Raw genomic sequence first — 259,118 nt, forward strand, 5'->3', positions numbered from 1 at the left:
GAACTCCACCAGCTAACTCAGTGACCTAGGGGCTAGTGCAACGCCTAGCTGGCATCCAGGGAATGTTCCACGTGGATCAGCAGCAGGACGAGGTTAGGAATCCATGGTCTGGAGGTCCAAAGCCCCGACTCCAGCTCCAGCTCGTTCTGTGTGGTTCGGGCGAGTGCTCCGGGTGTTGGTCCCCACCACGGGAAAAGCACTGCCCAGGCAGCGTTTATGTCACAGGGCGCCGTGGAGGAGAGGCAAGCGCAAGAGCACCAGAAGCGCAGACTGCCTCTCTCCTCCCTGCAGAACCGCGGGGACCATCTCTTCTACTCTCGAGAATCATTTATCTGCCACTCCCATGAGTATGACTGATAGAAGTACTTTTGGTAGCATCTCTCATTAGCAAGAGGATGATATCAAGGTCACAACACAGCTCTCAGCCCAGGCCTCCTATTCCCATCTGAAGAAGATGGGCTGGGCTGGTTGTGTTGGAGTCTCCTCCACCTCAGACCTCCCTCTGGAAAGGGGGTCTGTCTAGGGCCAGTGGTGGGAGGAGAAGACACAGGGGGATTACCGGAGTTACACTCAGAGGAGCCGCAGAAGGAGAATGTGCAGCCAGCAGACTCTGGGCAGCTAGGTGAAGGGAGACCCAGCGACCCGCAGACCCCAGCCAGGCACACAGGCCTGGGGCTCATGCCCATGACCATGCCTTTCCTGGCCGAGAGGTGCTTCTGTTTGAGTCCAAAGGCTGCTGGCCTGGCCTGTCAATCTCACCGAAAATATGTGAATTTACTTCTGTCAGACTTTGCAGTAAAGGTTTTCAAAATCTTCAAAACGTTCCTTGAAGGAAGACAGGAAAACATTCTTTCCAGCAGGCATTGTGAATGTGACTCTTCCACCCCTGCTCCGGGTTCCACATCGACGGTCATACAGGTCAGTGGGAAACCCACCCCTACATCCCAGCCTGAAATCTGCCTGGAAAGTCGTGTGGTCCTGGATGAACGCTGAAGTTTTCTCATTTGAAAAAGAACTGCCTGTTAGTTTAGAGCAATCAAATTAGGAATGATAGCTTTAAAAAAAATCTACAAAGTATTATGTTTTAAACATATATATATATATGTATATATATATATAATTGAGACCAAAAAAATCTGGCTTTATGGATTTGCTCTTTCCCCTTGTCAGGAAACCACCTTAATTTTCTGCTTTAAAGCCTCTCTAAGATTCTGTGTAAATGCTTGAAAATATTTTGTTCTTGAAGAGTATTGTGATGATCAATAGATCTTTACACTTGAGGACAATTTCTTCAGGGAAACATAAAATAATTTCTGCATGTTGCCCATATGCGGGACACCTCTAATATTGAACCTGAAACTCCAATACTTTGGCCACCTGATGCGAAGAACTGACTCATTTGAAAAGACCCTGATGCTGGGAAAGATTGAAGGTGGGAGGAGAAGGGGATGATAGAGGATGAGATGGTTGCATGGCATCACTGACTCAATGGACATGAGTTTGAGTAAACTCCAGGAGTTGGCGATGGGCGGGAGGCCTGGAGTCCTTCAGTCCATGGGGTCGCAAAGAGTCGGACATGACTGAGAGACTTAACTAACTGAAATGAGTATCCCAACTCCCACTCAATCCTCTATCGACTGAAAGGTGGCTTTCACCGGAAACCTCAGACTGAGTTGCTGAGTCTTTGATAATGTCATATCACCATCTCCAGCTGCATCGCTCCCATGTCACAGAGTGGATCTTTCAAGGGCATTTCATCCAACTCTCCTTTCACTGTTCCCTTTTTCTGCCCTGACACATCTATTCCATCAGCAGATTCTCACGCCTCTGCCTTCAGTTCTAACAACATCCTGCACCTACACGCTTCTCTTTATCACATCTGCAAACTCCTGGCCCCGTCCCCGGACCACGGCTGTGGCCTTCCACCACTGCCTCACGTGCATGCTTGCCCTCTAATCACTTTCCACATAGACACCAGAGAGACAGCCGTCCTCACCTCTGGCCTCTGTTATCACCTCCTATAAACTCCTTGGCCTCCCTTGTTCCCAGAGGAAAACCTGCGTCCCTTCCCACCTGGATGCCCCATCTGAGGTGCTGGCTGGCTGCGATCCCTCCTCCCTCCCCAGCCTTCAGGTCACAGGGGAGCTGGGTTGCCTCTCCCCTCCTTGCTGTTCCTCTGGTGCCTGCAGTGGCAGCTTCAGGGCCCAGGTCCTCCTCAAGCCGCTTCCTCAAAGAGGCGTCTCCTAATCAGCCTGGGTGCCCTAACCCCAGCCTCCACCAGGATCCTTGGGGGGAAAATAACTGCGTCGACTTTATCTCTGCCTGGGCTCCCTGTGGGAGATGTGGTCCCTTGGTCCCTGTCTCTACCACCAGCTCTCAGCCCAGGCAGTGCTGAGTGGTTGAGTTTGATGCTCCAACCAACACATCACTTTCCCAACTGCGGTTTCTCCTGAGCCCCTCAGCCTGTACCCAGGCTTCTATCCTAGACCTGAGTGTCCTGGGCCAAACAGGAAATGAGGCCACCACCCGAGGTGTGCAGGAGGGGTCCGCCTCCTCCCCCTGCTTTCCCTCAGTGTGGCCGCCTCCGCAGACAGCTCTGTCCCCTTCCCCGCCTGCACCATCCCCTTCCCCGCCTGCACCATCCCCGAGCACTGCTGTGGGTAGCACCGAGACCAACAGGATGACACGATGTGAGCACTGGAGCGTCTTTCTGGCAGTTTCCAGAGCTGTCAGTGTTATCCAGGGGACGACAGACATGTTGGTTGGTGACCCCGGGGACTCTGGTAAGAGAGAGGTGACGGGATGCTGGGAAGCTTGTGGGGGACCCCGGCTCAGCCTGGGGGCTGGGAGTATGCGTGGACGCCCCCGGCCCGCCCCCCCCCCCCCCCCCCCCCGCCTTGTTCCCGCCCCACCTGAGGTCCTGGTGCAGTGACTCCCTTCAAGAGGGACGCCCAGCCTGGGTGACCCGTCTCAGGAGTGGACTCTGATGTTGTCCTGCCCCGTGCAGGAAGGACCCAGCTGCCCTCTTGGCTTCTCGCCTCTCCTCACCCACCCCGCCTGCATGACCTTAGGATGCACGCCCCCCACCCCCAAAGGCTGGCTTCTGGGGCAGGCTCCTCCTGGAAGCACCTGCCCCCCAGCCTGGGGGAGGCAGACAGCAGCCCCCTGCAGACCCCCGACCTAGATCCCTGCAGGACGAGTCCTGCTCCCCAAACGCGGGACGTAGAGCTGAGGTGGCAAAGGGACAGACTTGGCCCAAGAGAGAGAAGAGGCCAAGTTTTTGCCCAGTTGACTGGGAGCCACAGGTGTGAGTGTTACCCGCCACGTGGGCCTGTTTCTCGCCAGAGCTGGGTTCTGATTGACAGGTGTAGGGGCCATCACTACTGCCACCTGCTGGCCAGGTACCTCACCTGCAGGCTCAGCTCCGGCAAGGTAATTCTGATGTTCAGGTTGGTGCAATCATTCCTCGCCCAGTCTCCGGGGAAGAAGGCTTCCTCTAGGGTGACAGGGCCAGAATCTCCTCCCCTTGCTTTCCTCTCCCACCTCCCACCAAACCCAGATGTGTGCGTCCCACAGAGATAGATCCTGCGGGAGGAGCGTGCGGGATCTGAGGATGTCTGTACCGAGGAACCTCCAGTGGGAGTAGAGGGGTCTGGGTTGAAGTCGGCTCCAGGCCTTCAACGGCACCCAGTGCACGTCAGCCAAAACGAATCGTTTAAAAATGTACATTAAATACCAGGCCCGACCGGCCACTCTAGCTGGTTTACGTCTCCCTGTGCCTCCAATCACTCATGAAACAGGGAAGCCCTGACCACCGGCAGCATTCCCCCATGAGGACCTTCACTCCAGCAGATGGTCACGGTGTGTCCTCATCCTCCGGTCCTTGCAGGGACGACCTGACTCCTCAGATACGGGAGTCGAGTTCTCCTAAAAGCCAGGTCCTGCCATCAGCGGGGCCGGCTGTCCAGGCGAGCAGCCCGCAGGAAGCCGTGTCTGTGTGTCTTCTGGGTGAAGATGTCTCTTCGCTAGTTCATGCCCCTGCTTCTGACACAGCTTCCCTGATCCTCCCATGTCCTCACCAGGGCCTGGGGACCAAGTGGCCTTTAAGATGCCCAATAATCCCCAGTGTGGAATCTTTTTTTTTTTTTTTCTTATTTTTTTTTTTTTTAATTTTTTTTCAGTGGGTTTTGTCATACATTGATGTGAATCAGCCATAGAGTTACACGAATTCCCCATCCCGGTCTCCCATCCCACCTCCCTCTCCACCCGATTCCCCCGGATCCTCCCAGCCCAACAGGCCCGAGCACCTGACTCATGCCTCCCACCTGGGCTGGTGGTCTGTTTCACCATAGACAATATACATGCTGTTCTTTCGAAACATCCCACCCTCCCCTTCTCCCACAGAGTTCAAAAGTCTGTTCTGTACCCAGTGTGGAATCTTGCACTATGCAAGCCTTTTCTGTTTTCTCTGTCTCTGAGTTGCAGCAAGGCATGGATGGGACCTGGCTTTTGGGTTTGGAGTATCTGAGGGGCCAGGAGAAGTCTCACAGGAGTGTCCCCCAGTCATTCTGGGAGAGATAACAGGAAGGACTCTCAGAACAGAGACAAAGTCACGAGGCTCCAGGTTGAGGCTGTGAAGGAGGAGGAGGCAAAGGCGGGCCGAGTCTCTTGGGAAGGACCTTACTCCCACATGAGAGCACGTCCTGGGACCTTACTTGGCCACCTGCAGGCTCATGGGATATCTCTGCACACCACCATCATTCATTCATTCACTTGTTCATCAAGTAATCACTGACAGTCCACCACCAAGGATCATACCCGGGGCAGGGGCAGGATGTCAAGATGAAGCCTCTATGGTTTCTGTTCTCAGAGAGGGAGGTGGAAAATCATAATATCACGTGATGGGTGTGAGGTGAAGTGGAGAGTGCCACCTTGTACGTGACAGCGTGGAGCTAAGAAACTCACCTAGCCTGGGCTCAGACGGGCTTCCCCAAAGAAGGGACCTCTGTCCAGAGAACTGGAAGACGGAGGAGAGCCACTTCAGTTGCAGGTAGAGAAGGGATGACCCCACAGAGTGCTGAGGCTCAGTTTCCGGGGCAGGAAGCAGAGCGGCCTCTTTGAGGATCTGAAAGAAGCCATGAGCTGGGGCAGGGGGCTGCTAGGCTGCGGTCCCCCGCCCAATCCCTGGGGGCCCTGTGGGATGAAACACAGTGAGCCCTGGGTGGTTTCTGTCCTGGGGAAGATGAGCACACAGCTGCATGAACCGCGAGACGGGCTGCCCAATGCTCCTTCAGAGGATGCACAAGGAGAGTGGGGGCTCCTCCCAGACGGGGGTGTCTGCACCCAGAGCAGCACCTGAGCTGCCATAGATGCTCAGTGTTTGCTGAATGAATGAGTGAATGAAAAAGTCCTCTGCCCCATCCTTATGAGGTGGCCTCCAGCCCGGGGATGTTCCCAGCTCCTCCTGAGTTCTCACTTCCCCTCCCTCAGCTTCAGTGAGGGGGAGGTTTCTGGATTGCTCAAGTCCAGGGGTGATGAATGGACCATTTGAGAGACATGACAGAAACAGAACCCTGCTTTCTCGTTCTGTGGCTCTGGTTCTTATATCTGGATCTGTTCCTACTTGCTGGACCTGTCCTCACTTACCGTCACAGCAGCAGGAATGACGTTACAGGTTGAGGTGGAGGAAGCCAAAGATGGAAAGGGGTTCATCCCCTTCTCCCTTGGGTCAGGCAGATGGCGCCCCTGGAGACAGTCCACGTGGCTCAGAGGGTCCTACTCACATGGGGCTCTGCCGAGGCTGGGTGGGACGCTCAGGGGGCCCTGGGCCCTGAGCCCAAGGTTCCAGAGGCGTTTGTGGACATCACCATTTCTGTCTCTGCTGCTTTGATTTTAAGTCGGACTGTGAAATAGCACTCAGGGTGAAAGTATAAGGGTTGAAGACAGTGGAGGCATGAAAAAAAGTTCAGATAAAGAAAGAATAAGTTAGAGGGGCTAATAACCATGCTGAGGCCTCACAGAGAACTTCACCATGTGGGGCGTAGACCTGGGTCACCGGCTCCAGAGCTTTATTCTAATGCCTGCCTGGGGACCCCGGGGTGGGGGTGATTGTACAGATACAGATTCCTGCATGCTTGTGGGAGCCTACAGAATATGGGCAGCGTGTGCATCCTCAGTTGTATTTGATTCTTTGCGCCCCCATTCTTTGTAGCCCACCAGGCTTCTCTATCCATGGGATTTCCCAGACAAGAATACTGGAGTGTGTTGCCATTTCCTCCTCTAGGGGATCTTCCTGACCCAGGGATCGAACCCACATCTCCTGTGTGTCCTGCATTGCAAGCAGATTCTTTACTGCTTGAGCCACCGGTGTCCCCTGCAATGTGATTCCGTGGCTCTTCCATCCCGAAGGGATGTGGATCTCCTAGCTCTGCCATCTGGAGTTGTGACTAGTGTTGATACAACTGATAATAAAGTGAATGGAAATGGGATTTTGCGAGTTCAGGGTCTAAGCTCCGGAGATCCGGTGGTTTTGCTTTTGACCCTTTGAAACTCTGCTGTGAGACCACCAGGTAGAGATAAAGAAATGCCTGTCTCATCTTCTGGAGGCCACGCAGTCACACAAGAACCAAGGTCAAGACCAACTGTGTGAGCCCAGCCCTGCTGAACTTGTGCTGAAGGTAGCTGAATGGATGAGATGAGGCCAGATGGTTAGAGCTGCAGCCCATTCTCACAGCGCTCGGGAATCTTACTCGTTGGTGTCTGAAGCTGCTGAACTTTGGGGAGGTTGGTTATGCATCAGTAAGTCACAGAAACATCATGTCCTTCACACCAGGATCTCGTCCTGCATTATCTCGTCCCATCTGTACAACAACCCGGCAAGGCTCTTGTTTGCCCATTTTACAGATTAGCAAACTGAGCCTCCCAGGGATGGTGCAAAAACAGTGAGCGGGAGAGCCAATGTTTGCACTGTCCGCCTGGCCTGCCTACTGCACTCACCTGGTTTCGCTCACTTGTCACCACCCTCAAAGATGAGGCCAGACAGTGCATTAAGCTCTGGAAACAGGGGTTCCTGCCGAGGTCTGCTGCATCTGGTCACAGGAAATGGGGAATCAAGGAAGGCACCGCACCTCCGGGACCCCAGAGAAGAAGGGATGGGCTTTCTTCTGTTGGCTTTACTGAACAAGAACTAAAAACTCCTGTGAGTCAAATATACCGTGACTGAGACCCACACTCTTGGCTGTTCTGCGGAGCTGCACAACTTGAGGATGTAATGGAAGAAAACACCAGTGGTGTTGGAATCTACTGTTCTACTGTTCTTGCTGGATAACAAGCTGTCCCCAAGCTTAGCAACTTGAAGAACTCCTAGGGGACAAGATTTCAGTGCAGCTGTCGGCCAGTGCTGCAGGTCGTTGGCCACGGGAAGAGGCTGAAGCAGAAGGTCTAAGCATGTGGCTGATGGTGGGAGGATTCAGTCCATTGCCTGGTTGGGGAGGAAGAGGGAGAATGAAGGAAAATCAGAACCTGATGAATGACTCAGGGCACCCAAAGTCAGTGCTCTGTGACAACCTGGAGGGGTGGGGTGAGGAGGTAGGTGGGGAGGTTCGGGAGAGAGGGGACATGTATAACTGTGGCCGATTCCTGTTGATGTATGGCAGAAACCGTCACAGGATTATAAAGTAATTATCCTCCAATTAAAATCAATAAGTTACTTAAAGAAGAAAAACCTATTATGTCTTCATCTAGGGAGCCCCATAGGTTTGCTTTATTCTATGGATCACACAAAGCACTGCTCCTGTTACAAGGTGGAGAGCATGACCCAGGTGGGGAATGCAAGAGGAGGTCGATGGGGTTCATGGGGTTCAACCCCAGGTTCTTATAGCCACCTCCACTCTGCACAGGAGAAAACGCTGGCAGCAACATTCCCAGGTATCTGCAGGAAGTTTGATCATCTCTGCCCCAGTAACAAATGGCTTAATGACTTGTGACCCTGCCAAGTGACCATGTAAAGTCTGTATGCCTGTGGGATTTGAATAGAAGTGAAGGAATTATCTGATAATTCGAAGAAAAATTATAACATTTGATTTCATGCCCCTGGAAAATGTCCACACTTTTCTAAATGTCTGTGACTCTCCACCAGCCTTCAAAGGATTTAACACTTTCCAAAGGGAAATGGAGGCATTGCCTTAGGATCAACAATCTGCCAATTCTATGATCTCAAGTCTTCACGTCAAAGGGTGTTTCCTCTCCCAGGATGGCCCTTTCCTCTGCTGGCACCAAGTGCTACCCAGACTTTCCTCGCTCTGTATCCTAACTAAATCTATTTGATAAAGGTGGAAGCATTCCCCACTCACCTTGCTGGTCTTTGATAAAAGAATTGCAGGAGGCAGAATCATTCAACAAAAGACAAGAAGAGCAGGAAAAGAGAGAAAGAATAGCACAATGCAAGAACATAGCTGAGGAAAAACGGGGAGGCAGCCTGCCTGTCCCCATCACCTCTCAGACTGTCTGCTCCAAACCCGCAGTGGAAGGGCTCCCTGTGAAGGAGGCTCTGGTCTCCAGGCTTAAGTTTCCCTCCCAGAGAAGCTAGAAAACTGCAGGTCCAGTTGTTCAGAGGTTGGAAAGACCTTCAGGCACTGGATCACTACCACCGAACACCTGCCGGAGAAGGTTTACACACTAAAGACAGAGCTAGAGCGCTCTGTACGTGGAGATCTGTCAGGTCAGCTAGACATCGTGTCCTGTGGCCGCCTTGTGTGTCTGTGTGTGCTCTGCCTAGAATCCGGGGTGAATTCGAACAGGATTTCTCATGCAGAAGAATTGTAATGGCTCAACACTGTCTATGAGAAAAGAAGCTTTTCCATTTAAAATTTTTGCGTTAAAATACCTATAACATAAAATTACTATTTAGCATTTTTAAATTTTTAATTTTTGAAGTATAGTTGATTGAAAATATCATGTTTCAGGTGCATGGCACAGTGATTCACATATGTTTATATATTTCAGATTATATATATATATATATATATTTCAGATTCATTTCCCTTACGCTGTGATAAAATATTGAGTATACTTCCCTGTGCTACATAGTTGGACCTTGATGTCTGTCTTATGTACTGTAGTGTGTCTATGTTGATCACAGACTCCTAATTTATCCCTCCCTGTAATACCTTTTCCTCTCTGATAACCACAAGTCTGTTTTCCATGTCAGTGAGTCCATTGCTGTTTTGTAAATGAGTTTATTTATATATGTATATTTTAGATTCTGCTTGTAAGTGACGTCATGTGAGTATTTGTCTGTGTCTTTCCGACTCACTTCAGTGAGTGTGGCAATCTGCAGGTCATCTGTGTTGCTGCCAATGGCATTATTTCATTCCTCTTTGTGGCTGAGTGGTATTCCATCGTGTACGTGCGCTGCATCTTCTTTATTCACTCATCAGCCGATGGCCGTCTAGGCAGCTTCCGTGCACTGGCTGTTGTGAAAACTGCTGCCTTGAACATGGACGTGCAGTTGTGCGTGTGTGCCCAGTCGCTCAGTCGTGTCCGGCTCTCTGTGACCCTACCGGCTGCAGCCCGCCAGGCTCCTCTGTCCGTGGGATTCTGCAGGCAAGAGCCCTGGAGTGGCCTGCCTTGCCCTCCTCCAGGGGCTCCCAGCGACAGAACCTGTGTCTGCCACACTGGCACCTTTAGTGCCGCCTGAGAAGCCTCGGGGTGCATGTATCTTTTCAAATTAGAGCTTTCTCTGGATGTGTGCCCAGGAGTGCAATTGCTGGGCCGTGCGGGAGTTCAGCGTTTAGCTTTCTTAGGGACTTCCACACACTTTAATGGACTTTCTGGGTAACTCAGTTTAAAGACTGCCTGTCAGTGCAGGAGACACGGGTCCTACGGCTGGGTTCGGAGATCCCCTGGAGGAGGGCATGGCAACCCACTCCAGTGGTCTTGTATGGAGAATGGCATGGACAGAGGAGCCTGAGGGGCCACAGTCCACGGGCTCAGGGGCCACACGGACACACCCATTTCCACGGCAGGAAGCGCATTCACGTTGTTGTGCAGCTGTTGCCACGAGTATTGACTCCAGAACTTTCTGCGAAACTGAAGCTCTGTCCCCACTCAACACTATGGCCCTGTGCTCTATCCCTCCACCAGCCCTGCACCGTCTATTTTCCTTTCTGACTCTATGAACTTGATGAAAAGTTTCATATGATGTAATCATACAGAATTTGTTCTTTGCATCAAGCATTTCACTGAGCAAAATGTCCCCAAAGTCCATCCGTGTTGTAGCACCGTCAGAATTTCCTTCCTTTTAAGGATGAATACATTTTGTTATATATGTATACACACACACACCACACACACACACACATATATATCTCAGATTTGTTTATCTATTCATCCATCAAGGGACACTTGAGTTATTTCTACCTTTTGGCTGTTACGAATAATGCTGCTATGAACATGGATCAACAAATAATTTTTGAGACTGTCTTTCTAATTCTTTGGAGCATATATCCACACGTGGTTAGTCCTTGATCATCCTTGATTCTCTGCTTAGTCTTCTGAGAAACGGCTGTACCGTCTCCCAGAGTGACCGCACGACTTTACATCCCCATCAGCAACAAAAAGCTCCCAGTCCCTCCACATCCTCCCCATCTTCACCAACACTTTCTTTTTTTAATAGCAGTTATCCTAATGGATAATGTGGGGCTTCTTTGTTTAGCAGAACAGGAAACAAAGACTTAGCACATTTCAACACTTTGCTCAAGGTCACTCCGCAAATAGCTGCAGGGCTAGGAATGGCGCTCAGAGGTCTGAATCCAAAGGGAATGAGTTTCTTTCACTCCTTTCCCAGGCTCACCGCACACAAGCTCAGGCTTAGAGGGGCTCTTGCCATTTGCAGGAAACAGCTCGTCAGGGGGATCTGTGCTCAGTGTGAGTCATTGATGAGGCAGCAGTAAAAATATTGCCTAGAAGGGAATCTAAAATTGGTTTGATCAAAAACAAGTCAATACCCTGGAACAGATAGAATCAGGGTACTTCCTGACCTTTGGTGCAAATGCCCGGGATCTGAATGTGGATAATTTTGGAAGCCAACTGGAGAGCTGAGTTATGGCTTGTCTCAAGGCTTCCTGCGTTCCGTTGGGCCTGGAAATGGCTGGGCCAGCCCTGCCAGGAGGCCTTTGCTCGTGGTTTTACTGGTTGGGGCTAATTTAGGAAGTGCTGGAAATCTCGTAGAAACCCCTTGGGAAATTTTTACCTTGTTTTCCTGCATCAGAAGTTCCACTCAGTTAAAAAACCCTCAGAAGTGACATCTGGTCTCCCTCCTGGCTTATCTAGGCTAACCCTCACGTTCTTTCCTCGGTGCAATTTGGTATCAGGCAGCACGGCCCGGGGACAGAGGCTGGGCTGGGCAGAGAGGCTTACCAGGCGTTCTGCTGGCACTTGCCTGTGTCTCCTATTTCACACACGCGTCACCCTGTGAAATGAATGTTCGTACCTCTGTCTCACCCCAGAAGACCTGGGGGCTCAGAGAAGGTGAGTGAATTGATCCAGCACTCCCCAGCTGATAGTCAACAAACGTGAACACACGTATAGCTTCCCCAGTGACACTTTTTTCAAGCCCTGTGTCTCACAAGAAAGATTGGAACTCTTACTATAAGAGGCGAATGTTCGAATTCCTCCATCCAGCAGAAAGCATCCCCGTGGCTTTAGGTTCCGACTCCCGCCCTCTTGGGCTGCCTGCCTTTCTCCTGAAGCCGCACCTGCCGCCCTCACACCTGGACAGGCCTGCCCCCCCGGCTCCCTGCCTTGCCTCGTGCTGATCCCTCACAGGTCCGCCTCCTTCCCACCTTTTGAGGCCCTGCCCACGGGGTCCATGAGAGATACAGAGCATCTCCTCTCCTTCTCCAATTCCCCCAGTACGGGCCCAGAGTTTCCCCAGGCACCCGTGAGTTATCCACATGTCTCCTTAAACCTAAAGGAGATCAGGCGCACAAAATGCCCAGCACGCTGGTAACACATTGGGGAGTTCAGGAGAGGAAGACATGAGTTACAGCCCAAAAAAGGAAAGGAAAAGGTCTTTGCAAATCTCAGGGGAAAGAAAATGAGGAACCTATAGAGGCTAAGGTTTGAAAGGGTTACTTCGTATATTTTATTACTGTTTGAGAGCAACAGAAGAGTGGATGAACAAGGGGCGTCTTTGCCAATAGATGCTGTTCTCCGTATGCCAGAACTTAAAAAGGTGGATTTTAAAGTTCAAAAAGAAAAGGTGGGCGTGGTTGAGATTTGAGGCTGGAGAAACAGAGGAGGCAAAGGATGTAAGGGACAAGAGGTTGCAGTTCAGAGTGAGGTGGGGGCTCCTCCGGTTCAGTTAGGGTTTCTTACAGTGCACGTTCATTGTAAAGAGATGCCTGACAGTTAACAGATTTGAACAGGGGGTTCATCTTTTCATCCTGGAAAGCTGTGTCCTACAGGCAGAGCGTCACTGGTGGCAAGGTTGTAATTACATTTGCTCATGGCTACTCATTAAGAGTGGAAGATCAGGAGAGAAATTTCAACTCATGTTTTCTTCCTTACAGTCAGTTTTAATAAGTAGGAACTGTGCTTCATGGCAGGCTCATCAAATTCTCTTTCTGTGTAAAGCAAAATAGGAAAAAGACTTCTTTTTAAATTGGAGCATGGTTGATTTATAATGCTGTGTGAGTTTCAGGTGTACAGTAAAGTGAATCAGTTATACGTACACATATATCCACTCTTTTTTAGACTTTTTTGCCCATATAGGACTTGACAGAGTATTGAGTGGAGGTCCCTGCTCTACAGTAGGCCCTTATTATTACTAATTATCCATTTTATATGTAGCGGTATATATATGTCAATCCCAATCTCCCAACTCATCCCTCCCTCCCACCCAGTGACCATAGGCTTGTTTTGTATATACTCTTAATTATAAAGATACAAGAGCCACTTTCTGTCTAGTTTTCTTATTCTGTGATTCAAATATGTTCTCAGTGATTTGGAAATTACATGTAAGGTTTTCAAACTGTATTTACATATCCAGAAACATTTTAAGCTCAAAAAAGAAATTAGAACCAGAATATCAATTATCTCTGGAAAACTAAGTACCCAGGCTGATGGCAGCCCCTCCATTAGTCATGGCCCATCATTTCCATACACCCACCCAGGTGGGCAGGAGGTGCCCTCACCACGGAGGGCGGTGAGTCACAGTGACTAGAATCTGTCACCCGCTTGGGTCTGGCTTGATGGTGTGACTCACCGAGACCTCACCCCCAGTAACCTCCCTGCCTCTTGCCCTGGCTACGTGTCTGTGGCGACCGACTCCAAAGGCCCAGCTTCTCCTGTGATGAGGGAGCACAGCCCACAGGCCTTGTTGACCTGCTGGTTCGAAGACAAATAAGCTATTTTTACTTGGATATCCGTCTTGGGGGTTGAATCAGTCTGGGGGAAGGTTCTTTCTCTGTTCTTGGGTGCAGAGTGATCTGCTGCTCTTCTTGACTGCATAGCAGCTTCTGACTGGAACAGTCCACTTGTGTTCTGTGGCTGTGGCTGGGGGCAATGATGGAGCTGGAGTCTGGGGGACATCCTGAGGAAGAAGGGGGAACCCCAGCACCATGGCAGCTGGACTGAGTTCAGGAGGAGCTGCAGGAGGCACGTCTGAGCCATGCCAGGAGCAGGACTAGCTGACACGCCTCCTTTCTACATGGCAATCCGCTGTGTTAGCCTCAAACCTGAGGAGCATCGTTAGAGATGACAGTCTCGAGGGTCGCTGTGATTTGACCCTAAAAAGGATAAGCTCTGACAGTGATCTCATAGAGAGCTGGCTGGAGGCTTCTAGAAAACTGGAGGCGTGACAAGAGCTGACAGCCCCAACCAGGATGGATGTGGGGAATGAGAGCTCCTCAGGGGGCTGCTTGGAGGGGGGGCAGCCTGGAGTTGACTGTGACGACGGTGGGAAAGGCAGGGACGCCGGGGGTGGTCACACACCGTTTCCTGTGTGTGCACGCTCAATGGGGTCCAACTCTGCGAGCCCTCCAGGCTCCTCTATCAATGGAATTTTCCCAGCAAGAACACTGGAAAGGGTTGCCATCTCCTCCTCCAAGGGATCTTCTTGACCCAGGGATGAAGCCTATGTCTCCTGCATCGCAGGCAGCTGAGTCATCAGGGAAGCCCCGGGGGTGATCAGGTGACACTTAAGCTCTCCCATTTCAGTGCAGTTCTAGAAGAAATTTACTATAAATTGAATGTCAGGTTGTCCTTAATCCAAGATCTAGTCACATATAATTCTGGCAAAGAAGCAAGCTTAAGAGCATATCCTGGGAAGATACATGTGATCCAGAAACACAGAGACCCCCAAGGACAGAAGGAAGCCCTGAGAATGGAGAGGTGGGGTGTGTAGGCAAAGACCCCAAGGGAAGGGAAAGGGCCAGCCAGGGCCATGGAGGCTGTTTGGATTGGAATTTACCCCATACTAAAGTGAAAGTGAAAGTGAAAGTCAATCGTGTCTGACTATTTGAAACCCCATGGACTGTATAGTCCATGGAATTCTCCATGCCAGAATACTCAAGTGGGTAGCCCATTCCTTCTCCAGGGGATCTTCCCGACCCAGGAATCAAACCAGGGTCTCCTGCATTGCAGGTGGATTCTTTATCAACTGAGCTATCAGGGAAGCCCTACCCCATATTAAATATCAGCAAAATAGCCTCAGCCAACTGACAGGTCTACCCACATCAGATGGTCCACCCACGTTCACCCACACCCAGACTGAATGTCTAATCTTCACTTGGTGTGATAGCTAATCGTATGTGGCAACTTGGCTAGGTTCCTGTGGCCAGTCTTTGACCAGACAATCACTGTGGATGTCACTAGGAAGGGTTTTTGCTCGCTTGTATTTTAGACCAGATTAACATTGAAATCTGCATACACTGAATTTAGCAGATTGCCCTCCATTTGTGGGTGGGCCTCATATAATCAGTTGAAGGTCTTCAGAGGAAAAAGAAATTCTGCCACACACACTACTCTTCTGTTAAATCACGGATATGCACTACATACAAGTTTTAGGATTTGGCATCCTAAAAGAAGAAAAAGAAAAAAGTCCCTCTCTTGGTCTCATATCCCCCCTCCTGCACCTGCACCCTTTCATCCTGGTTGTCCAACCAAGCTCCCTGCAGGGAGGTTCCTGGGTACCCAGCCCTGCTGTGCTTTCCGGCCAGCCTCCTAACCCCTGCAGCTCTGGCTGGGGCACTGAGGAGCTCCAGGCCACAACCCAAAAGACGCATCAGAGCTTATCTAACTCGACCTCCAGCCAGTGTTCAGCACCGTTTCCTTTTTCAATCTGCTTCTCCTGCAGGCCTCTGGGGACCTCTGCCCTATTTTCTTGCTCTGATCTCTGCTTGCTTCCCATCTCTCTGCTTAGTGTGGGGACATTGCGGGGCCTCTTTCTTGTTCACCTGCCCTTACTGAACCTCACCCAGCTCTGAGCACCCAAACACCATGCCTGCACTCTTTACCCCACCCTGTTTCTGCTGATCTGGCCACTCCGTGAAGACCCAGGCTTTCACCTCCACCCTCACACTCAGCTTGTCTGTGTGGGTGTCTTTGCATCTTATCATGGTCATGGCCGAGCTCTTAGCTCTCACCAGCGGTAAATGGGTATTCCTGTCTCATTAAACAGATCTATGCCATTGCTCAGGCCATAAATAGGTATCAGGTTTCTCTTTTTCTTTTCTTCTCTGTTTAAGTTTTCACAGTTTTATTGAGACATTATTCCATACAGTAAAATTCACCCATGGAAACTGTTCCGTTTAGTGTTTTTTCATATATTCACAGAACTATGCAGCTGTCACCATGAACTGAAGTATTTCATCACTCGAAAAAGAAACTTTGTACCTGCTAGTAGTCACTATATCCCCCACCCCAACTCCCCTCCCCAAGCCCTGGTAGCCAATAGCCTACTTTACATCTCTGTAGCTTTGCCTAATCTGCACATTTCATAGAAACAGAGTCATGTAACACATGGGCTTCTGTGTCTGGCTCCTTTGACTTAGCACAGCGTTCTTGAGGTTCTTCCACATCAAGCATGTATTGGCCCTTCATCTCTTCTATGTTTTGTTTTGTTTTTGGCTGTGCCACGCAGCACCTGGGACCCTCATTCCCTGACCAGGGATCGAATGTATACCCCCTGCAGTGGAAGCTTGGCGTCTTAACCATGGTAATCCACTCCAGTCTGCTTGCCTGGAGAATTCCATGGACAGAGGAGCCTGGTGGGCTACAGCCCACGGGGTCACAGACAGTTATACATGACTGAGTGACTAGCACTTTCACACTCATGAAGCAGCAAGCAGACACCAAATCTTCTGGTGTTCTGACCGTGGACGTCCAGCATCCAGGACGGGGAGAAACAAATGCTTGTGGTGTAGGCTCCAGCCTGTGGCATCTGTTACACATCCCGAGCTGATGGAGCTCATGATGCCTTGCTGTTCCAAGAACTACCGAGCCAGCTGTGGAAATCCGGGGAAGTCTTTCTGGGACTTGGCATTTGAACAGGTGTCAGAAGGGTGGAGAGGATCTCAGTAGCTGTGGGGGAAAGGCAGGGCATTCCTGGGCAGCGCGAGATACTGTTCCTCTTCGTAGGGTTTGTCTGTGACCCTGTGGCTGAAGCGCGGGCTACGCCGTGGTATCTCGTTCCCTGAAGCTGGAGGCTGCTCTCTGCCTGCTCAGGTGTTCTGGTGGCTGAGATGCTGGGGAGGCAGTCACGACCAGCTGTGGTTCTGTCCCGCCCCTGCCCCATCTCTGCGCCTTTCCTCATTCCCTAAAGAGCCCTGTACCCACTCCACCGCCTGGCTTTACAGGAGACCCATTAAACAAATGAAGAATCACAGACATTAAATATAGCGCACACACTGGCTGCCATGAAACACCCCGTGGAAATCTCTCGCTCCTGGTCAAGCTCCGGAGAGCATGGACGGAGCTGCCGAGTTGCAGGAGATGTCTCCCTGAGCGCTCTGCACGGCGGAGGCGGTGGGGAGCTGGCGCTGCGCTGCGGGGCCCGGTGTGGCTGCGGGGCGAGGTGGTCAGAGAGGCGGGGCGGGGGCACCTCCGCACAGGCGATGCTCCGGGGTCTGCAGTCGGGGAGACACCGGGAATATTACCCCGCAGGTGCGAGATGACCGCAGAGGTGGCGGGAACTGCAGGAGCCAGAAAGGGGACGCCAACAAGCCAAAGCTTAATTTTCTCTACACATCAGGTGAACTAGTGTTTAAGCAACGGATACCTGGTTTTAAATTTGTATTCACTTAATTACTTCTACCACAACTTTGTGTGGCAGAAGCAGAAATCCACCTTGGAAAGGATGTCTGTTAAATAGACAAGTAGGGTCATTTGAGTTAAATCTTTCAAAAGGCAGGAAAAGATAGAGCGACCTTTCATTTGATGTTAGGCAAATGATAAGAAAAAAAACGTGATTTGATTTTTTTCACAAAAAAATCACATACAGATATCAAGAGAGAAAACTGTTTTTCATTTCAGTAGGTAAAAACAGCTGACTTCTCCAGACACAGCTAATATATCCTTGTTGCTCACAACCTATAGAAAAAGTGATGGAAAGTCTATAGCCTTGCATTTTCTGTGTATCACATGAAGGAATTATCTGTGGGTATTCTAAACTTTTTAGCAAAGGTTAAATGCTGTTGTTATGTGGCATCTAAAAAATAATGGTCCAGATGAACTTATTTACATATCAGTAATACAGTCACAGATGTAGAAAGCAAACTCATGCTTACCAGAGGGTTAGAAGGGGTGGGAAGAACTGAGAGATTGGGATTGACATAGACACACTACTATATATAAATAGATAATTAATAAGGACCTGCTGTATAGCACAGGGAACTCTACTCAATACCTTGTAAGACCTGTGTGGGAAAAGAATTCTAAAAAGAGTGGAATACATGTGTGTGCATAACTGATTCACTCTGCTGTACCTCAGAAACTAACACAGCATTGTAAATCAGCTATATTCCAATAAAAATTATCTTAAAAATCCTGTTATTATTGTTTGCCTTCATCTCTTTCCCCTGATGATGCCCCTCCCTCCTTCAGTTCAGTGGCCTTTTAATGAGAAACCCAGTCCCCATCGATCTCTTGATACAAACGACATCATGTGCATCAGTAGCAGGTTCTGGGGTTCTTTGTCCTGGACCTGCACCATCCATCTCATAATGGCTGTGACTTTTCTAAGCAGCAAAGAGGCAAGTCTGAAAATCGGTGCCCAGGTTGATGATCGGTTTTTATTGTCTGAAATCTAAGCAAAATCATACCATTTCCCTGGGCTCTGCGTGGACGTTGAAAGGATGCGTGAGGCTCAATGAGACGAGAAGCGAGGGCTGCCTCCCTTCTCGTGTTACTGGCTGCTTGGAAATAGTTTGTCAAATTGTATTTATGGTGAGACAGGTTCAAGCGGTAGCTTTAGAGTTACCCGCCTGGAACTATATTGGAAATGGAAAACGAAGGAGCAAGAGAATAATAAAGGGTCAATTAAGGCTCCAGGGAAGAGAGGAGAAGAGACAAATTCAGAAAGAATGGTAAAAGGAGTCAGAGATTTTTTATTACTGCCTTAAAATATCAAGGGAAAGGATTGCTCAGGAGAGACTATCCATCCTTATATGGAGAGAGCAGACTCAGAAAGCGTTGAGTAACAAATCGATGCTAGTTGTCCTCATCATCATCTTCCTCATCAGAGTCACCAGTCGTCAGGTGACAGCTCTGCCTTGTCATCTAGGGTAACCGTCACTGTGTGTGCAATGAGCTGGGGTTGTTACTCCAGTTTCACAGGTGGGAGCAGTGAGGCTTAGGGAGCTGAAGTGACCTGCCCAGATTCACCCAGAGGTCACTCATGGAGCTGGGTTTTCAGCCTTATTTTCTACCTCCATCTTTCTGCCAGACTCCTGCCTCCGATGTGGAGGCAAGGATGCAAAAGCTTCAGCCAAACTGTGCTCCATTCTGAGTTGCCTCCTCGGCGAGTCATGTGGAAGCTCCATCGAGCTCTGACCCTACTAAGCTCATGGGGAGCCAGCAGTGCCAAGGAAGGGGGGCCACCGAGTCCTCTTAGGGGGCAGCCCCCTGGCTCAGAGATGAAGCCTGGGTTCCCAGCAACACAGAGAGGGGGGCAAGGGCTGGTGGGCAGGGCGTGGTCCCCGGGATTTTGGATGGGAAGAGAGGGGGGATAAAGTCCCTGCTGGGTGGCTGGGCTCCATCCAATCAGGGCCCTTGGAGGGGACTGTGGGATGCACCCCAGAATTATGCTCCTGGGGCCACAGAGGGGGCACCTGTCCTCTGGCTCCGGCCCTTGGGAGGAGTAGCACTCCCTGGTGCCCTCACCTCTCACTCTTCGTTGGGCCCAACTTCAGCATCCGCCTCTGAGGAGGACAGGCCAGAATACAGGGGTCCTGTACATGGCCACAGAGCCGTCAGCAAGCCCAGAGGATACCCGGCCACAGGCAGTGGCTGGAGGAAAAGGCAGGTGCCCACGGAGGGGTGGGAGCCGGGACACAGCAGCGCACACAGGTCTGCTTCCAGACAGGGAGGCGTCGGAGCCTGAGCGTACCCATTACGAGGCAGGTGCTTCATCAAGTGCTTCTCTTCTACAGGAGGGTGGCCTCCTCCTGGCTCTAGGATGACCAAAGGCTACTATCGCAGGAAATCTCCAAGAGTATTTTCCAGGTTGGACCTGTACTGGCTTGTTACATTTGTACAGGGCTTTATGGTTTACCGGGCTTCCCTGGTGGTTCAGTGGTAAAAAATCTGCCTGCGCCTTGGGAGACCTGAGTTCAATCCTTGGGTCGGGAAGATCCCCTAGAGAATGGCTACCTACTCCTGTATTCTTGCCCTGAGAATTCTATGGACAGAGGATCCTGGTGGGCTACAGTCCCTGGGGTCGCAAAGAGTCGGACATGACTGAGTGACCAACAGTTTCCCAAGCACATCCACACACAATATCTCACCCAAATCTTCTGGAGCTCCATGAGCTAGTCCATGCTCAGAGCCCCATTTTACCAAGGAGGAAACAGATGCCCCGAGGGGCTACTCAACTGCTCAGTAAGGGAGGACAATTTCAGAGTTCTTTACTTAATAACAGCATCAACTTCTCACTGTTTCACGTGACTACACAATGTGGATGCTCATACATGTCTTTCCCCAGACATTACTGAGCCCTCTCTGCAAATAAAATCCATTCTGGTCCCCCAGCATGAGGTCTAGGAAGCCACCTGTGCGCTTTGAGATGGTGGGGGTGGGGGCCCAGGAGGAGGAACAGTGGGGGCTTAGGTCTCCTCCCAAGAGGGGACACTCACTGTTCTTCCTTCTTTCCATTTTGCATCTGCACCAGATGGTCCTATATTCACGTCATCACAAAACAAATAGAGCTGTGAAGACGGTTCACAGATTTCACACCGCCCTGGTTCATGTATCATGTCTCTTTCCTGACTGCTACCTGCCAGGCACGTGTGCCAGAGAGTGTGTTGGCTTCCCAGCAGCGCTGACCATGCGGGGACCGCTGTCCCCGTCTCATAAACAAGCCTGGGCTCCCGGAGGTGGGGCCTTCCTCAGATGTGTGGCTAACAGCCAACCTGCTCAGACCCAGTCCCGTGGTGCCTTTGGAGAGAGCAAGGGTGGAAGACATTTGGAGACAGACATCACCCCTCCTTGGAGAGGAGCTTGTCTGTCCAGGTCATATAACCAGCGCACGTGAGGCAAAGGGGTGTCTGCTTAGCCCGTCATCCTTCCCGCAGCAGCCTCGCCATCTCTGGGCTGCAGCCACCTTGGCCATGGGGCTGGTGCAAGTGTCATTGTCATAAAGCATGCTCTTCCGCTTAGTGAGGATTTCTCTTCTCCAGGGTTGTCTTGTTTGTCAAGATGGGTGTTATTAGCATACCTCTTTTATGGACAAAGAAACCAAGCCTTTCAAAGATTAAAGACAAAAATAGACTCACAGACAGAGAAAACAAACTTAATGGTTGACAATGGGGAAGTGGGGAGGGACGCATTATGAGCATGGGATGAAGAGGTACACACTACTATGAACAAAATAGATAAACAATAAGGATATATTGTTTACCACAAGGAAAAGCAACCATGGTTTTGTAATAACTTTAAGCAGAGTACAGACTACAAAAATATTGAATCACTGTGTTGTACAACTGAAACTAACACAAGATTCTGAATTAGCAACGTGCCCCGCTGTGCTCACTTGCTCAGCTGTGTCCGACTCTTTGCAACCCCATGGACTGTAGCCTGCCAGCCTCCTCTGTTCATGGGCATTCTCTAAGCAAGAATACTGGAGTGGGTTGCCATGCCCTCCTCAAATCAGCTATACTTCATTTGAAAGCTAAATATGCTTAAATAGAAGGCCAAGCCATGTTGGAGCTGAGAGTCCAGCCTGGCCCAGGAACCCAAGAGAAACAAGAAGTCCAAGGAGAAAGAAAGGAAGCGTCTTGAAGCGAGGCTTGGTTGGTCCTGTCCTGAAAAACAAGGTACTTGGAGCTCGTTAATATTCTATAACACATTGAAGAAGCAAAGGCCTCATGGGGGTTCAAATGTAAGACATTTTTACGAAAGGGTAAAAAGTTTCACAGCATGGAGACAGACTGTGGCCCACGGCACTTCCCAGTGCATTCCAGAGAACGAAACACAGCAGATTCGAGGGGGTGTCCTTCCCTAGCGGTGGCTTCAGGGGTCTGAGAACCTCCTGAACCACGTGCAGGGTATGGACAAAGAAGATGGGATACATACACACAGTGGAATATTACTCAGTCATGAAAAGGAATGGAATAATGCCATTTGCAGTAACATGAATGGACCTAGAGATTATCATCCTGTGTGAAATGAATTAGAAAAAGACAAATATCACATGGTATCAGTTAGACATGAAATCTAAAAATATAATACAAATGAACTTATTTCCAAAACAGAAACAGACTCACAGCAAACAAGCTTATGATTATCAGAGGGGGAAGATGCGGGGAGGGATAAACTTGGACGTATACACACTATTATATGTAAAATAGATGAACAAGGCCCTAGCGTTTAGCATAGGGAACTCTACTCAATTTCCTGTAATAACCTACAATGGAAAATTTTATATGCATGCATGCTAAGTTGCTTCAGTTGTGTCCAACTCTGTGCGACCCCACAGACAGCAGCCCACCAGGCTCTCTTGTCCACGGGACTCTCCAGGCAAAATACTGGAGCGGGTTATATATATATATATATGAGTTTGCCGTACACCTGAAACATTGCAGATCAACTATGTGCGTGTTAGTTGCTCCGTCACGTCCGACTCTTTGCAACCACATGGACTGTAGCCCACCAGGCTTCCCTGTTTATGCGATTCTCCAGGCAAGAATACTGGAGTGGGTTGCCATGCCCTCCTCCAGGGGATCTTCCTGACCCAGGAAGTGAACCCGTGTCTCCTGCATTGCAGGCGGATTCTTTACAGTCTGAGCCACCAGGGAAGCCCAAAGCAACTATAAACTTCAATTAAAAGAATTAGGAAAGAGAAGCAGCTGCCAGTCAGTCTGTTCACTTCGTGCCTTAAGCAGTGGTGGGACTTCAACTGTGAGACTCTGGCTTACCCAGTTCAGTTCAGTCACTCCGTTCAGGTCAGTTCAGTTGTTCAGTCGTGTCCGACTCTTTGTGACCCCATGGACTGCAGCACGCCAAGTCTCCCTGTCCATCACCAACTGCCGGAGTTTACCCAAACTCATGTCCATCGAGTTAGTGATGCCATCCAGCCATCTCATCCTCTGTCGTCCTCTTCTCCTCCTGCCCCCAATCCCTCCCAGCATCAGGGTCTTTTCCAGTGAGTCAGTTTTTCAAATCAAGTGGCCAAAGTATTGGAATTTCAGCTTCAGCATCAGTCCTTCCAATGAATATTCAGGACTGATTTCCTTTAGGATTGACTGGTTGGATCTCCTTGTGTCCAAGGGGCTCTCAAACATCCTCTCCAACACCACAATTCAAAAACATCAATTCTTCAGCACTCAGCTTTCTTTATGGCCCAACTCTCACATCCATACATGACTATTGCAAAACCCATAGTTTTGACTAGACAGACCTTTGTCTGGCCTATTAATCCCTAATAAAAGTTTTGTAGTCATTGTTCTCAAAAAGTGTGTGTGTGTGGAGGGAGGCAAGACACTCGGCCGAGTGCACAGAGCGGCATTCTCTACTGCCTGTCCTCACACGTTGGCAGTCCCTGAGGGCCCTGGGCCGGCAGAGGGGAACTGAGTGTCATCCTCAGCAGGGTGGATGGGCTGGCGATGGAAAGTCCGAGGAGGGTGCTGTGATGATGTCCCCAGCGCGGGGCCAGGACACATGGGCGCCTCTGCACAGCGGCTGTGTTAGTCCCACTGCCCGGGTACGCTGAGGGTCGGGCGAGTGATGCCAGGGCAGCAACGAGGAGGACGAGGAAGGGCTCATCCCTCTGCTCAGCTGCTGCTCGTTCCAGGACCAGAGGAGAGGCTGGATTTCCAGCAGCAGGAGCCCGTGAGCACCACAGCCCTGCAGCATGCAGGGGGTCGGGGGGGGGGCATTTCTTGAGCATTTTCCTTTTTGTGACCCTTACATCCAACCCTGTGCTGGTGCCACGGCCATCAGGCAGCAGACCTGGATGTTCGTTGCATTTTGCCAAAGTCCACTCCTGGGCTTGAACACAGAGGGGAAAGTTCTGGTCTGAGATATTGCAGAGTTACATTTTTGAAGTGTCATCAAGAGGCAAACACTGAATATTTGTACACGTCAGTGCGCTGGCCCATTGGCTAAAGGATGGAGTATTGATTTTCACGACCGCGTGTTGTTAGCACATGTCTGCCAGGTAAAGTAGATGGGGGTGCTGGAGAGATGAATAGAGTTGTACTGATGCCTTCAGGGTGCCTGAGCTCAGACGGGAGGCAGGCGTGTGCATCATCAAAGGGAAGCGGCAGGAGGGGCCCGATGGGAACTGAGAAGAGGAATAGTTTCTGGGCCCCAGCCCTGGTCAGTCCTGCCTGGGGTGGAGGATGCACCGAAGGCTGGAATCAGGACGGCTTTGAGAGTCTGTGGCATCACAAGACCCACTGAACTTCTAGATCCCCGCTTCCCAGAGTTTACGACTTCTCTCCCTCGGCAGCAGTGGGAGGGACTCTCGTTCCTTGCGCTTCCTTCCCCCTCTGGGAAATCACCCTTCTTATAACTGCTGCTCACCCCTCATCAACTGGAATAATTTACTGGCTGTGGTCCCTGTTCCTCTTCTCTCTTAAGAGATTATAGACAGAGATATGACTCTTTAGAAGAGAATAAAAAAACTTTTTTAAAACCTCTTATTCAAAGCCATGGCATTTGAATCATTTTTGAGCTTCCAAACGGAATTTATTTAGGCTAGTTTAAAGGCTAATTGATACAATTTCAATTTCAAATTGAAACGCTACTTATAATGCATTGTCATTCATCTTAATGGGTGTTAATGTTGAGACATAATTGAGACTCTTTGCATAAGAGCATCATTAACCCCGTTATTGCTGATCAATGTACAGAGATGTTCAAATACAGATGCTCATCCGCTCCCTTTGGATGAGCGGTCTGGGTCTCCTATCATGAGACTCTCTGGAAGAAGCTGCCAAACACTTTGGTGTGTAACCCTTGGATGCCGAGGAAATAAACAAGAAAACATCCTGCCTGGAACATAAAAGGACTCAATAATTAGCTTCCATTTCTCACATAGATTGTAATTTTTGCTGCTATTCTCCAAAAGTTATATTGTTTCTTTCCTCCAAACTGCTTGGAGTTTCCCACTGGATCTAGAATATCTGTTAAGATACAGTAAGTGTCTCAGAATGCATATTCATCACAATCATCATTTGCACTTTCTGTACAGGACAGGAACACCAGAAAATCTTTCTTAGGTGGTAGAACACCAGTCCTCTCAGGGGCCCCATAGAGTAGGCATTACTCTGTCACTTTACATCTGAGGATATGGAGGTTTGAAGATGCTAGAAAGTCCCCAGATTCACAGATAAGGTGCCTATTAAGTGATGGAGCTGAAATTTCATCTGACGCTGTGGCACAAGCTCTTAATAATTGCACTGGTAGGCGCCTGGGAGCCACCTGGTCTAACGTAGGATGCGCCCCACCAGTCCATCAGAGAAAAGCTCCTTCAGCTGGGCCTGCTGTGTCAGAAACCTCTGCCCTTTTCAGTTCCCTTTTCCTCAGGCATCCCTCACCCTGGAGACCAAAGCCCGCCACCATGACCATTTCCCTGAACAGACTCCTGGGTGCTTCCTCAGCCATCAAGGATGTGGTGAGTCCCACCTCTGCCCTCAACTCTCAAGGGCAAAGCTTTGGAAGCATCACTGAGAACTAAAGTGTTAGGGCTTGTCTTTCACTGATGGTGTTTTTGAAGGTCTCTACTGACAGCAAAGACCACAATAAGTGGGTCTCTCAGGGTCTCCCCACGGAGTCTTCCTTTTCTGGTTCATCAAAGTGCGAAGTGCATTCAAAACCTCCCAGTATCAGCCAGCCAAGCTTTGCTGCAGCTGGGCATTGAGCCAATGCATTTACCCAAAGTATGTTGTGCCAGAGCTCTGAGTGCTGGGCACACATACGTGGAAAGATCTAGCCTCTGGTAGGAAAGGAGTTGCCTACAGTTTAGTGCAGAAATGCAGGTGTGAACAGTGCTGTGGTATGAGGCAACGACCATGACAATACTGGACTTCACTGAGCCTCTGTCCTAGGTGCCAACAGGCTCCATGTGGATCAGTCCTCATAGTGAATCCTATGAAGGAACATGTTCCATGTGGGGCAACTGAGGTCAAGAGAGGTAAATGACTTCTGCCAGGTGATGGAACCATCAGGAAACAGGATCAGTATGTGCATCTCTGTAGTATGACCACAGAGCATGAGATTTTGACCACTCCACAGGGCTCCAGAGTGGAAGGAAGACAGAAAGCACAAAGGGAAAACCCGAGGAGGCTGCATGGAGGAAGCACCATCTGACTGGAATCTCAATGCTTGGGTGAGAACTTGTCAAGTGAACAAGAAGAGAGGAAAATTCCCAGTTGAAGAAATAGTCTGCACTGAAGCCTGGAGGTCAAGGTCCTCTCTTGTTTTGGGAACCACATGCAGTGTTACTGAGGCTGACTTCCTGGTGATGGGCGGGCGGGGCAGGATATAGGGAGAGAAGAGGAAGTGGCGAGAAGGAGGTGGGGCAGATCACAGTGGGCCCTGAGGCCCTGCAGTGCTGGGGGTTTGGTCCAGCTGATGATGGGGAGCCCTCAAGGAAGGCGGGGACTCCAGAAGTTGGGCCATTGAGTGTCTGGGTTAGGCTGACCGCATGGCTGCGTGTGTGACAGGACCGAGGTGGGTTGCAAGCAGGAGAGCTGGGTGCTGGGACCAGTCATGGGGCCGCCGTGGTGGTCCAGGTAGGGCAGGATGAGGACTCTAAGGCCTAATTCATGGGTGGAATCTCGGTGACAAGAGGATGAGCACACGTGGTGGGGATGGTAACGGGGTGTTACGGTCTGCTTGACAAGCAGCAGAAATGACCCACTTAAGCAAAAAAGGGACTTTGTCTGAAGAAGTTTAGCTAGCATAACAGAGTTATGAAGAGGTGAAATCCCCGCCTCAGAGCTGAAAGGCCTCCATTCCAGTCTTGCTAATGAGAGCAGGTGGAGGGAAGCTCCATTTCAGCTGGTCTCTTTGACTCCAACTGTGACCACATGCTATGAGGTCAGGCAGACACACGTGTCTGACTTGGTAGCGGATAGCAGAGGACTGAACAGGACTTGGGAGCAGATGGGGTGGAGTTTGATCAAGTCCCCCCAGGACTGCAATCCTGCCTTCCCGTCTGGAAAACGGCAAGATGAGCCTGAAGGAAGCCAAACCAGCTTATTTTTTAATGAGTGGAAAAGATTAAGAGTGCATGGATAACGTCTCTGACTATAAAATACAAACCAATTTTAAGAATTACCGCCTCCCCCCCGCCTCGACAATTAAAAAGGAAGTTCCTCTGAGACAGAGGTTTTCGGTTTGTGGAGGAGGGTGTGGACCGGGGGGCCCGGCTCTCTGAGGACAGAGCCCCTGAGGGCCGTGCACCCAGAGTCCGCCAGGGTTTGAGGACAGGGTATGAACGGAGTCAGGGGCCCTGTGTGTGGACGTGCAGACAGCAAACCCACGGTCAGCGAACCCGGGACTGCAGACCAGCTCTGGCAGTTCCCAAGCCGAGCATTTGGGGCCAGCAGTCTGTGAGGATCAGTTTCCTCACTGACATTTTGCTGAAAAATTTCAGCAAATATGCCTGCTATAGACCACACCTCCTTAGCTTCTAATTTAGTGAGTTGAGTTCTTAAAAAGTTCCACAGGTTCAAAACTAGAATGAGCTATCATTGACAAGGACAAGGATGAATGAGGTACAATGATGAATGGCCGTCATCAAAAAGTCCACACATAACAAATGATGGAGATGCTGTGGAGAAAAAGGAACCCTCCTACACTGTTGGTGGGAAAGTACACTGGTGCAGTCAGCTATGGAAAACGATGGAGATTCCTTAAAAACTAAAAATAGAGCTGCTGTAAGATCTGGCAGTCCCATTCCTGGGTGTGCCTTCAGAGAAACGCTAATCTGGAAATACACAAGCACCCTGAGGTTCACGGCAGCACTGCTGACAACAGTCAAGGCGTGGAGAAGCCTAAAGGTTCAAAGACAGATGAATGGATGAAGAAGAGGTGGCACATTTATGCAGCGGAACACTACTCAGCCAGAAAAAAGAACTAAAATGCCGTTTGCCGCAACATGGATGAACCTAGAGATGACCACACTACATGAAGTAAGTCAGACAGAAAAAGACAATATGATATCACGTACAGGTGGAATCTAAAAAAGAGGGCAAGTGAACTTGTTCACAAAACAGAAACAGACTCACAGACAGGAAACAAACATATGACTGCCGAAGGGGAAAGGTGGGAGGGCTAAGTTAGGAGGCTGAGATCAGCAGAACATACATACTGTATGCGAAGTAGATAGATAACATGGTGCTACTGCATAGAACAGGCAACTCTGTTCAAAACTGGTAATAAACCACAATGGGAGAGAACCTGATAAAGAATACACATGGATAACTGAATCACTTTGTCATACACCTGAAATTAATATAACATTGTAAATCAACTATAATTCAATAAAAAGAAAAAGTTCCACAGGTCATAGGACGAGCAACAAGCGTGGAAAACTGATCAACTGGAAAACCCCAAAGCAACCATCTTTGCACTCATTCACTCACTCAGTTCCACCATGTGCCAAGGTCTGTGCTGGGCCCTAGGACCAGAGTCATGGACGAGAGAGGACCCATCACCTTGTGGAACTTACTGTCCTGGAAGTGGTCATCAGTGAGCAGGCTTGATCACTGGAGGAATCGCTGGAGGAGGAAGTACTGTCATATCACACATAGGGACGGCCCCTGGGTATCAACTGCGAGGAGCTTCCTGGAGTCTCCTTAGCTCCTAAACTCCTGAAAATTTTTCTTTGACACTTATGGACTTGGAGATGATTTCTATTTGCTACCCTGCCAACGTTCCATGATGGGAAATTTCAGAAGGCACGAGGGCAAGGTGGGTGGGAGGGCAAGATTGGGTGCCCAGTCTTGGTCCCTAAATGAAGCCCTTTCTGCTAACGTAACTGTTACATCGCAATGATGACTTCAGAACTGCTGTGCGGCATGTTTTATGAACATGAGTGTAAGTCTGTGGCATCTGGTCCCTGCCCAGTGCATCCCCGATGCCCTCTCCATGGGCTCAGCCCCTCCTTCAGGGCAGGTTCTGAGCAAGCCAAGTGCATATCAGCGGCCCTGCCTCCCATCAGCTAGGGAACCAGGCCGGTTGTGTTGCTATAGATACGGATCAGGATGCTGCACTGATTTAAAACTCAGAACAGAACTTGTCAGACAATTAGAGAGCTTAAGGGCAGTAGACCAGACTTCAGACTGAGTCCAGTAATGAACTGGTTAACCTGTACTGCCCAGCTACTTCCACAGGGCAGAAGTCAGGAGCTGGTGCTCTGGGAAGAGCCGTCCTGGTAGAAAGAGGAGGCGTGTGTGGTCAGGATGGGGGAGGACGAGGCAGGGGCTGGACAAGGAGCTGCCTGGGCTTGGGGGACCCAGCCCTGTTCTCCAGGACAAACACGACGGTCTGAGAGGCCAAGGGAGGATGTGAACACGTGTCTCTAGGCAGACATAGACGGATGGGGTTTTAATCCGGCATCCTCAGGGTCTGGCTTCTGGCTCAGAGCGCGTGTCAGGGGACGTTTGAGAATAAAAGCCTGGCTGATGGAGGGAGTGGAGAAGAGGTAGCCGCTTGATGATAACAGCAATACTGAGTGCTGAAGTTGTGTTTGGTGCCTTGGTGATGGATCTAGGCTTGTGAGCCGCCCCAGTTTCCCCTCATTGTCAGTTCAGTTCAGTTCAGTCGCTCAGGCATGTCCGACTCTGCGACCCCATGAACTGTAGCACGCCAGGCTTCCCTGTCCATCACCTACTCCCGGAGCTTACTCAGACTCATGTCCATCACGTCAGTGATGCCATCCAGCCATCTCATCCTCTGTCGTCCCCTTTCCCTCCGCATAGCCTCGTAGCTAAGATTATGGACCCTGTTTAGTTTGAGGTTCAAATTCGAGCTCTGCCACTTATTAACTGGGGCCATGAGTGTCTTATTTAGCTTTCCATATGCAGGTTTCCCCAAGTGTAAAAGGGAACAATAATAGTACTATGCGTGTATGTGTGTGTGTGTGTGTGTGTGTGTGCGCGCGCGTGTTGTGTGTGTGTGAACTCTGCCACCATAAGTGAGATGCTTAGAACCATGCCTAGCACAGAGCTAAGTGTCTGAAATTATTAGCTAGTATTATTAGTTGTAATGGAAGCTGTATATATTTGGACATCTATGTAGCCTTAAGTTCCAATTTTCACATTTTTTTGACTGTATGTATAAACATTTATCTCCTTTGCAGGAGGAGATGGCTGTAAAAGATGAATGGAATAATGAGGCAGATGGAATCTGACCCCAGACTTCCCTTATCATTTGACTGTTTCAGACTGAGACCATCCAGTTACAATTTTGTATTGCCCGCATTTTTGCTTCCTTTTTTGTCCCTCATAGCTTAAAAGTACATACACAGAATGCAAATATGTTCCGAAATAAAATGATACTTAAGGTTTCAAATGATCTAGCAATTAGCAGGGAGACAGAATGCATGATTCTTGTACCTGATGAACATGGTTTGTAAATCTTGGCATTTATGGTCCTGGTTTATGGAATGGCCCTCCATCTCAGGAGCCTCATCAGTCCCAATGAAGCATCATTTCCAGGAGTCAATGCTTCCCAGATGGCGCTAGTGGTCAAGAACCCACCTGCCAATATAGGAGATGTAAGAGACAAGGGTTTGATGCCTGGCTCAGGAAGATTCCCTGGAGAAGGGAATGGCTACCCACTCCAGTGTTCTTGCCTGGAGAATCCCATGGACAGATGAACCTGGTGGGCTGGAGTCCATGGGGTCGAAAAGCGTCAGACAACACTGTAGTGACTTAGCATGCAGCAAGCTTGCATCTGACACCTACACATCCCTCCCTGAAGCCCTGGGAGGATGCCGCCAAGACGGCTGGGGCTGCAAGCGTGGATCCCAGAAGCCCCTATAGCAGGACCACCGCAGAAGTCAGCTGGCCCCCAGCTTCCTCAGCCCAGGCACCGGGGGACTTTTTGGCTGGGACCCTTGGGCAATCCCCCGCCATTACCCAAACGGTCACAGGGTCTGTCTGGGACCGAGCAGAGGACGGGCTTCTCTGAAAGTTTCTCCTGAGGGGAAACGTGATCGAGCAGAGGTGCTGGATAAAGGGAACTTCTGGGCTGGCTTCGTCCAGAAATTTCCTGTCAAGTGTTTCACTTCACGTTTAGGAAAGGATTGAGGAACTCTTGGGAATCTAGTTAACAAAGGTTTAGACTCAAAGAAAAGAAGTTCTCCACCCAAGCCCCTCCTTGGAGCCTGGGACGCTGCTTTCCAACTGGATGGGAAGGCTGTTTTACGAGGAGGTGGTTTTACACCTTGCCTTTGTGTCTCAGCTTTCTGGTGGTCCTGAGCTTGCACTTGGCATTGTCAATGCTTTTTTCTTCCTCCAGGTCTCAAAAGAAAAAGAAAAAAAAAAAAAAGAAGAAGAAAAACAGGAAACACTGTAAGTGGTTCATGTCTACAACACACCCTTGCTCTGCAAAATGCCTGAGTAACCATGGTCACTCCATCCCTAAATGCTGTTCTGTTTCTTCCAATATTTTATGCCAGTAACCTTGCCCCAGGCCAGACCCATTATGATAATACTTCTATTAAAGTCTGCACTAAAACTTCATGCAGTAAAGGGTATGTATTTTTCAAAGACAGCATCTTCTCGGCTCCCCTCCATGGGTTTTAAAGAGCGGAATTTGGAAGACTGGAGAGAAAAAAAGAGGACGGGATATTCTTTTCATTTCATGGATCCTTAACCCATATTTAATGCAGCCTCCGGATTTGAGACACAGCAAGTGAGCTTGTAATTATTTCAAACAGTTAAAAAAGCTAGTTAATGATGTTCAACATAAGTAATCATGTTAAATAGTAAAATTTAATTTCTTAAAAACTTAAATCCTCATATCTTCTGGAATGCATTGTACTGTAGGATGTCTGAGTAAATTAAATCCTCTCCTGCACTCTAAAGCATCAATTTCCTTATGGTAATTATCTGCTAGATTGGATCTGTCAGAGGCAGGGAAGCAAGCCTGACATTATACCCTCTTTACAAAAAATGATTACAAAAAATTAAGACGAATGAGTAAAATTAAGGCCGCGGCTGGTGAGCCCCTCAAAGCTCTCAGGGATCAGCCTACGTAAGATACCATTGTGCCGGGGACTAAGCTTTTAATGACTAGCCATATAATCAGGGCAAGTCCATTAAAGGACACCAGAAGTTACCGATCGCAGAGATAACCGCAAGAAATGATTTTCCGCCAGGGAGAAGCAATTTATTATACACAAAAACGCATTTCTGATGGAAGTGTCTGGAGAGAGGGGGAACTTGGTAAAGTTGACAAGATTCCTTTCCTAGAAACCTTGACAAATGGGCACCCCTGGCTCAGGGCACGCTCTGTGTCTCTGCCCCTTGCACGCCTGGGTCCAGGTGACTGTTCTGAGCTGGAACTCACCGGGGTTCTTACAGGGGTTCCTCCCAGGCTCACTAGGCCCCCAGACCCAGCTCTGTGGTCTGGACCCCTCAGAAGCTGATTCGGTCAGAGACAGCCTTGGATCTGGGCTGGACTCGCTGAAGGCACTGTGGCAGCCAGGTTGTTAATCTGCTGGCATAAAGCCCAGCCATGTGTGAATGTGTTCAGGGCATATAATTGCACAGCTATACGGCCAGCACACTCATTTAATGAAGTCTAGGGCTAAAGCAAAAGCAGAGTTGCCAGTGGAACCCAGAGGAAAGCTGCCCTCTGGGCACAATGGAAAAATGGATGACTTGGCGTTCAAGGTGCTGCATCAGTAGCCCCTTGCCTCCCACCCTCCCATCTGCAAGATACCATCTCTGCAGCCAGCCTGGTTGTGTCTTGGTCTGGGCTTGTCTTTCTGCCCCTCTGTGATGACAGAGTGTTGGTCCCACTCCCCCACTCTGCTATGGGTTTCACGCCATTTCCCCTGAGTCCCTGAGTGTCTCCAGGTCTCAGTTTTCCCATCTGTAAAATGGGATTTCTCATGGCAGCACCACCCCTTGGCTTTATGGAGGCATCAAGGCAGTGCTGGTTTGGCACATTCCCACCAGAGCGCAGTTTCTGCAAACAGCGCAGACGCTCCTGGCTTCCCAGCCACCTCTGCGTGTCCATCTTCTGTCAGGGTGAGGAGCATGCTTTGGTGTTTGTTACATTCCCAGAACCTAACACAAATGCTGACAGGTAGCAGGTACTTTAAAATGATGGTTGAATGACAGGCATGCGGAATTGGAATATTGCAGTCTTGGGTGAAAAGTCAAGTTTGAAGCCTCACTTTTCCTCCATTTAGACACCCTCGAGAACCTGGTTTACACCCAGATGCCTCTCATTTTCCAGGGATGCACATGGCACCTCCTGAGGGGAGCACTGGGGACAGCTGGAGGCGGGAGTGGGGTGCAGCAGGGAGGCCAGGCCTGTCCAGCTCAGACGGCCCCTGCAGCCAGCCCTGCCTGTCTTCATTACCCGCTGAGGCACGTCACGGCTAGGTCTCCAGAGCCTGCTTCAGCCACATGGAGTGGTCCCTTCAGCATCTCTGTGCTGTTGCCCAGTCAGCCCTTCTTCATCGTCTAGTTCACGTTCCCTGTAACAGCTTCTCCAATGTTCTCAGGGGAAAAGGAGCTGCTTTCAGGACACATTGCTCATGTGTCCCTAAGAGCACTAATGAAATTATAGTGCTGGCTAATTGGATACGTGTTTGTCTCCCGAGGTACTTAGCTACCTAAATGTGCGGGGCATATGTTTATTCTCTATTTATGCCCACAATGGTCTGGAAGCCTGTCCTGGCATAAACCAACACCAGAGAATACCACCCAACTCTCAGGGTACCAGGAATACACAAGGTATATCCAAGGAATGGTGCAAAATATACATGCACCAATCTGACTGAGAGAGCCGCTGTCCCTCCAGACCTTGCTCCCTGGAGCATCTGATGACTCATCTCCTATTAGTCTTCTCCCTTCTTTCTTCCTGTTGCCAATATTGACCATATCTCATAAGAATTTTTTTTTTAATTGTGCTAGAATACGCATAACAAAATGTACCTATTTTTAAGTGTGAAGCTTGGGTTAAGTACATTCCCATCGTTAGGCAATCTCCAGAACTTTTTCATCTTGCAAAAGTGGCACTCTGTTCCCATGAAAATACTGCCCTTCCCCCTGCCCCGCCCAGCCCCTGGCAACCACAATTTGGCTTTCCGTCTTGATGATGGAACTTCTCTATAATAGCTCATATGATGGAATCACACAGTATTTGGTGTCGGGTGTGTGTGTGTGTGTGTGTGTGTGTGTGTATGGCTTATTTCACTGAATACAATGTCCTTAAGGCTCATTCATATTGTCGCATGTGTCAGAATTTGCTTCCTATTCCTTTTAAAGCTGAATAATATTTTATTCTATGTACAGACCTTGTTCTATTGCCCATTCATCCCTGGGTAGACACTTGGGTTTCTTTCACTCTTTTGTTATTATGAATAATCTTGACACAAACATGGGCATGCAAATATCTCCCTGAGACTCTGAAAGTTCTTTCAGATTTATACCAGAAGTGGAATTGCTGAATCATATTTTAAATTTTTTGAGGAACCTCCATACTATTTTCCATAGTGGCCACACCATTTTATATTTCTACCAGCTGTGTGCAAGAGTTCTAATTTCTCAACACCCTCACCAACCCTTGGCATTTTCTTTTCTTCTTTTTTTCCTTTGATAGTAATCTAAGTGATATGTGGTAACATCTCATTGTGGTTTTGATTTGTATTTCCCTAAGGGTTAGTGACATTGAGAGTGTTTTCACATTCTTGCTGACCATTTGTCTATCTAATGTGAAGAAATATCTACTCAAGTCCTTTGTTCATTTTTTATTGAGTTATTTATCCTTTGCTGTTATGCTCTGAGTTATTTATATATTATGGTTATTAACTCCTCATCAGACTTGTAATTTGCAAGCATCTTTCCTTACTCTATTCGTTGCCTTTTCACTCCGCTGATCATCTTTTGATCTACAGGAGTTTGATCTACAGATCACTCCACTGATCTGTCTTTTGATCTACAGGAGTTTTTAGTGTCATAGTCCAACTTACCCAGTTTTATTTTTGTTGACTATGATTTTGGTGTTAAATCCAAGAAATCCTTTCCAAGTTCAATGTCATGAAGCATTGTCTCTATGTTTTCTTCTAATACTTTTCTAGTTTTAGGTCTTATATTTAGGTGTTTGATCCGTTTTGAGGAAATTTTTGATATGATGTAAGTCAAGGATCAATCATTGCTCATTAAGATTTTTATTTGTTAAAAGGAATAGGAAGGTGAAAGCTGAAAAACACATCCTAAAAGACAAGACAATCTTGTCCTGGTTTGTGTTTACCAACACCTAATCTAGCAAATATTTGTCAATTGAGTAATCTATTCAAGGATAATGAATATTGAATTTGTACCTCAGTCTAATCTGTGTGCATGCCTTGCATTTAGACCAGAATCTTGCTCCTTCATTTGGCATTTCTACCAGCTGAACATTTTCACCACCATCGATGGGTTTAGAACAAGAGGGAGAGAACCCTCTTCCAGGAGGCCTGAAATAGGACAACACACCCAATAAATCCAAGCCATGGTCTGATCCAAGTCACGGTTCTGGAAACTGAAGAGAGTGAATACAAATTGCCCAAAGTGTTGGAGTAGGACCTAAACATGAAGAAGACTGAGAGGGAAGAAGTGAAAGAAGGACACGCACGTCAGGGGAGGTAACGTGGTCACAGGGTGACCACTGTGAGCCCCAGGACCCTGGACACCCACGACGAGTCCTCAGCCCAGCCTTGGTCCCGTGAAGATGGCCGAGGCGGCCTCAGAGGCCTGGTCTACAGGAGGGAGGTGCGCCTGGAGTAGTGGGCTGTGAAGTCCACCACAGTCTGGAAGGTCTTGACCCAGCTGGGCTCCAGGGCTGGGCAGGGACTCCTGGGAGCAGCTTGAGTAGCCCACAGAAGCTGACAGAATGCTGTTCGGTCACTTTTCTGTCTGCCACCTCATCCCACAAACTCCCCACCCAGAAATGTGATTGGGTGAAGCTTAGGCACCTAGGACCCTTAAGATAGTGACTTGTACCCTGAGAACTCGGAGTTGAAGTCCAAAGTTAGCAAAATCGTGTTGTCCAACTTTATACCCAATGTATTTTGTGTGAACCCTCCTCTGCGATTCTGTTTAGGCAGTAAGTGAATAATCAAACGAGGACCCAGAGATCTAAGTAATCATATAAAGCCAACAAGCCTCTAAAGTAGCCCATATGGTCCTCATAGGTGCTTCATAACTGGCTGAGATGGTCAGGAAGTTTCTAGCCACTCACAACATTCTGAAGAGGGGGATAAGAGCTTAGAAATTCTTGAAATCTAAACTTTAACTTATGGAGGCCCAAGGATGGCTTGTGACCTCCTTGACATCATGCAGCCAACCAAAGGCAGAAGCCAACTGTCCCCAATATCTTTTCTAAGCCATTTATGCTTCCACAACTCCTTATAGACCACTTGACATTATATAAGAAAATTCTTATATTTGATTACAATTTTATTAAAATTTCTTATATTCTTTACATGCTGTGTGATTGTGCTTAGTCGCTCAGTCATGTCTGACTCTCTGCGACTCCCATGGACTGCCAGCCCGCCAGGCTTCTCTGTCTGTGGGGATTATCCAGGCAAGAATACTGGAGTGGGTTGCTGTGCCCTCCTGCAGGGGATCTTCCTAAGCCAGGGATTGAACCCAGGTCTTCCACACTGGAGGCAGATTCTTTACCAGCCGAGCTACCAGGGAAGCCCAAGCTCTGAAGCCACCATAAAAATAAAAGTATGATTAGGTGAAATACCTTTGCCTAAATAATTATGGGCTATTTACCTAAGTTTTAATGCTTGAATTGCCTAAGAAAAGCATTTTGACATGATGGTCATCCACACAAAGTACTCATGTGTTCTCTGAGTAAAATTAATAGCAGAAAAGCACAAACTGGGCTTCAAAATGAACTCAGGAGCTATCTGGGATGTTAGGAAGAGATCTCACCTGAGACATGAAATTGAGGACGTAGGTTTCCAGCTAATGAACAGATGGAAACATTTCTTCTGAGTTAAGACAGCAGAAAATCAGTCTCACAGGGAAAGGATATGAGATGGTCCCGGGGCATATTCTCCCACCTGAACCAACCAGCGACTTGGATGTAAGAAAAGGACTCTCGCTGGCAGTAGAAATGCTTGAGGAGTAGAGCTGGATCAAATTTCACTATCAGATGGCAGAACCAATACATTTGTCTTGATCATTTCCTCTCCTACCTGACCAGCTCTCTCTGCCGGACTAGATGGGGAAATGTTTCTCTTTTATTGTAAATAAGATTCAGCAGTAGCCCACTGCCTTGGGGGATCTCACCCCACCTTGCAGGATGCCTCCCTAGCAGGAGGCAGCTCTTCTCCTGCTGTTTGTGCCTTACTAAGCTCTTTCAAGTGCAAACTTCCCAGTTGAATCAGTACACAGTCATCTTCCACGCCTGCAAAGCCTTCTCCACACTCCTGCACAAGTGGCCCTGCGCCAGTAACCTCAAGTCCCATTTCTATCTGGAGGTAGAACATAAGGTACTTTTTTCCTGGGCTATTGTAGGTTTTTCCTAAAATAGTGAGAGATTGAAGTAAATGAGTTTGCAATTTTCCCCTCTCATCCTCAACATCTTAGGAGTAAATAAGATGTTAGGTAAGATAGTAGAGGTATAAATAAATACACAATCTCTGCCAGCAATGCAGGAGACCCAGGTTTGATCCATGGGTTGGGAAAATTCCCCTGGAGAAAGAAATGTCCACCCACTCCAGTATTCTTGCCTAGAGAATTCCAGGGACAGAAGAGCCTGGTGGGCTATAGCTCTTCTACAATCTTCATGGATTCGTGGGGTCACAAAGACTTGGACACAACTGATCAACCAACGCTTTCACTTTCAATCTCTCTTCACAGGCCTGAACCTCAGTTTACTTCTTCCAACACCCACTGAGTTCTCAGCATACTCTAGGCAATGTTTCTACCCTTATAGGACATAATTTCCAGCATTACAGGACAAACAGGCATACAGCTTAACAATTATGAGGTAGTTTATTAAGTAAATGGATATATGTACAAAATGCAGCAAAAATAATAGAATAATTAATTCCACCAGGGGGTTAGCAGGGCCTGGAGCATTACTACCAAGTCTTTAGGTTTGGGGTGAGGAAGTTTGTAGGAAAGGCAGACCTTCCAGGCAAAGCAAGTGAATTCCTCTTATTGTTGTTCAGTCACTAAGTCATGTCTGACTCCTTATGACCCCATGGACTGCAGCACACCAGGCTTCCCTGTCCTTCACTAACTCAAGGAGTTTGCTCAAACTCATGTCCACTGAATCAGTGATGGCATCCAACTGTCTCATCTGCTGTCACTCCCTTCTCCTCCTGCCTTCAATCTTTCCCAGCATCAGGGTCTTTTCCAATGAGTCGGCTCTTTGCATCAGGTGGGCAAAGGATTGGAGCTTCAGCGTCAGTTCTTCCAATGAATACTCAGGGTTGGTTTCCTATAGGATTGACTGGTTTGATCTTGCCGTCCAATGGACTTTCAAGAGTCTTCTCCAGCACCACAATTCGAAAGCACCAATTCTTCAGCACTCAGCCTTCTTTATGGTCCAACTCTCACATCCATACCCGAGTACTGGAAAAACCATAGCTTTGACTATATGAAAATTTGTTGGAAAGTGATGTCTCTGTTTTTTAATATGCCGTCTAGGTTTGTCATAGCTTTTCTTCCAAGGAGCAAGCGTCTTTTAATTTCATGGCTGCAGTCACTGTCCACAGTGATTTTAGAGCCCAAGAAAATAAAATCTGCCACTGTTTCCATTTCCCCTCCACCCCCATCTATTTGCCATGAAGTGATGGGACTGGATGGCATGATCTTAGTTTTGTGAATGTTGAGTTTTAAGCCATCTTTTTTCACTCTCCTCTTTCACTTTTATTTAGAGAGTTCTTAAGAAGGTGTAAACAAAACTGGCCACCTTGTGATGGTGATGTGGAATGAGCGGGAGGCAGGCAGGACATGATCTGGGAAAGAAAGGTTGGGTCTGTGACGTGTAACAGCGTGGATGTCCTGCTCAAGGCTGAGGGTCTGTTCTGGGATTTGTTAAGATTTGTCCTGAAGGTAGATGGACTGTTAGAAAAACAAGTTAGGTAGATGTGTGTTTTAAGTTGTCCTTGAGCAACACTGAGGAACAGAATGAAGGAGAACGCTGGAGGATGTTACAGAAGGATCAGACCTGGGATGAAGGAGGCCTTAAGGAGGAGTAATGCTGCTGCCATATCAGTACACCAAAAATGCTGCAGCCATCAAGCCATCACGTTACAGCCACTAGATGCTGTGCCTGGAGAGAACTCAGGATGGAAAGAAACGAACTGCCCACCGCCAAGCCCATGGAACCATCATCCACTGCAGCCAGCTCCCTCCCCAGGGTGCACCCTGAGCAGACTCGGGATGCAAAGCACCCAAGGGCACTGGCCTGGGTGTCTGAGACGCAGATCAAAGGGGTGATCTCAGCGCGCCCAGCCTCTTGCCTCTGCCCACATAGGGACAAGCAGTGAATTCCTTAACTTGAGATGTCTAGTTTTCTTTAATTAATCGTGATCTCTTCATGTTGTAATTGCCTGGTCTGTGTTGCAAAAACTCCTATATATTTTGGCTCTTCCCACTTCTTCAGAGCAGTCCTTCAGAGCTATCTGAGAGGCAGTGTCTAGGGCTTCAGTCCTCAGAAAGTCCACTGAATAAAACATAATCATCAACTTCTAGCCTGTGATTTGTTTTCAGTCGACAAACCAGAAAAGCAGAACCTGCAACATATATGCATATGCGTAGATGTATACGTGTGTGTGTGTACATGTATATTTGTATGTAGATATACAGATGTATGGGCTTCCCTTGTGACTCAGCTGGTAAAGAATCTGCCTGCAATGCTGGAGACCTGGGTTCGATCCCTGGGTTGGGAAGATCCCCTGGAAAAGGGAAAGGCTGCCCACTCCAGGATTCTGGCCTGGAGAATTCCATGGACAGTCCGTGGGGTCACGAAGAGTCGGACACGATTGAGCAACTTTCACTTTCATGCCGGTGTATATGTACAAATGCACATACACACAGCCTGGAGGAGGGCATGGCAACCCACTCCACTATTCCTGCCTGGAGAATCCCCAAGGGCAGAGGAGCCTGGTGGGCTGCAGTCCATGGGGCTGCAAAGAGTCGGACGTGACTGAGCCACTAAGCGCATGTACACACACACACACCATTTTCAATGAACCCAATATGGAAGGGCGCTGCTGAGCAGGCTGCACAGGCTGTCCCGCACCTGAGGCTGGGGCCCCAACCCACTGGGGGCCATCAGGAGGCATGTCTGTGAACAGGCTGGGACCCCCAGGTGGAGCTGGAGCGTTACGAGGACCCAAGGGAAGCTGCACCTGTGCTTGCTGCCTCTGCTCTTAGTGGTGAGGTTTCCTGGGAAATTCAGGTCCTTCCTCAGTAACCACACACACACACACACCCAGGAGGAAAGGAGGCTGGCGGAATGGCCTCCACTCCTTGTGTTTGATGGACAAGTCTTTGAACATCTGGATGACAGAGTTCCAAAATGCCACTGCCTCCCTTCTGCCTTAACTCTGGGGAGAAAATCTCCCTATAGCTTGTCCTGACGGGAAACATAGTAGAAGAGGAATTCTGGGAGTGGACTTCAGCTTGGCCATCACAAAGTGTGAATATGGTTCAATTTCCACATTGTAATTAAGCTTGAAGAAACTACCAAGGGTTCACTTTTTACATACAATAAACGAAGAATAGTTCCTTTGTCTAAAAAGTCTGTTAAGACTTGCTTCTCATTACCAACTGCCTATGTGAGACCTAACTCTTCTTGCATACTTCGACCAAAAGCACCTGTTGCCACAGATTGGCAACAGTGAAGGAGATCCAAGAATCCAGCTGTCTGCCAGTAAGCCAGATACCAAAGAAATTTGCAAAAGTTAAACAATGAAACTCATTTAATTTTTGTTGTTTTGCAAAATATAGTTATTTTCATAAGAAGTCACATGCAATGACATTGTGACATTTTAAAAATGAATAACAAATTTTAAAATTATTGGTTTTAATTTCTAATACAGTAAACATGAATGACATAACCTAGATGAGCAAATGCCCTTGGTGACTCTCATCATTTCTAAGAGTGTCAAGGAATCCTGAATTCAAACGTTTGAGAACTGCCAGTCCACATGATGTAGGAAGACTGCTTAGGTGCAGACTTGGTATTTTTTCCTTTGCTCTGCCTCCTCTCTGCCTAGAACAGTCTCCTTTCCCATTCCCTTAGTGAACTGCTAGAGTCATGGACCCCCCACAAAGCATCGTCTGTTTTCCATTCCTCTCTAATAGCTCCCTAGCTACACCTAGCACCTTGTCTTCCCTCACACTGCTTATCTCTGTGACTGGACCACATTTCACCCACCCTCCAGAACCTAACTGTGCGAAGTGAGACCCCCAACCTGAGATGCCTTAACTGAGGAGCTAGACCAGTTGGCACAGCACACTCAGATCCATGCTAGAGACATACAAGGAACTTGATACAAAAGAAAGATGGTGGATGTATCTACATCCAGGAAGGTGGATCTCATGCCCAGAGAAACAGGCTGAGGACAGTCACTTTTCTGGAATGGAACATACACGTGAAGTAAGGTGCTGCTTTTTTTAAGGAATTTGGCAGTTCCATCTGAAAGGTAAAATCTGAATTACAGGGTGATTTCCAAGAAATAGTTTCTTCTCCTTGACTAACAATTAAAGTGAGTGGTACTTTATTAAAGATAGTTTGCAGAAGAACCCGCCTGCCAATGCAAGAGATGTAAGAGACACTGATTCAATCCCTGGGTTGGAAGATCCCCTGGAATAGGAAATGGCAACCCACTTCAGTATTCTTGCCTGGAAAATTCTGTGAACAGAGAAGTCAGGCAGGCTGCAGTCCATGAGGTCCCACAGAGTTGGACATGGCTGAAGTGACTTAGCACAAACAAGTTGCAAAAAACTTCTCAGTTGTCTGAGAGGGTTGGAGGTAGCAGATCTACAGATGCCAAGTGTTTTGAGGAAACCAGACACCAGCTAGATTCCTCATCCCACCAAGAAGCAGGGTGTGTAGCCTTGGGCACCTGTCTGAATTCAGTTCTTTGTCTGTAACGTGCAAGAAATAATACTGCCCCCCATAGGGTAGATTGGGTAATTAAATGAAATATTACTTGGACCTGACCCATGGGGGCTGGCGGTACTTTCACCCCTTTGCATCCCTTCTCTTCGGTCTGCTCCCCCACTTTTACTTAATTCAAGGTGAGGTCTCCAGTCCACATTCATCATTCCTCTTACAGTGTTCTTTACATCTTCACTTGACAAATTCAGAGAAAGTATAGTAAGATTGTTTAAGAATCCTGATGATTGGGTCCAAGTTAGTGAGATTGTACTGGATATAAATAACCTTTAAAATTGACTTTTGTGATTCTTTTTTATTTTCATCCATTTCCACATCTTTCAAGGTCGTTCTCAATTTCCTTGACCTGAAAGTTTCTTTTCTCGGAAGCTCCAACATATGTATAATCTTCAGTATATAATTTAGCCCTTGGCGATATATGGTCTTATTGTTAATCAAGATTCTTAAGCTCAAATAGAAGAACTTAACCTGTTCTGTGTCCCAGATGTGTGTGCATGCTTGCATACATGTGATTTCAGGAAGTTCAAGGTTCCCCAGCTGGGAAAGGAGAAATGCAGCTACCTCTTCTCAGCAATAAGCAGAAATTAGATGCTTCTCCAAATGCTCCCTAATGGGGATGGAGCAGCAGATTCAAATTGTAGGCAGCGAGGCAGGGATAGGAGAGCAGAGAGAAGCAGAAGCCAAGAGTAGGAAGGATGAGCACCAGAGCACAAGACAGAGGAAAGTGGTTTGAGGGAGGAAACACAGGGAACAAAAGGAGGGAGGAAGTGGAGGCACAGCCAGAGAAGAAAAAGTACAAGGAATCCTGATTTTCAGTTTTATTGGTTGTAGGGTCCAATTCACCTTCTGCTACGGGAACTGCTCAGAGTACAGGGTGAACCATTACCCACCCATCCATCCATGTGCCTGTCCGTACACCCATCAATTCACCCATCCATTCATCCACCCATTCATCCAACTATCCATCATTCATCCACGCACCCATCCCTCCCGCCCTCCACCCACACATTCACAATTATGTAGATATTTTTAACTACTTAATAAGTGCCTGGCTAGGTATGGAACTTGGGCTTCCCTGGTAGCTCAACTAGTAAAGCACCCGCCTGCAATGTGGGAGACCTGGGTTTGATCCTGAGTTGGGACGATCCCCTGGAGAAGGGAATGGTAACCCATGCCAGTATTCTGGTCTGGAGAAGTCCATGGACTGTATAGTCCATGGGGTCACAAAGCATCAGACACAGCTGAGCGACTTTCACTTTCAGGTATAGAACTTGGTTGATACTGAGATAAATAAAACAAGATTCTAGACTTCAAGGAATGGAAAAGGAACACACATAAACAGATCCTATTGTGATAGCTGCTATAATATGTTACATACAAAATCTTAATAACACAATATTAGCAGACATGGAAATAGGAGGGCTCATCTGAGAGCTGTAGGAAAAGAGAGAACAAGTGAATTCAAATTGGATGTAGGATGACTCCTAGCTTCCAGCTTCAACTCGTGGTGAGTTGTGGGATCACTGGCTCATTGAAACTGTGGAGGCTGAGCGGAGTTGGAAGCCATAGAACATGCTTAGTGGTGGGAGACTGGCCTGTTATGTGAACAGTGCTTCCAGTCTAAGAAGGGAAGCTAAGTTTGTTTAAGAAGAATGTTATTTTTCATAATAACAATAATTATTAGTATTATTCAATATCTCTAAGGTACCAGTTACCTAAGAATATTCTCTCCTTTGATCCCCTCAACCACCCAGCATTTTCCTAGTGAGAAACATGAGGACATGAATTTCCTGCCACAAATCAAAGCAGGGGCCATGCAGTCTCCCCTCCCCCAAGCCCACCTGCTCTGGGCAAACACTGACTTTGACCTGGGCTGGTGGGTTGGCTACAAGGGAGGGTCTCATGGACTCACAGTCCCCTTTCAAGGGGATAGGTCATTGTCTTCATGGGATATGTGTGTGAATTTAAGAAAGTAGAAAAATCAGCATTCAGAATTAGAAAACGTCAACCTAGGGAAAGCAAATGCCCTGCTCTCACATTCAGGAGTCCCAGAAGGAGCAGAGTTGGAAATCTGGGGCCCCCTACCCCCACACCTAGGATGGGTTCTCGGCTCTGGACCCCAGGGAAGCCCTGTTCTGCTTCTCCTAGTCTCCCTCCAGTTCAGACCTTGCTTTCTTTTCAAGCAGGAAGTGAAAAGTTGCTCACAAGAGTTGCTTCTGATGGACAGGTTTACCTCTGGGTGGTGGGGCCTGTGAGGAAGGGAGGGGTGTGGTCGCCGTGATTGAAGAGGGCTGAGGATTTCTGAAGAACAGCAGCTTCTCTTAGGAGCCCGCTTCAGGCACCCCGAAGGGCAAGCCATAAAGAATTCAAAGGAACTGTGATCAAACCACAGGCAACACAAACAGTGTCCCCGCCTTCGCTAACTTCACCTTCTGAGCAGAAGAGGGCAAAAGGTTCTGCAGAGGTTCCTGGACTTTGGAGAAATGTCAGGTGCTTCCAGCTCCGTGGTATGGTGGTCTCCACCCCTGAGTCAGGGTGGGACCTCTCAGGAGGCAGCCCAGTGCCCAGCACGAGGGTGGGCCTTCCAGGGCCATGGGAGGACGGCCGCGCGGCCCGTGGGAGGACGGCCACACTGCCCACAGGCCAGGCAGAGCCTCCCTCACTGGCCCCTGCAGATGCATCTCCAACTCTGGGGTCCGCGGACACCTCAGTGTTCTTCTCCTCAAACAGGCAGCGCCCAGACCTCTGCGGGTGACCAGGAGTCCCACCTGGGTCTGCTGGGAGGAACTGCATGTGGGCGGGTGTTCTCCACCAGATTGCCCCTCAGGAACTTAGGGAGGGGACATGCCCCTACATCCAACATGCTGCCGGGCACCCCTGCACAGTCGTCCTCTTCACACAGACACACACACACACAAGCACCATTCCAGGAAACTGGCTTGCTCAGTCCCCGGAGTACCTTGGATCAGGTCTTGATCATTCAAGCCTATCCTGACCCCACCCACAGGGCGTGTGGACCTTAGCCCCCGTCCCCCTGTCCCCTTGTTATTGTCAGAAGGTCTCTTTGAAAGCCCCTTGTGTATTTCCCTGCTGACCCCAGAGAGATCTTTTATTTTTCAATGGGTAAGTTCATTATTAAATAATTCTTAGAGAGATACAGGCCACTGATTTCCTGCAATTTGCATCACCACACTTTAACTTGTGTTGAAAGCAGAGCCTCTTGGTCCTCTGGGTTTAGAAGTGCATTAAGATTTCTGTGACCTTTATGAGACGGCAGTTGAGACATACTCTTTTAAATAGCAAAAGCAATAAAACGGATCACCTAAAGTGCATAGTACTGATCTTAGTTTGATAAACAAATTAGGAGAGAGAACGCTTTTCCCAAAGGGAACAAAAACTCAACAGATGCTATCAGATAGATAGTAGATAAATAGATGATTGTAATGTTTTGCAGATATGATTAAGTCCCATCCTTTGATGCACTGCAGTGCTTTATACAACAGTACCATGTTACATCTCAGGTAATTTACTTGAGTTTTTAAAGGATTACATAAGAAGGGAATGGAAACCCACTCCAGTATTCTTGCCTGGAGATTTGCATGGACAGGGGAGCCTGGCCAGCTACAGTTCTTGGGGTCGCAAAGAGTCAAACACGACTGAGCGACTAACACACACACACACTTTTATTCAGCACCTGGATGGCAGAATAGGTGGGAGAAAAAGCCAGGGGTCAGAGTGCACGGCAGCCTGACTCCAGGGCGCAGCCGCAAGCCCCTCTGTCTGCATCAGTGTTGGTCACGGCTGTCAGCACCTCTAGGACTGAACCTGTCTTCAACATCTGGATTTATGCTCAACCCTGGTGGAGTTGAGCAGTTGAGCCAGAGTGCCCCCTCCTGCCATGTCCACACTGCCAGCAGAGTTTGGCTGAGGGAGTGAAGCCCTGTAAGCAGAGCTAAAGTCATAGGAGCAGAGGGGACCCAATGGCCAAAGTGTCTCTGGAAGCCAAGGGTCCTTCTCGACTGTGACCTTGGGATCTTGGTCTAGCTTCCATGTTGAACAAGGGTCTGCAGCAGCCTCTTCGTTATCTCAGGAAGGACCCCCAAGATATCTTGCTCAATACACTGACTTTCAGTGACCCTTTCTGGGAAGAGGCACTGTGTTTGTCCTCTTAGGTAATTAGTTGAGATGAAAGAGTGGCTCTGAAACATTAAATGCTGGAGAATATTGATCCAGTCTGGTGAGATGGGTTTCAAATCTCTGATCTGCAGAAATTAGACCATGGGGTCACTGTTCAGGCCTCCTTGCACAGCAACCTGAGTGGGTTTTTCCTCAACTCTGCTTCCCCAGGGCAGTCCCACCCTGCTGCTCACCCCATCCCCAGATCTGCCCTGCTGGGAGCCCAGGACTGCTCTCCTCTGGGCAGGTCCCCAGGGCTCTCCCCACCGACACCCAACCACACCGAGGACCTGTCTGCCTATCCCCCCCGCCAGCAGCCCTCCCATCCGGCACACGCTGCAGGCTGTTCTGTCTGCTACCTCCTGGCCCTGCCCACAGAAGACAATTTCTGTAGATTTGATGTGACACTTTATTTCCAAAGTGGGAATGCAAGGAAGTGAAGTTGTTTGCATTCACAGTTTAGAAGGTTGAAGCAGTGGGGTTTGCCCTTAAACCCCCCCGGGTGAGCGCCCTGTGGGGGCGGCCCTCTTCCTTTGCACCTGCCATCAGACGGTGTGCAGGGCGGGAGCGCCTTTCATGTCAGTTTCCACCAGGGCGTGGGGAGCCTGTGCTGGAGGAACTGCTTTGATGACAGCGAGTGCATTCAAAACCAGCCATAGTAAGAAAGTATAAGCACATCAAATAAAACCATAGTGCAGTGTGTGAACCATTTGGATAGAACACAGGACTGGTTGTGAGTCAAAGTCAGAAAAAAAATGCTAAAAATCAGGGCGTCCACATATTGCCCGTGCATGATAGTGTATTAAACAAATTAAACTAATACAAATAATTGGGGAAAAAACTTAGACAATTAATGGGAACCTACTGGATACCCAGTACTCCTACAGTTTAGCTGTTGCTACCTCCCCCCTCCCCAAAGCTAATATAATTTATTCCCATTTTCAAGAACAGCATTAATTCGGATAAACCAAGATATTTTATGGCAGATAAATGTTCCACTAGATGATCCCTTAAGTGTATTTGTGTGTATGTGTATATACAAGAAGGCCTAACGATAGGAAATATCTTTACCTTTAAAAATGCAGATTAGTGTTTTTGAAGAAAGATTGCTGTTTATGACAATAAAGACTTAACTTGTGTACGTGTCTGACTGAGATGGGCACAGGGCTACTATCTGTGCCTCCTTAGCACAATCAACACATTTTTACATTTTCCACTGCTGCTGTTTGCTTGCCGGTGTGAATGGTGGGTGAGGGCCACAGCTCCCGAACCTCAGGCATCTCATCTCACATGATGTTTCATCTCAGAATATATGTTGAATGATGAATGTGCACCAGACGAGTACGGCCATCTCCTTCACTGTCTCAGAGAATGAGGTTCTCAGCACTGTTGTGGCCACCAACAGTGATGGCTGCGACTGCAATCACAGCACCATCTCTATATTCCTATGAATAACAGTGTGTGTGCTCAGTCATGTCTGACTCTTTGCAACCCCATGAACTGCAGACTGCCAGGTTCCTTCTGTCCACGCGATTTTCCAGGGAGTGGGTTGCCATGCCTTCTTTCAGGGGATCTTCCTGACCCAGGGTTCAAACCCACGTCTTTTGTGTCTCCTGCACCAGCAGGCAGATTCTTTACCGCTGCCTTGTCCGGGGAACCTCCTGTGAATACAGGAGCATAGTACACTCCCTCCCTTTCTGAAGAGGGCCTCAGAGCCAAGAAGCAGCTGATGTGGACAGTATGGGAACCAGGACTTGGACCCCATCCAGGCTGATTCTGAAACTCATGCTTGTAGCCACAATGTCTCCGTGCCTCCCTGGCTTTACAGGAGAATGGAGATGAAAAAACAGCATTTTCAAAGTTGATTTAAAAAAAAAACAAACAATCCTGAAAATGTATTTTGCAGGGAAATGCATCTTAGTTTACTGTAGTTATTTTGCATTTTCTTATTCACCTTTTATATGCTAGTTTATAGATCACAGAGCAGAACTCTTTGATTCCGGGAGATGAAGACCACCCAGTCTACCCTAGGCCAAGGGGCAACAAATGAATCTACTGTAGAATATTCTCATTTATTAGAAGACAGTCCTGGTCACCAGGTCATGCCTGCTGCAGGGTGACTGACTCTCTCCTGCCACCAATCTGCTTTGGGCAGGCTCAACAGGGCTGCAGGGTGCCCCCAACAGAGGCGACTGGGACAGTTTCGACCACTCGGTCCTGGCTTCGGCTTTTGCTTCCTTAGCCAGTGTTTTTTCTCTTTTGTTGTTGCATGAAACACTAATGGAGAAACATTAAACACTTAATGTAATGTACATCCTAGAAGTTTCCCCAAGGGTGAAGGCCTCCCCCTAAAGTATAAGTCTCTTTCGGTAGAAACAGAAAAATCTGAACCCCTGTGGAAAGAGGGAAAAGCAGGTACACTGTCCCGCAGAATCAGTGGTCGCAGACTTGGGCGTGGGCCAGAGGACTGCAGAGGCCTGCATGCATGTTGAACCAGGCGCCTGGTTCAGGTCTGTCCTGGGCTCTAAGCTAATTTCTTTACCTAATAGGCTTTGAGCTTCCTGGCAGGCATGGGGAAATGGAAGCACTTCCCATTTCAGCATTTCCACTTATGGGAACTGCAATCTCACTCGTGTATGTATTACAAATCATCAATTTTTAGAATATATTGAGGCAAATGGCTAACATAATTCTCATACTCTGACACCAGTTCTTCAAGAGGGACAAATGTTTTCCTGGTACTTGTTTCATAGAAGAAATGTATGTGTGTTTTAAAGATAGTCTTTAAAGTTTTAAAGATAGAAGTTTTAAAAATAGTCTTTTCATAACTTTTCAAAATTTTCAACTTTGAAGAAATACACATCTACTGTAGTTACAGTATAAAAGTTAAAACTATTAACTTTTTTTTTAACATTTTCCTACATTATTCTACATGTTCATATATAAAATTAAGATAACAAAATACATACCGCTGTAAATCTGATTTTGGCACTTGCCAATAATTGCATGTATGTCTTTCCATGATATAAATACAAAGAGATAAACAAAATAATACAGAGATAACAAAACACACAGATAATAAACTCCATCGTCTTTTAATACATGTATTTTTATATATTCATGGACAACAGTTTACTAAATCTTCTCCTGATGAGCATTAAGTTGTTGCTAACTTCTGTTATGAAATGCTGTACCTTCAATCTCTTTGTAAAATATATTTGCTCACTGGTGAAATGATTTGCTTGACAAAATCCTAAGAATGAAATTGCTAAGTCTGAACTTGTATCACCTGGAAAAACTTTTGGGACACTTTTCCAAATGGAAAGGGTTAGTAAGGTCAAGACCAACTAGCAGAAGTTAAAGATACAGACCTCTTTCCATGAGCACTGACCATGGGTAAAAAAAGAAATACCACCCTATTTTTCTAACATTCCAGAGGTATAAATATTTATTGGTCATTGAGGTTTTTAATGTATTTGTTAATATCCTTTGCCTTATTTCTGTTGGTATAGTATTTTTTGTCACTGGCTGTTTTTATAAGGATATGAACCTTCTATTTGATATACTTTCCAACAGTCTTGTCTGAAAAAAAGAATTGGTGGTATTTTTGATGTTAAAAGTAGTTATTTTTTTTCTTCATTATTTCTGGCTTCAGTGGTCTCTTTGGAAAAATTTTCCACTATCCACGTTATAAACCAATTCTCCTGAATTCTGAGGTCACCTGACTGAGGCTGTAAATTATCCATTTAAAGCTGTATTGTAAGAGCGGTTCTCTTTCCCTTATGGCTGAGACCTGGATCTTCCTTTCTGTTTTGTTTCCAAACACTTGTCTCTGTACTGGAGAGTGTGTAATTTCTTTGGTTCTGTCTTGCTGCAACAGAAATGGCGGACCAGTCATGCTCTGTTACAGCTCAGCGTTTTATTTGCAAAGGCTAGTACACTCCTGAGGCATGAGTTCAGGCCAACCCCAAATGCAAGGCCTCTGCCCTGCTCGGCTCCTTCTTTTTAAACATTTTGTCCCCTCCCCGCTGAGCCTGCCCTATGCAAATTAGCGCTAGCCAGGAAGGGGGCATGTTTGTTCTCACTCTGGTCCGTGGATTTTCCCTTTGTTCCCTTTTCACAGGCTTTCCCCTTTCTTTGCCTTTTAGCTACCACCATTTTGGACTCCTTTTTTCTATTCTAGGGCTTCCCTTGTGGCTCAGCTGGTAAAGAATCTGCCTGCAATGTGGGAGACCTGGGTTCCGTCCCTGGGTTGGGAAGATTCCCTGGAGAAGGGGATCTTCCCAGTAGCCTTTCCCTCCACTATTCTAGCCTGGAGAATTCCATGGACTGTATAGTCCATGGGGTCTCAGAGTCGGACACGACTGAGCGACTTTCACCTCGCACTTTCTATATTAACTACCTAACAGTATCATCAACTGAAAAAAAATCTGTCCTGAGTTCAGGTTTAAAATGATTTATCTGTTCATTTCTAGACTTTCTCTTCTGCTCTCCCATGAGTGTCATATCTTCATAGTACTTATGTAATATTTTTACAATGTTATGTTGTAATATCCTTATTTGCTAGAATAAACTCATTAGAATGCATTTTCTCTTCCAAGTGAATTATTTAGTAACGTTTGACACTCTTTTCCACCTACGTTTTACAAAACCCGCACAGGTTGTGTGTGTGTGTGTGTGTTTGTGTGTGTGTGTATGTGTGTGAGTGACATCCCTGGGGATAAATAAAAGCTGAGGCAGTAACTGTCAGAAAGACCGAGCTTGGGGACAGGAGCCGAGGCCTCTTGGGGAGAGGCTGCCCTGAGGAGGAACAGGGATGTTGGCTCCCAGCCCGTCAGAATAAACCAAGACCCAATTCAGAACTTGATGAGCAGATGGAAATCCCTGCAGCTCTCTTCCTTGATTTTTATGATTTTCAGTTGAACTGCTGACCATGGAAACCCAGGTCACAGGACTTAGACTCAGAGGTTCTAGTAGTCAGTCAGGCCAGAACTCTGGATCTGTGGTGAGCACAGTTTGTATTTGACTTTTACGCGTGAGAAGTCTGAGCTAGTTACAGTGAAAATGAAGAGCTGCCACCTCACCTCTCCTGGAGGTGATCCCGGGACTCTGCAGACAAGGCCACTATCCTTCTAGGAGCAGCTCTGGAGGTGCTCAGTCCTTGGAAGGGTGTCCAGGGGTCAGCGGCATGGAGGGTGCAAATAGCTACCTAAGGCTGTGGGGCGTCAGGAGTGGGTGCTGCTGGCGCCCCGCTACAGAAAGGCCCAGGATGATAAACAAGGCCTTGGACCTGGAGCAGCTATGCCTCCTGACAAAGTGGCCTGCCAGGGATGTTTACCACAAAATGTAATCTCCGGTCCCTGCATTCATCTGTTCCCTGGACAGGGCTCATCATTCCCATCTGTGTTTGGGTGAGAATCTTCCAAGAGATGAAGATTTTTGTTTTGGTCAGATTTTTTGACAGAATTGCTCTTTTCTGAAAATAATTAAGGCTGCGAGATTGGGTTCAGGTGAAGCCATTACTTTTCTGTGAAGGCCGATCAGCTCCATAGCACAGAAGGAGGGTGGACGGCAGCCTTCCTGCGTATCCTAGCAGAAGGCAGCAGCCAGGAAGAGCAGCAGTCAGCACCCAAGTCTGTGTAGGTGTCAGCTGAGGCAACACATGATCCTCAAGCAAAAACATCTGATTTTGCCCTTCTGAGGGAAAGCAAGGACAAACCACCTCCAAAGGATTTACACATTTGCTTGGAGTTCTGCGGGATTCCTAGCTCATTCTGAATCTCTTGGGAGAAGAGGCATTCTGTCTCTGGGTTGTTTTTTTTTGTTTTTTTTTTAATAAGTCAGGAAAGGTTATTTGATCTGTAGTGAAAAGGAGCAGCAAAGGTTTCTAAATTCAGAAAGCTGGGTTCTAGTTCTAACTCCACTATGAGTTGCGTGACCTTTGATTAATATTTTCCTTCTCCTAGTCTCAGCCTGCTTATTCATAAAATAGTAAAATATTTGCAAAATGCCCACTGCGGGGTTGCGAGGGCGAACAAGTTCAGGTTTATGAAAGCTCATGGCATCCACAGCCGCGTGGATACAAATACAGCCTCGTGTGAGAGAAAGGAGGGATCTCACACAGTTCGCTTCCACGCCCACGTGGCTCTGGAGCTGGAGCTCCGCTTGGTCAAGGCCCAGCCAGACACACTGAGAACGTGCCTTTATTTGGCTTCTGTTGCCTCCCCATCACACCAAACCCAGCGCCTCTCCCAGGCTCGGGGGTCACTCAGGGCAGGCCCCTTTCAGTAGCTGATAGTTTCCTTATCCTTCTTATTGAAGGGATTGTAGGGCATCACCGTTGTGACCATTCGGGAGAGCGGCCCCTGGTGACGGAAGAGGTCAACTGCCATTCCTTTCCGTAAGACACTAGCAAAATGGAGAGAAAAAAAGACATGCGAAATAAAATAAGAACACATAACCTCATATATTCTTCAACTAATGATACACAAATATGGGAGAGATGGAGAGAGAAAGAGATAGGAGTAGAGGGAGAGAGAAAAAGGACGCCCAGAACAGAGAGAGTGGGAATGGTTAACCCTTGTGAGTACTGTTTCGTTTCATTTGTTTGTCTTCAGTTCATTGACTGAAAATCTACCTGTGCCTAGAATTACAGTTGGTGCCAAGAAGACAGGAAGCACAGACAGAAGGAGGTGAAGGGCAGGCCGGCCACTGAGTAACCAACAGCTACCACACAAAGCCTGGGGGTGGGCTCAGGGTGTGAGGCTGCCCAGAGGTAGAGTCATCTTTCTAGACTGGAGAAGGAACCTTTCTGGTTTTGAGAAATGAATGGCTTCTCCACCCTCCATCAACAGAGGAGAAAAGGCACCCTTTTGGGGGAGTGCCGTCCTTCCCCTCCCAGACGCACACTGACCTAACTCGAGAGCTTATACTTGCGTGAGGCCAGCCTCTGGATCTGGCTAAGGTGCATTTGCATTTTCAGAGCCGTGTCACCTTACTGGAAAGGCAGGACTTCCATCAAATGTTTTCAAAGTTGAGACATAATGAGCAATAACCCCCTGCTTCTCACTGGCAGCTTCAAAGCATGGAGTCTGCACTAACCTCCCATCAAATGCCTCCTGTTTGCAATTTGCAAAATGGTATTTAAATATATATATATATATATATGGCTTTTAACAGAATGTTGTCTTTTATGAAAAGTAAGATTCACAAGAAGTGAACGTGTATCTCATGGAGTATGTTCCATGCATGTTCTAAGGATAATGCAGAAGGGTGATAAGTATGCAGAGTTGAGTCCAAGAGGCTAAGATGCTATCCCCTAAGATGCTTTCAATCTCTTAATGCACACCTTCTAGCCACAACAGTGGGAAAATTAACTCTTCTGTCTTTTTGGACTTGACACCCTATTTTTTAAACAATGCGAATTTACTCCTAATAATTAATTGTTCTTTAATGGAATAATCATCATTAGAATTTCCCCCTCCCCAATATATCCAAGCACATTGAGTAATAGGATTCATACTTACTGGTGCACTTCTGAATCTGGTGAGGGGGTCGTTGATGGACGATCAGAATTTGCTGGATGGGTGGCTGTGAAATGAACCTTACCAGTGTATCCTGGAATATTTGCAGAGCTAAAGGAAAGAGTTAAAAGAGGGGAAGAAAGGAATGAACGCAACAATCTCCGAAAGAGTCACGGTCACTAGCACCCAATTATGAAAACATATAGAAGGACACAATCTAAAGGTTTTGTCCCACATTAAGGTCTGGACGTCGGACTGCCAGACAGGAAAGCATGCAGGCAGGGGGCAGAGATGAGTAGGTAACAGCCTTTGCCTCGGGCTGAAGAAACTTATTTCCAGCCCATGTTTCTCTACTGTTTGAATTTGCATGTGTTTTACATACCTGATCCACCATGGAGCTCTGTTTCCTAATGAAGGCGGACATGCTTCCTTACCAAAAAGCAGACTTGGCTCCCAAGCAGAGCTCTGTGGGGCCAACTCCAATGCTGGAGGACACACAAGCATGATTCTTAAATAATACTTCTTTCTCACCACCACTAACATACTGACTTCATAAAGTTTACGAAATTTAGCTCAATTCCGCATACTCCTCTGTGTTCCTGGTCCTTTTCCCTCCAGAGAGAGTAAGAGATAAACACAAGAATGTATGGCAGGTTTTTCAATACGGGTATGAAATTCCTCTTGATAAAGACAAACAAACATCCAAAACAAATATTCTAATGGGTGGTTCAGAGGTGTGTGAATAATAACTACTGTTTGACATTTTTACAGCATACAAAACCTTTTCCATGGATCATTTCCTGAGGAAGAGGTGGGGCCAGTCCAAGTGCTGCTCGAGACAGAGGACCTCATCCCCAGGCGCGAGGGAAGACGTGAGGTTGAGACTGTATCTCAAAGAGCAGAAATGTGCTCGCTGCAATCACAGGGCACTTCAAATAACACCCGTCTTTGCTAAGTGCAGCTCTCAGGGTCCTCCTGATGCCACAGTAAGGAGGGGAAGGTCCGCTTGCCCCGGCCACTCCCTGGTCCCTCCTCTGGGAGCGTGACATCCCTCGGCGAGGGCCCTCATCCTCCGTGGTTGCCCAGACACAAGGTAAGGAGCAGCGAGGCCTGAGTCCCATGGGATGGGAAGCGCAGGGTCTGCTCCTCTGAGGGGCCCCTGGTTTGATCCCATCACGTCCACACGTCCAATAAGACAAGGAGACCTCCAAGCACCACTAGCAGCAGGAGGAACTGTCAAAACACAGTTTCAGGGAGGATACCCATATGCAGTGGCAGGTGACGGGCAGGCAGGGAATGCTGAGCGCTCGGGGGCCGGGCCTCAGACCTGGGCCTCTGACTCTGCTTGCCGACTCGCAGACCCGCACACAGACTCAGCCCCTGGAAGCCTTGCTGCATCAGCTACGAGAAGGCTGACAGGACCACGCTCAAGGCTGCAGTCGAGAGGGAGGCCAGATCCTGCTGTCTGTGGGCAGGCAGGTCCTCTGGGATCCTTCCGGGCATGGATTCTGTGACGGCATGTGCACACGAGGGGACAGGACTACAGAGGGCAGGGCCTGCACCGATGAGCATTCTGTGTCTCCTCCAAGCACATCAGTCTGTGACTAGCTGGCTCTCAGGCAACAACACAGAGGACACCGATGCAGACCAAGGGAAGGGCAGCACATCAAGGGCCACCGCGGAATGAGCGGTGCAAGTTAATGGGTATGGTGAGGCTGGGAAACCAGGGAGCCAGGCCTGCCTCCACCCCTTCACCAGCCGTGAGATGATGTGGGAAAGCCCTGGGCGGCCTCCCAGGGCCCTTGGGATCAGAGCGATTCAGTGAAGGTAAAAGCAGCTGGCAAGTCTTTAGCACTTAGTAGGTGCTCAACTAATTTTAGTCCGAATACAAGATTTTAAAGAAATAAGAAATGTATGAAATAGCCGTCTGGCAGTGAAGAATGCAGTTGATCCAGCACAGGCAGCTGGAGAAAGGTAAGACGGTTTCCCAACGCTGCTGCGCCTGACAACTCGGGGATTTTTCAAAGGTACCAACGCCTGACTCCCACCCACCAGACATGCTAATTTAATCAGTAAGTGCTGTGAGCTAGAAATTGTTTTTTTTTTTTTTAATCTCTCCAGATAACTCTCATGTGCAGTCAAGTTTGGAAGTCTCTGTTTCAGGTTTCAGGTTTGTTGGAGGGACCTGGGTGAGTGAACCACCGCTGCCAAATTCTAGGCAGGACCCTCCAGGATTTCTTGGAATCTTCTCCTATAATTGCAGCTGTATGTCAGAGTGGGAACAAAAAGTGGGGCAAAGTCATTCATGTGTTATATCTCTCCCCGAATTCATCAAAGGTTCCATGCATGTTATGAAGGAAACCCCCTTCCTTTGTGTGAGAGTTTTTTTCCACTGCCTCTAAAACACCTGCAGGATGAAAATGCCTCTAAGGTCACAGCCTTCCATCAGAGCACTAAGAAGTCAAAGATGGAAGCTCAAGAAGGGCTGAATCTAAAACACCATCCAACTATTTGTGATTTACCTGTGGCATACAGGTTATGGATGTTAAATAGTATTCTACATCATGTTACAATAATGATATTATATTACATCATATCTAAAAATAACAAACATGAACTAGAGGACTGAATTAATGATAAGATGCTTGGGCTTGAGAAATGAATGCAGTTGCATAATAAACTGCCACATATTTGAAAGTGAAAGTCCTCACCCACGCTGCTTCTAGAATCTATTCCATTTAACCCTTTTTCAGGGACAACCAAGGGGAACTTTTTTCCATCTTAAGTGCAACAAGACTAGAGGATATCAGATTCTGGCGGACGCTCTATAGACCTGTGCCTGATGGGTGATAAGGTTTTTCAGATGAAAGACACTGAAAAGTACAGGCTCTGAGAGAATTCCCAAGTCAGCTGTATGATCAGACCCATTCCCTCATTTAAGGAGAGCTAAGGGAAGCAGGAACCCATTTAAAAATAAGTGGTCTTCACGTTTGTCTTTGCTCCATAGTTGCTAGTCTTCTGAACACTTTCTTTGGCACCAGATTCCCAAAATAAGCCTAGGGTTGGTCCACTATGGGTAACTGAATAAATTACTGCCTAAGTTTATAACTAATTGGTTTTGCTCAACAAAGCATAATAAAATAGAAATTAAATAACTTGAGAAATATAAGGAAGTTTAGTAAATCAGTTAGAAAAACGGGGCCCAGATGGCATATAATTAAAAGACAAATAGAAAAATAAAGGAAACATGGAGAAAACCATGTTATATGTAGGTTATAAGTCATGCATACGTGGATGAGAAACCACGTTATATGTAGGTTACAAGTCATGCATATGTGGATTAGAAACCATGTTATATGTAGGTTATAAGTCATGCATACATGGGTGAGAATTCCAGCATGAACATGCTCTTTGTCTGTGCCACAGACCCCACTAATCCTCAGGAGCCCATACCCTTTGTGACACTTACATGGGCTGATTTATTTAATCTCACAACACTCCATGTCCTTGGTCCTGGGACCATGCCATGGGATAGATGTGGGCACTGAGGCTTGAGAACAAGTCTAAGCCACGTGCCCAGAGACAACAGAGCTGGCAGGTGATGGAACTGAGTGGCCCCAGAAGGCCCTGAAACCCGGGCTTCCAGTTGAGCGGCATCTATTCTGGGTCAAGTGTAGTGCAAGTTCAAGTCACCTGGGCCCTTGTTTATCGAGAGCTATTCTATGTCAGGTACAGATCTAGCAGAACTCAAACAGGCTAGGCTCCTGATCGCTTTCACATTAAGGAGGAAATTTTGTAAATGTACAACTAGAGGTTTACAGAACCCAAGTGGGCAAAGACGGCTGATGCAAACTAGGAGCAGGGGCATCAGAGAGGGATACAGTCAGATGCTGCTCTGAGTGTGTTGGGGCTGGCATCTGCCTCCAGGGTGGCACCCCGCCCTATGGCCCTGGACACAAGATGGGGGGCTTTCTGGACCACCTCTGCCCAAGTCAGGGTGGGGAAATTCACAGTTCCCTTACAGGGAGTGTGGGGCCAGGGTATCTGGGCAAAGTGTTGGCCTACTGCAAGAGTAGGGGGAGGAGGAGGCAGGCCTGGGAAGGTGGGGAAAAAGGGAGGGAAGGCTGAGGGAGCAGCTGAGAAGTCCAAAGAGCACCAGAGTGGTTCTGGTCACTGGGTTGTGCGTCCCTGAATATAATGAGATGCTGTGGCCCAGGATCTGCTCAGGAATTAGCTTTACTCTTATCATCATCGTGCTCTACAGTTTTCTCCCTCTGTTCTCAGGGAACCTTTACCTCTTCCATCCAAAGGGGGACACAGAAATGAGCCAACAGCCCCAACCAGAGCAGGGCTGAGGCCCCAGGAAGCAGTCACTGGCTGGAGGTGGCCCCGGGGAGTGGGAGCACTGTTCTCTTAACTGCTCACAAAATGAGTGTCTGAGGCTCTTGAATCATTTGCTCTGCCTCAGCCTCCTCATCTGTGAAGTGGGGAGAGAGCCTGCCCCGCCACCTTTGGCCTCATCACACTACTTTGAAAAACAAATGAGAGAGTCGATGTGAAAGTTCTCTGAAAAGGCAGAAGTGTGGGCTCATGTAAGGAACTGCTATTCATAGCCTGGCTTGAAGCTGGGCTGTGGTTAAGATTTTGTTAAAGGTGCAGCACACCCAGGAGGGCAGGGCGGCCCCTCTTCCGGCTCAGGACTTGGCCCATGGCCGCCTTGGGATCACTTTGGACAATTACTTGTTATTTGCAAATGCTTCATCAGAGGTAAAGGCACAGGGAGTGTGGCACTGGGTGAAGCCCTGAAATGAGAGACTAAGGTTTAGTGGAAGCCAGCATGGTGGAAGCAGCAGGCTGGTTTGGGAAACGGTGGTCTGGAAAGCACCGGGTGTGGCGGGCTGGGTGTGGGTCAGAGGGCGCGGGCTCCGCTCCATCACCTGCCTGTGCCCCTCTCCTGTCCTCCTGGGTAAGACGGGGGGGCTGGGCCAGCTGAGACGCAGGGCCGTGACAGCCCATGCAGCCCCTCTCAGAGGGAAACCGCGTTCCCTGTTCTTAGGAAAGGGCAAGCTTCCACGCTTTGGGTTCCTGACGCGCACAGATCTGCTGTTTTGAAACCATGTGGAACCACAAGATAGGTGCTAACAGAAAAAAACTTCTCTTCCACCCTGTTCATTATGCTCTTGCAAAGAATATGGATCTAGTATTTAGGAGAAAGATAAAGAATAGATTTGGAAAAAATTGGGGGTTCCTTATGTTTCCCTAGCTTGCTTGACACAGATTATAAGTGAGGAGTGACTTCGTATCTTTTTTTTTTTTAATTCCTACTCAGTTCCCTGAACTTCCAGAACTCCTGTTGAATCTAGTGGTTACTGTGGATTCTGGTTTCCAAAGGAGGCTCAAGTGAGACAGTTAGGAACTTCAGTGGAGACTGAGTTACTGTCTTGAATTCCTTAACTCTGAATATCTTTTAATAATAGGTCATGCCTACCAAATAAAAAAAATTTAATTCAAAACTCATGCAAGAATTCTGCTTCTAGGGATTTGTTCTAAAAGAAATGTATGCATGATTGTGCAAAGATAATGTGGAAGTTGTTTATTGCTGTACTTTTTAACAATAGAAAAAATTTCAATAACTACTTGGCCCACATAAACTACAACTGGCAGTGGAATATCACACAGCCATTAAAAAGGATTTTTCACAGCCCTGCCCACTGCTGAGGAAAATGTCCATTGCACCCGACAATCTTATACCACCCCACACCTCCCCACCTCACACACAACAGTGTGTAGCTGCCTACACACAGACGTTCACGCAGGCCTTGCAGCAAAGTCTAAAATATGTATCAACTTTCAATACTGAGACTGAGAACGAAAGAAAGAGGTATTTTGCTTTTACAAATATAATTGAATTATTTTTATAATAAACACATTTGGAAGGAAACGAAGGTGCTATTTGGTGAGCTTAAATACTAGCACTGAAGGTGTGAGTACACACACTGGATGCAAACTATGGTTCCACTGTAAATATGTTTATATATTCTGATCTCATAGTCCGTTGCAAGAAGTCTCCCTTTAGTAAATAACTCCAAGTTATGAAAAAGACTCACTTAAAAAGTACTTGACATTATTTGTCATAGTAAAAACAGAAAGCATTTACACAGGTAACCTAAGTGCACAGTCAGGCAGTGCTGTGTGTGCTGCGCTTAGTTGCTCAGCCATGTCTGACTCTTTGCGACCTGTAGCCTGTAAAGCGCCTCTGTCCTTTGGGATTCTCCAGGCAAGAATACTGGAGTGGGTTGCCATGCCCTCCTCCGGGGGATCTTCCCAACCCAGGGATTGAACCCAGGTCTCCCACATTGCAGGAGGATTCTTTACCATCTGAACCACCAGGGAAGCCCAAGAATACTGGAGTGGGTAGCCTATCCTTTCTCCAGGGGATCTTCCCGACTCAGGAATCAAACTGGGGTCTCCTGCATTGCAGGCAGATTCTTTACTGGCTGAGCTACCAGGGAAGCCCCCTGGAAGTCAATGACACTACATCTATAAAAATAAAAAAATTACGATCTACAGAAATAAAAAATTACGATGAGTTCATAATAACATGTGCCCATGATGACGCTATAAAGTGAATGCAGTAAAAATTATATATGTAGCATGATCATAGCTGTATAAATACACATAAGGAAGATGAAGGATGCAGATGGAAATATGCCAAAATCTTAATAACAGCTATGCTTTTTATGTGACAGTTTACTTATATTTTTATTAATTTTTTCTGTAATTTTTTCTATAATCAGATTTGGTCCTATAATTTTAAAAGTTAATTTTAAAACTATTAGCATAATCACCACCAATACACTGGGCATCTCAAATGACTTGGTGCCCAGAATACAAAATCAATGAATAAGGAACATTTGAAAGCATTCACCTTTTGGGGAAACTGGCAATTCCAATCACTGAACCCAAGAGTCTGTAGCCTTGACTCTGTCTGAAATGCGGCTTCCACTGAAAGGTGGGGGGCAGGCAGTGTTCCTGGCCTAAGTGGCATGGGTTATGAGGAGATCCTTAAAGATGATCTCATAAAGATGTTTCCCTTTAGGAAAGTTTAAGGTGAGAAAACCAAGGAAGAGTCATCTTTGCTTTTGAGTAGGATGGTACTCTATTGGGCACAAAGTAAGTTTACGAGCTCCTGGGTTTTGGACCTTATGTAGATGACATCACACTGCATGCATCTTCTGTACTTGGCTCAGTATGGTATTGTAGAAACTACACAGTATTTTGTTTAGAGATTCAAGTATATGTAACAAAGCTACCAAGCAAAGAAAGCAGAGGATAAGCACGAAGAGTGATGTGATGACTTCTGGGTTGGGGAAGTAAACACAGGAGATGAGGTTGTGAGGAATATACAGGCAGCTTAAAAGATGTGAATAAAATACTATTTGCTTAGCTAGGCCTGGGACACAGGCATTTCCTTGTTATTTTGCTTTACATTTTACATATGACACTACATACTTTGTATCTATATCTCATAATAAAAATGGAAAGCCTTTTTAACTTTTTAAAGTTAAAGTGAATGAAAGTGTTAGCTGCTCAGTCATGTCTGACTCTTTGTGACACCATGGACCATAGCCCGCCAGGTTCCTCTGTCCATGGAATTCTCCAGGGAAGAATATTGGAGTTGGTAGCCGCAGCTCTCCAGGGGGTCTTCCTGACTACCCAGGGATCAAAGCCAGGTCTCCTGCGTTGCAGGCAGATTCTTTACTGTCTGAGCCACCAGGGAATCCTTAAAGGGGACGCTGTGGCTGCATGGCTGGGAAATCCAACGCGGGCCTCCCGTGGGGCAGGTGAGACTTCTACCACTAAACCACCTATGCTCCATTAAAATTCTATTAAAAATTCAAACCTCACCCAAAGAAGAAACTTTGCAACCTTGGACGCCCTCTAGTGCCCAATTTAGGTAAGTACAGTTAATGTCCAATTCTACATGATCCACTCAAATTTCCTTTTCTTAAAAATACTAACATCAAGATGAGGTGGAAGGGCATGCTCCCAAACTTACTCAAGTTAAATAGCATGTTCTACATCCAATTTTTAAAATGCTGCCAGACTGCTCTTTGCTCTCTATGAAGAGTGATCCAGAAGAATACATTCAGCAAGAATGTTTCATAAAACACTTCAAAATTCAAAAGTATATTTCAAAGGAAAAATACTAGAAAATTTGATGACAGAAGAATATTTTCAATTAACTTTATTCTTATGTTCACTCTTAAACTTTTTTTTAGAATTTCTACTTTTAATTGCCATCATTTCCCTGCAGAAATTAGGCAAGAATCAGAACAGAGAAATCCTTCCTTAGGACTCAGCTAAAACGTCACAGCCTTCAAGGCTTGTGGATAAAAGTGACCTCTCCGTACAACCAAGATCAAGAACACTAAACTTGCTTTCCCAGAGCCTCACTCCATCCTGCCTTATACTATCAACACTGGGGTGCAGAGCTCACCAGCCCTGCAGGTTTGCAAGCTACGTGAGGGCTAAGTGTTTGGTACAGTACCTGGAATACTTTATGTACTTTTTCTTCTTTTCTTTCTCTCTTTCTTATTGGTTGAAATATAACAACTCAATTATTTCTTCAATGCAGTAAGTTGTAGAGATAGAATTTAAAACCAAAGTTACTTTTGAAGCATAGTTTACTTTGGTAAAGTAGTCAAAAGAATTAGGGTGTCAGAATGTGTAACACATGAAAATTCAAAATTATTAGGGGATGTAGAACAGGTATGAAGGACAGCCAATGTGAAACTGAGCTGGTTTGTTATTTTGGCACAACGGATGTTAAAAAAAAAAATAGAGCAACTGACATTTAAAATACTGTTGGTGATTCACACTATAGGCTTACAGGACTTCTCCTGCAAGCCTTCTAGTCATCACAGAAACTGAAGGTGTACCAGCAGTGATGTGTAACAGCTCAGTGGCATAATGAAGAAAATTTGGTACATGCTTACCACAGAATATTACTCAGCCATAAAAAGGACAAAATAATGCCATTTGCAGCAACATGGCTGGACCCAGAGATTGTCAGACTGAGTGAAGACAGGGACAAATGCCACATGCTATCACTTATATGTTGGATCTAAACAAAAACGGTGCAAATGAACTTATTTACAAAACAAACAGAGTCACAGATGCAGAAAGCAAATTTATGGTGGCTGGGGAATAAGGATTGGGAGGGGTAAACAGCAGACTGGGATTAACATACACATACAGTTGTTGTTGTTTAGCCGCTGATTCTGTCCAACTCTTTGGCAACCCCATGGACTACAGCCTACGGGGTTCCTCTGTCCATGGGATTTCCCAGGCAAGAGTACTGGAGTGGGTTGCTGTTTCTTCCTCCAGGGATTGAGCTTGCATCTCCTGCTTAGCAGGTAGATTCTTTTACTGGTGAGCTGGGGAAGCCCTTGTACTGACACTACTGTATATGAAGAATGTAACTAGTAATGACTTGCTGAATAGCACAGGGAACTCTACTCAATACTCTGTAATGACCTATATGGGAAAAGAATCTAAAAAAGAGTGGAATATATAGATATAGATATATAGATATCTATATATATATATATATATCTGATTCACTTTGCTTTCCAGCAGAAACTAACACAACATTGTAAATCTACTCCAACAAATTAAAAAAAAAAAAACACAGAGAACATCAGCTTATTATAGTGTGTCTTGTGAATGATCCTAAAGAAGCAATTTCTGAGCTTCAGTATTTCCATGAGTGAAAGCAAACATATATATACATATACACATACATAAAACGTTGGATGTAAACCCAGGTTAGTCAGTGTTCAAAACTGCAATCTCCTTTGTGAGAAACTATAGTCCTTTCAGGAAACAAGTATCTTTCTTCTTAAGTTGTGCTCAGTACCAGGCCGTTCTCTGTTTTTTTAATTATTGAAGTACAGTTGATTTAGAATGCTGCTCCAACTTCTGCTATATGGCAAAGTGACTCAGTTACATACACATTCTTTTTTATATTCTCTTCCATTATGATTTTATCATAAGATACTGAATATAGTTCCCTGCTGTTCAGTAGGAACTTGTTTATTCAAGGCCATTTTTCTATTGCTTCATTCACTGCAAAGCCTATGACCACGTTTCTTCCTTAATAATAAAGTAAGAGGCATAATCACAGGTGGAACTCACCGACTTGAGTTTGTATAAAGGATTTCAGAGCTACGAGGCTGGGCGAGAGATGTGATGTCTCCACAGGGGTTGTCAATGTCATCGGCATTTGTAGACTGCACGCAACCACTGTTGGGATGAAAAGACTTTTTAAAATTTTTATTAGAAACATAGAAAACATAGGTGAACATACCCTAACTTGCAAAGGAAATCTAGCCAAAACAGATCAAAATTCAAAATGTAATACATTCACCACGGTGAGGGAACAATTGGCCTTAAAAAATAAGAAAGGAGATTTTCTTTTTTAGAGTAAGAATTGATCTTCGGTTTGGGCCAGAGTGAGAGTAACAGCTGGCCTGTGATTCTGAGCAAAGAAGCAGGCTGTTTCTGCAGCCATGAGCCAAGTCCTCGCCTGGAGCCTGGAGATGGCCTGGGGCAGGGCAGGTGCAGTGTCCCAGAGTGGAGGAGGTGCCTGTGGAGATGGAAATGAGTACAGGCCTGGGGTTCTGGGAAACCAGCCGTGTGCCTTCCGGGCCTGTGAGAAGGCCCAATCCATCAATGGAAGTGCGAGGGTGTCCTGGAGGCATTTCTGGGGCCACTCATAGAGAAAGGAGTCAACTCAGCTGGGGAGCAGGCGAGGCTAGAGTAATGGGGGGAGGCAGGAGCGGGTGGGGGAGCAAAGATGAAAGGCTCAGGCTCCTCCATTTCTTGGATTTACTTTGTTCCAAGTTACTGTGGTCTGAATGTGTATGTCCCCCCGACGAAACGTATATGCTGAAATCCTAACACCCAAAGGTGATGGTATCAGGAGGCGGGAGGTACTTGAGTCATTAGGGTCCTTATAAAAGGGGCCCCATAAGCCCCTCATTCCCTGCACCTCCTGTGGACACAAACATGTGACCAGCAGAGGACTGTCCCTGGGCCATCCCTGATGTCAAGACTGCAAAACTGCGGGAAATAAACGTCTGCTGTTAGCAGCCCCAGGCTATGCCGTGCCGTGCCAGCAGCCCAAGACGGCTAAAACACAAGGTGTTTCTCCAGTATAAAGCACAGAAGACCCAAGTGGGGAGTGCGCGCTTCTGTGCCACCCACGGGAAGTCAGATTTAAATTTAGAAAAGCGAGAGGTCGCATTTCCTGCCCTTCAGCATGTGAGCCCGTTACAGCTTCCACGTCAAGTGTAAATGTCTTTCTGGTTGACAACACCTAATATTAGCAGTATCCAGGGTATTTTATTTCATAAAATAACCAATTGGGGAAAACTGAAAAAAGTGCTAACGCTTTCTTTTGTCAAAATCTTTAACACATTTTTGATGAAACTGTCGACAGGCACCATGCTAGGAAAACATTAGAAATCTGCTAGAAAGTGTACATTGTTTTAAAGAGTGAGCTGAAAGTAACTACAATACAGATGTAAATCTAGTAATTTTTAAAACATTGAGAAATGTTACTTACGTGTAGTGAGGAATGTATTTGCTTCTGGAACTTGGACTCACACTTAGAAAAAAAGAAAATATGGGTGACTGAGTTACTGACATTAATAAAAATCAGGTTGTCAGAGTACTTCTCTTATTAAGTCTTCAGATATATCTCAAAGGAATGTGCTTCCAAAAGTTTGTAATTTTAAACAGAAAAGACTTGAAGGTGTAGCTTTAAGTGATGAAAAGCAAACACAGAACAGCCAAGGACGAGTAAATCCTTGCTGACTCCTATGATTTAGTTCCAAAGCCTCTTCTCCTAGTTTTTCTTTGCTGTTTTCATCCTTAATGATTACATTGGCAAAGGTGACCTCTAGTTTTCTTAGGGGCTCCTCTGGTGACTCAAACAGTAAAGAATCAGCCTGCAACACAGGAGGCCTGGGTTTGATCCCTGGATTGGGAAGATCTCCTGGAGAAGGTAATGACAACCCACTCCAGGATTCTTGCCTGGAGAATTCCAGGGACAGAGAAGCCTGGCAGGCTACAGTTCATGGGGTTGTAAAGAGACACAAGAAGGCTGACATTTGAGTTGACTGAGCCTTGGGTGTAACCCTCCATGGTGGAGAGAAAGCCTCCATGGCCCAAAGGAGTTCGGTGTCTCAGACAAGACTACAGTTACCTAGGGCACTTCAGGGAGCATAGGGTTTATTTTATACTTTCCCTGCTCCAACTGCAGAATTAGCCATTTCTCCAAGGATCTTACAATGTCTTCTATTGGAGAAGGGCATTTTAAACCAACCTTTTTGGAGCTGGACATGCTTCAAATGTATGTATGAGTGTATATGAATCCATGTGTACCTGAAAAGGAAGTGAAAGTGTTAGCTGTTCAGTCGTGTCCAACTCTTTGCGACCCCATGAACTGTAACTGGAATTCTCTAGGCAAGAATACTGGAGTGGGCAGCCATTCCCTTCTCCATGGAACATTCCCCACCCAAGGATCAAACTCACGTCTCCTGAATTGCAGGCATATTCTTTACAGTCTGAGCCACCAGGAAAGCCTGTGTACCTACATATCTACATACATTTCTGAATATATATATATACATACATTTACACACACACACACACACACATATGTATTAAAATAAAGGGATACAACAGAGATATTAAGGGCTTGGTAATAGATTACAGCAATAAAAGTGAATGAATACCACCAGTAAAGTGAGTCACACCAATTTTTTGATTTCCCAGTGCCTATAACAATTATGTTTATACTATACTGTAGTCCATTAAGTGTACAATGGTATTATGCCTAACATCAATATCTCAATTTAAAAACACTTAATTGCTAAAAAATGTTCACCATACTCTAAGCCTTTAGCAAGTTGTAAAATTGTTGCACTATTGTCAGGGGACGTTCAACTTTAAGGGATCCAATATGCCATTTTCTTCCTTTGTGTGCCGTTTCTCAAGGACTCTCTATTCCTTATCGGTTCCTGGAAAACAGGAACGAGCAGAGCTGCATGCAGTTCTCAGAACTGAGATCATGAGAAAGAGCACCTGCTTGGATTCCTTTCAGTGACTCCCTTCAGTGACCTTTTACTTAAAGGTAATCTATTCAGTTATGCCCCCCTTACTCAGGATATGGAATGTAGTCTGGCCCTTTGAAGATATTATTTGCTCGGCTCTGTTTTTGCTCAGTTTTTTTACTGCCTAGAGCTGCCTTGTATGAAGATATACAAGCATGCGTTTCTGCAAATAAAGTACCCTTGTTTCACTTGAGACTTGGGTCCCCTGCGTCCTTCTTCTCGTCGACTCCAGTCCCCAGGTCCTGGTCTACAAAGACCGTGACAATTGGCGCCTGAACAGTGACGTGGTGAATGCCCTTGGCAAGCGGACGGAGTGACTATTAGGACCTACGGAGGTGGGTAAGTGAGGGGTTATGGGACAAATGGCTGGAAAGCCCCACCACTTTTCTACTTTACTTCATCATTTATTTAAGGTTCAGAGACTTTCAGTTTCACGTCAACAGATAGAGGCTTGTCTCCAAACAGTGGTGGAATATAATCCCTGGTTCCCTGAAGAAGGCAGTTTTGATTTAGAAATTTGGAACCTGGTTAAAGAGAATGTTGAATGAGCCACTAGATGGGGAAAAAATATTCCAATAGATTTCTGGCCCTTATGGGCCCTCATTAAAGCTGTGATCTTGCCATTTCAAGGCAACTCTAGTCCCCCTAATATTCATCAACAAGTGGAATGCTTATTATACGAATATGAATTAGATGATGAGACTTTACAGAAGGCCCAATTAGAGCAACATAAAATGTTTCAGAGCTTTCCCACCATCCCTGCTCCGGCTGTCCCAAGCGCTCCTCCTCCTCCTCTTGTAATGGGCACAAAACCAAAAGTCCCCTCAATTAGAGGACAAAATGAATCTGATGATGATTCTTCTGATGATCTCTTTGACACGAAAGCCAACAATACTTTTTTTGATGACAATGATAAACCCCTAACACGCACTCATATTTATGAAAATGGACGATCCACTCCTTCTCCTTCACGGCGAAGGCTTTCTGATTTACTGGCTTTGCAGTCTCTAGTCTCTGAGGCTGATGATCTTTTTGCCTTTCCTGTGTCAAGAAATATTCAGGCTCAAGGACAACTAATACCTCAATATGAAGGCATTGAGTTTTCTCACATGCAACAAATGAAAAAGGCTCTAACTATGTACAACCCTCATTCACATTTTACTAAAGAACTTCTAAACGCTATGGCATCTTCTATTGGAAATTTTATTCCTTATGATTGGTGAATTTTGATAAAAGCTCTTCTTAAACCAGGAGAATATCTTCAATGGATAATGTGGTTTCATGATGTGGCCGGAGATCGTGCCAATTCTAATGCTTGAGCTGGTGATCCCCAAAACCCAATTACTTTTGAAATGTTAACCGGTATGGGGCAATTCAATTTGGTGGAAGCTCAGACACAATGCTCTCCTTTGTTGCATGAGCAAGTGAAAGAAGTTGCCCTTGAAGCTTGGGATCGAATTACTCCTCAAGGGGAACCTAAAGGTAGCTACACAAAAGATATTACAAGGGCCTAAGGAAGCCTATGCTGATTTTTTAGCTAGGTTGGGAGTTACTATCTCCCCTAGTGTTGTTGGACAGGAAGCCAGAGCACAGTTAGAAAAACTGCTTGCACACAAGAATGTTGATCAGGAATGTCAAAGGGCCATCACTTCGATTTGCAAGACCGGGAATGTTATTATTTGAAGGCTTGTCACAACTTAGGATCAGAAACTCAGAAAATGCAAATGTTAGCTGAAGCAATGGCTGCTGCTTTTAAAAAGGGGAATGAAGGATGTTGTGTTTGTGGGGATAAAAGCCATTTAAAAAAGAATTGCCCTAAAAAACGCACAGAAAAAGCTAAAACTATTAAAAAACCTCCAGGAGTCTGCCCTCGCTGTCGTAAGGGGGGACATTGGGCTAAAGAATGTTGATCTAAATATGATGTTGAGGGAAATCCTATTTCGGAAAACTCATAGATGGGGACTCCCTGGGTCCCCATCAACAAAAACCAGGGGCAAACTCCATCTTTTTCCTCAAACATCTGGCAGTGCTGCCATCAATATACCAGCCCTAAATGATTTTTTTCTTTTTCCTCAAGCAGTCCCTTCTAGAATACCTACCGGACTTTATGGACCCCTACCCCCACAAACCTTTGGCCTTATACTTGGCCGATCTAGTCTGACTTTTAAGGGAATTACTGTCCACCCTGGTATAACTGATTCAGATTATACGGGAGAAATTCAAATTATGATGTCATCTCAGATACTATGGCAATTCAAAAAGGGGGACAAAATTGCCCAATTATTTCTTTTACCTTACATTTCTTTAACTCCTCTAATGGTATACAGACAGGTGGATTTGGTAGTACAGATCAAAAACAATCCTTATGGACATCAATAGTATCTGAATATGCATGACCAAATATAAATATTAAAATTAATGGCAAAAGATTTTCTGGTCTTCTTGATACTGGATCTGATATTACTATTATTTCGAAACATTTATGGCCCAAATCTTGGCCTATACAGAGAACTTCTTGCCAAATTGCAGGAGTATCTCAAATCAAAGTACAAGAGGTTTATCAAGGTGTCCAAATATACCCAAATATATCCAAATATAATGCTGCCAGCCTGTAACATTATGACTTTATGTGATAGATGCACCCCTTAATTTAATAGGAAGAGATTTACTTATGCAATGGCAAACTCAAATATATATTACACATTTTCCCTAGGGGCCACTGCTCATTTAACAAACAATTATTAAAATAACTTGGAAAAATGATGAGCCTATTTGGACAAAGCAGTGGCCCCTTACAAAACAGAAACGAGAGGCTGCTAAGGAACTTACACAACTGAAATTAAAACGTATTGAGGAATCTTGTTCCCCTTGGAATTCTCCCACATTTGTAATAAAAAATGAAATCTGGCAAATGTCATCTTTTAACTGATCTTCGAAAAGTTAATACACCTATGAAACCTATGGTGCATTGCAACCAGGAATTCCATCACCTACCACTTCCTCAAAACTGGCATATTATTATCATAGATTTACAAGATTGCTTTTTTTACTATACCTTTATACCCTCTAGACTGAGAGAGATTTGCTTTCTCTCTTTCTTATCCTAACCATATCAGGCCTCATAAATAGTATCAATGGACTGTGTTCCCTCAAGGAATGATGAATTCTCCCACCATGTGTCAATATTATGTAGCCAAAGCCCTTGAACCTGTGAGAAAACAATTTCCTGACTTTCTTGTTATTCATTATATGGATGATATATTGTTTTCAGCTCTATCTGTTTTAGAAACTCAGCAGATGTTTGACATAGCTCAACAATGCTTAAAAGCTTCTGGATTAATCATTGCCCCTAAAAAGATTCAAACATCTACACCTTACTATTACTTAGGATTTGTTGTTAGTAGACAATGTATTATTCCCCAAATAACACAGATTCGTGTTGATAAATAATCAACTTTGAATGATTTTCAAAAACTTTTAGGTGATATAAAGTGGATTAGATCCTCTTTAGGCATTGCAAATTATCAACTGACTAATTTATTTAACACTTAAAAGGAGATCCCGATTTAAATAGCCCTTGTTCACTTTTCCAAGAGGCATGAGAAGAACTCTGTTTAGTACAAAATAAATTGCAAAAGCAGTTTCTTACCCATATTAGACTTGATTTACCTCTAGAGTTATTTATACTCCCCTCTCTCCATAGTCCCACAGGACTCCTTACCCAACAAGAATACCTGATAGAATGGATCTATACCCATTTTTTAAGGGACAAGGTCACTTACACCGTATCTTGATTTGATCACTCTAATCATTATCAATGGAAGAAATAGAGCTAAGACTCTAACTGGCTCCAATCCTCATAAAATTGTAGTACCTATTAATAAATCTCAATTTGAGAATGCATTACAAACTTCTACTGATTTCCAAATAGCCTTTCTGGAATATTTTGGAGAAATTTCATTTCATTATCCTTCTAACAAGCTCTGGAATTTCTTCAAAAATACTGAATTTATTATCTCTCACATTGTCACATCACAACCTATACCTCAAGCTGAAGTTTTCTATATAGATGTGACTAAAAACGCCAACGCCTCATTCTGGTCTCTCAAAGAATATAAAGTCTTTTATACTAAATTTCACTCTGCTCAACAAAATGAATTATATGCTCTCATTCAGGTTATTCACCTACATTCTTTTCCTATTAATATAGTTTCTGACTCCTTATATTCAGTTTTTATATTAATATAGGAACTTCTACCATAAATTCTAATCAATCTCTTATCCAACAACTTTTTCTTGAACTACAATCTATAATTAGGAACTGCACTTCCCCCATTTATATTACCCATATTCAAGCACATTCTTGTCTTCCTGGCCCTATGGCTCATGGCAATGAACAGGTTGATAAACTTGTCTCTTTTGCTACTCCTGCAGAGCAACATGCTCTATTACACAATAATGCTGGCTCATTACACCAAATTTGGGAAATTCCATACCGACACGCTACAGAAATCATTAACAACTGCTCTACTTGAAGGCCCATACATCTTTGCTCCATTGCACAAGGTATCAGTCCTTGAGGATTACAACCCAGTAAACTACGGCAAATGGATGTAACTCAATGCCTTGAACTTTCTCCCTCTTCCTTCTTACATGTCTCAATCAATACAAATTCTTCTTTTATATGGACCACACCTCTCTGAGGTGAAGCTACACGACATGTTATAACCCACCTATTAGCTTGCTTTGCAATAATGGGAACACCTATTTCTATAACAATGGCCCTGCCTATATTTCTAGGCAATGCAAACAATTTTTACAATCATTTTCTATTAAATATATTACAGGTATTCCTTATAATCCACAAGCACAGGGCATAGTTGAATGAGCACATCACACACTGAAACTACAAATAAAATTTAAAAGGGGGGAATACACAGGAATACTTCTATCTTCCTTATCCAGAGCAGACTTTACTAGATTCCAATGCAATAAATTCTTTAATCCTATAACTATTGTTAATACAGCTTTATTTGTTTTAAATTTTTTAAACTTACCGCAAGCAGATATTTTGACAAAAGCAGAAAAACATTTTGAGGCATTGAAGGATACCTCCCTTCCTCTGCCCATTTGGTATCAGGACAGGTTGACTAAACAATGGAAATCTGGAAAATTAATATTACAGGGAAAGAGGTATGCTTGTATTTCTCCAGAAGGATCCAACGAAATCAGCTGGCTCCCTCTTCAGAAGATTTGCCCTAGGGGAGCCACTGGCATTCAAGATAGAGAAGAAATGGCAAAATCCCCAGGAGGAGGAGATTCCAGTACAAGCCATGGTGGCTTTAAAAATTTCCAAGAAGTGCCGCACTCGACGTCATTGACCTTATGATCTCCCTACTTGGTGACAGATAAAGAACCTTACTAATCAAGCTGAAAATCTGGTTTCTCAACAGGGAATGCCTCGGAATCCTGAAAATATTTTTGTTGCTATGCTTGCTTTGCTTGCTTTTGCTTCCCCTGCTCGGGCTGACGATTAACCACACTTATTGGGCTTATATACCTAACCCTCCTTTATTGCAGGTTGTAGAATGGACAGATACAGGACTGGTCGTATCCACTAATGACTCAGTACATATGCCTCCTCCTTGGAGCCTGGAGGGGGCCCTCTCATCCTGAGGAAGAAGGAAGACTAATTAACATTTCTCTAGGCTATGAAATCCTTCATGAATGGGCCCAGTAGAATTATGTATTAATGTTAGTCGACAAATGTGGGCTTTTGTCCTGCCTCCAAAAAAGAACTTCTGCACATTGCTTGGACTGTTTACTACCCTGTCCTTTTATGAGAACCATGTCAATGCTACCAAAACTCTAGGAAAAGGGCAAAAATTGGAATGTAAGCGGTTTACTTTTAAGGACTTTAAATATACTCCTGTTTATTGGGATAGATGTCCAGCTAAAGCAGGGAAATTAATGTTTGTGGCCATTTATACCATTGTTGATTGGGGACCCCATGGTATGTGGTTATCTAACTGCTCAGATGATATTAACAGTACTATGTGTGATTATGTTACTCAAGTAGCATGGAAGGTTACCAACAGTTCAATGGAACACTTCCATGACAAAGGACTCCTCTGGCTGACTTGACGGCAGAATGGCACCTCCTCGCCCTCGAATTGTCCTCAATAAACAGATTGGGCCTGAACAATGGGACATCTGGAAACTTGCTGCGAGTACTGAAAAACTTGGAACTTGGACTGGATATTTCACAGGGACCAGTCGTAGTCATAGTAACTATTCCTTCCGTTATAGTCATTCATATTTTATACCAGCTTGTGTTCCCCTTCCTTTTGTTACAGCCATAGGGAACCTACAATTTAATAAGACTTTACATTCTGTGACTTGTATAGATTGCAAACTGTATACTTGTCTTAATTCCTCTATTTCTCTAAAAAACGAATCCCTTTTGATTCTTTGATCTTGCTGTAGTCTGTGGTAGCCAGTAGATCTCCAATGACCCTGGGAAGAGGGTCCCATGGCAGAACTTGCCTCCCGGTTAGTCACTAAATTACTCCAATGATCTAAGGGATTCATTGGATGGCTAATTCTTGGCATTTTGGGGTTAATAGCCATTTGTACCACTGCTGCTGTCACAGGCATTGCTTTACAAACTTCAATTCAAACACAAAACTTTATTCAAAATTGGACTAAAGATGCTCATACTATATGGGTCACTCAGGCTCAGATAGATGAAGAAGTTCAGGATAAAATTCAGGAATTAGAAACAGCCATCCAATGGATTGGAGATCAATTAATAGATTTACAAAAACAAGTATTATTAAATTGTGATTGGAATTCTACTCAATTTTGTATCACTCCTGTTCGGTTTAACCATAGTGCTTATAATTGGGAACAAATCAAATTTCATTTGTAAGATATACATAATAATGCTTCCTTAAATGTACAATTGTTGCAAAAGGAAATCTTTGAAATCTTCTCTAAGAGTCTGCCCTCTTCCAACAATTTGGAAACCTTAGCTGAACAGCGAACTGATTAATTATCTGGCTGGACCCTTGAGGATGTTTTCCAAGCATCACACATAGTATTGGATCTGGAATTATAATGATGATAACTGTCTTGGTGATTGTATTTGTAGTATACTGATGCCTTCCAACTAAAATTGTTCAAACTAAGCAAATTCAGTTGGTCAGGGCCTTTCTCACAAAAGTATCTACAGTCACCCCCAATTATGAAAAAATAAAAAAGGGGGAATTGTCAGGGGACGTTCAACTTTAAGCGATCTAATATGTTTTCTTCCTTTGTGTGCTGTTTCTCAAGGATTCTCTCTATTCCTTATCAGTTCCTGGAAAACAGGAGTGAGCAGAGATGCATGTAGTTCTCAGGACTGAGATAATGAGAAAGAGCACCTGCTTGGATTCCTTTCAGTGACTCCCTTCAGTGACCTTTTGCTTAAAGGTAATCTATTCAGTTATGCCCCCCTTACTCAGGATATGGAATGTAGTCTGGCCCTTTGAAGATGTTATTTGCTTGGCTCTGTTTTTTCTCATTTTTTTTTTAAACTGCCTAAAGCTGCCTTGTATGAAGATATATAAGCATGCGTTTCTGCAAATAAAGTACCCTTGTTTCACTCGAGACTTGGGTCCCCTGTGTCCTTCTTCTCGTCGACTCCAGTTCCCAGGTCCTGGTCTATGAAGACCATGGCACACTATTAGCAGAGATCACTGGTCACATATCACCATTACAAATATGATAATGAAAATGTTTGGAATATTGTGAGAATTACAAAAATGTGAGACAGAGATGCAAAGTGACCAAATGCTGTTGGAAAAATGGCACCAACAGACTCACTTGATGCAGGGTTCCCACAAACCTTCAATTTGTAAAAAAAAAAAAAAAAAGAAACAAAAAAAGAACAAACCCACAGAATCAAAAGCAAAAACACAGTATCTGTGAAGTACAAAAGGAGGGTGTGCCTGTCAACGTAAGTTTCCTGGAATGTCCCCAAATCTAAGCAGTGCCACAGGGTTCATCTTAACCTTTCTCTCTGACAGCATGAAACCTGACTCTAGCTATCTACCAAAGACCCACTTTTTTGTTCAAACCTAGTATACATGTAAGAAGTTTTAAAATTGCCAATCCATTTCTGGTGAGAAACACATTTACCGAATAGAGTATAGAAAGCACTTATATACAGTTCTTTTTGTCTTGAATCTTACAGTCTTTGGTCCAAACACTGTTTCCAAGATTATGAAGGTCCAAATTTAGGACCACTCCTGATTTTCTCCATCCACTTAAATGTTATGTCATTTGTCTGTAACACAGATTCACTTGTCACCGTCTGCGCCCCAACCTGGATTTTCCCACCATCATGGTATCTATCGATTTGTGTCTTACTTTGTGTTCAGTCAAGTTTCCTCTCTGTGGTGTATGGTTCTGTGGGTAGGACAGAGCGTCCTGTGGCCATCACCGCAGACCCATACACAACTGCCCCATCTCCCTAATGTTAGTTCCCAGGCTCTTTGCAGCTCTTTCCCTCTCCTCCAATTCCTGGCAGCCACCAACCCACGCCCACCCTGGTGGTTTTGCCTTTTCTAGAACGTCACATAAATGGAATTGTGCAGTATGAGACTTCTGGGTCTGGCTGCTTCCACTGAACAGAATGCATTGAAAATTGACTCGTGAGCTGTATGCTGTGCTTGTTATCTTTCATTGCTGAATAGTATTCCACTACATGGCTCTACTCTAGTATCTTTATCTACTAGATGTTCTCCATTCACCTGCTGAAAGCAATCTTGGTTGTTTCCAGATTTCGAAGATAAGAATAGAGCTGTTATGGGCATTCACATATAGGTTTTTGTTGCTCACGAGAGCAGCATTTGCTAGATGAAGGCTCCAGGGTGAATGGAACTCTCAGGAGTTCTGAGACATGACAGAACTGGTAAGATATATGGCTTTCAGTTCATTAGATGATTCATCATTAAAACAATAAATGCAATGGAGCCACAGAAACTGGGTGAGCTATTTGCTATTTCACTACATGGCGTGTAAATAGAAAAACGTTTATAAACTTTTTTTTCTTTTCCTTTTTTGGCCATGCCACATGGTTTGTGAGATTTTAGTTCCCCTATCAGGGATCGAACCTGGGCCCATAGCAGTGAGCACCTAGTCCCAACAACTGAAACTCTAGTGAATTTCTGCAAAAAAAGGTTTTTTCATTAGCTTTCACATAGCATTAAGAGTTAGTACCCATAATTTATATGTTTATTCTCTTAAAAGATGTTTGAGTGAGATTATCAACTATTTCAGCCTGCTATGTTTAAAAGATCTTAAATTTTGAATGTTTCAATCTTTTATTTACATTATTACCTTTCAATTTATACATGAGAATCTATTATTTTTATTGGGGTGCCTTACACATGTTAAAACCATCTTTTAAATAATCTTTATTACAACGTATTATTTTTAAAATGTGGCTCAACAAAATCTGTTTGCTGATGAGACTCAGTTATTTTTCTCAACATTGTCATTATTTGAAACTTCATTTTCATCATTTGAACTTGATTATGATTTTGCATGTTTCCACTTCATTAGTCTTTTTCTTCTAATAATAAAAAATCCTTCTTTAAAGGACAATTTATGTTGGTTCTATTGAAGTGATATATAAAATTGTTAAAATATTTGAAAAACATCACTTTGATATTATTTTGCCATAACTTAAATTTTTCAATAACTTATTGATTTTGCTAAGACTAAAATCTCCCATACTTTGCTTTACAATGAGTTGCGGATTAGGTAAATACAAAATTAAATGTACAAGGTTAACGCCCTCCCATTGAGGTGATGAAATTCCAGGGAACAAAAGATGGGATAATCTCATGGTGGGCACATGCATTTTTCTTATACATTATCTGTCTGTCTCACACTATTCTTCATAACTGGCCACAGTATTTGTTGCAAAATAAAAATATCTCTTTAAGGTTCCATGTGATTCATTCTTATATTTTCTATTCTACTTAATCTTCACAAAAATTCTGGTTGTGACTCTCCACTAATGGGCTGCAACCAGCAGGCCACTACTCAGCGGTCTACTCACTAAACTGGGCCAGGACACCTGCCTGGTCCTGCTGAGAAACAGGTCCCTTGCTCAGACCATAAGCAAGAATCAATTGCAAATGGTCTAAAGAAATAAATGTAAACAGCAAAATTTTAATTGTTTTAGGAAAAAAGTAAAGAAGGATAAAATCCTTATTACTTCTGGACAGGAAAAGATCTATTAAAAATTCCACAGAAAATAACAATATACTGAGGGAAATATCAATGACTTCAGTTATATTAAAATTCAAAACTTCAGTTCAGGAAAGGGCATTGCGAAAGAGAAAAGTCACAGACTGGAAGGATATATCTTGATGCATAGTACCAATAAAGGATTTTTACCCAGAATAACAGACATAAAACTTCCTACAATCAAAAAATAAAAGATAAATAACCCAGATGCAAAACACATGAAAAGGTAAGTTGTACACATGAGCATGCAAGTAAGTCACAACTTACAAACAATATTAGTAACTGTGAAATATTAAAATATTAAAATTATAATGAAGCACAATTTTGTACTTTTAAAGTTTGATGTTTAAAATTTGGAAATTCCAAATGTAGGCCACAGAATGCAGCAGTGGGAACTCAAGCATTATTGATGGTTGATCCACTGGCAAAGCTCATTTGGAGAAAAATGTTGCAATGTTAAGAACATAAAGGAGTTCACATCTCTAGATGCAGCAATTATAGATGTAAGGATGCATATATAAAACCCAGAAATATCTTTATAAAGATACAGGGACATTGTTTCCAACTGCAAGAGAAACCAGACAAAAAATTAAATTACAAGAATGGATGACTAAATGGTAGTATATCCATTCATTGGAAGACTGTGTGTCAGAGAAAGTGAATACCTAGAGAAGCCAGCATGTGTGAGTCTCACAAACACAATGAGGAACAAAAATGTTACACATCTGATATCACTTATATTGAGTCTCCACATATGGAACACAATTTCATATCTTAGTTAAGAATAACATATACATTTTAAGGGTGCATGAATATATGAAACATCAAATCCAAAATAATGTGGTCCCTGAGGAAGGCACAACTTCTTGGAGAGAAGGACATAGGGGCTTCTGGGTATTAGTAATGGTTTGTTTCTAAAGCTGGGAAGTAGATACATAGGTTACATCATATTTCTATTTTACATTTTTATATAGGAAATATTCAAAATTAAATTTAAAAAATAAGGTGATGGCTGGATTGTGAGTTAAAATTAGAAGAAAAAAACCCAAAACGGTGACATTTTCAAAGACAGAAATACCAAGTTTTTTTAGACTAAATGCATAAAATTATATTTGTGGAACGATTAGTAATAAAGTCATTGCTTTTGGTGTTAACAGAATACAAGATACTATAAGATACAAAAGTTGATAGAAAATAATTTATAATCGCTTGAAGCCCATGTATTTTACAACACTATAAATGTTCATAAGAAATGATATAGAAACACTCCTTATTTTTAAATGGCTGTGGTATGTTTGATAGTCTATACTTTAAGAAGGATTAGGGGAAAACCAGAGAACGCTGGAAACATGAGTGGCTGCACTGGGGTTTGGGTTCTCTTTCCAGCCACAAGGATGAAGTGTGAGGGCCTCTAGGATACTCTCCAGGGGATGTGCTCCTCACCCATGGGCTAGAGTGTCTGATGACTAAAGATAAATAAGTGACAGTGATGAGAACATCGGGAGATAAAACTTACAAATTAACTGGCTTGACTGGTGCCAAGAAAGATCTTGTTTGAAATCTGTCCCAGAGTCCACCAACCATCTAAAATCATCAAAATGAATGATAAGTACTTAACAAAGTGACTGTAATTTCTAGTATTTAAATTTCGACTACTGTGATTTCTGTGATATGTGAGTTTCAAGTACCGTAATTTCTGGTACAGGAGCTCAGCCCCTCCTATCACAGGCGCCTGGTGGAGGTGCTCCTGGAGCACCGTCACCTACCCAGAGGGCTGCTCAGGGCGGCTCCTGCTCCCTGCTGTGCCCTCAGGTCCTCAGTAGCCTTTGTCTTCCGGGAGCTGGACCCTGCCTCCTTAGCCCCCTCCTCCAGGCCGAAGCCCTTGTGAAAGGCCTGACCTGAGCCCTCATCTGGAGACGGGGCTTCCTTGGCTCCACAGCCTCAGAGCGTCTCTCCCACCCACAGCCCGGGCTCTGAATCTCATCCTGCCATGGATGACTTTGGTCACAGTACAGCTCAACACCAAAGAGTAGGCAATCAAACACCATTCTCACAGGTATAAAGTATTTTAAAGGAGTTGAGAGAGCCTTAAAAATATTAATAGCTAGGAATCCAGACATATTTTTGGTCCTTTAATTGGTTTTAATTTCTGTATGCAAATAACATGCTGAGATTTTGTATTAATGCCTTATTTTCTCCTCTTATTATCATCTTTTTCACTGTAAAAGCTGAAGTTTTTCAAAATAATCTAGACTTCTTAACTTGTAGCTCATGAACCTCTTAGGAGTCCATGTTTAGAACTGTATTTCAATATAGCTGATCTCTTTTATAGTCCTGTGTATTTTACATATTAAACACTTCATTCTGAAAGGTGGTCCCAGGGTTCAGATTTCCCCCAAAAGATGAGGGAATCCATGGAAGCAGAAGGTGCTTTGCAAGCACAGAGCAAGGGCATCCCATGCAATACTGTGAGGCCTAAAGTAAGATCTGAATGGTTCTCGAGATATATCCCAGAGAAAACAGTGGTGAAGGCAGTGGAACACCATCTGCAAAAGACAAGGCTGGATGAAGCAGCAGGTGGACTCAAAGATTTGAGAGCAGCTCACCACAGAACGTGATGTGCAATGTGGAGGGTGACGTGTCAGTGGTGGAGGAGAAGCTAGAGGAAGAGATGGAGAGAGATGAGGATGAGGAGGTCACGGGCAAGTAACAGAGGCCTGGGTACATGTCATGCAAGGAGGATGAGTTTTACCTTCTAGAAAGTGATGGGTTTTAATCAGTGTGGTAATCCCTGTGATGAGTTTTTTTTTTTTTTATCCCCATGATGAGTTCTTGATATCAGAAATGAAAACAACGAACATCTCTACAGATAATTGGGTATGTCTGTCACAAAAGCTTTATGATTCATGGATTTTCCCATTCTGCCTCAAAAAGTGCAGAGCTAAGTTCTGGATTTAAGGACTGTTCTCAGCATAGGCTCTCTGGAGGAATCATAATCATATCTCTGTCTTCATTACTTACTCCTTCTTTTGCAATTTTTAAAGGAAACACAGTATTTGAAAATAACTTTTGAGAAAGAGGTGGTCTTTAAATGAAATTTGAAAAGTTTCAATATAGGTATGAATGCATTTGAGATTATTGATGACTTATGATTATGGAATTTTCAATTCCATAAATGTATATATTTGCTTTGCTCTTTTCATAACAATAAAATAAATATTACTGTGGTTTAAAGCTTGGTTCAGTAATAAATGCATTATTTCAAAAAATGTAACTACAAAGTAAAAGGGATTGTGCACACATAATTAAGGTCCCTAATCACTGACCTGTGTTATTGCAGGCAATCCTTCATATCTTTTCAGTATAAAACAATGTGAAACAGGGTCAGCGGCTTTTTCCACTGTTGTTTCTTCTGGATCAAGTTTTGGTGGTAGCATCTTGTCCCAAGGAACCATTTCATAAGCTCTATAAGATTATTAAATAATGACATCTTGTGAAAAATACATATCCAACTAGCATGGTTCCTAACAATATTGTATTCTGCAGTAGGCAGATGTCCCTCAAGACTCCTGCCCCTTGTATACACACTGTACATAACCACTTCCATTCTGGTGTGGGCAGAGCAAATGAATGTGAGCGGTACCATTCCTATGACAGTTTCTATGGCAACTTTATATGACAAAAGGGCTTGCGCACATGTAATTAAGGTCTCTAATCAGCTGAATTTTAGGGATTCAAAAGGTGGCTTATCCTAAGTGGTTCTAGCCTAAACAGGTGAGCCCCCAAAGAGGCAAGAAGACAGCAGCAGACACTCTTTAGTTATCCTCAAACAAAACCGGTAAGTCCCGCAGCTGCACTGAGCTGAATTCTGCCAACAATCCAAATGATCCTGGGAGATGAGGACCCAGCTGTCATTGACGTCTTGATTCCAGTCTGAGAAATACAGTGTGGACATGCCAGCACTTTCGTCTTATGGAAATGTGAGATGATAAATGGGCATGATTTAAAGCTGCTACATTGTGGTAATCTGTTACACTTTTTTTTTTTTTCCATTTGGTCTCTGCAGCAGGACAAGAAGAACATTAATATACACATAAACTAAGGCTTAGAGAACTGAGTCTGTTTGCTTGAGGTCACTTGGTCACTGATGGTCAAAGTCAGGACATCTGTCTCGATTACTGGCTTATGAAGGGGCAGTTATATTCACATGATGTGAAGCAGTTCATCCCCCTACTCCCTAAAGCCATCTGGATACCAGGTCTCTGCATCTTCTTCCTCCTCTACCTGTTGCCTCCTCTTGGTCTCTTTTGCTGGCTTCCTTCTCCTCTTTCTTGATGTACACATGCCAAGACTCAAGATCTGCTCTTCATTGACTCATTCAATGCTGTGGCTTGACATCCCTGCCCATAAATCATGACACCCAGATGTATTCCTCCAGCCCAGCCCTCTCCCCCTAGACTGCAGACCCACAGACCCACTGCCCACTTGACATATCTATTCTTTCACTTCAAACCTGCTCTACCTGCCTTCACTGTGATAAGCAACGGCTTCAGTCCATGCTGCTGCAGAGCATAAACACTGGAATCATTCTCCATGCCTCTTTCTTTCAGACTCATAATCTGCAGCCTGGAAATTGTGTTGGCTCTGCTTTCAAAATGTATCCATAGGCCAACAAGTGTTAAAACTTCCTACTGACCTCCTCCTACCCACTATTACCTCTGACCTAGATCACAGTGGCAGCCTTCTGACTGGGCTGCCAGCTTCTCCTCTCACTCAATCCACTCTGAACCCAACAGCTGCCATGACTGTTGATATACACACCCGATCTGGCCACTTCACTGCCAAGGCCCTACTGTTGACAGTTTCTTAACATGCCCCATGAGATCTGGGTCCTGGCATTTCCTGACTTCTTCCACTACTGCTCCCTTACTCTGCTGCAGATCCTGGCCTTTGCTCTTCCTTTATAGACATCTCAGACACATGTCTGACACAGGGCTGTTACTCTGTAATCCCTTTGACTGGAAAACAGTCCTTCCAGACATCTGAACATCCCCTCACCTCTTCCAAGTTTCTGCTCAAATCTCACTGTGCAAGGAGGCCTACCCAGACCTCTCAGTTATTCCAGAAGCCTATTACCCCCCACGGGGTGCTTCTGATCTTATCATGTTTTACTTTTTTCTCATTTTTTCATTGACTTATTACCTTCTAAGGTATGATCTGTCTACCTACTAGGCTTCTGGCTTAGCGTCCGTCTCCCTTTAGAGTGAGTACTCACTGGAGAATCTCACAGCCTGGGGCGTAGACACATAACAGATACTTTGTATGATTCTCTCGTTCAAACTTCTCTGCTCTCCTTTTCTATGACACTGTACCCTTATCTCATCCTCTCTCTCTGACCATTTCCTTTCTGTTTTTGTTTTATTTTTCTATTAAATGTAGGTTTTTTTCCCTTCAACTGTTTATTTTAGCAACCAATGTAAGTAAATAAAGAATTGTGTCTGAAGTTCTTTGAAGTCCTCGCAGGACCCTGGATATTGTGCACAGGAAGGAGATGTGTTATTAAAGAAAAAAGAAATAGAAATATATTTTTAAATCAAATTCTATTGGGAAAACATGCTTACTTTTGTGTAGAAGACTTGTAAAATGAGTCTTTTGCACTATATTTCTTGTTTGATTGTAAAAGTGGTTCTCCATTATCCTAGAAGGGGTGAATAATGTTAAAAAGATAAGATATAAATGAGAATTGCTAACGCTTTCTATTCATCACGCGTTCTTTTCTCCTCTTTCTGCATTTTTCTTCTTTCAAAGCACCTCTTGGATCAACCAGATTTAACACTGTCCTCTATTAACTTGAAAATTTACATTGTTTACACCCACACACATTCCTACTGATTACATTAAAATTTACAAATATATATTATTCTACTCATCTTTTTAAATCTGATTTTTGGCTTAATCATTTTTTAGTTTAAGATTATAAATTTACATAATTAATTCTAGACCTTTCTTATTTTCTAATATACCCACAAAAGTCTAATTTTTTCTTCCTTAGCACACTTTTAACTCCTTTATATAAAATTATCAGCTTTATTTTCAAATTTATAATTTAGGTTAAAACACTTTCTAATTTCTCCTGTGATTTCTTCTTTGACCCATGAATTATTTAGAGTCGTGGTGTTTCATTTTAAAATATTTGATGCCTTCCTAGACATCTTATGTTACTTATTTTTAACTCTGTGGTAGTTAGGGGTTTCCCAGGTGCTGCTAGTGGTAAAAAAAATACCCACCTAACAATGCAGAAGATGCAAGATGTGGGTTAGATCCCTGGGTAGGGAATATCCCATGAAGGAGGAAATGGCAACCTACTCTGTATTCTGGCCTGGAGAATCACATGGACAGAGGAGCCTGATGGGCTACGGTCCATAGGGTCACAAAGAGTCAGACACAACCAAAGTGACTTAGTACATGGAGTTTAACTATAGTCACTGACTTGGAATGCTGAACCAAATTTGCAATCCTGGAATAATCCCCACTTAGTCCTAACGTCTTATCCTTTTTATATATCACCAGTTGGCCTTCCCAGATGGTGCGAGTGGTCAAGAACCCGCCTGCCAATGCAGGAGACTGAGGAGATGCACGTCCAATCCCTGGGTGGGAAAGATCCCTGGAGAAGGACATGGCAACCCACTCTAGTATTCCTGCTTGGAGAAACCCAGGGACAGAGGAGACTGGCAGGCTACAGTCACAGGGTCACAAAGAGGTGGACATGACTGAAGTGACTTAACATGCAAATTCAATTTAGTAAAATTTTGCTAAGAATATTTTTGCCTGTTCATAAGCATATCAGACTATTTTTGTTGTAGTATCTTTTTCACATTTAGATGACAGGCTTTTTCTGTTCTCAGATATACTATTTGGGTCAGATCTTCCTTAAACATCTGATCTTATTCATCAGTAAAACTATCTAATCCTGGAGTTTTTCTGTGGAAAGTGTTTTAATAATCAACTAAACTATTTTAATAAGTATAGGTCTACTCAGTTCAGTTCAGTTCAGTCACAGTCGTGTCCGACTCTTTGTGACCCCATGGACTGCAGCACACCAGGCTTCCCTGTCCATCACCAACTCCCAGAACTTGCTCAAACTCAAGTCCATTGAGTCAGTGATGCCATCCAACCATCTCATCCTCTGTCGTCCCCTTCTCCTCCCAACTTCAATCTTTCCCAGCATCCAGGGTTTTCCCAGGGAGTCAGCTCTTCGCATCAGGTGGCCAAAATATTGGAGCTTCAATTTCAACATCAGACCTTCCAATGAATATTCAGGGCTGATTTCCTTTAGGATTGACTCGTTTGATCTCCTTGCAGTCCAAGGGACTCTCAAGAGTGTTCTCTAACACCACAGTTCAAAAGCATCAATTCTTCAGTATTCAGCTTTCTTTAAGGTCCAACTCTCACATCCACACATGACTACCAGAAAAGCCACAGCTTTGACTAGATGGACCTTTGTTGGCAAAGTAATGTCTCTGCTTTTTAATATGCTCTCTAGATTGGTCACAGCTTTTCTTCAAAGGACCAAGTATCTTTTAATTTCAAGCCTGCAGTCACCATCTGCAGTAAGTTTGGAGCTCAAGAAAATAAAGTCGGTCGCTGTTTTCCCATCTATTTGCCATTAAGTGATGGGACCGGATACCAGGATCTTAGTTTTTTGAATGCTGAGTTTTAAGCCAACTTTTTCACTCTCCTCTTTCACTTTCATCAAGAAGCTTTTTAGCTCCTCTTCACTTTCTACCATCAGGGTGGTGTCATCTGCATATCTGAGGTTATTGATATTTCTCCCAGCAATCTGGATTCCAGCCTGGGCTTCATTCAGCCCGGCATTATGCATGATGTACTCTGCATATAAGTTAAATAAGCAGGGTGACAATATACAGCCTTGACATACTCCTTCTCCAATTAGGAGCCAGTATATTGTTCCATGTCCAGTTCTAACTGTTGCTTCCTGACCCGCATACAGATTTCTCAGGAGGCAGGTAAGGTGGTCTGGTATTCCCATCGCTTTAAGAATTTTCCACAGTTTTTTTGTGATCCACACAGTCAACATCTTTGGCGTAATCAATAAATCAGAAGTAGATGTTTTTCTGGAACTCTTGCTTTTCCTATGATCCAATGGATGTTGGCAATTTGATCTTTGGTTCCTCTGTCACTCAGACAGTTTTATGTCAGTTTTGATAAGTTGTGTTTTCAAGGAATTTGCTCATTTTAACTAAGTTGTCAGGTCAAGTTGTTTACCGTATCCTTCATTAAAAGATAAACTATATTGAGATCTTTAATGAACTAAACCTGATTAATGCATATGATTTGATATTACAGATATATATATATATTTTTTCATGAAACCACCACAACAGACAAGATTCAGAGTATTTATATTTTGAAAAAGCATTTCTCATGCTGCTTTGGATCCATATATCCCTATGTTCCCAGTCCAGGTCAACAAGTAATCTGCTTTTTGTCACTCTATACTGTTTTGCATTTTAGAATCAGCTAATGTATAATATTTTGTTTCTGGCTCCTTTCATGCAGTTTAATGATTTTCAGTTTCATTCCTGTTGTCACATTATTAGAATAATAGACCTTACTCGAATATTATTCTGTTGTATGGCTACGCTACAATGTGTTCATACTTTCACATGCACATGAACAATTTGTTCCCACTTTTTGTCAATAAGGAATAAAGCTGCTCTGAGTATTTATGCTCAAGTCATTGTGTGGGCATATATTCTAATTTGTCTTGTGTAAATATCTAAGAGAAGCATGTCTGGACACTTGATAGGTGTGTGTCTAACTTCTGAACAAAGTGTTAAAGTTTCTGTAGTATTTGTAACATTTCACATTCCCACCAGTAGGGTGTGAGAATTCCAATGTTCTGTATCCTTGTCAACAGTTGGAATTTTTAGCCTTTAAAATTTTAGCTATTGTGGAGATATACTGTATATAATTTGTATTTCACTAATGATTCAGCACATTGAGCATCTTTTAATGTGTCCATTAGCCATTCTTATATTTTTTTGTGAGGTCTGTTCAGATCTTTTGATAATTTTTCATGTGGGGTATGCTTCTTGTTCCTGATTGATTTTAAGTGATCTTTATACATTTTAGATACAAATCCTTTCTTATTTATATGATTGTGAACATCTTCCCATTATGTGGCTTGCTGGTTCATTTTCTTTATAATGCATTTTGAAAATCTAAATATTTCTAAAATTTTATAATCTTAATTTTATGTTAAGGCTTATTATCCACTTAAGGTTATTTTTTGTACAGGTTAATGGTATATACAGCTGTTTCTGTAATATACTAAAAGACTTTCCTTTCTTCACTAAAATGCTTGGCACATTAAAAAAAAAAATCAAATGGCAATGTATTCGGTGGCTGTTATTTCTGGACTCTTAGGTTCCATTAATCTGTATGTCTATCATTTGCCTATTGGTACTGATTATTGTAGCTTTATAGTAAGACTTGCAATCCTCCAACTTGTTCTTTTTATTCAAAATAGTTTTAGCTATTTTAGGTTTCCATTGTATATTAATTTTACAATCAACTTGCCAATTTCTTCAAAAGTGTCTCTTAGGATTTTTATGTGGTTTGCATTGAAACTATCTACAGATCAACTGGGAAAGCATTAGCATATTAACAATAATGTCTTTCTGTCCCTGAGCCTGGTTTGCTTTCCACTTATTTAGGTCTTCTTTATTTCACTCAGTATAGTACTCTGGTGAGTCAGGGAAGAAAATGTGCATATGTTTCACACAATTTTATGTAGTTTTGGTTTGGTTTGTAAAATATAATCTTAAATTTTCATTTTGCAATTGTTTGCTTCTGATATGTAAAGATTCAATTGGTTTTTGTATATTAAACAGTAAACCTGTGCCTTTAATTGACTCAACTATTATCTTTAGTAGTTGTTTTGCAGATTCCTGAGGGTTTTCTATATAATGTCTATGTAAAGATGGATTTGTTTCTTCCTTTCCAATATTTATGACTTTTAATTCTCTTCCCTATGTTACTGCAATAGCTATTACCTCCATGAGATGGAAAAGAAAAACTGACAAGAGCAGGCATTTTATATTCCTGATTCTAAGGAACGAAAACTGTCTTTTATCATTACTTTAGCCTTAGTTTACCACAGATGTCCAAAATCAGGTTGAGGAAGTCCCCTTATAAATCTAATTTGTTGATAGCTTTTATTACAAATGAATATTGATTCCACTCCCTTGCTAAGAATAGTCTTGGTTATTTATGATTCTTAGATTTCTGTATTCATTTTATAAAGAAATTTTCAATTTTCTAAAAGAAACAGCTTGGATGTTGATTGGAATTGCACTAAGACTAAAAATCAACTTAGAAAGGTCTAAAAAAAATTTTAACACTGAGCCTTCCAATCCAGATGAGAGCAACTTGCTCTATTTGAGTATTTTTTACATTTTTCTCAATACACTTTGTAGTTTTGCCACAGGGTTGCCAAATATTTGTAACTGCTGGTTTAAATGTTCTTAGTTGACTTTTTAAAAATTTACTGTGTCCTCATGTTCTTCTGGCTTGTACAGATTCTGACAAGAAGCCTGCTGCCATTTTCATATGTGCTCCTTTGTATATATATTTTTTCCTCTACCTAATGTTTTACGATCTTCTATCAATGACTGTTTTTCAGCAATGTGATTGATGTGCGTGGGTTTATCTATATTCAGCTTGGCATTTGCTGAATTTCTTGGATCTTCAGATTTATAATTTCCAAGAGTTAGGAAAAATTTTGGCCATGATTTCCCCCAATAATTTTTCCCACCTTCTTTTCTCCCCTGGGATTCCAAATACACATATGTTATGCAACTTGATATTGTCCCAGAGTTGACTGCTGATCTTCTCCCTGTATTTATTTTGTATAGTTTCTATTGCTATGTCTTTCATTCTTCTTTTATTCTGCAGTCTCTAACCTGCTTTCAGAGCTGTTTATCTTTAATTTTAGACGCTGAATTTTTCTCTATAAATCCTTCTGAGTCTTCTTTGTGTGGCCACTTTCCCACATTGTCATGGTTGTGGTCTCCTCCACAGCCTGAATGTAGGGAACAAATTTGTAACATATTTCTGTAGTTTCTTCATGTCTGTCACTCCTGTGTCTGGTATTATTGATTTATTTTTTGCTTGACTATGGTATTATTTTTCTTCTTGTCTGCATAAAAATGAATTTTTTTAGTGTGCATCTGTTTTGCCCTTTAGTTTCTTGGTTGCTAGAACTAGTTTTATACTTAGTATTAGATTCTATTTCAGTGCAAATTTCAAAATTGAAATCAGTTGGGTGCTTTTGAGGGTTCCTTTTAAACTTTGCTCGTTGAAGTCCAGAAGAACCTTTAGAGGACTAACTTGACCTGACTAGAGGTGACAACCTTCTGAGACATCTACGGATATCCCATGTACTATGTGTCTTCCTTCTCTGTGGGGACATGAACCATCCTCTGCCTGTCTGAGCGTCAGAGAATAATCATGAAGTTCTTCACAATAGGTCTTTGCCCAGCTTTGGCAATTTCCTCTTAAGCACACAGATCAATATTCAGAGACCTGTGCATTCTTTGCCTCATACCCAGGGCTCCAGAGCCCCTTGTATGGAGCTCCCTCCTCCCTGATATCCTACTCTGCATATTTTACTTGACTTAGCTGCCTACAACTCCAATCTCTTCAACTGCATAAGCATTAAAAGCTTTCTATGATTTCTGTTCCTTGGGCTGTGGTTTGGAAACTGTCACTATTTTATCCATTTTGTGTCCACTTTTCTGACCATTTTCTAGCTTTCTGAGAAGGTATATTCATTCACAAGGAGAGTTTTACTGGTGTTTTGTGGGGAAAAACTAGGAAAGTTGTTAATGATTCTTAAATACACACAATGTCCCGCACAACAAAGAATTACCCAGCCCTAAATGTCAGTTTAGGCAATCCCAAAGAATGCTCAAACTACCACACAATTGCACTCATCTCACACGCTAGTAAAGTAATGCTCAAAATTCTCCAAGTCAGGTTTCAGCAATACATGAACCATGAACTTTCAGATGTTCAAGCTGGTTTTAGAAAAGGCAGAGGAACCAGAGATCAAATTGCCAATATCCGCTGGATCATTGAAAAAGCAAGAGAGTTCCAGAAAAACATCTATTTCTGCTTTATTGACTATGCCAAAGCCTTTCCACAATAAACTGTGGAAAATTCTGAAAGAGATGGGCATACCAGACCACCTGACCTGCCTCTTGAGAACCTGTATGCAGGCCAGGAAGCAACAGTTAGAACTGGACATGGAACAACAGACAGGTTCCAAATAGGGAAAGGAGTATGTCAAGGCTGTATATTGTCACCCTGCTTATTTAGCTTATATGCAGAGTACATCATGAGAAACGCTGGGCTGGAAGAAGCACAAGCTAGAATCAAGATTGCCGGGAGAAATATCAATAACCTCAGATATGCAGATGACACCACCCTTATGGCAGAAAGTGAAGAGGAACTAAAAAGCCTCTTGATGAAAGTGAAAGAGGAGAGTGAAAAAGTTGGCTTAAATCTCAACATGCAGAAAATTAAGATCATGGCATCTGGTCCTGTCACCTCATGGGAAATAGATGGGGAAACAGTGGAAACAGTGGCAAACTTTATTTTTGGGGGGCTCCCAAATCATTGCAGATGGTTTTTGCGGCCATGAAATTACTCCTTGGAAAGAAAGTTATGACCAACCTAGACAGCATATTAAAAAGCAGAGACATTACTTTGCCAACAAAGGTCCATCTGGTCAAGGCTATGGTTTTCCCAGTAGTCATGTATGGATATGAGAGTTGGACTGTGAAGAAAGCTGAGTACCGAAGAATTGATGCTTTTGAACTATGGTGTTGGAGAAGACTCTTGAGAGTCCCTTGGACTGCAAGGAGATCCAACCAGTCCATCTCTAAAGGAGATCAGTCCTGGGTGTTCATTGGAAGGACTGATGCTGAAGCTGAAACTCCAATACTTTGGCCACCTCATGCAAAGAGTTGACTCACTGGAAAAGACCCTGATGCTGGGAGGGATTGGGGGCAGGAGGAGAAGGGGACGACAGAGGACGAGATGGCTGGATGGCATCACTAGCTCGATGGAGATGGGTTTGGGTAAAGTCCGGGAGTTGGTGACGGACAGGGAGGCCTGGCGTGCTGAGATTCATGGGGTCACAAAGAGTCGGACACGACTGAGCGACTGAACTGAGCTGTCAGTTGTGGGGCTTCCCTGGTGGCTTAGCGGTAAAGAATCTGCCAGCCAATTCAGGAGATGTGGGTTTGATCCCTGAGTAGGGAATATTCCTGGAGAAGGAAATGGGAACCTACTCCAGTATTCTTGCCTGGGAAATTCCATGGACAGAGAAGCCTGGTGGGCTACACAGTCCATGGGGTCGAAAATGAGTCAGACACGACTTAGCCACTAAATACCACCACCACCAACAAATGTCAATTGTGCCAAGGTGAGAAACACTGGTTTGACATATGATACCACTCTATTATTTAGCTCTTCTTAGGGACTCTAATTATACATATATTGTTTCTTCTTTCATTCTGTCTGCCCTCGGATGGTTAAGGATAAGAGGCCTGTGGAAGTTTCCTGGTGGGAGAGACTGACTGTGGGGGAATCTGGGTGTTGTTCTGATGGGCGGGGCCGTGCTCAGTAAAACTTTAATCCCATTTTCTGTTGATGGGCGGGGCTGTGCTCCCTCCCTGTTGTTTGGCCTGAAGCCAAACCATGGCAGGGTTAATGAGGATGTCGACCTCCTTCAGGACTCACGCCCACACTCTGTGTTCAGTGCCCCTGACCCCCCAGCAGGCCTCCCACGCCTCTGCCAGAGACTCCTGGACACTCCCAGGCAAGTCCGGCTCAGTCTCTTGTGGGGACACTGCTCCTTTCTCCTGGCTGCTGGCGCACACAAGGTTTTGTTTGTGCCCTCCTAGAGCCTGTTTCCCCAGTCCTGTGAAAGTTCTATAGTCAAATTCCACTGGTCTCCAAAGTCAAATTCTCTTGGGGTTCTGTCCCTTTGCCAAATTCCCAGGTTGGGAAATCTGTTGTGGGACCTAGAACTTTCTTAACAAGGTGAAAATTTCATTGGTGTAATTGTTCTACAGTTTGTGGCTGTCTGCTCAGCAGCTCTATGGTGGGGCTAACAGCGACCTTCTCCAACAGGGCTTCTGCCACATGCTGTGTGTCCCAGTTCTGCTGCAGCAGAGCCGGTTTCCACAGCAGGCCACTGCTGACCTGTGCCACTCAAACACTCAAAGGCAGGTCTGGCTCAGTCTCCGTGCGGTCTCTGGGTCCTAGTGCTCACAGGTTTTGTTTGAGCCCTCTGAGCATCTCTGAAGGGAATGGGGTTTGATTCTAAACACGATTTCACCCCTCCTACTGTCTTTCTGGGGCTTCTCCTTTGTCACTGGATGTGGGGTATCTTTTTTTGGTGGGATCCAACATTCTCCTGTCAATGACTGTTCAGCAGAGAGCTGCAATTTTGGAGATCTTGCAGGAGAAGATGAGTGTACGACCTTCTACTCCACTGAATCCCTTAGAAGAAATGGAGTAGCCCTCATAGGCAACAAAAGAGTATGAAATGCAGTACTTGGTTGCAATCTCAAAAATGACAGAATGATTTCTCTTCGTTTCCAAAGGCAAGCTTCAATATAACAGTAATCCAAGTCTATGTCCCAACCACTAAAGTGGTTGAAGAAGCTGAAATTGAACAGTTCTATGATGACCTACAAGACCTTCTAGAACTAACACCAAAAAAAATATGTCCTATTCATCACAGGGGTCTGGAATGCAAAAGTAGGAAGTCAAGAAATACCTGAAGTAACAGGCAAGTCTAGCCTTGGAGTATAAAATAAAGCAGGGCAAAGGCTAACAGAGTTTTGCCAAGAAAATGGACTGGTCATAGCAAAACCCTCTTCCAACAACACAAGAGATGACTCCACACATGGACATCACCAGATGGTCAATAATGAAATCAGACTGATTACATTCTTTACAGCCAAAGATGAAGAAAGTCTATACAGTCAACAAAAACAAGACCAGGAGCTGACTGCAGTCAGATCATGAACACTTTATTGCAAAATTCAGACTTAAATTGAAGAAAGCAGGGAAAACCACTAGACCATTCAGGTATGACCTAAATAAAATCCCTTATGATTATACAGTGGAAGTGAGAACTAGATTTAAGGCATTAGATTTCATAGACAGAGTGCCTAAAGAACTATGGATGGAAGTTCATGACACTGTAGGGGAGACAGTGATCAAGACCATTCCCAATAAAGAGAAATGCAAAAAGGAAAAATGGTTGTCTGAGGAGGCCTTACAAATAGCTGAGAAAGGAAGAGAAGCTAAAGGCAAAGGAGAAAAGGAAAGATATACCCATCTGAATGCAGAATTCCAAAGAATAGCAAGGAGAGATAAGAAAGCCTTCCTCAGTGATCAGTGCAAAGAAACAGAGGAAAACAATAGAATGGGAAAGACTAGAGATCTCTTCAGGAAAATTAGAGATACCAAGGGAGCATTTCACACAAAAATAGGCACAATGAAGGACAGAAATGGTATGGACCTAATAGGAGCAGATGATATCAAGGGGTGGCAAGAATACAAAGAAGAACTATACAAAAAAAATCTTAATGACCCAGATAACTATGATGGTGTGATCACTCACCTAGAGCCAGACATCCTGGAATGTGAAGTCAAGTGGGCCTTAGGAAGCATCACTACGAACAAAGCTAATGGAGGTGATGGAATTCCAGTTGAGCTATTTCAAATCCTGAAAGATGATGCTGTGAAAGTGCTGCACTCAATATGTCAGCAAATTTGGAAAACTCAGCAGTGGCCACAGGACTGGAAATGGTCCATTTTCACTCCAATCCCAAAGAAAGGCAATGCCAAAGAATGCTCAAACTACCACACAATTGCACTCATTTCACACAGTAGAAAAGTAATGCTCAAAATTCTCCAAGCGAGGCTTCAACAGTACGTCAATCGAGAACTTCCAGATGTTCCAGTTGGATTTAGAAAAGGAAGAGGAATCAGAGATCAAATTTCAACATACCTTGGATCACATAAAGTTCCAGAAAGAGAGTTCCAGAAAAACATCTACTACTGATTTACTGATTACACCAAAGCCTTTGACTGTGTGGATCACAACAAACTCTGGAAAATTCTTCAAGAGATGGGAATACCAGAACACCTAACCTGCCTCCTGAGAAATCTGTATACAGGTCAAGATGTAACAGTTAGAACCAGACATGGAACAACAGACTGGTTCCAAATTGGGAAAGGAGGACATCAAGGCTGTATACTGTCACCCTGCTTATTTAACTTATATGCAGACTACATCATATGAAATGCTGGACTGATGAAGTACAAGCTTTCATACCAATAACCTCAGATACGCAGATGATACCACCCTTATAGCAGAAAGCAAAGAGGAACTAAAGAGCCTCTTGATGAAAGTGAGAGTGAAAAAGCTGGCTTAAAACTCACCATTCAAAAACTAAGACTGTGGCCTCCAAGCCCATCACTTCATAGCAAATAGATGGGGAAACAATGGAACCAGTGACAGACTTGATATCCTTGGGTTCCAAAATCACTATGGATGGTGATTGCAGCCATGAAAGTAAAAGATGCTTGCACCTTGAAAGAAAAGCTATGACAAACCTAGACAGCATATTAAAAAGCAGAGACATTACTTTGCCAACAAAAGTCCGTCTTAGCCAAAGCTATGGTTTTTCCAGTAGTCATGTATGAATATGAGAGTTGGACCATAAAGAAAGCTGAGCACCGAAGAACTGATGCTTTTGAACCATGGTGTTGGAGAAGACTCTTGAGAGTCCCTTGGACTGCAAGGAGATCAAACCAGACAGTCCTGAAAATTCATTGGAAGGTCTCATGCTGAAGCGGAAGCTCCAATACATTGGCCTCCTGATGCGAATTAACTGTCTCAATGCAAAGGACCCTGATGCTGGGAAAGATTGAAGGCAGGAGGAGAAGGGGACAACAGAGGATGAGATGGTTGGATAGCATCACTGACTCGATGGACATGAGTTTGAGCAAATCTGGGAGTTGGTGATGGACAGGGAAGCCTGGTTTACTATAGTCTATGGGGTTGCAAAGAGTCGGACACAACTGAGTGACTGAACTGAACTGTTTCTTCTTTGCATATCTTTCTTTTCAACCATTTTCCCTTAGCTATTTTCAACTAATTCTTTATTGTCTTTTTATTCTCTTGGATGATTTTCATTAAATTTTTATGTTAATTGCCTTTTTGTTGGGTTTCATGTAATGAAGTCATAATTTCTGAATGAACTTTATTTCACCTAAAATTCTATTTGCAATTATTTGAATTTCAGTATGAAATTTCTGCACTTTCTCACATCCCCAAATGGTTGTTTTAAAATATATAACAAACTTCAGAGTGTATTACAATTCTCTTCTGTTTTATAGTTGATTTGGGGAGTAATTGTCTTCACTGAAGTATTCTAATTCTTGCTTTCTGTTTTATTACAGTTTAGTTCAATCTGTGAATTTCATGTGGCTTATAAAATTCAAAGTTCAACCGGGCCCTCTTTTGTCAGTGTAGCCAAGTATAATTTCTTTTTTTCTTAATCTTATTTGACTGTTAGAAGAAGGGTTGTATAATCTCCGATTAAGTAATTGTTTTTGCCTTTCAGCATCTTACATTTTCTTCTTTCCTTCCTTTTTTGCCCCTTTGTCACCCAACCTCCAAAAGGTGACTCTCACTCCTTTTAATCTTCTCCTACACAATTCCCTTCAGAAGCTGCCATCACATATCACGTGCTATTTGAACTCATTCTCTGTAGACTTAGACATTAGATTTAGACATCATTTATATTTTTAGTCTTAGTAGTGTTTGTTGCTCAATTTTGTCCGACTCTGCGACCACATGGACTGCAGCCTGCCAGGCTCCTCTGTCCATGGAATTCTCCAGGTCAGAATACTGGAGTGGGTAGCCATTCCATTCTCCAGGGGAATCTTCCCGACCCAGGGATCAAACCTGGGTCTCCAGCACTGCAGGCAGATTCCTGTCTAACTCACCAGAGACTTAAGTCTATTTATCCAGGTTTTTTTTTTTTTTTTTTTTTTTAACGATTTTAGGCTGCCTTGTATCTACCATGTAATTTTTCCAAGACTGTTTCATTTACCATAAAAAGTTTTCTGTTGAGAACTTGAGACATGACCTGTTTTATTTTTAACTTGCAGTAATTTCATTGTAGAGTTTCTCTGTCTTCTAGTTATGTTGATTTCTTAAAATTATTTTTTTATTGAAGGATAATTGCTTTACAGAATTTTGTTGTCTTCTGCCAAACGTCAGCATGGGTCAGCCATAAGTACACACATACCCTCTCCCTTTTGAGCCTCCCTCCCATCTCCCTCCCCACCCCACGACTCTAGGTTGATAGAGAGCCCCAGTATGTTTCCTGAGCCACACAGCACATTCCCGCTGGCTGTTCACCATATGGTAATGTGAGTTTCCATGTTACTCCTTCCATACATCTCACCCTCTCCTCTCCTCTCCCCATGTCCACAAGTCTATTCTCTAATCTGTTTCTCCATTGCTGCCCTGTAAATAAATTCTTCAGTACCATTTTCACTAGATTCTGTATATATGTGTTAGTATACGATATTTATCTTTCTCTTTTAACTTACTTTACAGTGTATAATAGGCTCTTGAAAACTATCATTTGTCTTGTTATGGATTGTTTCTGAGGTTCTGTGGGGAAGGCCAGTTTTATGTGGCCACCATTATATTGGCTCCCCCAAAGTTATATTTTTATTCTTTTTGACTGGCACTGACAGATAAGTATCAAATGTTTTTCAATGAGCCAACTTGTGGCACTGGTGAGTTTTTAAAATGTGTTTGTTTTCTATTTCCTTAATTTCTTATTTTATCTTTATTATATCCTCTCTTCAGTTGAAAAAAAGTTCCTCTTTTTCTCACTTTTTGAGATGCATGCTTGCATAGTTCTTTAATTTCCAGGATTTATTCTGCTGTATTTTTTAAGATTATACATTTTCCTCCAGAGATTATTTAATTGCATTCCCACACGTTGCTACAATACTTTCATTTTTAATTGAAACTATAGTTGAGGTACAATATTATATATTATAGGTGTACAATATAACTCACAATTTTTAAAGATTATATTCCATTTATAGGTTATTATAAAACACTGGTTATATTGTGTTGTACAATATCTTATTATTGACTCACTATTTTTAAAGATTATACTCCATTTATAGGTTATTATAAAATACTGGTTATATTGTGTTGTACAACATCTTGTTATTGTTCAATTCAAGATATTTTCTACTTTCCCTTATGATCTCTTCTCTGGTCAGTAACTCATTCAAAAATATATTTTTATGTTTCCAAATACATGATTTTTTTAGTGTATTTTGATTTATCTAATTGTCTTGTAGGCAAAGAATATATTCTGTATGGTTTAAAATATTAAAAAAATTTAGATTGCTTTATGCATAATATGTAATAACTTTTATCAATGATTATTGCAAAAAGATTTATCTATGTATGTCTATTAGATCAAGTTGTTAACTGTGCTGTTTTATTCCACTGTTCATAGTTCTAGGGTATCTCCAGGTACTGTACTCCCCAGTATCCCATTGTTCTGTTAATGAGCACAGTTTATGATGACTCATATCAGCAAGTCATTAGCAAATATTTAAGTGCCTTTGCAGATATAAATCCGTGTTTATTGCAGAAGTCACCGAAATCAAACCAACACTGTTAGTGTTATACATGACTAACAAATACAAAATTTATGCCAAACAAATTGGTGCTACTTCAATATAATTTCTACATTTGACCCATGCATATAGGTAAGAATAAGAGCTGTGTTAGAGATCGTACCATCACTGCATGTGAAATAGATGGGGTAACAGTGACAGATTTGGGCTCCAAAATCACTGCAGATGGTGACTGCAGCCATGAAAGTAAAAGATGCTTGCTCCTTGGAAGAAAAGTTATGATCAACCTACACAGCACATTAAAAAGCAGAGACATTACTTTGCCAACAAAGGTCCGTCTAGTCAAAGCTATGGTTCTTCCAATAGTCATGTATGGATGTGAGAGTTAAGCCACAAAGAAAACTGAGCACCACAGAATTGATCCTTTTGGTGTTGGAGAAGACTCTTGAGAGTCCCTTGGATTGCAAGGAGATCAAACGAGTCAATCCTGAAGGAACTGGAATATTCATTGGAAGGTCTGATGCTGAAACTGAAGCTCCAGTATTTTGGCCACCTGATGTGAAGAACTGACTCACTGGAAAAACCTCTGATGCTGGGAAAGATTGAAGGCGGGAGGAGAAGGAGACAACAAGGATGAGATGGTTGGATGGCATCACCAACTCAGTGGACCTGAGTCTGAGTGAACTCCAGAAGTTGGTGATGGACGGGGAAGCCTGGCTTGCTGCAGTCCATGGGGTCACAAAGAGTCAGACAGGACTGAGCGACTGAACTGAACTGAACTGAGAGATGGAACAAACAAGTAAAACCAATGGGATATACTGTTAAAAATGAGGCATGGAAAAATACAAAATCAGATCATTTTAAAAAACATTCTAAATTACAATTCATTTAAAATATTTTAGATTGTGAACTTTTCAGCAATTTACAAAATCTGTCACAATAAGCTGTTTCCCATGGCTAATTATTGATAAAGTTGGTGAGTGATGTGTGCCTAAGACTGGTCCTCTTCTAGTTTGAGGGGAAAAAATTCTGAAATCTGTCATTTCTTATTGTTCCTAAGAAGATACCTGTCAGGGTCTGAAATCATGCCTCTTCACTTTGTGGAGATTCATGCCACTGCTGTCACCTCGGGTATCACATCACTGGTATCATGACACAGTCTTTCACTGGAAACTGGGTTTTTCTCAAATACACAGTCTCTTCCATTTCCTGATTAGTCTTGTAAGACAACACTTCTATGTTATGTATCTTCAATTTCTTTATGAACTGCTTCAGTTTCCAGGTCCTCAGCTTTACATAATCTACATCATTTCCTAATAAACATTCATTTTCTAGTAGCCCTTCTTCTGCTGGTGCATGTTCTTTCTACTTCTGTTTTCTGAATGTTTTGTCTGTACTATTTCATAAAGCAGTGATTAAATTGGCTCTTTGACTTCATCTTTAGTGTTCTTGGAATCTGATTCAATGGGGACCTCTACTAATGACTCTAGATATTTCTTAGATTGATGACACTGAAGGAGACCTCTTTATGTCCTAATACTTGAGCATCATTCCATTAAATCTTCCACCGCCATCATCATGAATGTTTCAGTTTCCTAGAGTTTCTTCATGTTGAACAAGACCTAACAAAAGTTAACAACTAATGCTCAGATTTTAAACAATATGACTACTGTAAACAATATGAAGAAAAAACTTTCAAAAACTTTCTACATCTCTCCACTTTCATGTCTTCCATGCTTTAAGATTTTGCAGACATTTTTATTGGCTGACACCTACAGCTGCTGCTGTCATGCTTGGCATTCTTGTATGGAACCATCAGTTCAGTTCAGTTCAGTTCAGTCACTCAGTTGTGTCCGACCCCTTGCGACCCCATGAATTGCAGCACGCCAGGCCTATCTATCCATCACCAAATCCCGGAGTTTACTCAAACTCATGCCCATAGAGTTGGTGATGCTATCCAGCCATCTCATCCTCTGTCGTCCCCTTCTCTTCCTGCCCCCAATCCCTCCCAGCATCAGGGTCTTTTCCAATGAGACAACTCTTTGCATCAGGTGGCCAAAGTACTGGAGTTTCAGCTTCAGCATCAGTCCTTCCAATGAACACCCAGGATTGATCTCCTTTAGGATGGACTGGTTGGATTTCCTTGCAGCCCAAGGGACTCTCAGGAGTCTTCTCCAACACCATAGTTCAAAAGCATCAATTTTTCCGTACTCAGCTTTCCTCACAGTCCAACTTTCACATTCATACATGACCACTGGAAAAAGCAAAGCTTTGACCAGACGGACCTTTGTTGGCAAAGTAATGTCTCTGCTTTTTAATATGCTATCTAGGTTGGTCATTACTTTCCTTCCAAGGAGTAAGTGTCTTTTAATTTCATGGCTGCAGTCACCATCTGCAGTGATTTTGGAGCCCCCCAAAAATGAAGTCTGACACTGTTTCCACTATCTCCCCATTTATTCACCATGAGGTGATAGGACCAGATGCCATGATCTTAGTTTTCTGAATGTTGAGCTTTAAGCCAACTTTTCCACTCTCCTCTTTCACTTTCATCAAGAGGCTTTTTAGTTCCTCTTCACTTTGTGCCATAAGGTTGGTGTCATCTGCATATCTGAGGTTATTGATATTTCTCCCGGCAATCTTGATTCTAGCTTGTGCTTCTTCCAGCCCAGCATTTCTCATGATGTACTCTGCATATAAGTTAAATAAGCAGGGTGACAATATACAGTCTTGACGCACTCCTTTTCCTATTTGGAACCAGTTGTTCCATGTCCAGTTCTAACTGTTGCTTCCTGACCTGCATACAGGTTTCTCAAGAGGCAGGTCAGGTGGTCTGGTATTCCCATCTCTTTCAGAATTTTCCACAGTTTATTGTGACCCACACAGTCAAAGGCTTTGGTATAGTCAATAAAGCAGACATAGATGCTTTTCTGGAACTCTCTTGCTTTTTTGATGATCCAGCGGATATTGGCAATTTGATCTCTGGTTCCTCTGCCTTTTCTAAAACCAGCTTGAACATCTGCAAGTTCACAGTTCACATATTGCTGAAGCCTGGCTTGGAGAATTTTGAGCATTACTTTACTAGCGCGTGAGATGAGTGCAATTGTGTGGTAGTTTGAGCATTCTTTGGGATTGCCTTTCTTAGGGACTGGAATGAAAACAGACCTTTTCCAGTCCTGGGGCCACTGCTGAGTTTTCCAAATTTGCTGGCATATTGAGTGCAGCACTTTCACAGCATCATCTTTCAGGATATGAAACAACTCAACTAGAATTCCACCACATCCACTAGCTTTGTTCATAGTGATGCTTTCTAAGGCCCACTTGACTTCACATTCCAGGATGTCTGGCTCTAGGTGAGTGATCACACCATTGTGATTATCTGGGTCGTGAAGATCTTTTTTGTACAGTTCTTCTGTGTATTCTTGCCACCTCTTAATATCTTCTGCTTCTGTTAGGTCCATACCATTTCTGTCCTTTATTGAGCCCATTTTTGCATGAAATCTTCCCTTGATATCTTTAATTTTCTTGAAGAGATCTCTAGTCTCTTCCATTCTGTTGTTTTCCTCTATTTCTTTGCATTGACTGCTGAGGAAGGCTTTCTTATCTCTCCTGGCTATTCTTTGGAACTATGCATCCTTTTCTCCTTTGCTTTTTGCTTCTCTTCCTTTCACAGCTATTTGTAAGGCCTCCTCAGATAACCATTTTGCCTTTTTTGCATTTCTTTTCCACGGGGATGGTCTTGATCCCTGTCTCCTGTATACAATGTCACAAACCTCCGTCCATAACTAACCCTTAATGTACAATAGAAACTGTGAGGGGATGCCTCAGGGAACTCCAGAAATAAACAGCAGTGGGTATAATAATTGTATCGTCATATATTGCTTCTATACTAGTTTTTACACATCTGGGCTTCCAAATAAACATACACTCTTTTTCACTGTATTTTTTATGTTTTTTACTTTCCCATAAAAGTAAACAATTTGGTATTTTCCATCTTTTTATAAATTTGTGCATCAAGAGTAGTTTCTCTCTTTTATCTATAGTTCTCCAATTCTCTCTTTAACCGTGTCTAATTCACTACAGGATCAATTTATGTTGTTATTTTCCAGTTCTGAAACTACATTTTCCTCAATTTTTGAATTTTGCATTTTACAATTTCCAACTTATCTGCAAAAGTGTTAGCTCATTGGGGTTTTTTTTTTTTGACCATTTTGTGCCTACTGCCAATGTCCAAAATCAATTTGTGAGTCTTTTTGTTTTTTTCTCATTTATGGTGTCCATCTTTGTTTGGTTACTGTTGACTGTGTATTAAGCACTCTATTTTAAAAGTTATTGACAGAAATAATTTGAGCCTTATTAATATATTATTTTCCTCCAGAGAGATTTTCTTTGTATCTGCCTGGTGTCCTGGAAATGATAGCAATCTTGGGTCACTTTAACACTGGTTAAAGACTTTTAAGTTTTCTCATTTATTCTGAAGCCAGTTGTAGGTTTTTTTTTTTTTTTTAAACTATTGATCTATGATTACCTTTAAGATGCCAGCCTTCAGGTATTTAGCCCAAAATAGTGGGTGGTTTTCAAAGATCAATTCTAATTTTTGATGACTTATACCTATGAGACTAGCAAATGTTCAGTTAGAGTAGTTTCCCTTTTCAGAGCAGCAAATTCCTATCAGGCCAAAGTGACCCTAAGTACTGGCTTACATTTTAAAGTTTCTAACCTTTCATTGGTTCAGTAATTTCTCCCCACTTTATGAGCTTTTTGATATTAAAAAATAAATATTAATCTAGTTATTTCCATTGGAAATATTGTCTCATGTTACTTAGTTAGCTTCCATTACTGGTAGGAAAATATCAAGGTTTATCTTGACATAAAACTCTATGCTTTAGTTTAAATAAGTATGGTTTATGAATTTTTGCATGACAAGAACTTCAGAATTCTAATATAGATAGCTAGGCAAAGCATATAGCCTTGCCATAAATTTATAGCCTTAGATGGAAAAAAAAAAGCATCAGTGCTTTCAATAATAATGTCCCCTTTCCAAGCTCTCACAGGACTTATCAGAAGGAGCAATGGATTCTTTGAAGAGTCTGGAGATGGAATAAGCAAAATTAACAAATACAAATTCTCCTTACTATTGAAATCAAATTCTCTATTTCATCTGAATTTAGAATAGTTCAAAACAGGGAAAATCTCCCCCAATTTAACGCCGTGATTTTCTTATAGAAAAAAATGCAGACAAGAATAGACATGAAGTCCTGGCATGGTGGATGGTATCTTGAGTAAAGCAGACCCAGATATATTGTGAGTAACCTTTTTATTCCACCGCCACACAGCCTAGTATACCTGATGACTTGTGGGAGGTATGCTCCTTTCTCTCTGTGGTGGAATCAGAAAAGGGAAAGGGAGAGGTGGGAAAAGGAGAAATCACCTTGAGAAACTAAAGATAAATTTAGGGAGATCAGCTTTAGGAAGGAATAAATACAAGAGTTATAAAAATGCAAATAGATTCCTTGAAGGTATCCATAACTTTACTGCTAATAGACTTTTTTTTGGGGGGGGGGTGACGAAAATGTTCAAAAATTAGACTGTGGTAATGGTTGTACAATTCAGTGAATAGCCAAAGAAAAACCCCATTGAATTGAATACTTCAAATGGGCAAGTTTTATGTTTCGTAAAATAAACCTCAGTAAAGCTGCTTAAAAAAAAACATGTCATATTTATGTATCTCTGGAGGAGTCTCCAAGTAATTTAAACATTAAGAGTTTAAAGTCTATTAAATCCATATATCCAGCTTTCAAGTTTGACTTTATCTTTATGGTCAAGTCAGTTACTTTACATCACTGGGTTTCAGCTTTCTCAAATAATATGAGATAAACGCATTGTCTTGTCTAGAAGCAGGAACCAAAACATTTTTTTTTTTTTCAATTAATACATGGTAGGAGTGCTCCAGGTGAAGTGTAGGATACAACAAGGAAAAGACACTAATGGGAATGTGGTTTCAGCTGAAGTCTAGCTTTACTCTCTTTCTTCAAGGACGTCAGTCACCGGCAAGTCTGAGTGGTCATGAGGCAGGATGTACTGTCCAGCTGGCAGCCGTCAAGACACCTAGTGGCCACTGCCCGCTGCTACTGGGGAGGGTGCGCTTGCAGGTAGCGGGGGCCTGGGTTGAATATACCATCATAGCATCATCCACTACTCACTCCTGTCCCACAGTGCTGTTGTAGGGATGCACAGACAATGAGACTATGCAATGACTGTGAACTCCTGCACAGGGCCTGACATGTAAGGAAGGAGTACTTTATAAATGGTAGTTATTAAAATAAAAAACTTACATGTTAGTTGACTAGCAATGCTGTGATAGTTTCAGGTATATAGCAAAGTGATTCCATTATACATATACCATTCTTCTTCAAACTCTCTTCCCATTTAGGTTATTACAAAATACTGAGCAGAGTTCCCTGTGTTATGCAATAGGTCCTTGTTGGCTATCCATTTTAAATACAACAGCGTGTACATGTCAATCCCAAACTATCCCTCTCCCCACCCTTACCCTAGTTCTTTAAGTCTGTGAGTTTGTTTCTGCTTTGTAAATAAGTTCATTTATATCATTTTAAGCACTATCGACAATATTTTTCTTTCTCTCTTACTTGACTCAGTATGACAGCTATTTGTTTACAGGACTTAAAATATCAAATACAAAATGAAACAAATTGATTACAAATATTACATAACCCATCTAGTAAGAAATTCTTACTGTAGATGTTGCTTCCTCATCAAATGTATATGGGCGATTTACTGAGTGCTCTCCATGATGCGGTTGGGAAGGAGTAACTTTCAGTGGGCTCGTCCAACCTAAAAACAAAAATGTATGTGGTCTGGGTACATACATATGAAATACATACATACAAAATGCAATCGAAATTTATTTTTCCACCAGAACTGTTTTCTACTAGAAAGCTGACCTTAGTGGTGTTTATTTTTCGATGGATTATCTAAAAACTTTTCTCATTGAGAACAGAACAGCTCTGAAATTTGTATATTAGGATAATTATAATAGTGTACAATTATCTGATACTTATTACTTATTATTGTTAGAGGTCTCTTAGGTACTATTAATCTGTATATGTGGATGTAGACATGTTGGAGATGGTGGTGACACAAAGGAGTTTACTATGTAGATAATTAAACCTAGTTATAAGAGACTAGCAAATATAAAAGCTGCCTTCAACAAATATTTACTGCCCCATGAATGAAAGAGGATGAATATTTAAAGATGGAAAACAGGTTTCCTGGTTTTTAGGTGCTCATGAACGAATGGAAAAACAGACATGTAAGTAAGTAATGCAGTATAATGTGTTAACTCTAGTAACAGTTGAGCTCTGAGTGCTGAGGGAGTGCAGAGGACAGACATCTAATCCAGCCAGATTGTAGGAAGTTAGGAACATCTTTTCGACAAAAAGACCTGACTTCATCTGACAACTGATTACAACTCGGATAACAAGTGGCAGAAGTAGAGTCATTCCAGACAGAGGAACAGTATGTGCGATGGCAGGCGAGACCTGCTGAGCAATATCAAAACTCATGATAAATTACTGAAGGTTGGGTATAGCTAACATCTTGAAATGGCAGCCAGCGAATGGTAGAAGATAAACAAAAGAGGTCAGCCAAAGTCAGGACATGAAAGTCTTGGACTTAACCTTCAGAGAGATGGACATTACAAAGTCCTTATTCAGAAAGACTGGTAACTTTGCAAATTACTCTGGTTTGGACAGGAGACTAGTGTAGGTGTAGATAATGGTCGTACCACAGAGATCCTTTTCCTACGGCACGGGGGCTTCTAATTTGGTCCTCTACTTTTTAGTTTGGGGCTTTCCTGGGAGTTCAGTTGGTAAACAATCTGCCTGCAATGCAGGAGACCCTGGTTCAATTCCTGGGTCAGGGAGATCCAATGGAGAAGGGATAGGCTACCCATTCCAGTATTCTTGGGCTTCCCTGGTGGTTCAGCTGGTAAAGAATCCACCTGCAATGCGGGGACCTGGGTTCAATCCCTGGGTTGGGAAGATCCCCTGGAGAAGAGGATTACCCACTTTAGTATCCTGACCTGGAGAATTCCAGGGACTGTAGAGTCCATGGGGTCGCAGAGAGTCAGAAACGACTGAGCAGCTTTCACTTTCAACTTTTCAACTGTTTACCTTTGCCCTATAAATTAATCTAACTTAGCAAATGATGCACTAAAATGTTAAAATTTGGGGCTAGGTGGACAGTACATAGATGTTTAAACATAGATGAGAAGAGTTAGACGGGTTTGGGATAACACAGGAGTACCATGGTTACCATGGATACCAATCTGGTGGAGCTCTATAAGAGAGGGCTGCAATTCTTAGGGTTTAATAACATATATGCTTGCTGGCTAAGATGCCAGTGTGACTTCATGAATTATTTGACCCCCTCTAAGTCTTATTTTCCTCACCTTTAATGACTGTTGTCACAGTTGTAGAAACTGTCAGTTGTAAAAACCACAACTATATTTAAAGGAACTGGCAAATTGGCATGGAGTCCACCACTTTATTAATTATCAATTAGGAGCTGTAACATCATTAGTACCGATAGAAGTAACATCATTTTCATAATGATGATGATGATTCAGTCAGTGTTTAACCAAGGAACTCAGGACAGAATCTGAAAAGAGAAGCGGCAAGGGAGGGCTGGAGAATGGGGACCCTCTGTGGATCCTGAAGGGAAGGCAGACAGAGTAGCATGTGAGAAGGCCTTTAACAGCACTGCTGACTGTGAAGACGAAGCCGGCTGTGTGACAGGGCTCTAGGAGCGCAGTGTGTCCCCTGGACATCAAAGAGCAAGGAAACGGGTGTCTCAGATGTCAGGGACTGAATTCTGCACAACTGGAATAAACCCCACAGCAGATTTTCCCCCAGACTCTCAAGATATAAACAGAGTACATCTTTTTTTTTTTTTTAATTATTTTTTTTTATTTTTCAGGGGGTTTTGTCATACATTGATGTAACTCTATGGCTGATTCACATCAAACAGAGTACATCTTGATTGTGGCATCGCTGGATCTCAAACAAAGAACAGAGTGAATCTTGCCCAGTTTCTGACCCACAAACTTGTGAGTAATAAATATGCTTCATTTAAAGCTGCTAAGTCTGTGGCAGTCTGTTACAGTAGCAGGAAAAATTAATACAGAGGCAGAGGCGAGAGCCCAAGAGGCAGTGCTGATTTCCAGAGTCATCTCAGTTTTGAGAATGAGAATTCTGCGACTCAGCTGGCCAAAGAAAATCTTCCAGAAGATTCTCACGCTGACGGCAGACATGTGGCACTTTTTGGTATCCTCTGATTTGAAGCAATTTTTACCAGACACTTAGAAACAACAAAAGAAAATAGAAAAACAAGAAAACTACAATTCTGATTTTAGGCCAGAGCAGAAGTAAACAGGGCCATGAATTACAGCTACATTGTATTAATACCTCAGGGGCATCACACTTGCATCTAAGTATGACGATGCCCTTTGCTTTTCTGTTTTAGGGTCTACTGCTGCGCAGCAGACACCTCCAAACCTGGCCATGTAAACCACCATTCTCATCTCCTGGGATTCTGAAGCTCTCTGTGTGAAATGGCACAGCTCCGATAGCTGCAAAGGTCCAACACAACCTCACTCACAAGGCTGGCAGGCTGGTGTTGACTATCAGCTATGAGCTAGGCTGGGCCTGAAGACCAGGGCCTGTTATTTTTTTCCTATGGATCTAGATTGGGTCTCTCACAAAATAGTGACTGAAACTTCAGGGGAGGAATCCCAAAAGGACCAATCTTAACGTGCAAGTACTTACCAAGCTTTCCCTTGCATCACGCTTGCTAATATCTTATTGGTGAAAGCCACTCACGTGTCTAAGTCCAGAGTAAAGGTGAGAAGGAAAGAGACCTCATTTCATGGTTAGAATGGTAGCAAGCACACATCAGAAGGGGGTGAACTACCAAAAGCACTTTGGGGAAAAGCTACCAGTCCATCCTAAAGCAGATCAGTCCTGGGTGTTCATTGGAAGGACTGATGCTGAAGCTGAAACTCCAATACTTTGACCACCTCATGGGAGGAGTTGACTTATTGGAAAAGACCCTGATGCTGTGAGGGATTGGGGGCAGGAGGAGAAGGGGACGACAGAGGATGAGATGGCTGGATGGCATCACCAACTCGATGGGCATGAGTTTGAGTAAACTCCAGGAGTTGGTGATGGACAGGGAGGCCTGGCGTGCTGCGATTCATGGGGTCGCAAAGAGTTGGACATGACTCAGCGACTGAACTGAACTGATTACACACCTCTCCTTCATAACCCACAGTCTCACTTCACCACTTTCATACTATCAAATACATATCTAAGTCTTTTTCAAGGAAAGCACTACAGTATTTCCTCATTTATTAGATATTTAACATGTTCAAAATTGTGATTTTTTTTTACATTGAATGGGTTTTGTACGTAACCCAAAATTATATGAGTCTGGAAGAGTCTATCATGAACACTATTTTCCTATAAGCTTTGTTATATTTATTATAAAGTATTTCCATAATATGCTGCCTTTAAGGAAACCAAAACATTACAAGAAAGATTCGAGGGCTATTCTATGTATTTTTTTAAAATTCATGTGTTATCTCTCCTCTAATGGTTACACTAGGTTTCTAAAAAAAAAAAATACACACACACACACACACACACATACACACACACATAATACCCTTTGTAAGTCATTTTCCCTAAATTTTCTCTCTAAATATAGCAAAAGGTAGGTGAATTATGTTGATACTTTTAAAGAACCAAATTTAGGTTTAGTGTTTTGTTTTTTTTTATTTTTGCTATTTTTCTATTCTCTATTTTATTTCTATAAACCAAATATTTGATCTTCAAAATGTATGATGCAAATATTGACAGACTTTAAGGGAGAAACAGCTGTACAATAATAGTTGAAGACTTTAGTACTCTACTTTCAATAATGAATAGAACAGTCAAACAAAGATCAGTAAGGAAACAGAGGACTGAACAATAATTTGATCCAACAGACATATACAGAACACTCTAAGCAACAGAACACCCAAGCAGAACACATATTTTGCTCAGGTGCATGTGGAACATTCTCTAGTCTATACTGTAGGTGACAAAGCAAGTCCTGGTAAATTTAAAAGGACCAAAAGCAAGCAAACTATATTTTCTGATCACAACTAGAAAACAATAAAATTAAATAAAATTAAAAATTGATATATGAAAATTAAACACCACACCCCTAAAAAACCAATGGGTCACAGAAGAAATAACATGGAAAATTAAAAACTATCTTGAGACATGAAAACAAAAATACAACGGAAGTTATGGGATTCAACAAAAGTAATGCCAAGAGGAAAACTTATAGGTATATAAATGCTTATATTAAAAAAGAAATAGATCTCAAATCAACTACCTCAACTTACACCTTAAAAAAACTAGAAAAAGAAGAAACTAAACCCAAAGCCAGAAGAAAACAAAATGATAAAGATTAAGTCAGAGATAGAACAGAGCATAGAAAAATAATAGAGAAAATCAATGAAAGCAAGAGTTGGTTCTTGAAAAAAAATCAACAAAATTGATAAACATTTAGCTGGGCTGACTCAGAGAAAAAGAAAGAAGACTTAGATAACTAAAATTACAAATGAAAGAGGGGACATGACAGCTGATGTTTGTCAGAGGAGGTCATTGAGAAGCTGTGACCACCCACTGGCCCATGAGCTGAACAGAGGCAATCCAAGACTCCTCGTCCCCTCCCCTGTTCATAGAATGTATGCTCGGCCCACTGTTCCCACAGTTGGAGCTGTCTCAAGGATACAACATAGAGACTAGAGTATGGTTGTTGAGACCACAGTATACATAATTGAGCCCTGTCAAGTCATCTATGTAGGCTTTAAGATTCTGGCAGGCAGGTGTGGAGATCTACTCATCTTGAGGCAACTATGACAAGCACCATAAACAATTTCTCTGCTCATTAAACCTACCACCCACCCATCTGGGGTGTCTGCCTCTTTCTATTTGCCCTTTGAGTACAGGGTCCAGTTCTGTATTTCACCCGAGGAACTCCTGAGATTTTGAACCAACAATTTTATAGAAATAAAAAGGACTATAAGAAAGTACTATCAACAGTTGTATACCAAGTAACTTTAAAATCTTCATGAAATGGACAAATTTCCTAAAAACACATAACCTACCAAGACTGACTCATAAGGAAACAGAAAATATAAACAGATCTGTACCGAATAATTTTCTCATATGAGGTACGTAAAGTAGTCAAATTCATAGAGACAGAAAGTACACTGGTGGCTAGCGGGTGAGAATGGGGACGGTAAGGGAGTTGTGTTCAATAGACATAGATTTCAGTTCTGCAAGATGAAAACTTATGAATCAACAGTTGTGGCCACTGTACAATTATGTGCTTAATACCGATGAACTACACACTTAAAAATGGCTAAGGTGTTTATTATTGAGGGAAGGCTTGCGTACCCCCAAATTCATGGTGCAGCTCTTACTAACGATATCATGATATTTGGAGTGGGGCCTTTGGGAAGTAATTAGGTTTGGATAAAGCCATGAAGGTGTGGCTCCCATGACAGGATGGAACCAGGTACAAAAAAACAACTGAACAAAGTTAAACTTCTCAGTTCAGTTCAGGGCAGTTCAGTCACTCAGTCATGTCCGACTCTTTGTGACCCCATGAATTGCAGCACGCCAGGCCTCCCTGTCCATCAACAACCCCTGGAGTCTACCCAAACCCATGCCCATCGAGTCGGTGATACCATCCAGCCGTCTTATCCTCTGCCGTCCCCTTCTCTTCCTGCCCCCAATCCCTCACAGTATCAGGGTCTTTTCCAGTGAGTCAACTCTTTGCATGAGGTGGCCAAAGTATTGGAGTTTCAGCTTCAGCATCAGTCCTTCCAATGAACACCCAGGACTGATCTCCTTTAGGATGGACTGGTTCGATCTCCTTACAGTCTAAGTGACTCTCAAGAGTCTTCTCCAACACCATAGTTTAAAAGCATCAATTCTTCAGCACTCAGATTTATTTATAGTCCAACTCTCACATCTAAACATGACCACTGGAAAAACCATAGCCTTGAACAGACAGACCTTTGTTGGCAAAGTAATGTCTCTGCTTTTTAATATGCTATCTAGGTTGGTCATAACTTTCCTTCCAAGGAGTAAGCGTCTTTTAATTTCATGGCTGCAGTCACCATCTGCAGCGATTTTGGAGCCCCAAAAAATAAAGTCTGACACTGTTTCCCTTGTTTCCCCATCTATTTCCCATGAAGTGATGGGACCAGATGCCGTGATCTTAGTTTTCTGAAGGTTAAGCTTTAAGCCAACTTTTTCACTCTCCTCTTTCACTTTCATCAAGAGGCTTTTTAGTTCCTCTTCACCTTCTGCCATAAGGGTGGTATCATCTGCATATCTGAGGTTATTGATATTTCTCCCGGCAATCTTGACTCCAGCTTGTGCCTCATCCAGTCCAGCGTTTCTCATGATGTACTCTGCATATAAGTTAAATAAGCAGGGTGACAATATACAGCCTTGATGTACTCCTTTTCCTATTTGGAACCAGTCTGTTGTTCCATGTCCAGTTCTAACTGTTGCTTCCTGACCTGCATACAGGTTTCTCAAGAGGCAGGTCAGGTGGTCTGGTATTCCCATCTCTTTCAGAATTTTCCACAGTTTATTGTGATCCACACAGTTGAAGGCTTTGGTATACTCAATAAAGCAGACATAGATGTTTTTCTGGAACTCTCTTGCTTTTTCGATGATCCAGCGGATATTGGCAATTTGATCTCTGGTTCCTCTGCCTTTTCTAAAACTAGCTTGAACATCTGCAAGTTCATGGTTCACGTATTCCTGAAGCCTGACTTGGAGAATTTTGAGCATTACTTTACTAGCGTGTGAGATGAGTGCAATTGTGTGGTAGTTTGAGCATTCTTTGGAATTGCCTTTCTTAGGGACTGGAATGAAAACAGACCTTTTCCAGTTCTGTGGCCACTGCTGAGTTTTCCAAATTTGCTGGCATATTGAGTGCAGCACTTTCACAGTATCATCTTTCAGGATGTGAAACAGCTCAACTGGAATTCCATCACCTCCACTAGCTTTGTTTGTAGTGATGCTTTCTAAGGCCCACTTGATTTCACACTCCAGAATGTCTGGCTCTAGGTGAGTGATCACACCATTGTGATTATCTGGGTCATGAAGATCTTTTTTGTACAGTTCTTCTGTATAGTCTTGCCAGCTCTTCTTAATATCTTCTGCTTCTGTGAGGTCCATACCATTTCTGTCCTTTATCGAACTCATCTTTGTGTGAAATGTTCCCTTGGTATCTCCAATTTTCTCGAAGAGATCTCTAGTCTTTCCCATTCTGTTGTTTTCCTCTATTTCTTTGCATTGATTGCTGAGGAAGGCCTTCTTAGCTCTCCCGGCTATTCTTTGGAATTCTGCATTCAAATGGGAATATCTTTCCTTTTCTCCTTTGCTTTTCGCTTCTCTTCTTTTCACAGCTATTTGTAAGGCCTCCTCAGAAAACCATTTTGCCTTTTTGCATTTCTTTTCCACGGGGATGGTCTTGATCCCTGTCTCCTGTACAATGTCACGAATCTCCATCCAAAGTTCATCAGGCTCTCTATCAGATCTAGTCTAGATAAGGTTAAAATAGGATAAAACATCAGCAATATAACCTTTCAGGATCTTGTTTTGATATCTACGAAAGCCCACTGGAATGTGATATAATTAATTCTGATAAGATGTCCTTCTTTATCATAATGTATGAGAAACTATGCATATGAAATCTTAAAATCTGAAAGTGCTTATTATTTATGAAAGTGAAAGTGAAGTCGCTCAGTTTTGTCTGACTCTTTGCGATCCCGTCGACTGTAGACCACCAGGCTCCTCCGTCTATGGGGTTCTCCAGGCAAGAATACCGGAGTGGGTTGCCATTTTCTTCTCCAGGGGATCTTCCTGACCCAAGGATCGAACCCAGATCTCCCACATTGTAGGCAGATGCTTTAACCTCTGAGTCACCAGGGAAGCTGGTCAATAGTCATTATAATTAATGACTATTTCCAGAATCCACAACATCACTGAAAGCACAGGACAAATTATATCAAATGCAACTCCTAAACTTTGACTGCCCTTTGAACTGTTAAAAGCAAGTAACAGCTACTATTAATTAAATGCTTTACCAGGGTCCACAAAGTTTGCTAAGTCCTTTGCCTATCTTAGCGAATTCAATTCTTATAATTTTATAAGAAAAGTTACATAGAAAGGAACTGAAAATTCTGAACTTTGCTTAACTTTCTAACATCTAACAAGTGTTACTATTTCTTTCCTTTCTGTCAGATATTTTCACATGAATAACATTATATAGCACTTGCTACTATTTTATAAAGTATAACTAGTATATCAATTGTACAAATAAGGATACACAGGCACAGAGATGAGCAATGGCTCCTGGGTCATACTGCAAGTAAGCTTTCTGCCAGGATTTGAGTACACAGAGTCTGACTCTAGAGCTTATCTTCTGAATTCTGCTGCACTGACCTAAGCAGTGACATACAGAGGCTAGATGAGCTCTACACTTGGTTCTCAGTGTATATCTGTTAACCCTACTTGAGTCATAGGTTAGCCTTAACAAAGTATTTCTTCAACCTCTAATGTGCTGAAATGTTCTGACAGTTCACTCTTAGAAAAATTCACTTCCCCCCAAATCAACAATGGTCTTAAAAATTACACTAGGCTGCAATTTTCTGCTTACAAGCAAAGTGACATACTTGTCTAAAATAGGACAATGAAAAATAATTTTGATTCCTTTAAAGAAGTGTTCTTGACAATGACTATTTTTATTATACACTGAAACACTAGCAAAAGACTGAACTCAAGCTCCTTTCTTGACAGAGAATTGAGTCACTAGTGCAGAATCAGTGAATATGTACTATGGCGGTGAGATTGACATGAACTCATCAGTGGTTCCTTCAATGTGAAGTGCATTTGCTTCTTGTAATATCTTATTACTCTAGATGGTATTTCCAATGAATTATAAAAAAATAATTGACCTCCCTGTGGTTCAGTGGTAAAGAACTGTGGGTTCGATCTCTGGGTTGGGAATATCTGCTGGAGAAGGAAATGGCAACTCATGCTAGTATTCTTGCCTGGGAAATCCTATGGACAGAGGGACCTGGTGGGCTTCAGTCCATGGGACTGTGGAGTCAAACATGACCAAGTGACTGAACATGACCAAGTGGCTGAACAACAACAAAAATAATTCTTTCTTTAAAAAGATACATTTAAAAGATGCATTTAAAAAGATGCATTGTTTCCATGAAAATTCCTAACTAAGGAATTTCCCTAAAGCCACCTGCTGAGGCCACACCTGTAGTGCACATTAAAAGCCTAACTATTACTCTGTACTTCTCTCTCACTAAATTGCTCTTATCTCATTCAAAAGTTGGCATCCAGAGTGGGTAGCTTGGGACCACTGCCTTGTGGGGCTTTGCACTGCTACTACCTTTTGCCTTTACCCTTATTCCCTTCCCAGTCCCAAGTGCCTATGGCTTCCCTTCATGGAAGAATGGCAGGAATTGTTGAGTTCCCACTGCTCCGAAAAATGGTGATGTCACAATTTCTCCACACAGTCTCCCTAGGCCTCTGGTCTGTGGTTGGGAGCTCCAGAGGAGCAGTGAAGTGGGCGCACCCTGCTAGGGCTAGAGCAGGCTCAGCATCTCTTGCTACAGAACCTGGCCTTTTCCTTTCCCATACACTCAAACGTGTTAATCTCTTTTCACTCCCTGCCTGTCAGACATATTCCATACAGAACACTGCCTATGGTTTTTCTCTGAGAGTGTTTCTCAGCACTTCTGGACCAGGCTTGTGACACTCTCTGGGCATCTTACAGAGAATTCATAAGGTGCAGATGTCAGTAACTGGTCATCAATTCTGCCCCCAGGGCTGTGGTGGAGTAATTTATGCAGGGGTTGCCTCTCTTCAGTTCTGGTTCTTACCAGACCCTCAAGTTTACTTTCAACTACTTTCTCACTGCATTTCAGCCCGTGTAAACTTTTTGATAATCATCAACAAATTAATTTTTTTCAAGGGAGACAGATAAGGTGGCATGATATGCAATTATCAGAGTTAAATACATTCCTTTGTGGCAAAATTAGGTTATTTGTATGTTTAGAATAAGTTATCTGATATACACCAGATAATTGTCACTTACACCAATAAATGTACTTTTTGGAAACCATTTTTTTTTTTTTTACAAACAGGTTTATAAAAAGCTTATCATTCTTACTACATTTTCCTTACAGTCTGTAATTTAAAAATAAGAGTTCCTTATTTGGTTCTTTACAGTTTTATGTCAAATGAACTATTAAGTACTGAATCAATCTTAGATACATACTTTTCTGTCATCTGAAAGTTTTAAACATTACAAAGCCCATATCACTTCATTTACCTCCAAGTCTTGCTCTGATGGAAATGTCTGGTACTGCCCTGGAATTCCATCTTCTGTCCTGTTTCAGTTCTTCTAATAAAATGGTTTTCCTTTTTAATGTCGTCTGAAATCCTGTGTCTGGCCTGGGAACTCGATTTTGAGGTTTCACATCACTGAAATCCACTAGGCTCGGTATGGTCCTGCCAACACCAGGCTTCAGCTCAGCATCGCCACCAGGACTCAAAAACCCTGAACAGACGTCATGTAAGGGTACATCATCCCGAAGCGGAAATAACGGATAATCTGGCCCATACGGCGGTGGATATGGATAGTGTAAATGATAGTCCGGCAGGACTGAAGGGGGATAAGGGTGAAATTTAAGAAAAGTAGGGCTGCATTTCTTCTCCATTCTGCCATAGTCATGTCTGTCCTCAACTCCTTTCACAAAAGGCATGTTCAGCTTTCTTAAGAGAGCGCAGTAGTGGGGGTAATCTATGTTCTCAACAGCCTTTGTTCTTGAAAGGAAGGATCCTTCAGAGATACTTATCTTTCCAGGTGTGAGCTGTGAATATGTATCCATGGCCTCTCACTTTAAAATTGTGGATCACAGTATATTAATTGTTTCTGATGGCTCCTTTCTCTTTAACTAAAAAAACTGTTATATTTCTAATCACTGAGGACTGGTTAAACTAACAAGAGTTATTGATTTTGTTTTCTCAATGCCAAATGAGTAAAATTTTTTTTTAAAGGCAAATATTTTTTCTCCACTAAAGGAAGTATAGAACCAGCACAGAAAAAACAAAAAGCAGAGCCCAGGTTGCCTGGCAACAGTTAGAACTCTAACAATCTATCACTACATACAGCATAATTTAATTCCTAGGTAACACACTGTATCACTATATACATTATAATGTAATTCTTAGGAAAAACAATTAAAATAGACTTATTAGTAAAACTTCCATGATAATTTCTTCAGCACTGCTTAGGAAAACTGTGCTCATTTATTTTTCAATTTTTTCATAAGTTGATACTTTATGGGTAAATGATATTCAGTAAAGGGTATAAATAAAGTGGTTAATGAATAGGCAACATATTTTTTAAAGTATTCTCTCGTATATTTTAAGTATTTTACCTCATAGATATAATAAATTACAAAACATGCTACCTATAGAAATGTAAATTAAAAAGAAGTGCAAAAGATGGACATATATTACACTAAGTTAAATCAATATATCTAATTTTAAAAGAAACTTTAAATTTATAATCAAAGCATGGGTTTATCTTTTACATGTACTACATTAGCCTTACTTACCTTTTTTCTACCGTGATGGACAGAGTAAGAGCAATGAGGTTCTTAAACTCATTTCAAGAAAACTACAGTAAGCACCAGCTATTAGTTCAATGCCAAAAAAAAAAAAAAAAAAAAAAAAAAAAAAGACATCATCAATACACTGTTCATTTAATAGCTCATTTCAACTAGATAACTTGGTCTTGCACGAAAACAGCTATCAAAGGAATTCCACAAAGTAGAAGGTGGGCATGAAACTCACACTATCCTTATTGGAATAAAAAATGCAAATACAAAGGGCAGACCTACCTTCTGATTTTCAGCAATCAGCTTTCATCTTTAGAATCACACCATGTATTAACTAAGATTTCCAATATTACTTTTATTCTCAGGTTGAATATTAGGAATTTACATAGCAAACTAAGGTAGGAGGGACTGGTGAATTGAAGCAATTCTTGATGACAGAAAACAGAGATCTCAGGATTTTGCATGGTATGATAGTCTTCTCTACCCTTTGTTTACTAGAGGTCCACAGTCCAAGGTCATTTGTTAAAAATCATGTTGTGCAGGTTGACTTGTCTATAAAAATTAAAGAAGTTTTAGCAGAATACATACCAAACACAGTGATTTATTGAGTACTAGTCACTAAAATTTGTCTTCTAGGTGTGCTCAAACAAGTGCAAGACCTTGACCAAAATGCTGGTTGGATCTAAATCATCCAGGTCTCTGTTTACTAAGACAAGCCTAGACAGGTAAAATTCACTTTAGGAGTTCATACAGATTAGCAAGCAATTCTAAAGAAGTGAATCTACTCAGTGGAATAAACTGTACTGCACACGTTTTACCTATTAACACCTGCATAAATATGGCCAGAAAATCCAGGGAATATGCAGAAATTTCAATTCCCTTTGCTAGTAAGAACCAAGGACTTCTTAAGAAGTAGTCCTTAAGAAATGTCTCCATCATGGTCCTGGTCCTGGTCTCAAAAGAACTCTGCACTCCTTTCTACTAGATGTTTCCTTTTCAAAAAAATTTATGACTACTGGAATGCTTACATTATACTAGAATCTAGCCCTGCAGTTGAAGTTAAAACATTTGCAAAACAGACACAATCCTTGCTCTGAAGATACAGTATGTACAGCAGTTCAGCTGAAAGACAGCAAGGAGTCTACCTGTGGTGCAACCAAGATATACCCGAAGGAATCACTACTGGAGTCACTCTACCAAAGAAGTGTGGAGGTTAGGCTGTCAGTTTGAAATTCCTCTTGCGCAAAGGACACCCAGAGATGGCTTTCAGTCCATTCTAGTTCACTCATACCTTCCTTTTATACATGGTTATTAGGCATTATGTCTTCAGTTGCTTAAATTCCAGTCATCCAAGTATTTGAATTAATTGCATATTTGCTTCTATTGTAGCTCTGCTCGTTAAGTAAATCCTTTCTGCTGCAGAAATGCAGAACACTCTAACTTGTTATGGCTATAAACGAACGCCCACTTAGGGGGGACAGGTGGTTTTATGCATCTTTCTAAACTCAGGTGATAACGTTGCATGCGGTCAATTCCATACAAGGTTGTTTCCCTGTTCTTCCCGTCCAGGCTCTTCAGGGGCTCAGGGTCCACTTCCACTCTCGCCTGCTGTGTGGGGGCACCCATCTCTCAGTTCAGTACATCTCAGGGTACTGGCAGCCAAGGTCAGGAGAAGCAGGCAACCCTCCGGGGCTGCACCAGCACTCACTTCCCTGACTCTCACCCTGCAGTCCGGGTTTGGCCTTGACACTCAGATTCGGCCAGGCAGTCCCTCGGCCCACGGACACCCGCGAACTGCGGGGCCCGCGGCTCTTCTCTGGCTCCAGAACCTTCCATAGGTCGTCTATGCAATCCGGGTTCCCTGAGCTGCTGTGACATCCCGAACACGAACAACACCTAGAAGCTCCATGGGCGTCGGGCCGACGAGGCCCACTAGCCGAACTGTCAGCCCCGCCCCCGCCCTGCCGGAAACTACCGCCCTCTTTCCGGCCACCCTTCCGGCCCGCATCCCTCCAGCTTCCGGCGGGCGGGTGTGCGCGCGCCGCCTAACGACCTTCTGGGCCGACGGTCTGCAGGCGGCGGCGGCGTGTGAATGGAGGCCTCGGCCCCGGGCCGGGCGCGGCGGGGCTGGCGGCGGGCCCGGGCCGCGGGGTCCCCGCTCTCCCGGGCCGCGGTGGTCCTGGTGGTCTCCGCGCTGGTGCTCTGGGCGCCCCCGTCAGGTGAGGCGGCGGCGGGCGGCGCAGGGCCGCAGCTCCCGGAGATTTGTGTGTGTCACACGTGCGCCCTCTGATGGGAAAGCCTGTCTCACGGGTCCCGTCCGTATATTTAATAAGATGTAAGTGCTCAGGAACCAAGGACTTGTCACATTTATGTCTAGACGGGCGAGGTTATTGAAACACCCACCGCTCAAGGCTTGAGGTCAGACCGGCTGTTAATAACCCCTAATCAGCCCCCGGGTCCTTTGCCGGCTTTCCACGATATTCTGGGCTCTGGATTTAAGTGTATTTCAAAGCCAGGAGACATTCTGGGGCTTTGTCACTTCCCGTGGACCTGGAGCTCCATCTGTTGGTTTTAGCTATAAAGTACAAAGACTGGGATTTTAAAGTTTTGATATTTTGCTGTCGTCATTTGTTTTCTGCTTTGTATCCAGAAATCCGAGATACTTCTTCACTTTTCAAAATACAGTTAAGATACTGAAGGGAGAGCTTAATTAAACGGTCGTCATTTAACCAGAAAGGTTTTGGCTGCGTTATTTTGCGTTCAAGTTTTAGCCTTTTTAGAAATATTTAATAAAGTGTCTACCAGAATTGAATCACAGAAAGGATAAAAAAGGTGTGTTTAGATAAAAGCTGTGGAGATAAGGGGCGATGAGAAAAGAATCCCACCAAGAATTTGAGTGAGGAAGGGCTGCATACGTAGGCAGGGATAGGAGAACGGAAAGAAATGGAATGAGTAGATGTTACAAAATATGCCGAAGTCTTGGCATTAGGTGTCCAAAGGTCATTGCAGTGTAAGTAGACAATAGCCAATAGCCTTTAGTTACTTATGTAGGAGAAGGATGCTTCTTGACCTTGGCCCATGATCTTATATTAATACTAGATACAACTGTGTATGGTGTGTCTTTTGATCCAAGAACAAGGTCAGGCTTGAGGGTGTAAGACAGAATAAGAAGGCTGTATCTTAATATGTAAGGTATGAATAGTGAAGGCAACATTTATGTAGCATTTTATAGTTTGTACAATAGTCCATTTAGTTCCTACAATAAATCTAGAATTTAGTCTCATTTTACAGATGAGAAAACTGAAGCTCCTGGAGTTTTAAGTGACTTTCCAAACACTCATTAGTGGAAATTGGGATTTAAATACAGGTCATCTAACTTTGAATACCATACTCTTCTTTGTGCTATACCCACTCTCTGTTAACAACAAAGAGGACTTAAGTCCAAGTTATGTTGCATTTTTTTATTGTTCTTCTTGTTCTGTGCACACACCTGTGTCCATCACATTAGCTTGTTCAAGCATAACTGAACAATATCATAATATATTTAACGGTTATTTAATATTTTCCATGTGCGAGGTACAGTGCCTCGTAAAGATTTTTTTTTCTTAAGTTTTTTATTTACTTGCTGGTTTTTGCAGAGTCAAAGCATGACTTACAAAGACCTTCCTAGTATCACCCAGCTTCCTCTTTTGCTTTCCATTCTTGTCTTCTCCAGGTTTAACAAACTCACTTTTTATTCTGGTTTCATTGAAATATAATCGATATACAGCGTTGTATAATTTTAAGGTATACAACATGATGAGAAAAAAAGGAAACCGGATTTATTCTCTCAATGGTTCATATATAACTCAGCAGTATTAATTGCATTAATCATATATTTATCATCATTTATATTATTGTATGGCATATTACATCCCAAGCACTTACTTATAACTGGAAATGTGCACCTTTTGACTGCCACCTACTGAATGGGAGAAGATACTTGTAAAGAATATATATGATAAAGGATTAATATCCAGAATATACAAGCAAGTTGTACAATGCAACATCAAGAGATGAACAGCCTGATTAGAAAAGGGCAGAGGGTCTAATAGACATTTTCCAAGGAAGACACACAGATGGCCAGTACGCGTGTGAAAAGATGCTCAGAATCACTAATTGTCAGGGAATGCAAGTCAGAGACAGAGTGAGATATCACCTCACACCTGTCAGAGTGGCTGCGATCAGAAAGGCAACAAAAAAGCATTTGAGAGGGTGTGGAGAGGGGAGTCCTGTGCATTCTTGGTAGGAGTGTAAATTTGTTGTAGCCACCATGGAAAACTGTGGCGGGTCCTCAGAAAATTAAAAAATAGAACTACCATATGACCCAGCAGTACCCCTCCTGGGTGTTTATCTGAAGAAAACAAAAACACTAATTAGAAAAGGTATATGAACCCCTGTGTTCATTGCAGCAGTACTTAATAGCCAAGATATGGGAACAACGTTAAGTGGCCATCAGCAGATGAAGGGATAATGAAGATATATATATATACACAGTAAACTCTTAGTCATAAAGAAAAGAATGAAATCTTGCCATTTGTGAGCAACATGGATTTTTGACCTAGACAGTATTATGCTAAGTGAAATAAGTCTGACAGAGAAAGACTAACACTGAATGATTTCACTTCTATGTGGAATCTAAAAAAAAAAACGAATGAGCAGACATCAAAACATAAACAGTTGCAGACTGAGAACAAACAGGTGTTTGCCAGATGGGAGGAAAGAAATAGGTGAGGGAGATTAAGTGATATGAAATTCTAGTTGCAAAATAAATGAGTCACAGGTTTGAAATATACAGCGTGAGTATAGGCAGTAGTATGTAATGTCTTTGTATGGTGATTTATCATAACTAGGCTTACCATGGTGATCATTTTTAAATCTATACAAACATCAAATCACTGTGTGTATAACAGGAACTAGCATAGCATTGTGGATTAATTATATTTCAAAAACAAACTCATGGTAAAAGAGATCAGATTTGTGGTTACCAAAGGAAATGGAGTGGCAGGATTGGATGAAGGTGGCCAAAAGATACCAATTCTTGATAAGTTGACACAAACATTGATCCTACTCTTGAGCTTATAATGAAATAAGGAAAATTATATCTATGCATGAAGAACTGTGATACAATGTAGAGTGAGTGTTGCAGATGATGTACTAAAGAGATAAGAATGAGGAAGGCAAACAGAAGGTTTGAGGGAGGAAGGACTTATGATGTGTGTCCTGAAGGGTGGGGATTTGGATTTTTAAAAATGAGAGTATTCTAAGTGGATGTAAAAAAAATTGGAGCTGAGATAAACAGAGGAAGCAGTGGGTATATTAATTTCATTGAAGCTGGGACAGGTACCAGATGTCAGATGTCGATTCATGGCTTCCCTTAAACAAACATCAAATATTGTAAGACAGTGTATTATTTGAATGTCTTGAAATTTCTGGTGAACCAGACTGTTGATTATTTCTGTCTTTTTTTTTTTTTGATAGTTGGATATTTGGATCGATTACCAAGAAATGCTAACTTGCCCCAAGATTCAGTGAAAATAGTGGGATCACCAAATATTCCAGGTATTAATAGATTATCAGTAATTGTAAGAAAGTTTTAAATTTTAAATTTTGTTTTAAATTTTGTCAATCTTTTGCCAAAAACTAATATTCCCTATATTGTCTCCTATGACCCTTTTCCTTCTGTGGAAATGGATTATAAGCTTTTTCCACAGATTTAGATTCATATAGTCCAATTCTGTTTGCTGTAACTACTTCAAAGTACAAAAATAATTATTTCTAAAAGTTATCTAATTAAAGTTGCCTACAGTGTTTTTGCTTGTATAATAAACATAATATTAGGTGTATGCAGTTCTTATGCTAAAATTTTTTTAAAATGAGATCTATATATCATGAAGATTTTGGATTAATAAGATTTTGCAGTAGTAACATGAGGTAAAGCATCTGTAACTTTTTTGTATTTTTTTAAGTGAGGCAAATCCACTTATTTAAAGTATCTAAGTAGTTTTTAGTATATTGACCAGACTGTGAAATCATCAACACTATGTAATTTCACAACATTTTCATCACTGTAGAAATAAAACCACTATACCCATTAAATAGTCACACTCCAGCCCCTGGAAACCACTAATCTACTTTCTGTCTCCATGAATTTGCCTATTCTGGACATTCCATTTAAGTGAAATCACTCTGTGTGATGTTTTGTGTCTGGCTTTTTTCACTTAGAATGGTGTTTTCAAGGTTCATTTATATTATATAATGTGTTAGTATTTCACTTATGGCTGAATAACATCCCATTGAATGGATATACTACAATTGTGTATCCATCAACTGATGGATATTTAGGAAGTTTCCACTATTTGACTAATGCTGTTATGAACATTTCTGGACAAGTTTCTATGTGAACATATGTTTTCAATTCTCTTGGGTATGTACCTTGGAGTAAAATTGCTGGGACATATGGTAACTCTGTGTTTAACATTTTGAGGAACTTCCAAACTATTTTTAAAGGAGTCTGAACTGTTGTACTTTGACACCAGAAATTTGTGAGGATTCAAATTTCCCAGCATCCACATTAACATTGATTATTGTCCAAATTTTAAGAGTGTCGCTATCCTAGTGTGTATGAAGTGGATTCTCATTGTGGTTTTTATTTGCATTTCCATATTTGACTAATAATGTGGAACCTCTCTTCATGTGATTATTGACCACTTGGATAGCTTCTTTACGGAAATGCCTTTTCAAGTCCTTTGCCCATTTTTTAATTTGGTTGTTAATTTGTTATTGAGATGGAAGAGTTTTTTTTTTTTTTTTTTTTAAATATGTTCTGGATACTAGAGCATTATCAAATATTTTCTTCTGTGGATTTTTGTTTTCACTTTTTAATAGTGCTTTTTAAAGTACACATTTTAAACTTTGATAAAATCTGATCCCTACTCTTTCCTTGGTACTAGTGCTTCTGGAGTCATGTATCAGAAATAATTGCTTAATCAATAGCCATAAAGTTTTATTCCTCCATTTCCTTAAAAGAATTTTACAGTTTTAGTGCTTATATTTGGGTCTTTGATCCATTTTGAATTGATTTTTGCATATGGTATGCAGCAGAAGTCAAATTTCATTCTTTTGCATGTGGATATTCATTTGTTCCAGCACGATTTGTTTAAGAAACTTTTCCTTCTCTATTGAATGTCTTGGTGCCCTTGTTGAAGAACAGTTTGTCATAGATGTATGTTTTTTATGGACTCTAAATTTTTTTCCTTTGATTTTACATCTGTCTTTATGCCAGTACCACACATACTGTATTAATTTCTGTTGCTTTATAGTAAGTTTTGAAATTATCAGGTGTGAGTACTGCAGGTTTTCTCTTTATCAAGATTGATTTGGTTACTTCGGGTCCCTTGAAATTCCATGTTATTCTAGAATCAGCTTTATCAAGTTTTGGGGAAAAACCCATTGGGATTTTAATAAGGATTTCATTGAAACTGTAGATCAATTTTGGGAGTATTATCACCTTAACACTATAGTTTTCCAATTCATGAACATGGAATGTCTTTATTCATGGAATTCTCCAGGCCAGAATGCTGGAGTGGGTAGTCTTTCCCTTCTCCAGGGGTCTCCCCCACCCAGGGATTGAACCCAGGTCTCCCACATTGCAGGCGAATTCTTGACCAGCTGAGCCACAAGGGAAGCCTTAGTTATTCTTTACTTTCCCTCAATGATGTTTTACAGTTTTCAGTGTATGTCTTATACTATTTTTGTTAAATTTATCCCTGAATATTTTATTCTTTTTTTGATGCTGCTGTAAATAGAATGTTTTTCTCAATTTACTGTTTTGATTGCTCAATGCTGTTGTATACAATTGTATATAATTGAGATTTGCAAATTGATATGGTATCCTTCATCCTGCTGAATCATTTATTAGCTCTATTTTTAACAGGAGGCAGGGGGAGTTTTTTTTTAATTTTATGCATATAATATCATGTGATCTGCAAATCATGGTAGTTTTATTTCTTCCTTTACAATATGAATGCCTTTTTTCCCCTTGCTAGTTGTTTTAGGTAGAACCTCCAGTTCCAGTATTGCTGTTAGCAGATAACCTTTTGTTCCTGAACTTGGAGGGCTGGGAAATGTTTTAGTTTTAACTATTGAGTACTATGTTAGCAGTAAATTTTTGTAGATGTCCTTGATCAGATTAAGAAAGTTCCCTTCTGTTCCAAGAGAACTGTCCCTAATGGCTCAGCTGGTAAAGAACCCACCACTGGTTCAGTCCCTGTGTTGAGAAGATCCCTAGGAGAAGGAAATGGCAACCTGCTCCAGTATTCTTGCCTGGAAAATTCCATAGACAGAGGATCCTGCCGGGCTACAGTCCATGGGGTCGCGAAGAGTCAGACATTACTGAGTGCCCATAAATATACTCAGTTTGTTGAGAGCATTTATTGTGAATGGGTGTTGGATTCAGTCAGATGCTTTTATCCATATACTATGATAATCGTGTGGTTTTTGTCCATTCCAATGATTTAATAAGGTATTGCATTGTTTGATTTTTGTAGTTTGAACTAGCCTTGCATTTCTGGAATAAATCTGAGTTGATTATGATGTATAACCCTTTTTCATACTGCTGGGTTTGGTATTTTGAGGATTATTATGTACATATTTTTCAGGAAAAGTGGTCTGTAGCTTTCTTATCTTTGTCTGATTTTGATTTTAGAGCAATAATGGCTTCGTAAAATGAGTTGGGTTGTGTTTTGGGTGTGTTCCTTCCTCTTCTGTTTTTTTTTGTTTGGAAGCTTATGAAGTATTGTTCGTTCTACTTTACTTGTTTGTCAGTATTCACAAATGAATTCAACTGGTGCTGGAGTTTTCCTTGAAGGAAGTTTTAGGTCTATTCAGACTTGCTGTTTCATCATGGTTTCTGATGAAATGTAAGCTACTTTTATTGAGGGTCATGTATATAGTGAGTTGCTTCTCTCTTACTGGTTTCAAGATTCTTTGTTTTTGGATTTTCACAGTTGATTATGATGTGTCTAAGGTGTGGATCTCTTTAATTTATGCGGGTTTGAGTTTATTGAGCTTCTTTGATGTGTAGATTGTTTTTCATCAGTTTGGGAAAGTGCTATTATTTCTGTCCTTTTCTCTCCACTATTCCATGGCACTTTTATGTACATGTGTGTGTATATATGTGTGAGTGTGTGTTTGTGTATGTATACAAATGTATGTACACTAATATGTTTGATGGTTTCCCAAAGGTCTCTGAAAACGGTTTGTTTTTTTAACTTATTATTCTGTCTCTCAGATTTTTTGTCTCTCACACTGATATATCATAAAGTTTGCTGATTTTTTTCTCCTGTCTGCTCAGATCTGCTGTTTATTCTTTATTGTCAATTTTCAGTTGCTATTGTATGTTTTAATCCAGAATTTATCTTTTTAAGATAATTTCTACCCTATTATTGATATTTTCTATTTGGAGAAACATCATTTTCATATCTTTTTAAAGCCATGATATTATTTGATCATATTTAAAATAATTGATTTAAAGTCTTTGTCCAGTAACTCCAAACTTTGGCTTTCCTGAGAGACAGTTTCTATTGGTTGTTTTTTTTTTCCCCTGCCTATGACTGTGCTTCCTTAGTTTATCAGTTCAGTTCAGTCGCTCAGTCATGTCCTACTCTCTGCGACCCTATGAATCGCAGCACGCCAGGCCTCCCTATCCATCACTGACTGATATTGCACGTTTGGTTCCAGGTCATCACAATAAAGTGAATATCACAGTAAAACAAAGCACATGAATTTTTATGGTTTACCCATGCACATAAAAGTTATATTTGCACTGTACTGTAGTCTGTTAAGTGTACGATAGCATTTAGTTAAAAAAACAGTATATGTACCTTAAATAAAAAATACTCTATCCTTCTCCTGGGCATATATCTGGAGAAAATCATAATTTGAAAAGATATATACGCCTCAGTTTTCATGTATTTTTTGCTGTTAAATGGCAGCTCTATTTACAATAGCCAGGACATGAAAGCAACTTAAATGTGTATCAAAAGAGAAATGGATAAAAAAAATGTGGTACATATATACAGTGGAATATTACTCAGCCATAAAAGGAAAACTAATGCTATTTGCAGCAACATGGGTGGACCTAAAGGCTGTCATAGTAAAGTAAATCAGACAGAGAAATACAAGTATCATGTGATACTGCTTATATGAGGAACCGAGAGAAGGGTGCAAATGAACTTACAAAGTAGAAGCAAAGTCACAGATGTGGAAAACAAACCTATGGTCACCAGGGGATGAGGGCAGGAGGTATAAACTGGGAGATTGGGATTGACATACAGACGTAACTAGGCAAACTCCACAGACAGAGGGCCCTGGCGGGCTGCGGTCCATGGAGTTGCGGCAGTCTGGACATGGCTGAGTGTGCACACACAAATACACACACATGTAAAAGAGATAGCTGATACGAACCTGCGCTGTGCTCAGTCAGTCTCACTCTGTACGATCCTGCGGACTGTCGCCTGCTCGGCTTCTCTGTCCGTGGGATTCTCCAGGCAAGAATGCTGGAGTAGGCTGCCATGCCCTCCTCTAGGGGATCTTCCCGACCCAGGGATCGAACCCAGGTCTCCTGCACTGCAGGCAGATTCTTTCCTGCTGAGCCACCAAGGTGAGGTGAAGTGGCTAGACATGTCTGACTCTCTGTGACCCCCATGGACTGTAGCCTGTCAGGCTGCTCCATCCATGGGATTTTTCAGGCAAGTGTACTGGAGTGGGTTGCCATTTCCTTCTCCAGGGGAATCTCAACCCAGGGATCACACCCAGGTCTCCTGCATTGCAGGCAGACGCTTTACCATATGAGCCACCAGGGAAGCCGAAAGTGAAAGTCACTCAGTCCTGTCTGACTCTGACCCCACAAACTGTACGGTCCAGGAGTTCTCCAGGACAGAATACGGGAGTGGGCAGCTTTTTCCCTTCTCCAGAGGGCCTTCCCAACCCAGGGATCGAACCGGAGTCTCCTGCACTGCAGGGAGACTCTTTGCCGACTGAGCCACCAGGGAAGCCCCGAATGAGCGCCTGCTTCTGCTCAGTGCTCTTAATGGCCTGTGTGGGGAAAGGGTTTTGAAGAGCGGTTAGATGTATGAATGACTCACTTTGCTGTACACCTGTAACTAATACAACATTGTGAATCAACTATACTGCAATAAAATCTTTTTAAAAAGAGAAGAAGACACTTTATTGCTAAAAAATGCTAGCCAGCATTTGAAACTCAGAGTTGCTATAAACCATTGAAGAGTAACAAATGTAAAATCTGTTAGGTACAGTAAAGCAGAGTATAATAGAACGAGGTATTCCTGTAGCATTTGTTTAGTGGCTTTTCTGAACTCACTTTAAATTCTGTATTCTTTGCCATCTGTGGTCACTGAAGTCTCTGCTTTGTTAGATGGTTCAACAGAGATTTCACTAAACAGCTGAACCAGTTAGTCTCCTGGTATTTTCTGAAAATCTTTCTGTGCCTGTTGTGGCATATCTTAAATATTTAGCCAGATAGTCGACAACTCTGCTGTATCCTTCACTTTCTGCTTTGCAGAGACTCAGTTTTAGCCAGAGCTGAGAACTTTAAGGCCTCTCATTCTTTTTGAGCATGCCCAGTCTTGCTCACATGCCCGACTCTGTGCAGGCTTTGGCCTTCTTTTTTCCTAGTAATGTGTTCAAACTTCTCAAAGCTCCCATAGACATGTCATGCCCAGCTTTTCCTTGTAAGGTTTTTGGTTAGAATGATGTTTACCTCAGATGTTCCCACTGCTTCAGGCATTTACAAAGTTAAGTAGCCTCTAGTTGTTTTTAAACAGATTCTTTGGGGGAAAAGGCTTTTATTTTACAGTGGGTATGCTCTCAATTAGGTCATGTAAAGATAGCTTTGTGAAGGTGCCTTCTAGGGACAGAAGGTAGGAAGGTCAGCTAATGACAGTTCTCTGGGAAGGAGGTGGTGGAGATCATCTGCCCCCAGCTCCCATTTTGCTGGCTGCCAGGCTGCTGGTTCTCCTGGAAACAGGGCAACTCAAAATGCTACGAAGTCACTGTTTTTACCTGGTCTATTACTTTGCTAGGGCTATTGTAAAGAACTACCAGATTGGGTGAGTTAAACAACGGGGATGTTTTGTCTTACAGTTTTGAAGGATTGAAGTCCAGCCACTCAGGCTTGGATGATCCTTCTGAGGGCAGCAGGGAAAATACCTGTTCTCTCGGCTTGGAGATGGACATCTCCCTGTGTCTCTTCACGTAGTTTTCCTCTTTGTCTATATGTCCAAATTTCCATCTTTTATAAGGATACTAGTCCTACTGGATTTGAGCCTACACTGATGACCTCATTTTAATTTGATTACTTCTATAAAAACTCTATCTCCAAATAAGTTCACTTTCTGGGGAACTGGGGATTAGAACTTAAACATATGACTTTAGGGAGAAGCATAATTCAGCCCATCACACTGAGATTCAGTTGGTTTTTTTTTAATACATTTTTCCTGGGTTGCTGCAAGTCTTTGATTAATTTCTAGAGTTCTGAAAATGTTGATTCTAACAGTATGTGCCACACTGTTATTTTTCATATTACATTTATGATGGGGATGATTTTGGAGTTCCTTACTCTGTCATTTTCACTGATAGCACAACTTTTATCACAGTTTTTGTTTTAAAGCTATAGTTTTTAAACTTGAGTTATAAAACAGTCATATGTAGCTACCTTCCCTTTTTATTACTTTCTTTTATCAGATATGCTTAAATGTATCCTTAAAATGAATTCGTATTTCAGTTAAGAAAAAACAATTGAGTCTTGGTATGATGGGCTAAATTATGCTTCTCTGTAAAGTCATGTGTTTAAGTCCTAATCCCTGGTTTCCTAGAAAATGAATTTATCTGGAGACAAAATTTTTATAGAAGTAATCAAGTTAAAATGAAGTCATCAGGGTAATCCCAAATCCCACAGAAAGTGTCCTTACCAAAGGGCCAGTAACTTGTGCTGAGGAGTGACACTTTAATGCTAGAAGCATTTAATAAAAGTAGAAAAAAAGAAGAGACATTTAAACTGAGGTGAGTAGAAAATAAGAGGAAAAATTGAGACCAGCGAAGAAGTGGATTGGAACTAAAAGCTGCCTTGTATCATAAGAGAATAACTCATGTATAAAAATATTATGACTAAATTGAGATATGGTGAAATTTAAATATAATAGCTTAATATTCTGAATAATTTTATATAATAAACTTATAATGAATAACTATCAAAATGTAAGCTTCTGAAACAGACTTGATTAGAGTACTTAGTAAACTAATAATTAAATTTTCTTGATTGGTAATAAAAAGTTTGTTTTGCTGTTTCCTTCCTTGCCAAAAGTAAGTACCAGACTATACAGTTTCTAGGGACAAAAACACTTTATGTATTCTTTCAGGGAACATTAATAGGAAAACATCTGCCTAATTCCTTTTATGTGTCTATTATAATCTTAGATGCCCAACTTAATAATGCTAAATAATAACAATAATGCTAAATACTAAATCACAAATTTTGTACAAATTGGAAAAAGACAAAGGATAATAAAAGAAAATTATGCACATTACATTTATGAACATAGGTGTAAGTGTCCCAGGAAAACATACTACCAAGAATAGAGGGGAACTTTCTTAACCTAAGCAAGGGTAGCTATCAGAAAGACGCATTCAATACACACGATGCTGTATGGTAAATTTTAGAGAGAGTCTCTGTCCAAAGTCAAGGAGAATTTTAATTCTCATAAACAATTTTTATCTTACTGGATCACAGAAATCTTAGTATATGGTTGATCAGTGAAGTATTGCTATGAAATTACTGAGGAGTTGCTAGAAGCTTTCCTAAAATCTTCCTTATGAGTAAATTCAAAATAACTGAATCTTTACTGTTTTCCTTTTCTATCTCCTAGACAATACTATTTTTGCTTGTTTAATGAACAGTATTGTTTAAATTTTAAAGCAAATTGAGAAAATGCTTAGTAATTAAAATCAATCAAAGCACGTATTTGTCAATTTTTTAATCACATTACAATTCTAAAATTCAGTATGTTGTGTTACATCACTGTGGATAATGTATCATTCCTATAATCTAAACAAATTTATCATGTCAGTTTCTTTCGGATTTGGTATCTTGGCAAAATAAGTTAAGTCGTGATATAGAATTATCTTAATACTCTGTAATTAAAATAATTTTCTGAGAGTACAATAAGGATACATGAACTCTGAATAAAAAGGCCAATAATTTATGCTAAGATTTAGATATACCCATACACACAAATAAAATAAGTGTGTATTTTTGAAAGCTAGTTACTGGAATCCAGTTAAATTTAATTCTTACCAAGCAATAGCAATAATCCAAAGAAAACTTCTGAGCACAAGTTGCCCAGACTAAAAAAATGTAAGCCATTATAGAACATGAATGAACATAAAATGTTATTGGGACATTTTAATATTGTATTTTCAGTGAAGGTATATGTTATGCTCCATCAGAAGAGTCCACATGTGTTATGTGTAACCCAGCGGCTGCGGAATTCCGAACTGATAGACCCATCATTCCAGTGGCATGGGCCTAAAGGAAAAATCATTTCAGGTAGGACTCTGCTTCAGTTGTCATAATTAAAAGTAATATGTATGAAATGTACCTAGAACAAAAACAATATTTTTATCTCATATACATTTATCTAGTAGCTCACTTCTTTTTCTTGTGATTTGTTCTTGGAGTTAGAATCTAAAAATGTAGATGGTGTGACCGTTTTTCATAGATCTTAATTTGAGATAGAGACATAATGAATGATTAAACTGGAGAATTATCTAAGCACTCATATTTCAAAAAATTTTCCTTTTATTATAAACTTCATAAAATCATTTTGGTTACCTGTTATACTTTTGTTAGCAAAGTATGTATGGAAAAAACAAATAGGATTCTTGCTTTTGTTAAAAATACAAATGAGTACTTTGAGCTCTAGATTTAAAACTCTGATCTTGCTTTTATATAGCCCCAAATAGGGGCAACTTGAGACTTTATTAGTAGTTATGATTTTTTGTTTCTTATCTTATATTTCATTCTGATCAAAATCCTGACCAAACAATATGGATTACGTTTGAATTTAACTTAAATTAACTTGATTCTAAAATAGCTCAAGGTTTAAAGAGCTACTCCACACTCTGGGTTAGGTGGTGTGTCTTCCAAGCTGAATTATTCAGCTCTTAGCTAGTGACTACTTGGTGGATGCCATTGTGCTAATAAGCTTTGTGGGAGATGCGAAGAGCAGACTTAATCTCTGCGTGACTGTAGTACTAGGAGATAGGAAGGAATCTGCCTAGATAACAGAAATTCTGAGAAGTTGAGCAGTTGCTATAAATCAGTGAAATGGACCAAGTGTAAAGGCATCCAATACTGAAAATATAATCAGATTTTATTTTTATTGCTCTCTTAAAGCACATAATATAACCAAAAGATATATATTATGTATATTTTACATTTGATATTAAAACTCTGTAAGTTCAAAAAAGAGGCATTTAACTTACTGTAGTTTGTTACCCCTTTGACTTGGAAATTGAGATGTGAAAGTTGTTCTTCTCTAAGAAGCCAGGAGAGGTCTTGCAGTTTGTATTGCAATGTATAGAATGTATGTGAATTTGTAATCCTTTATCTGGAAGTGATATTTTACTCACTTTCATAATGGAAAATAGATGTCAAAAATGTAGCTGTTTCCAGGTAAGGATAAAATCATACTGATGCAATGGTTTTATATTTACAAAAACTATTCCCAGAAAATTCTAGAATTCTGACAGCATGATTAGTTTGTTTTTCAGTGCAGTGTCATATCGTAGTTTGCTGTCTGCTGGCTTTAAAGTTCAGCCCTATCACTGTTATTTTTGAAAGATATAGAAAATGTCTGCTTTTCTTAAATTCTGAAAAATAGAGCTTTTTGGGGCTGTAGGTTAAACTACACTGTACTTGTTTTATTTTTATGGATATTCCAAAGATAGTTCTCCTCCAGTTGACCCAAAGAAACTTGTAATGTAATTATGTACTTGAGCATTCCTTCAGAGAGAAATACCCACTGTTTAGATGGTTGTGAAGGTAGGGACCAAGTCTTAGATTTGGTCAGCTCTCTTTCTCTTTCCCTCCCCTGCCCACTCCCACACTTCCCCTGGTCTCTGTCTTCCTTCCAAAATTTTTGGTTTAGAAGAGTAGTACATTTATTACAGGGAGACCTGTATCTTTTACTTTGGTCCTAATACTATTCTGATGAATTAACTCTTTTTGGTGTGTGGACTTCTAAATGTTCACACAAACCTATGGAAGCACATACACACACATATGTTGAGCTCTACCCTGTAATTGCATCCTTATTATGTTCCTTAAAAATGAGATTGTAGATTATATCTTACTTACTCTACTTTAATATTTTTATTATGAAGCATCTGATATATACAAATCTGGATAAGATATATATGTGTGTGTGTGTATAAATTATGAAGCATAATAAAACCAACATCTTACAATAGAAGCCAAGGTATACCATTCTCAAGGCTGTTGAACCTTCTAATGTTTGAAAATTCCATTCTTCTGTTCCCAACCCCTGTCAGGTAAATACTATCCTAAACTTTTACAATATTATTCCTTAACTTTTTTTTTATGCATTTACTACATGTATGAATACACACAAATACATACATATATCTATTGCATGCATATTCATACATGTAGTGAATGTGTGCACACACACATATATGGATATATTCTGTAAATGTATTTTTATTTTAGTGTTTTTATTTTCAGTTTTATAAAAGTAGTCAACAGGTATGCTTTCATCATGTAGCAGATACTGTTCTAAGCAATTTACATATACTAGTCATTTAAATTTTGCAGTAGCTCTTTGCAGTAAGTACAGCCATTTTCGCCCCTTTATATGTGGAAAAGGAAGGCACTGAGAGAGAGAGCAAGGTGCTTTTCTTGAAGGCATGTGCCTTTGAAGTCTGGCTTTAGAGTTCACAGATAGTAATCTAACAAGGTAGGACTAGGATTTCCCCCTCACCATTTTGTGATTTTCTGTAGTTTGTATCTTTCAAGGAATTTTGCCCATCTTAGATTTTCTTCAACTTGTTGAATTAATGTGCATCGTTTGTGACATTTTCTTGTTATCTTCTTATATATTCAGGATGTCTGTGATATGCCCTTATTTACTCCAGACATTGGTTGTGTCTCTTCTTCATTTTGGTCTTTCTGGCTGCAAATTTTATCAGTCATTTCAAGGGACCAGCTTTAGACTTAATTTTTCTGTTTTCAGTTTCATTGATTTCTGATTATATCTTAAATTGCTTTATCTTTTTCTTTTGATGGTAGTAGAATTCTGTACTGGCAATTTTTTTCCAGCATTCCAAAGATGGCATTCTGTATTCTTTTTGCTTTCATGGTTTCTTGTGAGAAGTCTGCTATAAACTTGTTCTTGTCTCTCTGTAGGCACTGTGCTATTTTTTTCTGATTAATTTCAAGGTTTTCTCTTTTCCTTTCACTTCAGTGATTTAAACACTAAATGCATTTTGTTGTTGTTATTTGTATTATTCTGCTTTGTGTTGTATAAGCTTCTTGAATCTGTTTTTTGGTTTGTCATTAATTTTCAAAGTCTCATTTTATTTTCCAGTGTTTCTTCTGCTCATTCCTGTTCCTCTGCTCTTTCTGAAGTTCCTATCTCCCTTATGAACACTGAAATTGTTCTGTAACTTTTGGATTCCTTCTTCTTGGAGGTATTTTTTGTGATTCTGGCTAGGTAAATTTCTTTTGACCTAACTTCAAGTCATTGATTCTTTTCTTAGCCCTGTCAAACCTCTTTATGAGCCCACTGAAAGAAAATTTCATCTGTGTTACTTTTTTTTTTTTAATAGTTTTTGTTTGTTTTGGTTTTAGTTCCAACATTTCCATTCGATTATTTCATAGAGTTTCAATCTCTACTGAAATCTCCTATTTGATCTTGCATGCTTTCTATATTTTCCATTAAATTATTATTATTATTTTTTATATTTTCCATTAAATTATTTAATGCATCTTTCATAGTTATTTTAAGTAAACTGTTATTTTAAGTAAACAGATACTTCTGACATCTGTGTCATGACTTGGTGTTTTGGAAGTGTGTCATTTCTTACCTATCTGTATGCTTCTTAATTTTTGTTAAAGTTTGACATTTTGAATAAGATAGTAAACATTGAGATAGGTATTGTTATATTTGAGATGAACACTTTTAAAAATAGCATTAAACCTTACTATTAGGAGTTTTTATTAGTCACGAATTGTCTGACTTTGATATTGGTTATTGCCATGGTTACTAAAATTTTTTTTGTCTCCAGTATCTCACCTTTGGCTTTGATTTCTCTTTGACTTCCTCAGAGAGAATCCCTTTCCTATAACTCTCTTAGCTTGATTTCGCTGTGTTGCTAGGCTCTTACTAGGGATGGGCAGTTGGGAGAAAGGGGCTCTCTAGTGTCCTGATTAAGCCTTGGACAGCTGTGGCGCCCCAGTCTTGTGGGTGTGGCCTTCAGAAGTGCTTCATCCTCTCCTCCATCCAGCTGTAGTGTTGGCCTGGTACTTCTTGCTGACTCTGCCTCAAGGATGATTTTTTTCCTTCCTGTTTCCTTCTCTAGTGGCAACATTTTCCCCCAGTGCTCTTGATAATGATTTTTGTTTCTTCTCCCATTGGAGGTTCAAACATTGCTCCTTACCTGGAGGCAGGGGAAATGGATGTGGGTAGAGTTTTGACAGGGCTGCTGGACCCCCTCCAGCCAGCACCCTGTGAGATTTTTGCTCAGGGTTCCCTTGATCTTCCTTTTGAACACCTAGAGGTTTTCATGAAGGTAAAAGCCTGTAAGAGGGTTCAACTTCCTCTAGCCACCCCCATCTCTGATCCTCAGAGGTTTCACATGCACACACTGGTTAGCCCTTGGCTTGTAGCAATTCACTGAAGCCTTTCAGTCAGTTTTGAAGCAAATGCTTGGGCTCAGGTTCTCTTGTAGGCACTGTACATTGCTGGATTTGAGGTGACTAGCTGCCCTACCTGCCTGAGGGGTTTGATAGGTTCAAGAGAGTTCACTGGTTAACACTTTGTCTTTTCCCTTATTGTTATATGATGTTAATGCTGTTATATTCACTCTCCGTATCTGAGCAGAAAGCAAAAGTATAAACCTATTTTTTGAAAGAGTAGCTAAACTGATATTGTGGTTAAATTCTGCCATGTCATTTTAGAGTGAGGTATGAGTTTCTAGAAATTGAATCCAACTCTAAATTTTTAGATGATCAAGCTAAATTCTAGAGAGAGAAGTACAGTGTTGAGTTCAATTATTTATTGACTGTCTGTTGTTATATTAGTTCTTATAGTGATATGTTACCGTGTTTTCACTTGGCATCCCATTTAAACTTAGTTATTTAAAAGTAAGTTTGGTAAGTGGTATTTGTTAAGTGGATTCTTCTCCTGGCTGTGAAATCCTCTGGGCATTTCTTCAAAGTGTGTGACTTTTAAATGTTTTACAATAAGAATGTAGCCAGAGAGTATTTTCTTACAAATTGTATGATACTAGATGTTCTGGTTGTCATTATATTTAATGTTGTAGTAGGCACTCATATATATTAATACACTTTTTAATTGATGCTTCTGTTTGGGGAAATTTCTGTTTCAAATTAATGCCAGGGAATATATAGCCTCATTGCTGACATATTATTCTAAAATTTCTTTACAACTTGTGGGCACCTTTTTATCATATATGATATGATATATCAGTCTTTGCTGAAATACAGTATATCAAGCATTTGAAAAACTTTTATCTGTTCCAAAAAGGAGACAGCATGTTATGATAAATATATACTCTTTCATTCAAAGATATTCATGAAGAAATAGTCAATACAGTAGAAACGCATTCTAAATTTATGTCACATTTTTCAGCTTCATCCAGGATATAGAAATGGCATAACGCTCTATGTAGCACACTTGAGGGCAGGTGTATCCGTCTGTTCATTTCTCCTTCAATATCTGAAGCAGGGCTTTGCATGTCTAGAAACCCAACAAATTGTTAGTGAAGAAATTAATGATGAAAATTGCTTAATAATAACACTAATTTTTTGTCTTATTTTGAAGTAATTGCTTCAAAATAAATTTCAATTTCACAGTTATGGGCAATAAATTATTTTCTTAAAGTAGAAAATGATGAGCAATTATTTACTGAGATAATATTTTTAATTGTTATGAATGGTTTATTAAATTACTAAGTAAGTGCGTTTTAATGTCTAATAATTTTTCTATTGCAGAACCATGGTTATGAACTTTCAGAATAACAACCTTTAATTGCTTAATGACATAGCTTTTTCAAGTACTTTAGCATTCCTTGTATTTGTTATACAAAAGCAATTCTAGGAGATATATTATCATATTTTATGATTCTTTGTTGTACAAATGAAGGAGCTAGACTTCAAGAAGATTAAGTGGTTATCCCTTAGTTACAGTTTGTGAGAAAGGTACACCTCAAATCCAAGTCTTAATCCTTTTAAATCATGCTTCTTTTCCATTACATAACATGGCTTTCTCCCATTTGCTACTTTAAGTAATGTTGAAGTTGCAAGAGATCTTACATCCAGTTCTGACTTCTAGCACAGCAATTCTGATTGTGTGACTCTGGCCATGAAGTTTTCCAACCTATATTTTCTTTCTTGTGCAATTCTTAGAGTTGTAATCCAGCTTTTGCCTGGTAACTGTGTAATGACAACCAATCCCTAGTTGTCGGTGATTATATTGAGTTAGTCTTTGTTCCGGATACAGTGTTTCATCCCTTTAATATATAGTTTGTATGCTCACTGAGAACATAACTCATCTATAAAATATTTATATGTATATATATATATATATATATATATATAGTTACTTGACAGTATATATAAATACTTGACAGTATATAAATATATACTATTTTATATGTTTATGAATATTGATCATGCCATCTCAATGCAGCAGGCAGATTAGGAGCACATCATGTATGTGTGATTTTTAGCCTCTTACCACTTAGGCAGCTACACACTTCATGACCTCTGGTTAGTGAAATTCTGACAGTCAGAAGTACATCTTGGCACCTACTGTCAAGAAACACCAGACACAATGACTGTGTTCCCTCGACTTTAATGTATAGCAGGTAAATTTGGATGACTTTTCTCTGTTTAGAAAATAGCTTGTTACTTTATTTCAATTTCATGTTATTTAAGCCACTGATCACTGTATCTTCTTATTCTATTAGAAAACAGCACTGCACAAATCACCTCCACAGGAAGCCTTGTATTCCAGAACTTTGAGGAAAGCATGAGTGGTGTTTACACATGTTTTCTGGAGTATAAACCTACTGTGGAAGAAGTCATTAAAAATCTCCAACTGAAATATGTTGTATATGGTAAGAAGAGGTTTTAGTTCTAGTTTAACATTTCTTAATGTTTTCAAATATTTACATTTTTTAACAAGTTTGTTTTAAAGGGATTTTGTTATTTTTAGTCTTAAAGAAAAATTTATGCTTGCTTGTATTTTGCAAAGTGCTTTGTAAGGAGTTAGTGGTAAGGGAAGATCTTTTTTCTTCAGGAGAATGTTGACTTTTACAGATCAATTTAAGCCAGTGAATAAAAACAAGATGGTAGAGAAGTCATTTTTTCAGAGTATGTGGGTGATACTGTAGTCTGTTATGCTTTTAAATTCTGAGTATCATTTTTGATGGTTCACTGCCATCCTCCTGAACAAGAACATGAGTTGCCACTGTGTGTAAAACCCTTTTGTGAAAACAGTTGGATCTGTTGATGTCTGAGACTGAACAGCTGAATTAGTAGTGGAGTGGCCAGGACAAGAGCTTGAATGGAGGTCCCCTCTCATTGGTGAGACCTACATATGGAGACAGAGTCATGGTCCTCAAGGATGCCCTTGTCTCACCTTCAGAGTTTCTAAACCTGTTACCCTGCAGTAGCAGGTTTTATAGGTACAATTAAGTGAAGATCTTGAGACAACAGACCATCCTTAATTACTTGGACTGGCCCTGGGCAGTCACAAGAGTCCTTAAAGAGGAATGCAAGAAGGCCAAAGGCAGAAAAAAGAAAATATGATGAAATGAGAGGCTGGAGGGAGGGGCCGCAAGCCAAGGAGGCAGCTGATCTCTAGATCCTGGAGGTGGCAGAGAAGTGGGAACCCCCTGGAGCTTCCAAATTGAATGTACCTTGATTTCAGTCTTCTAAGACTCACCTTGAACTTCTGATCTCTGAAACTGTAAGATAATATATTTGTGTTATTTTAAGTGACTATGTATGTAGCTTAAGAAGTTAATATACCATTGGAAGCAGTAGGAAACTAATGTACCATTGTTTTCACAGCTGGGATACAGAAAAAATGGCTGAATTATTAATAGTTTCTTGATCATTTTTTGGTCACTAAAAAACACTATCCCATGTATCAAAAGAAAGACATAATTTTCATGAGAAATTATATTAACTTTGTTAGGCAAATAATTTGTTTAAGCTTTATAATCAGTCACACTTCATTTTTGTGATAGTTGTTTTCTATAATATATGATATAGATTTGATATAGCTCCAGTTGAGCTATATCAAATCCTAAAAGATGATGCTGTTAAAGTGCTGTACTCAATATGCCAGCAAGTTTGGAAAACTCAGCAGTGGCCACAGGACTGGAAAAGGTCAGTTTTCATTCCAATCACAAAGAAGGGCAATGCCAAAGAATGTTCAAACTGTTGCATAATGGCACTCATATCACATGCTGGCAAAGTAATACTCAAAATTTTCCAAGCCAGGCTTCAACATTACGTGAACCGTGAACTTCTAGATGTTCAAGCTGGATTTAAAAAAGGCAGAGGAACCAGAGATCAAATTGCTAACATCTGTTGGTTCATAGAAAAGGCAAGAGACTTCCAGAAAAACATCTATTTCTGCTTTATTGATTATGCCAAAGCCTTTGACTGTGTGGATCACAACAAACTGTGGAAAATTCTTCAAGAGGTAGGAATACCAGACCACCTGACCTGCCTCCTGAATACCAGACCATCTGACCTGCCTCCTGAGAAATCTGTATGCAGATCAAGAAGCAACAGTTGGAACCAGACATGGAACAACAGACTGGTTCTAAATCAGGAAAGGAGTACATCAAGGCTGTATATTGTCACCCTGCTTATTTAACTTATATGCAGTGTACATCATGCAAAATGCTGGACTGGATGAAGCACAAACTGGAATTAAGATTGCTGGGAGAAATATCAATAACCTCAGATACGCAGATGACACCACCCTTGTGGCAGAAAGTGAAGAAGAACTGAAGAGCCTCTTGATGAAAGTGAAAGAGTAGAGTGAAAAAGTTGGCTTAAAACTCAGCCTTCACAAAACTAAGATCATGGTATCTGGTCCCATCACTTCATGGCAAATAGATGGGGAAATAGTGGAAACAGTGACTGACTTTATTTTCTTGGACTCCAAAATCACTGCAGATGGTGACTGCAGTCATGAAATTAAAAGATGCTTGCTCCTTGGAAGAAAAGTTATGACCAACCTAGACAGCATATTAAAAAACAGAGACATTACTTTGCCAACCAAGGTCTGTTTAGTCAAAGCTATGGTTTTTCCAGTAGTCACGTATGGATGTGCGAGTTAGACCACAAAGAAAGCTAAGCGCCAAAGAATTGATGCTTTTGAACTGTGGTGTTGGAGAAGACTCTTGAGAGTCCTTTGGACTGCAAGGAGATCAAACGAGTCAATCCTGAAGGAAATCAGCCCTGAATATTCATTGGAAGGAGTGATGCTGAAGCTGAAGCTCCAATACTTTGGCCACCTGATGCAAAGAACTAACTCACTGGAAAAGACCCTGATGCTGAGAAAGATTGAAGGCAGGAGGAGAAGGGAACGACAGAGGATGAGATGGTTGGATAGCATCACTGACTCGATGGTCATTAGTTTGAACAAGCTCTAGAAGTTGTTGATGGACAGGGCAGCCTGGTGTGCTGTTGTCTCTGGAGTCTAAAAGAGTCAAACATGACTGAATGACTGAACTGAACTGATGATAAAGATATGTTATTTTATGTAGTTTATATAGTTTATAGCAAATATACATTGGAATCTCTCATAAAGGTATATTCACATAAACTAAGAAATTTAACAGTGTTTAAAATGAATGCTGATTTATAGTAAGGAAAATGAGAGCTAATATTTGCTGGGCATTTATTATGTGTCAGGTAATGCTGTGTTTTTATGTATAATTATAGTAAGGGCAAAACACAAATATTACTTATTTTTGCAAGGCATTTTATTTTTAGATTTTTAAATTTATTTTTGGTTATGCTGGATCTTTGTTGCTGTTCAGGGGTTTTCGCTACTTGTGGTGAGTGGAGGCTAGTTTTCAGTTGCAGTGGGTGGGCTTCTCATTGCAGTGGCTTCTCTTGTTGAAGAGCATGGGTTCTAGGGCTTGATCTCAGTAGTTGTGGCACAGTTGTGCAGGGCTTAGTTGCCCTGCAGCATATGGAGTCTTACTAGATTAGGGGTCAAATGTGTGTTCCTGCATTGGTAGTTGGATTCTTAACCACGGGGCCACCAGGGAAGTCCTTTAAATTTTTTTTTTCTAACTACCCTTTTGATTTCTTCTTTGACACATTGGCTACTTAGTTAGAACCATGTTCTTTAATTTCTACTCATTTGTGAATTTTTCACATTTTTTTCTATTACTCTAATTTTATTATATTGTAGTCAAAGAAAATACTTTGTATTATTTCAGTCCTTTAAAATTTATTTTGTTTTATCCTTTAAAATAGTTTCTATCCTGAGAATGTGCCATGAGCATTTGAGAAGAATGTATATTTTGCAGCTGGTAGATGGAGAGTTCTATAGATATCATTTATGTATATTTGGTTTGGGCATTATTTAAGTGTTGTATGTCCTTGTTGCTTTCTGCGTAGTTTTTTATTATTGTAAGTGAGGTATTGAAGTCTCCAAACAGTATTTTGAATTGTGTATTTCTTTCATCATTTCTATCATTTTTTTTTTTTTGCTTCATTTTAGTGCTTTGTTCTTAGATGTATGTGTATGTGTGTGTTTATATTGTTCTCTCTTCATGATAGGTTGTCTTTTTTAGTCATAAAAAATGTTGCCTTTTATCTGTGGTAGCATTTTTCGTTTGTTCTAAAGTTTACTCTGCTTGACAATTGAATAGCCATTCCTACTTTCTTGTGATTGCTGCATATATGGTGTGTTATTTTCTACCCCATCACTTTCAGTCTATTTGTATCTGTGCATCTAATGTGTGTCTCATGTAGACCTAAGTTCATTGCTTTTTAAATCCAGATTCACAGTCTCTGCCTTTTGATTATATAATTTAATTCATTCACATTTAATGTTATTTATATAATTGGGTATACATTATCATTTTACTTTATATTTCCCTGTCTTGTGTGTTGCTCTATTTCTCATTACATCTTGTGAATTAATTGAATACTTTCTAATGTAGCATTTTAATTACTTTAGTGATTTTTACTCTATATATTTTGAGTCATTTCCTTATTGATTTCTCTAGAGATTACCACATATATCTTAACCTATCAGAATCAGCTTGATATCTTTATTAACTTAATTCTAGTGAGATATAGAAACCTTAAACTTAAGTAGATGCTTTCCTTTTCCATACTTTTTGTGGTATATTATAAATATTATATCTGTAAATGTTGCAAAACTAACAATACATTTCTATATTTATTATTTTGTATAATTTTATACATTTCAGAGAAGCTGAAATTAGAAGAAGTGTATATTTATAGACTTTTTTAGATTAGTCTTTTTGTTTATCATTTTTTGTTTTCTTAAATTGTTCCTATTTTTCCAAGCTTCCATCCGTAATCATTTCTTAAGCTAGTACAGCCTTGCTTCTACCTACTTACTTTCTGTTTCTTTGGAAAATCTGTATTTATGTTTGGTCCCAGTGATAACATCATACACAAATTTTTATACAATTGCTTTTTAAATCAGTGAAGAGGAAAAGTAGAAATTACCACTTATTCTGTCTTTATAATTACATAATTTACTGGTGTACCTTGTTTTTTGTTTAGATTCAAATTATTGATTGAGGTCATATTCTTTCAGTCTTGAGAACTCAAGATAATTTAAAGATCTAATTAGTTTTATCCACTTCGATTAAAATTTGGTATTGGGAAGTTTGTGAAAAAAGTTTTAAAACAGTTGGTCAAAAATCATCAGTCACTGTGAGACAATACTTATTTCTTAACCAGAGTTACAAGAGATAACAAAAGTAAATGGAGAATCACTTAAAAGCAAAGAACCTCACATAATCTGTTATCAGAAATGGCATTCCAAGAAAACTTTATTTTCTTAACAGAAAGAAAAATTTAATCCAAGACTTACCTTAGCTTGCTCCCAACAAAATCAATTTACCCAACTAAATTCAATCCAATCTTAGAAAATCCTGATCATGCATAACTCTTTGCAGTACTTTTTCATAAATTCTCATGCCTTCTTTTACTGAAAACATATCTTACTTTCCTTAAAAGACTTTTCCACACCAAGTTACTTTTCTTGCTGACAGATTTTCAAGAGATAGAAAGTCTAGTAAACCTAGGTACAACAAAAGTATTATGCTTAATATTGATGACTTCTGAAACTTTATTATGTCTATATTAATCTATATTAATCAAACCAACAAGCTTAAGCTACCTTCAATACCAGAGGTCAGTTTGGTACTGAATACTTTCCAGATGACTTAAACCTGAAATTCATTCTGGCAACATTACTTTATATTTCTGAATATTTATATATGCACTTTATTTCCTTTAAGTCAATTAAACATAGCTTCTTTTGTGAATTAACACACAAACACAGAGGCCTCATAGTTCCTCTTCCAAAATTTCAGCCATGAGTCAGGTACAGCAATGTAAAACCCATCTGTCTGCAGAAGAGTTTGGTTTAAATTTGGATTTCTAGCAGATGGGACAAATCAAGCTCACTTCTCTAGATGGCTAAATCGGTTTTACTCATATTTGGGGAAAAGATGCTCAAAGATTTTATTTTTCCTTGATAAGTTCCAAATTATTTACTCTCGTTCAAATTTTGCATTTTAAAAAGATGGCATAGAAAAAGGTTTCTAGAGAAAAACCAGATAGGACATTTGCATCTCAAAGGCACAGGCAAATCCCTCCTAGGATAACTTTGTTTCCCCTTTGTTCAGTACTTACAAGCCTCTTAAGATAGATGGGGAAGGTTTTGGGAGTGCTAAAAATACCGGTGGGTTTTGAATTATTTTTGGAGCTATACCTCTGGTCCTGTAAAGACTAGATTTGTAAAACAAGGACAGTTTTTTGTTTTTTTCCGCCTTTTAAAGAGTTGGGTGGCTTCTCAGTGATACTGAGGAACTAATATACCCATTCACCCATGTTGGAATGTTTACTTTCCCTCCTGTAGGTTAGGGGAGAAGGCCTCTTTGAGATTTGTATCCAGGAAGATCCCCTGGAGAAGGGAATGACTACCCAGGGCGGTACCTTGAGAATCCCAAGGGTAGAGGAGCCTGGCAGGCTACAATCCATGGGGCCGCAAAGAACTGGACACAACTGAGCGACTGAGCAGTGCACATACACATGGTTAGCTTAGTTGGATCCATGGCCTCCCAGTTTGGTACTCTATTTTCAAACACTTTTGGGTCCTGCCTGGCTTTAAGAAGCTTCCCCCATGGCTCAAGTAGTAAAGAATCTTCTGCCTACAATGCAGGAGACACAGGAGATGTGGGTTTGATCCCCAAGTTGGGAAGACCCCCTGGAGGTGGAAGTGGCAACCACTCCAGTATTCTTGCCTGGAAAATCCCATGGGCAGAAGAGCCAGGTGGGCTATAGCCCATAGGGTTGCAGAGTTGGATACGAATGAGCATGCACATTTGTGTTCAGACCTTTGATCTGAGGAGGCTTGCCTACAGCCTCTCCCATTGGCACCCTCTGCTTGAATTCTATAAGCCCACAGATGGACCCCTTCATGACACTGCAGTGTCTGGGTTTGTCCATTCAAAGCCAAATAGATGAGGGGAGTCTGGGTGCAGGGAAGAAAACCACTTTTAGTTCTAGCACTGAACCAGTTCAACCACCCATAGTTTTACGGCTTAGATGGGCTTGCCAACTGAAAGAGATGTGCAAGTTGAGAGTAGTGAAGTCAGGTTTTGTTTGGGGCAAAATGAGGACAGCATTCCAGGAGGCAGCACCTCAGATAGCTCTGAGAGACTGTTCCCAAGAGGCAGTGGGGGAAGGTCAATATATAAAATTTTGGTGAAGGGGGTGTTTAGTACAATTAAGCACTCAATTTATAAAAGATTTTCTGCTAGTCATGAGATGCCGGTGTCCTCATGAAGGGATTTAGTGCTTTTCTAGATATGAAGAGATGCAAGGGTTGGGATCATGAAGTCAGTTCCTGAAAATATCTAACTATCTAAAGAACTGTCCCACCAGATTCCCTGGAACACAGAGTGCCTCACTCCATCCTGTACTCCCTTAGAGGGTGTTGAAGGTCAACAGCTGCAGCAGCACAGGGTTCAGTCTCCACAGGGGCAGATGGCAAGCGCTCTTGTTGTTCAGTCATTGGCAGTGCTCTTGGTAGGTGTCATTTTGTATCTGACAGGATGGAGTGGTGATCTCCCCTAGTTTGAGACTGTGTTAGATTCCGCTGACCAAGACCAATTGTTTGTCCTGGTGGCTGCCATCTCCACAGGGATCTCCAGCTTGGGTTATTTTCTGAAATTTAATGATCAAGTCCCTTCCCAACAAGCAGATGGTGCACTCAGATGTGAGCAGAAATGGATGTGCAAAGGTAAAGCTTTCTAGCAAGCAGTTGAGGGAAGGGGTGAATTACTTGGTTTGGGGCTTTCTATCAATCCCTGTTATACAGAATTGAGAAGACAAGGTCAAGGGACATCAGTTAGCACATAGTAGAAGGCCCCCTATTTAGTAAGAAAATAACTTTCCTCTCTGCCACATCAAAGATTACCAGAGGTTCCTCTGGAGAAATGACCAGGTATCATTTGGGAGCCAGGGAAAGTCCTGGGCTCCATCAGTCTTCGGTCCTCTTACCATCATTGGTTTGGTAGCCCCAGGTCCCCTTTGGGACTGAGGGCAGTTCCTCTTCCAGTGGCCTTCTCATTTTCATATCAAGCAGAGTCCCAGTGGACTTTTCCCATACGGGCAGCATTTGTTTTTCCAGTGATCCTATTGGCCACACTTAAAACAACAGATATTTTCTCAGTGAGACAGTGGCTCTGATCCAGGCTTCCTGGTTCTTGTCCTCGCCATGGGTTTCCACAAGGGTGGGTAACCCTGAGTTGGTGCAGGGGTTAGGGCTGCCTATGGTAATTGTGCTGTTAACTTTTGAATCCTTTTTGCCTTTTCAACCCCATCTCTACTGTTAAATACTACAAAAGCCAAATCCATGAGCCGATTAATGGGTGTCTAGGATTTCCAGCTCCCCAGATAGGAGTTACAGATAAATCATCCGGATGACTGACCCCGCTCAGATTTGGGGGGAGTAGGATTTCCCGGCTGTGAATCTCAAGGAGGTTTACTCGTAAGGGGATCATCTGAAACATCAGCTCCTGAAGGGGAAGAAGGCACTTTGAAGGGTTGTGAACCAGGCACACCCGGCTGGAGTTCTTTAGACCTGGATTTTGGAATAGGGTCATGGACCTTTGGGTGGATGGAACTTCCTCCCCTCCCCCCCCCCCCCCCGCCATTTTCCTTTCCTTTTACAAAATAGGCCAAGCTAGAAGATGGTATTGTAATTCAGTTGCCCAACTTTTTATTTTGCCACATTTCTTGGTTTCCTAGTATGTGTTGGGATCATGCAGTATTGCAAAAGAAAATTAATTTCTTTTTCTTGAACCATCCTGTCTAAATTTCCTGCAGTGAGCTAATACGCATCCTAGCAGGGAGTCCTTCAGGATGCTTGTGGTTGCCCCCATTTTTTGTTGGGATGTTTTGACAAGACGGGTCTGATTGATTCTTGTCAGACGGTAGTTATTTGTCCTGGCATTCTCCCAGTGTCAACTGTGGGCTCCCTGTGAATGCCTGAAATCTGCCACATTGGCTAGCCTGAGGAGACCCTTGCCTTGACAAGGAGACCCTTTTCAAGAAAGGGAATAAAAGGGGGGGGGGGGGTGGAGAAGCAGCCAGAATCCCAGGGCCTAAATCCTTTAGAGCAGAGGGAGGAGACCTCCCTGAGCCAACTGAACAGATTACCTTTGTCCCTGAAAGAAACAAATAGAGCTGAAGGGTATCTGTCCTCAGGATGTGGTCCACATGATGTTGAGGAGGCCTGTTGTTGTTGAGTTGCTAAGTCATGTCCACTCTTTGTGACCTCATGGATGGTAGCATGCCAGTCTCCTATAACCTACACTATCTCCCAGAGTTTGCTCAATCTCATACCAATTGAGCAAACTCTGGGAGATAGTGGAGGACAGAGAAGAGCTACCTCTTCATAGAATTAAAAGAGGCAACACCCAATCTGCTGGCAAAGCCAGCAAGCAGAAGCAGGGATCAATAGATAGTCCAAGAAGTCAAGAGAGAAGGAGGATATAAGAGAAATCTAGGATAGGACGGAAGGTGTACAGTCATGATGCTTCCCAAGAGACATTTGTAAGCCCACTATCTCCTCTCAGGGGTTGGTAAAGTCTGCCTGTGACCCCCACGAGATAAGTGCTTACCCACACTTCTGTTCAGGGGTGTCTGGGCGCCCCACCAGATGTAACCCTTAAGAGGGAGCATGACACCTGGCTCGGTATCACAGTTGATGCTGGGGGTGAAATAAGGAGGAAGACTGAGTGGGACTAGGAAGGTGCATCGCTGCAAGCTTCATAGCAGGGAGGACCTGCAGCCCTCTGGAGGGAAGTGCTTGCCCCCAGCATTCCCTTGGGGGTGCAATGATGCTGTAAGCCAGGCTGCAAATCTGGAGGAGGATTCAGGGAATTCCCAGTTTGGGCCCTCTCGTAGTTCCAGCATCCTGGAACTGGGGCTGGGACGAAGGATGAGCAGGGAGGGGAGGAGCCACAGGGGAAGCTCACCCAACCAAGTTTTCAGTTGCGTGTAGCAGTCTTTATTTGGATATCTGGTGGTAATCTTGTGGATCTTCTCAAGTTCACAGAGATAGAACAGTAGAGGAAAGCAAAAGATCGAGGGCCCTTGGACTTGGTGGGTCCCTTCGCAGCCAGAGAACTGGTCTCTGCCAGATCCTGCAGGTGGCATGAGCCCCACCTAAGGGGCTACTTGAATGTACATGGCTTGTGACAAGTCCCCGTCACCCTTCAGAGGGGGAGCTGTAGCCCAACAGGTGGATGGAGATCATGCTCTTTGAGGCCCCTGTTGGGCAACAGAAAAGATGTTCAAGGAAAGAAAGTGGTGCACAAGAGGATTGTCACGTCCCAGGTCTTAAGAGTTCCTGGGATGGCTGCCAAGCATGGGTTCTTGGCTTCTAACAGGATAGAATTCAAGAAAGAGCCATAGTAAAGAGAAAGAAAGCTTATTCAGGGAGATACATACTCCATAGACAGAGTATAGGCCATCTTGGAGGACAGGAGACACCTGAGGATGCGGGTTATCACTTTCATAGGGCTGGCTAAGTTCATAGGCTAATGAGTGGGAGGAGTATTCCCGCTATTTGGGGAAGGGGTGGGGATTTCCAGGAATTGAATTAGGCCATTGCCCCCTTGGACCTTTATGGTTGGTCTGGGAACTGCCAGTGGCATCGGTGGGTGTGTCATTTAGCTTGCTGGTGTATCACAGTGAGCGTCCACTGAGGCACACGGTCTAGCGGAAGCTTACTCCTGGACCATCTCGAACCGGTCCATACGACCATACGAACAGGTCGTATCCTCAGGCTTTGTCATTCTTTTAAATGTTGTGGCCTGCCGGATTCCTTTCTCAGTTTAATGTACATATCTCTTGTTTTCAACAATTCCCTGGGGCATAAATTCCTCTAAAACTGATCCAATTAAACGTGGGTTCCCCAGGTCCTTCTTTGAGATGTGTTCTGACCTCAGGATTGCTCCTTCCAGCTGACTCTTCCAGTGTTGCTCTCTGATAGACTAGGCCACCTGCCATTTAGCCTGTATCTCCAGTGAGTCTGAGTCTACAAACCTCCAGGTTGTCTTCTCCGAACTGCCAGTGTTTCTGAAAGTGCCCCACGGTTGATCACAGAGTTCCTTCGAGAAGAGATTTTGAGCCCTGTTCTGTGGTCTGTTTGTGCTGTCATCCCTGACAGACTCTCTGAGTTGCACTCTGGGGCTGGGGCTGGGGGCAGTGGCATTCTTCTCTTTGAGTGACACCTTCCATTAGGCTTTCCTGATAGCTTAGTTGGTAAAGAATCCGCCTGCAATGCAGAAGACCCTGGTTTGATTCCCGGGTTAGGAAGATCTGCTGGAGAAGGGATAGGCTACCCACTCCGGCATTCTTGGACTTCCCCTGTGGCTCAGATGGTAAAGAATCCACCTGCAAGGCAGGAGACCTGGGTTCAACCCCTGGGTTGGGAAGAGCCCCTGGAGAAGGGAAAGGCTACCCACTCCAGTATTCTGGCCTGGAGAATTTCATGGACTGTATAGTCCATGGGATCGCCAAGAGTCAGATAGGACTGAGCGACTTTGACTGTCTTAGGAACTTAGTGTTTGGTGGAGGGGTAGCAGCAGCAGCCCCAGAGCTCTTCAGTGGGTTTCTCCTGGTGTGGAGCCTTTATGTGGTGAGCTAGATCAGGCTGATGGGCTCCCAGTTTTCTCAGAATTGCTGTAGCCAGGTTGTAGCCTCCTTACAATGTGGGGATGACAGAGGAGGGAGCCTTCACCTCTCAGCTGTCCTCACCTGCAACTTCCATGTAGCACCAGGTACCTCTGGTCTGCACGAGAAAGACTTTTTCTTGTCCTTTCTTGTCTGTACCAGTCTGGGGTAGAGTTTCCCTCAGCTGAGCTGAGAAGGGGAGGGGGAGAGAGAGCCTGGGTTCAGATCCACAAACTCCCACTGTTCTTACTGACTTACAGCAAGAGTGTTTAGTGTTATTCTGTTTCTTCCCCAGTAGCTTGGAGTTAAAAGCCTTTGCCTGCAATGCAAGAGACGTAGGAGACATGGGTTTGATTCCTGGATGGGGAAGGTCCCCTGGAGGAGGAAGTGGCAGCCAACTCCAGTGTTCTTGCCAGGAGGATCCCATGGTCAGAGGAACCTGGTGGACCATAGTCCATGGGGTTACAGAGAGTCAGACATGACTGAGCATGTATGTGGACGAGGCTGGAGTATTCTGTTCAGAAATGTTTGAAGATTTTTATTTTTGGCTTCATAGGGTCTTAGTTGAGGCACATGGGATCATCTTTGTGCCATGCAGGATCTTTCATTGTGGTGTCTCGGCTCTCTAGTTGTGGGGCATGGACTCTAGTTGTGGGACATGGGTTCTCTAGTTGTGGGACATGGGTTCTCTAGTTGTGGGGCATGGACTCTAGTTGTGGGGCATGGACTCTAGTTGTGGTGTATGGGCTCTCTAATTATGGGGCATGGACTCTAGTTGTGGGGCATGGACTCTAGTGATGTGTGGGCTCTCTAGTTGCGGGCATGACTCTCTAGTTGTGGGGCATGGACTCCCAACTTACAGTACGTGGGCTCAGTAGTTGTGGCGTGAGAGCTTAGTTGCTCCTAGCCATGTGGGATCTTAGTTTCCTGACCAGGGATCAAACCCATTTTTTTTTTTTTTTTTTTTTTTTGCATTGCAACGTGGGTTCTTAACCACTGGACCACTAGGGAAGTCCCCAAGAAATGTCTGAGGGATTTTAATTGTTGATTTTTATTTTTATTTCAATGTGTCAGAGAGTGTGGTTTACATAATTCTTAAATTTTTTGACTCCTTTAGGATCTCTAAAAATCTTGCCATTTGACTATTTTTGTTTCTGGAATACTAATTAAACATATTTATTAGGGTTTCTCTATCATCCATATTTTTGGCTTGTATAATATCAATATATGCAGGCCTTTAAATGTTTTATAGCCCTGTGTTTTAGGTACCTTTATGCAATTTGTCAACCTCTTCTTCAAGGAAGTGATGTCTGCAGTTCAGCTAGTCTGTTCACTTTAACTTTGGTGCCATTTGTTTTTCTGTTTCAGTGATCATACTTTCCACCCCCAGTATTTCCAGTTGGGTCTTTTTCTCTAAAATCTCCACTTGTTCTTTAGTCTTATCTACTGGATTTTGTTCAGTAATTTCCTATTCTTATTTACTACTTTAATACTTTGAGATATATTTCTTAATTTTGTTTTTAAGTTTTCATAATATATGTGAAAACTTGTTTGTATCCATATCCTTCACAAAAATAGGTGTTATTGCTCTTTAATTTGTATAGGGAGTATAAAATGCTATGCTGCTGTCATGATTGCAGTTTCCTTAGTGTTTATTATTCCTTCTGAGATGTTCTATTCCTGTTTTTTACCTGTTTTTCTGTGTTGTGTTCTTATTAATTTCTAGTAAGTTCAAATACTCTAACTCTGAATATATATCAGTAGTTTTACAGTAGTGATCTGGGTACACCTGGGAGTCCTGAGTGCCTTTCAAGGGGGCAGTAAGGTGAAAAATATTTTGTAATTATACTATGATATTATTTACTGATTTAGCTGTATTGAGATTTGCAGTTATAGTGGATGAACTACTGTGGAGTAATCCACAGTTACCCACAAAAGCTGTTAAAATGTTTCTTGCCAACCAACTACATATCTCTATGAGGCAATAAACCAGCATGTCACATGTCATTGAATGCACAAGCCAGTGTAAGAATCCAGCTGACTTCTCTTAAACCAGACATTAAACAGCTTTTCAAAGTATATGACAATACTACTCTTCTCACTGATTCTTTTTAAAAGAGTAGTATTATGCCTACAAGGGTTTTTTTTTTTTCTTTCTTTTTTTAATATTATTGCCTGATGAGTTTTTACCATTTAAAATTTTGATTAATAAAATTTTTTTAAAAGTTTTTCAGTTTGAATATCTGGTAATTCAAATATTGGTAACTATAACCTACATAACAGTTCTTTGATGGGCTCGTAGGAATTTTTAAGAATGTAAAGGGATCCAGAAACCAAAACTTTTGAGAACAGCTCCTGCAGATTTTTCTGTCATTTTTTATCATTTTTATTTTTCTAGAGCCATATATATCTATCTTCTTTTAAAGCTTTTGATTTTTGCATGAGGATTTTATTTTGTGACTTGTTGCAAGGGTTCACTGCAAGGACTTGGAGTTATACTCGTGGCTAAGGTAGGAACAGCATGGGGATCGGCATGGACTGAATCTGGAGGAGTCCACGTTCAGGCCTCCTGTGCTCTGTCCTTCCAGTGTGAGGCCACATTGAAACTCTCCCTTATTTAGTGGTGAAAATCCAGTAGCCTGTGTAGCCAACTCAGTACCCAAGCACTGATTAGGAGCTAATCATAGAGGCTTGACAACAGAAGTCCCAGACTTTCAGAGGCGCAGGGCTTGCTTCCTCAGGTGGGAAACAGTTTTATCATGTGGGGAACAGTGCCTGTTCATGTAGGAAATGTTTACCAGCCAATATTTACCAGTCCTGTAGGCAACCTCCAGCCTGCGGTGTTCTCTTTTATACAACTTGTTAATAACTCTTTGACACCTACACGTGGATCCTGAATTGCTGTGTTAATGTGTACTTCTCCCAAAGTTAAGGAGCTCACTTCAGAAGAGAATGCTCTTGACACAGTTTTTGAGAGCATTTTGAAAATACTGTGGCTTATATTCAGGCTGGTTTCTGTCGAAGGCAGTAACATGATACATGTCAGAATTCTTGAAAGAAAAGGGAGTTCCTTTTTGGCCCATGAATAGGGAACACTTGCTCTGTTCACAGTGCCTGTGGTGAGCCTTGCCCCAGCTTCCAGCTTCATCTGGTGAGGTGTTCACTCTGTTTTTCCTGAGGTTCACTCTTCTGCATGGTGCTTGTATCACATCATATAGCTTTGATGTGATCAGTCATGATACAATCATTATAAATCAATTATTTATCATATGGCAATGTATGTATCAGTGAATGCATGATAAGTTTTTAAGATTAATGTTCAAATGTGACATTTTCAGTTTTCTTATTCATAGTTTCGTGGACCTTTTTGGTGTGGGGACACAGATCTTCCTTTAACTTACAGAGCATTGTCCCTTTTTGTCCCTGATTAATTTCTTCTCTGTCTTCTCTGTCTGTCCTTTCCTGGAACTCCTTCAGTTTGACATTGTATATCTCGGATCTCTTTTCCTTTTCCCTTACTTTGTTCTTCTAATTTTGCCCTGCACTACACAAGAATTCCATTACTTCATTTACAAACATACAATTTTATTTTTAACCTCATTTTCATTTATTCAGTTACTTTTTAAATTTTCAGTATTTGTATTTAAAAATTTTTCCAGAATTATTTTCATATTTACCATCTCCTCTCTTCTACAATAGCTTTATACCAGTTTTATGGATATATTTTCTATATTTACTAGTTAGAATTTTAGATATTTACAAATGATTCCTACATTAATTTTCTTTTATGTTATTTTCCCTTGCTTTTTCATTTTCATTTTTTTCTTTAATGCTCCTTTATTTCCCAGATTTGGTTAGGTAGATCTGGTTTTCATTCATGATTGTGAATGAAACTGATAGTTTCCTCATTAAAATTATAAGCTGTCTGGTGTCAGCCTTGAATGCAAAGGCTGACAGTAACTCAGTCTGCGCGTTTAATTCTGGCGCAAACTGAACAGTGGTGGCTCTCATTTCAGTGCTAGTGGTAAGTCTGTCACAGCCTGTGAGCCAGGAACAGGCCCCTTGTTAGCAAAAGTAGCAACAGAGCTCCCTGTCTTGCACAGGAAATGTTTCTCCTTTTTAGTATTGTAGATTTCTTATCTTTGTATCATTTCAGTGAGATTTTGAAATGGATGGGGGGAAAAAGGCATTCTCAGTTTCAGATGCTATAACTGAACTGAAGGAACTTCCCTGGTGGCTCAGAGGTAAAGGATCGGCCTGCCAAGCAGCAGACACAGGTCCCACCCCTGGATTGGTAAAATCCCTTAGAGAAGGCAATGGTAACCACTTCAGCATCCTTTCCTGGGAAATCCAATGGACAGAGAAGCCTGTTGGGCTAAGTCCATGGGGTTGCAAAAGACATGACTTAGCGACAAAACAACTACAATTGAACTCATTACAGCTTGTAGATATGTTAGAAGCATGCCTTTTTTTTTTTTCCTAATCTTACATGACTGATTTCTTCTAAGATAAATATTTGAACTTGGAGAAGTCTCACTTCTGAGTTTGAGGCACCAAGACCTGGTGGTAAAGGGCGTAGCCTCTGGGCCAGGCTCATGAGCTGGAGTTTCAGCTTTCATAGCGTAGACATTAGGTGTGTGATGTAGTCCCTGCCTCCCTCTATGTCCTCGTGATAGATGTAAAAATTATCCAATATTAATAAATTTAAGAGATTTAAATGAGTTACTGTTTGTAAAGTGCCTCTAACTGTGCCTATAAGTCACTCGTAACTGCTAGATGAGTATTTGTTAAATTAAAAGTAATGTGTATATACAGCTATATATTAAAACATACACAGTTGACATTTGAACAACATGGGTTTGAACTGTGTGGGTCCAATCATACATGGATACTTTCAGCAGCAAACACTAGAGTACTTACATGATTCACATCCTGGGATACAGAGCCCTGGATACAGAGAAACAGGTAAGGAGGACTGACTGTAAATTACACATGGATTTTCAACTGTGACTGGCAAGGGGCGTGTTGGCATTCCTAACCCTGTGTTGTTCAAGGCTCAACTGTATTATGAATTTATTCCAAATAGTAATTTGTCTTGAAGAGTTGAGATGTATTTGAATTGCTTAAATAACCATCACTGTGTTCTCTGTTTAATTTTTTGCAGCTTATCGTGAGCCGCATTATTATTACCAGTTCACAGCTCGATATCATGCAGCTCCCTGTAACAGTATCTATAATATTTCTTTTGAGAAGAAACTTCTTCAGATTTTAAGCAAACTTGTTCTTGACCTTTCATGTGAAGTTTCCTTACTAAAGTCTGAATGTCATCGTGTTAAAATGCAAAGGGCTGGTTTGCAAAATGAATTGTTTTTTACATTTTCAGGTAAGTATATGCAATTCTTTAAGGAAAAGGAAGCTAGAATGTGAACTAATTTTAGAGATGTGTTATTAATTACCAGCAACATTTTTAGAATGTAAATACTATAGATCTGAATGTTTCATATTCTTTACTTTCACGTCTTAGTTCTAATAGCCCTCAAATAAATTTCTGTTAATTCATGTACTTAGTGAAAAGTTTGGATTCCCAAATAACTTAAACATTGCTATCATAATTTACTACAGACTAGAATTTAACATAAGAAATATCTATCTTGGTATTTAGCTACCAAGATTTAATTTGTAAAACCATGCAGTTATATAATAAATAGGTTAATAGTGTAGACCACAGAGACTGTTCTAACAGCTTAGTGTGTTTTTCCTAATAGTGCAGAGTAAAAGCCCAGTATTTTCTGGAAAACCGAGAATTGGACTTCATATCTGAGGACTTAGATTTGTAAGAGGTCTGTTTATGAGTTAGCATTTAGGAACAACCATGCATGTGTTTTTGATGAGTCCCGGTGGCAGTCTGGGTGTGCTGTTTGCTATTTCCTTTCTTTCTTCTGTACTCTCTGTCCTTGATTCATCTGTTTTCGGTGTTTCATTGCACTTACCCATTTCTCTGATATTCCCTTTGCTTTTTCTTGGGACATCTAGGATTGAATGATGAGATATGAGTGAGAGATATGAGGCTTTCAGGGAAAAGAATAAGTTGGGTTCAATACCATTTTCCAGTCTTTTGTCTTCTTGACTCATTTTCTCTTCTGCCAAAAAACTTTGAGAGTTGTTTTCCAGTGTCTAGGCAAAGTATGAAAGACAAATTATGAAAGATGCTTTCCTTAGCTCATCACAGACCCACTATTAGCATTCATAAGAGTTATGGGGTATTTGTACCTGGTGTATTTAATAGGTGCTATCAGTGGGTAGTTAATATTTATTTTATATTTTTAATTGGAGGATAATTGCTTTATAATGTTGTGGTACTCTCTACTGTACACCAACGTAAATCAGCCATAATTACATGAAGTAAAGTGAGGTCGCTCAGTCGTGTCCGACTCTTTGCGACCCCATGGACAGTAGCCTGCACCAGGCTCCTCCGTCCATGGGATTTTCTAGGCAAGAGTACTGGAGTGGGTTGCCATTTCCTTTATATATCCCCTCCCTCTTGTGCCTCCCCTCCATTCCAGCCCTCTAGGTCATCACCCAGTGCCAAACTAGGCTCCCCTTTTAGCTTGCTGGTAGTTATCATTTTTACAGATGATAGTGTATATATGGGAACTTCCCTGGTGGCTCGGTATTAAAGAATCTGCCTGCCAATCCAGGAGAGACAAGAGTCACGGGTTTGATGCCTGTGTTGGGAAGATGACCTGGAGAAGGAAATGGCAACCCACTCCAGTATTCTTGCCTGGAAAATCCCATGGACATGTCAATGCTACTTTCTCAATTTGTCCACCAGGCCATTCTCTACATCTGATCTCTATGTCTTCTCTAAATAGGTTCATCAGTACTATTTTTCTAGATTGTGTATGTGTGCATTAATAAATGATGCTTGTTTTCCCTTTCTGACTCTATAACAGGCTCTAGGTTCACCCGCCTCACTATAACTGACTCAGATTGTTCCTTTTTATGGCTGATATTCCGTTGTATACATGTACCATGACTTCTTTATCCATTCACCTGTTGATGGACATCTACGTTGCTTCCATGTCCTGGCTCTTATGTGCTGCAGTGAACATTGGGGTACATGTGTCATTTTGAATTTTTGTTATCTCAAGGTATATGCCCAGTACTGGGATTGCTGGGTCATACAGTAGTGTTATTCCTAGTTTGCTAAGAAATATCCATACTGTCCTCCATAATGACTGTACCAATTTACATTCCCAGCAACAGTGCAGTAGGGTCCCCTTTTCTCCACATCTTCTCCAGCATTTACTGTTTGTAGATTTTTTGATGGCCATTCTGACTGGTATGAGGTAGTAAACTCATTGTAGTTCTGATTTGCATTTTTCTAATAATGAGCAATGTTGAGTATCTTTTCATATGTTTATTGTCCATCTGCATATTATCTTTGAAGAAATGTCTGTTTTGGTCTTCTGCCCATTTTTTCATTGGACTGTTTGTTCTGATATTGAGCTGTATGAGCTGCTTATAATACCTTGGAGATTAATCCTTTGTCAATTGCTTCATTTGAAATTATTTTTTCCTATTATGGGAGTTACATTTTCCTTTTGTTTATTGTTTCCTTTGCTGTGCAAAAACTTTTAAGTTTAATTAGATCCCATTTGTTTATTTCTGTTTTTATTTCCATTACTCTAGGAGGTGGGTCAAAGAAGATCTTGCTGTGATTTATGTCAAAGAGGTATTGCCTATGATTTCCTCTAAAGAGCTTTATATTTTCTGTCTTTACATTTAAGTCTTTAATCCATTCTGAGTTTATTTTTTGTGTATGACGTTAGGAAGCATTCTAATGGCATTCTTTTACATGTAGCTGTCCAATTTTCCCAGAACCACTTATTGAAGAGCCTGTCTTTTCTCCATTTTGCATTCTTGCCTCTTTTCTCAAAGATAAGGGGCCCATAGGTGCATGGGTTTATCTCTGAGCTTTCTATCTTGTTCTGTTGGTCGATATTTCTGTTTTTGTGCCAGTACCATGCTATCTTGATGACTGTAGCTTTGTAATAATAGTCTGAAGTCAGGAAGAGTGATTCCTCCAACTGTTTTTCTTTCTCAGGATTGCTTTGACTCTTTGGTCCTTTTGTATATCCATACAAATTGTGAAATTTTTTGTTTTACTTCTGTGAAAAATTACACTGGTAGTTATATACAGATTGCTTTGAATCTGTAGATTGCTTTGAGGAATCTTTCCATGCCGAGGATAAACTCCACTTGATTGTGGTGTATGATCCTTTTAATGTGTTTTTGGAGTCTGTTTGCTAGAATTTTGTTGAGGACATTTGTGTATATGTTCATCAGTGATATTGACCTGTAATTTTCTTTTCTGTGGTATCTTTGTCTGGTTTTGGTATCAGGGTGATGGTGGCCGTATAGAATAACCTTGGGAGTTTTCCTTCCTCTGCAATTTTCTGGAAGAGTGTGAGCAGGATAGGTGTTAGTTCTTTAAATGTTTGGAAGAATTCATTTGTGAAGCCATTTGGCTCTGCACTTTTGTTTGTTGGAAGATTTTTCATCACAGTTTTGATTTCAGTGCTTGTTATTGCTCTGCTCATATTTTCTATTTCTTCCTAGTTTAGTCTTGGAAGGTTGTACTTTAAAGAATTTGTCCATTTCTTCCAGGTTGTCCATTTTATTGGTAAATAATTGTGTGTAATAGTCTGTGTGTTATGATTCTTTGTATTTCTGCATTGTCATAACCATCCCTTTTTCATTTTTAGTTTTATTTACTTGAGTCTTCTTTCTTTTTCTTGATGAGTCTAATGGTTTGTAAATTTATCTTCTCAAAGAATCAATTTTTAGTTTCATTGATCTTTTCTATTGTTTCCATCATTTGTTGTTCATTCCTTTCTGCTCTGATCTTTATGATTTCTTTCCTTCTTCTAACTTAGAGGTATTTAAAAATTCTTTTTCTAATTCCTTTAGGGGGAAGATTAAGTTGTTTATGTGATGCTTTTCTTGCTTCTTGAGGTAGGCTTGTATTGCTATGAATTTCACTCTTAGCATTTGCATCCCATAGGTTTTGAGTTGTGTTTTCATTGTCATTTGTTTCTAGGTATTTTTTTTTATTATTTTCTCTTTGATTTCTTCAGTGACCTCTTGGTTATTCAGAAGCGTTTTATTTAGCCTCCATGTGTTTGTATTTTTGCAATTCTCTTCTTGTATTTCATATCTAATTTTATAGCATTGTGCTCAGAAAAAAATGCTCAAATCAATTCTTTTTTTTAATTTACTAAGGCTTGATTACTAACCTAAGATGTGATCTATCCTGGGAAATGTTCCAAGTGCACTTGAGAAAAAATGAATTCCATTGTTTTTGGATGAAATATCCTGGAGATACCAATAGGTCCATCTGGTCCAATGTGTCATTTAAGGCTTATATTTCTTTTTAATTTTTATCTGTATTATCTGTCCATTGGTGTGAGTGGGGTGTGTTAAAGTCCTCCACTATTATTGTGTTACAGTCAATTTCCCTTTTTATATTTGTTTGTATTTGCCTTGTATATTGAGGTACTCCTATGCTGAGTGCATATATATTTATAATTTTATTATCTTCTTCTTGGATTGATTCCTTGATCATTATGTCATGCCCTTCCTTGTCTCCTGTAATGGTCTTTAAAGTCTGTTTTATCTGAGTATTGCTACACCCACTTTCTTTTGATTTCTATTTGCATGGAATATTTTTTTCCAGCCACTCTCTTTCATCTGTATGTGCCCCTACAAACAAAAAAAAGAATGGACAAACACTCAAGACATATGGTGAAAGCAACACACCCAGAAAGGAACAGCCAAGAGAGAACAGAGAAAACAGAAAAGAGAAAAAAGATTTAAAAAGAATGAAAACAGGAACCAAAAAAGAAGAGAGAAGTCAATCCAGTAAACAGAAGTGAAAACAAATACAGAAAACTAGACTGGCAAACTACAAAACCAAAATCATGGATAAAAATGCAATATGATGAAAGAGTATTGAAAAATTAGATGAAAATAAAATAAAATAAATTTGTTTAAAAATAAAAGCATTTTAAAAAGGAACAAGTAAAAAAAAAAAAAAATTAAAGGAATAACAGAAAAAGGACAATAGAACAATACCAAAAAAGACCCAAAATATATATGTAGAGATAGTGGTAGTAAGAAGAATATCCCCCTTTGTTCTTCATTGTCCTCGCCATGCGGTGACCTCAAGCCCATCCCCCTACTCAGAAAATCCTCCGATATTTCTAGGAAGATCTCTGGGCCTGCTCTTGGCGTTATGGTTCAGCTCATACTGAGATCTGGCCTTACCCAGCTTGTACTTGCTACCGAAGTGCACAGTTACCCCAAAGTTCACAGTCTCAAGCAGATTGCAGGGACTTAATCTACTGCACCTCAGCTGTGGGAGCCAGTTCCCCTCCTCTTCCCTGGTCACACATCCCGTGGTGGTCCGTTCTGGTTTTAGCCCTGCCTCTGCTTGTAGGCTTCCCTTCAGTGTCTGTCCCCCTCCCAGATAAGAGAGAGAGACAGCGGTGGCTTAGTCAGGCTGGGGAGAGGGGGAGGGGTGGTAGACACAGTCGGGGTGTGTGGGGAGGGCCTGCTCCGGCTGAGGCCTGTGGGAAGCTGCCACAGTCTGGGGCAGGTTTTGCGCTCCCCCAGGTGTTGATCTTGGATTGTGGGTCTCTCGGCAGAGTCAGGCTGCCTGGGTTCCCAGGAAAGGATGGACAGTGACAACGCCTGCTCACAGCTTGGTGGCAGCTGTGATCTCTTGGGTCGGGACTAGAGCAGCATCTTGCCCCGTGCCTCTGGCATTTACGCAGGCTTTGGCAGAGCCAAGAAGCCTGTGTTCTCCCCTCTGGGAGCGCAGATTGCAGTTGTGGTTAGTCCTGCCTAGGGTGGTGGCCGGCCATCGTGCCTACCTCTGGGGCCCCGAGCCTCGGCTCGCCCCAGCTATGGCACTTGTGAAGGCTGTGTCCTGCAGACTCTGTGCGTGTGGGGCCAGAGAGGCCCCGCAGCAGTGCTCACCTGCCTCCCTGGTTTTCCTCAGCTCTGTCATACTGGCCTCCTCTCAGTACCTTTATGGCAGTCAGCCCCAGGCCTCTCCCTGGGGCCTGGCCCGTGACGTAGTCTAGCTCCTGGAACCCGCTTGCCGCAGCAGGCACGGAAGCAAGCGTTTCAGGCTGGGGATCGCTGGTGGCACTGACCTCTGCGGTGAATTCTCTCCGTTCCGCCTCCTGAGCACATGCTGCTGTGCTCCACTCTGAGGTTGCAGAGCTCCCCACTTTCTCCACTTGAGAGGGGCTCCTGAGTGTGCGGAAATTTTTCCCCCTTCACAGCTGCCTTCCCAAGATGCAGATCCCATCCCAAACTCTGATGTCTCTCTCTTTTTTTTTTCTTACATCTTTTGCCCTTCCTCCTCCTGTGGAGGTTAGCTTGCCTTTTTGGAAGTCTAGGGTCTTCTGCCAGCACTTAATAGGTGTTCTGTAGAAGCTGTTCCAGAGGTATTTTTGATGTGTTCGTGGGCAGGTGATCTCCATGTCTTATTCCTCCACCATCTTGTAAATCCCCTAATAGCTTTTGGAAATCCAGAAAGTGGGCTTGAACCCATTAGAGAAAGCAGATGGTGTTCACAGTGGGCTTGATTTGCATTTCTCTCATGAATAATGATGTTGAGCATCTTTTCATGTGCTTATGGAAATACACTTATATATCTTTTTTGGAAAAAAGTATTCAGGTCCTTTGAATTAAAGAATAACAATAAAATTTTTCAACTTTTCCTTATTTTTATTGATTTATAATTGACATATAACAATATGTAAGTTTAGAGGATTTGATGTATGTATACATTGCAAAATGCTTACTATAATATATACTATAATAAGGTTAAGCACATTGATCATCGCACATAGTTACCATTTATTTATTTCTGCAGTAATGAACTTTAAAAATCTACTCTTTTAGCAACATTCAAATATACAATACAGTATTATTCCCTGGTGGCTCAGTTGGTAAAGAATCTGCCTGCAGTTCAGGAGACTCAGGTTCCATCCCTGGGTTGAGAAGATACCTTGGAGAAGGAAATGGCAATCCACTCTGATATTCTTGCCTGGGAGAGCCCATGGACAGAGGAGCCTGCCGTTCTATAGTCCATGGAGTTGCAAGAGAAGGACAGGACTTAGCGACTAAGCCACCTAATCGCTGTGCTCTGTATCAGGGGTTCCCCACCCCAAACCCCTTGGCTTGTTAGGAGACAGTCTGCACAGCAGGAAGTGAGTGGTGGGTGAGTGAGGAAGCTTCATCAGCTGCTCTCCATCACTCGCATTACCACTGGAACCATCCTCACCTGCATCTGTGGAAAAATTGTCTCCCACAAAAGTGGTCCTTTGTGCCAAAAAGGTGGGGGTAGGATACTTTACATCCCATCCCTGAGCTTGTTTGCATTCTTTGTCCTCTTCCATTCGTTTCCCTCATCCTCCGCCCCTGGCAGTCACCGTGTGTCCTCTTTTTCTAAGTTCAGTTTTTTGCAGGTTCTACGTGTGAAATCATATAGGATTTGTCTTTCTCTGTCTGACTTGTTTCACAGATGCCGTTAAGTTTTATCTATGTTGTTACACATGGCGGAAAGTCCTTCATTTTTCATGATTGAATAACATTCCTGTTTTATGTGTGTACCACATTTTGTTTATGCATTCATCTCTTGATGTGCTCCCAGGTGATTTCTCTGCCTTAAGCATGGTGAACAGTGCTGCAGTGAACAGGAGAGTACAGATAGCTACGAGATAGTGATTTCATTTCCTTCAGATTGTATCAGATTATATCCAGAACTGGAATTTCTGGATCATATGGTAGTTCTTTTTTTTTTTTTTTTAATTTTTGAAGAACCTTCTTACTATTTTCCTTAGTAATTATACCAGTTTATATTCCCACTAATGGTGTACAAGAATTCCCTTTTCTCCACATCCTTGCCAACACTTATCTCTTAGATAATAATCATTCTAACAGGTGTGGATAATCTGTCATGGCTTTGACTTTCATTTCCCTGATAATTTGTGATTTTGAGCACCTTTTCACTTATCTGTTGGCCATTTGAATCCCTTCTTAGAAAAAATTGTTCAGGTTGTTTTCAATTTTTAATTGGGTTATTATTATTATTATTATTATTTTTTGCTTTTGAAATGTATGAGTTTTCTATATATTTTGAATATTCTTGTCTTACCAAATTTATGGGATTATCAAATATTTTATACAATTCTCTAGGTTGTTTTTTCAGTTTGTTGATTGTTTCTTTTGCTCTGAAGAAGCCTTTTTTAGTTGTATGTAGTCTCATTTGTGTATTTCTTTTTCATTGTTTGTGATTTGTTGTCATATTCATAAAGTCATTTCTAACACCACTGTCGAGGAACTTTTCCCCTGTGTTTTCTCCTCGGAGTTTTATGGTTTAGGTTTACATTTAAGTCTTTAATCCTTTTTGAGCTAATTATTGTGAGTGGTATAAGATAGGAGTATAGTTTCATTCTTTTGCATGTGAATATCCAGTTTTCCCAGTATTGTTTGTTGTGTAGAGTACCTGTTCTCAGCTAAGTATTCTTGACTTTCTTGTCAAATATTAGTTGACCTTACATGCATAGGTTTATTTCCTGAACCATCAGTTCTGTTCCATGGGACTGTGTGTCTGTTTTTATGCCAGTACCATATTGTTTTGACAACTACAGTTTTGTAGTATAGTTTGAAATTAGAAGTGTGATACTTCCAGCTTGTGTTTCTTAGGACTGCATTATCTGTTACTTGGGGTGTTTTGTGATTCTATACAAATTTCAGAATTTTTTTCTATTTCTGTTAAAAAATACATTGGAATTTTAGTAGAGATTGCATTGAATCCACAGATTGCTTTGAGTTGTATGGCTGTACTAACAATATTAATTCCATTCAATTTATGAACGTAAGATAGCCTTACTTATTTGTGTCTTCTTCAATGTCCTTCGTCATTGTCTTACAGTTTCCATTGCATGGATCTTTTGCCTCCTTGTTTAAATATAATCCTACATATTTTTTTATGGTATTGTAAATAGGATTGTTTTCTTTATTTCTTTTCAGATAATTTGTTATTAAATAGAAATTATACCAATTTTGGGTATTAATTTTACATCCTGAAATGTGTACAAATTCTTTTTAAATTTTATTCTCCCTCCACCCTCCTCAGTCATGTAACCCCATGGACTGCAGCCCACTAGGCTCCTCTGTCCATGGACTTTTCCAGGCAAGACTACTGGAGTGGGTTGCCATACTGAGTTGCCATTTTCTTCTCCCCTAATTCTCTTAAAAAGTATAACAGTTTTTGATGCAGTCTTTAGTCATATGCAGACAAAGCCAGTTTCACTTCTTATTTGATTCAGGTGTCTTTTATTTACCGTGCCTAACTAGTAGTTGGTGATGGACAGGGAGGCCCGGTGTGCTGTGATTCACGGGGTTGCAAAGAGTTGGACACGACTGAGCAATTGACCTGAGCTGAACTGAACTAGCTAGGACTTCCAGTTCTGTTATTATAGGGTTAATGACAATGGGCATTCTTTTCTTGTTCCTATTCTTGATTTTTGAAGAAAATCTTTCAACCTTTCATATTGAGCATGAGGTTAGCTGTGGACTTGCTATATGTGGCCATTATTATGTTGAGGTATGTTCCTTCTGTATCCAATTTTGAGATTTTTTTATTTTGAATAGATGTTGGATTTTGTCAGATACGTTCTTGCATATATTGAGATGACTGTATGATTTTAATTTTTTCATTCTGTTAATGTAATGAATCACATTTATTTATTTACATATGTTGAAACTTCTTGCATCTCAGAGATGAATTGTACTTGCTCATGTTATTTGATTTTTTTAACCTGCTATTCATTTTGGCTTGGTACTAGTTTGTTGAGAATTTTTCCATCTATATTCATCATGAATATTGGTCTGTAGGTTTTTTTTTCTTTCTTTTTTTTTTTTCTGTTAATGTTCTTATGTGGATTTGGTATCAGGCCTTGTAAAATCATTTAAGCATGTGACCTCCTCTTCAATTTTTGGAAGTTTGGGAAAGATTAACATTAGTTCTTCAAATATTTGATGCAATTCCCCAGTGAAGCCATCTGGTTCTGGAGTTTTGGGGTGGGGTGGGGGGTTTGGTTACTGATTCTATCTCTAATTACTGTTGATCTGTCAAAAAGTTTCTGTTTATTTATGATTCAGTCCTGGTAGATTTCAGTTTCTGGGAATTTACCAGTTTCTTCTAAGTTGTTCAGTTTTAGGTGTGTAGTTACTCATAGAAGTCTCTCTGGCTCCTTTGTGTTTCTATGGTATCGGAGTAATGTCTCCTCTTTAATTTATAATTTCACTTAATTGGGTCCTCCTTTATTTCTTATCCTAGCTAAACATTGTCAGTTTTGCTAATCTTTTCAAAAACCAAGTTTTGGTTTTGTTAATCATTTCTATTTTTCTATCTCTATTTCATTTATTTCTGCTCTAATCTATCGTCTCCTTCTAATAATGTTGGCATTAGTGAGATTTTCTTTTTTTTTTAGTTCTTTGAGGTATATTAGGTTTTTTATTTGAGTTCATTTTGCTTTATGTGTACTCAATTTGTTTCTTTCAAAGAATTTTGAAGTTTGCTTCAGATTCATTTTGAGTTAATTTTTGTATATACTGTGAAATATAGGTCCAACCTCACACATTTGAATGTGGATGTGCAGTTGTCCCAATACCAATTTTGAAGAGACTTTTTTTCCTCATTAAATTGTCATGGTACCCTTGTTGAAAGTTACTTAGCCACAGATATATGTGGGTTTATTTCTGGACTCTGCCTGTCCTTGTGCCAGTACCACACTCTTTTAATCATAACATTTTGATAGAGACTTTGTTGTAGTAATATTTGAAATTGGGAAGTGGCAGTTCTTACATTTTGTCTTTCCTTTTCAACAGTGTTTTGGCTATTTGAAGTCAGTTGCAGTTCCATATGTTTTTTCACACTTGGTTTTCCATTCCTGCCAAACAAGTTCATTGGGTTGAGATAGGGATTTTGGTAGGCATTGTGATAGATATTGAATCTATAGATGTCTTTAACCAGTATTACTTGCATAACAATATTGTCTTTGAGTCCATGAACACAGGATATCTTTGCATTTGTTTAGGACTTTGTCTTAGTCTATTGGGCTGCTGTAACAAATACCATAAACCAGGTAGCTTATAAACAATGGAAATTTATTTTTCACATTTCTGGAAGCTATAATTCTGAGGTCACAGTGCCACCATGTTTGGCAGGAACCCTCTTGAGAGTTACAGATTTTCATTATGTCCTCACATATTAGAAGGTCTAATGATTTCATTGAGGCTCTATTCTTATGACTTAAGCATCTCCTGCAAACTCTGTCTCTTAATACCATCATAATGTACATTAGGATTTTTAACAAGTGAATGGGAGAGGACATAAAATGTTTAGACCATAGCAGACTTATTTAATTTCTATCAGCAATGCTTTATACTGTTCAGTGTATAAGTCCTGCACCTTTTGATAAAGTTATTACTATGTATATTTATTGCTTTGAAGCTATTCAAGTGCAATAATTTTCTTTTTTACATTGCTCACCACTAGTGTATAGAAATTTATTTATTTATTTTTAATGAATCTTGTATTGTGGTTTAATTAATTAATCATGTCCCACCACTCAAGTGATTGGGTCCAGGGTGTTCTTCATTGGAAGATCATCAGTTACTGATTTGATCTCTTTGTTATATGCCTGCTCATATTTTGTTTCTTCTTGGGTCAGTTTAGATAATTTATATTTTCATCTGTTTCATCTAGGCTATCTCTTAATAATTTTTGGCATACAAATGTGCATAATATTCTTACAATCCTTTTTATTTATGAAAGTTAGATAATAATGTCTTCTACTTTTCATTTCTTGTTTTTTCTTTGTCTAGGTGTTTGTCAATTTTGTTGACCTTTTCAAAGAACCAGTTTTCATTTTCTTTTTTTTTCTATGCTCTATTTTATTTAAATCTCATCTTCTCTGTTCTTTCTTCAGCTAGTTTTGATTTCATTTATTTTCTCTGCTCATTTCTTATTTTTAGTTTTATTCATTTCTGTTATAGTTTTTATATTTTCCTTCTTCTCTTTTCTCCTGTTGAAGTTGTCCTTTTTTATTTTCCTAAAAGTAGAAGCTTTAAGTATTGATTTTGTTTTTCTTCTTTTCTAATTTTTTAATTTGGCACTAAATTTTTCTCTAAACACTGCTTTTACTGAATCCTGAAAATTTTGGTAAGTGGTATTTTCGCTTTCATTTACTTCAAAATATTTTCAGATTTCTCTTGAGATGTCTTTACTTGTGTGTTACATAGTAGTCTGTTATTTAATGTCCATTTGTTTTGGGACATTCCAGGTATCTTTCTGTTGGATTTCTAGTTTAATTCATTGTAGTCTGAGAGCATACATTGTATAATTTTTACTTTTAAAAAATCTTCAAAGTATCTTTAAAGGCCCAGAATGTGGTATGCCATGGTGAATATTCCATGTGAACTTAAAAAGAACTTTTATAGCTGGATGAAATATTCTGTAATTATCAGTTGGGTCTAGTTGATTGATTGTGCTCTTCAGGTCAACTGTGTCCTTACTGATTTTTTTTTGCTTTTTAGAGTTGTCAGTTACTGATACATATTGATGTTTCCATGCATATTTGTGGGTTGTTCTTTCTCCTTAGAGTTTTAATCTCATGAATATACACAATGTGTTTTAGGCTCATACACATTAAAGCCTGTTATGTCTTCTTGGAAAATTGACTCCTTTACTGTTACATAATGACATTTTTCTGTGATAATTTTTCTATCCCTGATGTCTTTTTTGTCAAAAGTAAATATTGCTGTTCCAGCTTCTTTTGATTTGTGTTAGCATGATATATTTTTCTACACCTCTTTACTTTTAGTCTATCATTATCTCTGTGTATAAAGCAGGTCTCTTGTAGACAAGATATAATTAGGTCTTTAAAAAATTCATTCTGACACTCTGTCTTTTAATTGGTGATTTTAAACCATTGACTTAAAAATTTTTATTGATGGAGTGAGATTAATGTTTACCACATTCATTGCTGTTCTGTATTTGTTGCCCATTTGTTTCTTTTTTGTCTTTTTCTGCCTTTTCTGGTTTTGATTAAGCATTTATATGATTCCATTTGTTTCTCTTAGCATATCAATTATAATTTATTTTTACTCTAGGTGGTTGCCCTATAGTTTGTTGTAGACTTTTACAACTAATACAAGTCTACTTTCAAATAATGCTGTACCATTTCATAGGTAATACAATCACTTTTAAGGCTTCCCTTGTAGCTCAGTTGGTAAAGAATCTGCCTGCAGTGCAGCAGACCTGGGTTCAATTCCTGGGTCAGGAAAATCCCCTGGAGAAGGAAATGGCAACCCACTTCAGTATGCTTACCTGGAGAATCCCATGGAGAGAGGAGCCTGGCAGACTACTGTCCATGGGGTCACAAGAATCAGACATGTGACTTAGTGACTAAACCACCACCACAGTCACTTTACAATAGAATTGCAAAGTTTGTCCTCTCTTCCCTTATAAAAATGTAGTAATTTGTTTTACTCATCCATAAATTTTAGTCAGTTAGTACATTGTTAACATTATTATTTTGAACAAGCTATTGTCAAATCAATTAAAAATAAGAAAAATATTTATATTACCTTCTTTTATTCCTTTTCTTATGTGCTTCCTATATTTTTATTTTTTAATTATTTTTTTTTTTATTTTTCAGGGGGTTTTGTCATACATTGATGTGAATCAGCCATAGAGTTACACGTATTCCCCATCCCGGTCTCCCATCCCACCTCCCTCTCCACCCGATTCCTCTGGATCTTCCCAGCCCAACAGGCCCGAGCACTTGACTCATGCCTCCCACCTGGGCTGGTGGTCTGTTTAAAAAATTATTTTGGTTCGTTATGATTATCACTGGCTGTGTTGGGTCTTCTCGGGTGTGCACAGACTCTCTCTCGTTGCAGAATTCAGAATGGGGTGCTTTTCACTGTGGCGGTTTCCATGCTGCAGACCGCAGGCTGTCAGTGCATGGGCTTCTGCAGTTGTGGCCTGCAGCCTCCATGGCTGTGGTGCTTCAAGGCGTGTGAAAGCTTCTCAGAGCAGAGACTGAACCCATGCTCCCTGTGTTGGAAGCATAGAATCTTAACCATGTACCTCCAGGGAAGGTCTGAGTTTTAGGTACATATTACTTTTCTTCTTTATGAAGAGCTTCTTTTAATGTCTCTTGCAAGACTGGGATTCTGGTGACAATTTTTGTTTTTCTGGGGAAGTCTTTGTTTTTAACTTCAGTTTTAAAGAATAATTTCATGGAATCCAGTATTCTAGTTTGGTGGCCTTTTTCTCCCCCCTTTCAACACTGTGTTTAAAATCATTCACACTATTCTCTTCTTGTTTGCGTGGTTTCTGAAGAGAAGTCTGATTTAATTCTTTTATTTATTTATTTTTTCATTTTCTTATTGTGGTACAATACATATAACATAAAATTAATCTTAACCATTTCAAGTATACAGTTAAGTTGTACTGAATTCATTCATGCGTATTTGTTTTCATTATTTGTCTCCAAAACACTTTCAGCTTGGAAAGCTGATATTCTATTTCTGTTACACAATAAGCTGCTAATATCACGGCATCCCCTAGCATCTACCATTCTACTATCTTATTTATGTGATTTTAACTGAATTCTCATGTAAGTGTAATCGTACAGTAGTTTTCTTTTTGTTCCTGGCTTATTTCACTTAGCAACGGGTCCTCAGATTTCATCCATGTTGTAACGTATGGCAGGATTTCCTTCCTCTTTGAGATCTAATAATATCTCGTTCTGTATATATACATTTTGCTTCTCCATGGATGCACCGATGGCCACTTGGGTTGTTTTCACAGTTTACTGTTGTGGATAATGCTGCTTATGGGTCAATACGTATCTCTTTGAGACCCCACATTCAGTTCTTTTTTTGGATATATACTGCATGGTGTATTTCCTAGGTCATAATAATAATTTTTTTCTTGAGGAACTGCTGCACTGTTTTCTGCAGTGGCTGCAACATTTTACATTCCCATTAACAGTGTACAGGAATTCCAGTTCACCACATCTTCACCAGCTTATTTTCTTTTGTTTTCATAGTATTCATCCTAATGGGTATGTGATAATGTCTCATTATAGTTTTGATTTGCATATCCCTAGTAATTGATTTTGTTAAACATCTTTTTCTGAGCTTATGGGCCATTTGTACATCTTATTTGGGGAAATGTCTATTCACGTTCATTGCCCATTTTTTAAATCTGGTGGTTTGGTTTTTTGATTTTGAGTTTTAGGAATTCTCCAAATATTCTTTATCTTTATCCCATAGCAGATATGCAGTTTGCAAATATTTTCTCACATTCTGTAGGTTGCCTTTTGACAAACTGTGTTTTGATACACATGATACTTTTTTCAAATTTTTGTCTGTTTTTTCTTTTATTGCTTGTACCCTTGATAACATATCAAAGAAATCATTGCCAAGTCCAGTTAAACTTTTGCCATAAGTTTTCTTCTAAGAACTTCATAGTTTTGGCTCTTATATTTAGACCTTTAATCCATTTTGAGTTAATTTGTATATAGGCTGTTAGGTAAGGATCCAAAATCATTCTTTTGCATGTGGATATCCAGTTTTCCTAGCACCATTTATTAAAAGACTGTCATTTCCCCACTGAATAGTCTTGACACCTTCTCAGAAATCACTTGACCACTATGTAAGAGCTTATTTCTGTGTTGTCTATTCCATTAGTATATATTTCTGTCTTTATGCCAATGACGCACTGTCTTGGTTACTACAGCTTTGTAGTAAACTATGAAAATCAGGAATTGTGATTTCTAGCTTTAGTCTTCTCCAGGGGTTTTGGCTATATGAAGTCCCCTGTGATTCCACATGAATTTTAAATTGGATTTTTCTGTTTCTGCAAAAAATGTAGTTGGGATTTTGATATTGATTGCACCAAGTCTATAAATTTTGTCTGGTATTGACATTTTAGCAGTATTATATTTTCCAATCTATGAACATTGGATGCATTTGTATTCACTTATATCTTCTTTCACTTTTAACAATGCTTTGCAGTTTTCATGATATAAATCTTTCATCCCCTTGGTTTAGTTAATTCCTAAGTATTTTATTTTATTCTTTTTGATGCTATTCTAAATATAATAGTGATTCCATTTGTAATAGCACCAAAAAGGTATTCACTGTAGTATATAGAAATGCAACTGATTTGCATGTTGACTTTGTATTGTGCAACTTTGCTGCATTTATTTATTCTTACAGTTTTATTTTTGGAAACTTTAAATGTCTACATATGAGATCATATCTTCTGTGAATAGAAATAATTTTCCTACTTCTTTTCCAATTTGGATACTTCTTATTTCATTTTCTTGCTGCAATACACTGGCTAGAACTTCCATTACTGTCTTGAGATATAATGGCAAATGTGCACCTTCTTGCTTGTTCCTCATTGTAGAGGTGACGTTTTTAGTCTTTTGCTTATCAATGTGATGTTTGCTATGGATTTTTATATATGGTTTTATTATGCTCCGTTATTTTCCTCCTATTCATGTCTTTTTTAGCCTTTTTCTTCATGAAATTGTATTGATCTTTGTAAAATGCCTTTTCTGCATCAAATGTGATGTTCCTGTGGATTTTTCCCCTTCACTCTTCATGTGGTATGTAACAATGATTAATTTTTTACGTTGACCTGTTCTTGAATTCCAGCAATAAATCCAACTTACTAATGGTATATAATCCTGTTAATAAGCACCTGAATTTGATTTGTTAGTCTTTTGTTGAGGAGTTTTGCATCAGTGTTAATTAGGATTATGATCTGTAGTTTTCTGTTCTTACAGTGTCTTTGTCTGGCTTTTGTGTTCAGGTAATGCTGGCCTTTAAAGATGAGTTTAGAAGTGTTATCTCCTCTTCACCTTTTCAGAAATGTTTGAGAGGACTGGTATCAGTTCTTCTGACTGTTGTTAGAATCCAGCACTACAGTCATCCAGTGTTGGGTTATTACTGTGTTATTAATAACGTATATTTCCAAAGTTATCTTCTTTCTGACTCTTCTGTCCTTTATTGTGAGATATTGAAGTCTCCAAATATTATTGTAGACATGTGCACTTCTCTTTTGAATTCTGTTAATTTTTACTCCAAAAATGTTCATGGTCTGATATATATGTAAGTGTTTATAATTGTTACATATTCTTGCTGTGTTAAATCTTTTATAAATATATAGTATCTTTATTTGTCTCTTATACCCTTTCTTGATTTTAAGTCTATTCTGTCTCTCATGAGTATAGCAACTCTTTAAGTGAGACATTATCTAATTGGATTATGTTTTTTATTCATTCTTAAATCTTTATCATTTGATTTGAGAATTTAACCCATTTACTTTTAAATTGATTATTGATAATGCAGGATTTACCTATGCCATTTTGATACTTTGTTTTTGCTTTTATTTTTCATTTCTTCATTACAGTCTTTTTTGTCTAGTTGACTTTTTTGTAGTTAAATGTGAAATCTTTCTCATTTCTTTTTGTGTATATTCTGTAGTGATTTTTCTTTGTTGTTCTGTGGGAATTACATTTAACATTCTTAATTTTACAACACTCTAGTATGAATTACACAAACCTAGCTTCTATACTATATGTGAAAAATGTCCTTTAAGAGCTGTAGTCCCACTCTTTTCAGTTGCTGATGACATAGAATTACTATTTTATAAATTGTGTGCCCCAAAATATAAATTAATAATTATTTTAAATGAATTAGTCTCTCAAATTATATAAAACAAAACATGGAGTTACAAACCAAAGTTACAATAATACTAGCTTTTAGACTGTTTTTTTGTTAGGTATATTAGACTCTTAAATTACATATATAAGATTGCTGTATAAATACAATCCTGTCTGAATCCAATAATGGTGACTTTTACCCTTGTCCATGAGCTTACCTTTTTTGAGGTCTTTGTCTCTCTTCACACAGCTTCACGTCACTGTCTAGTGCTTTCTCATTTCACTGTAGGACTTTCCTGAGTGGTTCTCGCTGGCAGGTCTAGCAGCCACAAACTCCCTCAGCTCGTCTTATTTAAGGAATTTTTAATTTCTCTCTCACTCTTGAAGGGCAGTTTCGTAGGCTATAGAATTCTTTCCTTGCTCTTTCTTTTCTTGTATTTATCATCCTACAACACAAAATGTTTCTCTTATGATTATTGTTTATTGTTTGTATGTATCATTCTTTATTCTAATTTTATGCATTAGAATGTAATTTCCAAAATTCAGGGAGTTTGTAGATTTTGATCACTTATATATTTGAGGCTCCTAGAATAACTCTTAATAACAGTCTCTTGATAACTACCTACTGAATAGATAGATACACGAATGCACTCATGTATGAACATGTCCATCATTTTAGTTACCATGGCTACTACTGTAGTTAAGCCTCTTTCATTTTCCAGTATTATAATGATGTATCTCTTTGTAGAGATTAAGAATTGAGTCAGTCAGATGATATACACAGTATTATATGGGTAGAGTTAAGTAGACTATTGAATGAATAAATACATTTCTACATACATATACCCACATATATGGTACAAAAGGTAAAATAAATACATACATACATTATATGGTACAAAAGATAAAATAATTTCATTGTCAAAAATTGTATGAAATGAATTTCTAAATACTATCAAATTAGTTGATTAATTCTTAAGTTTACTGCAGTGCTGAGGTTTTTCTAACTTACATAAAACACATTATTACCTTAGATTTTTACTTAAAAAGAGTGATTTAACATTTGGAAAATTGCTTTAGTTTTTACTGAAATAGAAATATTAGGCACATGGCCTGTTTTATATTTCAAAAGCCAATTTAAATATTGTGATATAGTACTTTAGAACCATGATAAAATATAATTTATTTTCTCAGTTTCATCTCTAGACACTGAAAAAGGACCCAAGCCATGTGCAGACCATAGTTGTGAATCTTCCAAAAGACTATCTAAGGTATGTTATGTGAGGTGAGAAAAAAGAAAACATGCCCAGTATGTAAGTAAGCATTTTAGCTATTTATAAAACATATCACCACTACCCTCAAAACACATTCTTAGCTAATTCAACAATAAAAATAAAACTTCATCAGTTCAGTTCAGTTCAGTCGCTCAGTCATGTCCACCTCTTTGTGACCCCATGAACTTGCAGCACGCAAGGCCTCCCTGTCCATCACCAACTCCCAGAGTCCACCCAAACCCATGTCCATTGAGTTGGTGATGCCACCCAACCATCTCATCGTCTGTCGTCCCCTTCTCCTCCTGCCCCCAATCCCTCCCAGCATCAGGGTCTTTTCCAATGAGTCAGCTCTTCACATCAGGTGGCCAAAGTAGGAGTTTCAGCTTCAACATCAGTCCTTCCAATGAACACCCAGGACTGATCTCCTTTAGGATGGACTGGGTTAATGTCCTTGCAGTCCAAGGGACTCTCAAGAGTCTTCTCCAACACCACAGTTCAAAAGCATCAATTTTTCGGCGCTCAGCTTTCTTTATAGTCCAACTCTCACATTCATACATGACCCCTGAAAAACCATAGACTTGACTTGACAGAGCTTTGTTGGCAGTAATGTCTCTGCTTTATAATATGCTGTCTCAGTTGTTCATAACTTTCCTTCCAAGAAGCAAGTGTCTTTTAATTTCATGGCTGCAATCACCATCTGCAGTGATTTTGGAGCCCAGAAAAATAAAGTCAGCCACTGTGTCTACTGTTTCCCCATCTATTTGCATGAAGTGATGGGACTGGATGCCATGATCTTAGTTTTCTGAATGTTGAGATTTAAGCCAACTTTTTCAGTCTCCTCTTTCACTTTCATGAAGAGACTCTTTAGTTCTTCACTTTCTGCCATCAGGGTGGTGTCGTCTGCATATCTGAGGTTATCGATATTTCTCTCGGCCATCTTGGTTCTAGCCTGTGCTTCCTCCAACCCAGCGTTTCTCATGATGTACTCTGCATATAGGTTAAATAAGTAGGGTGACAATATACAGCCTTGATGTACTCCTTTTCCTATTTGGAACCAGTGTGTTGTTCCATGTCCAGTTCTAACTGTTGCTTCCTAACCTGCATATAGGTTTCTCAAGAGGCAGGTCTGGTGGTGGTCTGGTATTCCCATCTCCTTCAGAATTTTCCACAGTTTATTGTGATCCACGTAGTCAAAGGCTTTAGCATAGTCAATAAAGCAGAAATAGATGTTTTTCTGGAACTCTCTTGCTTTTTTGATGATCCAGCGGATGTTAGCAATTTGTTCTCTGGTTCCTCTGCCTTTTCTAAAACCAGCTTGAACATCAGGAATTTCACAGTTCACATATCGCTGAAGCCTGGCTTGGAGAATTTTGAGCATTACTTTACTAGCGTGTGAGATGAGTGCAATTGTGCAGCAGTTTGAGCATTCTTTGGCATTGCCTTTCTTTGGGATTGGATTGAAAACTGACCTTTTCCAGTCTTGTGGCCACTGCTGAGTTTTCCAAATTTGCTGGCATATTGAGTGAAGCACTTTCACAGCATCATCTTTCAGGATTTGAAACAGCTCAACTGGAATTCCATCACCTCCATTAGCTTTGTTCATAGTGATGCTTCCTAAGGCCCACTTGACTTCACATTCCAGGATGTCTGGCTCTAGGTGAGTGATCACACCGTTGTGACTATCTGGGTCGTGAAGATCTTTTTTGTACAGTTCTTCTGTGCATTCTTGCCACCTTTTCTTAATATCTTCTGCTTCTGTTAGGTCTCTACCATTTCTGTCCTTTATTGTCCCCATCTTTGCCTGAAATGTTCCCTTGGTATCTCTAATTATCTTGAAGAGATCTCTGGTCATTACCATTCTATTGTTTTCCTCTATTTCTTTGCATTGATCGCTGAGGAAGCCTTTCTTATCTCTCCTTGCTATTCTTTTGGAACTCTGCATTCAAATGTGTATATCTTTCCTTTTTGCCTTTGTTTTTCGCTTCCCCTCTTTTCACAGCTATTTGTAAGGCCTCCTCAGACAGCCATTTTGCTTCTTTGCATTTCTTTTTCTTGGGGGATGGTCTTGATTCCTGTCTCCTATACAGTGTCACGAACCTCCATCCATAGTTCATCAGGCACTCTGTCTATCAAATCTAGTCCCTTAAATCTATTTCTCACTTCCACTGTATAGTCATAAGGAATTTGATTTAGGTCATCCCTAAATGGTGTAGTGGTTTTCTCCACTTTCTTCAATTTCAGTCTGAATTTGGCAATAGGGATTTCAGTATCTGAGCCACAGTCAGCTCCCAGTCTTGTTTTTGCTGACTGTATAGAGCTTCTCCATCTTTGGCTGCAAGGAATGTAATCAGTCTGATTTTGGTGTCAACCATCTGGTGATGTCTATGTATAGAGTTTTCTCTTGTGTTGTTGGAAGAGGGCATTTGCTATGACCAATGCGTTCTCTTGGCAGAACTCTATTAGCCTTTGCCCTGCTTCATTCTGTACTCCAAGACCAAATTTACCTGTTACTACAGGTGTTTCTTGATTTCCTACTTTGCATTCCAGTCTCCTATAATGAAAAGGATATCTTTTTTTGGATGTTAGTTCTAGAAGGTCTTGTAGGTCTTCATAGAACCGTTCAACTTAGCTTCTTCAGCGTTTTGTTCGGGGCAAAGGCTTGGATTACCGTGATATTGAATGGTTTGCCTTGTAAGTGAGGAGAGATCATTCTCTCATTTTTGAGATTGCATCCAAGTACTGCATTTCCGACTCTTTTGTTGACCATGATGGCTACTCCATTTCTTCTAAGGGATTCCTATCCACATTAGTAGATATAATGGTCATCTGAGTTAAATTCACCCATTCCAGTCCGTCTTAGTTCTCTGATTCCTAGAATGTCGATGTTCACTGTTGTCATCTCCTGTTTGACCACTTCCAGTTTGCCTTGATTCATGGACCTAACATTCTAGGTTCCTATGCAATATTGCTCTTTACAGCATCGGTCCTTGCTTCTATCACCAGTCACATCCACAACTGGTGTTGTTTTTGCTTTGGCTCCATCCATTTATTCTTTCTGGAATTATTTCTCCACTGATCTCCAGTAGCATATTGGGCACCTACCAACCTGGGGAGTTCGTCTTTCAGTGTCCTATCTTTTTGCTTTTTCATACTGTTCATGGGGTTCTCAAGGCAAGAATAGTGAAGTGGCTTGCCATTCCCTTCTCCAGTGGATCACATTCCGTCAGACCTCTCCACAATGACCTGTCCGTCTTGGGTGGCCCCACACGGCGTGGCCTAGTTTCATTGAGTTAGACAAGACTGTGGTCCTGTGATCCGATTGGCTAGTTTTCTGTGATTACCGTTTTAGTGTGTCTGCCCTCTGATGCCCTCTCTCAGCGCCTACCATCTTACTTGGGTTTCTCTTATCTTGGATGTGGGGGTCTCTCTTCACGGCTGCTCCAGCAAAATGCAGCTGCTGCCCCTGACCTCGGGTGTGGGATAGCTCCTCCCGGCCGCCACCCCTGACCTAAGGTGTGGGGTAGCTTCTCTCGGCTGTGCTTCATCAAATAACGTCAAATAATAAATAAGAATTTAGTAAAATTGATGTTTTTATGAAATGGTTTTAAATTTAGCATTTTTAACTGATTATATTAGGAAACTGGGTTTTCCCATTTATAAGGTCTTATTTGCTATTGCAAATTAATTTATAACTGATAATCAGATAGAATTATCTCCATGTTACTATTATTCATCCTAAGTAATAAATTTGATCTATACTGTTTTTTAACTGTTTTCCTATTGCTCTGTACCCAGCCATCTTGTATCTATGCTTAGGATGAAAATTACGCTGTAATTCCCAGCAGCAGTTTAGTTTAGTTTCTCTTTTACATTATACTAAACATATTATTTATGCTCAGTAAATACACGGCAGATTTTCCTACTTCAAATTACTCTTCAGTGATCCTGAAAGTGAAAGTGTTAGTCACTCAGTCCTGTTCGACTCTTTGCCACCCGATAGACTGCAGCCTGCCAGGCTCCACTGTCCGTGGAATTCTGCAGCCAAGAATACTGGAGTGGGTGCCCATTCCGTTCTCTAGGAGACCTTCACAAGCCTGGGATTGAACCCAGGTCTCAGTATATTGCAGGTGGATTCTTTACCACTAGTGCCACCTGAGAATCACGATGACCCTGAACACTTTATTTAAAATAATATTTTAAAATATTTAGGATATAAAATAATTTACATTGTGATGGTTGTGACAGTTTCCTATGAAAATCATAGGTAATACATATTTCATAGGTCAGTATTTATTATGTTTACCCAGTGACATTGACAGGAGAATGCTTTCTTAAATTAGTACTCACTAAGCCTCCTGAAGGCTTTCTGGCGGCTCAGATGGTAACGAAGCGACCTGCAATGCAGGGGACCTAGGTTCAGTCCCTGGGTCAGGAAGATCCCCTGGAGAAGGAAATTGCCACCCACTCCAGTACTCTTGCCTGGAAAATTCCATGGGCAGAGGAGCCTGGCGGGCTACAGTCCAGGGGGTTGCAGAGGCGGACACAGCTGAGTAGCTAACTGACTTAGCCCCCTAAAAGACAGCTTAGAGCATCTGTTTATATGTAACCTAGTATTTCCATTGTAAAACCATCCTTGCAGGTCGCTTCTTATACCTGGGATATGTTTTCCCTTTACCTTTGAAATAGTGAAATTTTGCAGCACTGAGAACAGAAAGCAATCTTATTTCTCTATTTCTTAATCTATGAATGCTATTTAGTATCTCACAAATTTTGTTATTGGTAATATTTTGTTAAAGTTAACAATTTTCAAAACACTTTTTGAAAATTTGCCTTGAGATAACTTCTTTGACCCATGTATTAGAGGCATGTTGTTTAATTTCCTCTTTAACTTGTAGTTTAATTCCATTGTGGTCTGAAAGCAGACATTGTATGATTTCTGTTCTTATAAATTCAAGGTGTGTGCTGTAATGGAGAATGTGTTCTGTCATGGTGAAAGTTTGCTTTGAGCTTGAGGCGAATGTATATTCTCCTGATGTATGAATCAGTCTGTAGAAGTCATTTATAACAATTGAGTTCATGGTGGTGTTGAGTTCAGCTATGTCCTTAGAATTTCTTGTGTTCTGTGACTATGCAAGATTCCACTGTATGTATATGACACATATTTTATATATCCGTTCAGTCATAGACTTTTAACTTGCTCCTATGTCTTGGCTATTGTGAATAGTGAATATGACAATGTTCCTGATTTCAATTTCTTTGGATATATACCCAGAAATTGAATTGCTAGATCATATGGTAATTTTGTCTTTAACTTTTTAGGAAATCTCTGTTCTGTTTTCTGTAGTGGCTGCATCAGTTTATATTTATGCCAACAAAGTGTAAGGATTCCCTTTTTTGCACATCCTTACCTACACCTTGTCTTTTGTTTTTCTGATAATTGTCCTGACAAGTGTGAGGTGAAAAGTGCATTATAGTTTTGATTCCATCTCCCTGATATTTAGTTCTCTTAAGAATCTTCTCATATACCTGTTGCCTGTTTGTAGTCTTCTTTTGTAGAAATGTCTCTTCAGTTATTTTGCCTATTTTAAAATTCAGATAATTTTATTTATTTATTTTTTGCTGCTTTTATGTCTTTCTTATATATTTTGGAAACTAACCATTTATCTGATGCAAAGTTTACAGCTATATTCCTATTCCATAGGTTGCCTTCTTGTTCCTTTTTAGTTTCATGTAATCCCATTTGTCTGTTTTTCGCCTGTGTTTTGGTATCATATCCAGGTTGTCATTGCTAAGCCCAATATCAAACTTTTTTCCTCAATATTTTCTTAGATATTTTAGTTTCATGTCTTACATTTAAATCTTTAATATATTTTGAATTTATTTTTGTGAAAGGTGTAACATAAAGATCTACTTTTGTTCTTCATCTGGAAAATCATTTGCCCAACACCATTTATTGAAAAGACTATTCTTTCAACATTGTGCATTCTTAATTGTCTCATGCTCTGTGTAAGACCAGTTGATTTCTGAATACTGTATTCTGTTTCATTGATCAGTATGTCTATTTTTATGCCAGTATCATATTGTTTTGGTCAGTGTAGCTTTGTAAAGTAATTTGAAATGTGATGCTTTCAGCTTTATTTATCTTACTCAAAGTTGCTTTGATTCTTTGGTGTATTTTGTAGTTCTAGATGAATTTTTTTGTTTGTTTTTTCTTTTGGAGGGGAAATGCCATTGGGATTTGGAAACTTTGCATTGAACATCTAGATCCCGTTAGATATCCTGGACATTTTAACAATATTCTTCCATCTGAATGTAGGGTGTCTTTCCATTTATTTATTTAAAAAAATTATCTCAACAGTGTTTTATAGCTTTTGATGTACAAGTCTCTCATTTTTTTTTTACTTCATATTGCTTATAAATATTTTATTTTTCTTGGTATTCATGTAAATGTTATTATTTTCTTGATTTCCTTTTTAGATAGTTTCTTGCTTATGTATAGAAATGCAGCTTTTCTTCTGTTGATTTTGTATCATGCAGCTTTTACTGAATTTGCTAATTCTAAGATTTTTTTGTGGAGTCCTTAGAGTTTCTTGCATATATGAACATGTCATCTGCATCATCTGCAAACAGAGATGATTTTACTTCTTCCTGTCAGATTTAGATGCCTCTTATTTGTTTTTCTTTTCTAATTGTTCTCCTTAGGAATTTCAGTACTCTGAAATTAAAGTGGCAAACTGGGTATCCTTTCTTTGTCCTGCTCTTAGAGAAAAAGCTTTAAGTTTTTCACTTTTGAATATGATGCTAGCTGTGGAATTTTTGTTATATGAACTTAATTACAGTGTTGTGTTTGAGTAAGTTCCTAATATTCCTACTTTACTGAGAAATTTCATTATGAATGGATGTGAAATCATGGTTTTCTACATCTATTGTGATAATATATGATTTCTATTTTTCATTCTGTTAATGACTGATTTGTGTATGCTGAAACATCCTTACATCTGAGGGATATATCTCACTTGGTCATGGTGTATGATCCTTTTAATATGTTGTTGAATTTGATTTTCTAGTGTTTAGTTGAGGATTCTTATATGTGTGTTAATCAGGAATATTACATATATATTTTTAATTTTGTTGTCTTTGTTTGCTTTTGGTGTCAGAGTGGTACTGGTCTCACAAAATGAGTTTGGAAGTGTTCACTCTTCCATTTTTTGAATGAAGTTTAAGTAGTTTTGGTATTAATTCTTTAAATATTTGGTAGAATTTATGTATTAGACATCTGGTCCTAGAGTTTTTTAGCTAGTAGGTTTTTGATAACTGGTTCAGTCTTCTTGTAATTGATCTGTTTATCTTTGTTTTTTTAATTTTTAATTCAGTCTCTGTATTTTGTATGTTGATAGGAATTTGCCATATACTCTAACTTACTCAATTTGTTGGCATATAGTTTTTCACAGTAGTCCTTTATCACCTCTTCTCTTTCTGTTGTATCAGTTGTAATATGTCCCCTTTCATGTCTGATTTGATTTATTCAAGTGTTTTCTCTTTTTTTCATTGTTAGTCTTGATAATAGTTTGTCTTTTTAGATTATCTTTTAAAAAACAGCTCTTGGTTTCATCATTGTTCTATTGTTTTTCTTTTTTGTAGTTTTTTTCTGCCCTAGTATTTTTTTTCTTTTCTTTATTTATTTCTTCTAACTCTGAGTTTCGTTTGTTTTTCTTTTTCTGGTTTCTTCACATATAAAGTTAGGTTGTTTATTTGATATTTTTCTTTTTTTCTAATGTGGGCTTTTATTGTCATTAATGTACCTTGTAATATGCTTTTGCTGCATCTTATAAATTTTAGTATTTTGTGTTTTGTTTACATTTGTCTCATAATATTTTATTTGCCTCATAATTTTTTATTTGCCTTCTTCTTTTTCAGGATGTGTTAAATCCTACATATTTGTAGATTGTTTCATTTTCCTTCTGTTTTTGATCTGTCGGTTCATTTCATTGTGGTTGGAAGATAAACTTCGTTTGAATCTAGTATTTTTGCATTCATAGTGACGTGTTGTGTGACCCATCCTGTAGAATGCCTGTCTGCACCTGGGAAGAATACATGTTCTTCTGCTAACACTGCAACAGTCTCTGGCGCATTCTGTGTGTCTTAAGTTCACTTGGAACATTCTGTGGAACATTCTGTGTATCTGTTCAGTTCATTTGATTCGTGTGTTGTTCATGCCTGATGGTTCCTTAGTGATTTGCTCCCTGAACATTCTGTTGATTATTCAAATTGGAGTATTGAAGTCTTCTATTATTATAGTATTGATGTCTGTTCTTGCTCAGATCTGTCAGTGATTGCTTTATACATTTATTAAAATGCATTGGGTGTTTATACACACCAAATTGGGTGTGTATAAATACCCTGTGCATTTAAAGCAGGATATCTTTTTCCATGTTTCACTTTCAGCCTCTCAGTGAAGTGTAGTTAAATCTAAAGTTAATCTCTTGTAGATAGCATGTAGTTGGATCATCTTGTTTTATCCATTAAGCTATGGTATGTTTTTTTACTAGAGAGTTTAATCAGTTTACATTTATGGTTATTATTGATAGGTAAGGGCCTACTATTGTCATTTTCTTAATTATTTTCTGTATGTTTTATAGTTCTTTTGTTCCTTTCTTCCAGTGTTGCTGTCTTTCTTTGTTATTTGATGCTTTTTTGTTTTTTGCATTGATACACTTTGATTCCTTTCTTTTTTAAAAAGATATTTTCTTTGTGGTTACCATTAAGCTTATATATAAATATTTAAGTTATAATAGTCTCTTTTAAGCTGATAACTTCAATTGCATACAAAAGTCTGCACTTATACTCATCCCTGACCTGGTATGTTACTGATGTCACAATTTGCATCATTTATATTGTGCATATAATTATAGATTTTTATACTTACTTTTTTTTATACTTTTTTCTCCAACTGTTGTACTGGTTTAAAAAGTGATTTATGTTTCATCCTTATACTATTACATTATTCTGTATTTGCTGTGAGATTTATACTTTTTTATGTTGCTCTTAAATGCTCTTTCCATTTGCTTGTTGGACTCTCTTTAGCACTTCTTATAAGACAGTGCACTCACCAGGGCAGAGCACTGAGATGCTCAGACTTCTAGTGGTATTAAACTCGTTCATTTTTTGTTCGTCAAGGACATTCTTCATGTCTGCATTTTAAAAAGGTAGTTTAAAGATATAAACATATATATTATACACTTTTATAGATATATGGTTTTGCAGATGTACACTTGATATATATAGCTCAGACTTCTAGTGCTATTAAACGCTTTCAGGTTTTGTTTGTCTAGGAAATTCTTCATGTCTCCTTCATTTAAAATGATAGTTTTACAGATATATACAGTTTTACAGATAGATACCTATATATACAGCTTCTCCATCTTTGACTGCAGTATAATCAATCTGATTTTGGTACTGACCAGTTGGTGATGTCCACACGTAGAGTCATCTCTTGTGCAGTTGGAAAAGGTTGTTGCCTATGACCAGTGTGTTCTCTTGACAAAACTCTGTTAGCCTTGCCCTGCTTCATTTTGTATTCCAAGGCCAAACTTACCTGTTAATTTTAAGTATCTCTTGACTTCTTACTTTTGCATTCCAATCCCTTATGATGAAAAAGGGCATCTTTGCTTGGTGTTAGTTCTAGAACGTCTTGTAGGTCTTCATAGAACTATTCAACTTCAGCTTCTTCAGCATCGGTGGTTGGGGCATAGACTTGGATTACTGTTATGTTGAATGGTTTGCCTTGGAAATGAATCAAGATCATTCTGTCATATTTGAGATTGCCCCCAAGTTACTGCATTTTGAATTCTTTTGTTGACATGAGGGCTACTCCGTTTCTTATAAAACATTCTTGCCTGTAGAAGTAGATACAATGGTAATCTGAATTAAATTCACCCATTCCTGTCCATTTTAGTTCACTGATTCCTTTAGATGTCAGTGTTCACCTTTGCCATCTCCTGTTTGACCATGTCCAATTTACCTTGATTCATGGACCTAACATTTCAGGTTCCTGTGCAATATTATATAGCATTGGACTCTGCGTTCACCACTAGGCACATCCACAACTGAGCATCATTTCTGCTTTTGTCCAGCCACTTCATTATTTCTGGAGCTATTAGTAATTGCCCCCAACTCTTCTCAGGTAGCACATTAGGGGGCTACTCCCAACCTGGGGTATTCACCTGTCATATCTTTTTGCATTTTCATACTATTCATGGGGTTCTCACAGCAAGAATCCTGGAGTGGTTTGCCATTTTCTCCTCCAGAGGAACACATTTTGTCAGAACTCTTCACTATGAACTGGCTTCTTGGGCAGCTCTGCATGGTTTGGCTCATGGCTTCACTGAGTTATGCAGGCTCCTTTGCCATGACAGATCATGAGCTCCTTATTGAAAAATTCAGGTTTAAATTAAAGAAAGTAGGGAAACCGACTAGGTCATTCAAGTTTGACCTAAATCATATCCCTACGATTATATAGTGGAGGTGATGAATAGATTCAAGGGATTAGATCTGGTAGACAGAGTGCCTGAAGAACTATGGACAGAAGTTTGTAATATCATACAGGAGGCAATGATCAAAACCATCCCAAAGAAAATGAAATGCAAGAAGGTAAAGTGGAGGCTTTACCAATAGCTGAGGAAAGAAGAGAAATGAAAGGCAAGGTTAAGGGAAAGATGCACCCAGCTGAATGCATAGTCCCAGAGAAGAGCAAAGAGAAATAAGACCTCCTTACATGAACAGTGCAGAGAAGTAGAATAGGAAAGACTAACGATCTCTTTAAGAAAATTGGAGATATCAAGGGAACATTTCATCCAAGGATGGACTCAATAAGGGACAAGGACAGGAATGGTAAGTACCTAACAGAAGCAGAAGAGATTAAGCAGAGGTGGCAGTTGTTGGTGGAAATGTAATTGATACAACCACTACGGAAAACAGTATGGAAATTCCTTAAAAAGCTAGGAATAAAAACTACCATATGACCCAAGAATCCCAGTACTGGGCATATACCCTGAAAAAACCAAAATTGAAAAAGACACATGTACCCCAGTGTTCATTGCAGCACTATTTACAATAGCTAGAACATGGACACATTCTAAATGTCCATCAGCAGGTGATTGGATAAAGAAGCTGTGGTATGTATATGTAAGCAACTCTTACTCAGTCTTAAAAAGGAATGCATTTGAGTCAGTGCTGATGAGGTGGATGGACCTAGAGCCTATTATACAGAGTGCAGTAAGTCAGAAAAGCAAGTATCATGTATCATGTATTACTGCATGTATGTGGAATCTAGAAAGATGGTACTGATGGACCTACTTTCAGGGCAGCAGTGGAGATGCAGATATAGAGAACAAACTTATGGGCACGGGGTCGGGGTGAGGGAAGGAGAGAATGGGACAGATGGAGAGAGTGGCATGGAGACATGCACACCACCGTGTGTAAAATAGACGGCCAGTGGGAGTTTGCCTTATGATTCAGGGAGCCTTCACTGGGGCTTGGTGACAACCTAGAGAGGCGGGATGGGGTGGGATGTAGGAACCAGGTTCAACAGGGAGTGGGCATACGTATACCTGTGACGGACTCATGTTGATCTCTGGCGGAAACCAATGCAATACTGTAAAGCAATTATCCTCCAGTTAAAAATAAATTTTTTACAAAGGGAAAAAACATCCAGTTGAAATTGAGATGTTTTTATGTATAAAATATACATAGAATTTTAGAGGTTTGCTGTAAAAACAAAGATGCAAATTATATCAATAATTTTCATTGATTTCATGCTATAATGTATGTTGATATACTGGATTAAATAAAATGCGTTCCTAAAATAAACTAATTTCACTTGTTTTTAAAAAAAAGAGGTAGCAAGAATACATAGAACTATATAAAAATGGTCTTAACGACCTGAATAACCATGATGATATGGTCACTCACCAAAACCCAGGCATCCTGGAGCATGAAATCAAGTAGGCCTTAGGAAGCATTACTACAACAAAGCTAGTGGAGGTGATGGAATTCTGGCTGAACTATTTCACATCCTAAAAGAGGATGCTGTGAAAGTGCTGTGCTCAATATACAAGCAAATTTGTAAAACTCAACAGGAGCCACAGGACTGGAAAAGGTCAGTTTACATTCCAATCCCAAAGAAGGACAATGCCAAAAAGTGTTCAAACTACCAACAGTTGCACTCATTTCACATGCTAGTAGGGTTATGCTCAAAATCCTTCAAGCCAGGCTTCAGCAGTACATGGAACAGAAACTTCCAGATGTACAAGCTAGGTTTAGGAAAGAGGAACAAGAGATGAAATTGCCAACATTTGTTGAATCACAGAGAAAGCAAGGGAATTCCTGAATCTACTTCTGCTTCATTGACTACATTAAAGCCTTTGTGTGGATCACAGCAAACTGTGGAAAATGCTTAAAGAGATGGGTATATAAGACCACCTTACCTGTCTACTGAGAAACCTATATGAGGGTCAAAAAGCAACAGTTAGAACTGCACATGGAACAGCAGACTGGTTCAAAATTAGGGAAGGATTACGTCAAGGCTACATATTGTCACCCTGCTTATTTAACTTCTATGCAGAGTACATCATGCAAAATGCTGGGCTGAATGAATCACAAGCTGGAATAAAGAGTGCTTGGAGAAATTTCAACAGCCTCAGATATGCAGATGGTACCACTGTAATGGTAGAAAGTAAAGAGGAACTGAAGAGCCTTTTGATGAAAGTGAAAGAGGACAGTGAAAAAGCTGACTTAAAACTCAGCATTCAAAAAACTAAAATCATGGCATCCAGTCCCACTACTTCATGGCAAATAGATGCGGAAAAAATGGAAATGGTGACAGATTTTATTTTCTTGGGCTCCAAAATCACTGCTGATGGTGACTGCAGCCATAATATTAAAAGACCCTTGCTCCTTGGAAGAAAAGCTATGACAAACCTAGACAGCAAATTAAAAAGCAGAGACATCACTTTGCTAATGAAGTTCCATATAGTCAAAGCTATTTTTTTTCCAGTAGTCATGTATGGACATTAGAGTTAGACTGTAAAGAAGGTTGAGGGCCAAAGAATTGGTACTTTCAAATTGTGATACCAGAGAAGACTCCTGAGAGTCCCTTGGACTGAAAGTATGTCAAGTTAGTCAATCCTAAATGAAATCAACCCTGAATATTTGTTGAAAAGACTGATGCTGAAGTGCCATTACTTTGGCCCCCTGCTACAAGAGCCGCCTCATTGGAAAAGACCCTGATGCTGGGAAAGACAGAGGGCAGAAGGATAAAGGGACAGCAGTGGATGAGATGTGTAGACAGCATCGCGGACTCAGTGAGCATGATGTTGAGCAAACTGGGGCAGTTGGTGAAGTACATAGAGTTGCAAAGAAAGGGCCACGACTTAGCGACTGAACAGCAACCAAAAGTCAATATTTTTGGTTCATAGCTTTGTTCGTTTCTGCAGTTTGAATGTATCACCATATACTCTCCCAACCTAAAAAGTCTGTGCCAAGAAATCCTCCGATAGTATCATTTGAGGAGGCGGATGTCCCCTTTGTTTGATGAATTTCTTTTCTCTAACTTCTTTCATGTTAATATGTTAATAACAGTGTTACTTGGTGTAGTTTTCTTTAGGACAACATATTTGCTTTTATTCGAGGTTTATAAATCTGAATGTCCATTCCCTCTGCAGATTTCTTTGGCATTGTTTTTTGAAATAAGCTTACTAGTACTTCCTCTGCTTGAGGGAACTCCCTAGTGCATGTACTGATTTAGTGACGATGTCAAGTAAGTTTCATTGGATTTCTTTACTCTTTTCTTCTTTTTATTTCTGTGACTGGGTAATTTCAAATGATCTGCCTTTAATTCACTGATTCTTTTTTTCTGTTTGAGTCTGCCTTTGAAACTGTCTCTGTTGAATTTTTAAAGTTCAGTGACTGTATTTTTCTTGCCAGAATTTCTGTTTACTTCTTTTTTATGGTTTGTGTTTCTTTGTTCCACTTCTTGGATTTCGTATGTATCAGTATGTGTATGCATTGTTTTTTTGATGTTTGTCTCTCAGTGTAGTTTACTAAGTTTCTTTAAGATTATTTTGGATTTTTTAAGGCAATTCATAGATTTTTATATCTTTGTAGCTGGTTATTTGACCTTTTTTTAGTTCTTCTATGTTGTCACGTTTTCTTGATTCTTGTGATCCTGCTAACCTCGCATTGGTGCCTGGGCATTTAAAGGAAAGTTTCCTCTTCCAGTGTTTGTATTCTGGCTTCCAGGGATAATGGCCTTTAGCAGAATAGAGCTTCTAGGCATCTCTCAAGCCTTTCCTCTCAGCGCTTGCTTTTTCCTTGGGGGTGTGGAGGGCGTTTTGAATTGTCTCTTCTCTCAGTCTCAGAGTCATAGGTTCTGAGAGTCGTATCAGGTGCTGAGTGCCAACCAGTCCTTTCCTGGGCAGCAGTGCCTGAAATGGCAAGATTTTTGTGAATTTTCTGTCTCTCGCCTTCTGTGCTCCTTCTCTGTTGCGTGCCACGTGCTCGAGAGTCACCCTTTTCTTTTCTCCGGGGTAGCATGTAGATTCTGAGCCAAGGAGTGCAAGCTCCTTCTCTCTTCTTTTCTCCTGAAGGGACAGTCTCAGGGTTTTGTGCCTTTAGCAAATTTTGTAGCGCTAAACTAGTTGCTGGATTCCGTACTGGCTGCTTACATCTGTGTGCTGTCTGTGGGGGCATACAGGCCAGGTGCCGTGGGTTTCCGCCCCTTTTCTTCTCATCCAGAAGCAGTCCTTGTGGGGAATGACACAAAGGCTGGGACCATCAGACTTTGACTTTTCATTTTCTTTCCCCTGAGGGAGAAGTTATGAGTTAGAAGAATCTTTGCGGGAGCTGAGTTTTGGTGACCTGGGTAAGTGGTGAGGTGGTTAAAGTAAAACTTGTTTCTCCTACAATTTTCAGTAGGCCTGATCTTGGGTTTTGTTGTCCATGGGGATGCTGGAGCCTTTCTGCTGTAATCACTACTTCTTAGAAAAGTATTTTCATCCCTGAATGATTGTCAAATCAGAGTTTTTGTGCAGTGGAAATGAGCCTTCTGTTCTGCTGTGCTGCTGAACTGTTAACTGTTAACAATCCCTGCCTCTCAGGGATTAGACCAGTTACATTTAAATTATCAGCCATTTGGATTTAAATCCACCATTTCCCCATTTTTTTCCTTTTTGTCACATCTGTTGTAACCTTTTCTTTTTATTCTTTTTTCTTTTGATGATTTGCTTTTTCACATAGTGCTACTATTTTATAGTGTTGTTCATTGCTTTGTGTTGTTGTTTTTGTTCAGTTGCTAAGTCATGTCCAACTCTTTGTGACCCCATGGACTGCAGCACTCCAGGCTTCCCTGTCCTTCACTGTCTCCCAAAGTTTGCTCAACTTCATGTCCATTGACTCCATGATGCTCTCTGACCATGTCATCCTCTGCCTTCCTCTTCTCCTTTTGCCTTTAGTCTTTCCTAGCATCAGGATCTTTTCTGATGAGTTGACTCTATGTATCAGGTGGCCAAAGTATTGTAGCATCAGCTTCAGCATCAGTCCTTCCAATTAATATTCAGGGTTGATTTCCTTAAGGATTGACTGGTTTGATCTCCTTGCCATCCAAGGGACTCTCAAGTTTTCTCCAACACCACAGTTCAGAAGCATCATTCTTCAGTGCCCAGTCTTCTTTATGGTCTAACTCTTACATCCTTACATGACTACTGGAAAAACCATAGCTTTGACTCTACAGACCTTTGTCAGCACAGTGATGTCTCTGCTTTTGAATATGCTGTCTAGATTTGTCATAGCTTTCCTTCTAAGGAGCAAAGGTCTTTAATTTCATGGCTGCAGTCGCTGTCCACAGTGATTTTGGAGCCCAAGAAAATAAAATCTGTCATTGCTTCCACTCTTTCCCCTTTTACTTGCTATGAAGTGATGGGATGAGTTGCCATGGTCTTAGTTTTTTGATTGTTGAGTTTTAAGCTGGCTTTTTCACTCTTTTTTTCACCCTCATCAAGAGCCTCTTTAGTTCTTCTTCACTTTCTGCCATTAGGGTGGTGTCATCTGCATATCTGAGGTTTTTGATATTTCTCTGGCAGTCTTGTTTCAAGCTTGTGATTATCTATCCCGGCATTTCACATGATGTACTCTGCATAAAAATTGAATATGCAGGGTGACAGTAGAAGGCTTTGTCTTACTCCTTTCCCAATTTTGAACCAGTCCGTTGTTCCGTGTGCAGTTCTAACTTGTTTTTTGACCCTTATACAGGTTTCTCAGGAGACAGTTAAAGTGGTCTGGTATTTCTGTCTCTTTTAAGATTTTCCACAGTTTCTTGTGATCTACACAGTTGAAAGATTTAGTGTAGTTAATGAAGCAGAAGGAGATGTTTTTCTGGAATTCTTTTGTTTTTCTATGATCTAGTGGATTTTGACAATGTGATCTCTTGTTCCTCTGCCTTTTTTAAGCTCAGTTTGTACGTCTGGGCTTCCCTATAACTCATATGGTAAAGAATCTGCCTGTAGTGCAGGAGACCTGGGCTCAATCCCTAGGTTGGGAATATCCCCTGGAGAAGGGAATGGCAACTCACTCCAGTATTCTTGCTTTAAGATTCCCGTGGACAGAGGAGCCTGGTATCACGTGGTCCATGGGGTCACAAAGATTTGGTCATGACTGAGGGGCTAACACTGCTACTACTATACATCTGGAAGTTCTCGGTTCATGTACTGCCTAGGCTTGCTTATAGGATTTTGAGCATAACCTTACTAGCATGTGACATGAGTTGTATATAGCAGTTCTACACTAGTTTGAGCATTCTTTGGCATTGCCCTTTTTTGCTTTATTGTTTTTAAATCATAGTACTGCTTTATGTAGATGGGTTTTTATTATTCCATTACATATCATTTAACCTGTTTTTTTACTCTTCAAGGTTTGCTTCTCCCATTTATTTTTTGTTTCTTTTTAAACTTATATATTTTTTCATTGTTTTTTTTTGGATTTGCTTCAAAGTTTAACATTCTTAATAGCAGAACCAAAAGTTACTCAGTGTATATAGTACCTTCCAAAAAAGTGTAAGAACCTTAAAGACCTTTAACTCATGACCTGGCTTCATCTCTCAAGTTTTTGTTCCATAATATTTTAGTTCTTTTTAAAATTTTTTTCACTTATTATTAAGATTATTTCAAAATGTCACTGTCTGTTTAGATTCACCCACAGTTTTATCCATTTCTTTGCTTACCATTCACTCTTGTGTCTCTCTTTCCTTATCATGTCATTTTTGCTTCCTTCTGTATTTATTGTTCCACTTGATATCTGAAGACTCACTGCTTTCTCATTTCTGGAAAATTTTTCTGCCTGAACAGCTTTGAAGATTACCTTTTACCCCATTTGCTTCTCTGCAGCTCCTATTTAGTGTGTTTTAGATTATCTCGTTGATTTCTCCATCGCTCTTACTTTTTTATGTGTTTTATATGTTCCTTATTCTGTGATTTCCTCAGTTATTTATTGTGTTTAATTATTCTTGCTGCAGTTTGACCTAATCTGATGTTCAATCTGTCTACAGTTTTTAATTTCAATCTATTTTTTCTCCCTTTATTAACTGTAATGTAAGGTTGTTTCTCAGATATACTTTCTCTTTTATTTATTATACTTTCTCTTTCTCTTTTATTTATGATATAAATTTCCTTTACTGTGTTTTCATTACCACTTCTATATCTTTATGAGTTTTAAGGATGCTTGGTATCATTTTTGATGTTTTAGGTAACTGAAGTTCCCTTGTATGAGTTTTTTGATGGTCTCATGTGGTAGTTTGTTTCCTCTTCTGTAGTTTCTAATTTCATTCTTTACTTCATAATTCTGGCTGATAAGTAGTATTTGTCAGTCCTTTATCAGTAGATATAGCCCCTTTGACTTAAGTTGTGTGTGTTTTTCTGTAAAGTTACTATATTTGCTTTTGACTGTTCTCAGGCAAACCCAACTTTTTAAAATTTTTTTCCATTTATTTTTATTAGTTGGAGACTAATTATTTTACAATATTGTAGTGGTTTTTGCCATACATTGACATGAATCAGCCATGGATTTACATGTGTTCCCCATCCCGATCCCCCCTCCCACCTCTCTCTCCATCCCATCCCTCTGGATCTTCCCAGTGCACCAGCCTTGAGCACTTGTCTCATGCATCCAAACTGGGCTGGTGATCTGTTTCACCCTTGGTAGTATACTTGTTTCAATGCTATTCTCTCAGAACATCCCACCCTCGCCTTCTCCCACAGAGTCCCAAAGTCTGTTCTGTACATCTGTGTGTCTTTTTCTGTTTTGCATATTGGGTTATCGTTGCCATCTTTTTAAATTCCATATATATGTGTTAGTATACTGTATTTGTGTTTATCTTTCTGGTTTACTTCACTCTGTATAATGGGCTCCAGTTTCATCCATCTCATTAGAACTGATTCAAATGAATTCTTTTTAATGGCTGAGTAATATTCCATTGTGTATATGTACCACAGCTTCCTTATCCATTCGTCTGTTGATAGGCATCTAGGTTACTTCCATGTCCTGGCTATTATAAACAGTGCTGCGATGAACATTGGGGTACATGTGTCTCTTTCAGATCTGGTTTCCTTGGTGTGTATACCCAGAAGTGGGATTGCTGGGTCATATGGCAGTTCTATTTCCAGTTTTTTAAGGAATCTCCACACTGTTGTCCATAGCCTTAACTAGACAAACCTTTGTTGACAAAGTAATGTCTCTGCTTTTTTTTAATATGCTGTCTAGGTTGTTCATAACTTTCCTTCCAAGGACTAAGCGTCTTTTAATTTCATGGCTGCAGTCACCATCTGCAGTGACATTGGAGCCACAAAAAATAAAGTCTGACACTGTGTCCACTGTCTCCCCATCTATTTCCCATGAAGTGATGGAACCAGATGCCATGATCTTAGTTTTCTGAATGTTGAACTTTAAGCCAACTTTTTCACTCTCCTCTTTCACTTTCATTAACAGGCTCTTTAGTTCTTCTTCACTTTCTGCCATAAGTGTGGTGTCATCTGCATATCTGAGGTTATTGCTATTTCTCTCAGCCATCTTGATCCCAGCTTGTGCTTCCTCCAGTCCAGCGTTTCTCATGATGTACTCTGCATATAAGTTCAGTAAGCAGGGTGACAATATATAGCCTTGACGTACTCCTTTTCCTATTTGGAACCAGTCTGTTGTTCCATGTCCAGTTCTAACTGTTGCTTCCTGACCTGCATACAGGTTTCTCAAGAGGCAGGTCAGGTGGTCTGGTATTCCCATTTCTTTCAGAATTTTCCACAGTTTATTGTGATCCACACCATTAGTAGTAGCTAATATTTGGTTTGTAATGTTCATATTTAGCATCTTTTTCTCCCTGTCTTCCTTTTTGCTTTTTCTTTCTCTCTTGTTGTTGAAACATAGCTACACAAGATCTTTGCTCTGTTATATTCAGTTAGGTGATTTTTAGCAGGAGGATTTTCCAGAATATCTGGTGCATCATATGGTTGGAAATGGAAAAACTTTTTCTGTGTTTTTAAGTGTCATTTCTCTCCTCTACTTCCATCTTGTGTGCTTTTATCAGTTAGAAATATACTACTATAAAAACCTTAATATGACATTTAAATCTCTAATAAGTTTAAAACCTGAATTACAAGTTATCTTTAATCTTTCTTCTAAAGAATCTAATATTCCAGTGCAGGTTTCATTTCCTGTGGGACAACAACTGCTTCAGTGACCAACTCTGAGTGAAGAGTTGATCCTTTTGCCTGTTGCTTCAGGACTCATGTAGACTCTCCATTGCAAAGTTAAATTTTTCTTTATTCTAAAGTTCTAGGAGTGGTTATGCTTCTTAGGAGTGGATTCCACCTTCCAAGGAATTCCAACTGTTGTATAACCTTAATACTTTCCTTCCTGATCTGAGTGTGTATACATCATTTGTGTTGGTGTTCCTACCATGAGGGGCATGACTTTGTGTTTTCATTTAATCTTCTTCAACAGTTAAGAGGGACATTCTCCTGTAAGATAGGGACTTTGGAACATCCTCCTGTAAGGTCTGGACACCCTGCCTCTCATGTGCTCCCTGAGCGCCAGGGTCACCAGTTTTTCTGCGCAAATTTCCAGTTCTTCCATTTCATTCAAGATACCTTAAGCCTCTGTCTCCTTTTCTTTTGCTTCTTGTTTAGTTTCGCTTCTTAATTCCAGTCCTATTTAATGCCTCTAGTCATTTTCCAAAGAGATTCCCAAATATAGGTGTTAACCAAAGTTTTCCAAGAGATTCTATCTTAGAAGTGTACTGTTTGTAATAGCTGGAACAAAATGAATTCTCCCCTCATGGTTATTGGAGCTCCAGTCTAAATCTCATCCTGTATAATGTATTTTTTGCCTGTCCTAGGAGCTCCATAATTTTAAGTAGTTATTGCTTTCTGGGCTTGCTGGACTAATGTAGTGCAAATATTAAAAGCCTTCCTAGTCACCTTATATAGTACGTAACTTGGCATGATCATAGGAACAGATTATGGTACTCAAAGGAAGCTGTTCAACTTCCCCATGCAGAAGTTTATATATTTTACCCTATATATATATATATATATATATATATATATACACACACACACATATGTATTTAATGATTACTTGTTCTAGTCCTGTAATCAATAACTAATAACTATAGAACATATTCCTTCCATAAATGTTTAATCATTCTGTAAAGTTTGAAGGTAGGGGGTGAAGGGAACAGTAGCTTAGGCTAGGCATTATGGTGTTTGTTCTGTAGTATTAATTCTTTTTTTTTTTGTTCCACAGTATGTATTCTTCATATCTTAAATTAGGTGATTAAACTATGAAGAATTTCTATAATCATGGTTTGTTCTTATATCATCCAAATTGGTCCAGAAATTTTTGCTTGAAAATCTTTCATTCTTACCCAACTCAGAGAATTCCCCAATTTCACACTTTATTTGGTACAGTTGACCCTTGTCAACCATCAACATACTCATTATTTAAAAAATTGAATCAATGATTCAAGTAATTTACTTTCTTTCCATTTCTACCAAATCAGATATTTATCCTCATTCTGCTTTTTAAAAGGAAAACAGGAAACAGAAATCTGATCTGTGATTATTTTTGTTCATCAATCCCAGTTTTCCTGATCTAGTTTCATTGTTGTTGTTGTTGTTTTCTGCATAGAATGTTAGGAAGCTAAGTGGTTATGAGTGTGTCTCCTGAAAATTTTATTTGTAGTCTTGTGCTTCCCTGGTAGCTCAGATGGTAAAGAGTCTGCTTGCAATGCACGGAACCTGGGTTTGATCCCTGGGTCTGGGAGATCCCCTGGAGAAGGAAATGGCAACCCACTCCAGTATTCTTGTCTGGAAAATCCCCTGGATGGAGCAGCCTGTCAGGCTACAGTTCATGGTCTCGCAAAGAGTCGAATAGGACTGAGCGACTAACACTTTCACTTTCACCTGTTAGCTCAGCTGGTAAAGAATCCACCTGCAATGCAGGAGACCCCAGTTCGGCTCCTGGGTCAGAAAGGTCCGCTGGAGAAGGGATAGGCTACCCAGTCCAGTATTCTTGGGCTTCCCTAGTGGCTCAGCTGGTAATGAGTCTGCCTTCAATGAGGGAGATCTGGGTTTGATCCCTGGGTTGGGAAGGGAATGGCTTCCCCTGGAGCGGGGAACAGCTACCACCTCCACTCTTATGGCCTGGAGAATTCCATAGACTGTGTAGTATGGGGTTGCAAAGAGTTGGATATGACTGAGCAACTTTCACTCACTATTTAAATATAGTTAATTACATACCAGACTTGTAGTTAATTAATTTGTAAGCACTTCCTTAACTAAAAATAAGTAGCAGCAAATTTGACAGAATTTATTAGAAATACAAGACAACCATGTAGACTGTAAAAATGTAGCAATTCAGTAATAGACTGATTGAATATAGTATACTGAAAAACATTTTTACAATCTCTTGTAGAAATTTTCATGGCAGGGATATAATTTGTAAGATATCTGAGGAAGTCAGTAGGTTGAGATACACCATTAGTGGTTATAGATCAACATGAGTTCCTTCATCCCTGCTTCTTACTGTGCATGTTAGCATAGAAGAACTTCTTAGAGGTGCATGTTAGCATAGAAGAACTGAGCCAAACTAACTGACTTACAGAGGGTGTTAACTCATGACCATACCTCATGCTTTATCAGGTAAAGCTTACTAGTCACTGAAAAGTATAAGACTCTCCTTACTTTTAGGAGTCAAGACAGAATAATTATTATAAGTAAAAAGGTAATTAATTATAGGTCAGAATTATGCCTTAATTATTTTGTAAATTTGACTTTTGAAACAGAGCTAGAAGTTTTAACATGGGCTGTATTCCCTCTTGTTTTCAAACCTAATTTTTCTTTAACGAAAGAGTGGAGCAGATACCTCAGCATATGCTTCTTAAAGATTCTTAAAGTACATTTTTTTAAGAACATTTAACTGTTAGAGTACATTTCTGAAAGCACATTTCATTTCAAAGAACTGTCTTATTTTTGCTCTTATACCATAAATAATTTACAGTGCAGGAGACCTGAGTTTGATCCCTGGATCAGGAAGATTTCCTGAAGAAGGGAATTCTACCCGCTTCAGTATTCTTCCCTGGAGGATTCCTTGGACAGAAGAGCCTTGCAGGCTACAGTCTGTGGGGACACAAAGAATCAGACACGACTTAGTGACTGTAACACTTTCACATATTATTCAAAACCAAAGAGACCAAAAAGTTTGGCTATATATTGAAATAGTTTCTCTGTGCTGTATTTGGAAATATTTGAGGTTTTTAGTTGAAATCGTTTCAGTTTTATAGGTGCTATTTATATCCTTTGAATCCAGAAAAAATAAGGACCTTGAGAATTTTTCCTGTTTCTAAAAACATATCAATCCTTATTTGTTCTAAAATTTACATTTATGCAATAATGATTTTTCATACTGTATTTCTGTCTCAGGCTAAAAATCTCATAGAGCGGTTTTTTAATCAACAAGTGGAAGTTTTGGGCAGACGTGCAGAGCCATTGCCTGAAATATACTATATTGAAGGTACCCTCCAAATGGTTTGGATTAATCGCTGCTTCCCAGGGTATGGAATGAATATCCTGAAACACCCACGATGTCCTGAGTGCTGTGGTATGTAATGAAATCTGATTTTTTTTATTTATTCTCTTACCTTCATTATGCCTAACTGAATGTCTCTTACTTATATTTACTATCATTTAGGTTTGAAGTAGTGTGTTTGAAAAGACTCAGCCTGAAGATTTAAAAGAAAATGTCTGGCTTAATTCTGGCCTTGTTTTAATATTAAAGAGGGGTTGGGACATCAGGCAGTTGTCTGGGAGGAAAAGCAAATGCTAATTACGAGACACCTAGAGTTACTTAACAGCCAAACTATATTTATTTTAGAACCAGTTTTTGAGGAGTTTGCATTCATATAGCCTAGGTTAGGTATCTTTTTACTTTTAAAAAAATAAGTGTATGAGTTGCTTTACTACCAGTCTTCCTTCTGGTCTTTGATCCTCCCACTAAAGGGTCTGAGCTGCTGTCTGGCTTTCCTCCGTTGTGTTCTCTTATTGAAGCATCTGTAGTGGCTGTTAGCATGAGGATATGGTTGCAAAGGTCTTTGAATTTCTTTTTCAGTTGTTGATTGAGCCAACTAATCCTCAAAGACTTTCTAATAAAAATACCACTAAATTAGTACCATTTTCCAAGTCTCTGTTTTTTCCCCTTTTCTTCTGTTGTCTTATGTTAGATTAAAAACCTGTTCATTTGATAGAGCTCTAAATATTATTTTTACTTTGCTTTACTTAACTTGGTTAGATTTTGCTCTGTTTTTTTCATAATTTTGTTTTTGTTTAGGGATATGAATTTTGACAAAATGTACTGAAAATTTGTCTTAGGAAATACAAATTTAACAAATAGCACACTTACAAGTACCAACCTCTAGTGACTGTTTTATGAATCTGTGCTTACATACGTCACTAGAGCACAGAAAATGATGAAGAAAAACCTAGGAATGCCAAACAGTGAAAACAAAACCTGGTATAGTTTAGCTGTCTATTAAATGCATTTACATTATCCATCAATAAAGTCTTTTAAGACAAGCTAAAACATTTAAAGAGTTGTATATCATTAATTCCAAGAATTTGAAATAGTTAAATGTAGCTCTTTCGAGTGAAATAATGGGTTTCATCATAATTATTACTGTGATAATAATTTCATCATTAACATTTTTTCATTTATAAAAGTTCAGATAGCATAATTTTCAGGTATTCTCATTTTACCATGTAATTATAACATTCAAATTATTACGTGTTATAGGTTTGATTAGGTTCATTAAGCACCTCTCTTATTCTTGACAACAGACACCATGGGAAATATAGATAAAATATGTGTAAAGCCTGGCTCTGATGCTCTCCCAAATGTGTGTCTGGGCCCACAGAGCTTAGCAATACAGGAGCTATAGCCAGGAAACAATTAGTGAACAAGAGACCACCACACCACAGGGAAAAGAGCAGAAAGGAGGTTATATAAAGCAAGCCAAATTAGAGACAGAATGGATCCTAAAGGATTAATGTAATTGGCAAAAAGACTTTCTGAGTGATTTGACACTTGAGGTAGGACTCTGAAGATACAGGCTTAGCAAGTACCACCCAAGCAAGGGCAAGATTGAGCTTCAGATTTCTGGGGGGATTTCACTTGACTGGGGCTAGAGGATTAGTATCAGAAGGGCATGGCAGGCTTTGAGAGCAAAGTGGGAGAATTTGAATTTAATGTGGCAGTATGAGCCATATCTCTGAATAGAGAAGAGAAATGGCATTTATTTCTTGAATTTTATGGGATCATTATTATTGCTTAGTACACTTATCAACTAATGATTTGTTGTATTTCAATTTGTGTCATTCAATGATAAATAAATATCTTAATTTAGATTACTTTTGTGTTATTATCATCTCTGTTAGACTACTTAAGCAAGGTTGAGCTCCCTTTTTGGCACAGAACTCACTAAGTACAATGTTACCTTCAAGTCCTCATCATATACAGTTATATCATATGAGGCTATCATTCTAAAAATTTTAAAGAGTACATGCTACTCAGAAACACACTTACTTTGTTCTGCAAATTAAAAGATTCTGTAAAATGCAATGGACTTCTCTGGTGGCTCAGTGGTGAAGAATCCACATGCAATGCACGAGATGCGGGTTTGATCATTGGATTGGGAAGATTCCCTGGAGAACAAAATGGCAATTCACTCTAGTATTCTTGCCTTGGAAATCCCATGGGCAGAAGAGCCTGTGTCCGTGGGGTTGCAAAAGAGTAAGACCCAACTTAATGACTAAACAACAATAACATAAAATACAACTATACTTACAAGACAAAATTAACATATTCAATGAACTTAAAATCCATTCAAGTGTGAAATGAAATACTAGATAGAAGCACATAAAATGTATGAGGTACTGTGTAAAATAACTTACTTCCAAAATGAAGACACTCTATGTTCAGCACAGATTGAGATAAGCAGATCTATTATGTGAGTTTCTTTACTTTCTCAGCAGTCGGTTAAGTAAACAGAGATGTTTTCTTTTTTTTTTTTGGATATCTTACTTTACTCATTTAATTTTCACATCTAGACCACAGATAAAGATTGTTTGCTTATAAACCTGGAAACTTAACATTTCTACCTCTACTATTTTATCATTTCTAGTTAACTTAGCATTTTAAATTGATTTTTACTAAAAAGCTGAAACTTCATATTTAGCATTGCTTATTATATGCATCATTTTGTCTATCATTTTGACATGAATAATGAAGAAGTTCTAATTTGTGAATTATAGATATCTCATAATTTCATAAATTATATCATAAAAATACTACAACCAAAGTCCAGGTGGAATATTATACTGTTTCTGATAGAATTTTTTTACAATCCAGATTCTAAAATATGTTTTACTGTGTAATTTCTGTGGTTTCTATTATTTCTATAAGACTCTGTATATCTTGTTTTCCTCTTTATTTTATTCCTATTTAACTTCATCAAATAGCATTTTTAGACATAATATCCCACTCCTCCTTTTTCTTCTTCTTTAAACTATGGCAGTATCTTAAAGTTACCTGAAGACCTTCTCAAAAATATATCCAAGGTACAGGAGCCAGTCAGCTACATTTATAAGTGTCCTAGGTGAATTGATGTATACGAAAGTTTGAGCCTACTGAATATTGGTATTAATGAAGCAATACCTAGATAGGATGCCTTTCCTCCTGTTGAAGCAGTAGACTGGTTTTCATTGATAATAATGGGTGAATATATAGATTTCTGATACTTTATGCAGCATTGTTGTTTTCTGTTACTTTCTTTATAAATAAAGTTTTCTGTTGCACCTCCAAAGCTTTGGGGAGTCCCAGGAAACTTTAGCAAGATTATCATGATGATATAATGTCTCTGTTAGTAGTTAGAAATAATTAGCTTACAGGTTAAGCATTGGGTAATTTTATTAATAAAGTGTACTTTCACAGTGAAAGTGAATTATTTAGGAGATATAGTTGTTTTTAATAAGATATTTTAGACTCAAAATTTATTCTGTTCAGACATGTAACTGTGAACTCTTATTTTAATTTTATATCCAAGCACCAAGAAAAATAATAAAAAAAAAAGCTGATGTCAGCAAAGCAAACTTCAAGGCAAAAAGTCTTATTAGTTACACAAGGAGGCTTTACATAGTGATGAAAGGATGGGTCTAATAAGAAGAGGTGATAATACAGTATTTCTGAATTTGTGAGGACTTAACATAGATCTGAAATACATGAAAATTGTCAGGTAATACTGGCATATAAAGCAATATAGAAAAAATTAAGATTGGACTCAGCTAAAAAATAACTTACAGATGCATTACAAACATTAATAGATCAAGAACTGTAAACATTTTAGAATATGACAAGGAAATATCATCACATCTTCAGCATCAGAAAAAGATTAAAAAAACACAAAAATCACTGATTTTTATTAAAAAAAAAAGGTTATTAATTTTGTTTACATAAATATAAAGTACTTAATGTTTATCAAAAGATATTCCAAAGAGAAGATGATCCACAGAGTGGGAAATTTATTTGTAATGAATATAACCAGCAAAAGACTAGGTCATATAAAAAACCCATAGAAAACATTTTTGAAAAAGACAAGACAATTTTGAAAAAATGGAAAGAGGTTTGAACAAGTAATTCACAAGAGAGTAATTCCAGATGGTCAATGGATCCGTGAAAATATGTTCAACCTTTTTGTAACCAGGGAAATGTAGCTTAAAAACTAAACGAGATCCTACTCCACAATTATCAGATGGGCAAAAAGTAAACAGTCTTAATATACTGTATGTTCAAAAAGCTGTGGAGTCTTGGAGTACACTGCCTGAATGGATGTAAATTGTGTCCCTGGGGAAGCAGTTTGGCATTATTGTAAACGTGATAATGCACATACTCTATGATCTAGCATTTGACTCTCAGGAAAATTTCCTGACAGCATATTTTTTCATAGTCCCAAACTAGAGACAACCCAAATGTCCATTCATGTTAAAATGTACAAATAAAAGAGTGATATATTCATATAATGGGAGTGTTATATAGGAATGTCTATAATGAGTGAATGGGAATTACATCAGTGTGGATAAGTTTTATAAACATAACTGATGGAAAAGAACCTAACTAACCACAGTGGAATCCATACAGTTTGGGATGACTGAACTCTGTTTTATAGAGATTTATTTATGAATGCTGAAAGCTAAGACTACAGTGCAGTTGATGGAAATTTTCACCATGACACAGAAGACTAGAGCTGACTTGCGATGGGGACGGGGAATGAGTGGAGTGGGACCCAAGAGAAGTGTTGAGAGGTGGCAGACTCCTATTTTATGTTTCTTAATTGTTTTTAGACAGGTCTTCTGTGTAAGCATTCATTATATTGTACATTTATATCTTATTTTGTGTGTGAGAGTTCATAATAAAACGGTAAAAATTTAAAATTTTCCCTTAAAGCTTGAGCACCATTGTTAAAACGCTAAAGACATGCTAAAGAAAAACATTCACAAGTGTTTCTTTTCTGTAATAATTAAAATTTATCATTTGTGTATCATATCACCTGATCTTTGTTTTCAGAAATTTGTAATTTTAACAGAGCTATATCAATAAATGGTTTAGTAGAAATAATGAAATTATTGTGACTTTTTTCTGTTAATCATTAAGTTATAAATACAATTTCATGTTACTCTACTCTCTGCATATTACTTTTACTTATTAAAAATGACTAATCATAGGAATTACATTTAAACATTTTGTTTATGTTGGAAATTAGATTATTTCCTTTTTTATTATTGTATTAAATGTTTACACTTTTACTTAACCAGCCTTTATTTTTTTAGTTAATTCTTTGTATAAATTTATAGAAAAATGAGTATTAATCTTAAATAATGGACATTTTGATATTTTACATTTTTTGGTGTGTTTAGCATGTTCACCCTATCTTAATCTCTCTTATAATATGTAACAGTGCATTACAATGTTATAATGTATTGCAGTGTTATAATATATATGTAACTACAGACATTTTGGTATGTCTTTTAATAGATTCTGAGTGTGACTTTTCAAAAAAAAATTTTCAAAAGCAAAATTGCATAGCCCTTTGAAGTAAGGACCATGTCTCTCACCCTGCTGCATCTGCTTAGACTGGTACCTTTATCTGGGAGGTCTGCCACTCAGGACTTGTTAACTGGACAGCAGTCCTTTGCACTTTCCAAGTTTTCCTTCTCTTCGCTCTCCCTCACTTCTCTTCTCCAGTTAATTTCTTATTTAGAGGTTTCACCCAAATTTATCTGCTTGATTTCACTCCCACTGAAATTTGGATTTCATTGTTTTTTCGCCTGGAATGATTATAGTCTTTTCCTAACTGGTGCCCCTTTACTTTTTCTCCTTTTCAGTCCGTATACCACATTGCTTCTGATTATACTTGTAAATTCCAAATGTAATCATCTCATTACTTTAGAACCTTCAATAGTATCATCCTTTACCTAATACTACATATTTGTGTCTCTATAGGTAGATATGTTTCTGAATACTTTCTTGTTCCACTAATGCGTTAGTCTATCCCTGCAACAATTAGTTACAACTTCTAATGAGCCTCAAATCTCTGATAAACCCTGTCTTTATGTACTGTGAGGGCTTCCCTGATAGCTCAGTTCAGAATCCACCTGCAATGCAGGAGACCCCAGTTTGATTCCTGGGTTGGGAAGATCCCCTGGCAAAGGGATAGGCTACTCACTCCAGTATTTTGGGGCTTCCCTGGTGGCTCATTGGTAAAGAAACTGCCTGCAATGTGGGAGACCTGGGTTCGATCCTTGGGTTGGGAGGATCCCCTGGAAAAGGGAAAGTCTGCCCACAGTATTCTGGCCTGGAAAATTCCATAGTCCATGGGGTCTCAAAGAGTCTTACACAACTGAGCAACTTTCACTATGTACTATGAGGTCCATTGCCTCTCCAATCAGACTTTTGAAATCATCTTGTCAAGTTCTATAAAAATAGCTGTTGGATTTTGATTGTCACTTCATTGACTCTATCAGTCTCTTTGGTAGAACTGTCATCCTACCAATATTGAGTCTTCCAACTCATGAGCATGATGTGTGTGTATGTGAGTGTGTGAGTGCATATGCTTGTGCATCTTCATTAAAATATATCCCTTTTTAAGTTTTCATTTAAATGTATCCCAATTATAATTGTTCTTATAGATGTCTTAGAAATACTTTACTTAGATTTATATCTAGGTAACTGATTGTTTTAAACTTTTTATTTTGATATAATGTTAGACTTTAAAAGAAAAGTTAGAAAAATAGTTCAAAGAATTCCTCTATACTTTTCACCAAAGTTATTGCTATAAACTGAATATTTATATCCCCTCAAATTCATATGCTGAAACCTAACCCCCAGTGTGGTGCTATTTGGTGGTGGAGTCTTTGGGAGTTGATTTTTGTATACAGTGTAGAAGTCCAGCTTTATTCTTTTGCATGTGGATATTCAGTTTTCCAGCACCGGTTGTTGAAAAGATTATGCTTTACCCATGGAATGGTCTTAGCTTCCATATTGAATATCAGTTGACCGTGTATGTGAGCGTTTGTTTCTGGGACCTCTGTTTTGATCCATTGGTCTGTATATCTGTGTTTATGCTAATATCACACAGTTTTGATTACTATAGCTTTGTAATAAATTCTGAAATCAAGAAGTGTGATTGATCTAAATCTTTCTTTTTCAAGATTGTTTTGCTGTTCATGAGTCCTAGAGTTCCTTGTGGATTTTAGGATGAGTTTTACTATTTCTGAAAAGAAAAAACCACACACTCAAATTGTGATTTTGATAGGAATTGCCTTGCATCTGTAGATTGCTTTAGGTAGTATTTTTATCTTAATATTTAAGTCCTGCAATCCATGAGCACGGGATATCTTTCCAAATTTATGTCTCCTGTTTCAAAACACTCCTTCAGCAGTGTTTTGTAGTTTTCAGTGTGTGAAAGCTACAAATTCAACCTTCTTGGTTGAATGGTTTGTTCCTAACCATTTTGTTCTTTGTTATTCTAAGTGAATTATTTTCTTGATTCCCATGTTGGATTATTCATTACTGATTTCTGGAAATGCATCTATTTTAGCATATTGGTTTCATATGGTACAATTTTGCCAAATTTGTTTATTGGATTTAATAGGTTTTTTTTAAAGTTGAGTATTTTATACATGTAAGGTCATAACATCTATGAACAGAATACTTTTATTCTTCTTTTAAAATTATATTCATTTATTCTTATTACCAAATTACCCTGTCAAAAACTTCCAGTATGTTGAATATAAGTGGCAAATGTGGCCATTCATATTGTTCTTAAGAGAAAACGCTTTCAATCTTTAATTGTTGATGATATTAGTTGTTAGTTTTTCATATATGACTTTTAAGAGAGTTTTCTTCCATACATAGTTGATTATTGTTATTATGAAAGAGTATTGACATTGGCAAAATGTTTTGTATAAATTGAGATGAGCGTTTTTTTCCCTCCTTCATCCTGTTAATGTGGTATTTATAATTGATCAAGTTTTTGTATTGAATCTTCCTTGAATTCTGGGAATAAAACTCACTTGGTCACAGCATACAGTCTTCTAAATATGTTGCTAAATTTGGTGTATTATGTTGAGGATTTTTGTCAGCATTCATAAAGGATATTGGCTTAATTTTCTTGTGGTGTCTTATGTGGCTTTCATATCAGATAAAGATAACTTTATGGAGCGAGTTAGAAAGTGTCTCCTCTGCATTTTTGGATGAGTTTGAAAAAGGAGTTATGTTGCCTCTTTAAATTTTAATAGAATTCACCAGCGAAGCTATCTGGCCCTGGGCTTTCCTTTATGAGGAGGTTTTTGATTGCTAATTTAATGTCTTACTAGTTACAGTTTTATTCAGATTTTCTATTTCTTTATGTGTCATTTTGGTAGATTATGTGTTGTTAGAAATGTGTCCAGTTCATTTCAGTTATATAATTATTGGTGTTCAGTTATTCATAGTGTAATTTTATATTTCTTTTTGTGTAAAATCAGTAGTAATATCCCAACTTTCACTCAGATTGTTATTTTAGTGTCTTAAGTCTTTTCTCTCTTATTAATAGTCTGGCTAAAGTGATTAATTTTGTCAGTTTTTTTCAAAGAATCAGGTTTGTGTTTTTGTTAATATACTTTCCATATGTATGTATTTTTTTTGCCTCAGTTTTAATCTTTATTATTTTCATCATTCTGTTGGCTTTGTGCTCTGTTTGTTTCACTCTTCCTATTTCCTTAAGCAAAGTCAGGCTTCCCTGATGGCTCAGCATCTGTCTGCAATGCAGAAGACCTGGGTTTGATCCCTGGGTTGGGAAGATCCCCTGGAGAGGGGAAAGGCTACCCACTCCAGTATTCTGGCCTGGAAAACAGTCCATGGAGTTGCAAAGAGTTAGACATGACTTTCACTTTGAGCAAAGTCAGTTTATTAATTTGAGATCTTTCTTTTTGGATCTAAGTATTTAAAGTTATAAATAACTCTCAGCACTTCTTTTGCTGCATCTCATAAGTTTATTATATTGCCATTTTCATTCTTCTCAAAGTATCTATTTCCCTTGTGTTTATCAATTGATTCATTAATTGTTTAACAGTATTATTTGATTTCCAAATATTTGTGTATTTTCCTGTGTTCCTTAACGTACTGATTTCCAGCTTTATTCTGTTGTAATCAAAAAAGGCACTTTGTATAATTTCAATCTTTTGAAGTTTATTGAGACTTTTTAGGGACCTAACATATGATCTATCCTGAAGAATGTTCCATGTTCACTTGATAAAAATGTATATTTAGCTATTCTGATTGAGGCCTCTATATATGTCTCTTAGGTCTAATGGATTTATAGTGTTGTTCAAGTTCTCTGTTTCCTTATTGAGTTTCTGTATGGTTGTTATTTTTTAAAATGGGTTATTGAAGTCAGTAATATTATATAAAACTCTATCTCCTTCCAGTTCTTTCAGTGTTTGCTTTATATATTTTAGATCTTTGTTGTTGGGTGCAAAATACATATATGTTTATAATTGTTACTTCTTCTTGATAAACTGAATTTTCCATCATTAATATATAATATTCTTTGTATCTTATAATAATTTTTGTCTGAAAGTCTATTTTTTCTGATACTAGTATAGTCACCTAGCTTTCTTTTGGTTAATCTTTACAGGTAAAGTTTTTTTTTCTATGTAAGATATTTTTCTGTTCTCTCACTTTCAGCCTTTTTGTGCTGAAGAACTGAATGAGTCTCTTGTAGTTAGCATTGGATGAAACATTCCCTTTTTCCCCTTGATCCTTTTTGCTGTCTCTTTTTGACTGGAGAGGTGACTCCATCGATGTTAAAGTTGCTGCTTACGAAAGGGCTGCTGTCATTTTGCTGTTTGTTCTCTGTCTTTCTCATACTTTTTTGTTCCCCGTTTCTTCCATTCCTGCCTTCTTTCATGTTTAGTTGATTTCTTATAGTGACACTTTTTGATTCCCTTCTCATTTCCTTTGTAAAGTTCTTTTTTTCTGTGGCTCCATTGGAGATGAAATATAGCATATTATTATAACAATCTAATTATAACTGATATCAACTTAGCTTCATTCAGGTATAAACACTCTCCCTGTCTACAACTCTGCATTCCCCTTAACTTACTGATGTTCTAAATTATATCTTTAGGGGCTTCCCTGGTGTCTCAACAGTAAAGAATCTGCCTGCCATTTCAGGAGATGTGGGTTTGATCCCTGGGTCGGGAAGATCTCCTGGAGAAGGAGATGGAAACCCATTCTCTATTCTTGCCTGGGGAATCCCATGGACAGTGGTGTTTGGTGGGCTGCAAATCATGGGGTTTTAAAGAATCAGATGTGACTTAGTGACTAAACAACCACAACAAATTTTATCTTTAATATTGTGTGCCCAATAACATAATTGATAATTGTTCTTATGCATTTGTTTTTTAAATTTTACAGAAAATAAAAATAGTGGTTACAAGCCCAAATTACCATAATTCTGACATTTATGCCCAATGTGTGTTTACCTTTACTAGGGATCTTTATTTTTCACCTGACTTGGAGTTGCTGTCTAGCATCCTTTAATTTCTACTTTGAAAGGACTCCTTTTAATATTTCTTGTAGGACAGATCTAGTGGTAATGGATCTCTTCATCTTTTCTTTATCTTGGAATGGCTTTATGTCTCCCTAATTTTTAAAGGACATTGTTGCCAGATATATAATTTTCAGTTGACGCTTTTCCCCCCAGCATTTTAAATGTATCTTCCTACTTACTGCTGGCCTCAGGAGAGAGAAATTAGCTAATAATCTTATATAGGGTCTCATATACATGACTAATCTTGCTGTTTTCAATATTCTTCTATACTTTGTCTTCAAGAGTTTGCTTTTTCCTTTTTGCTTAGCAGTGACCCATCAATTTCTCCTGATCCTCATGCATTTTACTATAATCATCAAGGCAAAGACAGAGAATACTTTCTATTTTGTCTTCTTTTTTGAGAAGTGTGTTTTGTTTTACTAGAAATTCAGTTTCTTTAATACATATGATTAATTGAAAGTGAAGTCGCTCAGTTGTGTCCAACTCTTTGCCACCTCGTGGACTATAGCCTATCAGGCTCCTCCGTCCATGGGATTTTCCATGGCAAGGATACTGGAGTAGGTTGCCAATTAGGTTATTTGTGTAAGGGATAACATTCTGATAATTTGTGACCTTTAAGGTATACATTTGTCCCTAACTTTAGTGGCACTTCACACATTTTGTTATGTTTTATTTTCATTTCCATTTACTTCAAAATGCTCATTTCTCTTCTGATTTCTTCTTCAAGCAATTGATTATTAAAACTGTGTTTAATTACCAACTGTTATGGAAATGTCCAGAGGTCTTTCTTTTATTGAAATCTAATGTAATTCAATTGTTAAAGAGAATGTGTGGTATGTGAATACTTTTTGGGCTTTCCAGATGGCGCTAGTAGTAAAGAACCTGCCTGCCAATGCAGGAGACATAAAAGCCAATGCAGGAGACATAAGAGATGTGAGTTTGATCCCTGGGTTGGGAAGATCCCCTGAAAAAGGGTATATGGCAACCCACTCCCACAATCCTGGTGGGCTGCAGTCCATAGGGTCACAAATAGTTGGACTTTTTAATTATTGAAGCGTGTTTTCTGCTATATCTTTCTGGTTATATTCATGCCCTTATCATTGTGAGGTATTTTTTATTCCTTGTAATAATCTTTCCTCTGACTTCTGTTTTGTCTAATATTAATGCTACCAACTGCAGATTTCTTTTTATTGGTGTTACCATGGATTATCAGTCATGGTTCCACTAGAGAAAACAATCAGTAGGAGATATATATTGAGAGATTTATTACAAGAAATTGTTTGATATGATTATGACAACTAGTGAGACAACTCCAAAATTTATAGGACAGGCTCTCAGGAAGGGCAGGCAAAAAACTGTTGGCCACAGTCTGAAGCTGCAGTCCACAGGCAGAATTTCTTCTTATTTAGGGGAGTTGTAATTCTGTTGTTAGCCTTTTGACTAATTTAGTCAGTCCTACCAGATTATCTCATTTACTTAAAGTCAACTGATTGTAAACTGATCATCTTATCTACAAAATCTCTTTACAGCAATGCCTGGATTAGTGTTTGTCTGAGTAACTAGTGAGTATCAATCACTTAGCCAGGTTGACACATAAAATTGATCAGTACAAATGCTGTGTCTTTTACTAGACCCTTACTTTAAACTTATATCTTTATGTTAAGATGTACTTACTTAGATAACATGTAATTTGATCTTGCTTTCTAAATCCAGTCTGTCAATATATGTCTTTTTCATTGGGATCTTTAAACCCAATTTACTATAACTACTCTTATTGTCAAGTTCAAGTGTATCATCTCACCATTTTCTGTTTCCCCAACTTATTTTTTGTTCCTTTTCTTCTATTTTTCTGCATTCGATTAAATCAGTTGAAGTGTTTGTTCTTCTACATATCTGCCTTGTTGATGTGTTACAACTCAGTGTGTTTTTATTGTAATGGTTATTTTAGGTTTATAGTGTATGTCGTTAATTTATCACAGTCTGTATTTATTATTATACCACTTCATAAAAAATCTCTATAAACATCTAATAAATATACTTCCATTTCTTCCCTCCTTATTATTGACATCCATCCAGGTTAGCTTACCTGTGTCACAAACCCCACACTGTGTTGTTCTGTTTATTAAATCTTTTATGGGGATATAAATAATAGGAAAAAGTTACATGTATTTAGTGTTCAGTCACTAAGTCATGTCCCACTCTTTTTGACCCCATGAACTGCAGCACGCCAGGCTTCCCTGTTCTTCACTCTCTCCCTAAGTTTGCTCAAACTCATGTCCATTGAGTCGGTGATGCCATCCAACCATCTCATCCTCTGTCACCCCCTTCTCCGCTTGCCCTCAATCTTTCCCAGCATCAGGGTCTTTTCCAATCAGTCGACCGGAAGGTGGTGAAAGTATTGGAGTTTCAGTTTCAGCACCAGACCTTCCAGTGAGTATTCAGGGTTGATTTCCTTTAGAATCGACTGGTTTGATCTCCTTTCTGTCCAAGGGACTCTCAAGAGTCTTCTCCAACACCATAGTTCAAAAACATCAGTTGTTCAGCACTCAGACTTCTTTATGGCCCAACTCTCACATCCATACATGACTGCTGGAAAAACCATAGCTTTGACATATATGGACATTTGTCGGTAAAGTGATGTCTCTGATTTTTAATACGCTGTTTAGATTTTTCTTCCAAAGAGCAAGTGTCTTTTAATTTTGTGGCTGCAATCACCCTCTGAAGTGATCTTGGAGCCCAAGAAAATGAAATCTGACACTGTTGCCACTTTCTCCTCATCTATTTGCCATGAAGTGATGGGATCAGATGCTATGATCTTCATATTGTGAATATTGAATTTTAAGTCAGCTTATTTAGTCTCCTCTTTGACCTTCACCAAGAGGCTCTTTAGTTCCTCTTAGTTTTCTGCCATTTAAAGTGGTATCATCTGCATATCTGAGGTTGTTGATATTTCTCCCAGCAGTCTTGATTCCAGTTTGTAAGTCATCCAGCCCAGCATTTTTTATGATATATTATAAGTTAAATAAGCAGGGTTACAGTATACAGCCTTGACATACTCATTTCCAATTTTGAACTAGTCTCTTTTTCCATGTCCAGTTCTATCTGTTGCTTCTTGGCTTGTACACAGGTTTCTCAGGAGGCAGGTAAGGTGGTCTGGTATTCCCATTTCTTTAAGAATATTCTACAGTACTTAACCCATCTAATTATCCTATCCATTAGTCTTCATTCTTGGTATAGACTCAATTCCATGCACAATTCTCTTCCTATGGCCTGAAGGATTTTATTTAACATTTCTTCTGGTGTGAGTTTGCTACTGATGAATAGTCATATTTTTTTGTTTTCGTTTTTGAACAGTTTTGTTTACTGCATATAGAATATATTTAAATGTTGACCCTGTCTTCTCACTTGAATTGTTCCAGTTGGAAGTCTGTATCATCCTCATTTTGTTCCTCTATACAATAGGTGTGTTTCTTTTGAGAATTCTTTTAAGATTTTCTTTTTATTACACTTTTGAGGAATATAAATATGATGCATTTTGGTGTTGTTTTTTTCATGATTCTTTGTTAGTAGTTTGTTGTTGAGTTTCTTGGATTTGTGGACTACGTGATCTTCAAATTTGGAAAATTTTATTTATTCAAATTATTTTCCTATTAGCAACTTTTTCTCCTTCTGAGATTCCAATTAAATGTGTATTAAACTGACTGATATTTCCCTCATCAATCCAATTAATGGCATCTCTGAAAAGCCTCCAAGTAGTATCACACCTAGTTGGGAAAGCCTGTGGGCCCTGACAACTGGAAGAGAAAAGGAATGCCAACTATCACCACTTTTGGTGAATACTTTTCTGAACATTCTAGGAAGACTAAGGGTTGACAAAAAGAAATCAAGAGCATGAAAACTGTAAATAAAGCAGTGAAACTGTCTTTATTCCTATGTGAGAAGAATGGGTATGAAAACAATCCTAAAAATAAAAAATGAACACTTAGAACTATGAGTTTTAGCAAGGCCACGCTAAAGTGATTTTAACTAGAACACAGGTGAAGCTTCCTGTGAAGGCCTCAACAATCTATTGTCCTTACTTCTGCTCAGATATATCTATTATCAGAATTTGATATTTTTTACCTCATTTCAGGATTTTATACTTTCAACCCTATTGAGGCCGTCAGCAATAGCAAATAGTATTGGTTTGCATGATAGTCAATGAGTAGTGTCTTATCTTAAATAACTTCTGCAACTTGCTTTGTTTGGGCTCAGCATTGACATACAATTTAGTATACATGTTGAAATTATGCAGTTTAATGACTTGGACTGTATTCATCCATGAAACTATTACTGTGATCAAGAAGAGGATCTCTGCCATAATCCTGAACTTTGCTTATGCCTTTTTGTAATCAGTCCTCCTTAAGTATCCATTCCCAGGCTAACTTTGATATTATTCTCTGTATCACTACATATTTACATACATTTTATAGTTTTTAATAAGTGGGTCCATGCAGTATATAATCTTTGTCTGGATTCTTGCCCTCAGCATGATGATTGTGGGGTTCATCAGTATATTGCCTGTAGTAATAGTCTGCTCCTCTCTATTGCTGAGTAGTCGTCCATTGTATGGATCACCACGTTTGTTTATCCGTTCACCTGATGATGGCCATTTGGGTTGTTTCCAGCTTTAGGCCATTACAAATAAAGCTGCTATCAACCTTCCTGTTCAAGTCTTTGTGTGGACAATACCTATGACTGCGATTGCTGGGTCATACGGTAAGTTTATGTTTAACTTTATTTTAAAAAAAAAGCCAAATTATTTTTAAAGTGGCTGTAAAATTTTCATGTTCTACCAGCAAAGTTGTGGAGTTCCTGTTCTATTTAATAAATATTTTCCAAAGCATAGAGTAGTCACTGTTTTTAATTTTAACCATTCCAATGTGTGTATGTGTAGTGGTATCTCATTGTGGTTTTAATTGTAATTTTCCTTTTAACAAGATATTTTCTAGTTTCTATTGGATGTTGGTTTTCTTTTGCACAATGTCTGTTCAAATATCTTTGCAATTTTTAAAGTGGGTTATTTGTCTTACTGAGTTGTTACAGAGTTCTTAATTTAGTATGGACAAAAGTTATTTTCTGATATATATACTATGAATATATTCTTCCAGACTAAAGCTTGCATTTTTGTTTTCAAAGCAAAAAGTTGAAGAAGTCCAGTTTATTAATTTTTTTAAATTCTGTGGTTTATGTGTTTTTGTGATCTAATAAAACTTTTCCTACCCCAATGTCACAAAGATTTTCTACTGTGCTTTTTATTTAGTACTTTTGGGTTGATCATTTAAGTCTATGCTTGAATTAATATTTCTGTTTGGTATGAGGGTAAGGGTCAGTATTCGTTTTTCACAATACAGATAACCTATCTTGGTGATCCAGAACCATTTGTGGAAGACTTTTCTTTTCTCATTAAATTTTCCTTGATGCGCGTGCTTCATTTGTTTCCGACTCTGTGTGACCCTGTTGGACTGTAACCTGCCAGACTCCTCTGTCCATGGCATTCTCCAGGCAAGAATACTGGAGTGGGTTGCCATACCTTCCTCCAGGGGATCTTCCTGACCCAGGGATTGAACCCACATCTTTTACATCTCCTACATTGGCAGGCAGGTTCTTTACCACTAGCGCCACCTGGGAAGCTCCTTGGTACTGCTGTCAGAAATTCAACTGGCTATATTAATTCTGGTCCTCTTATCCTTACATTTATCATTTCACCAATACCATGTGTCTATTAATGAGCTTTATAATAAATCCTTTATTTAAAATTTCTTTGCTTATTCTGTGTTTCTGAATTACTATAGCATATAAGAATACAGTTGATTTTTAAATATTAACCTGGATCCAGTGTCTCTGTTTAATTCAAATGATGAGAGCTCGTAATTATTTTCTACACCCTATATATATTTTTTCAAGAATAAATATATCATCTTCAAATAAATTTTATTTTTTCTGATATTTGTGCCATTTTTTTCCTTTACTTGTTTTATTGCCAAGACTAAGTCTTGAGTAAAAACAGGCATTCTTATCCTGTTCCCAATATTAGAGATAACTTTTTCTTTTTCAGTATGGTATTAGCACTAGGACTGTCTTAGACTCTTGTTTTCAGCTTGATGTAGTCCCCTACTGTTATTTTCTTTAACAGTAGATGCATTTGTTCATTTTTGGCCATACTAGATCTCATTGCTGTGTGCAGGCTTTCTCTGGTTGTGGCAGGCAGGGGCTACTCTTTGTTGCATGGCACGGGTTCTCATTGCAGTGGCTTCTCTTGTTGAAGAGCACAGGCTCTAGGTGTGCGGGCTCAGTAGTTGTGACTCATAGGCTTAGCTGCCTTGTAGCATTTGGGATCTTCCCAGAGCAGGGATTGAATACATGTCGCCTGCATTGGCAGGCAGATTCTTAACCACTGTACCACCAGGGAAGCCCAGTCTTCTACTGTTCTAAAGTCATGATCATGAGTAGTTAATGAATTTTGTCCCATTCTTTATCTGAATTTTTTAAATATATATTTTTATTAGTATAGAAATTTACATTGGTTGATTTTCTAATGTTGAACTAACCTTGCGTTCCTGAGAGAAACTCTACCAATTGTGATCTTTTATTCTTTTGACTTACTGTTTAATTTCATTTGTTAATATTGTAATATTTAATTGTAATATGTTAATATTTCATTGTAATACCTTCTTCAATAAGAGTATCTTTATTTTTTTAATGTCTGTCATATTTATGAAATACAGTTATGTTGGCATCATAAAATGACTTGGGCAATTTTCCCTCCAACTTTATTTTCCAAAAGAGTTTCTGTAAAACTGATATTATTTCATCTTTCAATATTTGATGGATTACTCAGGAAGCCGATCTGTTTCATTGATCTTTGTGTCAATTTTTCTACCAAAACTTCTACTGTACTGTCGCTACTGAGTACTAAGATTTAGTAATGTGATTCTCTTTTCTTCTCTTGCAAAGTTGTCTTAGCTATTCTAGCTCATTTGCTTTTCCTTATAACATTTTCAATCAGTTAAGCTGCCTTTTTTATATTATTTGATTATTTTAAGTAATATAGTTAAAACATTTAATGCCATTTTAGTTGCATTTGATTCATTTAATTTCCTTTTTGACTGAACTTTTTATATGTTTTTGGTAGTCTAAAGACTATACAAATTTAAAATTTCATTATCTACTTAAGAGTTGATGTAACACCAATTCACAAAAATGTAGAAACCTTACAATGCTTGAAATCCCTTATCTGGCTACCATCTCACTGCTATTTATTTTATAATCATATTTATTACTTATTGGTACACTTGAAAGGGCTTTCTTTGTGTCTCAGATGGCAGAGAATCCACCTGCAATGCTGGAGACCTCGATTTGATCCCTGGGTTGGGAAGATCCCCTGGAGAAGGGAAAGGCTACTCATTCCAGTATTCTGACCTAGAAAATGCCATGGACTGTATAGTCCATGGGGTCACAAAGAGTCGGACATGACTGATTGACTTTCATTTTCACTTTTCACACTGAAAAGTTCTCCAAACCCTATTGTGATTTTTGCTTTTAATAATCTTACATATTTTAAATAACTTAAGGAGAAAATAGTCTTTCATGTTTATCCAGATGTTTTCCATTGGTGATGGAGGTTTCCTCTTCCAGATGTTATGTCTGTCAGATATTATCTTTCACATAGTATCTTTCAAATATTATGTCATCTGAAAGAATTTCCTCAAGCAATTCTTGTAGAGCAGGTATGCTGGTAGCAAATTTTCTTACCTTTTCTTTATCTAAAGATGACACTTCTCTATCTAAAGATCTCTGTTCTTCATTTTTTGATGGATATTTCCCCCGAGTATAGAATTTTGGGTTGAAGGTTTTTTCCCCCAGTTCTTAAAAGTGTTGTTCCACTGTCTTCTGACCACTGCAGACTGATTTAGAAATCTACAGTCACTTGAATTATTTCCTTGTATATAATTTGTTATTTTTGTTCAACTGCTTTCTGGAATTTTCTTGTATATTGTCAACCTTTTGAATGTGATGTTTGTAGACATTTTGAAAAGTAATATCTATTTAGGGTTCTATGAGATCCTTAAATCTGTGAATTTATCTTTCACCAGATTATGTAATATCATTTATATATATTGCTGGATTACCTATTTCTCTTTTCTTTTTCAGTATTGACAATGATACCCATATATTATGCATATTGCTGCTGTAATATAGGTGCCTGAGGGTTTAGTGTTTTTCAGTGTTTTCTCTCTGTTCTTCAGTTTGTTTATTTATCTACCCTAGAGTAATATTGACTGATAGTTCAAGCATCTGTTGTCTTGAGGTTAGCATTTGCTTATCTTTTCTCTTGCTAATAGGTCACGTTTTCTTGGATTTTTGAATGTTGATTTACTTTCTGTTATCATAACTAGTGAATGCTATGTTGTGTATCCTCTGAATTCTGTTGTAATCATCTGGAAAAGATTGATGTTTTTGTTTTAATAGGAAATCTAATTCAAATCCAGTTCAATTCTCAAAGACTTTGTTATGCTGGTTTGGGGTCTTTTCCCTGATTATATGTTCAGGAGTTTGACTGCAATTTGTATGGTTTCAGGTCTAAGTTTAGTTCTCTGATATCTTTGTATGTTGACTTGGGTCTGTGTAGTGTACATGTGGTGCAGGAATTTTGCTGAGTCTTGTACAGGCTCGTATACAGAATTAAGGGAACTCTTTCTTAGCATCAGTTGCCTCCAGGACTTCCCCCTCACTCTGTTGTCTCTCTGGGCTTTATGCCTTGATTCCATTGACCAAAAGTATGTCATGTTTTCAGTTGAAGTTTTATCTGCCTATACAGTAATGCTTTGCAAATCAGTCAGCCTTGGTGGTATGGCTGAGACAGAAAACTAAAATAAATGAGACACTTGTCTTGGTGTGAGTGGCTTCTGTTAACTACCTCTACAAATTCACCTAAAGTCTTTGCTTTTTAGAGACCCTCAGGTAGTTATTTCATTTTTAGTTCTAGTTTTAGTCATAACCATTGGGCTGAAAGGGCACTAGCCCATTCAGCATTTGGCATTAGACCACCACCACAGCTGAACTGTAGCTCCCTGTGGGAAGAGTTGTAATTAAAACAGTTAATTGACAAAGTGCTTTTTGGGTTTTCTGGGTCCATTTTTATAATTTTATGTGCAAGATATTTGTCCATTTTCTTTAAATGGTCAAATCTATTCCACATACTTACCAGTATTATCTTATTTTACTGCTAATGTCATAGAATCCGTAGTGATATTTCTTCCATCATTCTGGTGTTACTCATTTATCTTGACTAATTTGTTTCTGCTTTTACAAGCTCTAGTTGGAAATTTATTAATTTTATTAGTATCTTCAAAGAGCCAACTTTTAGTTTATTGAATTTTTTATTTGTCTGATTTCTTTCTTATATCTGATCTTTAACATTTTATAAATATTATTTTTGCTTTCTTTCTCATCTGAAACAATGTGCTCCACTTTCTTTAGTTTAAGAGAACAGCATACTACTACATTGATTTTATATCTTTTTCTTTTCTTATATAAGCATTTAAGGCTATATGTTTTTCTCTGCCCTTGTTTTACCTTCATCCCACTATTTTTCACTCAGTACAAAATGTTTTCTAACTTTCTTTGTAATTTTATTTGTCCCAGGGCTCTTTTTGTAGTATCCTATTTAATTCTCATATAATTGATCATTTCCAGTGTATCTTTGTAGTGTTGATTTCTAACTTTTTTTTTCCAATTTAGAAAACATGCTGTATATTACTTGGAATTTTTAGTTGTTTTGAGAAGTGTTTTAAGGCTTGATGAATGTTCCCATGTCCTTTTTAAAAATATTTATTCTGGCATTTAAGGTAGAAGTCAAGTTTTCTTTATCTCTTGTTCTGGTTTCCGCTTGTTAAATCAATTTGTAAGAGTGAAATGTTGAAACTCAAAGTTGTAATTGTGGATTGAACTGTTTCCTTTTTATCAAGTATTTTGAAACTCAGTAATCAAGTAAATAGGCCCTTAGGATTGCTGTTTTTTCTTGATCACCTGACTCTCCAGCATTATGTACTGATGCACCTTTCTGTCCCTGATAATATTGGCTGCACTGATGTCTGCTTTCCTGTGGTTGCTGCTTATGTCTTTTGCCAGTCTGAGATAGACCATGTTAACTTTGCTGCTTAACTGTTTGACAGAGATGTTGATAATATCTTTTGACATGCAGAAATTTTACTTTTAATGAACTCCAGTTTATCCATTTTTTAAAAATTTTGTTGCCATATCTAAAGGCATAAAGGTTTAGCCCTATGTTTTCTTCTAGGAATGTTTAGCCTTGTAATTAAGTCACAGTTGATATCTGTATAAAGCATGAGGTTAAGCATCCAACTACATTTTTCTGCTCGTAGAAATACAAATTTCTGAGCACCATTTATTGAGGATACTAATTTTCTCATTGAATGGACTTGGCACCCTTACCAAGAATCAGTTGGTTATAAATGAATAGGTTTATTTATATTCCATTGGTCTATAGGTCTGTCCGTTTTGGTTACTAAGTGCTTTGTAGTATGTTTGAAATGGGGATATATGGATCCTCCAGGTTTGCTGTTTTTCAAAACTGTGTTTTAGCTATTCAGGACCATTTTCAATTTGATATGAATTGAGAATTGGCTTTTTAAATTTCTTTCTTAAAAAACCCTGGTGATATTTTCATAGAGGTTGCATTGAATCACTAGATTGCTTTGTGTACTATTGACATCTAAATTTCCATTTATCTAGGTCTCCTGTTATTTCTTTCAGCGATGTGTTGTAGTTTTTAGAATACAAGTATTTTACCTCCTTGTTTCTAGTTTGGTCTTATTGTTTGATTATTCCCTTTTTTATGTGTCTTCTTGCCTCTTTTTCTCCCCTCATAATTTTTGTGTAGGTTCCAAATATTGTGATTTTATCTTACTTGGTGCTAAATAGTTTTATATTCCTGTGAATTTTGTCTTCTTTCTTTTCAGATGTAATTAATACATTATCAAAGACAATTTGATCATTTCTTTTCTAATTTTATTAGATGTTCTGGTTCAGTATTCAGTCTAAAGCTGTTCATTTTATACGACTTTGCTAAATGCTCTACCCAGTGCCTTTTGAATATGAATTTTCCATTATGGTTGTTGGGAACAGACACTGTTCCTCATCAACCTGAGTGATTGCCAGTTACCCTTTCCTTTATCAAAATTGATAGTCCTTTCACCAGATTCAGGTCACTTCCTCAGACACATACTCTGGCTTCTGTTGTATATTCAAGCAAGATGTTCGACTCATTTCCTGAGCTCTCTGTCTCTGAAGTTCTCTCCTTTCTGGTTCATAGAAAGAATGCTAACTGCATTTTTCTTCTTGGACTTCACTTTTTTCCTCTTCAGTTCAGGGACTTGGCTTAGCTGTACCTCAGTTTCCTTTGCCATAATTTGGAAACTCACTGAAGGCAATAAGCTACAACAGTTGTTGTTGTTCAGTCATTAAGTCGTGTCTTAACTCTTTGCGACCTCATGGACTGCAGCACACCAGGCTTCCCTGTCCTTCACTGTCTCCTGGAGCTTGCTCAAACTCATGTCTGTTGAGTTGGTGATGCCATGCAACCATCTTGTCCTCTGTCGTCCCCTTCTGCTCCTGCCTTCAGTCTTTCCCAGCATCAGGTCTTTTCTAATGATTCAGCTCTTTGTATCAGGTGGTCAAAGCATTGGAGCTTCAACTTCAGCATCAGTCCTTCCAGTGAATATTCAGGATTGATTTCCTTTAGGATTGACTGATTTGATCTCCTTGTTGTCCAAGGGACTCTTTTTAAGAGTCTTCTCCAGCACTACAGCTCAAGGCATCAATTCTTTGGCACTCAGCCTTTTTTATTGTCCAGCTCTCACAGCAGTTGTAGAGCTCATGTATTTTGTTTCTTATCTGTCCCTTTTGATCACTGTCACTTGTGGTTTCATGTCTGGTTTCTTGAAAATCATTTTCCATACATTTCTATGGTTATTAATATGTTTTGGTTATTTCAGGCAAAATGGTAAATAATTCCTTTTTTTTTTTTACCTTTCAGGGTTTTTTAAAAATAAACTTTTTTATTTTATATTAGAGTATAGCTGATTAACAATATTCTGATAGTTTCAGGTAGACAACAGAAGAACTCAGCCAGCCATACATACCCGTGTATCCATTCTCCCCCAAACCCCCCTCCCATCTAGGCTGCTACATAATGATAGCTGTGAATAATGTGAATAATGATACTGTGAATGATGACAGCTTCGTGGTCTCCAAAGAAGATTTAGCTTCAGGACCAGGGGCCAAGCTTGATCATTCAAGAGCTTTTTGTGTAGCAGAGTTTTATTAAAGTATAAAAAGGGGCAGAGAAAGCTTCTGACACAGACATCAGAATTGGGACTGAGAGTGCCCCCCTTGCTAGTCTGAGCAAGGGAGCTATGTACTTTTTCAATTGGTTATTACAGCAAATCAAAAGAATGTCTCAAGACTGTAAAGATCTTACCAGACCCATTCCCACAGTTTACATTTTAAGATGACAAGATTAGTCAGAAGGGTCTTAAGAAGGAGAAACACATCCTCAAGCAGGGTACATTGTTATATAATCCTTAGCACAGAGTCTCACAGATGAGTTGTTTTGTTATGTAATCATCAGCTCAGGCTTTAAAAAAAAAAGTTTTATGTGGCTAAGACTAAGGAATATAGAAAAAAAAGTTTGCCCTTTTCTCCTCCTTGAAAGAGGGCCCCAGACCCCTTTATCCTCCTTGGGGACCCCAGACTTCTTATCAACCTATGTAAGAATGAATTTTCTCAATTACATTGAGCAGCGTTCCCCATTCTGTAAATTAGGACCTTGTTCATTATCCATTTTAGATAATAGCAGTCTGTACATGTCCACCCCAAACTCCCTAACTAACCCTTCACCGCATCTTTCACGCTGGCAACCGTTAAGTTTGTTCTCATAAGTCTTTGTGAGTCTGTTTCTGTTTTGCAAATAAGTTCATTTGTATAGATTCCACATATAAGGGATGTCACATGATACTTCTCCTGTGTCTGACTTCACTCAGTATGACACTCTAGATCCATCCATGTTGCTGCAAATGGCATTCTTTCATTCTTTTTAATGTTGAGTAACATTAAATTGTATATATGTACCACATCTTCTTTATCCATTCCTCTGTTGATGAACATTTATGTTGCTTCCATGTCTTGGCTATTGTGAACAGTGCTGCAGTGAACATTGAGATGCATGTATCTTCTCGAGTATTCATTCTCAAGTCTTGATTATATACAAAGAATGAAATTATTCTGGATTATATGGCAATTCTATGTTTAACTTTTTGAGTACTTGTCAAACGATTTAGGACAGTGCATGCAAAATTTTACAGTTCTGCTAGTAATATACAAGGGTGTCTATCTTTCGTCAACACTTGTTACTTTCCTTTAAAAAATTGTAGCTGTCCTTGTGTGTGAAATAGTATCTTAGTATTGAGTTAGTAGTATCTCTTTATTCCCAAGTGACTAATGATACTGAGCATTTTTTCCTATACTTGGTGGCCATTTGTATATCTTCAAAAAACGTCTAGGCAAGTCCTCTGTTCATTTTTTAAGTTGGGTTTTTGTCTTTTTGTTGTTGAGTTAAAAGCTATGTACATACTCTTTATTTAGCAATGTATGATTTGCAAATATTTATCTATTCTCAAATTTTTTTTCACTTTACTGATAGTGTCCATTTATGCATAGAAGTTTTTTCATTAAGTCCAGTTTATCTTTTTCTTATTTATTGCTCATGCTTTTGGTGTCATACCTAAGAAAAACTGTTGTGAAATCCAAAATTGTAAAAAAAAAAAAGATCTACCACTTCTCTTTTTCTCAAAGAAAAAGATTTGAGCTAATTTTTAGAAAGCAGTTTGAGTTAGGGGTCCAGACCTATTCTTTGCATGTGACTGTCTAGTTGTCCCGGGACCTTTCATTAGAGAGCTCACTTTGGGTGATTTTGTCATCCTTGTTGAAAACCAGTTGCTGTTGATGTATGAGTTTATTTCTGAACTCTCAGTTCTATTCCATTTGTGTATGTTCTACCATTTTATAGTACTATACTGTTTTGATTATTGTAGCTTTGTAAGGAGCTTTAAAATTTGTTAGTGTGAGTACTCTAGCTTTGTTCATTTTTTTCAGCACTATGTTGTATATTTGAGGCCCCTTGAAATTCCATGTAAATTTGAGGATTATCATTCCATCTCTTCAAAACAAGTTGGCAGTATTTTGATTCAGAATACACTGGATCTGTAGATTGCTTTGGACTACATTGTCATCTTAATAATACTGTCTTCCAGTTCTAGAACATAGGATGTCTTTCCCTCTGTGTAGGTCTCTTATTTCTTACAGTAGTGTTTTATAATTTTAATGTACAAGTTTTCCATCTCCTTGGTTAACTTTACATCTGGATTTTTTCATGGACTATCATGTAGATAAAATTGTTTTCCTAATAAAATTTTGGAAATTTTCACTCCTGCTGTATAGATGTAACTGATTTTTTGTGTGTTGATGTTGTATCCTGTAACTTTGCTGAATTCCTATTTTAGCTCTAGTAATATCTATGTGTTCTCGGGTTTCTCTCCCTCCTTCATACTCCCTCCCTCACTATTCCCATTGTCCCCTCCCCACCATGTGTATATACATACACACAATCATGTAAGCTACAATTAGATAAATAACTTTTTCTTTTATAATTCAGATGCCTTTTATTCTTTTTTCTTGCCTGATTGCTCTCTCTAGATCTTTCTGTAGAACATCCTTGCCTTGTTCTTTACCTTAGGGGGAAAACTTTCAATATTTAACTATTAAAGATGCTGCTAGCTTTGCATTTTTCATAAAGGCCTTCATTAGATTGAATTTTTTCAATTTATTCCTAGTCTATTGAGTGTTTTATGATAAAAATTTTGGACTTTATAAAATTCTTTATCTGCATCAATTGAGATGATCATGTAGTTTCCCCCCCTTCTATTTGTATGGTATATTACTTGGATTGATTTATTATACATTTAGCTACCTTTTTGGTTCCTGGGATGTATCCCACTTGATTATGGTGAATAGTATTTTCATATAGTGCTGCAAGTTGTTACTAGTATTTTGTTGAGGATATTTGCATCTGCATTCAAGAGTTATTGCCTTTTATTTCATTGTCTTAGTAATATCTCTATCTGACTTTGATATCACAGATTGATTTAAAAGTGTTTCTTTCTGTTTTTGAAATAGTTTAAGAAGAATTGGTTTAATTTTTCTTTAACTATTTGGTAGTATTCATCAGTGAAGTCATCTTTCCTTGAGATTTTCATTATTGGAAGTTTTCAGTTAATAACTGAATATCTTTACTTGTTATGGTTTTCTTTAGATTTTCTGTTTCTTCTTCAGTTTGTCATGCATGTGTTTCCAGGTATTTTTCATTTTTGTCTAACTTACCAAATGTGTTCATATATAATTTTTCTTAGAATTGGCTTATCCTTTTTATTTCTGTAAGTTTGGTAGTGATGTCCTGTGTTTTTCTCTGATTTTAGAAATTTGAATCTTCTTTTTTTTTAAATTTAATCTAGCTAGAAGTTTGTCAGTTCTTTTAGTCTTTACAAAACTTGACTTTTCTTTCCCTTGCTTTTTGCTATTTTTTAATTCCCTCTGTCATTAATATTCACTTTAATCTTTCTAAAAGGCTTTCTTCCTTCTGCCACTTTTGATTTAATTTGCTCCTTTCTCATCCATTAAGGTGTATAGTCATCTTATAAATTTAGGATCTTTCTCTTTTTTTTTTTTTCAGTGTAGGCATGTAGTGATGATAAATATTCCTCTGCTTTCACTTAATGTCATATGGTTTGGTGTATTCTGTTTTCATTCTAATTCTTCTCAATATGTTTTCCAATTTCACTCTTGATATCTTCTTTATTCTGGTGGCCTTTTAGGAGTGTGTTGTTTAATTTCTACATTTTTGTGAACATTCCACTTTTACTTTTGCTACTGATTTTTTCAGTAGCTTCATTCTCTTGTGATTGTAGATGATTTGTGTGATGCAGTTTCTTTTTAACTTACGAATAATTGTCTTGTGTCCTAAAGTATTGCCCATCCTAGAAAATAATTTATGTGTACTTGATAAAAATGGGTATTTTGTTTCTGTAAATGAAGTGTTATGTATATGTATTGAATTTAGTTGGTTTATAGAGTTGTTAAATTCTGTTTCTTTTTTAATCCTCTGTCTAGAAACTTCCATTATCAGAAGTATAACAAAATTTCCAATTATTGTTGTAGAGCTATCTATGTCTCCCTTAATCCTGTCTGTGTTTGCTTTATGTACTTTCTGTACCTGCTTTTGGTGTGAAACAGTTTTTATAACTATTGTATCTTCTTGGTGATTTGATCCTTTTTGGAATATGTAATTTTCTTTTTCTCTTATAACAGTTTTAGACTTAAAGTCTATTTAGACTGAATAAGTCCCAACTTTCTTAAAATTACAATTTCCGTAGAATATTTTTTTCTCTTTCAACATAGTTGCTTCATTTGGTCTAAAGTGAGTCTCTTCCAGAAATTGCATATAGTTGGATCATGTTTTGTTTATTCATTCTGCCATTCTCTATGTGTTCTGATTGTAGAGTTTAATCCATTCACATTAAAAGTAATTACTGACAAGAAAGGACTTATTTCTGCCATTTTACTATGTACTGTACGTTGATTGCTTTTAAGATTTCTTCCAAAAGTTACTTCTGAAAGTTTTTGCTTGATCGCTTTCATTTTTCTTTAGTTGGACTACCTTTAGGAGCTGCCAGTAGCCATGCTGATGTTGATCTATTCATATTTTTTAACTTCTATTTCTCTTCTTCATAATGAACAGTTTCTATAAATAGATAAGTCTTTGTGTTTACTGACATGTTCTACTTTTGTCTTTATTCTGCTGTTAGGCACATTCAGCTTTATTTTGTTTTACTTCAGGTATTTTACTTTTGGGATCTAAAAAAATTTTTTTTTAATTGTTGTATTTTGAATGAAGTGAGTGAAAGTTGCTCAGTCATTCCTGACTCTCTGTGACCCCATGGACTATACACAGTCTGTGGAATTCTTCAGGCCAGAATACTGAAATGGGTAGCCTTTCCCTTCTCCAGGGGTTCTTCTCAACCCAGGAATCAAACCGAGGTCTCCTGCATTGCAGGCAGATTCTTTACCAGTTGAGTCACAAGGGAAACCCAAGAATACTGGGGTGGGTAGCCTACCTCTTCTCCAGCAGATCTTCCCAACCCAGGAATTGAAACAGGGTGGTGGTGGTTTAATCACTAAGTCGTAACCACCTCTTGCGATCCCATGGAATGTAGCCTGCCAAGCTTCTCTGTCCATTGGATTCTCAAGACAAGAATACTAGAGTGGATTGCCATTTCCTTCTCCAGAGGATGTTCCTGACCCAGGAATCGACCCCGAGTCTCCTGCATTGCAGGCAGGTACACTTATGCTAACTGCTTTAAAGTCTTTATGTGCTAACTACCACATCTCTGTTATTTTGAATGTTTTTATTAGAGTTTTTTCTCTTGACTATATGTTAATTTTCTGTATCTTTAACAATCTAATAATTTTTATGATCTGCTGAACTTTATTGATAGTGCTATGTAGAGTCTTCTGGATTTTTCTTCCTCTAAAGAGTATTGATTTATATTAGAATAATATGCTAGATGCAAAATCTAAACTGCCTCTTCCACTGTGGGCAGCATCTTCTTTGTTCAGCTTTTCAACTCTTTCTGGTTTTGAACTTCTTACAATATCATTGACGCATATGAACGCCACACATCAGCCAGTCATCTGCGTGGAGTTTATGTGCAGATTTTAGAACTCTTGTTCTGTTTCTGCCTGTTTCCTTGAATTTCTCCCATTACTTACTTTATCTTCTGGTGGCCCAGAAGCCTGTCCTCTTATTTTTTGTAATCAATTAGATTAATTTTTGCTTCAGTTTTAGCCACCCATGTACCATATAGACTGATCAGTGCTCACTGCTGATACAGGTTTGTAACAGTGATTTCACCCAGCAGTTTTCTTCCTTCAGGTAACCTGACTTTAGTATTTGCCTGTCTTTGCTACCCTTCAGTGCTGTCAAATAATGTATATTTCCTCTTTCAAATGTTATCACTGTTTTCTACAAATTGATTAATTCAATATAGGTAGTACTAGAATTCTTTGCTACTTTTTTTTTTATCATTGTAAACATTTTCCTTGGTACATTTTTTGGTTTAATATTGTATAAGTCTAATTGTTTATTTTCTGTGTTTCCTCTTATTAAAGTCTTACCAGCCTCACAACCAGGAAAAAATTCTATAGTAATTTATTTTTATTATTTCAAATTTTGTGTCTTTACTCTCCGATCTATGAAATAAGGGTACGTGTGTGTGTGTGTATACTTATAATATATGTGTACATATATATATGTATGCTTATATGATGTATATATACACACAAATTTACATGTGTATACACATATATGTACATTCACATAAATATATATATGTGCCATTTACAGGATCCTCTTTTTTGTTTTACTGTTCTATTGTAATTAAATATCTTGATATGTAGAGAGGGTAAACGGCCTTCCTTTTTTCTTTTTAAAAGTTGTCCATTTTAAATTGATTTGGCAAGTAACATAAAATCATTGAGGTTTTATTTGTGAGTTCAGTGTGGGTATAGATTAATTTGTTTAAAATTTACATTTTTCCATTAACAGCATAAAGTTGCGTTTTTAGAAATTCAGTCTGAGAATCTATCCAGTGATACGCTATTTTAACTGATTCAAGTTATTGAAAATTGTGAGATTCATTCACGCTTTGTGATCATAGCACAGTTAATTTTTTTTTCTTTTCTAGGTGTAATACTCTATTTTATGAATATACCAAGGAGGATATATCTGTTTTATTGTTGGTTGAAATTTCTTTCTACTCTTCAGTTCTTCTGCTGTGACAAACAGTGGTGTTGTGGATATTTTTGTCTTTATACCCTAGGTCTTTGGCTGATATTGGATCTTAAGAAATGCATTAGAATATGTCAAACTGGATCAATACATCAAATTTAGAAAACACTTTACAACAGCAATGTGGGACATGCCCTCTTGTTCTGTCTGTGCCAGTTCTTGGCACGTTGTTGTTCCGTCGCCTAGCTGTATCTGACTCTCTGCAACCCCGTGGACTGCAGTATGTCAGGCCTCCCTGTCCTTCACCATCTCCCAGAGTTTGTCCGGGTTCATGTCCATTGCATCAGTAATGACATCCAGCCATCTCATCCTCTGATGCACCCTTCTCCTTCTGCATTCGATCTTTCCCAGCATCAGGGACTTTTCCTGTGAGTCAGCTGTTTGCATCAGGTGACCAAAATACTGAAGCTTCAGCTTCAATTCCTCCAATGAATATTAAGGGTCGATTTCTCTTATGATTGACTGGTTTGATCTCCTTGCTGTCCAAGGGACTCTCAGCAGTCTTCACCAGCACCACAGTTCAAAGGCATCAATTCTTTGGTGCTCTGCCTTCTTTATGGTCCAGCTTTCACATTTGTATGTGACCACCAGGAAGACCATGGCCTTGACCGTATGGACCTTTGTTGGCAGAGTAATGTCTCTGCTTTTCAACACACTGTCTAGGTTTGTCACTCTTGACATAACCAAACTTTAAATATTGGCAATCTGATGAGTATGTCATGCATCACATTTTTATGGTAAAATATTTCAAAGATTTAATATTTTAAGTATATTAAAAGGTATAAATTAGTGGCAGTAAGCATATTCACTTTGTTGTGTGTTAATACCATTCATGTCCAGAACTTTTTCATCCTCCTGAACTGAAAATCTGTGCCTATGAAACTCTTAACTCACCATTTTGCCATTGCCCTGGCAACGATCATGCTTCTTTCTATCCCTATAGATATGACTGCTCCAGGCACCTATGTGAATGAAATTATACAGCATTTGTCCTTTTGTGATTGGCTTATTTAACTTGGCATCTATGTTGTAGGATGTGTCAGAATTTCCTTTGTTTTTAAGGCTAAATAATATTCCACTGTGTGTGTATCACATTCCCACCTCCAGCATGTATAGTGTGTGACCATAACACATTTTAATCCCATTCCACAGTACTTTTCGTAGCTTCATATTCCCACATTAATATACATTAGGTGGCCCAGCACTAATATACCACATTTCATCATCCACATGTGCGTGCCACATTGTCTTTATCCCTTCATCTGTCAGTGGACATTGGTTTGCTTCCATCCCTTGGCTGTTGTGGATAACGCTACACTGATTGAACATGGGTGTGCAAATACCTCTTCAAGATCCTGCTTCTGGTTCTTTTAGATAAATACTGTATTAGATTGGGCTGCCATAACAAAATTCCATACTGAATGGATTAAACACCAGAAATTCATTTTTTTGCACTTCTGAAGAATAGAATCCCAGGTTCAAAGTATTGGCGATTCATTTCCGATGAGTACTCTTCTGGTTCGCAGGTGGCATAGTAGGTCACTTTCTCATTGTCCTTACATGGTCTTTCCTTGGTTCAAGAAAAAGCTTCAGCTTTGACGTAGTTCAGTTAATGTTTGCCTTTGGTCCTTAGGCTTTTGTTATTGTCCACTTGGTAAGTCGCGTTGGGCTGTTCGCTGCAGCACACAGGCTTCCCTGTTCTTCGTTATTTCCCACAGTTTGCTCATTAAATCGGTGATATCATCCAATGATCTCATCCTCTGTCACACCCTTCTTCACCCTCCCTCAATCTGTATTTTGGTGTCATATAAAAAATCATTGTAAAATCTGAAGTCATAAAGCTTCTTCCTGTTTTCTGCCAAGAACTTTGCAGTTTTAGCTCGTACGTTTAGGTCTTTGATTCATTTTGAGTAGATTTTTATATACTGTGTAAGGTGAGGGTGCAGCCTCCTTCATTCTCATGTGGCTCTCCAGTTTTCCCGGCACCATTTTTGAAAAACTGTCCTTTCCTCATTGGGTGATCTTAGTATCCATGTTAAAAATTATTTGAGAGTTTATTTCTAAGCTTTCTATTCCTTTTATCTGTGATTCTGTCTTTATGCCAGTATCAGGCCATTTAAATTACTGTAGATTTGGAGTATTTAAATCAGCAAGTATGAGATGTTTGACTTTATTCTTTCACAATATTGTTTAGACTGTTTTGAATCCCTTGAGATTTCAAATGAGTTTTGTGATGGACTTTTCTGTCTCTGAAAACACCACTACTGAGATTTTGTTAGAGATTTCATAGAATCTATAGGTTTCAGAGACAGAGATTTCATGGGTAATTTTTAGTAGTACTGACATATTAATACTATTAAATATTAAAGAACATGGGATATCTTTCCATTTATTTGTCTTTGGTTTATTTCTGCAATTTTTGGTAGTTTTCAGTACACAAGAAATTGCCTCCATGGTCAAGTACAATAGCATATATTTTTGATGCTATTGTAAGTAGAGCTGCTTTTTTTTTTTCCATTTCCTTTATGGATTGTTTAGTCTATAGAAACACCACTGATCTTTGCATGTCAATTTTGTATCCTGCAACTTTGTTGAATGTTTTATCAATCAATATTTTTTAGTGTGGAATCTTTAAGATCTTCTTCATAGAAGATCAATTCAGTTCAATCGCTCAGTCGTGTACAACTCTTTGTGACCCCATGGACCTCAGCAAACCAGGCTTCCTTGTCCTTCATCATCTTCCAGAGTTTGCTAAAACTCATGTCCATTGAGTCAGTGATACCATCCAACCATCTCATCCTCTATCATCCCCTTCTCCTCCTACCTTCAATCTTTCCCGGCATCAGGGTCTTTTCTAAGGAATCAGTTCTTTGCATCAGGTGGCCAAAGTATTGGAGCTTCAGCTTCAGCATCAGTCCTTCCAATGAATATTCAGGACTGATTTCCTTTAGGATGAACTGGTTTGATCTCCTTGCAGTCCATGGGACTCTCAAGAGTCTTTTCCAACACCACTGTTCAAAAGCATCAATTTTTCGGCGCTCAGCTTTGTTTATAGTCCAACGCTCACATCCATACATGACTACTAGAAAAAGCATAGCTTTGACTAGACACACCTTTGTTGGCAAAGTAATGTCTCTGCTTTTTAATATGCTGTCTAGGTTGGTCATAACTTTTCTTCCAAGGAGCAAGCGTCTTTAAATTTCATGGCTCCAGTCACCATCTGCAGTCATTTTGGAGCCCCCCAAAATAAAGTCTGCCTCTGTTTCCACTGTTTCCCCATCTATTTGCCATGAGGTAGTGGGACCAGATGCCATGATCTTAGTTTTCTGAATGTTGAGTTTTAAGCCAACTTTTTCACTCTCTTCTTTCACTTTCATCAAGAGGCTCTTTAGTTCTTCTTCACTCTCTGCCATAAGGGTGGTGTCATCTGCATATCTGAGGTTATTGATATTTCTCCCGGTAATCTTGATTCCAGCTTGTGCTTCCTCCAGCCCAGCATTTCTCATGATGTACTCTGCATATAAGTTAAATAAGCAGAGTGACAATATACAGCCTTGATGTACTCCTTTTCCTATTTGGAACCAGCCTGCTGTTCCATGTCCAGTTCTAACTGTTGCTTCCTGACCTGCATACAGATTTCTCAGGAGGCAGGTCAGGTGGTCTGGTATTCCCATCTCTTTCAGAATTTTCCAGAGTTTGTTGTGATCCACACAGTCAAAGGCTTTGGCGTAGTCAATAGAGTAGAAGTAGATGTTTTTCTGGAACTCTCTTGCTTTTTCTGTGATTCAACGGATGTTGGCAGTTTGGATCATACCCGTTATAAACAGGGATACCATCACTCTGCCTTTACCATTTGAGTTTGCTTCCTTTTTCTTGTCTAATTGCTCTAGGCAAAACTCTTAATACTGTGTTCGATGGAAGTAGAGATGGTCGTCATCTTTGTCTAGTCCTGATGTTGCACAATTCTAAGCTCCCATCCCAAGCGGTTTCCTAGTCCAGCTTCTCACCTAGGGCATGCTCAGTGTCTTATAGTTTGATCTTTATTTGCATTTCTCAAATTCTTGATTTGTTTGAGCACTATTTTGTGGATCAGTAACATATCAGTCATTGGATATTTGTGTTTCCTCTTTGGGCCTGTTGTGAGTTTTCTGTCCTCTCCTTGTTGATTGGTAGGGATTAGGTCTGTTTTCTGAGTGACGGTCCTCTGGTGGCCACATAGCTGCAACAATATCCTAGGTCTCCTGCTTGACTATTGTCACTTTTATGGTTCTTTTTATTAAGTTTTTAATTTTAATACTAAATGAATCAATTATTTTGTATTATGGCTAGTCACTTTCTTTTTAAAGAAATTAGTCCCCATCTAAAATTCATGAAGATTTTTTTCCTATATTTCCTTATCATTTCTTTATATGTTGATACTGATCAGTCATGAATGCTTCTTTCTCTTCTTATTGAAATAATAAAAATTTAATTAAGCTACTCTTTTAACTGTAGCTATGAGATATTCCATTCCCTGAGACTCAAACCTGGAAGATAATTTCACTAATTTTGCACTTTAATAATATTTTAGCATTTTTCGTCAATTTTGCTTAAGAAAGAACAAAATATTTCAGAATATATCCTAGGAGAGAGTGTTACAGATAAGGGCCCTGGTCTGGTACTCAATGGTAAAGAATCTGCCTGCTAATGCAGGAGATACAGGTTCAATCTCTTGGTCGGGAAGACCCCTCGAGAAGGAAATGGTAACCCACTCCAGTATTCTTACCTGGGAAATCCCATGACAGAAGAGCCGGGCCGTCTATAGTCCATGGGATCTCAAGAGAGTTGGACATGACTTAGTGACTAAATAATATACGTATACAGTATTATGAAAGCTTTTTAAATATAAGAATATTTATTAGAATATCATTATTTATGCCTTGATTTCGATGGGTTTATGCCAGTTTCTGTTCTGTTTGTGACAGTCATGTAAAAATATGTGTGTAAGACTTTATGCAGGCTTCTGTTCTCTATGTTTAATGATTTAACATTTTAATACCTTTGCTCAGTCTTTCCATATTTGTGCTTAAAGAAATATTAATATGTGTCTTTGAGAGAATGTGTACCATGGTCACACTCCTTTGAGAAACATTAGAAATAGATCATTAGAATTTTACCACATGCATTTTTACTTTAAATACTCTTTCTATTACTGCAGCAAATCTATCTAACTTTGTTTCCCAATTTTTTTTCCATCTGGAACACTAATTTCCAAATAAAATGTCTATTAAAACTGAGGAACTCTATGGAACCTAGAACAGAGAATACTTTCTCTGAGTGATGGTTAAGATATTTCCCAATTTGAAACAATATGTATTTTGAGAGAAATATGAAATTAAATAGTATAATATGACCCAGATCCAATCAGTGACATGTATTATTAAATTACGGTGCTAAAAACAAATCTTATTTCCTGGCCTTTGATAGCCCATCCTTAGATGTGCTCTCGTTAACATCTTTGTGACCCCTTGGCTGATGACACATGCAGTAGGAGAATCAGAGACCAAGCCCTGTTAGAGGGTGATGTCTTCCCAGAACCTTCGTGGCCGTACGCACACAGAAGAGGCGGGTGGAGACCGCAGCCTGCAGTGCACAGGGTTAGGCGTTTGTTGAGCACAGTGCTTGTCACAGACTTGCTGTTTTCTTTTCTAAGTCATCTGATTCCATCCTCACAATATCGCTCTGACTTGATCGTCATTGTACCTCTTTTAGAAATGTTCAGTTCAGTTACTTGGTCGTGTCCGACTTTGTGACTCCATGGACTGGAACACGCCAGGCCTCCCTGTCCATCACCAATTCCCAGAGTTTACTCAAACTCATGTCCATTGAGTGAGTGATGCCATCCAACCATCTCATTCTCTGTCGTCCCCTTCTCCTCCCGCCTTCAATCTTTCCCCGCATCAGGGTCTTTTCAAATGAGTCAATTCTTCAAATCAGGTGGCCAAGAAATGAGGAAGCTAGAACTAAGAGAATTGACTACTTTGCCCAGGATCCCAAACTTAGTCAACAACAAATAATGCATTTAACCCTGGTTTCTTTCTACCTTTCTTACTTCCCATCATGCAGAAGGAGCGTTGGTAACATTGATGATAGATCCTTATGTTAGGGATGACCAAACTGAGTTACATTTTAGGCTAAGTAATTTTTCTAAAATTACACTTTTAGCCCATGATAGAAATAGAATTTGAAACCAGATGACTGTTAAAAATAATCTGCAAGTCCTTCCCATATTTGCAGCTATCTTTTTACATCTGAAGCATGCTTACTATGGACCATCTGGTAGTCACATTCTTCTAGAATTTACAGGATGGCCAGTAAGCCTTCTTATGTCAACACTGTGGGATCAGTCTTGGCTTAAGCTTACATGAGGCATTTCGAGGAGTCAAACTCATAGAAACAAATTGTGGAATGGTGGCTGCCAGGATCTAGGAAAGGGGGAATAAGGAGTTTAATGGGTATAGAGGTGCAGTTTGTCCCAGATACAGAAGTTCTGGAGATTAGTTGTGCAATGATTTGAGTATACTTGACACTACTCAACTGTATACTTAAAAATAGTTAAAATGGGAGATTTTATGTTATGTGCATTTTAACACATTTAAAACCAAAAAGAAAAAAAAAAGTCTTCTTTGAAAATATATTCTCCATCTAAAGTTAACTTACGTGGCATTAGGAGACTGTTACTTATTAACTTATTTTTTATTCACAGTAATCTGCAGCCCTGGATCTTATAACTCCCGTGATGGAATTCACTGCCTTCAGTGCAATAGCAGCCTGGTGTTTGGAGCAAAAGCATGTTTATAGGCCATCATTTTGAGCTCGACGATGGTTTGTCAAACACAAAAGTTTATTTTTGAAGTATTAATATATAATAAATCACTATTATGCCAAAATTAAATGTATTAGATTTTACAAAAAAAAAAGATGTCATTTTAATTGAAATGCTGTATATCCAAATCCTTTATACACAGAACAGCCAATAATCTTTATTCATTAATGCCAGACCTACATATGACTCCAAAATATTTCTTGGGTCACTGTTTTTAAGATAGTTTCAAATATACTATATTGGGTTAGTCCAAAAGATTTTTATGATTTTTCAAAAATTGCCAATTTTGTCATTATTATGTTAACTAATCTGAGGCCACCATTTTCTTCTACAGTAATTGTAATTTCAGCTTCTTTTAGTCCTTTTCTTTAATTTTATGTGATTTTACCCCTTGCAGTTTGAACTTTCATAGCTGAAATTCACTTTTTTAAAACTCCAAGTCTTATTGTTGCAATTTTTAACTACTTTAGTTTAAGACTTAGACCCATACACACACACACCCAAACACATTATGGGTTTTTAATACAGTTCACTGTGGTGAACTTACACTTTCAGTTTAAAGTCCCTCAAATTATCTTTTTGACATTTTAGAATAGAGCAATGTGTAGGTGCCTAAATTAACATTTGAAGGACTTCTCTGGCCTGGTGGTCCAGTGGTTAAGAATCTGCCTTGCAGTGCAGGGGACACAGGTTCAATCCCTGCTTGGGGATCTAGGATCCCACATGCCAAAGAGCAACTAGCCCGCACGCAGCTGGACAGTCTCTGCTGCATGCAGCAACTAAGACCCAATGCAGCCAAATAAAGAAATGCATGTCTTTAAAAAATAAATAAATAATTCGCCATTTGAACTTTTGTGGAGACAAAGAGGAACTCAGCAGCTCCTTCCTCAACAGCCTCTCTAAGGATGAGAATCCAGCAGCTCTTTCACTCCTTCACTGTTAAAGCATCTGTGACAGGCGCTGCTCCAGCCTCCTGACACGCGCTCACCCTGGATTGCTGTGTTTGAATATGAAAAATTACCACAGATTTAGACATTAATTACAGGGAAAATACATGAGTAAACCACAGAATCAGTAGCCTCTCAGTTTTCTAGGTACTGCTTTATTATGTTTGTATCAGCTTTATACTCTCTTTGGAATGTTCCCTGTGTTTCTCTTCATCTTTCCTGAGACATGAACACATGTGAATGGCAAATGCACTCAGGTTGGACCTGGGCACAAGTGTGCAGGTCACTGGACAGTTTACAGAGGCATTTGCCGACCCTGAGGCCCTGCATGGCATTTTGAAAGGGCCACTTACTATATTATCTTCTCATTTGTTCTCCCTGTGGATAAGTGTTACCCTGGAATTCTCACACAAATACAGAGGCAAGGGAAATGACATTTCTCTGGTAGCCATAGTGGTGTTTCTTTAACAGGCCCTTTGGACTGTAATCGTCTTGTAATTGTTTTCCTATATTTTTGAGAGGTTTTTCAGGAACCTTCTTTCTACCCTTAAGTAACATGTTTCTGCTGTTTTACTGTTTGGGTAGCTTATTGTTCTTCTAGCACATGCTTTCTGTAACTCGTAAAAGACCTATTAAGTCTCCATCTGTAAAAGCAGTGCAACCTCCTCAAGTTTCCAAATTTCTACATTGTGTAATATGATTAATTGGGATACATATTCTTTCCTTTGTACTCCCTGAGTTGAGGTTAGTTTCTTCTTCTTGTTTAATGGCTCAGAGGACTTGAATTCCCCATGCATCTCTGTAAGGAGTGATCAGGATCAGCCCCCGCACTGATCAGCTCAGAAGCAGCACAGGAGTGTCACGGAGGTGTGGGCAGTGGAGGGCAGAGAGACGGGGATCCAGGGTGAGCGGAGACAGGGGCAGGGTGATTAGAGCCAGTTACAGGTTTTCACGGCACGGAGGCTGGCCAGGAACAGGACCACGCAAATGCCGGGGTGGAGCAAGGTCCGATTTAAACGTCCAGGCAGCGGGAACAGTTGGTAGAAACTGAAGCAGAGAATAAACTAGGAGAAGAAAGAGAAGTGTTCATTATTTCTCTTTCTTGGGTCCCGTAGTGAAATGCTCTTTGCCCTGTTTGATCACATATGACATTTATTTTAGTTGCCTGTATGTCTGTGTTTCACATTCAGTGACAGTCAATACCAGAGTATTCCTAGTTTCCTAGTCTTCTTCATAGCACATAGCTATGAGCTTAGTAAGTTTTCAGTTACTTAATAGATTATTAATGTCCCATCAATATAAATGACTTCCCTGGTGGCTCAGACAGTAAAGTGTCTGCCTACAGTGCGGGAGACCTGGGTTCAGTCCCTGAGTCAGGAAGATCTCCTGGAGAAGGAAATAGCAACCCACTCCAGTACTCTTGCCTGGAAAATCCCATGGACAGAGGAGCCTGGTAGGCTGCAGTCCATGGGGTCGCAAAGAGTCAAACATGACTGAGCAACTTCACTTCTCATAAATACCAGAGTATTCCTAGTTTCCTAGTCTTCTTCATAGAACATAGCTATGAGTTTAGTAAGTTTTCAGTTACTTAATAGATTATTAATGTCCCATCAATGTAAATGCTTTAAAACCAAAATAAAAGTTGCCTCTATCATATTGACAGGTTGTGGAATGTTGAGAGTTGTAAGCAGTTGACAATGTGTATGATAAAAACTATAAACTAATTCCTAAGATAGATTGTTGACACAAGGCAGTTTCAGTGTTTATTATTTTTGTTAATATCAAAATAATATCTTGCATTTATATAATGACTTATTTTTATAGAAACTTTTCTTAAATTACATAATCTGATGTTTCCATTAACCTGTGAAGTTATGGCAAATATGATTCCATTTTGTATTTTAGTTTTTAGATTTTTTTCTCATTATAGATGTGTAATATGTACTCATTTGGCAATATGTAATATTGGTCCAATAATTTCACTTAAAGGACACTATCCAAAGGAAGCAGATTAGAGATCAGGTGAAATATTCCATCTAGGGTTACTAATAATAAAAATGGAATTAATAGAAATTATCTACAAGAGCAAAATGGTTAAATAAATTGTGTTGTTTCCATGTGGTAGCATGTTATGTAGTACTATATGAAGTTTAGAAATGGTGACACAAAGGTAGAGAACAAACATGAATACCAGGGGTTGTGGAGAGGGGGTGGGATGCACTGGGAGATGAGACTGAGATATACACACTGTTGATACTTGCGTAAGACAGGTAACTAATGAGGCCGGCCGTACAGCGCAGGGAACTTTCCTCGGTGCTCTGTAGTGACCTATGTGGGAAGGAAATCTAGAAAAGAGGGGCTGTATGTGCACGCAGAACCGATTCACTTTGCTGAAGGGCAGAAACTAGCACAGCGTTGTAAAGCAATTATACTCCAATAATAGTTAATTTAAAGTAAAATAATAAAATTTTAGGTCTTAAAACACAAATGAACCACAATGTTAAGAGTGACCATCCTTTGTGATAGATTCCTGTGTCAGGTTTTTTTGATACCATCTGTTTTCCAGATTTTCTACAATGAAATGAATTACTTTGGAAATTCCTGGAGGCAGTAAACATGCTTTGACAAATGACAAAAGAGTAACCATTTGGGGAAGGCATTGTTGCTCATCTCTTCAGTGTCAACTCACCCACCTTCTTCCCGGTGGAACACCAAGTTTGTTTACTCCAGAGAACTGTCCTTCTTAGCCAGTCAGCATGTGGCTTTTTTCTGACCTCTGTTTTGTTGAAACTGTGAGGTGAATGCCCTGAGGATGGAGCCCACGCTGAGGGCCCAGAGTGGAGACTCAGGAAGAGCTGGGCCTTGATGGTGATGATGAATCACTGCCCTTATTTTGTCTGAATCCCAGCCTGTCCTGGACTCCCCAGCTCTGTGAGATACAAAAGCTTCTTTAGTTAAAGCAAGTTAGGTTTTCTGCAACCAAAAGCATCCTAATTGGTAGAGTGTTCATTCATTATAGGAAATAGGTAAAACAGAGGAAATTAAAAGTAGGGGGAGAATACCACTTATTGTTTCATAACCCAGATGTCAGCAATGTTAACATGTGGGGAAATTTCCTACATTTGTGTGAATTCTTTATTCATGTTTTATATGTTTTATTCATGCATATGCAGCCAGTATTTACCTTAATATATAATGTTTTCTATATAATTGTATTCACCTCATTAACATAATTTTGGGATTCCCTTGTAGCTCAATCAGTAAAGAATCTGCCTGCAGTACAGGAGACCTGGCTTCAATTCCTGGGTCGGGAAGATCCCCTGGAGAAGGAAATGGCAACCCACTTCAGTTTTCTTGCCTGGAGAATCCCGTGGACAGAGGATCCTAGCAGTCTGCACAGTCTATAGGGTTGCAAAGAGTTGGACATGACTTAGTGACTAAAGCACCAAAATAATTTTAATGACTATTACATTTGATACATTTCAGCAAAATTAATATGGTGAAACATTTCTAGTTGTTGGACATTTCTGGTGCTTCCAGATTTTCACTGTTTTATATAGCATTATAGTTAACATCTTCTTTCTTAATACTTAGGTATTTTTAAATCTTCTCTGTGCTGAGTACCCAGAAGTAGAATATTATAATCCTTAGGACCATTTGCCAGATTTTTTTCCTAAATAATTGTACCAATTTATAGTCCCACCAGTGATATATATCAAAGTACATATTTCACCACACCCTCTCTGAATTCATTTTTTAAATGGTTTATTTTGACAGATGGAAATAGTTTCCCATGTTTTTTCTTTCTTGGAGTACTGATGAGGTTGAGCAGCTTCTGATACATGTAATAGATAATACTTGATAAGCTTGAAAAGTGAAAGTGAAAATCCTTCAGTTGTGTCTGACTCTTTGTGACCCCATGGACTGTAGAGTCCATGGAATTCTCCAGGCCAGAATACTGGATTGGGTAGCCTTTCCCTTCTCCAGGGGATCTCCAACCCAGGGATCGAACCCATGTGTCCCACATTGCAGGCAGATTCTTTACCAGCTGAGCCACAAGGGTAAGCTTGGTTAAGCTTGATTCCTAGCAGTTCCAAGGGTGTTTAGTTTCTAAGTGTTACCTACAGTACATATCAGAAAATTGTATTAGCTGGCTTATAGCAAAAGTTTATCAGGGATGTGCATCATTTGTGTCAGAATTACCCAGTAGGGACCCCTCCAGTTAGTTGCGTCTTACATAATCCTCTCTCCTTGAATGTGGGTAGGACCTGTAACTTGATTTTAGACAATAGAAGGTGTCAAAGATGACAGTCACTTGCATAGTTATATGACATGAGGCTCTGTATTAGTGTCCTGGAGCAAGAGATCCTCCTGCTGGCACAAAAGGAGCTGCTGTGTCAAGAGTGGACCTATAAGAAGACCAACTGGTAAGGACCTGCAGGGGCTTGCAGAGCTGAGGGCAGCCCCTGCTGTCAGCTGGCAAGAAAGCAGTGCTTCAGTCCTTAGACTGCAAGGAATTGGATTCTGCCAGAAACTACATGAGCTTGGAAGAGGACACCCTCCTCTGCAAAGGCACCCAGCCCCACCAACCCCTGCCAACAGCTCTGTCCTGGGCAGAGGCTCTCTCTAAACCATACCCCAGACTCCTCACCCTAGAAACAGGGATGAAAAACAGGATTGTTTCCAGTCATGAAGCGTACAGTGATGTGTTACCCAACAATAGAGAGTATGTACCCAATGCCCCCCTTCATGGGTAACAGCCTTGTGATGAAGGGGCTTGTGTAACTCAATGAAGCTATGAGCCATGTATGCAGGGCCACCCAAGATGGACAGGTCATAGTAACAAGTTCTGACAAAACATGGTCCACTGGTGGCGGAAATGGCAACCCACTTCAGTATTCTTGCCTCAAGAACTCCATGAACAGTATGAAAAGACAAAAAGATACAATATGGAAGATGAGCCCCCCCCCCCCCAGTCTTAAGGTGTCCAAAATGCTGTTGTGGAAGAACAGAGAACAATTACTAGTATCTCTAGAAAAAATGAACCAGCTGGGTCAAAGCAGAAATGATCCTCAGTTGTGGATGTGTTGGGTGGTGGTGGTGAAGGTAAAGTCCAGTGCCGTAAAGAACGATATTGCATAGGAACCTGGAATTTTAAGTCCACGAATCAAGGTAAATTGGACATGGTCAAGCAGGAGATGGCAAGAGTGAACACTGACATCTTAGGAATCAGTGAACTAAAATGGATGGGAATGGGCGAATATAATTCAGATGACCACTATATCTACTACTTTGTATATATATAGAGTATATAATGTGGACATTTCACATGCCAACAAGGTAATGGTCAAAATCCTTCTAGCTAGGCTCAACAGTATGTGAACTGATAACTGAGTACAAGCTGGGTTTAGAAAAGGCAGAGGAACCAGAGATCAAATTGCCACTGTCCACTGGGTCATAGAGAAAGCAAGGGAATTCCAGAAAAACATCTACTAATGCTTCATTGACTACACTGAAGCCTTTGTATGGGTCACAACACAAACTGTGAAAAATTCTTAAAGAGTTGGGAATACCAGACCACCTTACCTGCCTTCCGAGAAACCTGTGTGCAGGTTAAGAAGCAGTAGTTAAAACTGGACATGGAACAATTGTGGTTCAGTTGCTCATTTGTGTCCAACTCTTTGTGACCCCATGAACTACAGCACGCCAGGATTCCCTGTCCTTCACCATCTTCTGGAGCTTGCTCAAACTCATGTCCGTTGAGTTGGTGATGCCATCCAACCATCTTGTACTCTGTTATCCCCTTCTCCTCCTGCCTTCAATCTTTCCATGCATCATGGACTGGCTCAAAATTGGGAAAGGAGTACATCAAGGCTGTATATTGTCACCCTGCTTATTTAACTTATATGCAGAATACATTATGAGAAATGCTAGGCTGGATAAAGCACAAACTGCAGTCAAGGTTGCCGAGAGAAATATCAGTAACCTCAGATATGCAGATGACACCACCCTAATAACAGAAAGCAAAGAGGAACTAAAGAGCCTCTTGATGAAAGTGAAAGAGGAGAGTGAAAAATCTGGCTTGAAACTCAGTATTAAAAGAACTTAAGATCATGGCATCAAGTTCCATCACTTCATGGCAAATAGATGGGGAAACAATGCGACAGACTTTATTTTATTGGGCTCCAAAATCACTGCGGATGGTGACTGCAATCATGAAATCAAAAGATACTTGCTCCTTGGAAGAAAAGCTATGACAACTTAGCGTATTAAAAAATAGAGACATTACTTTGCGGACAAAGGTCCGTCTAGTCAAAACTATGGTTTTTCCAGTAGTCATATACAGATGTGAGAATTGGACCATAAATAAAGCTGAGCACCAAATAACTGATGCTTTTGAATTGTGCTGGAGAGGCTCTTGTGAGTCCCCTGGACAGCTAGGAGATCAAACCAGTCAATACTAAAGGAAATCAACCCTGAATATTCATTGGAAATACTGGTGCTGAAGCTCCAATATTTTGACCATCTGGTACAAAGAGCCAACCTGTTGTAAAAGACCCTGACACTGGGAAGGATTGAGGGCATGAGGAGAAGGGGGCAACAGAGGATGAGATGGTTAGATAGCATCACTGACTCAATGGACCTGAATTTGAGCAAACTCCAGGAAATAGTAAAGGGAAGCATGCCAAGGAAGCCTGGCATGCTTGGGGTCACAAAGAGTCTAACACAACTGAGCAACTGAACAATGACAGCTGTGGGCATCAATCCCTTAGAAGAAGTGGAGGAGCCCTCACAGTCAACAAAAGAGTTTGAAGTGCAGTACTTGGGTGCAGTCTCAAACAACAGTGATCTTGGTTCCTTTTCAAGGCAAACCATTCAACATCACTTTGATCAAATCTGTGCCCCAACCACTGATGCTGAAGAAGCTGAAGTTAACCAGTTCTATGAAGACGTACAAGACCCTCTGGAACTAACACCAAAAAAAAAAAAGTGTCCATTTCATCATAAGGGGTTGTGGTGCAAAAGAAGGCTGTCAGGTGACACCTGGGGTAACAAGGAAGCTTGGCCTTTGAGCACAGAGTGCGGCAGGGCAAGGGCTAGCAGCTCCATCAGGAGAACGCACTGCTCACGGCAAACACCCTCTTCCAGCAGCCCACGGTGTGACTCTGCATGGACATCACCCGACGGTCAACGCCGAAATCAGATCAGTGACGCTCTTTGCAGTTGAAGACGGAAAAGCTGTGTACAATCGGCAAAATAAAGGCCAGAGCTCACTGAGGCTCAGATCATGAGCTCCTCATTGCACAATTCAGGCTTAAATTGGAGAAAGTAGGGAAAACCATGGGCTTCCCTGGTGGCTCAGCAGTAGATAATTCACCTGCAGTGCAGGAGTCACAGGAGATGCAGATGCAACCACTGGGTCTGGAAGAACCCCTGGAGGATGGTATGGCAACCCACTCCAGTATTCTTGCCTGGAGAATCCCTATGAACAGAGGAACCTGGTGGGCTGCAGTTCATAGGGTCACAAAAAGTCGGACATGACTGAAGCGACTTAGCACGCATGCACAGGAAAAGCCATCAGGCCATTCAGGTGTGACCTAAATCAAATTCCTTTTGATTATACAGTGGAAGTGACAGATAGACTCAAGGGATTAGATATGGTAGATGGGGTGCCTGAAGAACTATGGATGAAGGTTCATAACATTGTACAGGAGGCAATGACCAAAACCATCCCAAAGAAAAAGAAATGCAAGAGCATAGTGGTTGTCTGAGGAGGCCTTAAAATAGCTGAGGAAAAAAGAGAAGTGAAAGGCAAGGGAGAAAGGGAAAGATATACCTAACTGAATGCAGAGTTATAGAGAACAGCAAGGAGAGAATAGAAGATCTTCTGAAGTGAACAGTATAAAGACAGAAGAAAATAATACAGTGGGAAAGACTAGAGATCTCTTCATGAAAATTGGAGAGATCAGTTTTCAACATTTCATGCAAAGATAGGCCCAATACAGACAGAAACACTAAGGACCTATGAGAAGCAGATGAGATTAGTAATAGGTGGCAAAAAAATACACAGAAGAACCATACAAAAATATATGAATGACTCCAGTAACCACAATGGTGTGATCACTCACCTAGAGCCAGACATCCTGGAATGTGAAGGTAAATGGGCCTTATAAAGAATTACTACAAACAAAGCTAGCTGGAATTCCAGTCGAGCTAGTTCAAATCTTAAAAGATGCTGCTGCTAAAGTGCTGCACTCAATATGCTAGCAAATTTGGAAAACTCAGCAGAGGCCACGGGACTGGAAAATTTCAGCTTTCATTCCAATTCTAAAGAAAGACAGTGTGGAAGAATGTTCAAACTACCATATAGTTTTTCTCACTTCATGCCTATGCTCAAAATCCTTCAAGCTAGATTTCAGCAGTATGTGAACAGAGAACTTCCAGGTATACAAGCTAGGTTTCAAAAAGGTAAAGGAGCTGGAGGTCAAATTTCTACATTTGTTGGATCATGGAAAATGCAAGGAATTTCCAGAAAAACTTCTGCTTCATTGATTATGCTAAAGCTTTTGACTGTGTGAATCACAATAAACTGGAACATTTTTTAAGAATTTCTTTATTCTTTAAGATGTGGGTGTACCATACCACTTACCTGTCTCCTGAGAAATCTGTATTCAGGTCAAGAAACAATAGAATTGGACATGGAAAAGCTGAGTGGTTCAAAATTGTGGAAGGAGCAAGACAAGGCTGTATAGTGTCACCTCTGCTTATTCAACTTATATGCAAATATATCATGCAAAATGCCAGAATGAATGAGTCACAGGCTGGAATCAAGATTGCCGAAGAAATATCAACCACCTCAGATACACAGATGATACCACCCTAATGGCAGAAAGTGAAGAGGAACTAAAAGAGCCTCTTGATGAGGGTGAAATAGAGTGAAAAAGCTGGCTTAAAACTCAACATTAAGAAACTGAGATCATGGGATTTCCTTGGTGGTCCAGTGGCTAAAATGTCATGCTGCCAATGCAGGGGGCCTGGGGTTTGATCCCTAGTCAGGAAATGGATCCCACATGCTGCAAGGAAGACCAAAGATCCCGTGTGCAACAACTGAGACCCAACACAGCCAAATAAATAAATTAAAAAAAAAATTAAGATCATGGCATAGGTTCCCATCACTTCATGCCAAACAGAAGGGGAAAAAGTGGAATCAGTGGAGACAGATTTTATTTTCTTGGTCTCCAAAATCACCGTGGGTGGTGACTGCAGACGTGAAATTAAAAGATGCTTGCTTCTTGGAAGGAAAGCTATGACAAACCTAGACAGCATTTTAAAAAGCAGAGACCTCACTTTGCTGATAAAGAATATAATCAAAGCTATGGTTTTTCCAGTAGTCACGTACGGATGTGAGAGTTGAACCATAAAGAAGGCTGAGCACCAAAGAACTGATGCTCTGAATTTTGCTGGAGAAGACTCTTGAGAGCCTGTTGGGCAACAAGGAGATCAAACCAGTCCATCCTAAAGGAAATCAGTCCTGAATATTCACTGGAAGGACTGGTGCTGAAGCTGAAGCTCCAATACTTTGGCCACCTGATGCGAAGAGCCTGACTCATTGGAAAAGACCCTGATGCTGGGAAATGTTGAAGGCAAAAGATGAAGAGGGTGGCAGAGGATGAGATGGTTGAATGGCATCACTGACTCAATGGACTTGAGTTTGAGCAACCTTTAGGAGAATGTTGAGGATAGATGGCCCTGGCTTTCTGCTGCAGGCCCATAGGGTTGCAGAGAGTCATATGTGACTTAGTGACTGAACAACAACCAATGTGCATGGAGTAGACCTTCAGTGTGCAGCCAGCGTGGAGGGTACACAAACTGGGTGGGCTGAAAGTACTGTGGTGAGTGTCATCTCCAGAGAGCCTGGGTTCAGGATGTTATTCAAACAGCTGAGAAACACTCACAGTTTGCTTATGTGTCTACTTTACTGGACTGTGAACCCAGGAGTGGGTTGCCCTGAAGGAAGCTGACAGCCTGGAATTATTTGGCATACTGAGTAAAGCATCTGACAGCTAAGGGAGACTGGAATCTTACGTGGACTTTTTATATATGCTTTCCATACTGACCACCCTATTACTGGCTCCTGATCAGCCCAGAGGCCACTCCTTTCCAGGGCTTGGTGGAGTTCTTGGTGAAGAGAGTGCCAGCACCCTTGAGGCCTGTGTCCCTGCAGCCCTCTGTGGTACAGGAATGGGAGTTGAGATGGATGCCATGAATCACTGGAGGGTGATGGCATCCTGGAGACGGGCTGTGCAGAGGCTGGAGGCAGGTGGTGTCAGGGCTGAAACAGCGATCAAAATGACTAGGTCCACAGGGATCTTGTTTTGTTGCTCATGATGCCCCCAGGACTGAAGGAGTTGGAGGGCAGTTCAATCTGTTGAATTCAAATTTGGGTTGGTTCATTAGCTCCAGGCCTGTTGAGAATCCTGGCTTCTTAGCTAATCTCCACAACTGAATCAGTTCATAATCTGACAGATACCTTGGGGCAGAGGCAGCCACAGTGGCTGCCACAGTGGCTCTTCAGAAATGACCATGCTGCCCAAGATTTATGCTGCACATTTTCCCAACCTTCCTAGAGAAACCCATGACCATTTGCTAAAATGGGTGCATAATAGAGAGTGAAAAATACTGAATATTTTGGAGGTTACTTGATTCTGGCTCTCAACTGATGTTACTGCAAGGATCTGCCACCACTCTGCTCAGTGTGGGGGCTAGTAAAGGAGTGTGGGATCAATGGGTTGGATGGGCCCCCTGATCCACTGCATGGCCTACTTCTCCGAGTTCCAGGATACATAGTTGAAATAGTAGCTGGATGAATTCCTCTTGTTGGTTCCATGAACAGTGCTGTTACAGAGACTGGAAAGGCCTGGTGGAGTCCCTAGAACTGTCCCCACCTATGAAAATAATAAATGAAAAGCGATAATGCATTTCTGAGGGGTATAGGAGGTTAATGCTGTTTTCAAAGATTAGAGGATGAAGGGATAGTGATTCCTCACACATCATCATACACTTATCTCTCTAGCCTGCGTAGAAGATGCTGCACCTTAGAGAATGACCATCCAACTCCATTAGGTGAAGTTCCAGTTACAACTTCCTTTCCAGTCATTTAGTTACTAGAATAAATTGAAATAGGCTAGTATGTAGTCCACAGCTGCTGATCTGGTGAATGGTTTCTTCTTTGAAATCTACCAGAAGCAGTTTGCTTTCACCTAGTCAGCCAGGAATAACAGTTTTACTGTCCTGCTGCAGGACATGCCAAGTTCCACATGCAGACAGCTGGCATTCCAAGGCGCACAGGTTGACCCACTACACAAAAGGCACCATGCTGGTTGCAGTGGTAAACAGGAGTGATATTCTTCCACGTTTTGCAAGATACACATGTGTCAGAAAGTTGGATATATGCCCCACAGGAATTCAGGAGCCTGCCACCTTGGTGACACTTCTAGGGGACTTGTGATGTGGCATCTGTCAATCTCCCTCCATGGCTGTGGAAAAATTTCTTCATCTGGCTGCTTCCAGTGAGAAAGGGGAAACAAAGCCAAAGAAGGGCATTCTCTTGGTTTTGGAGTCAGTATTTATTTCTACTAATGTGTTTCTCATGCTCATTTACTAAGTTACCCACGAAGCTGCCCGTTTTGAATGAGACTCAGAGCAAGACATGGCTCTATAGCCATTGCAGGCCCTGCACATGCTGCTCCCCATCCAGGCTGGTGTCCCGCGTGTGACCAGCCACGGGCGTGCTAGACAGGTGTGCATGGGAAGGGCTCAGGCAGCTCCCACAGGCTTGTGCTCCAACTCCCCTGGTTCCCACTCCTGCCTCCTGACCACACCTGCACCTGTGACCTCACAGGGATCCTCTGTGACATATTCACTGGGGAGAAAATGTTCTAGCCTGATTTGTAGAAGATTGTACACAATATGTTGGAAGCACCCAGAAGTAGACAGTTCCAAGCCATACTCAAGGTGTTCTCCTAAGAGTAGGGCAGGGAAATCTTCCCAAGAGATGGACTTTAAGCAGTGCCCTTCTGTTTCCACTTGATCAGAAATGAGAGTTGATTAGACATCTGGATCTGCATAAATATTGCAGTAAGCAAAAGTAGAATGGGACAGGATTGGAAATTTGGTGACAAGGAGGAAATGTGTGTGACGAGATCTCCTGAAATAAACACAGTGAAGGTGAAGTCAGCTGGGAGAGCCTGACTGTCTGATGACCGAGATGACAGCTCTGTGGTCGGTGGTTACCTCTCTTCCTCGCCAAGAACTGGGTTGCCATGGTGACAAAGATGCAAGGTCTATCTGTCAAGACACAACCTGGCTACAGTGTCTCCTGAGAGCCTTATCTTCCAACAAGAAGCCCCATTATGGCAGCTTTTACCAGGGAAATGGCCAGCTGCCTAGGTAGCTGGTGCCGCAGTGGGGCACCAAGGCCATCATGGAAGGGGCTGGACTTTGTTCATTCTGCAACAGGATACGGGTTTGTGTTCCAGTATTTCTGCTAAAGCCACTACCTGTGGGTTTGTGCTGGTGGTGAAGTCACTAAGTCGTGTCTGACTCTTTGTAAGCCCATGGACTGTAGCCCTCCAAGCTACTCTATCCATGGGATTATCCAGACAAGAATACTGGAGTAGGTTGCTATGCCCTTCTCCAGGGGATCTTCCTGACCCAGGGATCAAATCCATGGTTCCTGCATCGCAGGAAGATACTTCACCGCTTACCGAATGCCACTGTTGCTGTGGTTATGTCCCCTGTAACACTGCTGCTGAGTTCATTTTATAGGAGGTAAATCCTGGCAATAGACTTGTGCTCTTACAATGTCCTGGCCATACCCTGTACCCTGTTCCCACGAAACATCCTTACTAACAGGGTGGTAGGTTGGTCTGGTTAAGACTCTTCTGGTGCTGCCTGAATGGATCACTCGGTGGAGCTCAGGTAATGAATTCTTGGGTGTGATCTATGCTCTGAATCAGTGACCAATAGCAACTGGCCACATTCTCCTCGCTGACTTTCACCTACAGAATTATAGTGATTATTTGAAGAAGGGTAAAGTGGAAGGACTGTCCCTCCCTGTATGACAGTAGTATATAGTGTCACTTCTGTACTTAAGATTGTGCGTGTGTTGGGGGGTAGGAGATAGATGGCGGCGTCTCACATTTACCCTGCAGATCTCCTGGCCAACCTGGCTTCTGGCCTCTGCAGCTATGGACTCTGCTAGTTTAGAGGTATTATATAGTATTTGCCAAGGTAGGAAAGCTTCTATTAATATTAAACTGTAACCTGGAACTTCCACCTCATGCTCTTGAATCAACATGTTAAAACAGAGGTGACTCAGGTCAGAGGGATTGATTCTAATATTCAGAGGAGATTGGGTTTCCTGAGCACTCTGGACACAGAGAGGAAAGCCAGGGTTCTCTGTGGCATGTCCAGGCACCTTTGTGGCTGGTGGCAGAGTGGACTGAGGACCGCAGTGCCCAGGATAGATGGGGCATGTACCCTGGAAGAGTCCTTGAACAAGCAAGTGGGTAACATGTTCCAACCAGGTGACACTTGGCTTTCATCATTAGTAGCACAAGAACCCCGTGTGGACACATGGACAGAAGAGCCAAGACAGCGAGGTGGAGCCACATGTGCCCCCAGCGGCGTGGAGTCCCACTTTCCTGAACTCTTCTAGCTCATGTCAGCCTACCTCGAACAGAGACCAGCACTGGTCCCCGGTACAGCCCTGCACCTCAAGGACACAGCAGCTTGATAGCAAGTCGCTGATTTATCTTCTTTCAGTGGGCCGTTCTTTGAAGTGCTGTTCAGCCATTATGTGTTCATCCCTGCTTCTCAGGAGCCCTGACCTCTAGGCATGGAATCCTGCACAGAAGAGCAGCCAGCCAGGGGTGGGGCCGCTCTGGGGCCACTCCACAGAGTAGAAGGTACAGGAGTGGACCCCCACCGCCCAGCAGGGGAGCAGGGATGCCGTCTGCTTCTTCAGGTGGAGGGCAGGTGGGCAGCCAGCACCGCCTAAGGCTGCTGAAACCAAGGCTGGGATACACTTCTGAGGGTGTGCACCCAGGGTAAGTTAGGTATGGGCAAATAGTCCCCTGCTGCTGGTCATCCTTTTCCCATCCTCAACCTTTCTTGGAGCACTTTTCTCTGTGCCTATGGTGGGCCCAGATTCTAGGGGAGGCAGTAGGGAAACCAGGGAACTCTTTCCAGTGGTGCTCCTCAAATCCCGCTTAACTTAGGCGGCCTCCTGCTGCTTTGAAACTTCCAGAGAAGTCTTTTGTTTCTTTGTTGTGTCCAGGGTTTTTAGTAATAAGAGGAAGACTCTAGGAGGAATGGAACTACTCTGTCTGGCAGAACCAGATGTCTCCTGAAGTATAATTTTATTATCTTAATATTTTGCAAGTCTCAAGTGACTGCCTCTTCCATTCCTGACATTATTTGTGCCTTGTCTTTCTTTTTGTCCATTAAATTTATAATTTTTACTCTGACATCTCATTTGTCCTCTGGGATGTTTGGAATATTATTAGCAACATATGGAGACTTTTTACTTAGCTCTTCTTATTGATTGATAGTTTAATTGAACTGTTGTCAAGATTTACAATCTGGATGATGTCAGTTCTTTATGTGTTGAGACTTTTCTTTGTAGCTCAGCGTAAAGTCATTGTTTATAAATTTCCCCATGTACTAGTAAAAACAGTATGTATTATGGGAAGAATTATGTTCATGTCCACCAGGTCAGCTTTGTTAATGAAGTTATTCAGGTTGGTAAATGTCTCTTTTATAAAAGAGTATTTTGCCTCCTATTCATTTTACCAGTTATATATAAAAATATTACTGTATAAACTATCATATGTATTTTAATCTAGACCTAATGTTTATTTTTTTTACCATCTTATATCCTTATATTTTAAGAATGCAGTTGACATAAAGGTATTTTCAGTTAAATGAAAACTGAAAAAAATTACTAACAGTAGAAATTCACTAAAAGAGATACCAAAAAGTATTGCAGAAGAAATATGATTTGCAATGAAGGATGGAATAAAAAACAGTAAAATAGCAAATACAGGGATATAGCTAAATGAATAATGAGTATCAGAAAAATAATAGTAAAGACAAGTTCAAAATGCATAGAATTAAAGTACATTAAATAACATACATAAGGGAGAGGTAAATGGAGTTAAATCATACTATGACTTGGCATTGTCTGTAAAATGATAAAAGCATAAATATATATTGCATCTTAATAAGGCACGTATGTATTCTGCAGTCTGGAGGGCACTGTTTTCTGCATATGAAATCCTAAGGTAGCAGTTATTTTCCTTCAGCACACTGCCTCAAGTGCCTTCAGAATTCCATGGTTCCTTTTGATACCCAAAGAATTATATCCTCTGTCCACCTTCTTTTGTTGCTTTTGGCAGGAACATTTTTCTAAGTTAACTAATCTTCCAATTCAGGAATGTGATATTCTTAGCTTTAAATTGAAAATTTTTGTTTTTTATTTCTTTTTAAAGACGTCTTCCTCCAAGCTAACATGGAGGAAATTAGTGAAAATTTGCACTTAAGGTATTTACTGATGGTTAGACCCTATTTCTAGTTATGCAATTTAGTGAATATTGCATTTAATTTTAGAAGGGACAAGATGAGAATGCCTTGTCATTACTGTCTGTTCTGTGGGGTAAGTTTCTATTATAGGTACTGCTTCAGTGTAATGTCCATCCTTTATTTAAATAAGTGAAAACCATAGTGTATATTTAAGTCTCAAGGATTATATTGAAATAACTCAACTCTTCTTGTTTAATATACTTTAAAAGCCTGAAATATTTCAAAAGTATTCTTTTAAATGTGACTCTGTGTGGAAATGCAAAACCCAGCTTAATAGTTCACTTAATAAATCTGCTCAACACACATACCCATGCATGCACGTTGGACCTAATCATATAAATTCAGCTCCATACATAGTTAAAGTATTATAAAACATATTCCTGGCAGGTATTATATATAAATGGGGTACAACTAAGTTATTGTATGTCTTCAATTTAAATATTTTGGAGGCATAGAATGAGTCCTAAATTAAGACATTGCTGGACTGTGCTCAGTCACTTCAGCCATGTCTGCCTCTTTGCGACCCTGTGGACTGTAGCCCGCCAGCCTCCTTTGTCCATGGGATTCTCCAGGCAAGAATACTGGAGTGGGTTGCCACGTCCTCCTCCAGGGGATCTTCCCGGCCCAGGGATCGAACCTGCATCTCTTGTGTCTCTTGCATTGCAGATAGATTCTTTACCCACTGAGCCACCTGGGAAATCCAAATTAAGACAATACTTTCACTTAATTAGAATCTTCAAAAATTTTTTATTATAGAATATTGACTATTTCCACCTTTCCATTTTGGTTCCAGATCCAAATTAATAATTTCCTTTACATTTCCCCCATTATGTAGTCTTATCTGTCCTTTCAAGTACAGGCATGTTGTTTATTGTACTAAAAATGCATATATATGTCACCTCAGTCTACAGGAAACTGTGTAATTCATAAATGTAGTGAGTACAATCCCTACAACAGTCTACTAAAAATGAAAACAGAGAGCTATGGTTTGATATTCACCTGGTACCTTATAAGTCATCACACATATTTATAAATGATGCCCTTTAAAATTATTTTTTATTCATTTTCAAATATTGGCTCTATGGAATCAGTATCTGCAGTTATATAAAAAATTAAATGATAAGTAGTAAATAACACAAATACACATGTATATATACACGTTATGCTTATAGTTATAAGCAAATATATATAGACCTTATGAATTACATGGTCAAATTAGAATGGCAGAGTCCACTGTGTGGCATCTTTCTCAGTCTGCTCTGCACACTTTTTACTGCTTCCATCTACCTTTCTTTGATGTCAGACATGAAAGAAATGTCTGCCCAGTGATGCATTGCTTCTCTTTTGTTTGTTTTGTTTTAATCTGATCCTGCTTGTATTTATACTTCAGATCTCAGTGAACTCAGAGCATAACTGTTCATCCATTTGTTTAGATGCATACATGTACGAGAAGAAAACTTCCAGCTGGAAAATATAGATAATTCTGAGGAATAAATTGAGGGAAATTATCTCACCCAAAGACTACTTTTTAGAATGTCTTTTTTTTTCTTAAGGGAAAATCATGCTTCTAAATATTTTAAAGTTTTCTAACACACTATTAAAAATCTGTGCTAGTCTAAATTTCCACCTTTTCGTTCCAGATCCAAATTAATATTTCCTTTACATTTCCCTCATTATATAGCCTTATCTGTCCTTTAAAGTATAGGCATGTTGCTTCTTGTACTAAAAAAGCACATTATGTTTATTGCAAAGACATTTAATTTTTTATTTTTTCAATTGAAGTACATTTGATTTACAGTGTTGTGTTAATTACCTCTGTGTATCAGTGATTCAGTTATATATATATATATATATATATATATATATATACCTTCTTTTTTAATATTCATTTCCATTACAATTTATTGTGGGATATTGAATATAGTTCCTTGGAAGACACAGTAGGACCGTGCTGTTTACCATCCTGTCTGTAACAATTTGCCTCTGCTTAGACTGAATTCCCAGTCCATGCTTCCCTCACTCTCTCCCCCTTGGTCAGAACCACCAATCTGTTCTTTATGTAAAGATGTTCAGTTTTTTTTGCATACATAGGGGACACATTTTGATTCTTTAGTGTTTCTATTTGTAAGATCTATACCTTTTATGGTATTGATTCATTATAATTAATTCAAATCTATAAAAAGATAGGAAATAATATCCTTTATTGCACTGATGCCTATTTTTGAGTGGAAATTCTTCTAGAGAAAAATAGAGGGAGGGTGGCGGCCGCTGGACTGCCCCAGCCCGTCGAGACTGACACCCAGAGGGACCTTCTCACCCCCTCAACCACCCTCACCACTGCTAAGATTGTCCCGTTGGGGACAGTCTTTGCCTTCGTTTTGAGACGTAACAAGTGCTTTGAAATCACGGGTTGAACTTTATGGAATGTGGGCACATTGGGCTTTTCCCAGATGCACAGTGGTAAAGAATCCGCCTGCTAATGAAGGAGATGCAGGACGTGGGTTTGATCTGTGCATCAGGGAGATTCCCTGGAGGAGGAAATGGCAACGCAATCTAGTACTCTTGCCTGGAAAATTCCAAGGACAGAGGGACCTGGTGGGCTACAGTCCATAGAGGAGGACACAACTGAGTGAGCACATGCACAATGTGGGCAGATTACATGTATAATTAATTTATATTAGTTAAATTAAGTTACAGTTTACAAGGGTTAAATGAAAATAAAATGTGGGTGGAGTATAACTCACCTAAGAAGACACTTAATACTGTTACTGGTTCCGTACAATCTTAACCTCATAATTTGATCCCTACTACATATCAGGAAATTGCAAGGTTTTTAAATTTTAAATTATAAATGGTGGTACTGATGCAAATTTATGACTTTAATGCAAAAGTTCAAAGTGGCATGTGATGCCAGAGCTGTCTTTACTGACCTAAGGCCTAGACAGTAAAGAATCTGCCTGTTATACGGGAGACCTGGGTTTGATTCCTGGATCAGGAAGATACCCTGCAGAAGGGAATGGCAACCATTCCAGTATTCTTGCCTGGGAAATCCCATTGACAACAGAGTCTGACGGGTTACAGTCCATGGAATCACAAAGAGTTGGTGTCCTAAATAAGAGCTCCCTGGGCCAAAAGGTCAGGTATTTCTTGGTCTTTCAGGCCTAAACCATAGTCAACATACAGGATGCACTCAAAAAATATCTGTAATATGACTTCAGTGGTTAAGGAAGCTCAGTAGATGCTCCTCTGGGAAATTTGATGAAGGTGGAACCACCCATTCCAGCCCTGACTATGCCCCATGCAGAGAAGTGGACCAGATGGATGTAGCCTCAGTCCTAACACTGAAATATAGACAAGTCATCTACCATTCCCTCAGTGACACAGCAGAGTTGACAGAAGGAGGAAATCAGATGAAAGAATCTGAAATGTCTGTTCTGCATGTCATAAAACTGGCACACAGTAAACAGCAGTTTACCTCATTTAGTTTCAGGAAGATGAGTCATAGTATTTGGTCATGTTTTATACATTTCAATGCAAGGACCACACCTAAACAAGACACAGAAAACACCACTGACCCTTGAACACTCTTTTAACCAGGGATGCTGATACAGTTTGGTTAGAAGTTAAACCATATGACAGACCTTTAGACGAGAGAGTCATGTTTTGTGAGGAAAAACGTTTCAGTCTCACAACTGTCGAGATCACCGTAGCTGAATTAGGGGAATCTGTGGCTGTTCATTCCCTGTATGTTTGTGGGTTAGAGTAGAAGAGCATTTTGGAAATTTCCCTCTAATTCCTAGTCTCTGCTATAAAAGCAAATGATAAGACTTCAAGTCTCTGGCTCTGGTATAACATAGAGTCTGGTTCCATCATTGAGTGGACTGAAACTTGAGTCAGTTTTTTAATTTCTGAGCCTACATTTACTTTTCTGCAAAAAAAAAAAAGATATGTTAACTACTGCCTGGGGAAACTGCATAATTCTTGTCTTACAATTTGTATTTCTTGATTGCCTAAATGGATTATTTCAGACTATGAAATAAACTACTCTGTTATATATATAGTATGCTGATAATTTCATAACACATTACTGCATACTTTTGACTGTTTTCTTTTTAATTGTAGGAAACTACATGCTTATAAAGAGAAAAAAATCCCTCAAATTACACAGAAAAATACAGTTGTATTCTTTTGATAATATAAATATAATAAAGAAAACGGGAAAACAAATATGCTAAGAAAATATATTGAAGAACAGTTTGCCTGAAATTATTTCCAAGCTTTTAAAAGTGAAATAATTAAATGTTATATAAATTTGAGAGATGTTTATATTTTCTGAAAATTAAGTTAAAACTTAGGTGTAACTATTTACAATTTTTTTTACTCATCAGACTATGTCAGTAATGTGCTCAAATGACTGCAAGTATATCCTTTGATTATTTTTGATTCTGTGTCTAAATCATGTGGCAGCAACAGGCTTTATGTACTTATCTGAACCTAACAGGTAGGAATTAAATAAAATGTATTCCTTACACCAAAAATGCCCATGTGCCAAGCAGTTAGACCACATTTTCATTTACATTTTCTGAATGTAAATGTTAGTGAAACTTTGGTTGAGTACTCTCAGCTGGCATGCCTGTCCTGTGTCACTTAATGTTCAATGAGATTTATTACTTTTAAAATTAGGCATGTGGACTTAATTGCCATATTTCTATGTTAGGTTAGAACGCCAGGTTCTTTGCAAATTCAGATTGAAGTTTGACACTGGTGCAGGCAGATTCTTTACATACTGAGCCAATGGGGAAGCCTGAAATATAGACAACCATCAATTTTTAACACTTTTCCAACAGGCTATGGAAATCAGTATGCAGATGAGGAAGCAACAGTTAGAACTGGACATGGAACAACAGACTGGCTTTAGATAGGGAAAGGAGTACATCAAGGCTATATATTGTCACCCTGCTTATTTAACTCATATGCAGAGCACATCATGAGAAATGCTGGGCTGGATGAAGCACAAGCTGGAATCAAGATTGCTGGGAGAGAGATCAATAACCTCAGATATGCAGATGACAGCACCCTGATGGCAGAAAGTGAAGAACCAAAGAGCCTCTTGATGAAAGTGAAAGAGGAAGGTGAAAAAGTTGGCTTAAAGCTCAACATTCAGAAAACTAAGATATGGCATCTGGTCCCATCACTTCATGGCAAATAGATGGGGAAACAGTGACAGAGTTTATTTTTCTGGGTTCCAAAATAACTGCAGATGGTGACTGGAGCCATGAAATTAAAAGATGCTTGCTCCTTGTAAGAAAAGTTATGACCAACCTAAATAGCATATTAAAAAGCAGAGACATTATTTTGCCAACAAAGGTCCATCTATTCAAAGCTATGGTTTTTCCAGTAGTCATGTATGGATGTGAGAGTTGGACTGTAAAGAAAGCTGAGCATCGAGGAATTGATGCTTTTGAACTGTGGTGTTGAAGAAGACTCTTGAGAGTCCCTTGGACTGTAAGGAGATCCAACCAGTCCATCCCAAATGAAATCAGTCCTGAATATTCATTGGAAGGACTGATGCTGAAGCTGAAACTGCAATACTTTGGCCACCTGATGCGAAGAACTGACTCATTTGAAAAGACCCTGATGTTGGGAAAGATTGAAGGCAGGAGGAGAAGGGGATGACAGAGGATAAGATGGTTGGATGGCATCACCGACTCAATGGACATGAGTTTGAGTAAACTCCGGGAGTTGGCAATGGATGGGGAGGCATGGCGTGGTGCAGCCCATGGGGTTGCAAAGAGTCATACACGACTGAGCAACTGAAGTGAACTGAACGGAAACTCTTCTGTACTGATAACTCAGTTCATTGATTCATTAATTCATTAGATACCTGTCGAGTTTTTTAATCATGTAAAAAATTCAAATGCGCAGGAGCACTCACAACTATGTAAGAAGGTCTCAGATAAGAGCTTTACATTCCAAAAATAGGAAACAAGCAGTAAATACCAAAACTATAGACATGCTTTATCATCAATGAGTACCAATGTGTCCTCAGTATAAGAAATTAATTATGTTCAGTCTCAGAAAGTTTACACCAAAATATTCTCTGGAGGAGGGAAAGACTACCTTCTCCAGTATTCTTGCCTGGAGAATTTCATGGTCAGAAGAACCTGGTGGGTTACAGTTCATAGGGTTACAAAGAGTTGGACACGACTGAGCGACTTTCACTTCAGTAAACTTCCCTGACTCAGAAATGGCCAATGAATGTCTTATGGCTGCTGAACCTTAACTGTGCAACAGTAGGGATTGGGTAATAGCCTGAATCAAAGAGATTTTAAAGAATAGAGCAAAAATAAAATGAACCATAAGGCAAAGTATGATATGATTTTGAAATCATGCTAAAATACACTATTCACAATAGCCAAGACACAGAAGCAAACTAAATGTCCATTGACAGAGGAATGGATTAAGAAGATGTGGTACATATACAATGGAATATTACTCAGCATTATAAAACAAAATAATGCCACTTCCAGCAATATGGATACAACTAGAGATTATTGTGCTAAGTGAAGTAAGAGAAAGACAAATATATGGTATCACTTATATGTGGAATCTAAAATGTTACACAGATGAACTTATCTATGAAACAGAAATAGACTCGCAGATATAGAGAACAGACTTGGCGACTGACGAGAGGGGGCGTGGTGGGGGAGGGATGGATAGGGACTTTGAGGTTAGCAGATGCAGACTATTATACAGAGAATGGATAAACAATGAAGTCCTATGGTACAGCACAGGGAACTGTGGTCAGTATCCTGTGATAAACCACAATGGAATATAAAAAAGAATGACCATATGTGTACAGTTGAATCACTTTGCTGTCTAGTAGGATTAACATGAGATTGTAAATCAACAATAATTTAATTTTTAAAAGTTAATCATGCTAAAATAAGATACCAAATGAACACTATGGTGGGGTATAGAATAACCATATCATTTGGACTAAGGAAGGCTCCTCACAAGCAATGACCCTTAAGTTTCATCCTGAAAAGTGGCTCAACTCTCCCAGCACTGAAAAGGCAGGGGTGGGAGGCTGAGACACACTCAGAGCACTGTCTGAGGCACCCGGGGCCTAAGTGCTGTGAGCCAGTGGGTGGGTTGGAGTGTGGACCAGGACCTATTTGTGAAGATGCTAGTCTGCCATGCTGAGGAGTCTGGCAGTTCTGTGTGCAGTTGGGAGAATTCAGTCAAAATGGAAATCTATGTTTAGGGAAATAAAATAGACTGGGAGGTTGATTTGCAGTGAGGAGCATGGAACAGTGAGGAGTGGCAGCTGGAATGTGAAAAGTATGAGCCATAAAAATGCACTTTTTTCTAGAATATGTGTATTGCTTGCTGTAAACCAGATTATGCAGGAAAACGGACTGCATCAGCCATTAGAGTGCTAGTGGTGGGCATCTATTAAGAACATTATGTTGCAAATTACATTGGCCAGAGAAACCATGTGCTGTAATCAATGGTGCCACTAATGGGGAAAGAGGGTGAAGAATCTGCCTGCAATGCAGGAGACACAAGAGGTGCGAACTCCTGGGTCGGGAAGATCTGGAGAAGGACATGGCAACCCACTCCAGTATTCTTGCCTGGAGAGTTCCGTGGACAGAGGAGCCTGGTGGGCTACAGTCTGTAGGGTTGCAAAGAGTTGGAAATAACTGAAGTGAATGAGCATAACACTCATGGGGAGTGTTATGGGGACGCCTGGGACTGTCCCGTTGTGTCAGTGAGCTGACATTCAGAAATAAAAAGCAGATGATCTCTTGCCTATTCAAGCAAATAGAGTTAGTTGTTACTATTTACCTAATTTGGCTTGTGTCTATTCTTTTGTTTTCACTTTCAATAATCTATATTTAAAATAATTGATGTAGTTTTCAATAATGCTTGTTAGAAACTGTATTTTGCATGTTTCAACTAATGGACACATTACAAAATTCATTTCAATGCTTAAAAGCAAAACAAAATAATCAAAAACATCTGAATTCTCTGAAAAATTTAGAACTTTTTAAAAACAATGTAGACATACAACACAACATTGGGGGAATGAAGAGAAGCATTTATTAAACATTCATGATGCCAAAAATTTTTAAATGTTGAGAATTTGTCCTTTAATAGGTTTTCCTGTGCACCAGAGATGAAGGCATGGAAGGTATGAAAAGATTAAAAAGAAAATAATCAAATGCAAATAAGCATATAAACTCCTTGAAGACAAGCACATGCCCACCTCTCCATTTGAACTGCAGGCTTGGCACATCGCTGAGGGTACAGCTAATGTCTGTTGTGTGCAGTAGTGAAATAAGAGCTTTGGTAACTCCCCAGGGCTTTTGTGTAATGTACAAGTACTGATGGATCCATCCAACAAAGAAAGAGCCTATAACCGAAAGAATGACTCTAACTTGAAAATCTAAAATGTCAGGTTAGAAAGTTCCAGAATCACTCTACTGTTACATAAGTACATTCATGTTTTCAGATATGTAGTTTGAATGATTTTAAATGAATTAATATAATTCATTGGTAAGCATGAGTTCCTTTTTTTTTAACTTGAATCAGTCATCCAACATATTTATTAGGTAGTCATAGAGCAGACCTATTTGAATTTTAGGAATTGTAGCTCTCCCACCACTTCTGTGGGCTTCCCAGGGGGCACAGGGGTAAAGAACCCACCTGCCGATGCAGGTGACACAAGAGACACGGGTTCCATCCCTGGGTCAGGAAGATCCCCTGGAGGAGTGTGCGGCAACCCACTCCAGTATCCTTGCCTGGAGAATCCCACGGACAGAGGAGCCTGGAGGGCTACCATCTATGGGGTCACGAGAGTCAGATATGACTGAAGCGACTTGGCACGCACCACTTCTGCTCTTGAATTTTGAGGCTCCTTCCTCAGTGCTCTGTCAAAACCACCATATTTTGGAATCAGTAACTTTAACTCATTCTGTCCCCTATTCATAATGCAGGTTTTGAGGTCATTACATTTACTGAATAGAGCAGTTTCATTGTTAGAAATCTCAGCAAAGTGTTCTATGGAGGAGAAAGGTGGAAACCAAATCTCCCCCTGATGTATGGATGTGAAAGTCTAAATCAACATCATGAAATAAAGAACCCAAGAACCACATTTCTCTTGGACCACAGTGCACGTAGTAACATTCTGTATTGTGTCTATGCTGCGTCATTAATCCAGGTCCTGCCCTGTGTTTGGTGATACGTCATCCTTATGTGGAAAGAGGAGGGGGGTTAGTTTACTGAGATAACTGCCCCAGGACTCTGACTCTGAGAAGCACTCCTGGGACCAGGGTGGGTCACAACGACTTTAGACGGTGTCCGGGAGGCGATCAGGTTCACTCTCTCTGTGCAACCCAATAGCAGGTTACCTGAAGTTCTCACTGAGCTTACTGCACCCTGGGGAGGGATGACATCACCAAGGGAAGCAGGGGGACTCTGGGCCCCCTGGGTGGAGTCTCTAGTGGGGAGCGGAGGGGCTTCCTATGTGCTGAGACAACCCTCCTGACCCACTTCCCAGGGGGCTGGGCCATTTGTTGGCAGAATCATACCTTTGTATAACCTTGTCCCATAAAATGTTTCCCTGGGATGATGGAGAGATGGCTGATGTCTAGTGGCCTTTAACACCAAAAATTAAATTTTGGAAAGCTGATCATACCTGAGATTGTCTAGGTGGCGCTTCCCCTGAGGATTTTCATGGAAAGCAGTGTGCAGAGCCCATCAGGCCCAAGATAAAAATGAAATATAAGCATTTGTAAATTTCCAGAGGATTCAGTTAGCAGTGGCTTTGCAGTTTACTAAGGTCCACATGGGTCAATTTTTTAGTGATGACAAAAACATTAAATTTGCTCGACTATTATTCATACTTTAATGACTGATTTCTTTGTATGGAAATGAAGCCTCTGACTGCCTCTGCTGACCTCTAGCACAGCCCCCACCACAGCACACAGTCATTTCTTCTTACTGTTACACCAGAGGCCAAAAATCCATGAAGGCAGGAAACCATGATTTATTCCTTTTTT

At 40.2% G+C, this 259,118-nt stretch overlaps 2 protein-coding genes across 3 annotated transcripts; one reads left to right on the forward strand and one right to left on the reverse strand.

Moving 5' to 3' along the window:
* Positions 1-52,511: 52,511 nt before the first annotated feature.
* On the reverse strand, positions 52,512-115,103 carry SPMIP7 (sperm microtubule inner protein 7). The gene is made up of 9 exons (XM_065938694.1): positions 114,545-115,103; positions 103,788-103,885; positions 82,858-82,934; positions 80,563-80,701; positions 78,753-78,820; positions 65,383-65,424; positions 63,951-64,058; positions 53,754-53,861; positions 52,512-52,635 (listed from the first exon to the last, which is right to left on the reverse strand). The coding sequence occupies exons 1-9, from the start codon at positions 115,101-115,103 to the stop codon at positions 52,512-52,514; spliced, it is 1,323 nt and encodes a 440-aa protein (XP_065794766.1).
* A 2,775-nt stretch (positions 115,104-117,878) lies between these two features.
* On the forward strand, positions 117,879-232,603 carry ZPBP (zona pellucida binding protein). 2 transcript variants are annotated; one of them, XM_065939718.1, is made up of 8 exons: positions 117,879-118,057; positions 121,359-121,439; positions 130,378-130,503; positions 137,190-137,339; positions 153,881-154,099; positions 172,749-172,825; positions 195,850-196,027; positions 232,340-232,603. In XM_065939718.1, the coding sequence occupies exons 1-8, from the start codon at positions 117,931-117,933 to the stop codon at positions 232,432-232,434; spliced, it is 1,053 nt and encodes a 350-aa protein (XP_065795790.1). In that variant the 5' UTR covers positions 117,879-117,930; the 3' UTR covers positions 232,435-232,603. The 2 variants fall into 2 exon arrangements, with proteins under 2 accessions (XP_065795790.1, XP_065795791.1); XM_065939719.1 differs by having other exon boundaries at positions 117,959-118,173.
* The last annotated feature ends 26,515 nt before the right edge of the window (positions 232,604-259,118 follow it).

Source organism: Muntiacus reevesi, chromosome 6, assembly GCF_963930625.1.
Source record: "Muntiacus reevesi chromosome 6, mMunRee1.1, whole genome shotgun sequence".
Classification (NCBI taxonomy): Eukaryota; Metazoa; Chordata; class Mammalia; order Artiodactyla; family Cervidae; genus Muntiacus; species Muntiacus reevesi.

Excerpts from the sequence above, each read along its gene's own strand:
- SPMIP7 (XM_065938694.1), bottom strand. The coding sequence starts at position 115,103 with ATGGATACATATTCACAGCTCACACCTGGAAAGATAAGTATCTCTGAA. Across the intron at positions 80,702-82,857 it reads TACAAGTCTTCTACACAAAA|AGCTTATGAAATGGTTCCTT; the intron begins GTAAGCATGTTT and ends ATAATCTTATAG. Across the intron at positions 78,821-80,562 it reads GATTGCCTGCAATAACACAG|ATGGTTGGTGGACTCTGGGA; the intron begins GTCAGTGATTAG and ends TGATGATTTTAG.
- ZPBP (XM_065939718.1), top strand. The coding sequence starts at position 117,931 with ATGGAGGCCTCGGCCCCGGGCCGGGCGCGGCGGGGCTGGCGGCGGGCC. Across the intron at positions 118,058-121,358 it reads GCTCTGGGCGCCCCCGTCAG|TTGGATATTTGGATCGATTA; the intron begins GTGAGGCGGCGG and ends TTTTTTTGATAG. Across the intron at positions 172,826-195,849 it reads CTTCCAAAAGACTATCTAAG|GCTAAAAATCTCATAGAGCG; the intron begins GTATGTTATGTG and ends TTTCTGTCTCAG.